At 46.4% G+C, this 288,358-nt stretch overlaps 1 protein-coding gene across 1 annotated transcript; it reads left to right on the top strand.

The window, feature by feature from the left end:
- Nucleotides 1-75,336: 75,336 nt before the first annotated feature.
- On the top strand, nt 75,337-284,717 carry LOC146856248 (uncharacterized). Its single transcript, XM_085654317.1, has 34 exons — nt 75,337-75,546; nt 103,872-103,953; nt 173,504-173,646; nt 176,637-176,972; nt 183,277-183,399; nt 184,136-184,369; nt 184,527-184,682; nt 185,834-186,019; nt 201,777-201,890; nt 208,313-208,426; nt 215,937-216,170; nt 223,320-223,430; nt 224,395-224,587; nt 228,341-228,486; nt 229,887-230,000; nt 246,022-246,141; nt 247,926-248,078; nt 248,507-248,735; nt 251,456-251,657; nt 252,843-252,996; nt 253,590-253,774; nt 256,170-256,302; nt 258,165-258,410; nt 260,363-260,475; nt 262,977-263,533; nt 264,639-264,962; nt 266,094-266,242; nt 266,419-266,635; nt 268,736-268,820; nt 269,567-269,732; nt 270,636-270,940; nt 273,717-273,864; nt 274,400-274,497; nt 278,202-284,717. The coding sequence occupies exons 1-34, from the start codon at nt 75,483-75,485 to the stop codon at nt 279,615-279,617; spliced, it is 7,350 nt and encodes a 2,449-aa protein (XP_085510443.1). The 5' UTR covers nt 75,337-75,482; the 3' UTR covers nt 279,618-284,717.
- Nucleotides 284,718-288,358: the final 3,641 nt, after the last annotated feature.

The raw sequence follows: 288,358 nt of genomic DNA, 5'->3' as shown, positions 1-288,358 counted from the left end.
TACACAAGGCATACTACAACCTTGAAGAATGAAGATTTGAGGGACAACGTTTTGGAGGCAGTAGGATGAAAGGACAAAACTTGATTGGGAGACAGACTGAAACATTTCCATGTCGATTCCTAAAACCACAGAGTGGAGAAGAAAAGTTAGTTCCAATAAGAAAAGACTTTGTAGCTAAGGGAATCCCAAAGAGAATATATTTCCCTATTAAACTATTGCTCCAGCGCGAAAGGCAAATTTACATATTCTCCCTATGTCACAGACTCGTCATCACACTACTCATCCATACACTCATTCATTGGTGGGGCCCATAACACCAACACGCACTCATCTTACACGAATCTGCACTCAGGAGAAAAAGCGCTGGACATGTGGGTACCAGTTATTACCTATCAGGATTTAAATTTCTTTACATTATATACATCTGTACCTATAGAATCCTGACCTTAACATCAAGGCACTCCGCCACTTGGTTGGCGGACCAATTAGTTGGACTGGTTGATGGTGATTTAGAACCAGCTAAAACACAATTAAAGCCTAGGAAACATTTGATTCATTTCAGTACTCAATTAAAGAATCACAAACTCATTTCGTATTAATCCAAATTTGTTTATCTAATAGTAATTTGCTCTGCATTAGCATGTAGGCGCTACAGATTATAACATAATTTGGTTTATTTCAAGAAGTAAATCAAATCTTGGAACATAAACATAGATTTAGAAATGCAATTGATAGTTACCAGGTAGCAAAAAATTGGCGACCCTCCGATCACACAGAGGATTATTCAAAGTCTCTGCTACAATCTTCGGGATAAACCGTCCAACCCACAGCAATAATCAAAACATCAGATGGAATAACTTCCCGAAAATCATAGAAACCCAAGCTAAACCATGGAAATCTTCATCAGCTCAACATAGACCCAACGCCACGGAAGATCAGCCCAGTGAACCACCCCCCCTTGGGCGGATGAGGGTCTTTATACCCTTTTCCCCCGCTTACTTCAGATCAATATGCAACTATTTTAGGGGTAGAAACTGTTCTGATTGGTCAGTCCAATTCAACTTGTAATTTCTTAACATTTTCACATGACCCACGGGTTTTCCATGAGACTTGGCATAGTAAAGCGTAAATTTATTTTTTTCCCGGCGGTTCACAGGCAAAAGTTCCGAAGTAATAACAAACCATTGTCACCTTGGTAGTTCACACCGTTCATCACTTGGCAACCCTCCATGCTCCTATCCTTGACAAGGGACACGTCAATACAGGAGATGAGGTCACTTACAGATCTCCAGAGCCATCTGATTCTGCACAGTAGTCATCGTGCTCACATGACGGCGGCACCACAGGAGCTCCATCTTAGGTACTGCGGCCTAGCAGGCCCGAATGCCAACTTAAGCAAAAACAGACATAACAGTAATTAGAATATAGAACTGAAGATTCTAATGTTCAATCCCACCCTAATCCCAATGTATATTAGTATTTTCCTATCTTGTAGCAACATTTAAAGCAATAATACTCACCATTCTGCATTGCTGAAAGCACAAACCATTACAAAAGCAACATGAATCATGCAATTCTCTATTTCACCACAATCTAAAGTTAGTTTGCGTACCACAGTTAATTAATTTAGTTGTTCTGCCATGCAATTAGCATTTTAATCCCACGTGTATCTTGTGTTTTTCAAGGTGTAAGGGTTGATTAATATTTTTCACTCCAAACTAATTAGTACAAGTTAATTCTTAGAATGATTACGTAATTAATTTCATGCAAAATAGAGGAGGTATGCAAAATTTTGTTTTACCTGCTCTATCACTATCGACAGTGAATGATGCTAAGAGGCACATATTTTAAGAGCATCGAGAGACACAAAGATGTTATTGCCGTCCATCAACATATGGACCTACCGCTTGCACATGAAAAGCAATGACACCAACGGAGATAGACTTGATGAGTTGCACCAACCCTGGTCCTCCAAACTACCCCTATGTTGTCATTTGTAACTAATTAGGGCTCCGGCTGGGCACTGGATAAGACATGTTTAGAAACGACCAATACTTGCACCGGGAAAAAGAGAGTTGAAGAGTCCAGCCGCCGCCAAATGGATGTGAGAACTACAATGTGGATTAGAGAGATGGGAGGTCCCGGCTAGAAGAAGGGAAGGGTTAAAATGATTGCATAAATTGGGAAAATGGATAATATTTAATCACTTTCTGCTTTTCCTCTATTGATTTCTCTTGGTGTAAAGTATTGTGAAATGTCAATAACAAGGTAAGTTAAAACAACATACGCACTTGTAGCAGAAACACTGGTTGTACCAAAATAACAGCAGGACAAGGTAGAGAGAAGATTACATGTTCACATGGCAATGAAAAGCGGTCAATAAGGAATAGGATGAAGACATAACATGCACAGAATATTATATAGTAATTTACAAAAAGGTACATGTAGGGGCAGATCAAGCCAGTCATTGGTCTGGCAGGGTGATGGATAATTTTTCAAGTTTGAAGAGGTCGGTTTCAGGCCAGGCTTCAGTTAGGAATGAGGAAGCCAAAAGGTGATTGATAAGGGCATTTCCCAGGAAGGGTCCACACATGTGCTCTGGCCTACTCTGGGGATGGGATGAGGGGGTTCCGGAGGCTAGTTTGAGTACATTGTGAAGGATGGGTCTGTCTGTACGCAGTGAGTAGGATGGAACACAGTATATGAGCATTTAAGAGCGTGAGGATGATACATTGTTTACTGATTTAACCCTAGATTGGCTGGTAGTGCTGTTCTAGAGGTTGGTCAACAGCCAGCCACTTGGTGTTGGTGGAGTGATACAGGAGTGTGTTTGGGGAGGATGAAAAGTGTGCTTGTGGTGAAGTTAAGTATTTCATCTAAGCAGAGTAGAAAACTGACGGAGCCTCCATCATGTCCTTGTGCCATTTGAGAGCTATGCTGACTGCAGGGTACATGGGCCAAATGTCGCTTATGGCCAAGATTTTGCATGCACATTTCCCAATCTGAGTGCTGCAGGTTGTTCTCCTAAGTGATTTTTGTGCTGATTTGAGGCAAAAAGAGAACACAAGAAACAGTTTCAAACGTATGCGGAGACCTACCTGTTATTTATGGAGTCATTGGCTTTTATGTTTATTTTGTTTTTATTGTAAAAAGAAGCAACATCATATTATACATGACGTGTAATGCAAGCCAGTGTGCAGGTGTGTGCTTGATCAATACAATGGCCCGGAGAGGTCTTTGAATCATACCGTTCAGAATTAAACACACAAAATCATCTATAGTGCTTCCAAGATCCCCATACCTTTTTCACACTTATGCCGCCAGCCTCTTCCCTCATACACAAATCGCCAATCCCCCTATGGAGTCCTTGTTGACAAAAGTGGATCAACAAGCAGAAATGTCAACTGCACTTGATTTAGTCCAGTTTCTCCAGTCGATGGTAAGAGTTGCAGCTTTGTCCCAGTGTAAGGAATCCACTGCAGGGCATTCTTGACTTTTAAATCTTCTTTTATTGAGTATAACTGTGGAGTCCACCAACGCTCATTGACCAGCACTGAGATCTGATCTCCAACCATCCACTTGCTGGAGACCAGATTCCAGAACTTGAATCCCCTCACATGAACTTCACGTGACAACTAGCCACGCGCTTCACAACCAGCCACACGCTACAGCAAGCTTCTATTGTGTAGAGATAATCTCCCTAACACTTGGCTAAATGCTCGATTTAAAGCCCATTTTGATTGTGGAGAAAGGTTTAGGTTTCATTAGCAATTTTCATGAGGAGGGGTCCGGGGGTTTTGGTTGTATTTATGTAGAGAAACATTTTTGAAGCAACTTTTCATCTTTTCTCTGGCAAAAAAAGACTAGAATCCCGAGTTTGCAACGGCAGCACAAGGTATTTGATTGGCACCATGGCAACAAGGGGACTGTGGAACCCTGGGGGATTTGTTCTCACAATATTAAAGCATTAAAGGTATGTAAGAAAGATTTTGGGTAAGAGAAGGGAGAATACCGAGATATATGCAGTTACATTATTGGGCACTCTATGCATAAGGACTCAGGGAACAGACACCTAACCTCATTTGAAAAACTTTTTCCTATTTACAAATTTACTAAATGCATAATAGCCAACATTTACCTGGTTCTAAAATACTGTGCACACACCAGGGTCCGACAATTCTTGCAACAGTGAGTGAGAAATATGGGATTGAAAATTAAAACAAAGGAGTGGGGGAACCTACAGCTTGACGTACGCAGAAAGGCTCGTAGTCTGCAGGGAAGGAAAACACAGTATAAAATTATGTACAGTTGGTATATGACCCTAGAGGGTATTAAACAATTTTTCCTACAAAGGGGTCGATTCCGATAATGGTCCTTACCGTGCGACCGACACGTACCCGTAGCCGGTCCGTCCTGTAGATGAAGTACGATGTGCATAACTGCCAAAAACCCGACCGACACGTAGGCTGTGATTCAAGCTCCGTCCGAGCCGTAACTCCTAATGCCGAACCGAGTCGTCCGGAAGCATTATCGATAGCAGTTTCCGCCCTGACAAGTACGATGCGTACTTCCTACGCGCCGGATGGGTCGCTGCGTACGGCACGTCACAGCATCCGGAAAAGAAGCATATCAGCTATGATTCGCGCCACAACTCAATCCACGGCTACGAGATGGACCAGCTTGCAACGGGTACGAGACGGAGCAACAAGCAGCGTGTACGAGACGAACACATCATGAATCCCATCGCGCAGGTCATACCAGTACTCTACATCTATGACCGGATCAGGAACAGACGCCGACGGCGCAGACGGTAAGTCAGACACCTACCACACAAACAAACGGCACGTACCCGCAAAATGGCACACACACACAGGGGATCCATATCCTGGCCACTAACAACAGGCCACCATAGGGGTTGTATGGCCACCACCACTACCACCCCCACCCATAGGGCTCATGTTGCCCATCGCTACTGCCACCCCCACCCATAGGGCTTATGTTGCCCATCACCCCTGCCACCCCCACTCATAGGGGGCCTGTTGCCCATCACTACTGCCACCCCCACCCATAGGGCTCATGCTGCCCATCACCCCTGCCACCCCCACCCATAGTGGACCTGTTGCCCATCACCCCTGCCACCCCCACTCATAGGGGACCTGTTGCCCAGCACTACTGCCACCCCCACCCATAGGGCTTATGTTGCCCATCACCCCTGCCACCCCCACCCATAGGGCTTATGTTGCCCATCACCCCTGCCACCCCCACTCATAGGGGACCTGTTGCCCATCACTACTGCCACCCCCACTCATAGGGGACCTGTTGCCCATCACCCCTGCCACCCCCACACATAGGGCACCTGTTGCCCATCACCCCTGCCACCCCCACACATAGGGCTTATGTTGCCCATCACCCCTGCCACCCCCACTCATAGGGGACCTGTTGCCCATCACTACTGCCACCCCTACCTATAGGGCTCATGTTGCCCATCACCCCTGCCACCCCCACCCATAGTGGACCTGTTGCCCATCACCCCTGCCACCCCCACTCATAGGGGACCTGTTGCCCAGCACTACTGCCACCCCCACCAATGGGCTTATGTTGCCCATCACCCCTGCCACCCCACCCATAGGGCTTATGTTTCCCATCACCCCTGCCACCCCCACCCATCAGGGACATGTTGCCCATAACTACTGCCACCCCCACTCATAGGGGACCTGTTGCCCATCACCCCTGCCAACCCCACACATAGGGGACCTGTTGCCCATCACCCCTGCCACCCCCACTCATAGGGGACCTGTTGCCCATCACCCCTGCCACCCCCACCAATAGGGCTTATGTTGCCCATCACCCCTGCCATCCCCACTCATAGGGGACCTGTTGCCCATCACCCCTGCCACCCCCACCAATAGGGCTTATGTTGCCCATCACCCCTGTCATCCCCACTCATAGGGGACCTGTTGCCCATCACTACTGCCACCCCCACTCATAGGGAACCTGTTGCCCATCACCCCTGCCACCCCCACTCATAGGGGACCTGTTGCCCAACACCCCTGTCACCCCCACTCATAGGGGACCTGTTATCCATCACCCCTGCCACTCCCACCCATAGTGCTTATGTTGCCCATCACCCCTGCCACCCCCACTCATAGGGGACCTGTTGCCCATCACTACTGCCACCCCCACTCATAGGGGACCTGTTGCCCATCACCCCTGCCACCCCCATACATCGGGGACCTGTTGCCCATCACCCATGCCACCCCCACACATAGGGGACCTGTTGCCCATCACCCCTGCAACCCCCACACATAGGGGACCTGTTGCCCATCACTACTGCCACCCCTACCCATAGGGGACCTGTTGCCCATCACTACTGCCACCCCCACCCATAGGGCTTATGTTGCCCATCACCCCTGCAACCCCTACTCATAGGGGACCTGTTGCCCATCACTACTGCCACCCCCACTCATAGGAGACCTGTTGCCCATCACCCCTGCAACTCCCACACATAGGGGACCTGTTGCCCATCACCCCTGCAACCCCCACACATAGGGGACCTGTTGCCCATCACTTCTGCCTCCCACACCCATAGGGCGTATGTTGCCCATCACCCCTGCAACCCCTACTCATAGGGGACCTGTTGCCGATCACTACTGCCACCCCCACTCATAGGGGACCTGTTGCCCAGCACCCCTGCCACCCCCACCCATAGGATGGGTGATGCACCACACATCCATCATACTCCAACATTAGGTATGTCAGCAAAATACATCCCCCCTAACATCATGACAACAGTGTGTAGTCTGTGACAAATTCCCACAACAGTGATTATGATTTCGAACATACAATGTAACTAACAGCACATGTGTGACCAACAAATGAGTGTGGCCTACACAAGGCAAGCATCACTATAGCACTGTGTCAATGTAAAACTAACACCCCCTCACTGTGTAGAACAAAAGTTAAGTGTGGGGTTCCAAACTGCAGCAAATGTCGAGCATGTGTGTGTGTGTTTGTGTCTCAATATCCCCAGGCAACTACACAACACATGAGGGGGGCTGAACCACAGTGACACAGATGTGGACACAGTGCCATACAAAGTAAACCATCATTGGGACACCCTTAGTGGGCAATCAGGCATTGTGAGATGAGAGGGAGCACAACAGACACATGTGACACAAGCTGGAATGAACACAAACTAAGACAGCAAGAGACTGACACACAACAGCACTACCACCAGGGACCAGATAGTGGGGCGACACAAGCATGCATGACACCTCCACTGTGCTGACAAAGGTAGATGTCGTACAAACTGTGAAACCCAGACATGTGTCCTGTGCCACAAACGTACATCACGCCTACATAAACACAAATCACTCAGCATGGCCCGTCATCCATGGACAAACGGGAGCTAGGGGCCCATCCATGCAAACATTTACATCAGTCCACCCTCAACACCACACACCCTGAACTGCACCAATGTGAATCTGTGAAGCCCACATGGACAGGTGACATTGCACATGCACCCATGACAAACACAGTAATGTTTGGAGGAACTAAGGTGCACAGACTCATCACACAAGGACAGTCTACAACCCTGGTGAATGACAGACATACTGCACAGTATGCGGTACATGGCCATGACGTCAAAGCTCCCATAACCTTCAGAATACCTGCCACAGTCCCAGGACAATGCAGAAGCCAAGGAGAACCACAAGGCACACATGCTGACACCTGCCAACATTGCAGCCCTGAACCGGACAAGTGGGAGCAGTCACACACAAATACACATGTCTCAATCACTGAAAGGTACCACCTAGGGACAACTACATGATATTGCGAACAAACAAGTGCCTTAGGGACCCCTGACTGTGTCCCATCTGCATCTGACCACATCATCACCACTCAGAACAGACACATCCCAATGATGAAACACCAATTAACAGTAGTGTGTCATGCACCCACACATCTGGTAGCCCATGGCAAAGATGTGGGATGAACACAGTACCACTCAGCAAGCATCAACAACAGGAACATATCAAGGGAACACTGCCTGTGTATGAAAAAGGGATGTGGACACACACACATGCCCACACAACATACAACATGGGCCCAGGCTATGTCACGGAACAACACATCCGTGACATAGCCTGAGGGGACCCAACTCCTGTGGAAGCCCAGCTGCGCCAAACACAGTCACAGCACGTCTCACTCATGTCAGCAGAACACTTTGTCAGTCAGCCATCAGTTCCACACAATGAAGGCTCTAGTCACAACAGCCTGGGTACGTGAGTCTCCCCTAAGTCATCTGCACATACTCAACACATATGTACAGCAATTTGCACAGAGGACCCAGTTGCTCCTATACCAATGATGCCCACACCTGTAGGTCCAGTGGAGATGCACACAAAGTCAGGGAAATAGACAAATTGGACACTGGGAAGCACATCATATGTGCATGGGTGCAAGTCACAGATGTGACCATGCAAAGGAAATGTTCACAGAGATGTCCACAAATTGTTGATCATGACACACCCAGTTAGCTGCAAAGGATGACATGGATACCGACCAGAATAGGATACATTTCTCATGGACCACATGGAGTACCTCAGATCAACACCTCAGTATTCAGCATTGGAAACCACACATTACAGGTGCAAGGGCATGCTAAACATCATCAACCTAATGTACAGCTAAATCAAGTTCACAAGGATAAAGAAAAAAGCTTTATTCAGCATATGAAAATTGAAACGTCCGTTAAAACAAAAGGCCAATGGCCAGTCCATTCTCAAATTACAAGGAGTGAACTTGAGTGACAACTGTCACACGTTGCTTGCCTGCACTGGAAGGACAGGGGACATCACCTCGGAGGGGCATACATGGGCGCAGGCCGGGGACCGCAGGGATAGGATCAGGGCGCAGCAGAAGGAGGCAGTGAAGGGGTGGTGGATGCAGGAGAGTCACTTGCAACTGCAATGGAGCTGACTGAAGTGGTGGGTGCAGCCACAACTGTGGGGCACAAGTCAGATGGGGTGGGTGCCGGCACAACTTCAGTGGGCAGGTCAGATGGAGTGGATTGGGTCTCCACTGCAGTGCCCAAGTCATACCGGGTGGTCGTGGACTCCACTGCAGTGCCTAAATCCATGTGAGCGGAATGGGGTGCAGGTGAGGTCGGAAGGACAGAGGGGGGGACACGGTCCCCACATCAGTGGCACTAACCGTCTGACCGGGTGTGGAGGAGCAAGTGGTAGGGGGGAGGGCCTCAGCATTTTGGGGATGGTGTATCTGTGGGTGGGGGAACCCGGGGCAGGGTGTTGCGGGGTAACCTCTGGAGTGGTGGCCTGGGGGATGGAGGACAAAGATTTTGCCTTGGCGCTGCGTGGCAGCGGTGGGGTCTTGCACTTCCGGCTCCGGGGGGACTTGCGGGTGGGGGCCTCATTCTGCCTGCACCTAGGGGAGGGTGTCCGGGTGTGAGGGGCACTCCCCTCTGTGTGTGGGGACTTCCTCTTCCCCTTGTAATCTGGATCTGCTGGGTCGGTGGGGAAGAGGCCAAGGTCACAGAGGAAGAGCTTCTGTGGAGATGGGGTTGCAGGTGAGGCAAGGTAAGGGTCCTGGGAGGGAGAGGTCTCGGAGGACTGCGGAGTGGTTGTGGATGACTGTGTGTATGTCTGCAAACCAACCCCTGTGAGTGTGGTATCAGTCCCCTGCACTTGCTTGTGTGCACGTCTAGACCTTGGTTTGGGTGTTTGTGTGCTGCCCGTGTCTGTGGCTTTGTGAGAATGTGCAGGTGTGTGTGTGCTTGTGACAGGTAGGCTGCTAGGAATTGTGGGTGGTGCAGGGGTAGGAGGGGTGCTGGACTGTTGGAGGAGGGACACTGCTGCCATCAGGGAGGAGGCCACGGACTGATTGGTCCTCTGTAGGGCAGACATGCCCGATGAAATGCCCTCCATGGACAACACCAGTTGCGTCAACAGAGAGGTGTGTTCATGGAGGACACTCAGCATTGATGTCTGCCCTACATGGATCTGTCTAAGTAAGTCCACAGACTCCTCACTCAGGGCAGCAACGGACACAGGTGCAGGGGGTGCGGTGCCTGGCACAAAGGAGACATGCTCCCGAACACGGGAGCCTCCACGGACCTCTGGGATGGGAGCCGATGGGAGGGTGGTGATGGTGGTGGTGGGGGCGGTGGCGGAGACAGCCTCACTAGCTGTGGTTTGGTGGCTGCTGACACCCGCCTCCACAAGGAAGTCATCCTCAGAGCTGCTGTGTCCCTCAGCTAGGGGGGATGGTGCTGACGACTCCTCGGTGTGGCTCCACTCGCCCTCCGTGCCACAGGGTCCCCCGACTCCTCTCCTTCTGTCCCTGTCAGGCTCTGTGGCTCCTCCTGGTCCGTGGAGCTGTCCCCTCCTGTGGCCGTGGATGTATGTGGATAGGAATAGGAAGAAAGAGAACAACATCAGTCACCTGCAATGACTGCACACACCACAGTGAGTACATCACATCACAGGGCAAGCCCTGGCATCATCAGCTGAACACTGCTCAAAGTGCCAACACTGTTTAGAATAAGCCAATTGTCATTCGCAACATCAACCATGGCACACATATCCCTCCTTGACTTGCACCCATATGTCTGTTGCATGTTGGATGCTAATACCCCAATGTCCTGACATGCACCACCCACACATCAGTTGGACATGCAAGTGAACATGTAGGAGTATGTCACTGTACACACAGCACATCTCTTGCCACTGACTCAGTACAGGTGTCCGGATGAAGGGATGGGCAGAGACTCATTTCACATGCTTGTGATGCATGCCAGCAACACACACTATGATGTTCTCATGTCCTGATAGTCAATGCCACAATGGGGTGCATGGTGCACACTTGAACACAATGCAGGATCACTCATAGCAAGTTAAATGCCATTGCACTAGTATGCCTGGAAAGTCAGTCAACACTGTCTCCTGCCACAGGGGCAGGGCATCCAGACAACAACAGTATGCACTGTGTCACAATCATAGCTCAGGGGTAAAGCTAACTCTGCAGTTGACAAGTGCACTTGCCCATCCCCTGCAAACAACATATCCAGGACCCCGAAGACCCCACATCATGCAAATCAGACACATGAGTCTCTGCAAACAAAACTCCCTGTACATTAGCACATCACAGTCTGCCGTGCATGTAACCCAGCTGCCTGAAGTACACAGTTGCATACACCATTGTGCGCTGTCAGATGATCACACACCTATATGTCACACAGGTCTTGTCTCTCACAGTCACATCTCAGATGTCCTGCTGACCCTCAAAATCATGGACACCCCAGTTGTACGTGACAGGAAGCCACACCATTATGACACAGAGGCAGACACCTGAAGGCACATGTCACGAAGCACAACCTGTAAATTGATACACAGGAGTGGGATTACAGAGTGTTTCTGAATGCCCTTGAGGAGGCATGACTGCCCAGGTCTACGTGAAACAGTGTTTGGCCCTGGACAGTAGTCAGGTGGCTAAGCAAGTGTGACACACTTGATATACATACTCCTGAGGCCCACAAATTGGAGTCCCCTGCTGCATGGTTTTGTTTGAAATACCCCAGCCACATGTGGCGAGTCAGACCAGCAATTGTAACACATATCAAGGGCACACACAGATCACATGTCAGATCCCAGGCATTGAGTAAACAATTGAACCACCCATGAAACACACAACAGAGTCACGGGAACAGATGCTGACCGGTAGCTGAGGCATAGCTGACTGCAGGGACACAGTGCCCTAGTGACACAAGCAACAGGCAACAGACTGTAGGGGCCACACCTGTGTAACAGATGAGACGGGTGCATCACACAATTGAGGGACCGGAGTATTGGACTACAAGACCTACGTAATGTGGAAGTGTGACCAGGCCAAAAGACTGCAATTAGCATGTCAGACATAGTACACAGATTAGGCATGGACTTACCCCCTTCTTGCTGCTGTCTGGCCTTCAGCTGCCTAACCAGGTTCGGGAAGACCACTGCCAGGATCCGGAGCATGTGGGGGGTCAGGGTCCGGTGTCCGTCCCTCCTGCGTGGAGGTGACAGCTTCAGCTGGACTCCAGCGATCCTCCGGGTCCAGCCCCCAAGGTCCTGCCACCTCTTCTGGCAGTTGCGGATCCGGCTCTTGTAGACCCCCACAGACCGAACAGCCCGGGTGATGGTCAGCCATATCTCCTGCTTCTGGTGGGCATCAACCTGTGAGGATGACAAAGTTAAAAGTCCATTAACACACATGCCCCATATTTGTGCTGCACACATTTGGATATACATGTCATCATCACAAAGGGAAATGAGTTACACAGGTACTGCAACCATGGGGAATGACAAATCACCTGCATGTCTGACATGTTAACAATGCCTGGGAAGTTTAAGCTTGCACTAATGCACTTTAGCAGCAGAACACCTGTTCATTACATGTACCTACACACTTTGGGGGATGAAAGTAGTCAGTGAGAATGCTTGCCACGGTTGTTCACCTGCTCCCCTGGTTTCCCATACAGCTTGCTGTACTGTGGAAGGAGCCCGTCCAGCAGGGCCTGGTTCTCCTCCTCAGTGAAGGCTGGGGCCCTCTCCAGAGTACGTGTCATAGCAGGAGCCAGAGGATGCAGAGACAGCAGCAGTGGTAGCAGGGATGTGGTCCAGGAACATGTAGTGCAGGCAAGTGAGCTCCCTGGGGGCCATCCAGCCTTATATCTGTGCTGCAGAGGCAGAATCTGTGCCATGTGTCCCAAGTGATAGGTCCATCACGGTTGAATTCTATGAATCTGGCCAATCCATGGAAATGTACGACTCGCACACGCCTTCCGCATCGTTCAAATCTTCACCTTCATGAAACACTACGAATTGCAACATTGTTGTAGGCATCCAACTGAATTTCCAGCGCACAACTCGTACAAGTTTTGAATCCGCATACGTCTCCATGACAGTCCAGAGCCAATGGGTGCGCCCGGCTCGGTCAACTGACTGTACAACGCTTATTTTTGAAAATACACATGCACCCGTCTCCATACGATTCAATGGCCAAGGCGTACGCCTGTCTCGGACCATGCCTGCCCGACACACATGCATGATAGTCACCCGTGTCGGGCCTCATTGCAGTCAATGGCAAAGCGTACGCCCGGCTCGGTCATGAACCGTGCAATGTGCATGCATTGTCAACCACGTCGGACCTCATTGCAGTCAATGGCAAAGCGTACTCACGGCTCGGTCATGAACCGTGCAATGCGTACGCATTGTCACCCGCGTCGGACCTCATTGCAGTCAATGGCAAAGTGTACGCACGGCTCGGTCATGAACCGTGCAATGCGTACGCATTGTCACCTGCGTCGGACCTCATTGTAGTCAATGGCAAAGCGTACGCATGGCTCGGTCATGAACCGTGCAATGCGTATGCATTGTCATCCGCGTCGGACCTCATTGGTGTGACTATTCGAAGGATTCAACACACAATTACTTGCCAGGGACACCAGTGCACACCTACCACACTACAGCATTGGCCACACAGTGTCCCATGGCATGTAAGGCTGCATTCCCTGTGTGTTGGGGGCCACATTTGGTTTGTTGGGTGGCACTTTTGTTCAGCCACTCCCAGGCTGTGCACGTGTACATGGGGGCAGAATCCTTTGTGTGTCGTGCACATTACCTCTGTGAAGTGCAAATGTACAGTAATGGGCATGAGTCATAGACACAGTTTCATGTTGGATATGTTTAGGACATGTCACATACACCCTGAGTCCTGGGGGTGATGGCATGTACGTCACAGTGAGACCTGTAGCCACAATTCTGATGTGCACACACAGTCTGTGTGCATGTTGTGTCTCAGATGTGGCTGATCAAATGTGCCCAATGGGAGACAGTCTCCACATCCATGTGGTATATGCATCAACCTTGATGGTGTGTGTGTGTCTAAGAGACGTACATGTAGGGCCTGCAGGAACAACAGTGGTCACTACCTGTGAGACTCACGCTTGCCTTGTGGTGTGTACGTGATACGCCATGTCCATGCCAGTGTTGATGTGGCAATACAGGGACCCTGGGTATCTGCATGGCAAAGATCTGTGATGCCTGGGAGACATCAGGTCTCACTTGTCACTGTGGTGTGTTTTTGTAACGTCACAGTAGTACATAGGTCGGGTGACACAGCCAGATGATTGGCCATTGCACTACATGGGACTCATGTGGACATGTGGAACTGAGATGTGAGGTGATGGTCATGTAGGTGGCATATGTGTCCATGCCCAACAGCACACACCTTAGTACATTGTGTAATGTCATGATGTATCATGTGATATTGAGCCTGGTCATGGCCACATGGGTGGATGAACCAACAAACTTCCTTTGTTCATCTCTGTTCTGCAGGGCACCAGCTGTCCATCGACCATTCCCAGACCTTGAAACCATGCAGGAACGTGACTGCATCTGATGGTACCGCTTCACCAGGCCACTGATTGAGGAGTTGGTGGAGCAGTTGGCGCGACATCTGCTACCTGGCCGGACATACCCCACAGCACTAACCCCAGAGGTGATGGTGATGGCAGCCCTGCACTTTTGTGCTACTGGTACCTTCCAGTACACTGTGGCTACAGCAGGTGGGATGTCACAAACTATGTTTAGTCGTGTGCTACGCGATGTCTTGGAGGGGATGTTGCATTTCCTTGACCTGTACATCAAGTTCCCTAACCCAGCTGAACTCCCAGAAATAAAGGATGCCTTTTATACACTGGGGAGGATGCCGAACGTCATCGGATCTATTGATGTGACACATGTGGCCCTGATACCACCACAGGCACATGAGCAGGCATACTGTAACAGGAAACATTTCCACTCGATCAATGCTCTGGTGGTATGTCTTGCAGACATGTGTATCACACATGTGTGTGCACGGTTCCCTGGTTCTGAGCACGATGCCTACATAATGAGGAGTAGTCGCTTTGCAACGCTGATGTCACAGATGCCAGCTCAGCATGCCTGGCTTGTCGGTGTGTACTGACTGTTTATCATTGTGTGTGTTTGTCAATGTTGTATTCCGCACTCCTACAAAACTCAGCTACTTGTTCAATTTTGTGTGTGTAGGTGACTCCGGATACCCCAACATGCTGTGGTAGCTGACACCCCTCAGGAACCCTGTGACACCAGCCGAGATGCGCTACAATGAGGCACATGGTCGGAGCAGGAGGGTTATTGAGCGGACATTCGGCCTCCTGAAAAGCCGCTTTCGCTGCCTGAACAAGACCGGAGGGGCCCTTCCATATGAACCTGCAAAGGTGTTCAAAATAATCCTTGTATGCTGCATGCTACACAACATGGCAGTGCGGAAGAAGGTGCCTCTTATCCAGGATGATGATGACCAACCACCAGCACCTGTGGAGGATCCCGGCCTGGGCCAAGATGCCAGTGATGATGAGGATGATGGTGACGTCCGCTCACAGCTCATCAACAACTTCTTCACCTGAATGTGAGTTTCCAGGGTTGTTATGTCAATGTATGGAGTTAGCCTGGAATGTGTTGTGGCTGCTCTGTTGCTGTCTGAGTGTGTCTGTGTGCTACTTGACTGGATGCGTGCAGTGATGTGTCCATTCAGGTGGTGTGTACTCCACAATAGGGTAGTACTGCTAACTTGTTTTTGTGTAGGTTTCTTGTGACATGTTTTGTGCATGTGTATTGCATTTCTCTCGTGTTCTGCTGTGCTTTTGACTGTGTCTTGTGTCTGTCCTTCACAGGGTAATTTGCCTGTTGTTTGTTCAACACTGACCCCCAACACCCAGAATCCGACACCAGTGTGGGAGTAGTCAATTGACATCAAGTGATGTGCCACACACCCTTGGACTCCAATTCTCAGACACTCTGTGCCCGTGTGTCCACCGTAACGTACAATTGCCTTGCAACTATTTTTGAATAAACATGTTGCTGATGTGTAATGAACCTGTGCTATGCTTTGTTAGGTGTGTTGTCTGTCTTCCCACATCTGAGTGACATTTGCTTACATCACCTGTGGACTTGTTACCAATGACTGTGGATAGGTGTTGTGTTTGTGCATACCTATGTGTTTCAGGTCAACATCATTGTGTGGGATGAGTAACATGGCCATGGTGAGTATGTATTGTGTTGCCATAGTGGTGTGTCTCCCTCACATGTGTCACATCACCATGACTCACCTAACGTTGGTCACATTGTTGCAGTATTTGGCATGCACTGTGTTGTGCAGCAGATCGACATCTCCATGACACATGACAAGTTGGAATCACAACAGAGGCAAGTATGGTGTACTGGTAAGTTTATTTTTGAACATGTGTGAGGAAAGTGCACAGGATGGTGGGTGCTGTACATTGGTTTTGGAATCCAAAGTTCACATTAGAGTTGGAAGTGCTGGTAGATGAAATGTCCAGAGTAAAGTCCACAGTCATCTGCTACATTGGCCCAACATGAACCCTCCATGTCATGTGGGCGAGTTGTGTGCGATTGAACAAGGTGAACGGGTTGCACACAAAGAACATTGTCCAGAACAGCTTTAGAGGCCCTGGGGGATGTGCTGGGACATCTGCCTCTCACATGTCCTTCTTCGGACGACCCCTCTTCTTCCGGGGGGGGGGGGGATCCTCAGGTGCAGGCCTTTGCGGTGCAGGGGACTCTCCGCCGGAGTCCTTCTCCCTCCCTATGGCTCTGGCAGATGGTGTTGCAACAGATGTTGTGGCCACACAGGGAGGTGTGGACAGGTTTGTGTTGATCTGGCGGAGGAATTGGAGTATGTCCTGATGCATTGCAGTAAGGGCATCCCACTTTGCCTCCATGCAGGCATGGTGGGCAGCCTGCTCCTGTTGCATGTCCTTGAGGATCCCCACTACCTGGCCACATCCTCCGGTGCTATCCTGGTACGCATCTATGATGCGTGCCAGTTGGGGGTCATCATGCAGTCCAGACCCCTCTGCAAGGTGGGCCCTCTGCCTCCCACCCCTCCCAGCACCCCTAACCACAGGGGCATGACCAGCGGCGGGACGCACAGGTGACACTGGGACCCCTTGGGTGGTGATGCTGGTGGTGTTTGCTGTAGCTTCCGGGGGGTCCTGTGTCCCTGTGTTGTGGGAGCTTAGTGGCCTTGGTCTGTCCATGTTGGCGGGCGTGCCCTGTCCGTTTCCAGATGCTGGAGGCGTGGGTACAGGGGGTGCAGATGTTGATGCTGCTTGTGCTGCATGATGACTCACACCGGAGGGGCCAGGCTGGTCGTCGTCATCCGAAGAGGACAGAGACAGAGTCAAACCAGAGAGCTCAGTGTCCACCAGAGTCTGGGACTGGGAATCCTCTTCATTTGGTGCTGGGTCCCCAGCACCACCTGTGTTTGGAAGAGACACACAATGTGAGTTATGTTTCTACAGGCATCAATGGTTCACAAACATGACATTTTTTACTGTACGAACAGATGCCCGCCTGAACACTGCTTTTTCCCAGCTTGTCACGGACAGAGTTTGATATTGTTGTTGCCCATTTCCCAGCAGGGCCTTGTGCTCCCACAACAGAGCCCAGTGTCAGACATCTTGTCAGTCCCTTCCCACTCCCTATGAGGCGAGCATGGTTCAGTGTTTGCTTGCTGGGACATGTGGGTGGGTGTGGATTGTCTGTGACTGCAACTCCCATCATACTCTTGGCTACACCCCCTTCCCAGCATACCCATACTTTCACCCTCTTGACTCTGCTTCCCTATGAGGGGGTGTGACAGCAATGGCAAGATGGCTGATTGTGAAGTCCTGGTGTTTGTTGTTGCCCATTTCCCGGCAGGGCCTTGTGCTCCCCACAACATAGCCCAGTGTCAGACATCTTGTCAGTCCCTTCCCACTCCCTGCGAGGCGAGCATGGTTCAGTGTGAGCTTGCTGGGCCATGTGGGTGGGTGGGTGTGGATTGTCTGTGACTGCAACTCCCATCATACTCTTGGCTGCACCCCCCTTCCCAGCATGACCATACTTCCTTCCTCTTGACTCTGCTTCCCTGTGAGGGGGTGTGACAGCAATGGCAAGATGGCTGACTGTGAAATCCTGGTGTTTGTTTGGCTACAAGTCCACAGAGAGCCCCTGTGCTTCACACAGCAGCACCCAGTATGGGGTATCTTTTGCTGATATTTCACTGAGGTGTGGGTCAATGCATTCTACCCGGTGAGTTGTGTGGAGTTTGTGTTGGGGGGGGGGGGTGTCTCCACATGCTGGTAAGTATGGTCAGAGCTGTCAGTCCTCCTTCCCACCCGGCCAGACATCCCACCATGAAACGTGCTTCCATTGTAGGGCGTGCAAGTTGTCTTTCAGGATGTCAGTCAGTGGTGTCCTGCTTCTGATTTGCACACATGCCCTACAAGGGCCTTGTGCTCCCCACAGCAGGACCCAGTGTCAGCCATCTTGTCAGTCATTTCCCACTCCCTGTGATGTGGGCATCTTTCAGAGAGGTCTTGATGGGCCAATTTTGAGGGGGAGCATTATCTGTGACTACAAACCCTATCATGCGTTTGGATACACTCACTTCACCTGCATCCCCACCATTCATTCCTGTCAGTCAGCTGCACTGTGAGGTAGTGTGCTTGTGGTGGCAAACTGTCTGGCAGTGTTTATTTAGCTTTGTGCCACTGCCTTGCTCTATTTGTTTGTAGGTTGGTGCATGTCATGACACAGTTCCAAGTCACTATGAGAAGGCAGGTATAGTGTTTGTCTGACTGGCATACATATCTTGGGATGATTATCTATTGGTTACTGTAGCTTTGCTTGCGGTGCATGGTTTCACTGTACCCATGCCACACAATCTTGGGTATGTTGTTTGTGTACTCACGAGGCTCTGGTATGTCTGTTAGACCATGGACCCTCTCTGGTGGTAGGATGTCCCGCACCTTCTCCTCCCAGGTCCTGAAGTAGACTGGTTTGGCAGGAGGGCCACCGCCGGTGCACTGATGTGATCTTTTTCGATGAGTTTCTTGACCCTCCTGCGCACATCATACCACCTGTTCTGGATATCGTCCTTTGTGCGCCTTGCTGGTGCTTGAGCGTTCACCTTGTCCACAATCCTCGCTCACATCTTGGTTTTCTGTGACATGGGGGTCCTTTGGACCAATGTACCAAACAAATGTGGCTCTACTCTGATGATCTCGTCTCCCAGCACTTCTAACTCACTATCTGTGAACTTTGGGTTCTTCTTTGGGGGCATGGTGATGGGTGGTGGTGGTGAGGGATGTGTGTGTGAGGGTGCAAGTGAGGGTGGGTTGGTGTTGGTTTTGCTGGCTGTATGTGTGTGTGCTTTTGGATGAGGTGCTGATGGTGTGTGAGTTGTTTGATTGGTGAGTTGTGAGTGTTTCTGTGGTTGCTGTGTAATGGTGTTTGCTGCTGGCTGTGTCTCCTGTTTGCAAGGGATCATGGTAGTGATTGTAGTCCTTTATATATTTGGAGTTGTGGGTGTGTCTTTGTCCCAGGTTTTTTTTATTTGAGATTTATTGCCTTTGTCATTGCTTGTTTGGTCCTTTTTTTGTCTTTTTTCATTTGGGTTTTGTAGGCATGAAGGAGACGTTCTTCTGACGGAAACGGATGCTGATGTTGGCTCGCGCGGGCTTCTCCGCCTTGTTCACGCTGCCTATCTTCTGCGTTTCATGCGCGTCGGTCGCGGAGATCTCTATTACTTGTGGGCCCGGTTTTCTGTGCATGTCAGTCATGCGGCTTGGTCTCCGTGCAAGTCGGTCTGGGTTTACACGCATTGCATCGTACTGCGGGGTTCAGACATCGCGGGTACGGGTCGGTCGGGTTCATTCCGGGTTCGTGTCGGTCGGGGAAAATTGTGTCGGTTTTCCGGCCGGTTCACTATTTTCCCTACGGCTCAGTCATACGGCTTGTATTCCGTACGTGTCGGTTGTAATTCACACGCGTTGCATCGTACAGCACAGGTCGTACGGCTCTGGTCTGTGTCGGTCGGTATCCGGTCCGGGTCCGTGTCAGTCATTACGATTTGCGACCGGAATCGGAATCGGCCCCAAAGTGACAACAAATGCTTGAGGGGATGCTGAGAGGTGAGATCCTGCCTCCATACTCCTACAGCAATAATGGCGCATTGGAAATACTGAGGGACATTAGGAAATGATAGGCTTCCCACTACTGAACGATTCAGGAGTAATTTCTTTTCGATTGAAACTGAAACAATGGTAAAGCATGTCACTGAATGACTAGTCACTTATCAGTTAAATGCTTCTTGAAGACATCACACTCAATTAGAAGAAACAGTTTTCTCCGGATTCCACCCAGTGGTCAAGGAGACTTTGGACACTGATGGCAATAGAAAGGATAACATCAGACTTAAGAAAGCCGATGATGTGTGGAATCCATTGATAGACTATTTCTAAAGGAGTTCTTTGAACTTCATGCATTTTAGAACTCCAGCCGCGGCCCATGCAGGTAAGAGCGGTGGGGCAGTGTGGCCGAGTGGGGCCGGATGGGATTTCAACAGACATGACGAGGGAAAATTAATTATTTATTTAATTCTCCCTCGTGGTTGTCTGTCGGCCGCACCGCTCTGACCTGCACAGGCTGCTCTTGCAGGACTCTAAGATTGCTCAGGATGAACTGAGAACCTGAATGGGACCACTGAAACTTTAACTGTCCTAACTGTTTCATTAATTGTGCAGACTCTCCATTGGTAAGAATGTCTTAATTCGTTAATCACCTAGCAAGACCCTTGTATCCTTTTATCCTCCATCTTACATGATCATGGTTGGGGAATGGGGAGTACCAGTTGATTCATACAGAATATGTTGCAAAATATATAGTTAGGCCAGATTTCATTTTAAGACAGGCCAAATCCAATTTCTGCCTGACCATCCACATGTCTACCTTTGACATAGATGCCATTTGTCCTTATCTTTTGAAGAACCTGTGAAAGTGTCAAATCATCCAGACAATGACATTGATAAGACACCTAGGTGCAACATCAGTCTGGGACAAGTTCCCTGTCATCTATATTGCAAAATCGGATAGTGAAAATAATATAAACAATGTAGTTGATATTTTTTTTACCGCACTTGTTTATATTGGTGCATCTTAAGACTAGCATCATGATGCATAGAGGTTATGTAAAAAATTCCTCAACAATTCCGCAAAATGTCTCCATGCAAGATAAGATTGGTGGTAAACAGTATAAAAACTTCATCTAGTGACCACTTAGCAAGATAAGTCCTTTGCCCAGGTATCGCACAAGGTCCTGACAGAGACCGCTAGATTGATGTACTGCCACAGCATTCAGTCCTATGCTGAGAGCTGATACCAAGCCAAGTCTGAGAGGAGAGGAGCTAAACCCAGCTAATGGTGTTTTTGTTTTGAGGTAACTCTCTCACCCAGCTACTGATAATTACAGCGACTTGCTGTAAACAAGCCTGCAGTGCGCTGAATCCTAAGAAGCTATAAAGTCAAGCTACTCAATGCTCTGATAGTATAGCACATAGAAGAAGTCTTTAATGTGTTAGATTGCCAAATGACATTTCAATTATGTTAGAAACATTCATATTATTCTTGTTGTGCATCCATGTTGTTTTAATAATATTCTGTGTGGCTATTTTACTTGTACAAAGCAACAGGATGAGACTGTTGAAATGAAACACACTTATATATAAAGCATATTTTCTCCTAGTGCATAACGTGTGTGTGATATTCTAAAGAACGAAATTTGGTTTGAATTACCACTGCGTACCTGACTCCCTTTTAAGGATCAGTTAGTAACCAAGAAGGCACAGACATCGTATAAACGGTTGAGTGGAACTACAACAACTTGTATTTTCACGCTCAAACAGCTCAACCAAGTTTCGGCCAACTGAGGGTTATAAACCCTGTCAAACCTTGTAGAGCTAAGCCAAAGTCATAGTTTATGCAACACAATAAAATAAATAAAATGTCAAATAAAAGCTAGCTTTCTGGAACAACTCTATAAACTACAGGTAATTCAGAATACAGCAGCACGGCTGATTCTGAACCGCCCTGCAGGCTCAGCTTCAACCCCCCTGTTGAGAGAGCTGCATTGGCTAAATATAAGGAACAGATCCTTTTTCAAGATCTGTTGCCTTACCTATAATGCTCTGAGGGGAGGAGGTCCGCTCTACCTTCGAAAGAAATTAGATAAATACTCTCCAGACAGGAAACTCAGATCCAGCTCCTTAGACCTTCTTCAAGTCCCCAGAATTCGTCTCACGCGTACGGGAGGCAGAGCTTTTTCATATCTAGCTCCGAGCTATTGGAACAAGCTTCCTATAGCGGTTCGTAAAACCCCTTCACTTACTACCTTTAGGAAACATCTAAAAGCTTTCCTGTTCTAATCTATCTACATGGAGCTAGCCTCCTTCTTCCCCTCAGCTCAGTTCTCCCAGTTAGCGCCTAGATGCCCCAGGGTGAGTTGTGCGCTCTATAAGAAACCCATAACATAACATAAAGAAAAGGCATGCACGGTACTCCCCAAAGATATTCTGAAAAATGTGTCATACGTGTATCATTTAACTCATTTGTGGCTTTTCTATGGGCTACTCAACTTGCTAACTCACTGCATATATGCAGATATACAGCTGCGTCTTTACAGTCCAGAGGACTCTATCCTAATAAATACCTGGCAAGAAACCCTGGTAATGACTTCTATCAACACGTGAGCCATGTTTAAAACCCCTGCCTCAGTCAGAAAGCACCCTCGGAAGGCCCTGAAACTTCTTAGTAGCAAAATACAGCACTATTTGTGGAACACTCTCTGTTAATCTGGTCAGCAGCTACCCCAGATACTGCCATCTTGCTACAGATCGAGAGTTGGCGGACTCTTCACATCCCAAGCATGGTGGTTTGAAAGGTCTCCTTAGTACCTTCTGCTTCTAAACTGTGGTCAACCACCCTATTTTCACAAAAACTTCAAACTGTTTCTGAAACGCACGTGCCCTTCGCTAACCAATTAGCCTCTGTGGATTATTCAATTTGTAGAGTTCTTTTATACATATATTCATTTATTTGTTCAGTTTTAAATTGTGCCAACATGCTGCCTTTCGCCCAGTTCAGAGTTTCTTCTTTTATTCATTCACATCAAACTGGGCTGAGCCTTCAGTGGCACAAATGAATGCAATCTTATTTTGACTACAAAGTGCACCTACTGTATTTAGATACAAATTCTAAGGGGTCTCTCTATAAGAAACTACTATAAGTGCCTCTGTCGGGATTCAACAATAGTCAAATTATTCACTAATGGAATGACAATTATTTTGAGGACTTAACTTAATTTGCATCTATTCAATTGGTAACAGTACCACGCCATTTCTACTTATTTTGGACACCACCTTTAGGACATTACATGAATATACTTACACATAATTCAACATATACGCATTTTGAGTATCTTCCAAAAGAGTCCTTGTTAATGATTTATTAAGGTGTCTCCTAATTTGTTTATGGGAAAGAGTCCTCCTTATTGATAGTTCTTCCAACCTCTCAATCTCAACCCATCTAAGGAACATAATCTAGCTAGCTCCCAAGGGGTGGATGGTGATGTCCATATGTAAAACTCTCTTTAGAAAGTGGAAGAAAACCAAAGACATAAATAGTCGACATGTTATGGCCCCTTCTTTAGGCTTCCTCAGGACATACAAACAAGGATTTGGGGCACGTCTACTTCAAACCAGGATGGAGCAGACACAGTGGGTGAGCCATCTTCAAAGGCACGGAAAAGGCAAAGAAATTGGAAGCTCACTAATTCGCCAATGCAAAGTAATCCATCCTAACCACTCATCTGATGTGGCTCGCCCAAGTGCTGCGTCTCAGCTGCAAAAGGTGATCCGTGTTCTCAACAGTTTCCTAAAGAGGTACCCCTTAGAATTTGTATGGATGTTGTGCCCAAGGTCGCATAGGGTTATTTAGGCCCCCCCCCTTTATTCCAGAAATTATTTTACATCGAATCAAACATTTTAGAAAGCTGTGGTACAAATTCACTGAAACATAAAGGAGTCATGTACAGGCGATGTAAAGAGACCGGTTAGTCACATTCTATGAGATTATTGGTAGCATGACTGCTTTGAACAAGCAATTTCGCTTCTGATTCTCACAACGGAAAACTGAAAATTGTTCTAGTATGTAAAAATATCTACTTTTTCACATCGACCTACAAAAATATCAAATCCAGAATATTGACTGCGGCTCCATTGTCAAGTTAAATACATACGGGTAAATATAGATTTACTATCTTTAACCCTGCATCTACATACCCTGACTATATATATATATATATATATATATATATATATATATATATATATATATATATATATATATATATATATATATATATATATATATATATATATATATATATATATATATATCACAGCAACTCATGATACAATCCCGCTTTCGCACGGAAATCACCAGTACAGACCAACTTGTGCAGCATTATTTTTTATTTCTTACTCCTCCTGTGTCAGGACGTGTTTCGGCCGTCCAAGCGGCCTTGATCACCTGATCGCACGTCACTGATAGACCCGTTTTTAAAGTGCAAGTGCATGAATCAACAATAGACATAGATGAAATACTGTATTCTCATCACTGCGAAACAATGTAAATTAGCCATCATTGATCACAATATATGTTATAAAAAGCACAATCTTGATCACATAATGTCCACTTATGTCAATGATATGACTCATAAAAAATAAAAGCATGAATGCCTATTATATTTTGCATGTGAATATGCATTTCTCAATGAGTTATCTTTAGGCCAATATATAACGAGAGTATCATCAATTTCTTAAGATTACACATAAGCTGATTCATTGCATAATAAACATGAAAATGTAAAGTGCTCACCGAAGTAAAGTGCTACAGTTATATCATTTCAAAGTATACACCATACTTAAAAAATAGATATACTATAATACAGGTAAAACCATGAAATCTATAATATTGCAACAAACACTCAGGAACATGAAATTAGAAGAGAACACCTACTAGAGGGGTATCATATATACAATGGATTTCATCTTTAGAGGAGCTAGTGGAATACCAATCAGTCCTGCTGATTAAAATTATTAATTTAATAAAAGCAGCCCGGTGACGCAGTTAAAACAATCAATATAAAAAAACAAGCATAGATAAAACTACCCATGAAATTCCTTTAAAATTGACTGTAAAAAAACCAGCGTCCACCATAGACATAGCCAAATGAAATACAGATAACCGCCTAATATAGGGCACCCTCTCTTCTTTTTAATGTAATGATTGTTAAAGTAGGGTATGTAAATCTTCCGTTGTATTCAAACGCCCTGGCCACTTACTATTGAACTCCAATATATAGTTGGTCTCAAGCCTACGGAGGGTGGCTTCCCTATCACCTCCTCTCTTTGTTGTAGGGATGGACTCAATGGCAAAATAGTGAAGAAATTGTGGGTCACTATTGTGCGTGGTTTCAAAATGTCTAGCGACCGGGTAATTCTGATCTTTATTAGTTATTGCCCTTAGATGTTGGAGGATTCGCTTATGAACTGCCAACTTTGTACTGCCAATGTATTTAAGATGGCAATCACATTCAAGGACATACACACAGAATTCCGTTTTGCAAGTTAGATGTTGCTTTATTTCTCTATCTTTATTAGAGAAAAATGTCCTGTAATTTTTGGTGTTAACACCAAATTGGCATGCTCTGCAGCTTGTACACTTATAAAATCCTTTCCTTGCTGTAAGCCAGCTCTCCTTTTTGCAGAGCTCCTGGCTATTTCTAGACAGGACATTCCCCATACTGGTGGACTTTCTGAAGGCTATGGCTGGATTATGCGGCATCAATTCACCTATCACAGGGTCATCTCTGACAAAGTGCCAGTTCCGTCTAACAATGTCTCTCAATTGCTTCTCCTGTTTTGAATAGGTAAAAATTAGGCGAACTGGCTCCACTTTGTCAGTAGTTCTTTTAACCTTGTATTGGAGAAGTTTTTCCCTGGGCTGGAGATGTGCTTTGGTTATGGCTGCTTTGATAACTCTAGGGCTGTATCCTCTCTCTAAAAACCGAACCTGACTTTCCATTTGTTTTAACTTCATGTCTGCTGGGTCACTGCATATGCGCTTGATCCTAAGCATCTCCCCATATGGGATACTGTTTATGAGATGTTTGGGGTGTGCACTTGTGGCATGTAGCAGTGTGTTGCCAGCGGTCGGTTTTCTAAAAAGGGTAGTTGTTAATACATTATTGTGCACTAAAATTTCAACATCTAAAAATGTCACCGAGCTGTTACTAATATTAGATGTAAAATTTAGGTTAAATTCATTGTGATTGATATTTTCTACAAAATGTAAAACACTCTCCTCAGAACCTCGCCAGACAATAAATAAATCATCTATAAAACGACACCAGGAGACTATGTTATTTTTACAGACTTGTTCATGGTCACGCTGGAGGACCAGCTCTTCCCACCAGCCCATGAATAAACAGGCATAGCTGGGGGAAAAGCTGGCCCCCATAGCCACGCCTTGTACTTGTTGATAAAATTGATCATTGAACAAAAAATAATTATTTTCTAAACAGAAAGATAACATACTAAGTAACATTCGTGTATGTTCAGTGTGTTCCATTGGTTTTCTGTTTAAAAAGTACTCCACTGCTCTTAAGCCATCCATATGCTTAATACAAGTATATAAGGAAGTCACATCCAGTGTCACTAACAATAGTTCCGAACTCCAAACTAGATCCTTAATTTTAGTTAAAAAATCACTAGTATCTTGTACATAAGAATCTAAGTTTTTCATGTGGGTTTGGAGGAAGTAATCTATATATTGTGAGAGATTTTCAAGAGGTCCATTGCACGCTGAAATAATGGGCCTCCCAGGAGGGGCTGTTAAACTCTTATGAACTTTGGGTATAAAATAGATGTATGGTATGTTGGAAAACCACTCCCACACTAGAAGGGGTGGTGGTGGTCTTCCGGACACACTGTGGTAGCTTGGCTCGAGTGGTCAGGAAACAGGCGCAGTGCTAAGCATACAATATACCCATACAAGAACCATGCGTGCATCCGTTCCAAAAACGACTCTACACCGTAAAAATTATGAAAATATTCTTTCTTTATCTTTTTCTCTTAGTTACTGATTGGAAAAATAAATAGGTCAATCACAATATACAAGTTTCAATTAGTGCAGGTCAAATAAATATTGGCTGTTTGATGAAATAAATAGGGGTGATCATAAATAACAGGGCATAAATACAAGTGCAATATATACAGACAATTAAATACTTTGAGGCAATAAATACTGTACCAATAAATATTGTACACCAACAAGTCCTGTGGACCTATAAATATAGTGCAGCAATAAATAGGTAAAAACTCAATAAATACAGTATCCCCAATAAATAATTAAAAGTATACAGCAACCCTCATATAATCAGATGACACTTCAATTCTTAAGGGCTGATATGGCCCAGGCACAGCTTGTAGGGTTGTGGAAGGCTTGAGGGGGGGCTACTCCCTGGCTGGGACAAGGCTGAGGCCTAATCTGAGGTAGATCCAAGGGGGTTATACCAGTGCCCTGGCTTTCTCTCTCCACACAACCTCTCTAGGTTAGTCCCAGTTCACCCCAGGCACAGTCAGGTGGGTTTCAGCACCTCCCTAGCCCCTTAGAACAGTCTCTCAGGTCTCCACAGGGCCTTAGGCGCCCTCTACTCCACTTACTGCCCTTTTTCTGATGTTCCGACGCCGCTGGAGTCGGGTCGACGCTGTGAGGCGGTTCCGGTTCGGTCTCGGCGGCCTCGGCACAATGTCAGTTCTTTGACGACGCCGGTAGGCGGTTCCGGTCCGATGTCGGCGGCCTCGGTTCGATCTCTACCTCCGATTCGACGACGTCGGGCAGTCTCTTCACGATGTCGACTTCGGGCGGCTCCGGTCCGATGGCGCTCTCGACTCCGATGACGTCGGCCGGCCTGGCCTCGATGTCGACTTCCGGCGACTCCGGGGTGCGATCCTCACCCCCGACCTCCGGTGCTCCTCCTCTCAGGTTCCGGGCGACTCCGGAGTGCGATCCTCACTCCCGACCTCCGGTTCACCTCTACCTCGGTCTCCGACGACTCCGGAGGGCGGACTTCACTCCTCCGATGACGCCGCTCGCTCGACCTCGGTTCACTTCCTCCTCGACCTCTGGTATTCCTCTCGACCCCCGTCGGCGCCCTCTCACGACCTCAGGCGGCTCCGGGTACGACGTCTGCTACTTCAGTCAGCGCCGCTTCTCCACCTCGGGCTCCAGGTCTTCAGGCTACTCGACGCCGGACTCCAGGGAAACCAGTTCTCAGGTCAGAATCTTGCTGTTTTCTTGGTTCTAAGGCCTGTTCCTGCTGTCCAGGTCCTTAGGATGGTTTTCTTCTGTCTTCTTCCCACACAGGGCTATAGGCTGGGATCCATCAGTAGGGACAAGTATCAAGGGTGGGTTTATGGACCCCACTCCAGGCACAAGTTTCCACCCCTGCTGCTTCACTCCTTCCTCCTTCACTGTTGTGCTCCTCTCTCTTCACCAGTCAGGTGCCAACTGCCAGCTCCAACTGCCAACTGCCTCTCTTATCCTCCCAACATTCTAAACGGTCTCCAACTGTCACAGAGTTCTGGAATCTCCTGGAATGTTCTGGAAGGTGCTGGTAGGTTCCAGTGGATGCTGGTGATGTCACAGGTGTCCACCATTTTGTGCTCCAGGCCCTCAGACAGAAGTTTCAGGGGTAGCTAAAATGGCTCCCTGAATCTGCAGCAACACGAAAAAGTCTGGTGGTTCCCAAAAAGGAAAAATTCAAACAGGGTTTGAGGCAAAAGTGGGACAAAATAAATAATGATGAGGAGGGATCACCCAAAGGGCTGACAGGTCTAACACGCGTCCCCCCCAGCTGAAAGTGGGAAGAGCTACCCAACCCCTTGGGAGTTCTCATCACTAAGGCGGAAATACCTTGAGAGACCGTCTGCATTGGCGTGGTCCACTCCAGGCCGATGTTCCACCTGAAAGTCCATCCCCTGTAGGGAAATAGACCACCTCAACAACTTGGGATTCTCCCCCTTCATTTGCATCAGCCAACGAAGGGGTCGGTGGTCGGTCTGTACTAGGAAGTGCGAGCCAAACAGGTATGGCCGCAACTTCTTCAGAGCCCATACCACTGCAAAGGCTTCACGCTCTATTGCACTCCACTTCTGTTCCCTGGGAAGTAGTCTCCTGGATAGGAAGACCACGGGTTGATCCAGACCCTCTTCGTTGAGTTGCGATAACACTGCCCCAATGCCATGTTCTGATGCATCTGTCTGGACAATGAACTTCTTGGAAAAGTCTGGGGCCCTTAAGACCGGGGCCTCGCACATGGCTTTCTTCAATTTCTCAAAGGCTTGCTGACAAGCCTCCGTCCAGACTACCCGTCGAGGTTGTTTCTTGGACGTGAGCTCCGTGAGGGGGGCTACGATGGTACCGTACCCCTTCACGAAGCGGCGGTAGTATCCCGTGAGGCCCAAAAATGCTCGGACCTCAGTCTGTGTCTTGGGGGGTTCCCAGGCCATGATGGCCTCGATCTTCGCCTGGAGGGGTTGCACCGTTCCCCTACCCACCAAGTGTCCAAGGTACACTACCGACCCCTGCCCGATCTGGCACTTGCTGGCCTTGATCGTCAATCCAGCTTGTCTCAGGGCCTGGAGAACAGCTTGCAGGTGACGCAAGTGATCCTCCCAGCTGTTACTGAAGACGGCTATGTCATCCAGATAAGCAGCAGAGAAACTCTCCATTCCGGTGAGGATCTGGTTTACCAGGCGCTGAAACGTGGCAGGTGCGTTCTTGAGCCCAAAGGGCATCACACAGAACTGGTAGTGGCCATTGGGCGTGGAGAAGGCTGACCTTTCCCTTGCTCCATCAGTCAAAGAGATCTGCCAGTACCCCGAAGTAAGGTCAAAGGTACTTAGATATTGGGCAGCTCCCAGCCGGTCAATTAATTCATCCGCCCTAGGGATCGGATGAGCATCAGTTTTTGTCACTGAATTCAGTCCCCGGTAGTCCACACAGAACCTCAGTTCTGGTTGGGCACCCGGTGGTGCAGCTTTTGGTACTAACACCACCGGACTGGACCAGGGGCTGCTAGAAGGTTCAATCACTCCTAGCTCCAGCATCTTAGTGACCTCACTATGAATGCTGGCCTTCACCTTGTCTGACATCCGGTAGATCTTGGACTTCACAGGTGGGCTGTCTCCTGTGTCCACGTCATGGACGCACAGGTGAGTCCTACCCGGGACAAGGGAGAACAACGAAGAGTACTGCCCCAGGACCTGGCGACAGTCCTCCTGCTGTTCAGGAGTTAGAGATGGGGAGAGAATCACTCCCTCCACCGACCCATCCTTTTCTTGAGACGCAAACAGATCAGGGAGAGGCTCGCTTTCCACGTCCTCTCCTCCGTCAGTCACCATCATCAAGATGACTTCGGGCCTCTCGTGGTGGGGTTTGAGGCGGTTGGCATGCAGCACCCGCAGGGGCTGACGAGGGGTCTTCAGGTCCACCAAGTAGGTAGCCTTACCCTTCTTCTCCAAAACCTCAAAGGGTCCTGACCAGCGATCCTGGAGGGCACTAAGCTCTCCTGGTTCGATCACCCACACCTTCTGGCCAGGCTCCAACTCCACCGGGTGAGCGTTGTGGTCATACCACGCCTTCATTACTGCTTGGCTGGCTTCCAAGTTGTCAGAAGCTTGCTTCCACAACTTAGCCATTTGGCTCCGGAAGGCCAGCATGTAGCTCACCACATCCTGGGGGAGCTTTCTGGGAGTTCTTTCCCATCCGTCTCTCACCAGGTTAAGAGGTCCACGTACAGGGTGCCCATACAGAAGCTCGAAGGGGCTGAAGCCCACTCCCTTCTGTGGCACTTCCCTGTATGAAAAGAGTAAACAGGGTAGGAGGACGTCCCATTTCCTCCGCAGGCTTTCAGGCAGACTTCTGATCATGCCTTTCAAGGTTTTGTTAAACCTTTCCACCAGACCATTGGTCTGGGGGTGGTAAGGAGTTGTGAACCGGTAGGTCACTCCACACTCCTTCCACATTGCCCGCATATATGCTGACATGAAGTTGGTCCCCCTGTCGGACACAACTTCCTTGGGAAAACCCACTCGGGTAAAGATTCCCATCAGGGCCCTAGCCACAACAGGTGCTGTTATGGTCCTCAGAGGTATTGCCTCTGGGTACCGTGTGGCATGATCCACCAGAACCAGGATAAACCTGTGACCAGCTGTAGTTGGTGGATCTAATGGACCCACAATGTCGATGCCCACCCTTTCAAAGGGGGTGCTAACGACAGGAAGTGGTTCCAGGGGAGCTTTCAGCTTCACCCCTGTTTTCCCACTGGCTTGGCAAGACACACATGTCCGGCAGTAGGTATCGGACGACACTTTCATCTGAGGCCAATAAAAGTGTGGGACAAGACGGGCGAAGGTCTTGTCTTGCCCCAGGTGTCCTGCCAATGGTATCTCGTGAGCCAACTCTAAAAGGAAGGCTCGATAACGTTGAGGAACTACCAAGGCTCGTGACGTTCCATGTAGGGGTGCCTTGGGTTCACTGTAGAGGAGGCCATCCTCCCAGTAAACACTGTAGTTCCCTTCAACGTTCCCTGCTGCCTGGGCTTCGGCCTGTCGCCTCAGCCCCTCAAGGGTAGGGCACTCCCTCTGGCCCTGGCAGAATTCCTCCCTGGACGGGCCTCCCTCCACGTGCCACTCGGCCGGGATGGGTAAGTCCTCCAGGTTGGTAACATCCCCCTCCGCAGACTCCTGGCCCACCACCTCCGGTGGCCTATCCGTCCTACGGGGTGGAGACGCCGAGGCAGGCTCCTCCTGTCCTCGGTTCTTCCCTTGACTGGCAGCTGGCTGGGCCTTTGTTCCAGGCTCCAGCCGGAATGAACTCCCTCTTCGGGTAGTCTCGGACCTTGTGCTAACACAGGCCCAGTCAGGTGTACCCAGCATCTCGGTGTGAGTCCGGTATTCCACCTCCTTCCACGCATTGTGCTCCATGTCATTGCCCAGCAGACAATCGACTGGCACGGCAGGGCTTACGGCAACTCGAAGTGAACCTGCAACCCCCCCCCATTCAAAGGGAACCTCGGCCACTGGATAGTGACCTGTTCTGCCGTCAGCCATCGCGGCTGGGTGGAGTACATCGGGAATTACCTGCTCTGGAGACACCAGTTGGCTACGCACCATAGTCATACTGGCTCCTGTGTCTCTCAGAGCCTCCCCTCTTTGGCCGTTGATGGTGATCCACTGCCCATACTTTGCGGTATTTGCGGGCACCTGGATCTTAGGAACCATCTCCCGTTCTCCCAGGGACACTAAAGTGACACCCGCCCACTCCCTTCCCTTAGTTAAGGGCATCTCCTCCCCGAGCACTACACTAGCTACTCCGGGGGGCTTTCCTCCAGTGGGAGGGGGTGATCGTTTCTGACACTTCGGATCTCCTTTATAGTGTCCAACGCCACCGCACTCGTAGCAATGGACAACCCTTGGCTGCTGACTCTGGCCAGGATTAGGGTTTCTGGGTGGGTTAGCCTTAGAGGTGAGTCCTGTTCCCTTCCCTTGGAAGTTATTTTGGGGGCCTTTGGAGAACTCCTTTTTCTTTTCCCCTCCTTCTTTCTTCTGGGGGGCGCCCTGTCCGGCCTTTTGAGTATCCCCTCCAGTCCCCCTTGTGGACACCCGGGTACTAGCCCAAATGTCCGCCTCCTCAGCAAGCTTCCGGGGGCGGGTCAGCTTGCTATCCACCAGGTGTTGCCGCAGTTCAGGGAAACATTTCTCGAGTAGGTGTTCCTTCAGTACTAGGTCAAACAGCTCCTCGTAGTTCCTTACTTCACTGCCCTGAATCCAACCTTCCAGTGCCTTCTTTGCATAGTCCAGGAAGTCCACCCAATTCTGTGTGCCCAGTTTGTGACTACCCCTGAACTTCTGTCTGTACTTTTCAGGTGTTAGTCCAAACTTTCTGATGAGCGCCAGTTTCATGGTGGGGTAGTGGGTCTGCTCATCCTCTTCGAGGGCCAATAAAGCATCCCTACCAGCTGGAGGCATGTACCTATACAATCCTCCTCCCCAATACTTCACTGGAACCCCATGGGCCCTCAACGAGACCTCATAGGCTGCTAGCCACTTGGCGATGTCGTCACCCGCCCCATAGCTAGCTACTATGTCCTTTGGCAGGTAAGGTTTGGATTCCCTGGTGATTTCTTGGTCTTTGCTGCCACCATTAGGAACAGTTGGTGCTCCAATTCTTAGGATCTGAAGCTCTATCTCTTTCAGTCTTATCTCATGAGCCATCCTCTCTTTCTCCGTCTCATGAGCCAACCTCTGTTCCTCCTTCTCCTTCTCCAGCTTTGCTAAATCCCATGTGAGCTGTCTTTTCTCTCTCCGATCTGCTAACTCCACGCTGGATAAGCCCCCGCTAGAGACAGTGCTGCCCTTCCTAGAAAGTGTCCTGGGCCCTGCTGACAGGTTCCCCACCTCAGGTTGGTACATCTCAGCCCCCTCGGGGTCAGGCTCTCCATCCCTGTCTTCCTCCTCAGCCTTGCTTTCCCGGCGTGCCTCCCCCCAAGCCCTTAAGCTGGTTTGGAGTGCACCCTTCTTTGCTCCTGGGGGACAGTACACCCCCTCCCGCTGGCAAAACTCCCTGAGTTGGGCCACAGTGTACGTTTCTAGATTTTCTAGTACAAACTCCATCTTGCCCACTCAGGTTAGAGGACAGGTTTTGTGCAGTAACAATGTAGGGTGGTACCTTTAGTAATACCTCCTCCCACCACCAGAGTAAATTTGGAAAAAACAAAAACCCACAATTAGGAAGGCCGCTGTGAGAAAACTCCCGGTGTAGGCCTATGGACTACCCACAGTTATTGTTGAGTATATGTAGGCACAGCTCTATCCCACCACTGAACACCAATTTATGTTGGAAAACCACTCCCACACTAGAAGGGGTGGTGGTGGTCTTCCGGACACACTGTGGTAGCTTGGCTCGAGTGGTCAGGAAACAGGCGCAGTGCTAAGCATACAATATACCCATACAAGAACCATGCGTGCATCCGTTCCAAAAACGACTCTACACCGTAAAAATTATGAAAATATTCTTTCTTTATCTTTTTCTCTTAGTTACTGATTGGAAAAATAAATAGGTCAATCACAATATACAAGTTTCAATTAGTGCAGGTCAAATAAATATTGGCTGTTTGATGAAATAAATAGGGGTGATCATAAATAACAGGGCATAAATACAAGTGCAATATATACAGACAATTAAATACTTTGAGGCAATAAATACTGTACCAATAAATATTGTACACCAACAAGTCCTGTGGACCTATAAATATAGTGCAGCAATAAATAGGTAAAAACTCAATAAATACAGTATCCCCAATAAATAATTAAAAGTATACAGCAACCCTCATATAATCAGATGACACTTCAATTCTTAAGGGCTGATATGGCCCAGGCACAGCTTGTAGGGTTGTGGAAGGCTTGAGGGGGGGCTACTCCCTGGCTGGGACAAGGCTGAGGCCTAATCTGAGGTAGATCCAAGGGGGGTATACCAGTGCCCTGGCTTTCTCTCTCCACACAACCTCTCTAGGTTAGTCCCAGTTCACCCCAGGCACAGTCAGGTGGGTTTCAGCACCTCCCTAGCCCCTTAGAACAGTCTCTCAGGTCTCCACAGGGCCTTAGGCGCCCTCTACTCCACTTACTGCCCTTTTTCTGATGTTCCGACGCCGCTGGAGTCGGGTCGACGCCGTGAGGCGGTTCCGGTTCGGTCTCGGCGGCCTCGGCACAATGTCAGTTCTTTGACGACGCCGGTAGGCGGTTCCGGTCCGATGTCGGCGGCCTCGGTTCGATCTCTACCTCCGATTCGACGACGTCGGGCAGTCTCTTCACGATGTCGACTTCGGGCGGCTCCGGTCCGATGGCGCTCTCGACTCCGATGACGTCGGCCGGCCTGGCCTCGATGTCGACTTCCGGCGACTCCGGGGTGCGATCCTCACCCCGACCTCCGGTGCTCCTCCTCTCAGGTTCCGGGCGACTCCGGAGTGCGATCCTCACTCCCGACCTCCGGTTCACCTCTACCTCGGTCTCCGACGACTCCGGAGGGCGGACTTCACTCCTCCGATGACGCCGCTCGCTCGACCTCGGTTCACTTCCTCCTCGACCTCTGGTATTCCTCTCGACCCCCGTCGGCGCCCTCTCACGACCTCAGGCGGCTCCGGGTACGACGTCTGCTACTTCAGTCAGCGCCGCTTCTCCACCTCGGGCTCCAGGTCTTCAGACAGAAGTTTCAGGGGTAGCTAAAATGGCTCCCTGAATCTGCAGCAACACGAAAAAGTCTGGTGGTTCCCAAAAAGGAAAAATTCAAACAGGGTTTGAGGCAAAAGTGGGACAAAATAAATAATGATGAGGAGGGATCACCCAAAGGGCTGACAGGTCTAACATGGTACAAGTGGATGTTCCTTTTTAATAAATCTGTACTCATCCCAACTTAACAGTCCCAATCCTTTCCAGGCCAGCAGACTCTGAAATAGTTTGTCTTGCATCGCTTTGAATTTCACAAGGTTACTTTTCCTATAACACTGGATATCATCCAACTGTCTGTGAGCTTCCTTTAAATATTTTGTTACTGGCCAGAGAACAATGTTGCCACCTTTGTCTGAGTTCCTTATTATCAAGTCCCCTTTGCGTAACTTCTCCATCAATTGTTGGTATTTTCTTTCGGTGTTAGAATATTGTTTCTTTTGTCTGGTGACTACATAGGTCAATCTTTTAATCTGCCCGACCACATATTCATTGAATGCGTCCAAGCCATCATTGGAAGATAGGGGGATAAACTTAGATTTGGGTTTGAAATGAGTCTCCACTTTTTTCTGGCCAATGAAAGTTGATGCTTCCTGTGTATTGCTGCTTTCACCTGAGGCCAGTTGACACATGTCCTGTAACAAACCCAAGTCTGAGATTTTCAATCCAGGGGGGTCTTTTTCATTCGTTATTTGCAATACTTGATCCGAATTGGCTCTTTGTAGATGATGTTTCTTGAGCTTTAATTTCCGAATGAATTGATATATATCCGCTCTTGTTTTGGTATATTGAAAGTTTGATTCAGGACAAAAACTTAGCCCTAGACATAGCAGTTGCTCCTCTGCTGCCGTCAATTCCATTGCACTCAGATTAATAATGGATTTAATTTTTTCCTGTTCTTCTGGTGCCTGGCCAGTACATGACATTTGTCCATCTTTCAATTCTAATACCTCCGACCTCTGCCTCTGCCCCGCTTCTTTTGCTCTACATTGTTTGCGGGCCTTGCGTCTCCCCCTTCTCCTCTGGCTGCTGGTTTGGCCTGTACTTCTTGTGGACGGGGCCTCAGGGTGTCCCTCTTGCTCTGTTTCAGGACATCCAATTCTTCCCCCAACGTCAGTTTCACTCCAGTTGTTCTGTTGGCGCATTCATTGTCCGATTCGCTCTCTGGTGCCGAGCTAGAGACTGAAGACATCTCATTTTGTTGTTGTTGTCGACTAGGCACCTCTTTGGAAGCTTGAGCTCGTTTTTTTGCTGTTGCTGCTCTGAGTGAGTCGTATCGGCGCGCAAAGGTAAATATTTGACCATGTAGATAATCATCCCGGTCCCTTCTGAATTTATACGTTTTACGTATTTTGATTTTGTCCTCCTCTTTGGTTAATCTTACGGTCATATCCTTCCTCAATTTGGTAATTTGGTCCTGGTGGGCCTCATCGCTTTGCTGTTGTATCTTGGTTTCCAGGGCATCAATTTTAATTTGTAAATCCGCCCCATCTATCTCCGCATACTTCACCAAGATCTGTATGAGACGTTTGGATGACTCAAGGTTGCATTGCCCCCACTCGGCCATCATCAAGGGGTTTGGCGTCTCGTAGCTGGGGGCCAGCATGATGCGAAGCCCTCTTGGTACTCGCCCCACATCCAGGTATCTTTTAAGTGAGCGTGCTTCCCACCATTTGGCCTGCTCCTGCTTTTTATATTTCTCCAAAAGCCTGAAGGATTCTTTTAGACCTGTAATTTCCGTCCCTGTGTTTGTGCATTTTTCACTTCCATCTGTTACAGCCTCATTTTCCAAGGCGTCCGAAAAAATGTCATCCGCGGCAAGCTCACGGGCTCTTCGTGCGTCGTTCGACATAGTATGAGGAGTTTTTCTTAGAAAATATGCTTAGCTAACGATAAAGGTTTGCCACTATACGTTGTAGTTGATTTACTGCACCTATTTGGCCTGCCGGCCCTTGCAATGCAGTCAACCACTCTCCTCTGGCCTCCGTTATCAGCTTTCACCACCCGACCCACTGAGCCTGTATTGTGCGTGCGCGCTTTTACCTTGGACGGGGGACTTCGAGCGATGCCTCCGACTTCCGTCTGCTCAGCCGAGTGACAACGATGTCAGAAGCAAAGACGTCTTGGCTCTCCCCGCTCTCTCCGCGCTGCTTACTTTGAGACTCTGGCACTCTCCCAAAGACACGTGGGGGGCTTTACCCAATCCGTATTCGAAACTTTGCGAAGTGCCCCCGGGGTCCACGCCAAATCCACACCACGAGCCCGCAATGTAGATAGTCGGAAGACGCCTAAGGGCAATAAGACTGCCTCTGGTAAAGCCTTCTTGCTTCGGGGGGGGTCTGTAAACCAGCAGCAATCCAAACCGGTAACACTTCACAGCAACTCGTGATACAATCCCGCTTTCGCACGGAAATCACCAGTACAGACCAACTTGTGCAGCATTATTTTTTATTTCTTACTCCTCCTGTGTCAGGACGCGTATCGGCCGTCCAAGCCGAAATGCGGCTTGGACGTAATCCTTTCTGACAACGGTCTCTCCTCGATCCAGTCCCCAGAACCAAGAAAGGCGCGAACTCCACTTTTTGCAGTGCAGGTATAATTTTTATTGTTATTTCTTTCGGTGCATGGCCGCCATGACGCGTTTCGAACCTCCAAGGGTTCTTGATCACATGACACACCACGTCAATTCCCCCGGCTTTTAAAGTGACAAGTGCATAGTTTTTTTCTTTGTTTCCTTTTTACTAAAATAATGGAACTAGAAAACATACTATTCGTGCAGTTTCTGCCATGTTGCACACAACAGTGATAAATTCATGACAATTGTGTTTACTTTGTGTTTGCATAAATGCCCAACATTCTTGGAAAGTTGAAATGTTGTTTACATTTTGATACCTGTTGTCAGTTACTCAGTAACATTTCTTTTGGACGTTATTGTTAACATCCCTGCAATGACATTTGCTCTAGATGCGTAATGCAAAAATGCGTTCAAACACAGTATATTGTTATCTAATATACCTATTAATTGTTATAACAGTATAAATACAAATTCAAAGTACATCATAACATAATAACTGTGCAAAATACGCTTGTAAATGTAAACATTCCCAACTTGTGTAAACAACCACATTGTCATACTAATATGTAAACTCTAATGTTTGTGCAAATTGGCAAAAAAAGTGCTAGTGCTTAAATTTTAACTGTGCCTGTAATTAGTTTTGTCTGGAGATATATTGTTCAGTGCACATGAGCCCATGTGCTTACCATAAACTCCTAGACTGAGGAAAACGACTCTGGGAGGGGGGAGGGGCATTTTTGTTTCTTAATTGAGATGCCAACCTTATATCGAAATCAATGATGTTATAACCACGTATGTAAATCCTCTGTTGTGTTTAAACCATGTGGGCCTTTACTGTCTAGTTCTAGGATATATTTGGTTTCTAGACGCCTCAACATGGCTTCCCTGTTTCCTCCTCTTCTTGGAGGTGGCACGCTGTCGATTACATAATACTTTAAGTGGTCCATATTGCTGGAATGGACCTCCTCAAAGTGGCGGGCCACCGGATAAGTAATATCTTTGTTTGTGATGGCCCGCATGTGCTGGAGTATTCTCTTGTGGACCTGCAACTTTGTGCTTCCCACATATCGCAGTCCACAAGAGCACTCCAGCACATACACAGCAAAGTCTGATTTACAGGTTAAAAATGTTGTTGATAACAGAGGGCTTGCCTTTGAAAGCTGTTGAAAAGGATGTTTTATTCTCACCGTGTTTGCATGCTTTGCATACCAAACACCGGACAAATCCTTTTCGATTGGTCAACCAATTGCTTCTCGTGGTGACCTCTGGACTACTGCTGACTAGATGGTCCCCTGTGCTTTGTGCCTTTCTGTATGTTATCATGGGTAGTGCTGGCATTTGACTCCCTATGACTGGATCACTTTGCACTAAATGCCAGTTGTCCTTAATTATTTTTCTTAGGCTGTCTTTTTGTTTATTGTACGTGAGTATTAAGCGGGGGCTACTCTCTGTGGCAGACATTTTCATTCTTTTAATCTTGCCAGCTGATGATTTGAAGAGTAAATCTTCCCTTGTTTTGACCCTAGTTTGTTTTATGGCATCATCAATTACCTTCTCTTTGTATCCTCTCTCAAGGAAATGGATTTTACACTCTTCCTGTGCTTTTTGTAGATCAGTTTCATTACTGCATATTCTACGAATTCTTAGCATCTCCCCATAGGGGATGCTAAGGATTGTATGCTTAGGATGGAAACTATTTGAATGCAGTATGGTATTCCCTGCTGTTGGTTTTCGATGTAGGCGAGTCTCCAAAATGTTATTGGAGACATACACTTCTACATCCAAAAAGCAGATGGTACTCTTGCTCATGGTGTAAGTGAGCTAGATGTTAACATTGTTGGAATTTAGACATCTTATAAACTCCTCAGCTTTCTGTATCACCCTGCCATATCACAAACAAGTCATCTATAAATCTGATCCACTTGATTATATTTTTGGACCAAATTTCCGGATGTTCTGTTCTTACTATTACTTCTTCCCATCTACCCATGTGTAGGCAGGCGTAGCTGGGTGAAAAACTCGCACCCATTGCCACGCCTCTCACTTGGTGATAGACCTGTTGCTGGAATAGAAAGTAATTGTTATTTAAACACAACTTCGTCAGGTCCACTAACATTTTGTTATGGGTGTGGTACTCTATAGATCTTTTTCCTAAGAAATGTTCCAAAGCTTGTATTCCGTCTGTGTGATGGATGGACGTGTAGAGGTTACTGACATCCATAGAAATCAGTAGGAAATCTGATTGCCACTGGAATCCATGTATCTGCCTCAAATAATCACTCGTGTCCTGTATGTATGACGGCAACTTTTTCACTAATTCTTGTAAAAAAGAGTCGATGTAGATTGAAACATTCTCTGTCAAGCTTTGTATGGCCGAAATTATAGGTCTGCCAGGTGGGTTGGTGCTGTCTTTGTGTATTTTTGGAATAAAATACATCACCGGCAGTATCGGGTAATCATTTTTTAGGAATTTCAGTTCATCTTGATTGATTAATCCACTGCTTTTCCACGCTAGGAGCTTTGCATATAGTTCATTCTGTGCAGTCTTAATGATCATTTTGTTGCTGACCTTGTAGCAACTGCGATCTCCTAACTGTTTTAACGCTTCCTTCATGTACAAAGATTTTGGCCATATCACCACATTGCCCCCTTTGTCTGAATTACGTATTATTACGTTCTCATTGTCACGTAATTTTTTAATTAGTTGTTGATATTTTAGTTGGTATGCATCATGTTTCCTTTTTTTCGCTTGTGTTTTGAAATTCAAAGTCCTCACCTCTCTTATTAATATTTCATTGAATGTGTCAATAGAATCTCTTGACGACACTGGTATGAATTTTGATGTAGGTTTGAATTTAGTTGTTGGTGCCTTGTTTATATTTATTCCATGCTGTAACATTGTTTGTTGTGTTGAATCTGGGATCAAAGATTCACTGTTCCCACCCTGTAACTCATGGATGTCACATAGCAAATCCACATCAAGGGCTGTTAATCCTTCCATCCCCTCATTTGTTATTTCAGCGTCTGAGCCAGTTTGATTTCTCTCACGTCTGAGTTGATGATATTTTTGTAGCTTTATTTTTCTGATAAATTTATATATATCAGCACGCGTTTGTGGATAATTGAAGTTACTTTCAACACAGTATGTAAGCCCCAAAGCCAGCAACTGTTGCTCCGCTGTGTCCAATGTTACTGTTGACAGATTGATAATTGTGTTGGTATTGTTATTCATGGGACCTATTGACGGCGCCACCCCTTGTTGCTCTTCTTTTTGCTTATCATTTTGGCGCCTCCTTCTCCTTCTCTCTCTTCGTTTGATGTTCCTCCTTTGCCTGTTTTGTAATTTTCTTTTCGAGGGCGTAAAGTTTGTCGCCTTGACTCCCTTAAAAAATTCAATTCTTCCCCTGTTGTTCTTTTGGGGATATGTTGGTTTGCTCCCTCAGTTGATCTTGAGGTGGATTCTGTTTCAGATTCAGTTTCCACCGATGAACTTAAATCTGATACATTCGGAGTCGCAGGTGGTTCCTTACTTGTAGCCCCTGATGCAACTGGGCTTTTTCTTCGTTGATCTCTTTTTTGTGTCGCCCTCGTATCATCAAATTTACGAGAAAAGGTGAATATTTGACCTAAGTCATAGTCATTTTTGTCCCTTTGAAATTTGTCAGTTTTTCTCCTTTTTATTATTTCTTCCTCTTTTTTTAAACGTGCCAACATCTCTTCACGAATCTTTACATTCTGACCATTTGTCTCAAGCTGGTTGATTTGTTGGTTCAAAGTGTCAATCTGAGTTAGTAATTCATTTCTGTCGCTTTCAGCGTATTTCACCAGTATTTCAACTAATTTTCTTGAGGACTCTAAATTGCATTCTCCCCATTCGCGTAGCATGTTGGGGTTGAGGCTGTCATAATTAGGGGCAAGCATGATGCTTAGACCGCGGGGGATCCTACCAACCTCCAGATACCTGGAGAGTGATCTGTGTTCCCACCATTTTGCCTGCTCGGTGCGCATCGCTTTTTCCAGTTTTTTATATAAATCTTTTACGTTGGTGTTGCCCCCGTCACTCATACTGCCCGCTACGGCTTGCAATGGGGCACTCGCTGTATATGAAAACATTTCATCAGCTGCCTCCTCCCTCCCACGTAGTATGTCGGCGGCCATAATTTATATTGCACTGTCAATAACTGAAACGATATGTTCGTACGTTACTTTGTCAAACACTCGCTTATTGCACACCTCTCACCGGATTTTTCTTAGGCTTTTTCTTCCTCTAAGACCTCCGCTCGCGCTACCGGCGTCCTCCGACACCCGTCCACCGCTCGGTCACAGTCCAGAGATTTCCTTGATCCGGGGGCTCGTTCAGCTCTCTCCTTCAGGAGAATTCAAATCTTCCAGTTCACACCGGAAACAGCTTCTCGCCGTACAGCCCTGAGTAGAGAGGGGGTTCGCGTAATCCAAAGAAGCTGTCTTTGGTTGAAATTATTTCGTAATCCTTTCTGACAACGGTCTCTCCTCGATCCAGTCCCCAGAACCAAGAAAGGCGCGAACTCCACTTTTTGCAGTGCAGGTATAATTTTTTTTGTTATTTCTTTCGGTGCATGGCCGCCATGACGCGTTTCGAACCTCCAAGGGTTCTTGATCACATGACACACCACGTCCATTCCCCCGGCTTTTAAAGTGACAAGTGCATAGTTTTTTACTTTGTTTCCTTTTTACTAAAATAATGGAACTAGAAAACATACTATTCGTGCAGTTTCTGCCATGTTGCACACAACAGTGATAAATTCATGACAATTGTGTTTACTTTGTATTTGCATAAATGCCCAACATTCTTGGAAAGTTGAAATGTTGTTTACATTTTGATGCCTGTTGTCAGTTACTCAGTAACATTTCTTTTGGACGTTATTGTTAACATCCCTGCAATGACATTTGCTCTAGATGCGTAATGCAAAAATGCGTTCAAACACAGTATATTGTTATCTAATATACCTATTAATTGTTATAACAGTATAAATACAAATTCAAAGTACATCATAACATAATAACTGTGCAAAATACGCTTGTAAATGTAAACATTCCCAACTTGTGTAAACAACCACATTGTCATACTAATATGTAAACTCTAATGTTTGTGCAAATTGGCAAAAAAAGTGCTATATTACCTACTGGCGGTCGCCAGTAGGTAGTTATAGTTAGGACCCCTTTTCCATAGGAAATCCGCAACATTCTATTTTGAATAACTTTGGCGCCGGTCAACGAATCCTCGCGAATTTCTCAAAATAGGTGGTGCGCTACGCTACGCTCCTACCCTGAAAGTCTCGGGGGGATTCGTCAAGCGGGGGCTGAGATAAAATGGGGGTCCCAAAACGCGTTTTTCCCATGCATTTTTCCATAGGACCTTTAGACAGGGCTACAGCCCGAACGGCTGAACAGAATTACTAGAAATTTGGCAGAGAGGTAGTCCTCAGGTCAAGGAAGTGCCTTTTGTAGGTTTGGTGTAAATCTGTTCAGTAGATTCTGAGAAAATAGCCTTTAAATCAATATATATATCTGAGCCAGCTTACGGTACGCTTACCGTAAGCTTACCGTACGCGTACGGTGGCGTGCGCCAGCGCGATTCTGATTGGCTCTTAGATCTTAGTAAACATTCCAAACAGCCGAAACCAGGAAGGGGCGGCCGCCATTTTCTCTCTCGCACTGAGAGCTAGGTTGTTAAATAAAACCAATAAACATGTAAAGGGGCTGTTTAGACAGCTCCCACACACATAGCCATGTTGAGGGAGTCCCCAAAGACCCCCCAAGGCCAAAAATGCAATTTTTATTTTTTCGCTAATTTCGCCGATTACGCTTACCGTACGCGTACGGTAAAAAATGTTAAAAAAAACACTATCCACACTCACCCCACCCCCTGTGCTTTTGGTGGCCGCAGACCACCAAATGTGCAGGGCTTATTAGAGGTGTGAAAAACCACAATATTTTAAACAAAAATAATAAAAGAAAAAATTAACAACACTCTCTCCACCCCACTTATAAAAATTACGAAAAATTAAAATATTACCTTTCAAAACGAAGTGCATCATATGTCCTCCATGTGCGCACGGTGCGCGAAGCGCATCGTGCGTACATGGCCCATCTAGCGTAATGTGGGCACGCGGTGCGCGTAGCGCACAGTGTGCCCACCGTGCGTGCACGGCACTAACTGCGTAAAGTGGGCGCGCGGTGCGCGAAGCGCACCGCGTGGTTACTGTGCGCGCACGGTGCGCGAAGCGCACCGTGCGCGCACGGAACGAACTGCGTTAAGTGGGCGCGCACGCCACGAATGGCGTAAAGTAACTTAGCATTTAAAAAACCGTACAAATTCACTGAAAAAACCATAGGTTTCACACACGTTATAGTTAGGAATTAGCATTTAAAAAACCTTGCAAATTCACTGAAAAAACCATAGGTTTCACACATGTTATAGTTAGCGGAAATTTTACTGATAAAAAACCAGTGAAATTCCCCCGTTATAGTTAGTGTAGGCAACTATAACTCACGCGACCGCAATCTTCTGCTGATGACATATGTGTCTTTATGAAAAAAAAATATTTGAAATATATGTATAGCTAAAAATGTATGGAAGAAGACATGGGCAAATAAGTGTCTAAATACAGTATTAGCATCAGCAGAGGATTGCGGTCGCGTGAGTTATAGTTGCCTACACTAACTATAACGGGGGAATTTCACTGGTTTTTTATCAGTAAAATTTCCGCTAACTATAACATGTGTGAAACCTATGGTTTTTTCAGTGAATATATATATATATATATATACACATGTATATATATACACACACACACATATATATGAATATATATACATGTATATATATACACACACACACACACATATATAGGATGAGGGAAGCCAATATTTCAGTTTGCGTAAGAGACAACAACTCTGTGTAATTTAGTATATCACCGTGAAGGTTGGTGTTTTTTTTTTTATTAACTGAACCTTGTCCCTAGTGAGAAGTGCCAAGTAGACATCTAGATACACAAATGTACAAGCTGTTTGAGAGCGCCTGTGGGCCGGGTGTGCAGCCTTCCACCGCTGGGCTCCTGCACAAGAAGGCACAAACAGGCCTGGTGACGTCCCCTGGGTGGGGAGGCCCTGGTTCCCAGGCTCCCACTGGATTCCCAGGCCTCGGAAGCCTTCCCCCGGCATCTTCGCATTCTTTCCAGAGTTTATGACTGTCACAGAAAGAGGGAAGAAAACACTGGCGACCTCTGGGAAGGGCCGAAAATAGCAGGCACCTTTGATGCAAGAAAGGAGGGGAAGAAAGGGGCAGGGCGATCAAAAAAGGAAGAAAGAGAGCAAAAAACAAAACGCTTGTGGGAATCCGAAGAAGATGCCGTTGGATTGGAAGGTGGCAGGGGGGACTTAACAAAGAGGCACCGCATGCCTGCCCTATTGTGAGGACCAAAGGGAAGAGAGAAGCAGTGAAAGGGAAGAGAATGAGAAGGAAGAAAATATGTGTCGGGGAGTGTAAATCAGGAGGAGACACTATATGCCAGAATGAGTGCAACTGAGGGGCAATGCTGGAGAAAGTATGCGGTGAAGTATGTTGGAGCGAGGGCGAGTAACTAGAGTGTATGTGTTGGAGCAAGGCAGGCATGCACAAGAAATTATGTGACGGAAGCAATGTAACTCACGGAAACAAAAAGTTGTCAAGCTAACTGTGAGTGAAGAAGAGTGTGAAAGTGAGGGGAAAGAGGGAGAGAGAAAGCATGCGGCTGTATGAGTGCTGGTAGGAAGTACACTGGGGAGTTAGAGAACCTTCTTGAATATTCCAAAAGGTAGATGAGTGACACCAGCAGATAGTGGGAACCATTAAAAGTTCCCTTTCTCACTGTCTAGGACCTTCTAGGACAAGGGCCGTTCTCAGACTCTGAAGGTGACTACCAGAAACATACATTAATTAGCAGTACAGCGACCGCAGTAAGAAGCAAAACAAATCAGTGTTCAGACAGCCTGATTCCAAACAATAGAGATTTTAAAAGAAGGCAAACACCTCAGACAACCTGATTCCAAACAATAGAGAATTTAAAAGAAGGCAAACACCTCAGACAGCCTGATTCCAAACAATAGAGATTTTAAAAGAAGGCAAACACCTCAGACAGCCTGATTCCAAACAATAGAGAATTTAAAAGAAGGCAAACACCTCAGACGGCCTGATTCCAAACAATAGAGATTTTAAAAGAAGGCATACACCTCAGACGGCCTGATTCCAAACAATAGAGAATTTGAAAGAAGGCAAACACCTCAGACAGCCTGATTACAAACAATAGAGATTTTAAAAGAAGGCAAACACCTCAGACAACCTGATTCCAAACAATAGAAAATTTAAAAGAAGGCAAACATCTCAGACAGCTTGATTCCAAACAATAGAGATTTTAAAAGAAGGCAAACACCTCAGACAACCTGATTCCAAACAATAGAGAATGTAAAAGAAGGCAAAAAACTCAGACAGCCTGATTCCAAACAATAGAGATTTTAAAAGAAGGCAAACACCTCAGACAACCTGATTCCAAACAATAGAGAATTTAAAAGAAGGCAAAAAACTCAGACAGCTTGATTCCACACAAGAGAGCTCAAAAGAAGGCAAACACCATATACCTAAAGAAAACCCCACCACGATCTGTTAAGACCAATTCCTTACAGGAAAAAACTATATGCCCTATTTAATGGAGCAGTAGTGGAGCATTAGTGACGTCCCAAAGGGTGGGGAAAGATGTGAATAGTTTACGAAGCATTTACATACATTAGCAGTCATCTTCAACAATCTTCCAGCTGCAAAGGGAATTGAAAAACATTAGTACGGAAATCCATCCATCCATCCAAAATATGAATATAAGTATGATACAGAGATCTTATATGGTATTTTTCAGCTGTGTCACAAACACCAACCTGCTGTAGAAGGAATGGCACACTCTTTTAGTGGCGTGGCAGCCCAATGCTTAAGTTAAAATGGGAAACCATGACTGGAGTTTTAACTGTCATGTCTGCTTTCCATGTCTAGCTCTTACTCTATTGTGATGTCATAGTGATGTCACAGTGTTCTAAGTTGGGGCTTTGGGTATTCCATGTGTGGCAGTTTCTGCCTTACTCATGTCCTGTCAACTACTATCTGGAGATTCTGAATAAGGTATTGAACTCACCTCACAGTGGAGGGCTTGCTTCCACTTTAGGTAGGCGGTAAGGACAACTCCAGGAGTAACAACGCCAACCTTCTGGTGTCATGGAGCTCCTGCAACAGCAGTTACTACCACGGGTGTCAGTGTGTGGCCATCCATGACTCCTCTAGTCTTGTTTTGCTGGGATAAGGAGAGAGGTCCAATGGCGGCTCCTCCGCTGCCACCCCACTGCTCTCAGAGCAGTGGAAAGAGGAAAAATAAAAATTATAATAACATCATTATCATTTTATTTCTCGCACTAGCTACAGGGCTATGTTAGGGCAGGTGGGGCTGGGGTCACAGGAAGGAGGAGTGGTATGTGCACCATAGTGCGCATTACAATTTGGCCGGCTGTCTTGGGCCGGCCAAACAGTCATACGCACTTAGCATTGTCGTGTTTCACAGCCGGGTGGAGATCAGTCCCAAGGCTCCCAAGCACTGTCAGAGTGGCCAAACAGGCCGCTCAGACCAATCACGACGCTGCTGTCATGCTGGTGACAGCAGCGCAGTGATTGGCTTAAAGGACCCTGTGTGCTGCCGGCAGCCAGGAAGAGAAGAGGACGGAGGACAAGCTGCGACCGTAATCAGGTAAGTGTTTTTTTTCAAGTATCCTCCACCTCACCACCCCCGTTCTGGAGCAGCTGCCACTGGAGAAGTCAACAGGTAATCGAGGTGGTTGCGTAATGTCAGCTGCTGGATTACACTTAATGATATTAAAGGCCCAACTGCACTGAGCAAGGGCTGCTAGGGCATCCGGCTGCCGATTGCTACCAGGCAAGGGGCAACGAGAACCCAGCGTGCGCTGCTTGGTGGGTCTGAGGGCTCTCCGCAACCACACTGGGAGAACTTCATGATGTATTACTGTGTGATTCTTCAAGCAAAAGTGTTTCCCATAAACTAAATCAATGACATCATTGCGCAGGTCTTGCTAAGTTACCCTGACGTGGCGCCCATTTGTGGAGCCAGAATTAGGAGGAACTGCTGTGGAGTATGGACGGCTGTGAGTGTGTGATCATGATCTTTCTCTACAGACCGAATGAAACAGGAGTGTCAGTGACTAAAAAAATTGTGATAAAGATCCACGAATTTTTTATTTGATATTATTGTGACTGCTCAGAGCTCAGTGACTTCATTTCTGATTTTGCCTGTATGGCTTAGCCAACACTCAATATCTTCTTGACCTTTATAAATTGACTTCAACCTGCATACAATTTGCTTACACTTCACTCACCTTAGTGTTCGTTTATCACGCAAAGTATCTGCTGCACAAACCTTCACACTGACCTCTCCTCAGGTTTTTCTTCCAGGTCCTGGGGAGGCCCCCATGAAGTGGTCAGTGTGGAAAGTAAACCTTTGAAATTACAACTCTACTGTAGAGGATTATTTCATATTAGAATTCACTCCTGTTAGGAAAAGAACATTTTGCTAGATTCCTTTGGCCTGGAAGGACCGCAAATTTTCAATTCAATGGAAACGAAGATGAGAAAAGTGAATGAGGTAGACATGTTCAAGAATGCCTTAGAAGATCTTGACTATCAGTTTATGCCCACCGATTGTGTAGCCATTGATCGGTTAAATTGTTTTCAAAACAAGCACGTTGATAATGAGCCTGTGGATGACTACTTAGCAGCACTTAAAAAACTAGCAATTTCCTGAAAATTTGGTAAATTGCACAACAATTTACCGCTGAGATCAAATAGGTATGCACAACAACAATTCAAGTGTCTGAGGGAGGTTATAGTTGCAAAGTGATTCTAACTAGAAGGAGGCTGTCGCCAGAGTGAAAAAAAGGTGAGTTAGTCAAGAGATGTTCAAAATCCACTTTAAGTGATTCAGCAGCATCCATGGATACCAGCAGTAGAGGTTCTAGAGGAAGATCATACTCCACTAAGAAGCAGAAATACTAAAATGCTTTATCCACTAACAAGGCTGAACCTACGTTTCTGAGTAGACACGATTCCCTTAAGGACAATTGCATGGGCTTTTGTAGGTGGTGGAACAAAGATCACTGTGGATAAATGTGCTATGGCAAAACAAAGATACTCATATTGTGGCATTATTAGCCATTTTACAAGGGTCGGCAGGAAAAAGTGTGTTAAATCCAATGTGGAGTGTGTTATTGAGAACATTGATTCAAAATCTTAAGACACTGGCTATACAGTGGAGTGCATACTGAGTACAGAACACACTTCTTTGAATGTGAATTCCAGAAACAAGCCTGTCTGCATAAGCTGAATGCGGGCTGAACAAATTGACATAGTTGCAGATTCAGGTTCGCCATATACTATTGTGGTTACAATAAGTGTGGGTTGAGAAGTTTCCATGATGGATTGACAAGGAGTTAGAGCTGCTAGAACGTGCACCCAGAATTTTTACAGAGAAAGTCATCCCAATGTTGGGTTACAAACCTTATCCTTTCAATTTAAAGGGAGGAAAGTCTACAGCAAACTATATATTGCAGAAAAATGCCCATCTGTTCTCAGGTGGCTAGACCAGAGAGCACTAGGGAGCAATATAGCTCGGCCCCAACCTGACCCCTGAAGTGCTATATGGTGGGACCAAATAAAGCTTCCCTCGTACAAGCACACGCCTGCCCTGCACTCCTGCCATCCGAACCCCAATTGTTCCTCCTGCTGAAATGTTAAAATGTCAGAGGTTTTATCCCAGAAATTGAGAACAAACTGCCCAAAAAAGGACCCGATGTGCCACAAAAGTCCCCAGAATTTGGTGCAAGGATATCTGCCAGTATTGTAAATCCCGCCCCTACTATCCCAGCCCTAAATTCCACAATACTCTTAAAGTGGGTCAGGACGAATGGCCATGATCATCCTCAAAGGTCAGGCTAGCCAAGAGTGTACGTTAGTGCACAGATGACCCAAAACTCTGTGCAGTAACGTTCTTGTGGGTAATGATAGTGGTCACCACCCTCCCCCTTGACATGTCTCTTAGCCAGGATTGCTGAAGTTTCCAGGACACCCGCAGTTCTTTGGCTGGTGTGTGCTGGACTTCCTTGAAGATGGGGTCTCAATGACACCCTTGTACAAAGGATTTTCTAGGTCATTCAGAGGCTGAGGTGCATCTGATCCTGAGTGCAATGTTGGCCACATGTCTGAAAATGGAACAAAATATCCTGCAACTATTTTGTTTTCTTTCACCTTCAGGTATATTCATACAAGATACAACGTACACACCTTAAATGGCAATTACATGTTAAACTAATCAGTGGCAAATGCATTCCTTTAGGTTATGAAAACTCAACAGGTTAATGCTGTCACTGCAGATGTATGTGTCACCAGACAGTCACACAACTGAATCCTGGTTGGGGCAGCAATAGAATAGGGATGAGTATTGATCATGCTTTGAGGTGTCAGTCTGTGACTGAAATCACATTGCACAGTATAAGAAAGGAGATGCTAGGGGACATATTTAGGAGGGGTTTGTGTCATGCTTCAATCACGCAATGTGGTACATGCAAAACACAAACCTCACCGTCATATTTATGAAGCCACACAAAGCCACTTTGCGTGGCTTTGAATGGCTTCACAAATGTGAAGTAATGCACCGCAGTGCAAATCGCTCTGTTGCCTTACTCTACGCAAGGGAGGCATTCCCGGGGCATGGAGGTGGGTGTTCCCACACATCTTCAATGGTTTTTGATGCATTCCCAGGTTTACAAGGACTTGTATACCTGGGAATGTGCCAAAATATTGCGTCTCCCCAAGTAACGCGTAACAAGGAGAAATAGCTTTACTTCCCCTCATTGTGTCCTGTTTCTATATGCGCTGCATTCTGCAGTACACATAGAAAGTGGAAAACGCCTCCATACATTGTTTTTGTGCGGAAAGATGCCTCATCCTGCTCAAAACCAATCCTGCCTGTAACACGGGCAGCCTTGCTTGCACCATGGTGCAAGGGTGCCAGTGTTGTCACTAGGCTGCCAAAATTGCGCTAGCGCAGGGGGAATGGGCAGGAATGCACCGTATTGGTTAAATACAGTGCATTCCTGTCCTTTCCCTGTGATGCAGGGCAGCTTGCTGCACTGCCATTCACCATAATTCCAGTAAATTTGGCCCCAAATGTGCAAAAATATTTAAGGGCAGATCTAAACTTTTTATACAAAGCAGCACATCTGTCACAGTTGCTGTTCTGTGTTGGGTGAAAGGGAGAGATCAAAAAAGCAACATATCCACTAAGAAATGCTGCTGGTTTCTTCTCCCAGCGCAGGCACACTTTGGGCTGACATGCGCCAATGCACACACCCTTACCTCATACTGCAACGATGTGTGTGTGTGGCAAGCACGGGTTTTGTACTAGAAGGCCATGCTTCAATTACAAAATCCTATGCTTAGACATAGTTTACCATGTTTACCACTTACTGCTTGTGTTGCATGGCCCACCACACACGCAAACTTGAAAACATTTGGGGAAATAAAAACATTTCTTCAAGTTTTAGCCAGCCAAATCAACAGTTTGCGTCGGTTTGCATTATTTTTGTTACCAGACGCAGATCATTAGTAAATCTCCCCCCTACATGGTTTAAAATATTTATTTTTAGTGATAAGCAAACAGACTGTACCAAGTCCAACCCCTTTTCTTATCCATTTCCTTTAAGAAGATGCACTCCAGAACGCAGATGATAGAACCCTCTCAAAAAGATTAAACCTTTGCCACCCTGAATCCTCAAACGACTCAGTCAATTAAAGCCATATATTAACTAGCAAAAAGCCTTTTGAATTGCTGATTAACCAATTGCAGACGTTTACATTTGTTGCAGGTAGCAGGCTCCATGGCGAACATGCTTGTTTCTTCTTTCATGGTCTGCCTGAGACGCCCCCTCCCTTCCTCTCACCCAGAGGCACCTGAAGGATCCCAACACTGCTCTGGAATATTGTTTTAAATATATATATGGAAACTGGTATTGTAAAAATAAAAAAGACTTGGAATGTCTTTTTCCATAGAACCCTCCCACTTGTCGCAGCCAGTGCAGGTAAACGCGGTGGGGTGGGCGGGGCAGGAGTGGGGGAAGTCGACAGACGACGGAATAGGGAAAATAAAATAAATAAATTAATTCTATTCCATCGTCTGTTGACTGCTCCCCATCCGCCCCGCCCCACCGCGTTTACCTGCACCGATCATTTCAAACATTTGCTCATCCAAAAGCCATTGACTGGTAGAGGAGGCTTTGCTTATTTTTTCCTTGCTGCTTATGCCTCATGGTAGTGCTCGCTCTCTCTCTGTATTATCAGCCCAAATGGGCCACAACTGGGTGCTGTGCAAGTGGAATTCCCATGTGGAGCTCTGAATTGCAGCCCAGACCTCTTCCATGACCCCTTCTCAAACACCAGGCAACGCACAGGGAAGCATTATATGGTCCTAACTGCCAACCAGCAATCCCCACTTCTTCCTTCACTCTCCATGTATCCCGCCTTACGACAGCCCCCTGTACACTTGCTCCACCTGCCCAAAACAGGTAGGAAATGAGTGTGTAAAACCCCACAGGAAAGGGAATACCATGGAGAATACTGTAGGTAAATCTGGGTCTACTCAGTACTTCCCTATTCCATGGGGGTTTAACCTCTAATTGCACAGTACTGGTGGATTGTTACCCCACAATACGGGTAAATAGTGATGTGGAGTTTGCACCCCGCCAGTACCATGCAACTTGTTATATGAGCCACAGTCAATCAATCAATCAATCAGAGGCTTTTAAAGCACACTACTCACCCGTGAGGATCTCAAGGCGCTGGGTGGGGGGTGCAGCTTCGGGTCAGTCGAAAAGCTAGGTCTTGTGGGTGTGCAGGGTGGGAGAGTGTCTGATGTTGACTGGGAGCTCGTTCCAGGCCTTGGCTGCGACGTGGGAGAAGGCTCTTACAGCTGCTCTGGTTCTGAGGATGCGCAGGGTCTCTGCTAGGGCAAGGTCATCGAAGCGGAGGTTCCTTTTGGGTGCGTGGAAAAGAGGTTCTTTCGTTGAGGTATTTGGGTCCGATTTTGTGGAGGGATTTGTAGGCATGGGTAAGAAGCTTGAAGGTTATTCCCTTCTCGACAGGGAGCCAGTGGAGGTCGCGCAGGTGTTGGGTCATGTGCTCATGTCGTGGGGTGCCGAGGACAAGTCTGGCTGAGTTGTTCTGGATGATCTGGAGTTTGTGTAGAAGGGATTTGTTGATTCCAGCATAGAGGACGTTTCCATAGTCCAGTCTGCTAGTTTTGAGTGCGTGGGTGACGGACTTTCTGGTTTCGGGGGGGGGGGTCCACTTGAAGGTCTTGCGGAGGATGCGAAGGTAGTTGAAGCAGGTGGAGGCGACGGCGTTGACCTGGTGAGTCATGCTGAGGGAGGAGTCCAGAATGACGCTGAGGTTCCTGGTGTGGTCCGTCGGGTAGGTGGGCTTCCGAGGGCGGAGGGCCACCAGGTGTTGACCCAGGTGGTGGGGTAGGGTTCAAGGACAAGGACTTCTGCCTTCTCTGAGTTGCGCTTTAGGCAGCGGTTGCTCATCCAGGCTGCAACATCTTTCATTCCCTCCTGGAAGCTGATTCTGGTGTATTTGGGGTTCTTTGTGAGGGAGAGAATGAGCTGTGTGTAGAATACTATGCTGCCCCCATGCTGTCTGACTATGGCGGTGAGGGGGGCTATGTAGGTGTTGAAGAGCGTGGGGTGGAGTGATGATCCCTGGGGTACTCCGCAGTTGATCTCTGTGGGGTCGGAGAGGAAGGTAGGGCGTCTGATCCTCTGGGTTCTGCTGGCGAGAAAGAAGCGGATACAGTTGAGGGCGGTTCCCCGAATGCCGGTGTCATGGAGTCTGGCTGCCAGGGTGCGGTGGGAGACGGTGTCGTAAGTTGCGGAGAGGTCTAGCAGAATGAGGGCCGCGGTGTGGCCCTGGTCGAGTAGCATGCAGATGTAGTCGGTGGTGGCAAGGAGGGCGGTCTCAGTACTATGCTTGCTGCGGAATCCGGACTGGGAGGAGTCAAGTATGGCGTTCTCTTCTATGAAGGTGGTCAGCTCGGCATTGATGAATTTCTCTGTGACTTTGGCTGCGAAGGGTAGGATACAGATGGGTCGGTAGTTTTTCAGGTCCGTCGGGTCAGCCTAGGGTTTCTTGAGGAGGGGCTTGACCTCTGCTTGCTTTCAATAGTCTGGGAAGATGCCGAATTCGAAGGAGGCTTTGGTGGTACGGCGTAATTCTGGTGTAATGGCGGCAGCGGCTCTGTGGAAGATGTGAGGCGGGCAGGGGTCCATGGTGGCTCCGGAGCGGGTGCTCATCATGGTCGTGGTGTTGTCTTCAGTGTGACCTGTGTCCAGGTGGTGATGGTGGGCTGGCTGTCTTGCTGGAAGGGAGGAAGGTTTTTGGAGTCTGTTCACTGAAGTTGTCGTAGAGGGCCTTGATTTTCAGGTGGAAGTAGGAGCCAAGCTTGTTGCAGAGGTCCTGGGACGGCGTGATGTCCGTGGTTTCGCTGGGGAGTTTGGTGAACTGTTGGATGATTTTGAAGAGTTCCTTTGAGTTGCTGTTGTTGGAGAGGATTTTGTTCCAGATGAAGGGTAATTGTAAGGTACTGATGGATTGTTACCTCACAGTACGGGTAAATACTGATGTGGAGATTGCACCCCGCCAGTACCATGCAACTTGTTATATGAGCCACAGTGGGTTATTTAAAGTGCCTGGGGACACATAAACAGGGAAAACAGGCCTATTTATCACATCACACCACATCTGCAAATACTCAAGAGGGCACTTCACCACACTTTATCTTCAACAGAAGAAGGATAATACAAGATTCCATCAGAATGGATCTTAGACGAAACCCTTCTTTTTATTCCGTACTACTGAAAGCTTGTGCTGTTAATGCTACCATCATCATCATTGTAGATTGAACTATGCCAGGGCACGCTACGTTGGTCTCCTGATTTAGCTATTTACAAGTTTTAAGTTGTTCAAGAATATGATAACGTATCTTGTCATAAATGTTCAGGAAACTTGCAAGGTTCCCTGAGGCTCATTGCAAGCTGCACAGATTGCCAGCTTCTAAAAACATCCATGATTTGGCACTCTGTTTTTCCACAAACTCTACTATGAAACAGGAACAGGCACCATGTTGTACTTGCCTCCAGGATTAAGAGATCCCTTCATTGTTGCTCTTCTTTCCTGCTATCAGTCCCCATTTTCTACTTGAGGGGTGGGTAGAGGAGGGTGTTCCTTCTCATTTGTTCCTTCCTTAATTTGGAAGGCTTAAAGTCTTGGTCTGCACTAAATAGAGGACCTTCCTTTATGTTTAGGAAAGCTTTTAAACGTCCTTTATTTTATTGACTAGATTCATATCAGTTCTGATGTTGTCGGTTCAGCACTAAGATGCTTTAGGGCGTTTGTTGTATTGCGACAAATCAGCTCAGCTCATATCTTGCATGTATAGATTTTTACTATATTTAATGGCTGCCCTTGGGTATTAAACACAGGGCTGGTGGCAAGTGTTAGCGGGCATCGAGTAGAAGGGATGGGCTGTGGCTCTTGTCCGTTGGAGATGGAGCATTGTGACTTGAGGGATAGCGCACTGCCTGACCCACGGGTAGTCTGAGAGATAGCTCAGCTACATGAAGCCTGGCCATATCATTTATGTCTAACCAGAGGCATACATCTGTCATCTAAAGCAAACGTCTCTTTGATCAGTTTCTCAGAGGGCATTGTAAGACAGATGTAGAATTTGCTTCATGTGATGCCTTCTGCCTATTCTCTGGGATGTTGCCTATGCAAAGGTAGTGCACTGTCACTCCCCTTGTGCAGGCTTTGCCTCGGTGTGTCCTGCCTCTTCAACCTAGGGTAGGTTTGCAGCAAAATGCTTGATAAACATTATACTGCCCCCAAACTAAGCCTGTGACTGTCAAAAGCAGCATCATTCGGATATTGTGTATAACAGCTTACCAAAGCAGAAGCATTGTAAAGTGAAAATACTAATTTGTGCACTACACGTTCCAATGTTCCAATGACAAACTGGCTCCCATGTTATCTCTCTCTTGTGGTCCATTCAACATGAACTCTTCCTCTACCCAGACCAGGTTAGTTGCTATAATTAGTATTGACATTTAAGCACTGCCAGGATAGAGAATCTGATCATTCTTCCCAAAAGAATTTTGGAGAAATGTGTAACAAATGTTACTTTTTATAATGCATATTGCCTCTGCAGCATTTAAAAACAACAATGATATTTAAGTGGATTTGACACGTTATGTGCAGGGGCTTCAGGCCAAAATTGAAAGCATGGTTGTTACTCAACCAAGTGGCAATATTTCTGTTTCTGTTGAAGTGGCCTCTTTGTAGGACACTGCACTTCAGCCACACATCCTGTGTGTTCGGAGGCTTGACAGAATACTTGTGGCCTTTGCATAGTGCATGCTAGAAATTCATTTGATGCGAAGTTATTTTAAGGCAACTATCATTTTGCCAGTTCTTTTGGCCTTGTGGTTTCCTCCATGGATGTAGCTTAGTCATCTCATATGCGAACTTCTTATCATGCAGTGCTAACAACAATTATTTAGTTTGATTTAGAACAGCAGGGATTTCTAGCGGAGTAATTACCGGGGGGTAATATTGTCAACTGACTGCCACTCATTGAATCTCAGACGGAATGGAAGATGCGCTAGGAATTGAAACCAAGGCTCACCAATCACACATCCCACATTAGGCGTGTTAACGTACTAGGATCACTTTTCTGAGACCTGTACATGTGTGCGGCCTGAAACAAGCATATGTTGCAATGACTGATGATCATACTGAAAATGCACCTTTGATCAACAGTCAGATAGACAGTAGCGGCCGGTGTTAGAGGAGAGTGGTGGGCGAGGTGGGGGGAGGAGATGACGATGACAACAAAAACAAGCATTGGCATGGCCAATAGGTCTCGCCTTTGGGACCTTATAAGTGTTTAGCCGTGCAACTGTAGATGTTGTTGCACCAAGGATATTGTGCTGCATAACTAAATACTTATAATGTCCCAAATGCGAGACCTATTGGCTATGCCAATGCTTGTTTCTCTAGACTCAGGTAGATTGTACATTGCAGAGTTTGAGGTTTGTGATTTCTATATGTGCATCGCAATCCAGGTTACTAGGTCTTATGATGTGATGTAGTTACCTTTATGTTACCTATATCTGTGGGTTTCTAGGGTGAATGCAGGTGTGATGCGTGATGGTACAGTTGAGTTAGCTGCGCTTTGGTAACCACCTGACTCTGGAGCCATGTGCGCATGAGTGTGAGATGGCTCTGTTTAGGGTATGCTATTGGAGTATGACTGTTCGCGGGTGAGATTGCAATGATTATGTATAGTGGTGGTGTTGTGTGGTACAGCAAGATGTTGGAAGCCAGATGCATGTCCAGGTATGGTATACCAGAGGCGTGCAAGCAAGGATTGAGACAATGTGTGGCAAGCCTTGAGTTGGATGGTATGTGCATCGAGAAAAGTCTGGCACGGTTCCCTTGGGGATGTTACGCCAGTGTCCCAAATTTGTCAAGGGTTCCAATGTGCCGCCCTAGCCTGGGTGCCTGGAGCTGGGTTATTCCTGCATCAGGAACCCGACCAGCCTGTTGATAATGGAAGGATGGAGTGCACATGAACTGGCACACTGCAGAGACATCTGTGCAACACACAGGCTGAAGATTTGGAACAGGCGGTCACCTCTGAAAGGCTGGTAGAGCGTGGGAACAACAAGCCACAAGCCTGTGATGTTAGTTACTCTTCCCTAGCCCAGGTATTCTTTGGGTAGAAGTAGTCACCTGGCAAGCTCTGACACTCCCCAGGCTAGCTGGCCTCTGGTGATCAGTGGAGTAACTGGGCTCTGTGGTGGGGATGAAAATCAAAGACCCAGCAGCAGACCAGGTGACTGCACTCGCTGTCTTACAGGTATTCGCTGAGCGCTTGCTTGTGTGAGTGTTCGTGTGGGGGAAGATGGGGTGGCATCCATTCCGAATTTTAGTTTAGTAGCCTGATTGCAATAACTGGGAGCACGTCTAAAAATAAGTTATTTCAACCCTCCCCTCTAACATCATAGACATCTGTAGGCCGGCGTCAACACAAGCCACCAAAAAGCACAAAGCAGGTATCTGAAACAGACAGCAAGCAGGTGATGAGTGGTGAGCAAGGAGCCGCCTACTGAACAAGTGATTAAAAGAGCGATACTGAGAGGTGAACCATCAGCAACCCACGGGAACCCAGGCAGGGGTATTTCTAGAAATAAAGCACTGCACGGAAATGTAAATCCGCAACTTTGTCTCCACTCTGAAGCAATTTAGTCAGAGATCGTCGGCAGAATTCACTCCTCCAATGACCTTATACTGTCCATTCACTCTGCTCCTTTCTGCACCCCCTTCACTCACCAAGCCAACTAAAAACCACGCTTGTCTTCCTCATCAGACCACAGCGATTCTACAAACAATCCTAAACTTAAATGAAGTGAAGCCTACTTATCCTGGTTTGAAAACTTTTAATCTTTTTGTCTCATAGACAAGAACAATAAACAAGCAACAGCCATGTTTAACAAGCGTGCGCGCCTCGCGCTGCAAGTAAAAAATTTTTTTAAAAAGGAGGCACGTCTGGCGAGTGGTGTGTGAGAGAGGAAAGCCAGATGGTGCCTCTGCTCGTCATTGCGCGCGTAACTGCAAGCTTTATGCCAGACAAAAAGCTGTGGTCTGGCTTTTTAAAGCCCACTCACTAAATGTCTCGCCAGAGCAGCGCATGCGCTGGCTCAGGCGTGACCTAAAAAGGGGGGGAAAAGAACTTGCCTGCAGCCCACCGTATTGCCAGTCGTCTGCTCCTCTTACGGCTTCACTGCAGGTACAGGCTCCCAGACTCCTCTGCGGCCAATCCTGAAGCTACTCTTATGCATGGGAGCAGCTTCAGGACTGGCTTGCGCACCATCGATTCACGCTCCATGGGAGACTGAGAGCCTGTGCTTGCTGTCTCCAACCCGGTAACGCAGCTGGGGTTGGAGACAGCTTCAGTGCGCATGTTGGTTTGGCCGGTCTGAGACGACTGGACAAGCCGACATGCGCACTAATAGCAGTGCATACAACTCTCTGTCGGTGCCTGTCAACCCCCTGGCCCCACCCCCAAAACTCAGCCGGGAAACAAAACAAAACAATAATAAACGCTGGTTTATTATTGTTTTATTTTTATCTTTTTTACGCTGCTGGTGGTGGGGGGGGGGGTGACGCTCCGCCGCCATAGCGAAGGATGAAGGATCCGCTGCTGCAAATGGGAGCATATTTCTGAATATGGAATTAAAACTATTTAATGAGTTTGTCATTAAACAGAAGGAATTTTATGGAGAATTGGAAACAAAAAGATTTTCATCTTGAAATAACTTTGTATAAACTACTTCTAAAGTGCTTTAAAGAGAAATCTGTACAAGCTGCTATTGGGTTGTCAAATCACGCATGCTCCCTTTTAAACCTCTCTGTCAGCAGCCTATAATCATTGTCAAACCCATTAAAGCATGTGTGCTATAATCATTTGCCTCACTGGATCCAGAACGTTCTTCGACCAATATGTTTGATATGCACAATTTATTATTTTATTTTCTGGTATTGGCTCTAAGGATAGCTCGGCCCCATTTTTGAAGTTTTAGCCCTGCCTCCATTAATTGACCTGTAAGCACCCGACATTCACTATTACTTGCCTGGAAGCACAATACGTAAATTGATTTGTAGATAGTCATAGATATTATTAAACCATGTCAATGACAGAATTTCTTGCTGAGCTTTGATTAAAGTTTGCTAAAGTAGCTTTTTGCTGGGCTTAGCAAACCCAGAGAGGAACTATGCTTTAAAACTCTAGACGTGCTGAACAAAGGAGTTTTCATGTAACAAACTACAACTCCCAAGATGCCTTTTTAGGTCGAGCCTGGCAGTACATGCGCTGCTCTGCGAGGCATGCTGTATTCAGGTATGGACTTGAAGCTCCGGCCACTCTCCGCCTATATTTTTTATTGACTTGTGACATTGTCCTTTGGAAACTGTGGCTTTTCATTGGTCAAAAGGCTTAGTAGTCCCTCCGTAGTACCGCCTTGTCTCATTTTGTAACCTCCCATGAGGACACCCCGTTACATGTGTTGTTACTCGGAAGGTTTTAATTACAGCCTCCGAGCACTATTTGCTTAACTGTTGTTCTGCTCTCCCCCATTGCTTGAAAAAAACATTATTTTATAGCACAGCATGCCACGCTCATACAGTGGCCACTGTGCCTTTATTTGAGGTGCTGAATGCGGCTGCAAGTTTTTTTTTACTATTTCATTTTTTTAAACTGCCGCGTGCCGCGCTTTCATGTTAATGGAGACCGTGCCCCTTTCTTTAGACGAGCCGCGTCTAAAGAAAAGGACGAGGCTGCCATTAAAGTGAAACCGCGGAGTGGGGCGCTTTTACAAAAAAAGCATTTGTTAGTTAAGTTGACAAACAAATGCTTTTTTTTGTAAAAGCACCCCATACCACGCTTTCACTTCAATGGCGGCTGTGCCCCTTTCTGTAGGCACGACTCGTCTAAGGAAATGTGTGCTTTTACAAACAAGTATTTGCAATGTAATAGGTCTCGCGTTTACGAGAGTTTCGTAAATGCGAGACCTATAGCATTACAAATACTTGTTGTGGGGTAGCAGCTATGTTCAGACAATTTTCATACGAAAGTCAGGCAAACATTTGGGTAAGAGGCTCCACTCTGCACAATATGGTGAAGGGTTCCTGAGATTCTTGTCAAACATGACACTTGCATGATACCTCTTCCCCTCCCTCAAAAAAATGTATATCATTTTAATGCCCATGTGGTTCCAGACCTGCCCACTCACATGGTCCCACCGTGTGCTACACAATGCCCCCTCCCTTTACACGGTCACAAGGTGGAGAGCTGAGTTCACACGATCAAAGTCCAAATTAGTTGGAATCTGCTGCACAATATTGGTTTCCAACGTCTGTGAGGAGGCACCCCACAGCTGATATCCACTGGGGGTTTAACATCCTTCCCAGGAAACAGGCAGTGCTCCCTGGCTCCCCAGAGGTGACTGTTAGGCAGAGCTAGTCACAAAGCTATGCCCACTCTCCAGCACCCCACCCCTCAGAGGACCATCCAAACCAGGTAAAACAGCAATGGGCTCGAGGCCCTGCCCCCTTACCAGACCCCAGAACACAAACTAAGGCCCTTGAGGAGATACCCACACTGCAGGGCCAGAGTCATACAGTCAGGGTTGTGCTCCTGGATCAGAGCCCAGATTTGTAAGATTGTTGCGTTTATGCAGGGCCGGCCCTAAATCGGATTGACCGGGACAGCGCCCTGGGTGGGAAAAAATATTGGTGTTAGTTGTGGGGGCAAGGGAGTCATTGCAGTGTGAGGGTAGGATGTGTGAGGAAGATGGGAGGAGGGCAGGGTGTTGATGGGGTGCTAACAGTTGTGCTGAGGTACAATGATTACAAAGTCTTTAACGGGACCCGAATGAGCCCAAGTGGGAGGGACAAGTTGCTGTTTCCATGACATCCAATCAGGCAGCTCCCCGCTGCATCCCTTGGGATATTGGCGCCCCGAGCCTGGGCCCAGCTCGCCCATGCCCAAGGCCGCCCTGCGTTTATGAGTGGAGAATCCGACCCTGCGCCTCTCTAGTCAGCCAAAAGGAAACATTCAAAGAGGATTTTGCTTGAGTTGATAAATATGAAAAAGAAACATAAGACACTATGGATGCATAATCCAGAAGTTTGAGTTACTCGGCTGTGGAGATCAAAGGATGCTACTCAAGTGTGAGAGACGATACAGAACCTAGGTTCACCAATAGATGAAAGAAGACAAAGTTACTGTTCGGTAAGCCAGGGTTGGACTGCAACAGAAAATATACCTGGGCACCAAAACAAGAGGGGTCCCATTTTAGAAAATCAGATTGCTAAATATGTGCCCCACGTTTGTAAATAAGGAAATTTGCAATTTGCAATGACACATAGTATAACTGTTTTGCAAGGTATGGGACACTGCAAGCATTTTCTGGATGCTACAGTCAATGGTTACTGTAATATTGGGAATATCAACAGTAAAAACCGATCCAGCAGACCATAAAGCAGGCCCCAAAACCTCAGACAAGCACCCGACACACTAGCCTGTGTGACCAGCCCCATGGGCACTGGCTGATTGCTTTGTATGCCAGTCCGAGTAATGTTCTATCTGATGGCTACGACAGACCCTGTAGATTCCGTGTATAATAAACTTTCTCTCCATGTGACTCTCTACCAGTGCATCAGCATCTGATTGTCGAAACACAGCGCTCAGACCAATCACAACGCTGCTAAGGCAGCGTAGTGATTGGCTGACTGGTCTCCTGGGTGTCCTTCCGGTAAGGCTGAGCGAGGGAGGACTACGGAGGACTACGGAGGCCAGGAAGCGGCAAGAAGGTAAGATTTTTTTATTTATTTCCGCTTCCCCGTGTCCTCCCCACGTCCAACCCCCTACCTTCCACCCCCTACCTCCCGCCTCTTTTCCTCCTCCCACCACTCTACCTCTAATCAGTACCGGCCACTGCGGCAGTGAATGCTCTTTAAAACTCTCTGGGGGAGTTTTCCTAGCTGGTTCATAGCACAGCTTTGATACATTGAGAAATCCTTTTAGAGATGGCTTGTTTCCTTACAACTTTTCTCACAAACGTGCCTTCGAAAGCCAAACAATGATTGTCATTGAAGTGCCACCATACTATGTACAGTATGGCTTCAAGTTCTTTCAGAATCAAGCCTCTGAAACTCCTTTTCCTGTTTATAACATACACACATAAAGACTCTATGGGGATCCTAGGAGAAACCAGAAGGAATGTAACCTGCAACTTGAGGTCATAGTAATGAGGAAGGTTCCCTTTGGAGATTGTTTATTGGAGAGGGCCACAATGGAATACTCTGAAAAAGAATGACTTTGGCATCTGTGAGACCAGCTTTAGACACCAGGAAAATGCTAAAGGCCATAGGGCCCAGCAGGTGTAGGACTGACCTGGCAGGATGAGTTGGTCATCTAACGCGTTGTCAGAAATCCGTCCTGTAGCAGGAATGCTCTCAAAATCTGGTTGTCCAAGACTTCCCCTATAAGAAAGTAGTCTCTCAGTCGGTGTACAATCATACTCATTCAAAACGGCGATTGTAATCTCAAGATGCTGATGCACTAGTTTGGCGAAGAAGCTTTCAACAGCCAGTCATCGAGTTGTATGTCTTCATGGCAGAAGTGGGCTATCACTACTGCCATAATCTTTGCGAACTCCCTTGTTGTCAAAGACAAGCTTAATGGAAGGATGTACACTGGTAGTGCTTGCCGCACCACAAACCTCAGAAATTGCCTGTGCTCTCCCACTGTTGAAACATGGAAATATGCCTCCTGGACGTCATGAGAGACAATCCAGTCTTATGCCTGAGGATCATGCAGATTGTGCATAAGGGTCGCCATCTTGAATTACTCTTTCCTGAGGCACTTGTTTAGAAACATCAGATTCAGAAATGGTCTCAGACCGCCATATTTCTCAAGAACTAATATATTGCTGGAATAACACGTCAGAACTCTCTGGTGCTTGGGGACCAGAAAAGGTAGAACATAGAATAATTTTACAATCGGTGGGACCCACTTGTTTATTGTTATCTCTTCCCAACTCTGAAGGAAGAGCAACACCCGTAAAACGCCTTGATGGAGAAGTGCTCAGAGAAGGTTAGAGATGTTTGGAGTGAAAGAACATGATATTGTAGACTTGCCTTATCTGTGTCTGCTTGTTTCTGCTGAGTAATCAGCTGAAGCGGCCAGGAAATATGTGGGTCTGGTGATCCTATGCCTAGAACTACCAATATTGGTGGTGAAATTTGTTTGATGGGAAAACTAGGCCCAGTACCTTGGCAATATTTGCTCTGTTCAAATCACTTCTAAGAGCTGTTGGACGTCTCACTCCAAGTATTGCCCATCAGTTGGCATGTGTAGGAACTATTTCGGAGGCCACAGGACACTCGGGTATTACTGGGCTTCAATTGTGTTAATTGGAGCCATTTACATTTGTTACTCTGGGGTGACCTTAATATTGGACACAAAACTGAGCCTGGCCTACTGACTATGTCAAAGGGTCTTTCACAACCAATAAGCCAGTGCCTATTGGCTTTGACGACGGTTTAAACTAGCAATATGACACCATTGTTTTTTCTTCCATGAGTATTCACTAGGTAATCAAAAGGTTTCAGGTATAACTTATTATGGAGATGATAGGTAGGCCTACTTCTTGTCTGTGAGAGTTAGTATTCATACAATAGGCCTTTGGGCCCTTCACACACCTGGGGGCTCCAACTTCCAAATCCCAGTTGTGCACCCAAATCAGCTGAAGGTGGAAGAGCCAAGGTTCCAGTATTGTAAAGCAAAATGATGGGGCCCCTACTGCAGAATCTGATGAGGGGCCTCAGAGTCTTACATGTCACCCAGGCATTCATTGGCCTTGGGCTGAAAGGAGGGGGGCTGAAGGGTTGGGGCCCTGCTGCACTGCAGGGTCCTTCCTTACGCCCCTGCAATGGCCACGGTCAGTGGTAAAGAGGTTCTCAGCGGGAAGACACAACATGCACGGGCAACAGCCTCTCCTGCCTGACCAACCTCACACCACTCGCAGATCCTCCCTCTTCACTTTTCTCAGACACCCCCTTCCCAAACCCAAGCAAAATAAGAGAGATGTCAGCAGGAGTACTCGGTGGGGGGTTACAACCTGGAATCCTAGGGGCAGTGAACAGGGTGTAAACAATAAAAGGGCAATATTTTGAAAAGAGCTGCCTATAACACTGAACTCAGAATCAGTGGGGACTTATACAAAAAACAATGGCAAAGCCAATAGGTCATGCCTATGCAAGAGCTATTGGCTTTGCCAATTGTTTTAGCCATGTTGTTCAACAGTGTGGCTACTGTTTAGCATGACTAAATATTAGTAAAGGAGAGAAGAGTGGAGTGTCATAAAGTGGAATGGCGAAGAGTGGAGTAGAGTGTCGTGGAGTGGCATAGAGTGTTGTGTACTGGAGTGGCATAGAGTTGAGTCGGGCAGTGTTGTGTACGGTGGAGTGGTGTAGAGCAGAGTGGCCTGGTGTATAGTGCAATGGCACAGAGTGTTGCAAAGTATAGTGGTGTAGAGTGCAGTGACATAGAGTGCAGTGGTATAGAATTCAACGTGTACAATGCAGAATCATGGAATGCAGGTGCGTAAATTAGAGTGTTGCATAGTGGAGTGCAGTGGTACAGAGTAGAGTGGTGTAGAGTACAGTGGGATAGTGTGCAGAGGTGCAAAGTAGAGTGGAATACAGTGCAATGGCGTAGAGTGGTGCAGAGTAGAGTAGCGTAGAGAGGTGCAGAGTAGAGTGGTGCAGAGTATAGTATAGTGTCATAGAGTGCAGTGGCATACAGTGCAGTGAAGTGCTGCAGAGTGAAGGGGCTCAGAGTGGAATGAAGCAGAGCAAAGTGGCATGTAGTGCAGCGGCATAGAGTGCATTGATAAAGAATGCAGTAGTGCAGAGTAGAGTTCCGTGGCTTAGATTGCAGTGTTGCAGAATAGAGTGTCATAGAGTGCAGTGGTGTAGAGTGGCATAGAGTGCATTGACGTAGAGTGGCATAGAGTAGAGTGGCATAGAGTTAAGTGGCGTAGAGTAGAGTGTTCCAGAGTAGACTGCAGTGGCGTAGATTGGTGCAGAGTAGAGTGCCATAGAGTAGGCTGGCGTAGAGTAGAATGGTGCACAGAAGAGTAGAGTGCAAAGGCACAGAGTGGATTACAGTGTAGTGGAGTGGCATAGAGTAGAGTGGACTGGTGTGGAATGTTGCAGTATATAGTGACGTAGAGTCCAGCGACTTAGAATTCAGCGGCGTACAGTGCAGTGTGGTAGAATGCAATGGCATAGATTTGTGTGATGCATAGTGGAGTGCAGTCGCATAGAGGATAATGGTGCAGTGTATAGTGGTGCAGAGTAGAGTGGCATAAAGTACAGTGGGGTAGAATATAGTGCCATTGAGCGCAGTGGTGCAGAGTAGAGTGGCGTAGAGTGGAGTGCCATAGAGTGCAATGGCTTACAGTGGTGCAGAGTAGAGTGGCATAGAGTGCACTACACTAATCTAAAGAGTAGAGTGTATTAGAAGAGAGTGCATTGGCATAGAGTGTATTAACAAAGAGTACAGTGGCATAGACTGAAGTGTTGCAGAGTGGCGTAGCGTGGAGTGATGTAGAGTGGAGTTTTACAAAGTAGAGTGGAGTGGCCTAGACTGGAGTAGCATAGAGTGCAGTAGCAAAGTTCCAGTGGTGAAGAGTGCAATGGTGTAGAGTAGAGTCGCATAGAGTGCATGGGCATGGAGTAGAGCAGTGCCGAGTAGAGAGGTGCAGAGTGAAGTGGCATAGAGTACAGTGGCATAGAATGGAGCAGTGCAGAGTGGAGAGAAGTACAGAGGGGCAGAGTACAGTGGCATGGGGTAATGCAGAGTGGTACAGAATACAGTGCAGTGGTGTGGAGTGGTGCAGAGTAGAGTGAAGTGTTGTAGAGTGGTTATGCATGGTGTAGTAGCACACTTCCAATACAGGCAACATATCTTCAATCACCATTACATTTGCACAGACATACAGTTTCACTGATAAAAATATACAGCGCACAAACGATAATGTGTGGAAATGTCATCATCTAGTGTATTGATTCTTTTAAAATATTTGTTTCCACCACACTTTCAAATTAATAAATATGTGCTTCATTTGGGCTTTTCTAATTCTGAAATATCTACACAATTCACTTAGATACATTTAAATGTTGTTGTGTGCTAGATAAAAATAACATTGTATTTTTTTTAAACAAATTTTATTCAGTATTTTCAGTTACAGTACATGAAAAAGGTGTTTCCGAAAAAACATTTTCTGCACAGCAGGAATACACATATATCCATGATGATGACATAAATCAAATACACTTTTAACGTAACAGAGCCTTGTACCATAATAATAGTCCCAACTCCCTGGGATCTAGTTGAACAGTTGTCATCTTACTATATTATCTCTTCCCAGCCTGCTGTTCTAATAATTATTCTAACCTCCTGGATCAAGATCTAGTCAGTAATACACATTTTTATTGACTCCCTTCCCCCACCCTTGCTGATGAGCCGGCATACACCACCAAAGGTCCCAACTAGTGAGGCTATATCAAGATCCTAGCAACCAAACACTAATAGAATGATTTTCGCCTAGTTAAGTAGGATCTTTATATTCTGGGGATGAAGGGAATTAGAAAAGGGAGTCATGATGCTGGCATTCTCGAAGTCTCGGCTGCGAAAATTGTATCTCCTATTTGGGTAGGGGCCTAATAATTAAATATAGTGGTACTTACTAAGGCTTATGGAGTAAAAATGTCGGTAGGTTTGAAGGTTTCCAGCAATTGATCCCACGTCATAGCGATTGGTTCCTTTGTTAGGCCTCTTTTTTCCTCTCTACGGATAGTTACGCTTTCTGCCAATCCCCATTTTTCCACTTCTTCCTTCCAACTGGGTAATGTGGGGGACATAGGGGATTTCCATCTCCTGGTGATACCTTGTTTAGCAAGTAATAAAGCCAGATCTGCCAATTTGGCTCACACCTTGTGCTCCTTACGTCTTTTATATAATCCCAATATAGCCGGCTCTGCTTTGTGCCACCCCATATCCCCCACGACCTCTTTTAGGACAGTGGTGATTCTGTCCCAGTATCGACCCAGGCTGGGGCAAGCCCAAAACATATGCAATAAATCTGCATCTTGTTCAGGACATCTAGGGCAACAAGGCATGACAGTAGGGAAGATAGCATGTATTTTTTGTGGGGTTAGGTATGCTCTCTGCGTTATCATGTACTGAATAAATTTGAAACAAGTGTTGCAGGAGGTTCTTTTTGGGTATTCTAAGATCGATGCCCATTCTTTGTCTGAAAGTGGCCTGTCAAGGTCCTGTTCCCATTTAGAACGTGCTACAGTAAGTGGAGTGGGTCGGTGTGTGCGTATGCCTCGATACAGCCAGCGTGTTAAGTGGCTACCCGCCCCCATGAGGTACACTAGGTGGGCCAATTCATGAGTGTTTGGTTCTGCCCCGTTGGGCGCCCAATATCTTTTAACATACCGTGACAAACTCGTGTGGGTCATGAATAGCATCTCCGTGACTCCCCGTTCGCTCACAAAATCTGTATGTGTAAGTAACATTCTGTCCCCAAATAAGTCACCAACTGATATTACTCCGGCCTGCAGCCAGGGTACTAATTTACAAGTAGTGAGTGTTCCTAGATTAGTCGGGATTCCCAATAGTGGTATACTTGTAACGTATGCAGGGAGGGAACTTAATGGCTGCTTCAAGTATGTAAGTGCAGTTCTGAGGAGTGTTTCTGCAGTGTGTGGAATGGTTCCACTTGGGAATAACAATTTATGTAATGTGTCTTGAGCCAGCATACATTCCGTATACGCAATTTCCTGCAGATTTCGGCCTGCCAGCCAGTATGAGAGTCATTGCAATTGTGATGCTTAGCAATACGCGTAAAAGTCTGGAGCTCCCATTCCCCCTGTTCCCAATGGAAGTTGTAGCTTTGCTAGGCTTAGGCGTCTGCGGCCCGTGCCCCATTTTAAAATATTAATAATGTGTTCATAGTAGCGAATACTGCCCTCGGGATTACCACTGGGAGATTTGTAAAGAAATAAAGTAAGCGCGGAAGCATAACCATTTTAGAAATTGCTAATCGTCCAGCAACCGAGAGGGGCAGTGATGTCCAAAAAGAAATTTGGTCCCTCAGGGAACGAATCGTTTTATACAGATTGCCTTCTATGAGATCAGTTTTGCTTCTATTTATTTGGACCCCTAAGTATTTGAAAGTATTATGAACTATTGTTATCTCGCAATTTCCAAATGGAATAGTTAGGTCTTCCATAGTGGTGCTGAAGGGGAAGCCATAGGATTTCTCATAGTTAATTGCTAATCCTGCTATGTGTTCAAATTATGTAAAAAGTTGTGCTACAGTGTCCAAGTTGTTCTGAAGCCTTTTGGTGCATAGGATAATGTCACCCGCGTAGAGTGATATGGCGTGATGGGTGCTATTTATAGTTATCCCCAATTCCGCTGAGGACACTCGTACTTTGTGGGCTAGCAGTTCTAGGGCAAGGGCAAACAATATGGGAGATAGAGGACAGCCCTGGTTCGTGTCCCATTAAATTCGATATGATTCTGAGATATGTGAACCTGTGCGAACCCGTGCTGTGGGAAGATGGTATCATACTTGGATCCAACGGCTATAGGCTTGTGGGATCCCGAATTTCTGTAGAGCGGCCAGCATATATTCCCAGCTCAGTGTATCAAAAGCCTGAGTAATGTCGAATCTGATGCATCCTGCCTCTGGGTTCTCCGTGGCACAAGCAAACATAACATTATACAGTCTACGTTTGTTCAAAGAAGTGCTGCGCCCAGGGGCAAAGCCGCACTGGTCTATATGTACTAGCTTCGGTACGAGGGGCTGTAAACGATTGACTAAAATGTTACTTAATATCTTAAATTCATTATTTAATAAGGAAAGTGGAGGGTATGCGGATAACCGAGAGTGGTCTCTCCCGGGTTTAGGAAGAGAGGCTATTAAGGCTTGTGTTGTAGAGAGAGGCAATGCACCTATTTCGAAGGCATCATTATATAACTTCTGTAGGTGTTAAAAATATACAAAATAACATTGTACAGCCCTCCTCAAGCACTCCCCGGAGCCATCATAATTGTCACATAAATCCTCTCACTTTGAAGTTAGAGAAAGAAAAGTAAACACTAAGCTCCCTGGAAAAGAGAGCCTGGCATTTGACCTATGTCTATGAATGTGACAAGATAAGAACAAGATTTAAAGTCCTGTTTGCAGAAACCCAGCACTGGTGGATGAATATATATTAAAGAGGGTTTGGAAGGAGAAGCGACGAACTCGAGCTGGACAGCTTAAAACAAATAGATTCAGCAAACAGAAAGCAAGCAAATGTGAGTTACAAACCAAAAAGAACAATGGGTGGAATGCATTCCCAGAAAAACTTTCAGAATCTCCCCAAGATGTTGTTAGCAAACCAGACAACTGCGCTGTCTGGTAGGCTTTGACCTAAAAATTGTAAATTACATACATTTAAGAACCTAAGACTGGTACATGGCAACTCAGTAGAGCAGTTTTTGACATACGGTGCACTGACTCAAGCTGCACACAAAATGTGGGGGTGCTTACTGGTTGAACCACCAACACACAATACTTTACAGATACTCCTGACTCATGGAGATGACTCAAGGGCGGTATCCACACTTTACAGGTCGCTTATTACCCTATCAGGGGGAGATCTTACCAAAGATAGAATGAAATAGAATTCCCACCAGGGCACGGAACTGACCAATGCTGTTTGGAATACAAGGGAAAATATTTAAAAATTGCAATTATGACTAAAACTATTTAGCTTCCTACACATATCGCACTAAACTCTCAGATGCATAAATAAAACATACCCTAAACCAGAAGAAAGGTGTCCCAGATGTGTGGTTGGTGCAGCCAACTTCATACACATGGTTTGGGACTACCCATACATAAGGGAATCTTTGGAAAGCATTTTCCCTGTGCAGCAGTCAAATTGGTTAAAACAGTGTGGAAACTGTGATCCAGAGTACAATGGGTGTGGGGTAAATGAGCGTGGCGTGGGGTCAGAGGCACTGCTAAAAATAACAAATTAGTCTGTAATTATTTGGTTGGGCTTTCACCTACAGGTTACTACATATGAAAAATAAAACACACACCTTCCATGAAAAATAAATGCATGTTAAACTAATCTGATGGAAATGTACTGTCCTGGTAGGAAAACTAAGGGGCCGATTATGTTGGCAGGCAGATTGCCACCGCCCGTATGGCGGTGGCGATCCACCCGCCAACATTCACCGCCCGCCTACCTTTCCCCCGCCACATTACGATGGCGGGGAGGACACCGGCGAACAGGAAGACCGTCCGCCGGTTTTCCGCCGGTCGACGAGTCGACTGGCCGGAAAAGGGGCTTAACATGGTGGCGGTGTCTGCAAGATTGGTCACTCGCCTTTCCATGGATGGTGAGACCACAGTAGGTGCCTTGCGGGTGCTGCTTCCTGACCAAAATTTGTGTTCCGAGGAGCACACTCCTCCCTCATCCTGATCAGCGATCAGACTCAGCCAAGTCTTTTTTCGCTGCGGTGTCTGCCATTGAGCTGATACCGGTTCCTCACACCTTAGCGAGTGTGTAGGTAAATTACCTTTTTTGATTTTTTCACTATTCACGTGGCTTCACTTTGCCACTCACTGCACTCACTGGTCCTGACGAAAGCCCCTTACACCGACGCGGGCTGAAACATGTAGACCAATCACATAGACAACTATCAGATACTAAAATTCTCTTGTAGTTGCATCACATAGTTTTTATCATATCCTGAGCCGCCATCAATAAATTCAAGGATGGCAAGGATTCTCAGAGATATTTTTAAACTCTCACTACATCACACCTTTGCACCACACCAGCTCCACTGTAGTCAGGCGTCGTAGCACAACCGGGGGGCATTCGGCCACCCGGTTGGGACCCCTATGATGAAGCATGACACCAACTAGGTTGGTGTGTGAGGGGTCTTTTAATTACCTAGTGGGTTCCCAAGCACTGCTTGACAGTGGTTGTACCAACACACTTGGGTTCGTCCAACTTTGATAAAACCTATACATACCACAGGGGATACGGACGCACCCCATGCCTCCCTAGCTCTCTCATTGTTCTTTGTATAATTTTACGCACAACGCTACTTGTGAAACATATGTTTGCAAGCATCTTCTTACAAGGCTCATTCAGGAACAGAAGGTTTCCCTTACCAGCAGATATGGGTACAACACTTTTATTGGTTGCGCCACTTGGAACATTCCATATGGCAGCAGGCAAGGGTCACCTCCCAAGGGCACTCAAAAGCCAATCAAATCAGGATGATAAATAAAAATCCTACTTTCAGAGACTTGCAGCCAAAATATGGGATTAAGGGACTTCCACGCGATAAACTTGGGCTTCTTCGATTAGGTGTCTGTAAAACAAATAAACCAATAACAAGCACATTTTTCACTTTGAATGTCTTGTTCCTCAGCAGCAACCACTCAGTGTGTAGTAGTAATCATGCAAAGCGATGGCCGTTGCAACTTTCACTACAGCCAGATGGTGTGCAGCAAAGTCAGCATCCATGCTTATCCTGAGAGGTAAGGTTGAGGTGCTCATCCAATGTAAAGCCCAGGCAGTCGATTTTAATGGGGAGATTAAACGATTTCCCCAAAATATGGGACATTGTATCCTCCCTATCTGGCTTTTTAAGAGGTAAACTGGCTCCTAGTGTACCAAGCGCGATCCTAGCTGAAACACGCTGGGCCAGAATGCCAGGTTGCCTAGTTCAGTACTTGTTCCACCACACTCTGCTGCAACAAATACAACTCAGTGCTGCTGAAATGTGCCTGAAGTTCACGTTTGTAGTTTTTGAGGATAGGATCTAGGGAATTCGCACCTAGTGACCCAAAATGGTAACAGGGCGTCCCTAGCTCAGCCACGCTCTCTGGCCGGCTAGAATGAAGATTGCCTCCATTTCCTTCCAGTGAAAGAAGGTGGGGCTGTAAAGGCTTTTCTTCAACTTTGTAGGTAAAATTATGGGTCTCTAATACCAGTGTCCTGTGTGTGCAAGGTATTCTTTTCCAACAGTGGTGTTATCCCGCCCATTGTTAAGGAAAAGGGGATCGCAAAATGATGAATAGCTAAATCAAATTTTAGATAGACTTATGTAGTGTAAGCAAAGATTGTAATTGCATTTATATATCGCTTACTACCCGTGATTGGGCGCTGCAGTGCATTACGCTGGGCAGCACACTACACCGAAGCCGAAGATTAGTGGTTAGTACAGTGTTTATTGTTGGGTACTGGGTTTAGTCTTGTGCTCTCAAAGCATTCCATGCATTTACTCCAGTTTCCTTGTGGTGGATTGATTTAATTGGGGCTGGGTTTGCTCATAAACCGGGGGCACATGTGAGTTCATGCAGATGGCTGATGGGATTAACAGAGCAGCAAGATGAAATTGGGCATTATTAGGTTGCAAGGTCAGACCTTCAAAGGAAGGTTGTGATCCTTGGCATGAAGCGTGGGTAATTTGCAGCAAAACAAAAAAAAGAGAAAAGATTGGTCACTTAAGACATATGGCATTTTTAATCTAATGTTAGGGTCAGGACATTTTTAAGACAAACTGTGATTTAGATTTCACTGTAGCAAGTAAATAATTTCATGAGCAGAACCATAACGTGCTTCAGTCCTGTTCTCTTGCTCATGCTAACCATGTCCACAGGAAGTCTCCGTCTCTGACGCTGAGCTGTGCCAACCTCTTGACACGCGAGGAGAGAAAGTGAGGACTTGCTCGTCATCTGAAATATTTTCATATCATTGTTACTTTTTGAAGTCTAAAGCAAGGCCGGACTGGCCGGACGGGCATTGGGAGTTTCCCTGGAAGGGCGGGGGGCCGGTTTTGTTATTGGGGGCCGGTTTTGTAGCAGTGTAGCTGTTTTAAAAGCACTGCAAAGTTCTTGTATATCCAGCAGTTTACGGGGAACAATAAAAGTGTTAAGATAGCTCTGGTGATTAATGGAACTACTGAAGAAAGATGGGAGTTTTGTCCAGTGGCAGTTTTGACTCAGGTAGCACACAGGGTTAATATGCCTGCTGCAAATAACTTCTACCATGCACATCAAAGGACAGTATTTTATGTGCATCGCTCAGTGGGTTATGGCTTTTGTCACGGAGGTTCTTTCGTTACTGTACAATTAATGAGTTACCATCATAATTATTTATTTATTTATAAGTTTTGTACAGCGCTAGCTAGATCAGAAGGTATCGGAGCGCTTTACATATAATGCGATATCATATGAATAAAGTACATGCATAAATACAGACAAAGAAAGTTGTTAGGCCGCAAAGGTAGTTACACTATGCAGACATAGGAACAGTAATGTAGCAAAGTGAGCTATTAACTGCCATCAAAGAGCTGTAGGAAAACTGCATGGTACAGGTTAGAAAGTTATGTTTTCTGCCCAGTCATTTATAATCCTGATGGAGCTAACAAAGAAATACATTTGTATAAGTAAAGTCAACCCTTGCCACTGTGTTATCTTATGAACCCTGAGTTTGTGCATTTCCAGACCAAGCACACTTAAAAAATGCCTGCCAGTATCGGGGACGTGAATCCTACACCTTGCAGTTACCTTTGCCTTATGTAGCATTTTCTATACACTGATTTACACATGTATGATTCATTGCCTCTGTATGTGAGTGTGATGTAAAGTGCTCCGACACCCTACACTGGTATGAAAGGCGCTATAATACAAATGGAATACATGTGAGAGAGGGGCTATGGAGCGATGAGAAGCACTGTTTTTAGGGTGATAGTGAGGAGCCCCAACAAAGATTGCTGTGTCCTGGTGCACTGTAAGGTCATCATTTACTATGCTTTAAAAACTAACACAATTGGATATATAATAACAAATGTGTTTCAGAATGCACCATTTTACCCCAAATGTTCTTGGGGGGAGAGCCTCGCGGAAGTGGTCAGGCTCACTCGCAATGTACGGTAGTGGGCTGGTCTGACAAAATTTGCCAGGGCTGCGTTTGGTTCCAAGTCTGGCCCTGGTCTAAAGCCTATAGTGTTGTCATTTCATCTCATGGTCTAGGATTTTTTTTTTTATCACACACCAAAAAATATGCTTTGCGGGTGACTGTCGCTGAAGCGTTTCGGTTCGTCCCAAAGAGTGACTACACACAGAGAGTGCAGGTGATGCCTAGAGGGAACCAGAGTTACACCGAGGTTTCCAGATAGACAGGGGGTGGCATAGCGATGCAGACGGCTCCCGTGTGACGAGCCCCTGCTGTGGTGGTGTTCTTTGGAGGGGTGCAAAGGGGTTAAGTTACAGGTACATTTCTAGTGTGATACTCCGCCCACACAAAGCTTCCTCGGTGTTGTTACACAGATAGCGCTAGAGTGGCATATAAAAGTGTCAGTGTTACAGAGAGGATAGCGGCGTGGGGGTCCCAGAGACCGTCCGCCTTCGCAGTCTAACTTCTGGAGCCCTGCGCTCCTCTCCCTGCTTTTGAGGAGGAGTTAGGCCTGCGGAGGGGTCCGCCCCTCGCTCCGGCGGAGGGATACGGCGCGCACAGTCCGGTTCCCACACATTCCATCAGAGAGTGGCCGGGACTCGTGCCAGCGGAAGAAGTGCGCGCGGCGGAGCTGTCCCGGGCCGGGCAGTGTCTCAGAAAGTGCGAAGGAGTGCAGCCTTATGGATGTGTGAGAGGCCGGGACACCTGTACACCGCGACATGGGGCAGCGTCGGGCGGCCTGGAGCCTGCTGCTCTGCGTGCTGCTGGCGGACGTCGGGCACGGTAAGGGGGCGCAGAATGCGAGACGCCTGGGTGCGCGAGCTCCGATCTTTGGGACAGGGTCCAGGGACACAAAGGGGCGCGAGAGCTCTGGCGATCGGACAGATCTCTGAACTTTAGGAACTGATCTATGAACTTCGGGGATCACAGAGAGAGGTTTACACTCCAGGGGTGGGATAGAGAGAGAGCTCAACTTTATGGATGGGGCAGAGCGAGCTTTCAGTACTGAGTGAGAATTGAAGAAGGGACAGAGTAAGCGTTTAACTTTAGGGACAGAGCGCAAGAGTGAGGGACTGTGGGGGATAGGACAGAGCGAAGTGTGTGTGGCTGGAACAAAGCGAGCTGCAGGCAGAGCCGGCCGCTGAAAGTAAATTGCACAATTCCCTGGGCTGCCGCGGCGCCCGGGTCGGAGTACACCTCTCGCTGCAGTGATTTATTGCGCTTGTTATTGTTCGTCGCGTTGGTTTCTTTGGCTCTGCTAATTCTCTCCCCCTCCCTTTTACTCTTTCATATCTATTCTCCCTGGTCTTCCCTGCTTCCCCAGAATTGTTACCCCATCTTAAGTACTCTGCCCGGCGTCTGGCACCCTGTCCTTTATTTGCCTTGGGGTCTGGAGAGGGTGGCTCCTCCCAGAGCTCAGTGTTGTGCAGTCTGTGTTAAAAGTGTTTAGACGTCGGCTTGTGATTTGTGTCTGTTGGTTTACAAGAATGTTTTTCGATAAATACACGTAGAACACGTTAATGTTCCTCATCCTTGCTAAGGTGTCTGAATTGTGGGGGCTGCGGGGTGGGGGCGGTCCTCATCTGAACCCCGCGGGCGCAGAATGCCAGCCCCTCAGTTATGGAGACTTCTGTATTGTTGGCAGCAGAAAAACTGGTCTCTAAGCGCTCGTCTTTATGCGAGATCTCATGCCCGGCCCGTGGAGCCCCCTTCCAGCCCCTGCACCCTCCCCTGTGCAGCCCATCCCCCTCCCTGGGAACCTCTCCCTCCTTCCCTCAGATTCCAGCGCAAAGGGGGAGAGGGAGGGGCGACCGCCCCTCTGGGATCCGGCGCATTCCTGCGGCCAGTTACACTTTTGGGGGAAAAATCTAGCAAAGTTCGTGGTTCTTGAAAATCCTGAGTCTTCGCGTGTCCAGTTTTGGGGGTTTCTGTTGAGGTGGCTTTGAATTTGAGGGGCTCCCTCTTGTGCTGTGCTCGAGGCGCTGAGCAGTGGGGGCGGGGGCGCCGACTTACAAAAGCCCTGCTGGACAGATGCCGGGGCACCAGTCTGCGTTTTTGTCACATTTTCCCCAAGGCGCAGCCTTTGTCTTCTAGTTTGACTTTGTTTCCCCTATAAACCATTGTTGCTCGCGTTTTTTCTGAACTTTGAAAGTACTGAGACAGCATTGAGAAAAGGCAACTGTTGCCTTTCGTGCCAAGGGGGAGAGGGGGGCTGGAGATGGCCCCACACCCTCTTGAGGAGCTCTTCAGTCTTAAAAAGCTGTAACATCTCAGCTGATAAAGCTGAAGGGGCTTTCATAACCTGTATCCAGGACCGGCCTACCCCGGGGGAGCTCGGCGCTGCCCGCCCAGGCGCAGCGCTATCTCGTGGAGCTTTCGGCACGGGGCAGAGTGGTTACAGACAGAGGCCTCCTGTGACCTGTGGAGTCTGTGTGTCTGCTTTACAGCTTGCTTTCGGCAATTTCTGTGTTTTTATCATAAACAACAAGCTTCTTGTAACAATAGCCATGAAGTGTTGCTGCGTCTAGTGTTTGTTTTTAAATCAAAATGGCGCTCTATTTAAGTGATAAGAAACTTGTTTGAAAGTGTTCCCTCACAGCAGTACCTGCTTCCAGGTTCAGTGGAGAAATTAATATGTTCGGATTGGACTATAGAAAAAAATGGATTTATGATGGCTAATAAAATGGCACTGAATCGCACAAAGGTTGCTTATGGCTGGAGGCGATGACTGGCAGTGGTGCCAAGGTTGCATACCTGGAGCTTGTGTTTAAGTTGTGGAGTGCTATGTTCTGTGTAGATGTGTAAAGATATTTAGCAGAATATCTGTTGTAATGTATAATGCACACAGGCCCAGCGGTTTTCATTTTTCTGCCAATGGGTGAACCCCAAAAGTTGCCTTCTGCATGGTCCTCCCAGCCCCTCTGTCCTGCGGTTCCTACTCGCCTCCTGTTGGCCCGCCATCCTAGAGCCGGTACAGTGGCTGGCACAGGCGAGTGTTGGGTCCCTGTGCAGACTGGAGACTTTATCTGAGGTCTAAGCCAGGGCCTCAAATATAGATGAGGCGAGCAGAAGCTAAAACGGGCTCCCAAGTGTGGGGCATGTTTGTTAATGACCAAGAACTCCCCTGATCGACCATACAGCAGTTTTTGACACACGGACAATTTCCACGCTTATAATGTGCGAAAAACCCCATTTTCCGCAAACAGCTGCTTATGTGCTGTGCTTTGACTGTGAAAGGCAGTATAATTACATTTCGTGGCGTAATTTAACGTAACAAGTGTAGCGAGAATGTCCTAACATTACACTGGTGAAATTAACATTTCGCCCTAGCCTAATTATATATGGTGTTTACATAATGTCAAAGCTGCAGACCCGTCTGCGACAAACGTCGAGTGTGTGGTGGATACCGCCTTCACTTCAGGTGTCTCCCATTCTGGTGGACCCACCCCCCCACTTTCCTCTCATTTCTCCAAACTTACCAGAATTCTATATGCGCAGCCCGCTGAAGTAGCAGTAAAGTGACTCGCAGTGCTCTGTAAAAAGGCTCTTTCGATAAGTAGGTGTGTCGTGCTTCATAATTCATCCCAGAAACCAGTTCACCAGAATAATACCACGATCCCTGTTCGTGTCAGTTCTTGGCAGTATGCACACTTGGGACAGACTGATTCTAGCGTGACTGAGTTCCACCTCCTGCTGGGGTGCTGGCAATCAAACAGCTACACCATCCCTCTTCTCTGAAGTGCTACTTCAGTTCTTGCACGCTTTAGTCTCGTTTTAGATATTAAAGTGCGAAACGTGTGCGCTCTTTAATGCACCTTGGAGGGATTTCCATCACGGTCTCTGCAGCAGAAGACCAGCGCCTGATGCGGACAGGCGTGCAGCACGTTACCAGGCACTTTAATATTCATGGCAGGACCTAGAACGCTCCTAAATTGTATCCCTCTACAAGGTCACTTAGTAGTCACGGGGTCCTAAACTGCGATGCCAGAAGTAGCAGAATCAAAGCCTCTAGGCGCTTGCTGTATCCCACGGGGGTGGATTCCGCCCTCTGTATGTTCAGTGTTGAGCACCGTGGCTCTTAACATGTGTGTAAGGTCGTGGCTCCTTCCTGCAATTTCAGCTACTTGGTGTCGGTCCCTCGACGCGACAAACACCCCTCCCCTCTAGTTGGTTGCAGCCCAAGCTTGCCGTGGTGAATTGTTTTCTAGCCATGGCCGCTTGTGCTACCTCAAATGCTCTCCCTGCTCTTGAGAGCGCAGCGACCATGTTTGCCTCCCGCGCAGTGGCCTCGGCTTGCTTGGGTCCGGCTTCTTAGGGGCTTGGAAGATGACTTGTGGCTGTTCCTCCGGCTCGCATGTGTGCACCGCACCCCTCAGCTGCCCTCTCCAAAATATGAATGGAGAGTGTGTGGTGCTGTTGGGCTGAGTCTTCCAAAGCCCCCACGCTCATGAGTTTGTAAGTTCTAAGAGCGCCTAAAGACTCGCATCGGGATTATAGCGCTTACATTGCTACACATTCTAGTTTAACTTTTAAACGTGTTGGCGTATAGCTCTGGCCTGGGAATTTGAAAAGGTTCCACGAAGCAGCCAGAGAGATGCTAGGCCGAGCCGTGACAATGTGCGCCATCAGAGGAAACCTTGGAAAGAGGCCATTGGCCTATATTCGGATGGGCTCGTGAAGTCCGCACGGTCTGGTGAAGGAGCCTGGAAGGATGTGCTAGGGTGAACAGAGAACACCTTCTCGGCCTTCACTGGTGGGTTCTTTGACCTCTGCTACAATGTCACGGACTGCTTACGGCAGTGGGTACCGTTTCCCTCGTCTTTTTAGCGTAAAGCCCCGTGCACCACTTACATGGTGGAAGGACTCGTGGTCTGCCTTACTGGCCTGTGTGAAAACAGTATGGGCCTAACCTGACGTTTAAAATGCGTGTCGAGCACCCCCTGCATCCGTTGTGGCGTGCTGTCACTGCTGTGAGTTTTGGGGGCCGGAGTGTAGCCCCCCCCGAGTCTGGGGGTGAAAGTGTCTGCCCGGGAGTTTCTTGGGCGAGGAGCAATGGAGACACCAGTTATGCTGCTCGTAGGTCGGGGTGCGCAGTTTGTCCGCTACTGATTGTTTGGGGCGCACATGGGGAGGGAGGGGCATGTGCACTGTAGGGGGGTGCACATTAGAACTGCTCCTGGAAGGCGGGGGTGTGGCCTCTGCTGACAGGGGGTTCAGGCACTCTGCCCTGTTGCCTTGGAAATGGCTGGCACTGCGTCTCTGCCGTGGGGGGGGGGGGGCTGCATTGTATGGACAGTTGTATCTGACCTGCTGGTCACCGCGGAGGTACACTAACACCAACTGTCTGCCTGAAACGCCTATTACCCCCTCCCCCAACCAGGGGTTTATCAAGGGCCCCGCAAGGAAACGCCGTCCCACCCCCTCATTACTAGGTGGCGTCGTTGTTCTAGGGAGACACTCTATCCGGGGTCAAACCAACATGCCACGAGCTAATCAATCCCCTTTGTGGTCAATCACTGGCAGCTTCTTTACCCGGAACCACATCAGCCTCCGCTGGAAGGTACTTCCAGGGTGGCTTTGTAGGAAAGGGGAAAGTCAGTTTGTCTTGCCCGACAGTTTTTTTTAATTTATTTATTGCAAATATATGCAACAAAGTATTAGGGAGTAAAAATGTTGCCGCTTAACGATTATGTGCATGTTTTTGCCAAATCAAGTAACACATAAATGTAATGGAGACTACACAGCGAGGGTTGTTACTGAATGAGTTTAGGTGGCTTGGTAGGAGGAAGACATTAACTGACAGGGAAGTGTCTGGAGCGGCCTGGCCCATTGTCCCAGGCTGTGTGCTCTGGGGGTGGAAACAAAATGTGTTTGACATTTGAATAGACCAATGGACGAAGAGGGCTGACAAAGTCCTTCTCTGTGTGTATACATGTTCTTCAAAACGTGAGGTTGGGGGTTTCAGCAAAACCTGTCTCTGGCCTAACCTAAAAAAAATAATGTAATCCACTGAGACCAAATGCTTAAGTAAAATCACGCGCGCCAAGTAGACTGGAGGGGGGGGGGAGGGGGGGGCTGAAGAAGGCAGCAAATTAAACAGGTCTTGGGGACACAGAACAGACCCTCGCCAACACCTCTTGCACACGGGTGAGTGTGGTGCACCCGGAGCATGTGCGGACTTGGAAGTGGGGGGTTCTTATGCCCCAGGGTAGGCTTGCAAAACATTCAGCCCCTGGGGGATGGTGACTGGACGTTTATGCTTGATCATGGGCCCGTCGCACACGCTATCGATGGAACTTTGCTTGTCAAAGCCTGGGAGTGTCGGTTTCGCATTCCAATGCCTGTTGTTAGCTCCTACACTGTTACAGACCGGGACCCAGGTTGAGTCAGCCCCCCCCCTTCTCGGGATGAGCGAATACGGATAATCACGGACACGTTTCCGGGGAGACTTACTCGAACAACGGAAAATACGCAGAGTCGCTCCTTAAGCACTTCTGGGTAGTTTTCCACTTTAGCACGTTGTACTAACGTGGACGAGAGGGCAGCTCAGCAGCGTAACAAAGGCGACCCACCCTGGCCACGTGCCCATGTCCTCTTGAATATGGCCTTCCATGCTGGGGCGGTGGGCCCCTGGCATCCAAGGCATTGCAGTGGCAATACCATGACTCTGAAGTGAACTCATTGACATACCGGGTGGACTTCTAAAAGCTTGATGCGACTGTCCCTCGTGGACCCGCCTTGGACATTCCCGGTCACAATTATCAGGCATTAAGACAGGGGTCAGAAAAAAATACAGCCATCCATATCTTGGTAACTGCTTCCTTTTTTATGTGTGTGTTTTTTCCTGCACCGACCTTGGACTCACTCAGCAGTTTTTGTTTATTTATTATTATTGCTATTCTAGTATTGCCCTCTGTTGTTCTGATGTGGTGACCTGAGCTACGGAATATTGTCAACCAAATAACTCCTATTGAACAGGCTTTAAAGCCACTTAGAAGCGTCAGTATATACCTTTTTAAATCCGTTCTCTTTCATCATCTCTGCCGTCCTGGGCTCGGCCCTCCTTCGCATATGCTTCCTTTCCCAAAATTGTGCTGTGCAACAGATGGACGGAATGCTGAATTAATCAAACATTCACCCCCAGTCAAGAGACCTGAGTTAAATCCATTGTTCTTTTGCTCACAACGCCACCCCAGTTTGGACCCAGCCATATGCAAATCACTCTTGACCCTGTTCCTCATGGTAACAGTCCAGACCAAACTGCTAAGCCTGGTCCTTCCTTGGCCAGAAACTGAGAAAAACCTCCATACTGACCTGCTTAATTTTAACATTGGTCAAAAGCTCATATATGGGACATATCCCCAAAACAGAATCTTATCACATGTTTTTAATTCATAAAATTATGTTTTGTTATTTATCAAAAATATATTTATTCATTTTTATGTGCAGATATAGTCACCATATAAAAACAAGCATGTCTACAAATTCATGAGATCGATCAATAAGCAAATTTGAAACACAAATCACAAAATCATGAATAACCCCACAGACACCCCTCATATCTACATTCTCACCTGTCAAACCTATTCAGCCACACTATCATGCATGCAACACAAAAGATAATAATAAATACAAAATGTGTATGGGATCCTATATGATCTTGGTTTCTACAAAGACACTTGAGAGTTCAATTATTCATCTCATCAAATTCTTCTCTTGTCTGTGCCTCTGGTAGGATCCCCAAAATTCTCTAAATGGTCTACGCCCGTTTCGGTGGGAAGTTAGTCAGACCACCTTCATCAGGACCAACTACAGATTCAAATGGATAACAAAGGAAAAGTGGACGGGGTTATCTGAAATATTCTGTTCAACTCTCGGTATAAGTAGCTGAGACGTATCCATATCACAAACAGAGGGAACCCAGCATATGGGTGTTCCGTGATAATCAGCTGGCTCTATCTGAATTATGTACCAGCAAGTTGCTGGACTACATCCGTATAATTTGTTTCGTAGATTTATAATTATAAAGTTGAGATTTTATGGTTCCACCTGAATGGAAAACACCTATAACTTGTGTCGCGTCCTGATTTAGCCGTGGTGCAAAAACACCATGTATCCCTATGGTCCGTGGTGCTCCTAAAGATTATTCGTGTAACTGATTCTGTCCACGACCAAATTCCATCAGAGTCATCCCATGATACCTTCCTGGACCAGAAACAAGAATCCTGGGACCGGTTTCATGGTATCACCCCTTTTCAGCCAGGCTAGCTGGAATCCAGTGGCACAGCGAGCAAGGGACCCACGTCTGGGCATACCCGGTGCACTTAGGGCGAAAAGTGCTGCCGCAACAAAATGATGGACTCAATGAATAAAAAATACACCCCCAGTCACGAGATCTGGTTTAAATCCCTTGTTCTTTTGCTCAATATGACACCCCAGTTTGGACTCGGCCATATGCAAATCGATCTTGACCCTGCTCCTCATGGGAACAGTCCAGTCCAAACTGCTAAGCCAGGTCCTCCCTTGACCAGAAACGAGCATCCTGGGACCGGTTTCAGGGTAACAGCCTGGCTAATGAGGGGTAACTTGAATCCAGTGGCACAGGATGCTTTTTTCCAGTCCAGGGAGGACCAGGCCTGGCAGTTCGGGCTGGACTGTTCCCATGGGGAGCAGGGTCAAGACTCATTTGCATAATGCTGGGTTTGGACTGGAATGGCATGGTGAGCAAAAAAAGATGGATTTAGGAGCCAGATCTCCTTACTTTGGGGGGGGGGGGAGAAGAATGTTTGACATTGTTCAATATTCTGTCCATCAATTGTTCTTTTTAATCTTTTCCCAATTACGACACATGATTATGGATGCGTTGTGAAGGAAGTAAACCCGATCTCTTCCGGGATAAGGGTATTGAACGGGTTCTGGTGGGTGCTCTGTGCGCGATAACGCCTGCGTTGTATTGGCATGCGGGGTAACAGCTGTGATGTAATGGCTGTTCCCCCGGAGAGAGAGTACCCAGACTGTGCTTCTAGTGTGGTTTTCTGGGTTTTCAAAAATATTTGGGCAACTATTTCCCCAAAAAATAATCAACGGGCTTTAATGCATGTGGCCTTGAAGGGCTGGTCTGGGAGTGATCCAGGTGACAAGGGTGGGGGTGGCTTCACCTGTCAGAGTAGCCCTCTTATCATTCCTAGTGAGCCAGGCATCACCTCATAGGGGATTAATCCACAGCTTTCGTGTGACCTCGCTACGGGCAAAGATCCTTGAAAACATCTCTGCAGTTACTCCTAATGCCAGATTTAAGTTAATACATTTCTACTTTTTCAACAGAGCTTAGCTCTCGCCTGGAAAAATCAATGTAATTTCCCCTATGGCTGTGGCGGCCTGGCCCACATGTGGCGCGCCTGGAGCGGACCTGTTTCATATGGTGTGGGCTGCCCCTCCGTGGCTGGATTTTGGGGGAGAGCTGGTGGACTGTATCAATGACATTACCCCTGACCTGTTTTACTTGGCTATGGGAACCCTGTCAGTAATGTAAAATGACGGCTAGATTTGCCGCCCTGGCTCTGAGACTTGCGAAGTGGGAGATTACAGTGCATTGGAAGGCACTAGGGGTTCACGACTGGTGAAATGAAGGGCAGAACGTGTTCAATGGGCAGGATTTGCAAAGTGTGGTGTTGCTTCTAGAAGTGATGAGGAGGGGGTGGTTGGTTTGATCGAACCCGTGCTTGGGAGCATCTGGTGGATTGCCTCCGAGATCCTGAGCCGGACACCCCGGGTGGATCCCTTAGATGGGGAGCCCTCCTGAGAGCATTCGACCCCGGGACAGTACAGGACAGGTGAAACTTTGACTGCATTGAGGGACAGAACAAACACTGAGTTCTCAATGATGGTTCTCCTGTGAGACAACATGGCAGAGGGTCTGGGGGGGGGGTAGGGTGGGTGGTATTCTCCCCTCCAGCTGGATTGGGTGTGGTTAGTGTTGCCTTATGTATATTGATTTCACGTCCTGAAGTGTTGTACTTGGAACCTTTCCATGGTCTATGTACTGTGCGTGTGGACACGATTGCTCAAGCTTTGTAGTGCCCAGGACTGGGTTGCCCAGGATAAAATAATACACATTTTGATTAAGAAATGAACAGAATCGGGTGACCTGGCCCCTTGATGCCAGCACGTGTCATTGCTCCTGCTCTGCAGATCTTGGGTGCTAGGTGCATGCGTCTGGCACAGTGTCGCACCTTGGCGCCTGGATCTCTTGCCCAAGCTGCCTATTACACCGCCGAGCCTGGCTGTTGTGTGGCTGGAGGTTTCTTTGATGCCTAAGTGCTTAAGACTTTACAAATTGCCGGAGAAGTGTGCAGAAGCAGCCGTCTCGGTGGCAGCCGCGCGGCCCCGCCGATGCCTGCCTGGCCTCCGGTTTTAGGGCCACGTCTGAGGCTGCGGTGTTTAGTCTGGCACGGTGGCACGGCCGGCGAGCAGAGCCGGGCGCTGCTCCGGATGACGTGCTCGGTTTCAGAGGGCGCTGCTGGCTGGTTCTTCCAGTTCCGTGAGATTCCTGCCTGCGCCTTACAATGCCGGCGTCGCGCTCGGATATGGGCGAGTTCAGCCCTCAGTGCGGCCTCGTTTTCAGTCTTGGGTTCTTTTGTGATCTCCAGACGTAGCCCGGCTCCCGCATGTTTGTCTGTCAAAGAAACCGGCGAAGAGCCTATCTATCCCTGGCCCCGCACGCATGTCTGTTGTCGACAATTCCTGTTGTCTCTTTGACCAATTCCTCTCTCACAAACTTTCCAATTTATCGTTTTTTTCTTTTTTACCTTTTGTTGGCATACGTTTTGTCATTAGCTGCCTTCCATTTTGCCATCCTTCTGCCCTCCCCCGGAACAGGAAGTGCCATCGGAGAACAGGAAGTGCAGTCCACAAACTGATCTCCCTAGCACAGGGGCCAGTGTAAATGTCGCCCTTGATTTAGCTCTCTTCCAAGAATAAAAGCCATCCTTGGAATTCCAACACAGATGTCCTAAATTTGGCCACTGCACTTCCCGCCCCCCTTGGTTGCCACACAAGATTTGAACATGAGTGGCATTTCCCAAAATTGGAGTGTTTTATTAAGTTGGAAAATTGCTTGCAAGAAATTTAAAAAGACGAACGGTTGAGCTTTTGACTAATAAATCCCAGCTAAATTTATTTGAATAGTAAAGAGCAAAATATTTTTTTTTGAAAAGTGCTTTTTCACTTCCGTGTAATCTTGTCAGTGGTGTTCACCTAGCTCGCAGCGGGAGGTGTTCGGTGCACTTTCCCCACATTATTGTTTCCCAAATACCTGTGAGTGAGGGAGGGGTGCTTTCAGACCCTGGGAAAGCCAGGCGCGTGCCAAGCCTTTGCTGTTTCTCTTGAGTGGTGTTCTTCAGGCAGAAGTCCTGTGTTCACGCTGGCAGAGACTGGCACCTGCTTAATAAAAACAAATTCATATTGCACATTTAAGGCAGAGTCCAAAGTGCTTTAGGCCAGAGGGCTTTGTCGTGCCAGCAAGCTTGGACGACGACATGCAATTAAAGTGTTTGAACGTTGAGGGGAGCCTTTGTATGTTAAGGCGTGTTTCCTGTGGGGTGTACTTTGCAGTGAGCGCACTGCGGAGTAGAACACCTGAGGCCTATTGTCACCGGGAGGGGCCTTCGCTCAAGTAATGAGGGCTTGTCCTGTGGTTGGGTTACCTGCCTCTTTTGTGAACTGCCAGGCTTCCCCGCCCTATGAAAGAGGCGGAATGTTCTATAGAACAGGCCACCCATTGGGGAGATAGCGGTCCGTCGTTTCTGTAGCCACCAAGCGGTCGCACCTCAAAAATTTCGGTGTGCTCTGTGACAAAATGGGTACACTTAGACGGGGTGCTCGGGTATTGGAGTCTTCTGCTATGAGATGAGACTGGGGGATTTCTTAGGGTTCGCCTTAAAACCAGAGAGGACAGTGTCTTAAACCATAATTGACGTCCAACTCCGCTATGTGGAAAAGTATTCATTTTAAAGGCTGTGTTCTAGAAAAGCTAGTCCTATAAGAGGGCTTGATGGCTGGTGTGGGGTGCGGAAGGATTCTGCTACATTCCACTGAAGAAAAAGATGACTGTATGAGGCCCATGTTTAAGAGGTGGCGTGTGGATAGCATCTTTAGAAGAACCATTCTTATTTTCTGACCAATCCCTAGCTGCTGATTTGGCAGCTCTTGAGACGCTCTTGGAAGTCATGATGTGAAAAGACGTTCCACCCTGTGACTTTGGGAGAGGTGGACGATTAGTATCTGTGTGTGGGTGTAGGAAGATGGGTGAGGGGGCCCAGGTAGTCTCGTCGGATCAGTTGGCTCTCTGGCAACAGCATTAGGTGTCCTATAAGCGACTAGCCCAGGAAGAATTCTCATCCATAGATCATAACATTATGCTTGCGTCAGCTAGGTTTACTATGAATAGTGGATAATTATCAAATTTAGACAAGTAACATAATTAACAGCGCAAGATCAGAGCTATCTTGTAGTATTAGACGACCCGGCCAAGTAAAATGGGATTTACAATAAATTATTCTTTTACCTAACAGTCTTGTTTCCAGTTCCAGATCACCATCCTAGGGTTTTGGCCCTTTCTGTAGGATGGTGTTCATAGACAATCATAAAGTAGAGCCCTAAACATCACAAAAAGCAAGAAGCCAATCAAAATATACTAGGAAAAAGTCAATAACAAGAGAAAAAAAGGAAACTAACTTTTTAACGGGCATCACCTACTGGAGCTCATTCGTCCCACACGGCCATGTTCTAATTCTAGGGATTGTAAGAGTGCGTGTGCGCACCAAGTATTCATCTCTTATTGAAGGGCAGGAGTAAACAAATGCAGATACAAGTTAGGATTCAACGCTCTTTATTGGCTAAGGCGATAAGATGGGGACCTGCTTACCATGGTGGGACCTGCTACCACTCATGGAAGCGGCTGCGTAAGTTAGATTTACGCACATGGCGGTGTCCATCCAGCAAACACTGGGCTGAAGTGTCAGGCGGCAGAGCCTTGGGGGCAGAAGACCTGGCCTGGATGTGTAGCTCTGGAAGATACATGGGGGCATCCCATAATACTCACTGTGGAGTGGTCCACAGGACCCAAGTGGTGGTGGCAGAGGGAACCTTGAGAGATGTGGTCATTGCACTGTTGCCATCTCTCCCTGGTCTCTAAGGTGGCGGTGGAGGAGGCAACATTGAGGATTGTGGCCCAAGGGGCACCTGCCCTCCCCTCGTTGGCCATGTCCACCTCAAGCTCACGGCGCAGACCTTGGGCGTTGCAGGTCCGAGTGTTCTTCTGAGGAAGAGGAGGCACTGGCGCGTGAAGATAAAATCACACCTGTTTAAATATTGCACTCCCACGTGCACAAATGTTTCTTGCAACATTTTACGATTGTCTGAAATGTTTGTGCCTTTTGATGGCCTCGTTTTATAAGACTGTGTGCTTTGTGGCTGGAATAACCGGCCCGGCCTGGATCCGTCCACCCGCAGAGCGCACTGTTAGCGCCGGGGGTGCTGCCCTGTACATCCCAGACTCTGGAGAGGGCACCCAGGGGTGCACAGGGCGGTCCATGCGGGTGCTCCTCAGTTCCCATCACGTCCACCCGGATTGCTCACCATAATACCATCATTTGGAACAAGAATACTCAATGTATGTATGAATGAATATTCTGAATCCCCTCCGGCCCAAGGGAAATGGTGACTTTGCGATATTACACATTTCCGCCCCTTGTGGAGACCGGGTTCGGGCCCAGGCTCCCTGGCCCCGGAGACCACGTCTCACCCCTATGAGCAGGCACGGCGCCCACCGCCCAACCTCCCCTAAATCTGCTTTCTGTCTTCCCACAGTGCTGAGCGGAGCCCTCGGAGGGCGGCAGCTGTCACCAGCCCCGCAGATGCCGGGCCGGCCCGCCAGACATGGCAGCCATTCAGCCAGGGACTCTTTTCTTCCGTTCCTTGACAGAGCTCCTGGCGCTAACAAAAGCGGTGCGAGAGCAGCTGCGAGGCGTTTTGTCTGCACTGGGGAGAGCGAGGGGTAATCTTCACCGAGAGCCCGGGCGAGGCATCTACGGCTCCCAACTCGGAGAGCGAGGGCAGGAGGTCAGAGCAGAGGCGACTGGGGGCGGAGCAAGGAAGAATTGGGGTTAGACCGTGCTGAAGGGACCAGGCATATGGGGGCCCGTGACTGTGACTGCAGAGCTCTCGGGTCTGAAACTTGTCAGAAGGCAGCAGATGAGCCCAGATATGCCCACCCTCTCTGGGTCCTGCCCACCCCCGAGGATGTGCACGTTAGAGAGTATCCAGGCAAAAGCCCTCTGCGTGTGCCAAGCGCGCCGTTAACTTGCATGCAAAGTAATTTTGCATACGTCGAGTGCCAGGGGAGAGTTCTTTAGTGCGGCTCAACGGTGGAAGAGTCTAACTAGAGAAGAGTATTGGGTTCCAACGTCACGTGACAAGCTCAGCTTTCTCAGTGGCCGGTGCAGCTATGAAGCTGTGCGCTAGATGCCACGTTCAAGTTTGAGCTCTCACCCTGAAGAGTCTCTGGTGCAGGCTGCTGGGAGGAGGGCAGTGGACATGCAGGCCAGGCGGCAGAGAGCCAGGTCTGTAGCATCCTTGAGTTTAAGACGCTTGGAAGCATCTTGCAGATGTGGGGGGAGATTGTGCCAAGACTGACCAGGCCTGAGCTGAGAAGTGGGGTATCTGCAGCAGATGGGTGGAGGGGCAGTGGGTACAACGAGGAAAATATTTCCAGAATTTTGTTTGTTTTTTTTTTCTTCCAAAAGCTTGCAGCTGTGCCATAAGCGGTGAATGAAGCTCAGTTTTGGAAGGTACCCAGGTCCAGGGTCGGACTGGGACAGAAAATGGGCCCGAGCACCGAAATAATAGAGGCCCCTATTATTTAATTAGTTATCTAAAGAAGCAGGCCCGTGTCTGCAAATTGGGGCAGTTTTGAACTTGTGAAAAAACGCTATATATGTGTTGAGCAAGGTATGGGGAACTTTTGGGCTTGAGCTTGCCACAGCCAATGTTTGTTTTAATATCTGGGAAATCAACTGTAAAAACCGGCCCAGCAGACCGCAAAACAGGCCCGCAAACATCCAAAAACTGCCCGCGCATTGACCAGCTCATGGGGCACTGCCGGATTGCTTTACAGGTCAGTCCGTCCCTGGGTGATGCAGCTATGGCTCCCATCTCGGAGGACCAGGGCAGGAGGTCGGAGCACTATTCAGGAACGTAAAGGAGCACTTTCTAGTTAGCTCTGTCTGCACAAGAGATGGACTCTGGTGAGATGGGGAATATGTTGAGATGACCAAGAAAAAGCTGGAAAGTAGTGTCCATAAACCTAGCAATGATGAGTGGCCACTCAATTGAGTGTTCCTATGCCGTTTACTAAAGAGTACTGTTCGAGCTTGCCAAACATGACCTCCATCAGGCTTCTTGGATCCATAAGAGTGTCTGCTTGGATCAGAGCAACGGTGAGCCGACCAGGATTGTGGCCCAGCAAAGGAGGCGTTCCGGTGATCGGAGAACAATCCACCCCATTGGTGTGGACCAGTTATGCTAAGATTAAGAATTGCCCAGTACCTTGAAAAGACTGGCTTCTAGGATAGCATCATGGCAGGTGCTTCTACTGAAGTCCTTTGTCAATGGGATCGGCAAAGTCTTCGCAGTGCACTGGATGTGCAAAGTCCGAAGGCCTGTGTAACACCAGACTTGGTTGTACAGTCGTCCAATGAAGGGGTCCTGATTTTAAAAACTGGGCTTGAGACTGCTAATAAGATGTTGGCGATTGTTCAGAGGAACAGTCGGTTTGAGGACACAAAGATTTCACAATGATGGATTCTTCCACCAGTTCACAACTGTTTAAGTGTTGCAGAAGAGCTGGTATGTTTATGGATCAGGCAAGATGCTTTTAGGAGAATAATACCTGAGATGGTGTAAAGAAAGGCACACCTCGGGGTTCATCCATCCAAGCCACGCACCTGCGACCCACAAATTCAGGCGAGGTACAGCTTGGGAGAGGGTGCTTGAAAGACCTATTGTGTAGGGTGTTAGTAGGGGGTATGCATTTTGATAAATTTACAGCAGATAAGGAGCGGGAAAGAACTACAAGAAGAACATCAGGGCTCTACTGAGGGGAGACTGGCATGAACCACCAGGAAAAGTGTTAGGTTACTGCGCTGCACTGCCCTCGTGAGGCCTCACCTGCGGGACTGGGCCTGGATTTGGTGGTTATAGCTCCAGGAGCATCAAACCTTTTGGCAATGCTCCATCATTTGGTGACCACAAATGTGCAATATTGAAACTATAAGCACTGTGGGCACGCATGCAAGAGCACGGAGTATGTTTACTCATTTTCGTTAGACTTGTTCTCAACTTTTATTGAGGAAACTGCCAGGTACGTGGCATACCTGCAGACCTGGTACAGATTTTACTCCTCAGTGGAATCCATGTTAGCAGATCTTATACCCTTCCCACCTGGGTCTGTAGGCATCTCTGTCCTCACACCTCTGTATCCCTTGTAGTGGAGCATTTGGACAACCATCTCATAATTGTTCCAACCTTAGTATGTGAACATGCGTGGTTTGGCTTCTTGAAAAAAAACCATGTGTGTGAATGAAGATCCTGCGTGGCCGTGCTGTCTCCTGTGGTACTTAAAAAGAGTGTTTGGAAGGAAGTCCTTCAGCCCTGAGCTTGGGCACCACAACCCGTGCAATTAACGACGTGTTGATAGTCTTGGACGCTTTTCAGAAGTGCGCTTAAGCGTGGCATGTGACTGGTGCACGCGGTGAGAAGCTCCCGCACCATTGGTCACCGTCTTATCCGCCATGTGATGGCAGCATGCGCGCCTCTGTGGCAGCGCAAGAGTGAGGGGTGGTTGAGGTCACGCCTTGGACGTGCTGTTTACGTAGCATGAAGGCCTGGCTTCATCAATGTGACCGGCCTCATTTTGGACCCCACCCTCAAACCACCACCTCGTGGCCCTTGATGACTGCGGTTTTCTGATCGGCTGCTTTGAACTGCTCTGCAGTGTGGGCAGCTTGTGCTCTAGGGCCGCACGGGTGTGGCCGCTTGTCCTGAATACGTTCATTCTTGCAGCCTTCATGGGACATGGAGGGCCTTCTGCTCATAACTCGACATGGGTGGCTTGGTTGACAGACTCCTATCCTTTCAGGGCACAACGTCCTTTAAAATCAGAGGCTAGCGCTATACAAGTTACCATTTAAATATCCGCCTTAAATCACCTTATTCTGAAAATACATACATTTAAAATGTTAAACACTCCCTTTGCAATTTTTGGAAATATACCCATATCATCCACACAAGATGTTCGTTTACTAAGGTGGGCTTCACATTAGGAAGCTACTCACAAGCAGCTGGAGAGCTTCTAGTACCCCCCCCCCCCTTCCCCTCCGAGCTGCTCATTGGTGAGCTTGAGGCGCGCCATTACAATCACACACATAGTGTACATGACTGCCAGACGATGATGGGTTTCGAAGGCTGGAAACGCGAACGCAGTTGTGTTCCTCTAGCAGGATGTGGTAAGCGGCAGCTGCCGGCACTTCCTGGGTTTTCCACATTATTCAGTGAGTAGGAGCTCGCAGGGTGGGCGAGGACCCGATGTGGGTAACTTCCACAAGAGGCACGCGTCTCGGATTAGTATTCCACTCCTTCGGCAAACAAACCTGTGACACCTTTTTCTGTCTGTCTACCACATAGCCCGAAACCTACCTCTGGGGAGCGAGCGCCGCGCCCGCTTCATTGACCTGGACGCACCCTCCAAGACATAGGTTTGAATCCAAGAAGGGACACTCAACCTTTTATACTTCTGGCATCTACCCAAAGGGGGGGCCCATCTGTTGGGGCGGTGGTAGTGAAAAGTAGAGTGCAGGTCTTGTGCAAGGGACATCCTAGCTGCCCTAGTGCTGATGCTGTTGATTTTTGTCGCCATCCCTCGGTGAAGCTTAGGATAGTCAGCCAGGTCTCGAACCTATGTATGGTGCGATGGAAAAGAACCAGCGGGTGTACCTATGTCGGCCATGTTATGTAATCTACTGTAGAACCCTGGAACTGCAAATGTTTGCCTTTTGTACCCTGTTATGGTCTAGAATACAGAAAACTCAAGTAAGACTTCTAAAATCGATTGAGTTGAAAATTTGCTGCAAAGACTGATAAGTCTTCGGTCCTTGGCAGACAAGCCTGTACTGCTCTGGTGATGACTGCGGGTGCTTAGAGGATGTACTGTGTCTACCTCCATGGCGGCTTTTTCTTGGTATTGTGTTTTTTTTTTTTTTTTTTTTTTAAGACATGATTGAGCCTGGATACCCTCAGGGGGTGATTATCGGCTCTTTACAAATCCTGTTTGATTGATTGAGGCACCTGCTGTGTGAGGGCCAATGTTGCTTCGCTGGTGTGTTTTTTGAGGATCTCATACTCCTGTCCTAGAAGCTACTTTAGATTTTATTTCCCACACTACTTTTGCTGAATGTGTTTTTGTTCCCGTGGAACTAGCTGTTGCTTCCATGCACCTGTCGCAGTCCAAGATAAAAGCGACTACAGGGACAGGTTTTTTGATCTTTCTGTGCCTGTTGTAGTTGGTTTCACGAAGACTGAGATTCTGCTGCTAATTGGTTGCAAAGTGTATTCTACTTGTATATGTGCTGTTATGTCTTTCGTATCTCATAGTAATCTCGAAACGTAATACGAACGTACCAAAATCTCGTTATGGCGCTTTCGCTCTTGCACAGCACGCTGCAGTGTAAAGAGCTAAACATGGCTGTTTGGACAGTTACATGCGCTGCATTAAATGTTTGGATATTTGTGGTGCTTGTATTTCTGCTAGCGGGTCAGGATTGTAGCATTTTCAAGTGGGCCTCGATAACACGCCTCTGATTATCACCAGGGATGTGTGGAGATCTGGGACTTTATCCAGAGTTACTGCTGTCAAGTTTCTCCTCCAGCAAGGGGTGCCTCCTTTTTCCAAGCTGATACAGGAACACTGGTGCAATCAAATAGTTTTGAGAAAAATAGCTGCGAAGTTTTGGGACTTGTGGGCCAGTCCTAACGTAGTGGTAAAGCATCTGGTAATGAAGTTTTGGCCTGCTTTTTGCTTCAAGTCTTACTCAGGGCCTCGCGTACTTACACACACACCTCTGCTTCCGTCTGAGAGCTCATTAGTGGGAACTTCATCCAAACTTTACTTTTTGGCGTTTGTGGGTGTCTAACTTCTTGCTGGTCCTACCATGGTGATTTCCGTGGTGTCTCATGCGGGACAATGTACCACTGATGAGGCCAGGTCAGTTTATTTGTATGATGGTTACAGCTGTGGATGGCTAGAGTACAGCTGTTACGCTTTCAGTACCTGAAGCTTAAGCTGCTCTTACCCAAGATGTCCTTGTCAATCCTTCTGTACTGCCTTCCTCCGTATCTGTGCAGGTAACGATCTAAAGTTGATTCATTGAGGAATGAGGATGGGCCGAGGCCACCACAGTGGGTTCTGAGCGGTGAGCCTCAGGTAGAACCCAGGAACATCAATCTTCTGAAGCGGTCTCTAGATCCCAGAGTACTGTTATAATCATGTACTACTGATTAGACTGAAGCCCGAGGACTACAGCCCTGTCTATCTTTTCTGAGCTCACTTCACACAAGCTCGATCAAGAAATAGTAATGCAAATAGAAGCTATCTTCCTCTACTCAGCAGAGTTTCTGACATTCTAGAGTAGTGTTGAGGCACCACTCCTATCCCAATTGCTCCCGTTAACAGGCATTGGGTGGTCTCTGTTGCTTTAGGAAGTTCCAGCTGGTTGATCACTACGGGTTCCTTTAGTGTGGTCATTTGATGCTAACCAGCAGGTCTGATGCATGTGCAACTGACCTGGGATACGTCATGATTGTTCTGGAGAACATGTTGGCCAATGAAAATCCAAAATGCTACCCGGTGGCCAAGTTCAAAGTGGCCACTCGTAAAGGTAAACTGGTGAGTGGAGGTGGGGTGGTGGAACGAGGACTAGACTTTGAAGAGCATTTGCCCAAGAGCTTGACGTAAGAGTCCTGAAAAGCTCATGCCTCGTATTCAGAAGGTAGAACGCAGAATGTTGATCGACGCTCTTGACATACATTGGAAGGAAGCAGAGATTGACTGTTCATCTTACCTCCTTTCTTGCCGGCTTCAGACCCACCATCCCAGATTGTCTACATGGCTCTAAATATAGGGCCTGCTTGAAGCCCTAGTCCTTGCTCTTAAAGTGAGGCGGCCATACGTAGGTTCTGGTTGGGGGACTTATGGGATAAAGTGTACGACAGCCAACATGTAGGGAAAAGCCTGGAGTGTTAAAAAGAGCTTTGCTAAAGAGGATGGTTCACAGAATGACGCTGTGCGATAAACAAGCACTGGTTAGGTGTGAAACGGGCTTGGAAGCTTCCACTCTTGTTACTGCAAGAACTGAAAAACCTATCCAATGCCCTACTCTCTGGGCATGGAAGAAACTGGGAGTTAAGGATGGGCCTTGTGTCCCCGGTGAGAGGATGAAAAGCTGCCCACTGGAGGTAGCTGAGGCATGAATTGGGGAGGCAGCTAGAGTCACTGAGGAGCCAGGACCATTGTACGGTTTTTATAGCTGGGGATGCTGTTCCGAGGTAAGATGGCGAGCCAGGGAGACGTGTGAGAGGAGACTGAACTTTTACTTGCTAGGCACAGAGGAGGAAAGGCAGAGCCCCCTGACAGATGCTGAAAGGAGGGTAACGGGAAAGCAATCCCACGTGATGATCTGAGGCACCGGAGCTTTGAAATGCCTCCATGATGAGCAGCGACACTAACAGTTTTTCGGTCCTGTGGCGTGACCGCCTTCACTGTGGCGTAAAGTGATGGCAGGCATGCAGGTTCTTCTAAAACTGGGTGGGCTAAGCTTTCCATCAATGCAAAGGCTTGGGTGCTGGGTGGATACGAGGGCCGTGAGCAGGCATCACTGAAGAAGCCAGGACAGGCAGTGCGGTAGACTGCGGTTGACCTCGCAGGTGCTTATTGTTTTGTTGGTCTCTTGCTTGCGGGGAACCCTACGTTAACATCTGATCTGAGCCCAATGGGTGCCTGGGTCTGCCGCTCTAGAACTTCTCTGTTTACTTTCTACTGGACATGATCTCTTCTGCCTCGCCCTCATCTCTTGCCTATCCAGTCATGTTTGGGCTTCTCCCTTTCTGTTGCTCTCTTTGCCCTACGACCTGGAAGATCTGTGCACTAAACTCCTTCCTAATTGCTTATCTTTGTGCCTCTTCATAGTGTTCTACTTTTCGCACCCTTACTTTGTGGAAGTAGCACTACACTGGTTTTTAGGATGAGCCTGGGCAGCGCATGCACTGCTCTGCGAGGCATGCTGTATTCGGGAATGGCCTAGAAGCTCTCCCAATCTCCGCCCATCTTTTCAATTGGCTGTTGTGACTGTCCTTTGTAAATGTTGGCTTTTGATTTGTTAATTGGCTTATTAGTCCCTCCTTAGTACCTCCCTGTCTTCTGTGGTAACCTCCCATCAGGACTGGCCCTTTTACGTGTTTGCTTACGGTATTGCTTGCATTACCCCTTCAGGAGAACTCTTTGCTTAATTAATCGAAATAGTACTGGTGGGACGCCAGCTTTAGCAATGGTGGCCGCATTCTTTTGGTATTTGCTGCGTGCTATGCGCGCTTTTTACTTTCACAATAGAGCCACACGCACCACTCGCGGGGCAGGCCGTGCAGGTTGCCCAAATTATTCTGATTTTTTTTTTTTTTTTTTTTTTTAATTTTTTTTTTATGTATGTTTGTCAATTTAAATAATTGTTTTTTTTCTATAAAAGACCCCATACTGCGCTTTCACTTTAATGGCCGCTGCGCGTCTTTCTTTAGACGCAGGTTGTCTAAAAGGGGCGTGACCACTATTAAAGTGAAAGTTTGGCATGGGGCGCTTTTACAAACCAGCATTTGTAATGCAATAGGTCTCGCATTTGCGAGAGTTTAAGCTATTGGCATTGTAAATGACAATGCCTTTTATTTATGTTTTAAAAACCAACACACAAATAAAAGGCAGTGTCATTTACAGTACCAATAGCTCAAACTCTGATAAATGCGAGACCTATTGCATTACAAATGATTGTTGGATTGTGCTAAGCCAGGCAGGGTGCTCCCTTTTTATTTTTTTTCTCTTCTGGTGGGTACTTCACTGTTGCTGGTTACACGCTTCACACACAGCTACCCACTTTGCTTGTATTATCATTGTGAATGTGTCAACTTATATTTTAAAATTATGCCACGTAATCTAATTGAAATGTGCAGCGTTTAAACGCCAGTTGCCCATATTTACACTAAATAAACTGCATGAATTAATAAATAAGACCCATGGGAGGGGGGGGGGGGTCACACTGCCAGGAAGTCGGCTCCAGCTCGCCCATTGCTTTCTGGTTGATGCAGTTCTCAATGCTTTTGAATTACAATTTGGAGGGCGTTTGCCCCCAGTACAGATAGGGGTGGTACTTGCAATCACGGACTGTACCTTCCTTGGTGATGGCAGGCACTTTTCTATTCGTGAGAAATTAAAACAACACTGTGTACTGCATGTACCATAATGCAGTGAAACAGCTGGTGCTGGCAGTGCGTTCTTGCACACATGCATTTTGTCAAGCTGAATAGACCGTCAACAATCTCTCCTTTGTGTGTTGCTTTTATAAAATGACGCATTCCGCGGTGTAATCTTTCGGTGGTAATTAGCGGCTCACCCCTCCTCGGCAGTGACCGAGCGCGCCATTATTCACGGCAGGATTGGAGCCCTGGCTTCTTGCCAATGCTTTAAGCCCTCATGACAAAGGTTGCAGAACTTTAGACAGCCCTTCCCACCCTCTTTCGCCCTTTGTGTGTCGTAATTCGGTCTTTAAGGGTTCGGACCTTGGTGTTTTCATTGTTCTGCGGCACGCCCCCTCCGTGGGTCCTGGCAGGAAGACAGGGCACATGCATGGTGGAGGTACTGAGGGGGGCTGAGAGTTCACACCTTGACCTGCGAGTGGCCCCAGGGCAGCCTCCAGAAACGGACTGTTTGCTTACCAGACCTCTGCCTTTTTCTGAATATTTATTTGGCTCCTGCTTAAATTATCCGGTGTGCAATAATATTTACATTACCAGGGCCATAAGAATTATGTTGCAGAGTAGCAGGAAATTATGCGGCTGGGTTCATTCAATTATGTGGCAAGAAAAGGCAAATTATGCGGTATAACGCAGCACATTTTTTTTAATGGTATTACTTCATTATTTTTGCCGGTTTTACCCATAGTTATCCTGTCTGGGCAAATAATTCACCTAACTAGAACTAGTTTAACAACCAAATACAGAAATAAGTAACTGAAATATGACCAATTAACCTTTTGCGAAGGGTCTTGCACTGGGCATGCATGCATACATACATGTCATGTTTTTAGTAACCGTTAATCTGGTTAAGATCAAAATAATTTTGTGTTTTAAAAATTTGAAGATTATGCAGCAGATTATGGATTATGTGGCAAATCCATATTTATGCGAAAAAAGCCACGTCTGTAGAATCGCATCATTTAATGGTACATTACACATAATTAGAATTTTGAGTGTATGCAAGTTGACGCTGTCTTTACTGCACCCCTCCCCCCCCCCAACTGCACCGATTGTGCACAAGCTCGTGTTCGCTGCACCCGTTTTGCACAAGTAAGCTTGCGCTGCGCCCGTTTTGCACACGTAAGCTTGCGCTGCACCAGTTTACTTTGGCAGATCAAGCTTACACGGCACTTACCCTTGCTGTACGTCTTGTGCACGAGTAGGCTCCGTCGCGCCTGCCCGCACAGGTAAGGTAACGCTGCTCGTGTGTGTGGTGCGCTGTGCGGTGGTTGGCGGACGCGCCGTGTGGTGTGAGACTGCGGGCTCGTCCCCTGCTACAGTCTGTGCTGCACCTGTTCTTCGGATAAACCCATAGGCTTCGATTTCCCTTCCTGTCAATCCAGGGCCTTTCATCCGCGCTCCATCTCAATGCACAATGCAGCGAAAACAAACGCACAAAGCGCTGGAAGAAACTGAAGCCCTAAAGTGATGTCATTGGGGTGCTGTGCTGGTGCCAGGCGGCTTGTTTCCGGGTGTTGGGTAAGCAGAGGAATTGCTTGCCTTGTTTTGTGCCCGTGTACACCTGATCTGAAAGGAATGCACCGGGGTTGGGTGTTGTTTCTTCCTTCTCGCCACCCCAACTCCCCGCAGATGCTAGTGCGCCCGTTTCTAGTGGTCGTGTGAGGGGGTTCTCTGCCGCTTCAGTGTGTAATCGCTTCTGGCTATGGTGAATTCCTTGTGTTTGTGTTGTGTGCCTTATGATTATTTTTACTGTGCCCATTCTGCTATGTTACGGGGTCTGTGAATTCCCGTTGTGAATTCATTTCGTCCCGCCTTTAAGGAGACCACCTCTGTTAGTAGGCAGAGTTGTCACGTGCTCACTTATGCGCCCCCTCTAGTTGTAGTCTCCTTGCTGCCCCCTTAGTCTGTCTCTGCGCGGGGTGGCTAGAGTTCCGAGGTCGGCCGAGTAACCCTTGGCCAATGGAATGTGCCCCCTTGTAGCGCCTGCTCCTTCTCTCCGCCTCGCAGCACTGCACGCTCTCTTCAGCCTCCTCTGGCGGTTGCTTGTCCTTGAAGGAACGGCTTTGCTGATAACCCTGGTTACTCTTTAAGTGGTTTTGCCTGATAAGCTCCCCGGCGGGGCCCCCTCCCACTCCTTACTCCATGCTCCCTCCTCCACTCACCTGCCTCCCGGCAACAACTGCGGCTTCTGCCGGAAACTTTGCTAGAAGGTGACAGACAATCTTAGAAGGAGCAAAAGTCACACACAAGGGTTTGTTCTGCGCCTGTAATATTGTGCTGGCCGCGCTGTCCCTGTGCACAGACCATGCAGTCCGTGGAGGATTGGTGGGGGAGACCGGGGTGCTGGGAGCAACGCCTCGACTAGTCTGTCCCTGTGCTCAGGCCATCCAATCCGTGGTGAGACGAAGTGCTTCCTTGGTGCAGAGTGTAGGACACTGTTTGAAAGTACTTTTCTTGTGCATAGGTCACATGTCATGTGTTCAAAGGTGGTAGCTCTGTGCACGGCAGTGGCGAAACGCAAAATTATGCCGCCCCCCCCCCCAGCGAGATGAGGGGCCCCTGAGACGCCCATGTTTCACAGATATACATGAGCCTTAGGCCCCGGTTGGGGCCGCCCTACCCTGCAGGTAGGTGCCTGTGTCACACCCCTGGTGCACAGCCCACGCAGTGCACTCTGCAGTGGCTGGGAGGAGGGGGTATCCAGTGCCCCCTGTCCATGCACGAGCAGTGGGACACGGTGCCATCGTGAAGGCGGCAATGGTACAATCCATCCTCCAGAGGTCGGTGCACGCCCACATGCACCGGACGCGACACGCGGCCAGTCTGAGGCGACGCCGGCATCCGCCACTGCGGCTCGCGCCACGTGCTCTGGGAAGCCTTCCTCCGAGGCCGGCATCTGAAAGCCTCCATCCAGCCTGCGGTGCTGGACCAGCTCACACCCAGGCCGCAGCCGCACGGCTCCCCGGCGCACTTCAGTACCCCTGCAGCATCGGGCTCCAGACCAACCCTGAGCACGTGCTCCCGGCATACAGTCTCCCTGCGCCCACAGCTCCACCTCCCAGTGCCCCCATATCCGTGCGACACACCTATAGACGAAGTTGAGTATGTTTTATTTTTTTTTGCCCACCATTGTGAAAGTCTTTTGGAAACTTTTGCAGCTTTAGGTAGTTTACAAAGAGTTCCACGTCAAAATGTCCGCGTGGAACTTGTGACTTTTGTGACAATTTGTTCTATATATCCTTTCATGCTCAAAATGGTCTAGCGAGGTATTGTAATTGCATTTATATAGGGCTTATTACCCTATACGAGGCATCCAAGCGCTTTTTCGGTGAGTAGCAAGCTTCTCCGGAACCAATAGGGTATTAGTGGTGAATTAGTATACTGAAATATGATTAATTTGAGTGGTGGATATGTTAGTCTGTTATTTGGATTGAAAGTGATAGTGGAAGGATAGAGGGAAGGGTTTAGATATAGATATTTATTTTATATATACTGAACTCTGCAGTGCAGTCTGTGTATGGAAAAGCCATGCGTAATGTAATCCCGCAAAGAAAATGGTGGTGTTATGCTGCCCATACATGTATATAAGTGTGTGTGTGTATATATATGTGTGTGTGTGTGTGTGTGTGTATATATGTATGTGTATATATATATATTCACTTAAAAAACCATAGGTTTCACACATGTTATAGTTAGCTGGACATTTCACTCATAAAAAACCAATGAAATTCCCCCGTTATAGTTACTGCAGGCAACTATAACTCACGCGACCGTAATCCTCTGCTGATGCTAATACTGTATTTAGACACTTATTTACCCATGTCTTCTTCCATTAATCTTTAGCTATACATATATTACAAATATTTATTTTTCAGAAAGACACATATGTCATCAGTGATGTAATATCTGACGTAATCAGCAGAGGATTGCGGTCGCGTGAGTTATAGTTGCCTGCAGTAACTATAACGGGGGAATTTCATTGGTTTTTTATGAGTGAAATGTCCAGCTAACTATAACATGTGTGAAACCTATGGTTTTTTAAGTGAATTTGCAAGGTTTTTTAAATGCTAATTCCTAACTATAACGTGTGTGAAACCTATGGTTTTTTCAGTGAATTTGTACGGTTTTTTAAATGCTAATTTATTTATGTATTTTTTTATATATATTTATTTTACAATAAACTACGTATTAAAAATTATTATTTTTTTTTTTTTTTTGGTTTTCACACTGCGAATTATTTTATTTTTTTGTAAAATTTTTTTTTTTTTTGTGTTTTTCAGGGTGCGCGCACTGTGCGCGCACCCCCGCGATTTTAAAAAAAAAAAAAAATTTTTTTTTTTGCCTTCGGGGTCCTTCAGGGACCCCCTGACAAAGGCTAGGGGGTCAGGAACTCTCTACCCTGCCCCCTTTTCACGTTCGCCACCTTCCTTTTTCACTCTCGCACTGAAAACAAACAAAATGGCGGCCGACACTTCCTGATTTCGACCGATTCGAACGTTGACTAACATGTAACCACCAATCAGAATTACGCTCGCGCACGTTAGGGTGCTCGCACGGTGCGCGCACCCTGCGCGCATATAGATATATATATGCTTTTAAATGCTATTTTCTCCGGAAATACTGAACAGATTTACACCAGACCTGCAAAAGGCACTTCCTTGACCTTATGGCTACCTCTCTGCCAAATTTCAAGTAATTCTGTTCAGCCGTTCGGGCTGTAGCTGTGTCTAAAGGTCCTATGGAAAAATGCATGGGAAAAACGCGTTTTGGGACCCCCCTTTTATCTCAGCCCCCGCTTGACGAATCCCCCCGAGACTTTCAGGGTAGGAGCGGAGCGTAGCGCCCCACCTATTTTGAAAAATTCGCGAGAATTCGTCGACCGGCGCCAAAGTTATTCAAAATAGAATGTTGCGGATTTCCTATGGAAACGTGGTCCTAACTATAACTACCTACTGGCGACCGCCAGTAGGTAATATATATATATATATATATATATATATATATATATATATATATATATATATATATATATATATATATATATATATATATATATATATATATATATATATTCTTAAGTGACGTTATAGATAGTAAGATGTTGAAATGACACACAAAAAAACAAAATCCTTCCAGAGCTAGCTATAACGAACGACCCCGCTGTGCACTGCTTATGACCTCGCATATTGCATCACACTTGACATGTTAAAGGATATCCTTGATGACCTCACGATGACATTTCAAAATCTTAACTAGAACGTCATTTTGACCTTTGTTGTTTCAGTGAATTTCAAGTGTGTTTTTTAATGTAAGGTAAGATATTTTTATCATACCGAACTAGAAGTTCATTTCAACCTTCTTATTTTTTTCTGTGAAATCTTTTAAACATTCACCCACTGAGAAAAGCTTTTGGCCATTGGCAGTGGTCGGCTCAGCGCTCTGGCACTGTGAATGGGCTGTGGGCCACTTGCCTGGGATCTCCAGACGGGGTCCAGGGGGAGCGAGCCTTCCTCCATGTACTTTTCACGGGCCCCCTCAAGTTTTGTTACGCCACTGAGTGGGCTGAATGCAGTTTTGGCCAGGGTCGGACTAGCATATAGGGCAATGGGTTGGTGCCAGACGAGCCGGTCTGACTGGTCCGCATATGGGCTGTAGTGTTTGTGGGCCTGTTTTATTGTCTATTGGGCTGGTTTTAACTCCATATTTCTCGGATATTAAAGCAAACATTGGCAACATTAAGCTTAAATCAATGTAGCCATTGTTACCTTGCAAGGCACTTCTACAGCGTCTCTTTACAAGATCAAAACCGCCCCGATTGGCTAACATGGGCCACATTTTTAGCTGTCTGATTCTGTACTGGGTGACACTTTTATTTTGTTGCCTAGGTCTACTTTGTCCCAATCCTGGTGAGGGAACCCCATGGTAATGACAACCTAGAAAACCCAGGTAGGTGTTCGTGTGTGTCAGTGTCACCAGCCTTGCAGGTTTGGTCTACATTTGCTTTGTAGGGCTTCCCTCTAGACTGGGGTCTATGTGCACCAGGTGGTGTAGACATTGTGTATAGCATCAGCCTATGCCTAGTGTCTCCAGAAGTAAACTAAAGAAGCGGTAAAGCAAAACCCCTCGAGATGTTAGGGCCTTCACACACATTGCTGGACTGGTTTTGGGGTTAAGGACAGGCCAGTCCTCCGTAACTATATGGATTTTGACACGTGCTTGTTATGTTATGACTATAGAGCATGCGCCTCGTGTGGGAGGGTATCCAGGCGCTAGCTAAGGAGGATGCTGTTCTGGCCGAGTCTTGGGTCTAGGTAATGGGCCAGGTTTTTCAGCTTCAGCACAGATGAGGAGGCTCTGATGTGCAGGGGGTGGTCTTTCCAGGCCTCGGACACGAGGCAAAGTTTGTAATGGGAAAATACTAAAACGACACTAGAGCTTGTGATGTACGCCCTGCTCACCTGCTTTCTTTACCTCTCCAGGTCTGCAATGCTTGGACAGTAACCGGCCCTGCGAGAATGGCGGCAAGTGTACCATGTACTCCAACGGATCCGCATCCTGCGTGTAAGTGTAACTTCAGACATTTTGTTTTTCTTATAGCACTCCTATGCGTGCAAAAGCAGATATATCTGGGTAATGTCCCCATGCCCACCTTGTAAAATGTGGCTCTGGTGTGAGGATGTTTTCTTGTAGATGGACCGCTTGCATTCTGCTGCCCTCCAGGGCATTGGCAAGGAGTTTAGGTGTGCCAAAACTGGAGATGTCTCCTGCATCCGTCTTAGGGTGGCCAAGGATGGCATTGTATAGCATGGCCTTCTATCCTTGATCTTAAACCACCAAGGTGCTTAATGGGATGATCGCCCTCTCTGGAAGGTGCAAGCAGGGCCACCTGTTTATCCTCCGCTTTGTAGTAGACAAAGGCATCCTATTCTTATGGAATCCCTGGCCATGTTATGGTTTATAGCGTGCTGTAGGCACCAGGTATCTTCTCGGCACTAATTCAATGAGCTGCTGGAAACCTTGATGGCGACAGATGTGACTGATTCTGGGTTAAGCTGCATGCATTATTATCATACTAGAATTGTGCTTTTTGTTTTGGTGGGAACTTCCAGTAAAATGTGGTTGTGCTGGCCCGAGGGCCTCCAAGCCTCGTCACTGGTTGAAATGATACAGCCATGGAGATGTGCTGGGGTGGGGGGTACATTTGGGCATTGGGTTTCTCAAGTGGGGTCCAACCATTAAGGAAGAGACGAGCTGTGCTTGAGTTCTGGCTGGGCCATGTCTCTGAACAAGCCTTGCGTGGGGCTGTGGCGAGCGCTGCGACTGTGGCAGGGTATTGAAGTCACTGCTTTGTTATCCACTTGTTCATATGTGCATTTCTGTGGCCTTTGATTGCAGGTTACTTTTTTCTCATACACCTTTGTTGGGTAAAAGGTTTGTATGCATATTTTCTGTAAATCAGGGGTACAATAATCCTTTTTGTTTGGCTCAATGTTACTTGAGGTTTTATGTCCATCTTTTGTAAATATAACAAGGGACTTGGCTTTGAAATCGTGGGCTTTGTGCTGGTAGACTCCGGAGGCATGCAAGTGTCCTGTTTAGCTATTGTGCCGTTCTAATGTGTCACGTGATGAAAAGGAAGTCCTGCCTTGGAATAAAACCTTTTGGAGCCAGGCATTTGATGTAATATCCTGTGTAATTTTATGCTTTGCCTGACTTGCCTCACGAATCCTCGTGTGGTTTTTCAAAGTGATTCAAGAGGACTTCACTTTCTCGTGTTGCAGCATAAATATTTATTCCATTGGAACTGTCCTGTCTGCTGGAAAAAGTAATCCGAGGCTAACGAAAGTATCTGAGGACTGAGCACAGCTTACGTTGTCGCATGTTTGTTTTGTTCCATCTGCAGTGGTCCACAATGTCAACATACTCCGTAGGTGCCAAAACATTGTTTTCCGTCATGGCATTTCACACACCGTGCAGTGTGGGAGATGAAGTCGTTGTCCAACCCACATACACCAATTCGTTGCACCAGCTCCTGATGACTATGTCTAAGGGGATGCACCTCTCCGAGTTTATTTGGGCAATCTAGCAGTCCCAGGTGTGTTTGATGTCACCCCTAGAGTCCTGAAACCAACGCCTTGCAATGCTACTTGTCTATGACTGCACCACACAGGGGTGTCTGTCCATCCCACTTTTTGTCTGGGCACCCCCACCCCTAGAAAGGTGTGTATTTTGGGGCGGGGGTGGTGGTGAAAGCTTTGTTGTTTTGACGTCTGCATTTGTTTTGGGGGCACCCTGGTGGTGGTTCAAACCTAGGTTATTGAAGGACTGCTTACAGTCTTCCGCTGAACCCCTCTTTAGTGCACAGTCCCCTGGACACTTACTATGGCTTAAAGGGGCCATCTGCGGAATGATCGTTGATGACACAATGCATGTCGACTTATTGTGGGTGATGGAGATGCTGCACTGGGTAAAGAACTTTTTTTTTTCTTTTCATTGGATGGCCCCTTTAAGACTTGGAGCCAAGTGTGCTTTTTCAGAACCCTTGCCAAATTTGTTTTTTATTGAAAAGCTGAAATTACACTTTTAAAATTTTCCCTGGGCTGGTTTGACCATATCCAGCACCTACCACTGTTTGTTTAGGAGTGTCTAAATGTATCAGTTGTTCACGGTGATATGGGTTCTGTAACTCTGTTGTGGTGTATGACTTTGTTTCTGGCTTTTTATTTTGAGATGGCATTTGTGATTTTTAACCGCTCACCTGTGTGACTGTGAGTCGGACTTGCCTAGAGGGTATCCGGGCAGTGCCCGAAGGGCTGGTCTGATCTGGGTATGGGCTGGTTTTTTGGGCAGTTTATGGGCCTGTTTTACGGTGTGGTTGGCCAGTTTTTTTTCTGCTGATGTATCTGCTGTTTCCACAATCATTGCCTTCAGCAAGCTCAAATGCATACACTCACCCATGCCTTGCAAAAATGTGTCTTTTGCAAAACACTTATGCAGCGTGTCTTTACAAGTTTATAATGGCCCGGTTTTGCAAATGTGAGCCACTTTTTTTTAGCTTTCTGATTTGCGAATGGGGCCAATTTTAATTTAGTATCCCGTCCTATTTTCTGTCCCACTCCAGTCCCACCCTGGTGATTCTGTACAGTGCCTACTGTCTGGTTTTGTTCGTGGTGGCCCCCTACCCCGGGAGCTCCTTTTGATAAGCCCTCTCTGACCATAGTGGCCAGTGCTTGGCCCCACACCCTAAGAGTTAGGTTAAACTAACGTACAAAGCCTGAAATCACCACACAACCGGCAAACTGCTGTGAAATCATATGGCCCTGTTCTCGTCCACTGGGTTGGACCAGGGCCTGACTGGCCATGCTGGGCATCGGGCATTTCTCCTGGAGGCTGGAAAGGTGCGGGTCAGTTTGTAGTGGCAGGGGCCTGTTTTGTTACTGGGGCCAGTTTTGTGGCAGTGCTGCAATATTGGTCTCCTGCAACAAAAGCAGCAGTGCTTTACACTTGCCACCCCTCTACCCCCAGGGGGCTGGTCTGACAAAATTGCCAGGGCTGCTTTGGGTTCCCAGTCCAGCCCTGGGTTGGACCCAGATCAGATTAAAGCTACGAGGAGCTATGCTGGTTCCGAGGGGCTAAATGTATGAGGAGCTGTTTCTGCGCGGGGGCAACTTTCTGCAGGAGAGCTGGCACGTGTGGCGTGTCTCCGTGGAGTACTTTACATGCGTGTAGTGTTTATTTTCAGTACACCCCAGCGCTGTGAGGCCCTCCCGTGAGCTTGCCCCGTGAGTCGGGGATTTGCAGGAGTTGGCACACACTTCCATGCAGCCTCGCTCAAGGGCTTTGTCAGCGGGGGTTCTGTGTAATGTCTGGATATTTGTGAACGGGGATCGTGTCTTATTCTTCTGAAATGAAAACATTCTCTGCAGACTCCGGAAGTCTGCATAACATCTTTCTCTGTGGCCTACTTCCGGTGACCTCAGCAGGACTTTCCCTCTTTCCACAATAGCTGACCTCGCTGCAGCTGTTTCCTGTCTGTGCTCTCGGGCGCAGTTTATAAAATTTCTATGATATGGTGGTGGTGTGCTCTGCCGTGCCTGGCCACTTTTTTGAAGCCCAGCCTCTTTAAACCTCCTTTCTTAACCCCTTGCTCTCCTTCCTCCTCAGGCCAGGTTTCTTCCTTTTTTTTTCCTCTCCTCCTAAAGTCATGATACAGAAGAAGTCCTGGAGTTTGGTACAAGCCTGCTCGAGCAGTGGCTGCTTTATGTGAACTGTGATTCTGCATGCAATGGGGTGGGGTGAGTGAGTTTTGGGGCGTGGTTAAAGGTGTGGCTAAAAAAAAAAAATATTTTATAACTTTTTCTGTCTTTCACCTTCAGGTAACTACATATAAAATACCACAGCTTAAAATGAAAATTAAATGCAAGTACGTTAACCAGTGGGAAATGCGCCATAGTACATTATGAACCCTCTGTTAATGCACTGCTGAGGTCTGCATGTGGTGGTGGAGGTGGCGGCGGCATGTTTACAGCCTGCATGGAGAATAGGGAAAGTGCACATGACTGGTTTGGACGGCCAGAGAGGGACGACCAAACAGGCATTGCGCATTTAGGAGCGGGCAAACCACTCCTGCCCGCCCGCAAAGCAGCACAAACATAAAATGTTATCATCTTGTTTCGTCTTCTCGCACTGCTTGAAAGCAGTGGGGCGACCTCCTCCATAGCAGAGGAGCCGCCGCTGGTGTAACTAGAGAGCCACGGAAATGAACCCTCATTGGTGCAGTGGAGAATAGTGACTTGTGTATGTTTAGTGCTACATGGTCTGTCTGTGACAGAAAGCACTGTGAATTTAAACTTCCAATACACACAGTATGAGATATGCTGCTACAAAATGTGTATACGGTTTAAGACAAAGTGCTTCCTAGTGCATTTTCTTTTTTTTTATAACGGTCTTTTAAAAGCACACCCCTCACGGGTTAGCTGGTAGCTCCCTTACAATAACTCGTAAAAAGATTACATCTGTCATCAGGAAGCTTAAAGTGATTCCATCAATTTATGGCCAACACCGGCTTTCAGGCACCCTTTACATTTGCAGATTAACCAGTTGTGAACATTTACATCTTTTCAGGGAACCAGTCACCCTGGCAAGAAGACTTGTTTAGCTGTCTGCCCCTCCCTCAGTGTCCTAGCACAGGAGACTCCCTGACTTATACTTCTGCAAAAGCATTTCAACTCTCAGCATTTACAATCCCAAGACGGTTGTATTTTCATGAAAGTAGGCAAACAGTTTTTCTAAAATTAAAGTATGTGCAGATCAACCCACTTGTTGCACTCCTTACCATTGGGAGATCAAGCCTCTAGAATCCCATGGGCCGTGAGTGTCTCCTGTCCAGGTGTTTCTTTCCTCACTAGCCCTCTTCTTCTTCTGTGGGTTTAAGACCGTATTTGGTTTTGTTAATCTTATTTTCAGTGCTTAATGTCTATTAAGTCTTAGTCTAGGGCTGCACAATGTTTGTGTAATATTTCTACCCTAGTTTGGCTCAGGAAGTCTCATAACTGCATCCTGGGCGTCGCTTTCGGAGTGAATTTGGTTTGAACAAGGATATGTTGGAAGAACTTTCTGGTGCCTTGAGTTTTCGCCAGCTCTGTTCTTTTTTTCCCTTGGTGGTCCCATTTGGCACTGCAAAATTGCCCGTGTGGGTCATCTGCACACTGTTGCCCGAAGAGATATTGCACCTCTATAGCGTCAAGTGGTGTCTACACAGAGGTCTTTCCTACCTCTGCTCCCTGGCTCTACGGACACACTAGGCTTGTGGACTCATTTCTTCTACCTCATGTTCGTTGGACAGGACAAGCCAATGAGTGACATACATTTTCCTACACAAAACGCATCTTTAGAGTGTCGTAGAAGTTTCTAGAAGGCTTAACGCCTGTGTCTAATTTTCCAGTCGGAGCAAAAGTGCAGAAGGATCCAAAAGGAAGGATGATGCTGCGGTAGCATTCTCTAGCGTTGGAGTCCAACTTGCATGTATGACACCGCTGGCATGCTAGCATGGGCCCATTGTAATAATGTCATGACTCTAGCACACTAGTCCCAGACGAGTCTAGAACAGGGTCATGTCTCTTGCATGCCAACACTCCTCCGGTAGTAACCGCATATGTCTAGCATGCTAATGTGGAATATTGATGAGGCGATACCGCCGAGCGTGCCATCCAGCGAGAGCCTATCTGTAGTCCTGGTGCGCGTACAGTCTGAGAGCCCGGCCCTGATCTTTCTCCAGTGTGTTAGAACGAGAGCACGCTATGCATGTCTACTACATGCTTGTACCCATTTCCTGCAGGAATGGGGTACATCTAGCCTCCTAGTATTGAGCGCTCTTTATAGCAAGAGCATGTTTCTACTATAACAACACAAGCGCTGTATAGTAATAACACACATCTAGCATGCGAACATGAGCACTTTGTAGTAATAGCATGGCTCTGGCGAGCTAACACGCAAGGCCTTGGTAATAATGGTATGTTGTTGCATGCTAAAACAAACTTTCGGTAGTAATGCCACACCGGTGGCATACTAGGGTGAGGACACTAATGTGGTCATACCTCTAGTGTGCTAACTCAAGCGCTCCTTGTGATATTGATATACTTCCGTTGCGCTTGCATGAGGGCGCTCTAATAATCACTAATAATTATGGTTCTCCATCTCACAAGAACACTTCATTATTGGCACTCATAGCACGCTGACACCAGCTGAAGTAGTAACGATGTCTCTAGTGTGCTAACTCAAGCGCTCTCTTGAATATTTATGCACTTCTATTGTGCTCGCATGATAATGCTCTGTAATAATTGAGACCTCTGGTGCACAAGAACCCTCCAGTAGTGGCGCTCCGCTAGCACCCTGACACGGGCTGGATTAGTAATGATTCCTCTAGTGTGCTAACTCAGGCGCTCCCTGTGATATTAATACACTTCCATTGTGCTTGCATGAGGGCGCTCTAATAATGGTGGAAATCTATCCCACCACAACACTCCATTAATGGCCCTCCTATAGCACGCTGACACCGGCTTGAGTAGTAACAGTGCCTACAGGGTGCTAACTCAAGCGCTGCCTATGATATTAATACACTTCTATTGTGCCTGCTTGGGGGGTCGCTACTAATCTTTAATAATGGTGGTGCTCTATCGCACAACAACACTCCATTAATGGCCCTCCTATAGCACGCTGACAGGCTGGAGTAGTAACAATGCATCTAGTGTGCTAACTCAAGCGCTCCCTGTGATATTAATAAACTTCTATGGTGCTTGCATGAGTGCTCAATTATATTAGAGACCTCTCTCGCACAAGAACCCTCCAGTAGTGGCGCTCCTCTAGCACGGTGACACAGGCTGCAGTAGTAAAGATGCCTCTAGTGTGCTAACTCGAGCGCTCTCTGTGATATTAATACACTTCCACTGTGCCTGCATGAGGGCGCTCTAATAATCTCTGAGGGTGTTGCTCTAGCGCATAAGAACCACCCAGTAATGGCCCTCCTATAGCACGCGGACACAGGCTGGAGTAGTAACGACGCCTCTAGTGTGCAGGTACCAAAGCCCGCTTTACTACTGGCACGCACTATTGATGTCCTTCTCGTAGTTGTGAAGTGTGGAAGCCCCCAGTCCCCCCGTCCGGGGGGGGGGGGGGGGATCATCTGCGAGCCCCCGGTAGTGAATCCATGATGATGCCAGCTGGCCACGGTCTCATCCTGGAGTGTGGTTGCCCAGCTTGTGCCCCGCTGCTCCGTTGTGCCTAGTCCAAGAACGGACCCGCAGCTCCCCACCCCCTCTAGAAGGAGCGCAGTTGGACGTGGTTCCCTCGCTCGGTCTTGGTGTGTAATTTATTCAGTGAGTAATGTGGGAACGGGAGGCCGGTCCCAGGGCGTGTGCTGCTCGGCCCTGCGCGACGCTCTTTCATGGCCCTGTGATTGGGAAGGAGACGAGGCGCCAAGGGGCGCTGCGCCGTGTCGGGGAGGCCGGGGGAACAAAGGCAAGAAGCATGGCCTTGCGGGGGGGGCGTGGAGAGGCCGATGTATTTTCTGAAGCTTGCCGGGCACATTTACCCATGGAGGGCTGCAAGCTTTCAACCCTTCTTCCTGCCCCAAAAAAAAGAAATTGGTTGTTTCTGATGCATGTACCCCCTTTCTAGCACACATAACCCCCCCCCCCCCCCCCTAGGTTTTCTGTAATGCAAGCCCCTGCGGCGATTGGAGGGGGGTAGTGGTGAGGGCTGAACTTCCAAACCCCCCCCCCCCCCTTTCCCCCTGGGACCCCTTTTAGCCAGTAAATATCTGATAAAGGAGGCATCGGGTTGTGGGTGAGCCTCAATCCATTCTGCAGCGGGGCCCGCCATTTTGTGATACGTCACTGCTGCCATCTCGCCCTGCTCTGCCTCACTCGTCCCCTGCCGCTTCGTATCTAAAACCCCTTTGCGCACTCTATACATGTACCCTAGTTTCGACCTGCAGCACCCCCTGCTGTGCGACCCCTGACCTCAAGCAGAACCCCTGAAGCCTTTGTGGGGTTCTAGCCGACCTATTCTGGGTGCGCGGGCTGCGGACGGTGTTCCCACAAACCCCCCGGGTGGCGTTACATGCCCCACGCATGGGAGCAGCACCCAATCCCCGTGGAAGCCCTGGGCCTCGGCGCTCCCACACACCACGGTGGCGGGGACGCGGCTTTGTCGGCAGCGCCGCGGGGCAGGGCGGGCCCCGTTCGTACTGTTGGCGCTTTCAGCTCCAGTGGAGGGGAAGAATCGGAGCCTGGCAGTCAGGTGCGGACAGATTACAGCAGGTTGCACCTCTCCTCATGACTCCTGTGCGGCAACAGGTGGATGTGCCCGGGGGAGCCCCGCCCCCGCAGCAGGTGAATCACCCAAAGTGCTGGAGCGCGAGCCGCTCCCATGGGAAGAGAGCATTGCGAAACCCAAGGAGGCTCCTGCACGGTCCGGTGCGTGGAAAGCTCGCGCGGGCGGCCTCCACGCCAAGGACATCTGATGCCAAGGGGAATCTGAGCACACGGAGTTACCAGTGACCGCAGTGAGCAGGCCGAGGCACCAGGGAGGACTTCCGGGCTGTAGTGACAGGAGGCCAAGCTCAAGCAGGACAACAAATCACACCACCGGCCCTGGGCATTCATTGACCACGGGGCGGGCTCTGTGTTTTTAGTTGCTGTCACAGCTAGCCTCAACATAAATTTGCTTCCAACAACCACCTTGCAGCTTAAGTGTAATGGCCGCGTCTCGGATTGTTTCAGAAATGTAGTGTAATTAATATGAAATAAAGTACTCCCTGCTGTACATTTTAAGGATATTTCAAGTCACTGAGTTATTGGGAGCATTTAAACAAACCAGGCGAAGGCCAATTTCTTTTAAAGGGTCATGGAACTCCAAGGTGACTTGCAATATCCTGTTGAGATGTACTGCAGGGGGTACTTTGTTCATTATAATACGTGGTCACACCATCACCCTTCCGACAGACCACTTGAGTCCTTGGCGTGTTGATCTATCATATGAAAGAGATTGTTTGCAAACATGAAGAATAAATGTAAAATCTGTATTACAGCATTAAACACACCTAAAAAAATGCAATATTTATTGCAAAATACATGATTATCAGTTTATTGTCAGAAAAAAAAGTAAAATACTGTGGTTCAAAGTGTAAAAGCAAGTGGCGTTTAAAGTGTGCAAAAATAAATAGGTTGCAATAAATGTCTCTTTTCTGCTGATCATTGTTCATCTAGAAAAAGATTGTAGAACAGGAAAAGCCAGGTCTCATTTCGCTGCAGCTTTAATTATGTTTCCTGTTTTTCCCCTTTTGCTGCGGTCTCTGGCACCAGGCATTATGATGTCGGAACTCAACTGTAATACGTGATTACAGTTGAGTGGATACATCCTTTCTTTATTACAGGCGACTACATTTGTCATAAGTCACCTGTAAAAAGTAAAATTAGATTCCTATTGCTGCCTTTTGAAGGCACCTGGCTTGGAGTTTAAATGTGAGTGAAACTGCTGTAGAAGTGAAGGGAATTTCAGCCACTGCAACCTTTGCTGGGAGATCCGGTGCTTTCCTGGTGCAAAAGTAAAGATTTCAGCCCCAGAGGGGCTCCGGTAGAGGGTGTACGCCCCGGGACGGCCGCCCCTTCACCACTCCACTTCTTGGTTAGGAAGACTTTGTGGTGGGAAGTAACACCTAGACAGTGTGGGGGCTCCGGCTGATGACCTCTGACCTAGTTAAAAAACACATATTGTGATTATTTGGCTGCAATTTAAGCATACATCAAAAAGAGACCTACCCCGGAAGAGAAATTTTAATTTTTGTATTTATTAGCACTAAGAGCACCCAATTATCAATGCCCCTGGCTCATTCAAACCTCTTGTGTTTTTGCCACGTAAGCGGCAATCCAATCCATTCACCAACCGCATCTATTGTTACAGTCTGTGTGAATGAAGACTCCTATGTGTCTACGTGTTTCCCTTAAATAGTGTGCTATGAAGAACTGCTAATGTAAAAGCATAAAGAACAGGAAAAAATGTGAAGGGCAGGCAGTGCCTCACGGAAGTAGCCCCAACGAGGTTGTGTAGACAGGTACTCGCCTACTACCTCACGTTCTCATCATAGGCTGCTGCCGCCAAAACAGAAAAGGAGGAGTGCTGGAAACCTCATACTGATCCTAATGACTAGTGTCTAGTAGAAACTCATATCGTAATGTGTGTCTATATTCAAAGAAAAGAAGGGGAGTGTCGACCCAAAAGCAGGAAGACTGAGTCTGATCAGGACCCAAGTCGCTCCGATTAAAACCGAGCAGTGCTACACTGGCTATGTGAAACTTTATTCTATGCTGTGTAACTGCTCATTAAAACCAACATGTTTCGCTGCCTGATAAGATTTAGCGGCAACTTCTTCAGGGCTAGGGTCGACTGGCCTCTCTGCGTCGCTAGTTCAGACCAGCGATTTGTCTATCAGCACCATCAAGGGTGATGTCTGTCAGCATTGGATGGAGGATGAGCCACGTCCGGATTGCAAGGCTGACGAGAAACGTGATTCCGCGGCCGCTGGGCAAGCAGTCCAGGTTTCTATGATATCACATACATCCACACATACCAAAGGTTCAGGTATGCTGACAGACATCACCCTTGATGGTGCTGATAGACAAATCTACCGGGGTAGGTCTCTTTTTGATGTATGGTTATGAGAGGGGGGAGACCTGCCCTTAGACCCCCTTGGCTCCTTATTGTTGAGAGTGCAATTTAAGCATGCCAGTGGCATCCCAACCTGAAAGGTTTTGAAACTTCCTAGATTTAAACAGGGCTCAGAAGGGGTTGTAGCCTGTGTGACATGGATTGTAGGAGACTGTGACCAAGCTCTGATCAAGGCCGACTTTTCTGCCCACCCGCAGAGGGAGAACACAGCCACCATCCTATGATCCAGGGGTGAGCCTCAATCCAAGAATGCAGCAGGTCCTCAGTGGCCTTCCGAGACTCTGCAGTGCTTTGCTGACAGCCCATGCAAAGGCGCATCAACGCTTGCACATCTGCTGGCAAGGTTATCTTGCGTTGTGGGTGAAAGGGTAAGAAAAGGTTTTCGTATGCACTGAGATGTGAAACAGTACTAGCAGCCCACCAATGATGAGCCATTATCTAATGCAGGCGGTGCGATCCGTAAAGAAAGGTCCCACTCGGGGGAGGAGGTTCCATAGTGGCCCCATCACTTGTAAACTTGGTGGTAGTTGTTTCTTTGAAGGGCTCTCTCCTCCTTGGCACCCATTATAGATTTTATACGTTTATACTGTCCTGAGAATGATACACCAGTGACGGCCACCGCTGAACTAAAATGGTTGGGGAGGGGGGGGAATATTAATCCATTTTAAAAAACGTACCTGAGCTGCCGCTGCCAGCCGCCTCTGTGCTTCTCTCCTCCCGGCAGTTACTAGGACACAAAGCACAGGCTCCCCACCCAATCCAGATGCTGCTCTAATGCAATGCCAAGCATGAGAGCAGCGTGGGGATTTGCCTGAGCGGGCTAGTTGGGTACAGGGAGCCTGCAGCTTTTCTCTAACCCAGCTGTCAACACAGTTGGGTTGGAGAAACCTAAGTGCGCATGTCTGTTTGGCTGGCCTACGACGGCCGGCCAAACCAATATGCACAATTTAGAGTGTCCATCACTCCTCCTCCCTGCCATGCCCGCCCCATCCAGTACTCCCTGGCTCAGTCAGTCAGTGGAAAATAAAATAAACAATATTGATTTATTATCATTTTATTTTTTGCTGACTAACTGACCAGTGGGGTGGCACTCCTCTGACCTTACGGAGGAGCCGCCCCTGTGATACACTCCAGTAAAAACTTTTATTTCTCCTCCTGCAGGGGTGTGGAGTTTAATACAATATCTACTTGTCCATGGGACAGGTTGCTTCATAAATCTACTTGCCTGCTTAAAAAATCCACTTGTCCCTTTGGTGCCATGTAATTCAGCGACAAATTATGGCAGCAATCTCATTATATGAATGCTCTGATTTATGCTAGGGCTTCTACTATAGTAGGGTTCGAACTCTAGCAATTGCCTTCTTTTTCCTACTTTCTGCAGATTGCATACTGGTGCCTGGAGGTAGTGTTAAGTAATAGTTCCAAGGTTGGAATGCCTTTTTGAGTCTGTGCAAAGCTACTAAATTGATTGTTTTAGGGGTTTCCTCCAGCTCTTCTCTGATCTTTTCCCGTGCTGAGAATTGGTGGAAATTTACTCCCGACAATGGCTGAACAGCTTCCAGGGTTGGAGAAAAAAGTTATTGGAGGGAAAGTTAACTTGTAATAGCTCAACAGATTTTCTCATGAACAAATCTATACTTGCATATTTTCTTGTGCTGAAAAGTAGTTAAATATTTTCTAGGAGTACGATTTCCTGGCCTACTTCTGTTACATTCTTGTGAATTCATAAGAGCTGCACATCTGCACTATAATGCAAGGACATAGCCATGAATGCAATTTTGTAACTTTCTTTAAGAATTGGGCCCATAACAAGGCCCGGACTTAACCAAGACCTTTTTGGTTTTTATTAAAATTCTCCCTGTCTCTCCATCGACTGGCTTCCGCTCTTTCACAAGGAGCATATTGGCATACAAAATAGTTGTGCTCTGTGCCAGGGACTACTGTGGCAATGTGTGCTTTTTGAGACCAAAATATTATTGCTTTTTGCCAATGTTTGGTATAGTTGTGAGGACCTGACATCTCCCATAAAGTTTTACAAAAACCATATCAAAACAAGACCTGCATTGACAAAACCAAAAGGCTGACTACCAATATCGGAGCTATTGGATTTGACAATGTTTATTTTCATGTTTCCTATTATCATGTTGAAACTGGTTGCACTGATTTTTATTTTATGAATTTTTTTTTTTAGAAATACTGGCATGCTTCATCACATTCACTATATGATGATTCAAAGAAATGTTACCTACAATTATTTTAGCAAAACTTTTTTTTTTCTAGTTTTTGTGAACATTTTATTTTGAAAGTAAAGGATCATCACGTTTGCTTTCAAGCTACTGCTGATGTTTACATCTAATTAGAGTGCATTATGGAAGCATTGAATATAGCTTCATATTAAACTTTGCAAATGTGTGTAGACATTTTTACACTGGAATCACAGTCAGTAGTGTGGTACCCGTTTACATTTCCTTAGAGCTCTCACCCTAATAACGGGTTTGCATTAATGAACCATGAATACAAGGTCGAACCCTAACAGATGGACACAAATATTACCTTTATTGCAGACTATGCCCTTCCCTGATCCATAATGTGGTACTGTAAACTGGACGCCAAAGGGTTTGTGCTGCAGTGGGTTGGGCCTACCTGTTCCATTCAGCATTTCCTGGGAGTTGGGCTATAGGAATTCCACACCCCTTCCTGACTTGTCTGATGTAACCACATTTTTCAGTCAAAGGTGATGCACACCTATCTAGGGTTAGCCACAGCGTTGTCATTAAAGGTGACTGGCCTGGGCTGTGAAACCAGAGCGCTAGATTAGCAAGACCATTTTGAAGACTTTAGCGTGGTGCTGTGTTGAATTCAGAGGCTATTTAATTGCTTTGGCAGGTGAGACAGTGGCATGGTCCAGATGTTCTAAGGATTGTGGGTATTGGAGCTCATCATACAGGCAGTGGGACAAAAATGCAAGCTTCCGCTCAGAAGTGTAGGATGCAGTATTGTAGCTTTAACCCCAGTGGGTACAGCACTGATGACTGGGAGCTTAGGGTACCCCCATTGCGCGTCTCCATATATCTTTTATGCAGGCTTCCATTTTCCCTTTATTTCCATGAATTGCTGCTCCACAGGTCCGTGTTGACTGGCCTGATATATATCCAAAGGAGAGGGCGCTGTTAAAGCCAGTAGTTGTTCACGGTCGGACAGACTGTCGGTCTCCTAAAATATGGCATGTTGGCTGTAGCGTCCTTGGCGTAGCTAGACCTACCGCCTCCGAAGCAGCCCCTAAGCTTGCAACCCAGAGCAGGGGGGTGGGGTGGATTGTGCTTTGGGGGGGGGGGAGAAAGGACAACAGGCATGGCTTGCTCACCTCTGCCGCCCCCCAACAGAAGGACCACCCTAGCTACGCCACTGTGTAGCGTGGGTTCTCTAGGAGGGGTGATCTTAGCCCTACCCGTCTACCTTTTACTGTTTTTAGTATTACATAAACCTACACACCCGACCACCCATCTATCCACTCTACCTTTTGTGGTGGTGCCCTGTTCCTTCATCCCTGGCAGATTGGCTGCTGCTAGTGGAAAGCCACAGTTGGCCAAGCACCGCAGGGGAGGACCGGGCAGGTTCGGCTCAAGAACAAGTCACTTAGCGGTTAATAGTTCTGCGCCAAGATTCAGGCATACATAACCTACTTAAAAAGGGTTTATTTTCATGTTGAGTTGTTTATTTGGAGTTTGTGTAAAGCCATCCAGGTCCTGCAGCGGTTTCATGCAGATGTTATAATCTGTCTGCAAGTCCAATGAAGTAACTGAAACCTTGCATTTGCACACCATAAACCTCCAAAGTAAATAGTTATGACCCTTGAAGGGTACTTTATGTTGGCACTGTATTAGAAACTGAATCCCCGCATTAATATTTTCCCAGTGCCCAGATTCTGTTCTCTCCGTGGTGTTGAGCTACTGATCCCAGAAGGCAGTGAGCACCAACTAGCATCATGCCAATTTCCAAACCCAATAAATTCTTATTGCACAGTCGCCTCTTCGGAGTCGGGTTGCAGTTGATTGGCTGCAGCCTTCTCAAAAGCTCTCTGATTGGGGCTCTGACTCCTGCTGAATCTCGCAATTGGTGCCATTGGATCTTGAACAGTACACCCTTTTTTTTTAATTAACTTCTTTTTTTTTTTTTTTTTTTTTTTGAAGAAATAACTGCTTATTGGAAAGATTAAAATTTGACAAGATAATGGTGTCCCTCATGGAGGAATAATTGGAGCGGTCTTAATGCTTTCATAGTAATGGCAGCCTTTGTCTTCTTGCTCATACACGAGGCGTTTCGGCTGCGGTTCTCGGGGGTCAGCTTTTGTGGGTTGGGGTTACCCTAGGGAGGTCCAGCTGTACCTGTGTTCTGCATCACGAAACATGCTCTTCCGGCGCTGTGTACTCCAACTTTAGAACATGGTGGTTCTGGTTTCTTTACATGAACGGAAGTGGCCCACATCCTCTCCAGATGTTATGACAGGCAGGAAAGATTTATGCCGCCCATCAGACCATTAATTTTTATCTATTCATAAATATATAGAGTAGACGGCTCTGTTCTCACCAATTCCCCTGCACTTTTTTCCAAATGCTTTTTTTGGTAGTCTGAGTTTACCCAGGGCTGCCTGCCTTATCCGGCTCCTTAATCTGCTGGAGACCTGTGTTTTGCAGTTTTTGCCGTAACATGCGCTTAGATCGTGTGTACTCAAACATTTTGTGGGGGGCCAAAATGTATGGTCTGTTGTGACCAAGGGCCTCATTGATGCCAGCATGGCAGGGTGATCGGATGGGGAGGGCTGATTGGTGGACATGGGTGGAGCCAGGGTCATACTGGCAATAGCGGCCACTGGGCATTTCATCGGTAGGCCGCTAGGGTGGGGGCTGTTTTTGGGTCCCTGGGGGGTGTTTTTAGGTCTCGCCTGGCGAACGCAGCGCGAAGCGCTGTCGCCAGCGAGATCTATTGTTGCTGACTTGCCTCGGAAGTGGGACAGGAGATGGGCACGCGCATGGTCTCGGCGGATTTGAGTTGGTGTACGCGCCTACAGCCACGCGGCGTGCACATCTCCTGTCTCCCTTCCCTCAGCAAGCCAGTATGCAGTTTCACTTTCGTCCTCATTGTAGAAGTTGTTGCATCTCAGCTCATCCCCTGTCTGTCTGTCTGGGTCCCTCTCTCTTCAGTATGTCTCCTCCCTTTATATCAGTGTGTCCTTCTCTCTCCTCCTGCCCGCTCGTTCCCGGCCCTCTCTCTTCACCTGCCTCCCCAGTCCTGCCTCTCTCAAACCTCTCCTCGGTGTCTTAGCCTCTGTCTTCGGCGCTCCTGCTTCAGGGCCGGTCCGTTTTCATGTTCTCTGTAACTTTCCTTTCTCCGTCTGTGCGCCCCCGACACCCGGCCCCGACTCTCTCTTGCCCACCCGTGTGCTCTGGGTCTCCTCCGCCCCCTCACGGACCGCTCGGTGCGCAGCTTCTGCTGTCTTCTTACCTTCACTCCCCGGCCCAACAACAGCTACTATTGGCCCACTCTCTCCGGTGTCTTCTGCCCGCTTCCCATCACACGCAGTCTCTCTCTTTCTCTCCAAACTCCCGTCGCCCCCTCATTTCCCCGCCCGTCCCCATCCCCCCGGCCGCGGGCGCAGCTCACCTGTCTCGGCGGCTCGCGCTCGGCCCCGCGCGCAGGGCTCTGGCTATTGGCTCCCTCCTCGCCTGGCCCATGCCGCCCGCGGGATGCCGGGCATTGGGGGGTCCGCTCCTGACGGCCTGTGCGGTGGGCGCTGCAGGCAGGTGCCTCGCCCCCGTGGCTCGAGACTGGTGGGTTCTGAAGTGACAGCGCTCGCCATCTTATCTGCCGATGCGTGCTCCCGTTGCGCTCGCCTGGACACCCGACAGGAGATGTGCACTTTCCCCCCGGACAGTCCATGTGCACGCTCACGCCGTCTGTTCTCTGCCAATGCGCGCTCACACCACGCTCGCCTATACAGCCCAACGTCACACGGACACGCTCGCACCACTTGCGGGACGCAGCATTTGGTTTGCTTTAACATAAAAGCCGTCCCGAAGCTGCTCTGGCCTAACCACATCCCTTAATTTAGGCCAATAAACCACTGTTGTTCACGGTACTGTTGAATCACGGCCTTACTTCCAATTTACCGATTTTCTTCATTTAAATTATCAATTTTGACCTGTAGGGCAACACGGTCACTTTCGGTGTATTTTATTAAAATCAGGACCAATGTGCGAGACGATTCCAGAATACAATCTGTCCACTCGGCCTCATGAGGTAACTGGCGCCACTCGAGTCCTCTGACCCGGAATTTTCTGTCACTACAATCGTAAGACTTTTACGCTGTCTGGGGGCTTCCACAGCTACTCCTTTTGGGAGGTACTGGTAATCTCCGGTGCAAACCAGAACAAGCATTTGCAATGCAATAGGTCTCGCATTTACGGGAGTTTGAGCTATTGGCATTGTAATTGACAATGCGTTTTATTTATGTTTTACAAACATAAATAAGAGGCATTGTCATTTACAGTGCCAATAGCTCAAACTTGCGTAATTGCGAGACCTATTGCATTGCAAATGCTTGTTTGTTTCCTGGGGTCAGCAATATCGGCCCCCTGTAACAAAATTGGCTGAAACCCGCCCTCACAAACTGCTCGGCTGCACTCCCTCAACCCAGGTGGGGAGGGGGGGGCCGCTGAGCAGTTTGCTAGGGCTGGTTTCTGTTCCCAGTCCGGCTCTGGGGGGAGCCCATGTACATGGTGTAGACAGTGAGTTGTGCAGTTATTTCGATGATTTTGATCCATGCTGCTCTCTAAATTGACCCTGTACTCTCTAGAAGAGTCATAGATTCGACAGTACTGTGTTATGCTGTATCTGAGTTGCTATCACTGGATCACACTGCGGTAGGCCTTCCCTGCTTGCGGTCTCTACGTTTGCCGCGTCAACTGTACACAGGAAGTGACTTGATTGAATTGTGATCAATTAAGATTTTAGGTCTCAGTGTACTTATGTATTTAGTCTCATCTATGAACATTAGCAGTGTTTAGAATTTGACTCAGTTAAGGTAACAATGCTATAAAACGTTTTTCACAAAGATCCCCACCTTACAAGGTGTGTAATTCACTGAGGTTGGAAGACACAAAACTCCAATGCTAGACATGGGACCCTGATGTTGACTCCGCACAGTGGCATAGCTTCTGTGGGAGTAGTCCCAAGTCTCCATGTCGCAACCACTCGTAGCCCAGTTTTTGTGTAATGAGCAAGATAGAAAGTATGGAACAAAGAGGCAGTGTTTTTTAATTAATCCTCCCTATCTGACAAATTGTGTGCTCACTTTCTGAGTGTGTATGTGTGTATGTATATGTATATGTATGTGTGTGTATATATATATATATATATATATATATATATATATATATTGGCTCCCTTTTTTTTTTTAATGGAAAAAAATGTCAAACTAAGCCCTGGTAGTATGTGACAAGAAGTGGCCGCTTTATTTATTTATTTATTTATTTTCCTTCTCCTAATTATAGAATTGCCTCATTTGCCACATAATCCATCTACTGCATAATGTGCAGATTTTAACAAAAAGTTTCTTGGTCAAAGAGTTGAATAATTACTATGAACGCAGGAGCATGTTTTGCCACGCAGTAGAAAGCTCTTTGTCAATATTAACTGTTCACCTCTGTTGCTTACTCCTATATTTGATTGTTAAACTATTTGTAATTAGGTGCAACCAATGCCCAAACTGCATTAACAAATATAACAAGCATTTACAATGCAATGGTCTCGGCAATATTATAGGTAGAGCTATTGGTATTGCTCATTATTTTTTTATTTTTTTTGTATCCCTAACTAAATGGCATTGTCATTTCTATTGGCATTAGCTTTTTTTTTGCATATGTGATACCTATTGCATTAGCAGAGAGAGAGTGAGGTAGTGAGATAGAGAGAGAGAGAGTGAGGTATTTAAATAGAGAGTGAGGTATTTAAATAGAGAGTGAGGTAGTGAGATAGAGAGTGAGGTAGTGAGATAGAGAGTGAGGTAGTGAGATAGAGAGTGAGGTAGTGAGATAGAGAGTGAGGTAGTGAGATAGAGAGTGAGGTAGTGAGATAGAGAGTGAGGTAGTGAGATAGAGAGTGAGGTAGTGAGATAGAGAGTGAGGTAGTGAGATAGAGAGTGAGGTAGTGAGATAGAGAGTGAGATAGAGAGTGAGGTAGTGAGATAGAGAGTGAGGTAGTGAGATAGAGAGTGAGGTAGTGAGATAGAGAGTGAGGTAGTGAGATAGAGAGTGAGGTAGTGAGATAGAGAGTGAGGTAGTGAGATAGAGAGTGAGGTAGTGAGATAGAGAGTGAGGTAGTGAGATAGAGAGTGAGGTAGTGAGATAGAGAGTGAGGTAGTGAGATAGAGAGTGAGGTAGTGAGATAGAGAGTGAGGTAGTGAGATAGAGAGTGAGGTAGTGAGATAGAGAGTGAGGTAGTGAGATAGAGAGTGAGGTAGTGAGATAGAGAGTGAGGTAGTGAGATAGAGAGTGAGGTAGTGAGATAGAGAGTGAGGTAGTGAGATAGAGAGTGAGGTAGTTAGATAGTGAGGTAGAGAGTGAGGTAGATAGAGAGTGAGGTAGATAGAGAGTGAGGTAGTGAGAGAGTGAGGTAGTGAGAGAGTGAGGTAGTGAGAGAGTGAGGTAGTGAGAGAGTGAGGTAGTGAGAGAGTGAGGTAGTGAGAGAGTGAGGTAGTGAGAGAGTGAGGTAGTGAGAGAGTGAGGTAGTGAGAGAGTGAGGTAGTGAGAGAGTGAGGTAGTGAGAGAGTGAGGTAGTGAGAGAGTGAGGTAGTGAGAGAGTGAGGTAGTGAGAGAGTGAGGTAGTGAGAGAGTGAGGTAGTGAGAGAGTGAGGTAGTGAGAGAGTGAGGTAGTGAGAGAGTGAGGTAGTGAGAGAGTGAGGTAGTGAGAGAGTGAGGTAGTGAGAGAGTGAGGTAGTGAGAGAGTGAGGTAGTGAGAGAGTGAGGAGTGAGAGAGGGGAGGGAGGAGTGGAGTGAGGAGGAGGGAGGGAGGGAGGGAGGGAGGGAGGGAGGGAGGGAGGGAGTGAGGGAGTGAAAGAGACAGTGAAAGTGAGTTAGTGAGTTGCAGAGTTCTGATCCCGTGATGAGAGCACACACGCTGCTGAACTTGGCTCCGGTGGGAGTATAACTTTTGCTTGTTTTCGTGTGAAGTGTTTGTGCAAGGTAAGTTTGCACATTCACACTGGAGCAGTTTAAGGCAGCAGGCATGAACCTTGGATACTTTGTGTTTGACACTTTAAGCTTCACATTTCGAGCCAGGTGGAGAGGATTGGTATTAAAAGCAACAAGTAAGGAGTTTTTAGAAAGAAGTAACACAGTGAGTTCAAGCAGCGGGACAGCCCTGCACACTCCGAAAAGCCTGGCACAGAAGTAAATAGATGACATACAGTAAGCACATTTCGAGCCAGGTGGAGAGGATTGTTCAAATTTAGAAGGACACCTAAAAATTCTAAAATGTACAGACCTGCAAGAGCTGGTATCCATTTGCAAGAGAGGAGAAAAGTCGAGCAATGGCCTACGATTGGATTTTCGCTAAAACTGAAGTATCATAAACGAAAATAATAAAAAGTAAAAGAAATGTGGTCAGCAGAGAGGAGCTGGAATGGCATACGTCAGTATGATAGCTGAGCTCTTGAATACCATTGATTTAGGTTTTAGAGCAATATGAATCGAAAATACAAGCCTGATAAATGACACAACGATTCTGAAAGTTTAAATGTCCGCACTCCAATTAAACTTAAGGGCAATCTTGGAAAAGAAGATATCGGTGTAAGTTATTTTTAAAACTACATTGATTTACTCGCTCGAAACTGACACGCTGCCAACATAACGTGGATGGCACACTGGGTTAAGTTCGCTGCTAAAACACGAGTTTCTTTGGGTCACAAGTTCCAGCCACATCAAGGACCACCCATCCGTCTTAGTTTGGTAAATGGGAGAACAAATGCATTGGATAATAGCACTCCATTATTTACAGCGCTCAAACGGTAATAAAGCAGTATGGAACGCTATATGAAAAACAAGTTAACATTAGATATAGCTTACACCACGCAGGAGCCAGCGTGGGAGTCTGTAACCAACACCATCTCTCCGGCGGGATCACTGCGAGTCCGGGGAAATGCCAGCTCCGGAGGCACAAGGAGGAAAGGCGTCCAAAGCACGGTGCGGATCCCTGCTCGTCGAACTGGAGCCTGCCCCAGCAGCGCCGCCACCAGCACAACAACATGGCGCCGGACGGATGGATCCTCACGGCCAGACGACAGCAAAAAAATGGCAGATGTAAGCTTCGAAATTTTTTCGGATTCGGGGGCGTGTTCCTGCTGTTCGAAAAAGGGCGTGGCTAAAAAGTGGAAAGAACAGCACGGAACACGCCCCCGAATCTGAAAAAGACGGAGCCTATTTGGAGGGACGACTCTCTCCTCCAATGGCTGGCCTCCGTTTAGGAAGCCAGCCAATGGAGGAGAGCCAAAAAGAGAGGCGGGCTAATGAGCCACTCTCAGAAACATAAGATCTCCGGACTTCCGGTTCTGCCTTCGGCAGACCGGATGGTCCCTCGACCTAAAAACCACACCGTGGATCCCGCCGCCACGCTCACTGACCCCGCCCCCATTGCACGCAGCATCACAGTTCCCATACTTTACCACTGCTCATAAGTAAGAATATTTTGCATATAATTTTCGTAAAACCAATAGATCTTGACTAATGACAAACTTTAAAACATAGCCCTGTCAAAGGCTTCAGATCTTCGCTCTCCGGCTCCCTGGGTGGGATTTTCTATCAACACATTTCTAAAGCACCCAGCTTTGGGTTCTTCCAACTTGCTCCGCCCCCTTTCAGTGACGTGAACCCTCAGCGAGGACACCCACGCCTCTATTACAGCAAGACCTTCCTTCTAGTGAGTCTGGTGACAGCTGTGCCCATGTCTCGGAAGAGGCAGAGATGGAATGTACTGAGGCCGGTGTGGGCATCGGGGGGCAGGACAAGGGAGACATGACGCGGGTTGTGCACTTCAAGCACCGTCTTGGAGAAAGGGCCAAATGCCACACACACACATGGACACGCACACACTATTGCGCTCTCTCTTAAGCAGCACACACAGTCAAACAACACACAAGCAGACACACATCGACAGGCAGGGAGATGGACGACCACTCAAAGAGATGGGTGCAAGCAATCACGTATGCATCCCACACCGGCAGGAATCTGTGCACGGACAACCTCACACTTTCACACACACAGACCACAAACTCACAGGCACAAACACGCACAGCTCAAAATACACAAATCCTCACCCACACAGGCGGTGCTTTAAATGGGAAAATAAGGGCGGCCCTCACCCAAACGAGGCACGGAGTTTGGAGTTAAGGTGCAAGCACTTCTCTTCCAGGCCGGAGGTTGGGAAATTGAGTACCAACAAAACTGTAAAAGCATCACCGGTTATTTACAGTGCTTAAGCAATGAAGCATGAATCTAAGCGCTAAAAATAAAGTTTATCCTGCCAGTGAGGATTAGGCCACAATTGTCTGATAGCACACGTTTTGTGACCTGCCATTTATTTTGTAATAGAATAAATGCATTGTTAATGCGGAATGCTTGTCGACATATTTCGTTAAAAGTGACTTCATCTATTTCCATTCTTTAAAAGTGCACATGATAATGTGTCCGTTTGGAAACTGCCTTTTGTGAAAGATTGGTGTCTGCCGACAGCAGGGTTTGAGGGGTGCGAGGAAGTGCTGGCAGCGTTTTGATATCGGTGAGAGCTGGCCACAGAAGCACACACAGTGCAGGCACACACACTCGCGCCCAACGCTAGTGACGTCAGATGAACACACACGTCGTTTGAAAGGTAATGTAGGACAGAGTACTTAAGGCTGCACAGACCCCCGTTCTCCTTGCTACAGGGCTCTCTCTCCGTGTGCCCAGGGTCACACACAGTCAAGCGCCGTCTTGGAGAAAGGGCCAAGTGCCACACACACACATGGACACGCACACACTATCGCGCTCTCTCTTAAGCAGCACACACAGTCAAACAACACACAAGCAGACACACATCGACAGGCAGGGAGATGGACGACCACTCAAAGAGATGGGTGCAAGCAATCACGTATGCATCACACACCGGCAGGAATCTGTGCACGCACAACCTCACACTTTCACACACACAGACCACAAACTCACAGGCACAAACACGCACAGCTCTCCGTGTGCCCAGGGTCACACACAGAGCTGAAGAGCCCTGTACTCCCCTGATCCGTTGGGGTCTCAGCGTTCTCATCCACTTCAGGTCACACAGACTGTTCCTCACTCGCGTCTTGTGAAACCCGCGAAGCCACGGTGTGATGCGGGCCCTCTCCACCCCTGGCAGGCCGAGGCAGCCCTGGTGAACTTCAGAGGAGCGCTGCTGGATTCTCAGCAGTAACTACGCATTGGGGTACACAGAGGCTCTATGTGCCTAGAAGCCCCTCGGGAGCAGAGAGGCGCCTGCGCTGGTAGTCATACGTACCTAACCCGATCCTGCCAAGCCAACCGGTCTAGTTATTTTTACAAGCTGGCTGTACTTAAATGTGACGCTGCGCGAGCCCTGACACCGATAATCGCTTCGCTCTGGCGCGGCCAGACGACAGCAAAAAAATGGCGGATGGAAGCTCCGAAACTTTTTCGGATTCGGGGGCGTGTTCCTGCTGTTCTAAAAGGGCGTGGCTAAAAAGTGGAAAGAACAGCAAGAAACACGCCCCCGAATCTGAAAAAGACGGAGCCTATTTGGAGGGACGGCTCTCTCCTCCAATGGCTGTCCTCCGTTTAGGAAGCCAGCCAATGGAGGAGAAGCAAAAAGAGAGGCGGGCTAAATAGCCACTCTAGAAAACATTAAATCTTCCGACTTCCGGTTCTGCCTTCGGCAGACCGGTAGTCCTCGACCTAAAAATGACAGAATATTGCAGCAATACTGTCACAAAATGTGCTGCATTATGCTGCATATTTTTTCCCTTTTCAAGAGGCATAATTTACTCAACCCTGCTGCATAATGTGGCCCTCCCCTACCGCACAGTTCCAGTGGCTCTGACTGTGATCCAACAATCGTTTGATCTTATCTGTGGGGGACGGAGCAGCCAGTCTCAGAGCCCGCTGGCTAAAATATGGTGTAGTGAGAGTTATGAATGTTGAAATAAGGAGTCTTGCACTGTGGTGTTGGTATTCCTGCTTCACCAATTTGTTAGAGGATAGTCAAATCATGCACTTCTAGTCCTTTGTCCCTTTAATTGCCATTATGTGATATAGGTGGGTGAGCCGCTCCGATCTCAAGTCGGAGGCCGGTGCTCTGGGTCAGCTCGGGGTTCTCTTGGATCCTAAAGCCCAAACTGAGCCAAGCCTTGGTGTGACTTCTGTCTGCCACCAAGCTGTAACCTTATGTGCCAAGAAATAAAGACCAAGCATTATCTTGGGTGTAAAATGAGAGGGAAAGGGATACCAATCTGAATTGCACAATATAAAACCAGAAAACCTTGAATCAAACCTGGCTTTGCAACGTGACCAAACTGTGATCTTAGTCAATAGGTATTTTCACGTTGTCGTCTTCTTTCCCCCTTATTACATATGAAGCGCCTTGAAATACATGAGTTCAGGATGTGCACTTTAGAAAACCTTTTCATATGTTTGATTTAATAAACTCTATTGTTCCATGTATAATATCCTAGGCCACCCAGAGGCTGCGCATGACTGGGGACTTTCCTCTTCGTTGACCAATGCCATTGTCATCAGGGCAGGTGGTGGCCAGTTCTAAGTTCATATTTAAAAACAATCACTTTTTAGGTCTCGCCTGACCCAGCGCATGCGCTGGTCTTGTGAGGCATTTTGTGAGGGCTCCAAAAATTGCTACCGGGCCAGCCTAAAGCTAGAGTGCATGTGCTCGGGTGGACGCGCGACTTTTACCGTGATTACTTCAACTTTAGCGGCCGCTTTGATGTTTGATCGCTATCGCGGTCACTTTAACTTTTGCGGCCGCTTGGCATAGCCAATAAGTCTCTCTTTTGGGACCTTATAAGTATTTAGTTATGCAACTGTTGCATGGCTAAACACTTATAAGGTCCCAAAGGCGAGACCTATTGGCTATACCAATGCTTGTTAATCAATGCCTCTCGAGGCAGTAACATAATCTGATGTACTAAAGTGGAAAGCTTCTATATGTCGATAGCATGCACTTTTAAAAAAAATTGAAGCGACTTTATAATATTTTTACATGGTTGTTGAATGAGGGCTTTGAAAATGAAGGGGTGCAGAACACCTTTGCTTCTTTTCCTTTGAGTTAACGTGTAAATAAATGCTTTGCTGTTTAACATCTTTCTGAGTGCTCGTGCTCAGTGACGTAAACACCAGCCCAGTGCTGCTGTTCGCCAGGGGGCCGCATGCAAAGGTTAGGAGGGCCACAAGCCCTCCGTTGAGTGTGTCTGGCTCAGATGGTCAGAGCAAGCCTGCACACTGTAACTAAACTTTGACTTTAAAGCCCAGTCAAAATGTACCCTCTTTGGAAACCCGCTACCCACTCCACCATCCCAAGAGGAGCCTTGATAAGTTGCTTGCATAGTGGCTCGAATGGATCTATCGCTGCCTGTAGAGGTCTCCCATTCTTGTGTGGCTTCATAGTAAGCCCACCTTGTCACAGCAGGCTTGACGGCAAAGCTGTCTGCAGGACCTATTGTTACCAATTATTTCGAATACACAGAGTGTGCATTGGCTCTTACCAGGGAAGTGAAATAGCTCACCACATGTCTTTGGCTGCTTAGAGTATCCTTCTCCTAACTATAGATTGTTTGAGGCAATATTTCACTTTTCAGATGCACTGTGGATTATTAAAAACTAAGCTCTCTATCTCATATGCACTGTGTACAGAACCTATTTTTTTTTTTTTTGTGCAAAATAAAACTTTTTTTGGGTTCCAAATTCAAAACGGAAGCCAGCCCTATTGGCATTGCCAATGCTTGTTTTCAATCTCCAATCACTAGTGGTGCACCATGGCTCCATGGGAACGTTGAGTTTCGAGGCCTAGCTCTGGAGACCTAGGTCGAGGCCTGGCTCCCTCGGAGAGAAGGGATGGTGCACGTTCTTGTACAGCGGGCGGAGGCAGAAACCGCGTTGGTCATAAAGCGTGATTGATTCGGGCCCGTTGTGTTCTCAGGCCGGCTCCCGCTTCCTTGTCCTCAACTTTGACGCTCCCCCACCCGGTGCCTCCAGCCTCGCAAGCCAGGGTCGGAGCCGGGGAGACCCAGGCGCCCATCCCCCACCCCAGCACTGTAGTCATTTGATTGTTTGAGCCTGAGCCCCGCCGCTTTTCAGGATCCTAGGAACAAACCCGGCCTTTTTGCATTGCTATAGAAACCTGGCGCATTGACGGAGGGAGCCGAGGGGAGGGGGAGGCGTGCTGAAAGTACAGCCCTGGGGCCCCCTGAACTAGGGGAAGCCTCAGTGTGTTTGTGTGAGAGAGAGAGCAAACGGTACCTTATCACCCAAGTGAGAGTCTTGCTCTGTGAGCAAAAGATGGAGGCCTTATTGTGTGTAAGCAGGCAGTGCCCATAAGCCGTGCCCCTTAATTATGCGGCAAGGGAGTGCTTAATTATGTGGCAGGGTTGGCTGTGCAGCAAAGAAAAGGCACGTTATGCGACCTAATGCAGCACAACTTGTGATATGTGTTATTTTTTTGTTTTATTTTTTATTATGGTGCATAGTACATCATGCCAGTCTTCCAGAACAGCAGTACAATATCAAATATAGCAGTTTGATTCATAGCATAGGACATTTTAAACAAAAGCACAGATGCACCACATGTCAAAGAACCAGGAAGACCAATTATAGGACTTGTTTTCCACAACAGAGTTCTTCAAAACCAATTCCTTTTTATTCCAAAAAACAGATTCTTTTTTTTCAGTTTAAAAGGCAAGATCATTAATATCATTGTTTTCAACAGCACAGCCGACGCGTTTCGTCCTTGAAGCGGACTTCTTCAGGGCGCTTAATAACCACAAAAGGGATCAAATCCTAATAGGAAAGGTCAGAGGATAGCCAGTTCCGTAGTTTGTAGATAATACACCTTTCTTTTGTGTGACAGGGTTATATCAAAAGTAGCTTTTTCTGGGGTCACCGTAATACTAGCGATCAGACCAGATCATTTCCCTTCATAAGTTTCCTATTGATCATGTGAAAGTGTTCAAATCTGCAGCCAATATGAGGCTTTCTTGATAGCCCGAGTGGACCGAATATCGCGGCCGACGGGCAGAAAAGGCGACAAGAGACATAGCATAGGAAACCAGCATTTGCAATGCAATAGGTATTGCATTTATGAGAGTTCGAGCTATTTATTGGCATTGTGAATCACAATGCCTTTTATTTATGCGTTTTTAAAATAATTGAAAGTGATTGTCATTTATAATGCCAATAGATTAAACTCTTGCAAATGCGCTATGGGAGGTTACAAAATGAGACCAGGCGGTACTAAGGAGGGACTACTAAGCCTTTTGACCAATGAACAGCCACAGTTTACAGTGCAAAATGACACAAGCCAATGAAAAATGTGGGCGAGAGTGGGCGCCGCTTCAAATCTCTACCTCAATACAGCATGCCTCGCAGAGCAGCGCATGTGCTGCCTAGGCTCGACCTAAAAATGAGTGCCAGCCATGGTGGTGTGAGGAAGACATACAAAAGGCAATTGAGGAAATAATACATGCTTTTAAAGAAATCCCAGATGCAGTGTTCGATTTTTAGTAAACAGTCAACTTCAATAACAATACGCTGTATCATCCAACTAAGCTTTCCCATTTATGGCACTGTGGGGTTGGGGGGGGGGGGGCTAAAGGATCATGCTCTGGGGCAAATAGCAGGTCCACAGAGATGATAGGCTGGGTGGAGATGTCATGAGTTAGAATAGAATATTTCGCTAATAATGAATAATTTCGGAGTGGGTGCCAAATCTCCTTAGGCCTGGAGTATGGGGGCAGGAGTGTGGCGTATAGTTCGCTGGTGGTGTCACAGTGGGCCAGGCTACCACGCTTCTCTTTAATGGTGGGACGGTGTCTCACCCCAATGAAGGGCAGTCTCCCACCTGATGAGCAAGAGGGCCGTTGCGGTGTGTCGGCGGATACCTTTTGGAAGGCCTTGTACATAACACAGCAGGTCCATAAGGGGGGGGCCAGTTCGATGTTTGTCTCCTCCATTTACGTCAGGCAGCAAAAGACCTCCATCGAGTAGTGCGCAATATACCCACAAGTCCAATTCATGTGGGAGAAATTTGCTTCCATGTCATGCCATTTGGGGCACTCTGGAGATCCGGAGTGATCAAATCTGTAAAGGTCGGCTGGGGTAACATAACATGTTTAAATGGATACGTTTATAGTGATGGTTAGGAGAGCTGTAACGTGTCCGTAACCAACAAGCGGACCATATTTTGTCAGTCAAGTGACTGCCTAGGTCACTTTCCCAATGGGTGCAGAGTTTTTGATTGAAGGTGGGCAGTAAGGCCAAGCATGAGTGATATAGCTTGGACACTAAACGAATGCCCCTGTCATCTAACAGGAGTGTGAGTGGTGTGAACTCCTCTGGTGCTAACAGGTAAAATAAGAGCTGTGCACGGGGAGTGTTGCAACAAAAAATGGTCCTTGAACATTGCAGTGGCAAAGTGGGTGTCCTTGGAGCGGGGGAGGGGGGGGGTGCATGTCCATCAAGGAAAAGATTGCCAAATGTGTGGGTACCGTAGTGTGCTAGGGTACGTTTGACCACGGTCTCACTGGTGATAGGGAGCCACAGGTTGTCGGCAATGATCAGGCAGGGGGGAGTATAATGAGGTGGCTTTAAGCAAATGTTAAAGTTTGCGCCAAGCCCAGCATTTGGTGGATAAGGGTTGTCTATCCTTAGTTTCTAAGGTGAGACCCTTTGGAAGGATAGAAGCTAATGGTACTGGTGTGGCGTAGCCTGGTCAGTCTCCAGTCGAGTGTATGGGAGCTCGGCATCCCTATGGAACCAATGATAAGCATATTGGCACTGTGCTGCCTGATAGTACTGGTGAAAATGTGATACCCCGAAACCCCCCCCCCCCCCGCTCATGTATGAGGACTAGTGTTACCCAGTTATAGCAGGGATGCTTACTGGCCCAGATGAGTTTCAGTAATAACCCTGGTAATGTGAGAAAGAAAGAATTGGTTGGGGGAAGGGGATGGTCTGAAAGAAATATAAACAAGCATTTACAATGCAATGGTCTCGGCAATATTATAGGTAGAGCTATTGGTATTGCCCATTATTTTTTTATTATTTTTGTATCCCTAAATAAATGGCATTGTCATTTCTATTGGCATTAGCTTTTTTTTTTGCATATGTGAAACCTATTGCATTAGCAGAGAGAGAGTGAGGTAGTGAGATAGAGAGAGAGAGAGAGGGAGAGTGAGGTATTGAAATAGAGAGTGAGGTATTGAAATAGAGAGTGAGGTATTGAAATAGAGAGTGAGGTATTGAAATAGAGAGTGAGGTAGTGAGAGAGAGAGTGAGGTAGTGAGAGAGAGTGAGGTAGTGAGAGAGAGTGAGGTAGTGAGAGAGAGAGAGTGAGGTAGTGAGAGAGAGAGTGAGGTAGTGAGAGAGAGAGTGAGGTAGTGAGAGAGAGAGTGAGGTAGTGAGAGAGAGTGAGGTAGTGAGAGAGAGTGAGGTAGTGAAAGAGTGAGGTAGTGAAAGAGTGAGGTAGTGAAAGAGTGAGGTAGTGAAAGAGTGAGGTAGTGAAAGAGTGAGGTAGTGAAAGAGTGAGGTAGTGAAAGAGTGAGGTAGTGAAAGAGTGAGGTAGTGAAAGAGTGAGGTAGTGAAAGAGTGAGGTAGTGAAAGAGTGAGGTAGTGAAAGAGTGAGGTAGTGAAAGAGTGAGGTAGTGAAAGAGTGAGGTAGTGAAAGAGTGAGGTAGTGAAAGAGTGAGGTAGTGAAAGAGTGAGGTGGAGAGGGATGTTGTGAGGTAGTGAAAGAGTGAGGTAGTGAAAGAGTGAGGTGGAGAGGGATGTTGTGAGGTAGTGATATATAAGCATAGTGATGTTGTGATGTAGTGAGAGAGAGGTAGTGAAAGAGTGAAAGTGAGTTAGTGAGATAGAAAGAGCGAGGTAGTGAGATAGAGAGTGATTGAGGTAGTGAGTGAGAGAAAGTCAAGTTGTGAGCTAGAGAGTGAGGTAGTGATGTTTTGAGAGAGAGAAGTTGTGAGGTAGTGACAGCATAATTTCTTTTATTTTTATGGGAATGTCTTGCAACAATTATTTTTTTTTTAAATAACTATTGCACCAGCTAGTGAAGACCAGACCTACAGGCTTTGCCAATGTCTGTTTTAGATTCAGTGTAAATATCGTGCTACGCTTCTTTTCAAGATGTCCACCATTTTCTCTCCCAGTTTTCTGCTACACTCCGAGTACTCGGGTTAGAAGCGCTGATGTTTCTCTACGTCAGAGAAAATGTGACTTTAGTTTATCAGTTACAGCTGGAGTCCAGGAACTGCAAACATTCTGTACTCCAGGCCGGGGTTTTCTGCCAGCACCATACTTCATAGCAACCGACACCACTTCGAGTGCGGGAGCACAGGAGTGTGCAGCAAGAGGTCCAATGGAAAATGAAAACATACTTCACCCGCGTGAACTTTTCTAAAACGTCTCTTCTCGCACAGATATGCAGAAAAAAGTACCACGTCTGTAGCATGCACTAAGTTGAAACTGTACACGGAATCATATGCGCAGGAGCCTGAATGTTTGACTTTTACGAGTGCAACACAGCAGCCGGGTTGTGTTCCTCGGACTCAGCCGCCAAGATCCTTGGGGTTTCCAGTGTTGTTTTTCACGCGGACCGCTGTGTTCTGCTCCACCTGGTCCCTGCTTTCGGAACTTTTCTCTCTTGAGCCGACACTGCTAGGGCAGGGATCTGCTGAATATCGTGACCCAGCACCCTGAATGGAGTCAGGATGTAGGTGAGGGCTGGGCGGCAGACTGGCAGTTTCGTCGCATGGGCATGTAGGGGCAAGGGAAAGAAATGGCAATCGGCTGAGAATGGTAACAGAAACTGGTCCTGGCAAACAGCTCGGTCAGCCCCCCCCCCCCCCCCCGGGGGTGGGGGGTGCTAGTTGGAAGCATCGCTCCTGTCTCATCACTGCACTTTGTGTTGGAGTGGGCCGATATTGCAAAATTGGCCCCCAGTAACAAATGGCCTCCCCGTGGTCAAACTGGTCCCACCCTGGTAGCCCATTGGGGAAATGCCTACTGCAGCCAGTCTGGCCCGTAAGTTCTGGCTTGCCCACAGCCCCTGTCACCGTGGGGCCTCCGAACTATGGCCAGGAAAGCACTCACTCAATGCGCCCCGTCGTTGCGAGTTCTCTACTCCGCTCCGACGGCCACCAGCACAGCATCAGGGCATCTTGATGGTTACTGTTGTGAGTGGATTGCGCCGGATGAAATTTCAGCCCCATTTCTTCATTTTCCCCAAGAGAGGCTCCCGGAGTTTGTTGCGCATGGCCAGCTTGTGGCAGCCAGGCCATGCCCAGCTTGTAATAGTTATTTCTAATATTTTTGTATTTTTTTCATGTTACTTGTGTCTGGGCAAATGGCTCACTTCATCCGTAATGTCAAAGTACAGTAATAAGCAACTGAAAAAAGACCAGTCAACCTTTGCATTGGGCCCTCACTACCAGCAACAAGGGTCGCCATGATTTTAGTAACTTTTGATCTGTTTCAGCAAGAAACATTTTTATTGTTAAAAGCTGAAGGTTATGCAGCAGACGACAAATTATGTGGCAAATGCATCAAATCCATAGCTATGTGGAAGTGCCTCAGAATTGCATAACTCCATAAGTTAAGAGAGCTAGTCCTTAATGTGTGGGAGCAAGTTGTACCCCTCTGATTTAAGAGAGCGGAGCCAACTGTAGGAGCACATGCACCCCCATTGGCGGAAGCGAGGCCTTTATGAATGACCAAGAGGACTCTCCTAGAGAGCGAGCCCTTAGTGTGTGAACAAGTGGTACCCCGAGTCATGAGAACCCGGTCTTGCTGTGTGTGAGCTACCAGTGTAAGCAGAGAGGGCAAAGGCTTATTGATTTAAGGGTCTGGAGTTCAACAGTGTGTAATGGCACACAGGTTTTTTTTTGTATGTAAATGTTTTCAGTGCTGTTCTGTACTCTGTACAACAATCCACCAAGGCAGTCTTCAGTTACACATCAGCCTTTTTGTTATAGTTGGAGGGTGAACTTCCACCTAAGTTTTTTTCCATTTTTTTTTTTTTTAGTTTTTTTTTTTTTAGTTTTTACTACTTTCTTTGTGCCATTACATTTTCTAAGTGAGGTCCAGAACAGGATAAAATGTACATTTAAAAGAATGTGCTGCTTGCACTAAGCTGCCTGGTGGAAACCTGAACTTCAAATCTAGCAATGGGATATTTTGATGGGCAGAAATCTGCAGTTAGATTTTTTTTCTCGATTTAGCTCTTGACTCCCTCTGCCTCAAGAGGCTGCCCAACCTAGACTGCAAGGCTACATCTTCTGCTTGGGACACCAGTCCTCTCAAAGATGTTCTAGCCTTATTGTTCCTGATTGTGGATGTGCTGCTTGGTTGTCTGTGGCATGGTGGCCTATAAACAATTGATTGGAATGCTGCAATGTCAGTCACTGTACCTTGCCAACAGGCCGATATGAGCCGCTGTTGGTTACTTGCCTCTTTTGGGGTTGGGGGGGGGGAGGGGTGACGCGGGACGCGGGAGGGTGGGTTAGCAGCTTGGGTTAGACGTCTCCTTTCGAGGTGGACCAAAACATGTTTGTATGTGGTAGCCCCTGCACCAAAGCAGCAGTGTCTCCCACCGGCATCACCCCCCCCCCCCCCCCCCCCCCGAGGTCTGGCAGCCTCTCCTCTGCTCTTAGCTAAACTACAGCAGTGCAATCTTCAGTGCTTACTTTGAGCCAGTGGTTGCAGGTGGGGACCGGCACTAATTCTCCCTCAACAGACTTTGATCCAGAGCAAGAGAGAGAAGCACAAAAGGGGAAGGAAAGAGGAAGATAAGGACAGAAACACAATGGCAATGGGAGGAAGCAGGGATGAAAAGAACCAGCAAGAGTGAGATAAAGAGGGAGTGTCTGGTAGTGGATTAAAGAGGAATGAGGTGGGATCAAGACTATGCAGTTGTGAGCGGCAAGTGTGTGCAGGCAGGTTGTTGTGAACTCTGCTCCTGGTACCTGCACTGAAGCTGCCCTGTCCCAACGCCACTGAAGAGCCAACTCCACAAATGAGTGACTGTGAGGCTAACACAGCCAGGGCCGGCTTAGGGCAGTGCAGCCGTACTGGCTGCTGACCGGGGGGGGCGGGCACTTAGCTGGAGCGGGGACACTGTGTTTAGTATTAAGTTATGATTTAAAAGCACCTGCTGCAGAGTTCCCTGTTCCAGCTTTCAGGCGGCATTACAAATGTCAAGTTAACTCTTGTGATTAATGTTCCTGCTAGAGAGAGATCAGAGTTTTGTCTGGTCCGTTTTGACATTCCATAAAGTAGCGCAGAGGGTTAATATGCCGGCTGCCTAGAGCATATCTGTATTTTACGTGGATAGCTGAGTGGATTAGTAAAGCCAGCCTTTACCAGCGCATTAAAACAATTTAAATTTATTTGAGAGGTGGACTTGAAAAGATGAGGGATACTTTTGCAGGGTAGTAGTGAGGGAATCTGAGGAAGAATTCATATGGGGGGGGAGCAGGGGGGGGGGGGCTCCAAAAAAGATTGTTGCACCTCCAGCGCTTAAGCCGACTCTATACATGGCTATAATGGAACATTAATGGAAGCAAGCTCAGCTTCAGTCTATACAGGTGTGGAGATCTACAGGGCCTGGGGTGAGTAAATGAGTATTGCTATACCATGTATCACTGTGACGGGCATGCGCACAGTTGGACTGTATCGAGAGACCGTGAGCACAACTCCAACGTATTGGGGGAGGCAAGCTTAGTTATAGTTCATTGGTGTGGGGGTGAGCACAGCTACAATGTATCACTGAGGATTAGCACAGCTGCTATATATTGGTGTGAGGGGGAGCACAGCTGCAATGAATCACTGAGGATTAGCACAGCTGCATGTTTTGTGCATGATTGCGAGCACAGCTACAGTGTCTCACTGAGGGTGAACACAGCTCCAATGTATCACTGAGTGAGCACAGCTACAATGTATTGCTCTGAGCGCAGCTACAATGCATCTGGGAGGGTGCGCACAGCTCCAATGTATTGCTCTGAGCGCAGCTACAATGCATCGGGGAGGGTGCGCACAGCTCCAATGTATTGCTCTGAGCGCAGCTACAATGTATCACTGAGCGTGAGCACAGCTCCAATGTATCACTGAGTCAGCACAGCTACAATGTATCGCTCTGAGCGCAGCTACAATGCTTCGGGGAGGGTGCGCACAGCTCCAATGTATTGCTCTGAGCGCAGCTACAATGCTTCGGGGAGGGTGCGCACAGCTCCAATGTATTGCTCTGAGCGCAGCTACAATGCATCGGGGAGGGTGCGCACAGCTCCAATGTATTGCTCTGAGCGCAGCTACAATGCATCGGGGAGGGTGCGCACAGGTAAAATGCAATTGTGGGCCAGCTCCGCTTCTGTGTAGTTGGGCATGGGAGGCGAGCATAGCTACAGTAGTGACATGAGGGCGCGTGAACATGGCTGAGGGAGCATAAGCATCGCTATGATTGATCCCGAATATAAAAGGACCCACATAGACACAATCCACCAGGCCATGTTCCACACCCGGGGGAGGGGGGGGGGGCTATTGTGTTAAGGGCGAGCGAAGTTAAAATGTCAGACACACGTCATGGGCCTTGACACAACACCCTGTCGCACACTATTAGATGGAGGATTGCATTAGATGGACACAGCCATAATCTTGGAAGAGCACAGCTGCAGTGTAGGAGACTTTGTGGAATGTCGGCCCAGATACAGTGTATCCTTTGCTCCATTCGAGCTGCCTCCGCCAGATTCCACTCTCACCTCCCGCTTCAGCACCTTGGCTCTCCGGTGAACGCAACACTAATAAATTCTATGAGTAATTCACAGGCTTGTGCAGAAAACCTACCCTGCTAAATGCTTGTTTTTCATTCTTTTTGGGGTTTTTTCAATTGTAAGTGTGACCACAGTTGCTGTCTTCATTTAAATTTAGACCACAAAGAATCTTTGGATATGGCTGTTTACTTTTTAACTTGGTACAAAGTTACTCAACAGCTATGATGCACTGTGGATGTTGCAGCAAAACAAGCACCGGCAAAACCAATGGTACCCTCCTTTATAATGCAATTATGTCAGTGTTCGCCTATAAAGTATAGTTTTAAAAAAAGGAAACAAAAAATCAAAATGCTGGAGGACAGGCAAAGAAAGACCTATCTTATATCTCAATGCAGTACAATACATTTAATATTTTGCCCTTTAAAATGCCACTACCTATAGATCAAATATTTTACTCTGGGAAACTCTGAACCTTCTTTAAAAAAGAAGGTAACGTCAGAATGAAACGGGAAACACTTGTCAAGGCCTAATTTAGTTTTCACAGGATTCAGCTATTTTGTCCTCTGCAGTAGATTTATAGGCCTCTGGGAGAAGTGTCATGCTAAGTACACCTTCTGCCTCAAATGCCAACTGAGTGAGTGCAGCAGAAGACGCCCCCCCCCCCCCCCCCCCCCAGGGCCATAAGCCTGTGTGTGCAATATGTAGAATGTAGGAGATAAAACAAAAACCACTCCTAAAATCTGCTTTTCAGCTGTACCTCTGCAAAAATATCCCTATTGTGGTGCTTTTACAGACAGGAGGGAGGAGTGGGGGCAGCATAGTGTGAGGGGCAGGTATTTGAGGGGAGGGAGCAGTGTTCGAGGAAGAGAACTATAAAACATATCTTTGTTCATGAAGTGCAGAATGAAAAAGAAAAATAGTTCTCTCAATGTGAGCAGTGGAAAGACACGGCACCCATTCAAAAGGATGGCCAAAGGCTATGCTGCAGGGAGGAGCAAACACAAGAAGAGGAAGGCAAGCTATTAAATAAGAAGCAAGAAAATAAGTACCAATGAAGTCAGCCTGTGAGAAGAATTGGACCAGTTTTAAGCTCCACTGAAAGCACACAATGGATCTTTGGCAAACAGGCACCTCGCACTGTCTGGCAGGCAAAGGCAAAAAAAAATGCGGCTCTCTGCAGTGGAATGAGTCACTGGATGAAACTGCCTGTGCTGAATGGGAAGTCCTAGGATGAAACTGCCTCTGGTAGAGAGTCTCTTCGGATGATGCTACCTGCTTGGGATGGAGTCTCGGGCAAGGCCACCTTCCATGGGAAGGAAGTCATGGGCGAAGGCCGGATACTTCGTATGGCAGGGGGTTGTTACTGGTCCTTGGGGTAGTTTGGGCAATCCTGGCTTCTGGACTTTACCTTTCTGTGCCTCTTGACTTCAAGACTATTTCTGTTGTACGTTCCTGTGTTGTAGGCATTTTGAGATGGTGAGTTGTCTGCCACGTAGGGTCATACTTGTGTATGTTATTTTGTTATGGCTTCGGTGAATGCAATATAACATGGATCTCAGTTTGCTCACCCTTTTTTACTCCTCATGCCTCTGTTTGCACTTAGCCTCCAGTTCTGGAATAGTTGGTTTCTCTCCCAGCTTGTCCCTCTCCGATGCCCATCACATTCTGCAAACTATCTCCTCCTTGTGTTCTTTATTTCCTCATCCCTCCAAATCTCACCCAATAATTTTCCTGGTTCTCTCTACCATTGGATACATGGAAAGGCCATTGCTGCGATCGGGTAACCAGTTTCCACATGCTTCCCCTCTATTATTCGCCCAAGTCACACTGCTTGTGTTCATGAACATGATCCATCCTGCGTAGTGTGGAAATGTACCTTTTTAGGGGTACACTGGTGCAGGGTCACCCTCTCGTCCACGGGTTCCAAAGACTAACAGAAAGAGATCGGCACTGGAGTTGAAATAAAATAACAAGTTTACTAATCACTCATGAGTAGGACCACGTCCACACAACACTCAAGTGCTGCAGGAGATAGTACAGTGAACTCACGGACCATCGTCCTTGTATTCTGGTTTTCTGCAATGTAAGCATGTGGACAGAAATGGAAGGAACAAGTTTAGACATAGCTATCAGCAAACCAGGGCAGATAGATAACCCCTTGGTCAGCTAATAGGGAGGGGGAGCAGGAATGCTTATGGCAGCAGTAAACAGTCCACAAATAACATCTAAGACCAGGTGCACCAGCAGCTACAAACCCCAGCACGTACATTGCTTAGCCATGTCAGGAGTTCCACTAAAATAGATGGCACAAGCAGAGTGAAAAGGCGAACAGCAGAGGATGAAAGAATTTATGAAGGAAACAAAATGGACACCACAGTCAAAATGCCTGTAGCTTATGCTAAGTAGAATATTACACGTTTCCACAGATGACGCTTTTAGCATAAGCGAAGACATTTTCTTATGCTTTTAAAGGGGTACGATAAATGATGTTGATTGACATCCATGATGTTTAACAGATTTCTCGTTCCATTGCTGAATGGGCATTTGCATTTTGGATATTCATTTTAGACGATACACAAGTAGTACAAGTGGAAATACAGAGAAAACAGAGCATTGGCCCACATTGAATACATAAACAACAAGAGAAGAGAATTGCAATAATAATGAACAAGGCTGACGATATTTTCAGACCCCATACAGAAAATATGCTCCAGAACCATCCAGTCCAAGTCCATGTTCCTGAGTCTTGATGTATCTCAGTGGCTATTTTATGCATTTTGGAAATTACATCATAAACAGAAGGTGAAGTGCCCGGTATGAAGACACAACAGCTGGATCCGGTGACACAGCATGCTCCACCTCGATCAGCCAGAATAACATCTAGAAACATTCTATTTTGTGAAGTCACAATTCTCGTAATTTGGAGTTCTTCTGTAATATGTCCACGAGCCATTGCTGTTTGATTAGTCACAGCCTCTACCACTCGGGTCAAGCATCTTATTTTCCTGCCATTTAAAGCCGCACCGACCAAAGAAAAAAAGTCCCAAATTAAAGTCAACATATTGCTGTAATGCAGTGTCAGTTTGATCCACTTCATCATTATTTATAGTTCTTTCGAATCGGTTCAAGGAAACGTCATTAAACAATTTTTGATCTTTATGATAAGATGCAGGTGCTAAGAACACAGGAGGAAGCAAGAATGACACATAGCATATTCCAGACCATCCAATTGGTAGATGATAGTAACTTTTACTTCCACAAATGAAATAAGTGTTGTGTGAGGATAGAAAACTGCTATTGTTTGTTCCAGTAATATTCAATACTGTAGTACAGTCACTTTTTCCCACTAGGATACTGCCAAAACTGCTCACACAAAGATTTGCTCGGGCTCTAGTAACAGCAATAACAGGAGGCCTGTTACCCATGGCCGTTTGAGTGTTAGGGCAAACATAGCTTGTGGAGGAATCTCCTTTGCGATACTCCTCCATTTCCCATACAGTTCCTTTGGCTTGTGGGTCCCCTTCCTCATCTGGGTAACAAATCTTGTTTAGTTGTGCATTAAGTCCTCCTACATCAGCTAGAGTAAAATTACTGATTTCAGAGGCCCACAACAGTGTGAACCAGGCTCTACAGGAGCCATAATACGAGAATGGCAGGGGAATGAAAGGCGTTCCTCCCTTCTTCTGATGGGCTGGCATCATTCCACATACCCAGCAGTTGGTAGTGTTTGTAGCATTATGGGTGTGATGCAACATTTGTATGAATGTGTTATTGAGCTATGACATTCGGTGCTTCTTTTCATGATGGGAACGAGTGAAGTAATAATGTTCTGTGGGGACAGGAGTAGTAGCAGACAGTAAGTTTCGAGCCGGAGTTACTGCCTCCACAACCCACATTATTACAGCAATGATGACAGCAGTCAAAGTCAGTTCAGTAATAATCATTGTGCAGCTGCTACAGATCTTTGCAGCATTTGATTTCTTCTCCTCAGACATGTTCATCTCGCCGACAAACAACAATATAAATGATGCTCTAAGGCCTTGGGCAGGCGTTTGTTTCTTTACTAATATTGAGACGAGTAGTCACTAAAAGGCTACCCCCCCTTTGCAGTCAGTCTTTAACCACCCAGGGCAATGGCTCAAACAGTCTCTCTTTGCGATGAAATGTCTTTCTTCCTGGATCGAAGCAGATATCTGGATGCACCAGGAATCGTGTGGTCCGGGAAGACTTCCTCAGGCACTTCAGGTGACGCAGCTCGTCCTCTCTCAGTGACCAGGATGTTGCGGTGATCTTTCAGCACAGTAGTACCTGACCTGTCTGGAAGAGCTTCCCGCACCTGCTGATAAATAGACAAGCTGTCAGTTAGCTGGGACAAATAGTCACTTATCAACACATGGAGTACATCATGTATAGGGCGAGGCTTGGGGATCCCCCAAATATTCATGGGCCTGCCAAAAACTAACTCATGTGGCGCAAGGCCAGATCGTGTATGTGGTATCGCTCTGATAGCGAACCCTATTGATATCATTGTTCCGGACAGGGGAGCCCTAGGAACCAATCTTTTAAACAGAGCACTTCGGGTAGCCCCTGTATCAACCAGAAACCGGTCAGTAGATCCCAAGACATTTGCGTCAGCATAAGGACCCATTTGATCCACTGGCACCTCGACCAGTCCCTTACCCCATCCTAGGCATCCCTATGCATAATCAGAATCTGCAAGTCCATCAGCAGAATAATCAGACATCTGGTATTGATTTAGTCCATCAAAAGTATTCGAGTAATTTGGTCCTTGTTCAACTGCCTCAAACCTGGGATGAGCTCTTGTACCTCCCCTGTTTCCTGAATTCCCTGGGCATCCTCTTATACTACCCCTTCCGGTACTGCTAACCTTGCAAAAGAGGGCACTCAGAACGCCAATGCCCAATCTCTTTACAATAAGCACACCGATAAGGGGACAAATTTGCTCACGGAAGAGGGGGCACTCAAGGTGTATACATTGCACGTCCGCCTCTTCCACCTCTCCTAAATGGTGGACCATATACTTGGGCCAACATAACTTTTGTCTTTAATTCTTTAACCTTCTTATCCTCCCTGCCTTTTGCTTCCTGTTCCTGTCGCTCGTAATATTGGGCCATGGTCAAAAGGGAAACTGGGGAAGACATGGTCCAAGAACTCTCGCTAGCCTTGAAGCGACTAGCCGTCTCCGGTAACATATTAGCGACAAATTTGTCAACAAACAAATGCTTACCCGTATCATCAGCCAATGACTGGCCACTAAAATCATGGAATGTCTCTTCAAATCATGAAAAGACATCCGAAACAAACTCATCCTTTTTCTGTTGACAGGACGCTAACGTAGTCCAATCTAGTTTCTTAGGGGGTATGAGGGTTTTCAACTTAGTCACAATAGCTTTAGGAAGATCTAATATCTCCTTCTGAGGCTTCTGCACAGGCTCTCTTTCCGCATCTATTTCTTCTAAATGTTCCCAGGTATCACCATATGCCACATTATCATCTATTTTACGTATTGCTCTCCACATATCAGGGGGCAGAATAAGCCCAAAGAACATATCAATATCTGGCAAGGTCATAGTGCAGGAGCTGATGGCTCCTTCCACCTCCTAGAAGGCGGCTGGATTTTTCCGGGGGTCGGGCAAAGCAGCCTTAAGAGCCATAACATCTGCGCTACTCCAATGAGTGTAGACCCAATTATATATAAAATATCCCTTTGCATCATCCGAAGTTTTATCATCACTTGTTCCCTCACCTTTCGGAGGAACATACAGGGTTGCAGCTTCACGCATTGGTTTCATAGTAATTTCACTACTACTGGGTTTGTTCGTATCCACCAAAGCATCTACTTTCTTTGTCTGAGATTGAACTGTTTCTACAACTTTATTTTTTCTAGCTAATTCTTGCTCCTTTCGTAAATGTAATGTTTTATTTCGTAATTTAACTATTCGCCTAATTGTATCGGGTATATCTGAAAAATGGTAAGTCCCATCTACCAACCGCTTATAACGAACGTTTAGATCAGCTGGTTCTGCTTCGTCAGAAATATGCCGCCAACCATATATTACCTCCCGACAGAATTTTCTCACAAAATAAAATTGCTCTATATCTTTCCACTGTTGAACCATTGCTACGAGGATCTTCCTCCCTAGCAGCGGTTTTTAATGCATCTTTTTCTGCTTTAGTCAGAGTAGAGCGGGTCTGTCGCCCACTTTGCTTGTCTTTATCTTTGTCTTCTGAAGAATCTTCTGAAGAAGAAAGCTCCTCATCAGAGGCATCCATCTCAGGAGCACTTTGAGCGTGAACTTTATACGGGGTGGGGGTCGTTCTAATAGAATGCAATCATCCTGGGGTTTATTAAGTATGGGATAGATAGGGTACTGGCCATTTACCTCTAATCGACGTTTCTGATCTTCCTTTTCTATTCTTTCCTTCATTTCTTTGTCTTTTGATTCCACCGCTTTTTTATATATCTTTTTCCGCTGCTCTTTTTCAGCTATAGCTTCTGCTCTTTGCTCTCTCTCGCACTTCTTTTATCCCACATACGTACACAATCAAACCTATCCTGTCTACTCTTTCTATTAAATAAACACTGCTCTACATATTGAACCTTTTTAGAATCGAAGGAGCCATTCACTGGCCGTTGTAAATCGGACTCTTTCTTTGTGTATTTGTTCCACAATGAACTGTACATTATGGCAGAAATATCATATTTAATATACATCTCTCTATTGGGAGCCCCTTCTGGAGGAGCGGGCTTACTTTGCTGTAAATATTTCTTGGTACTACAAGAGCAGCAACACCACTTACGGAGTGCGGCTGAGAACATGCATGTTTTTCCAAGTATATGTAAAATATTACTACTCCAAACAAATATTCCAAAAGGAGATAAATCTCCACATTACCTGCCTTCAGTCTTTGCAAAGAATGAATTCCAAACAAAGAAAAAAAAAACACGCAAATCAAGAGTGCTGCTTCAGCGACCATACCAAACAAGTCTCCAACTCCCACCTGCCGATCTCTGGTCGACCTAATTTTCACTGTAAAAAGTACACCAAAGAAAGCCCCAGTCGAGACCAGTCACCACTTGGAAAAGTCACTAAGGCCTGCAAAGACAAGGGTCTCCTCATGCAGTGCGCATCCTCAGTAATATTTCGATCCTTCGTCGAGACCACCTCTTCGGACGGCCGCGTCTCCGATGGGGCCCCACATGCCGGGCGCCAACTGTGGAAATGTACCTTTTTAGGGGTACACTGGTGTAGGGTCACCCTCTCGTCCACGGGTTCCAAAGACTAACAAAAAGAGATCGGCACTGGAGTTGAAATAAAATAACAAGTTTACTAATCACTCATGAGTGGGACCACGTCCACACAACAAACCAGGGCAGATAAATAGCCACTTGGTCAGCAAATAGGGAGGGGGGAGCAGGAATGCTTATAGCAGCAGTAAACAGTCAACAGATAACATCTAGGACCAGGTGCACCGGCAGCTACAAACCCCCAGCACATACATTGCTTAGCCAGGAGGTCAACTAAAATAGATGGCACAAGCAGAGTGAATAGGCGAACAGTAGAGGACGAAAGAATTTACGAAGGAAACTAAATGGACACCACAGTCAAAATGGCTGTTGCTTATGCGAAGTAAAATAGTACACATTTCCACAGTAGAGCCCCTGAACCTTCCTTAATTATTTCGCCCATTTTCACCGGGCTTCCTCCTAGGTCCAATCACCCTCTTTCGTCTTAATTGTCCCCTAGCACTTCTGCTGCCTTGTCCCCAGCTCCTATCACTGCTATGTCCCTTTAGCAGCTCCTTCCACACTCTTTCCCCATTTGCTGCCTGCACACACTCGTTGTCACTTTCTTTTCAGTTTGTCACTTTTCTAACACCGCTTTTTTTTTTATTATGCTACCTTAACCAACCCCTTCTACCCTTGCACAATTCTGCTTTCTTTTCTTGCCAACACCAGACTCCTTACAGACTCCCTCCAACTACCTGCTTGTTGCTTCTGCCCCATACTCTTTTTCGTCACCACCTTGGCTTTCTTTATTGTTCGTTTTCCTTCACTGAGTCCTCCTCTCCCACCCCCTCCCTTCATCGTTTTCCCACAACTCCTGACTTTTTACCGTCCACCTCCTCCTGAACGCTGCTGCTTTCAGTTACTTGGCTGACGCCAGCCCCCCCCCCCCCCTCCAAGCCACCGCGCCGGTCCCCCCCCCCCTTTCTTTGCCGTCACTGTGTCCCCACCACCCCAGCTCCTTGCTGACACCCCCTGCGCGCCCCCATCTCCTCGCCAGCTTGTTAGCTGCTTCCTGAATGAGTAACTCCAGTCCGGTATCTTGTGAGCGTCGCGGGATTAATCTTGGCTCTGGTAGAGGAGCCCTTTTGTTCCACAGGCAATTACTCTGCAGCTCGTTTCAGGCCCTGGCAGGGCTCCGGGACGGGATGCCAGTTCAAACAACCCTTGCGTGCCAGCAGTCTGTATGTGATGAAGTCGGGGGTACTGCTGGCTCCCGAGGGGCGGGGCCGCGGAGCGAAGCACTCCCCTTTCACACTCTGTTCGGGCTGCCATGCCTACTTCCTATACTTGTCTTTGACCAAAAGAACCTCTCTGTCCACTCCGTGCAAAGGGGGAGGTCGCTGTGTTTTTTTTTCTTACTGATTTCTTGAATGCAAACGCATTGAAAGACCACATATTGCTGCGCAACGAGCTAAAAAAAAAAATAAAGCAACAGAAATGCATATGTAAACTAAGAACAATCGCCCCCAAAACAATAGTCAATTCGATAAAAAATAATTGCGCAATTAAGAACAGAGTTTCAAAATATAGCAATCTTCCTTCCACAAATACACAATAGCATAATGGCAAAGAAGAAGGCAGAGGCACTCTAAAAGCTATTTTAAACGGCCACTCCCTAAACAATATTTTTAAAAGTTAGCAAAATAAAGCAAGGTCTCTTCTGGTCTTTGACATGGGGGCATACTTCAGACTGTTGTTGGTCAGCCAACGAAAATCACCTCATGCATGATTTCTTGGAACTGGGTGGGTAAACGTGCCAGTTGGCCTGGTGCTTGTTGTGTCGGGGAATAGGAGTGGGTGTGTGTGGAGCTTTAGGGCATGAGGGTGCCCATGGGACGTTCGAGCTCCCTGAGATGCATTCCATTATCTGGTTATGGAGTCCACAGATGTACCCTTGTATAGGCCTATTGGGCGATGCAAAACTTCAGTGTACGGTGCCGGTGCGGACTCTGCAGGGTTTGTGTGATGTGGTCACCTGTACCTGCCCTACAGTAATAAATACTACCTGTAGCACTTCTGTTTTAGGGAGGGTCTGTGCCAATCCCAGGCCGCACTGCATTTCTTCAATCTAAATTAGTAACTAGAACAGCCAGGAACCAGAAGTCCACTCAAGGGAAAAATGGCTACGAAAAAATGTCTGACATGTTGCAATAGTCTTTGTGCGTAGAGCTGATCTCTGGCTGAACTCCAGGGCAAATTTGACCGATTTTTGCCTGTAAGGTCATAACTTGAGTCGGGCTTCAGGCTTGCCCTCCCTTCCCCCACCCAATTGTATTGGTAACTTACGCAGTTGGCTGTGACCCACCAAGAATTAATGCTTTGAGTTTAGTTTCAAGGAGTATAGGACCAATGACCTCTTTGGTCATCATGGCTTGATATCTTGAACACCTGCGCGTGGATACAAGGAGTGTTGCAGGTGTACTCTGCCTCTCCACCAGTCCTCTGATTTTGCTGTGCGTGTGGCTGGTGATGCGTCTTGGCTGCAATTTAACTTTGGCAAGTGGGGAAAGGGGTGCTGGTGTTTGCTACTCACTCCTAAGCTCTCGTTTTGTGTTTTTTTTTTTTGATCAGTTATGCTAATATCTTGGACAACCAGAAGTGGTAAAGTCGTAATTTCAGATAATGGTACAGTTGTTGGTCCCAAGATTTGGGGCCGTGATGTTGAAAAGTGGTCAGCTAACTTAAAAACCATTGTGGCTGTTTTTCTGGTCAATCAACACGTCTTTCCTTCACTCCAGTTGTAAGGATGCTGGCAAAGATTTTATGACATTTTAGGCAATAATGTGTCTTGGCATTGATTGAAAGGTTCCACTTCTGCGTCTCAGCGCTATTCTTATCCGTATCACTACTAAGAAATGGGTTAAAAACACATGCATAGATGGGCTAGGAAAGGGACACAAATAATTAGAAAATTTCCAAATAGAAGTGTCAAAAATATATAAATGTTGGTGTCTGCACACATTAGTTAAGGAAGCTGGATGGATAGGTTAGTCACAGGGAAAATCTTCTAACAATGACACTCACATTACGGCCATTTTAGATATCTGCATCGGTTTAGAATGGGACAGCAATAAAACCAGCATCGACAATGCAGAGTCAATTTGGGAAATCTCATTTAAAAACTGAATGGGCCAATTGCCCAACTTCATTCCTTCCAGAAGGTAGTTTATCAGAATCCTCTAAGGCGGTTGTGAAGCAGATCTGGCAAGCATAGGCATTGTTTTTGAGTTTTACCCCCTTCTATAATGAGTGGCAAAGGCCTCTTCAGTTCATAGCTTTTCACCCGCACAACAATGCACCACATCTTTCTGGTGTCCAACAGCCAGCCATCTCTGCTTCCTACTTCTTGCCAGTGGAGGGCAGCTGCTTCAGCCAGAGCAGCCGCAAGTGCTTCGGACAGTAAAGCTGTAGGGCAGACGGGCGAGGCACAGACTTCTAAAGGCAACAACAGACCTATACTGGAACTTGGCACGTCTAGGGGCAGGGGGTTGGTGCTGCAGTGCTTGGATTGATCCGTTGGTTTTCAGTGCTTGGCACCGGCACTTAATTGCCAATACCGGCAATATGACAGTCTATTAGATGGTGGCACTATTTGTCTAGTTTAGAGTTGAGCACAGCAACAGGTGTTGACTAATACCTGCCACCCAAGCTATTCTTCTAGCCTTGGGGGCCTGGAATAGTCTGGATTGTCACCACTTGTAGGAGTGTGATGGTCAGTAGTTGTGTTGGTGCTGTCATTGGCAGGGACAATGTGTGGTGTAAGCTGCAGTGGCCTCCTGACAAGGGCGCTGGCACTTATTTATATACAAATTAACCACTGGCTGTCCTGCCAGCTTATCAAAGCCAAAGAAAGAGCAGCCTGCAGATAGGTGCACACCACCTACAGTGTCGCTGCCCCCTAGGCACTCCATATTGACATGGTATCTAATGGGGCTACCTTTGTATAGACACAACTGACAAATTATGCAAAAGCATATTTACAGCCCCAACGGCAACAAGTTTTGTGGTTTCTTTGCAGTGCGTCCAGATATTGATTGCCGACCGCCAAGGATGTTAGATTCAATTGGTCACATTGGATTTTAAACTGATTGTCAGATTCCCCCAGACTGACTTGGCGGGGACATTAACTCAGTAGAAGGATTGCGTATTTAATAGACAATTTAATGTAAATGGTATAGTTGAATGTTCCTTTATGCGTTTTTAGGTCTCGACCTTGCTATCGCGTAAGCGATCGCAAAGCGAGACTATAGAAAGCGGGTTTGAAAAGTGCTCCCAAAAAGCGGATTGCATGGCTAGCACGCGCACAATCGGGCGCATCGTGCCGCCATGCAATCCGCCTTTTGGGAGCACTTCAAAGGGTCCACTCTCCCGCCCCCGCCAAGCGCGCATGCCACGCTCCGCCGGGCTTCTCTTGTTTACTTTGGCTCTGACTTGCATGTATTTAAGTAACCCGCATGAACGCAATTGACTTCAAAGACAGCTACATCACGTCCCGTGCTTGTGCACAATGATTCTCCCCTCAGGCGGCGGGGTTATCATGCCTCTCAAATGGTGAACACTGGCATCAGATTCAAGAACATCAGTGGCTGGTGACATAAAGTAGATGCTTGTTTAAGACAGAGATGGCCGTGGTGAGGAACGAGAGACTTCTAGCAGCCCTCCTATCCCGCCCCTACTCTTCCCATTGCATCTGCCCTGGTTCCTTCTACGACTGTCCTCCGTGCTTCAGAGCTGCAAACTCTCGCTGCAGTGCTTGTTCAGGTCGCTCCTCGTGGGAGTCCCAGCAATTCTCAGCAGGGGCACAATACTTTTAATGCGAGACTGCAGGCACTTCTCAGCAGGGGTGCAATACTTTTAATGCAGACTACAGACACTTCTCAGCAGGGGCGCAATACTTTTAATGCAGACTACAGACACTTCTCAGCAGGGGCGCAATAAGTTTAATGCAGACTACAGACACTTCTCAGCAGGGGCGCAATACTTTTAATGCAGACTACAGACACTTCTCAGCAGGGGCGCAATACGTTTAATGCAGACTACAGACACTTCTCAGCAGGGGCGCAATACGTTTAATGCAGACTACAGACACTTCTCAGCAGGGGCGCAATACGTTTAATGCGAGACTACAGACACTTCTCAGCAGAGATGCAATATTTTTAATTGAAGAGTACCAGCACTTCTAAGCGGAGATGCAATATTTTTAATTAGAGTGTACCAGCAATTCTCAGCAGAGATGCAATATTTTTAATTGGAGTGTACCAGCACTTTTCAGCAGGGGTGCAGTCTTTTTTATTGGAGAGTACCAGCACAGGGGCAATACTTTTAATGGGAGGGTATCGGAATTTCTCAGTGACAGACAGGCACTCTGGGCTAGTGAATTCCCTATTCAAGGTCACAGAACAACCAGGAAACACACAAAGGGTTGCGCCATGTGTACTCTGCAAACAAACCCGTTGCCCAGGGGATTATTGGTCAGCCTTGCCATTTCTAATGCATATTTGGTATTTTTACGGACAATGAATGTTCTGTTAATTTGACGCTGGTTGCGCTCTATATACAGGTCACATTCTGCATGGAATAAATGCACCGAGCAGTTTGAGTTTCAACTCGTGGAACTACTTACACGCCTTCTTAAGGAAAGCTTTAATTCCAGCAGAATTACTTATGCCTTTATGTAGTACAACTCGGATGCGCTGGCGTGCTTTGTCCTTTCGATTCGCGGTCAGTACGGCGGACTCAACCCCCCTCATTTAGTTGAGATCACGGTCCTCTTGTAACATGAAGCTTTAGCAGGCCGTCCAGCGCATTCATGTGCCCGCACCGTTCAGAGACAGGTCTGTACGTCCTCGTGACCGAGGCGCTCTCGCAGCGGCTTCACGTTTTCATTCAGATGCGTGCAGCCAGCTCTGAAGGCGCGCTTGTGCTTCTTACTACATCTTTGATCGTGTGAAATACCCAGTGAATGAACTCTGCCTCAGCGTAGGCATGGCGTGTCATCTTTCAGTGCTCGCAGGCAGTTAACGATTAGCAGCACTTCTCAATCAGAACTTTAAATTGTTTTCAAACAATATTAAACACGCATATGCAGTGCAACAGGTCTCGCATTTATGCTAGTTTAAGCTATTGGCATTGTAAATGACCATGCCTTTTATTTATATTTTAACAAACACAAAAATAAAAGGCATTGTCATTTACAATGCCAATAGCTCAAACACTCGCAAATGCGAGACCTATTGCATTGCAAATGCTTGTTCATGTTTGTGATCTGTTAAGGTACAGTAAAACCACAGCATGGTGCTGCTGTGTGCAGAGATGATTAGTGTGCTGAATTCTGTAAACCTTGAGTCTGGTGTTAGTTGAAAGTTTATAAAGTCTCCTCCACCCACCCCCACCCTTGATTAAATCCCATTTTCCATTGTTAAATGTAAAGCTTGGTTGGTGGGAGTGTGCGCCAGTCGCCCCTATACCAAGCCGAGTCTGTGGCTCTGTTGAACATGTCCGGTTGGAATTGTGATTGGTTGAACGCTCTATATGCCCACATCAGCAAGCACATCAGACACTGCTGCTTCACACATGCACAACATTATTGGTGGCAGTTTTGTTTTTTAGTACTCTGCTAAATAAGATGTCTCTATGGTGTACTATGTAAACTCTGGGGCTATGAGTCCTATCGAGTCTCAACCAACAGAGTGTGCCAGTGACATGCCTGCCACCCTCTTCTTGCTTGCTATTTGAATAGCTGTGGCAGGTTTGGGCAGCAAGGCACATTGTTCCTGTTTGTTCTCCGGCTCTGCATTTGGATTCTAAAAAGGCTTCCAAATCCAAACTGTCAAGTCTTAAGCTTCTAAATGTTATTGTTTGAGATGGGATTTGCAGCATGAGGATTTATGATGAATACCTCTAAGCGTAGGTTCCTCGATAGATAGTTTTAAGATCTGCCTCGCATTGGCTAAGAAGCAGCCTCCAGAAATCTGAGGGCTCGTTCCACCAGAGCCATGGCTGCTACCAATGCGTTAGGATGCAAAGGGCCTGTTCTGGACATCTGTCAGGATGCGACCTGGGCGTCATTCCATGCTCATGCAGCACTACTGCTTCGATAATAGGAGGGGCACTTTCCTTGTTTGGTCCTGCAGGACATTTTGGTTTGAGCCATTCCACAGACCCTCCACCTGGGTAGGTCCGGCTTTGGTGTCTATTCACAAGGTGAGGAATCTGTGGTTAGAAGTATCCACCAGAAGAACAAGTTACTTGCCGTTGGTAACACTCCTGCTGGTGGATACTGTTATCGAAGTGCAGATTCCTCGCCACCTCCGCATTCTGTGTCATAGTCTCCCTTCCATCTAAAAAGGTTCTATTTTAGGAATCTGCTCACTGCTTCTTAGAATTTGCTGGAGGGCTACACATCTGGGGGGCGTGTGCGAGTCATGAAAGAAACTGATTTCAATGTGCGTGTGTTATGGCAGGGCGCCTGTATGTGGCTCCACTCATCACTTATGCAGTGGAACGGCATCAACGTGGAGTAGCGCGGTCCCTCCTTCCAGTGCACTGCAGATCCTGTTTGGTGCCTAAGGATATTCACAGGGTGGGGAATCTGTAGCTGGAGTATCCACCAGAATTAGCATCACAGAAGGTAATTAACTTGTTTTTTGGCACTGCATGTCCTGCTCTCATTATACTTCACACCGCTTCATATCATGTGACTAGCAGCATGCTAGTTATTTTGTTCTTGCTTTGCTCCTCTTAATCCACACCTCCGTATGGCATTGACTGGAGTACTCTAATAATCCTTTGGTGCTGGCGTGTGGGAGCGGATAGGCACTGTTCATATGAAGCTGATCTCTCCAAATAGAACTTCTGAAGTCCAGTATGTCCACCTCCTGTGGAAGTCGCATAGCTTTTTTTCAAGTTTAGCCACATCTGCTTGACTGGTGCTCAGTAAGCTGCTTTGACATAACTTGCAATAAAACCATTAATTTGTTGTATTTTTTTGCCATGGGCTTGTTTTTGTAGTCATTCTTGTATGTTTTCACCGCCTCTGATCTGACCTTTTGCTTGATACGATTGGATTTTATTCTTTTGGTTGTAGGCATAGATTTGCATCATGCTGCTCGGATTTGTAAATCCCTGGTTTCTGATGGCATACCAGCTAATGTTTAGGCTTTGATTGGTGGGCTTTTGGAGTCCCTGCAGCATTTGTGAAGTTACCATGGTGAGGGGGTGTTGCTTAAAATCCTCGGTCACACTCTCTTTAAGGCAAGGAGAAAGTCAACTCTACCACATTAAGAATGCCGGTGGGAGGTTGCAGTAAGCGCCTCTTTCTTTGCCAGATCTTGCATCTTGGAGATGTTCTCTAGTCCTTGGCAATAGTTGCCTTAAAGAATAAAACTCTCCTCCTTTAAATAATAGTGAGTGGCTTTGTCCTGAAGTACATTTGTGATGTTAGTGGGAAGCGAAGGGGTGCAAAGATTAACAAGCATTGGCATAGCCAATAGGTCTCGCCTTTGGGACCTTATAAGTGTTTAGCCACTCAACAATTGCATAACTAAATACTTATAAGGTCCCAAAAGCGAGACCTATTGGCTATGCAAAGCGGCCGTGCGGCCGCGAAAGTGAAAGTGATCGCGCCCGCGATCACGATCAAACATCAAAGCGGCTGCGAAAGTGAAAGTAATTGCGGTGAAACGCGTCGGCGCGCGCCCGCGCACATGCACTGTAGCTCTAGGCTGGCCTGGTAGCACTTTTTGGAGCCCTCTCAATAGTCTCGCCAGACCAGCGCATGCGCTGGGTCACGCGAGACCTAAAAACGGTGCTAGTGTGTGTGTTTGGAAGAAGACCACAGCTTTTTACCATGCTTCTTAAATTAGCTGTGTTTTAGATTACTCCTCTGTTCAATATGGTGCAGCTTCAATGCATCTGTGGTAATCGTGCGCTTTACAGGAACACCTAACATAACATCACAGTTCAGCTGCATCCACATGAACAAAAACTGGTCAGTTCTCTAATTGTCGGCCTGTTTGGAAAAATCATACTTGTTGACGGGCTATTTGTGGGTATTGTATGTTTTACAGACCAGAGCATGACTGAAGATGCAAGCTACTCAATTACAGATTTGTGGACTTCACTCTCGACTCCACAGCAGATGAATACGTCACTGTGAGACCGCCTACACATGCCCTGTTCTGTGACTTTCTCCGTCTCCCTGGTCTCAGAGCAGTTGGTGGCTATATATGCATCTACTTGTAAAAGGACATTTTAAGTCCTGGCCATTGCAGTTATGGGGGTATGTGGATTAGTTGAATATTTGCAACTGGATTGGGGTGGCCTAGCTTTGAGACTGTCCATTCTGGTGTCTTTCTCCAGTCTCTCCTTAAACGTTGACAATGTTTGGCTAAGATGCAGTGGCTAGTTTAAATCATTAACCAGTAAAAGCAGGGCTCAAGTCCAAAAGGAGAATAGTGGGGCACTAGTTATCGTGTGCAAATCACAAATGGCAATGCAGGAAGTGACATCACAAGTGATACCATGCCCTCGTAATCCTTATCTAAAAGACCAAAGGTCTATTTTACAGAAACAACAAATTAGCATAAACGCAATGAAATATGAAGGAACATTTTTTTGGATTCACTTTTTATAAGTCACAGGTATTTTTTCCCCCTATTAAAGGTGTTATTGAGCTCGTAATTGACTGAAACGGACTACAAATTTTAAGCAACCACGTGAAGTTTGTAAATTCCATTTTCAAACTGCTTTTAGTGAGTAAACAAAATGTGGTGTCTATTTTTTTAAACCATAAACGTGTTTTTAATGCACATTGGCTTCCTGCTTTAAAAGTGCAGTTCGTTAAACTATAGAAAGGTTAATGGTGACGAGTTCTTTGCTCTGAAAGATAAGAGATTAAACCATAAAACAACCCCCCTCCTTTTACTGGGCCATTCCCTCAAATAAAGGGTAGGCAGCAAGTGGAGTAGTGGTTCCAAGGCTAGATTACAGGATTACAGTGTTTACAGATACAAGAAGCTGCAGTACCTCTCATTTTAGAACTAAGGGGCACGGAGTACCCTTTCTAAAAATAGTGGAGGGATGCCGTACAACCTTCGACTTGTGTCCATAGTATCGATTCTACGCAGTGTGACGGTTTCAGTTTTGTTAAAAACTATCACCTACATTTTTTTAGGTCTCGCCTGACCCAGCGCATGCGCTGGTCTGGCAAGACTTTTTGAGAGGGCTCCAAAAAGTGCTACCAGGCCAGCCTAGAGCTACAGTGCATGTGCGCGGGCGGGCGCCGTGCTTTTCCGCGATTACTTTAGCGGCCGCACGGCCGCTTTGATGTTGATCGCGATCACTTTCGCGGCCGCGTTGGATAGCTCATGCCAGGTGGGCAGATGACACTTCTAATTAGACCATAGAAAAACAAGCATTGGCATAGCCAATAGGTCTCGCCTTTGGGACCTTATAAGTGTTTAGCCATGCAACAGTTGCATAACTAAATACTTATAAGGTCCCAAAAACGAGACCTATTGGCTATGCCAAGCGGCCGCGCGGCCGCGAAAGTTAAGGTAATCGCGGTCAAGCGTGGCACACGCGCACATGCACTGTAGCTCTAGGCTGGCCTGGTAGCACTTTTTGGAGCCCTCTCAAAAAGTCTCGCCAGACCAACGAATGTGCTGGGTCAGGCGAGACCTAACAAAAATCTGGCAAGGTAGGACAGTGAGTAAAGTGCTCCCTGGCGATGTCTCAGCCTGACAGGGCTTGATTTGGCATTTCACTCTTCTGCGGTTGATGCGTTTAAATATATTAGGCATAGTAATAACCCCTATTATTGCTCACACTGAGAAATGGCAAAACTGAGGCATGGTTAAACTGCTTTTCGATGTTGTGAACTCTGCACCAGGGACCTGCGCTGAAGGGGGGAGGTAGGAGGTGTGGAGCGTAAGGACCGACTTTTCCAAGGCCCTTTTACTGGGGATTCTGTGGGCGCCACAGCTTCTGTTTGATGGGAGTTCTTTGTTTGTGAATGATACTTTCCATCCAGGGGCATGGATGCAATTCTGTGCCCAAAAACAAGAAAACCCATCCTTCCCCAGTGCATGGGTTCTTATTTTTCAAAGTACATTTATTGCTCTGAGAGCTCCTGCCGAGGTAGGACTCCTTAAGGATTCGGGGCAGTGGGGGAGGGGAGGTAGACGTGAAGGTTAGCCACATAGTTCGACCTGGGAAGGTAGGCCTTAGTAGCCAAGGTTATGTTGAGTAACCTGTGGTGCACCGACCATTGCACAATTTGTAGATCTCACCTTAGAATTTTCTGATGCCGTATGGAGGTAAAGATTTCTGATAATTGGTCATCTAGCGCATCCAGGAGCTATGTGAATGCTAGAAAAGTCAGTGTGGTTTCTTGGGACCGATAAAGTTTGTCCATCGCATTCCCTCTGCTACTAGAAGTTCAGTTACTGAGTGCCTTGCATGCTTTACTTGATGACTTTGAGTTGGCTAGTAAGGATTGTTCCAAGCCCCAGCTTAAAGGACTCCTCTTGTCCATCAGAACTCCCTTGGATAAACTTGGTTTTGGGGCTTGACACTTGTGTGCACCTAGAAGAACGGTTACGTGGATTGCTTTGAGGGGCTCATGGAAGTCGGGCAGCACATGGTGAGTGACTGGTCACCAGTGGGATTGGCTGCTGCATTTGAACCGGCTTCTTGGGATGGAGAGTGCAGAGTTCAGGACTGTCCCAGTCCTGCAGCTCCTATTGCCCTGTGTAGCATTGCAGGGACACACCATCCATAAGCCGTCCTGAGTATACTGTCAAGTAGAAAATACATTGCGTCAAGTCGGTTCGAATTTAGAACTACAGACTTTGGCAGACACCCAGCCAATCCCGAAGAACACATCCCAAACCACTTGCTCTCCACAAAACACTTGAAAACGTGGGAAAATGATTCTTTCGAGCACGGCGTCAACGGGTGAAACGAACACAAATTGACATAGTGACAGAATTATACCCTAAATAGGCCCCCTCACAGTACCATTCCCTGAACTAACCCAACTACCAGAGTGGCAGTTGTGTGCGGATATCTTCTTCCATATCCCACTGGTTTTACAGCTTCTGCTGTGCTGTATTGAATTATACCCACCGACGGCCAGGTCGGTGTACATCCTTGTATGGCTCCTTCTTCAGGAGTACTTGAGACGTCACGGGCATTGACACTTTATGGATGGAAACACAAACCTATTGAAGAGATTTGCGCTGGCTGCTTCAGTGTGTAAAACATCCTCTATTGTTGGAATTAGTTTGCAGGCTTAAGGTTTGGAGGGAGATTGAATCACATGTGAATGTTTTCCAAGTCTTCATCCCAGAACATTTCACCAGTAATGGGAGATGGGTGCTCCTCTGGAGGAAAATACAAAATGTGTCTGGACCGTAAGCATATATTAATGAATCTCAATAAGGGTGGAACACTCTTTACTTGGCCTTTGTTAATGAATCTCAATAAGGGTGGAACACTCTTTACTTGGCCTTTGTATTAGCAATGTTGTGGGGTGGAAATTAGGTTTTCTTTTAAAAAAATTAAAAAAAATTCTCCAAGCACTTGCGTCGTGACCCCCCACCCCCTTGCAGGGGGTGGTGTTGACACTCAGTTATTTGTGAACCTTTCTTGTCTGCATCTATGCAGACAAACTCTTAGAAATATGGGACACTGATAACGGTGTCAAGCAAGGAAAGTTAAGTACAACAAAGAAATGAAGGGAAAGAGGAGAGAGCTGGAAGGAAGAGTGAAATGAAGGGCATATGAAAATAATGAAGGAACTGTGGAGAAGGAAAGGTTAGAAAGGATGGATGGATGGATGCACGGCGAATGGTCTGATGTATGTATGGATAAAACAATATTTGAACGTGTGAGAAAGAAAGTGGCTGGAATTATAATTCTGGATGAATGGGTGAATGGATGAAAGGTCACCTGGATGGAGGTGTGAAAGGATGGATTGCTGGATTGATAAAAGGAGGGGGAATTGGTAGATTTATGAATGAATGGGTAAAAGGATTTATGAATGTTTGGAAGTGTGAGTGGAATGATGGATAGATGAAAAAATAATAATGAAAGGGGAATGGATGAATTGGTGAAAGGACAGATGAAAAGATGGAGTGACAGATGTATACAGGAAAGGTTTAAAGATGAATGGAAGGTGGTAATAAGGGGCCTCATATAGAGTGGGTAGGGCTTAATCGCTTCGCTCACCCAATGGCATTCGAGGTATGGATTTGAAGTGGGGGGTATTTTAAGTTACTCCCTTGCCTCAGAGTGTCTCCAAGGTGACTTTTGGGGTCACCCTTGAGGAGAAGCACACTCTTGAAGAGGTGCATTTTTGGCTTCTCAAACGATTTTTATTTCCCTAATGTGGAAGTAGTTGCATTAGTGGCAAATTTATTGTGATTGTTCTGAAGCTGAAGAGCCAAGTCTGGACCAATTGCTTATTCGGCTCCTGCTTAAAGTAAAAGATTTGGAAGTCGCGTATACATTTTGTTTTGGAAGAGGACGTCCGTGGAGTGCCCTCTACATCCTTCCTTCTTGCTTTTACTGTTGATCCATTAGAAGAAATCCTTTCAGCATCCACAGAGATGAGACTTTGTTCAAAGTACTCGAGGGCTGGAGGGTTCTAATAAGCATGTGTTGGCTTAGTAGCCATGTTTGAGAAAAATGCCAATACAAGTTAAATCTGGAACGTTGAAGTCTTCTACTTGGAAGCCTGTCCCCATGTTTCTTAAGTGAGACTCCGTGGTATAGCCTGTATGGGTTTGGAGGCGAAAGCTCTGAAGTTCCCATATGTTCGTTTTAGAAAGTTTGGAAAGACTGCAAGGTGTTCTCATTTTCATTTCAGACCGAAAAAGATGCACCGGTTTCTACAAGGCTTTTAAGGTCACAGCTGTAGGCAAGGGCTACGTTGTGTGGTGCACACGATGGACATGATCCATTTCAGGGTCTCGCACTGTGTGAAATAAAGCTGTGTGTGGATGTGTTCACGATAGGCGATGCAGGGGGTGCAGAGGTTGATCCCAGGCTTTAGCTTCTGCTAGAAAACGCCACCACTGAGGACTGCAGAGAAGCAGCGGGTGGTGCGGGTGGTAGTTATCCGAGGGACCTCTCGTAAGCGAGTCGCACACTACTGAACAGGCAGTTAGTGCCTTAGTCAGTGTTGCATTAGGGTTGCTGTTTCCACTGAAACATTCTGCCAAGGGTTTGAGGTTTACAGAACGAATAGGGCCCAACCAAGAGACCGCTTTAACATTACACTGGTGCTGCAGCTGCAGGAAAACTAGTGTTTAAGGTTAGGAAAGAGGAAGGTATGGGTTGCTTGGCAACTGGTATTGATGATGAAGTGGGGTTCAGAAGAGATCATTGATAGATGCTCCCCCCCCCCAAAAAAAAAAACCTACCTTCTATTGTCTCCCAACGCTGCCTGTTTCACACATTTGTGCACTGGTTTGCTATCCCATCCTTTACTCTCGCGCTTGCACAGCCCACCACTTTGCCTTCCACCACTTTGCCTTCCACCACTTTGCCTTCCACCACTTTGCCTTCCACCACTTTGCCTTCCACCACTTTGCCTTCCACCACTTTGCCTTCCACCACTTTGCCTTCCACCACTTTGCCTTCCACCACTTTGCCTTCCACCACTTTGCCTTCCACCACTTTGCCAGGTCTGTCCTTTTCCTGCCACCTGGATTACCAAGCCCCTGCCCCCCACTCTACTTTGATTACTTCCTTCCTGCTTTGAGGTCTGAACCAGGCTCACCTACCCTTCTCCTTTAACTCTTAGTGTGTTACAAATCTCCCTACTTTAACCTGCCAGACTGTAGGGCCAGATGTACAAACATTAGGAATACAGTTTTCTAATTACGATTGTTCTCTGAATCGCAATAAGAAAATCAGTATTTCTAATGGATGAAACTCATTGCGTTTCATTTAGGGATTCCTTGTAGGTCGCAAATCGACCTACCTCATGAATATTAATGAGTTGGGTAGCACTTTGCGATCCGTTAGGATTCACCGCCATCACAGGGGTGGTGGTCTGCTGAGGTCCGCAGACCACCATGTCTGTAATGGCTTTTTAATAAAGCAATCTTTTTTTTTTTTCTTTTCTAATTGCAGCACGTTTTCCGTAAAAGGAATACAGAAAGCGTTTAAAAAGAAAAAAATGAGACCTTGGAGTTTCAGTTTAAGAGTAGGCAGTAGTCCGTGGGAACACTGCCTGTGCCTAAAAAATATATTTAGGTCCTCAAAGGGAAGTGGTCCCATTGGGACCCCTTCCCCATTGCGAATGGATTACCACCAGTTATAAACTAGTGGTAAAATATTAGTTTTGTGACCGGAATTCGGATACAAAACAGTAATACATACCATACCGATTTGGTATTTAGACAGTGTGCCCTAAACACCCCCTCCAAATACCAGACCGCAAATGCAAAATGCGATATGATAGCAAGTTACCGAATCACATTTTGTACATTTGAAAAAGCATTTTACAGTCGCAAACAGCCCAATTCGTTTTCGTTTTCAACTGGAAAAATGCTTTGTACCTCTGGCCCTTAATCTCCAGGCCTTAGTTGTCATATAATCTCCTCACTCCAACTTTGTTTGAGCTACAATTTTTCTGATTTCACGTTGCTTGCCCAATTAGTGTCCGCCTGAACTATGGTATCAGCCATTTTTTTTTCTTTAATTGGTCTGGCTCCTGTCTGTCCATTTTACCTGAACAATCACCCCAGCATTGCTTCAAATAGCAGTTTTCTACTGCCAGGCCATACTCATTCCTTGTGTTTCAGCCGCGCTATTCCTATCCATCTGTCTCCTGGTCTTGCCTTGCCCACTCGTCTTCTAGCGTCTCCTAGGGTTCCTATTCGTTTTCTTGCTGACTTTGCTCAGCCCCTCTGTTTTTCAGCTGGCCATTCTCTGACCACTTTTTTTTTATTTTTTGGGCTGGCCATGCTTTTATCTGTTTGTGGCTGGCCTTGCTCGGCCCACCCTTTTTTCCATCTGGCTGGCCTTGCTCCACCCTTTTTTTCCGTCTGGCTGGCCTTGCTCGGCCCACCCTTTTTTCGGGCTGGCTGGCCTTGCTCGGTCCACCCTTCTTTAGGTCTCGCCTGGCGTGGGCTGCGCACATGCGCATTCTTGCTGGCGAGATTGAATGATTTGCGGTGTTTTCTGTAAAGGGCATTAAGCCCTGCCCCTCTTTTCCATTGGCCAACGTCACCGTTTATGCTAAACTGTGGCCAGCCATTGGAAAAGAGGTGTTGGTGACGTTTTAGTTCGGCTTTCTGAGCTGTCCCATTTGGACGGGCTTGTCTGCCGTCCTTCTGCCGTGAAAGCTTTCTTATCTTTATGGGGCAATGTGTTTCAAAACACATGGCCCCATAAAGACAAGAAAGCTTTCACGACAGACAAAAACGTGAAAGCGGAGCGTGCTTGTCTCTATTGCCTGTGCCTCTTCGGGAGGCGGGCGAAGAGAATCGGATACGGACAGGTTGGGGGCGTGTACATGGACCCCTCGCCCCCAATAGCTCGAATGCCTGTGATCGATTCTAAGGAGAAATAGTAAGCTTTTGCGGTAGTCGGGTTTCTTCGAAAATTCGATTCTCCCCGAGCGGCCTCTGAGATCTGCGAAGTTTAGAGTCCCTCTGGAAAGAAAATGGCCCCTGCATTCCGAGCATTCCTCGCCGCTTTACCTCCTGGGTTTAAGGTGTTGTGTGCGCGTCCTTCAGTTACGGCCCGGGTTTATTTATCTTTAATCTCAGCGCAGTGAAACATCGGAAAGGTTGTTGCTTAGCGAGTAAAATTAAAGACATCCTGGTTCCGTCAGCCCTTGCACAATGCAAGCTCAGTATTTTTTTTGATGACTTAATAAAATACTGCCTCTCAATTAATAGCTAAACAATGAGTGTTAGTGATAAAGCTGCTTAACTGTTTTGCACTTTGAAAAAACATATTTACCCTACTTAATACATTGGATGTTATTAGATTGAAGAGTAAATGGCTAAGTTGGCCCCGCCAGCATTTGACTATGGAACCTGGCCACCTGAAAACGTGCTGTTCGGCAGGTGTGGTAGTCTTGGCTGTCTTGATGCCTAAAATCCCCGAACCCGCTTACAGCTGGAATGTTTGGACATATTGTGGGAGGTTTGGGGGTTAACCAAAGGAGGGAAGCAATCCTCACTTGCCTGTTCTACTCCATGTACTACTGTAGAAAAGGGTTTGGTGTGACAGGGCAGGGTCCGGATTCTTCTGCTGTATTGTTAATCCTCTCGAAAGGAATGTAGAACTGTCGCGTCCTTAGGATTTGAACTGTTTGTGCCCTGTGCTTGTCCATTAGGATTTTCCCGTCAAATTCAGTGAGATTGGAGGCCTATCAATAAGGAGTGTAAGGTCTAAAACACGGTACATGAAGTACCTGACCATGCTTTATTAAATACGGAAAGCCTGTGTCTGCAGCTTGACACCAGTTTCTAACCCAGGAGGGGGAAGCGCAGCTTAACATGCTTGGGGATGTTGGACTCTGAATGTTTCACGTCTTGACCCATTGTAGAACCAGAGTGCTGCATAAATCACCTGTAGCCAACAGGTGTCTGCTTGGCATCTGATTTTGAACTGTCGCCACAGACCAGGTGAGCTCCTGGATTATCGGAGTTTACTGTGTGCTTCCATTGCAGGCCTCATTGGCACATACGTTTTTTTCACCAGTGGTCGTCTGGATAGACGTGTGGTTGTGAAGAGTAAGGGTCAGTTTTCAACCCAGTATGTACCTGCCCACAGGAGACTAGACCAGTATTAACAATGCTTGTTTTTCCAGTTTTGTTTTGCAAGCAAGGACTTTGAAGATCATTTGGATGTGAATTCATGCAACCAATCTGTAGTGTACATCCTGGGCCTTTAAGAGCAGGACCTAACGTGGGGCTTCACCAAAGCTTTGAATACTTGTGCTTCAGTTGAGTCGGTAGAAATATAGCGTTTTCAGTGAAGTGGGTGACCTTCAAGCGCTCCTAGGAGTTAATTTACGTTGGTTCTGTGGCCGAGAGCGAATGAGGGCATTTTAGGGATTTGCTACCTAGGATAAATGTATTATAGGTAAATTAGTTTGGTTTTTATGTACCGTCCAGAATCCAAACTAAATCAATGTAAAGACTGATCTTACTGCGTCTTCAATTCATCTACCTGTTTTTTTCCTTGCACAAAAAAGAACTGACCACGTAGATCATTCATGGGATGGCACTTGTTATTGTCAGTTCACTAATTGGTTTCTGCGTGGGAGCATAATGCCGCTGGGCATATCAATTTTTTAGAATACTGCACAACATGAGCATATGCACATTATTTAGTGCCACGCTGTGTTGTGCTTTTAGTATTGTTGAAAAAATGCTCCACATTGTGGCAAAGCATAGGAGAAGAACGATGGAGTTTTTTTTTTTTTTGCAAACTTCTATGCTGCAGTGGCCATGATGATTCTTTTTATTGATTTGTAACACACCCACTCATCAGCTGAATAATACGTAGGCACAATCTGACCGCCCTTGCAATGTCACTAGACGGCAGATGTCTGTGTAGCAATAAGGGAGTTGGTCCATAAATCCACGAGATCAAGGATCCGCACACTTATAATGTGATCACCCTCTCCCTTAAGTCTGTTCATAGGGAGCTCCTTTAATAGAGCTTTACTTGCTTAGCCAGCTCCTGTTCTCTATTGCTGGGCCTCCTTTGGAATGCATAAAAAGCTGTTTGTACATCTGCGCACGTTTATTTCTCATCCATACCTTGTATACGCACTGTGCGAGTAATTGATTTTCAAAACAAATTATTATTCACTGCAGCTGGCTTATTTGATTGCTTTTGTCACCGCTATAGTGATTACGTAAGCCTTTTGACATAGCCAATGCTTGTTGACAATATTAAATACTTCAGGAAAGGAGAAGTGCTATTTCGGGGGCCCCTTTGCGCTTGTGCTGCCATGGCAACCCAATACCTTACCTTTTCGTCGAAATGTTTGCAATCTGATTGACATTCATGCTTATTTAAGGTAAGATTTGTCAAGCATACAGTGGAGATGAGTTGGGTATCTGGACAGTTAAGGATAAAATTGAGATGGTGTAAACCAAAAGGTGATTGAAAACTGTTTGTGTTGCTTTATATACATTTGTGCGCGTGTCAGCGGAGAGTGCACGAGTATAAATGCGAGTAAAGGTGTGTGTGATGAGCGCGTGTGTGTATGTTTGTACTGACATCAGTATATGTACATAAAGGCAGTGGTGTTCACTCTCGACTACTCTCTACTACTCACTCTACTCTACTCTTCACTCCACTCTCTACTACTCACTCTCTACTACTCACTTTCTACTCTCTACTCCTCTCACTCTACCTGCACACATGTGCACATATATGTCTATGTATATATATATATATATATATATATATATATATATATATTATGCATATGAATTTGTGTGTGTATATATATATATCTATATAAATACAGATATAAATGCATACATATATGCATACATACATATACGCATACATATGCATGTTATGTACATGAAAGTTTGAAAGTCACTAATAAAAGAAAAGCTAAAAAGCCACCTAATTACAAACCGAATTGCTTTACCTTAAACAAGGGCGAGACCTATTGCATTTTCAATGCTTTTTCCGTCTGGCTGTCCATGCTCGGTCCACCCTCTTTTCCGTCTGGCTGTCCATGCTCGGTCCACCCTTTTTTCCGTCTGGCTGTCCATGTTCGGTCCACCCTTTTTTCCGTCTGGCTGTCCATGCTCGGTCCACCCTTTTTTCCGTCTGGCTGTCCATGCTCGGTCCACCCTTTTTTCCGTCTGGCTGTCCATGCTCGGTCCACCCTTTTTTCTGTCTGGCTGTCCATGCTCTGGCCAACCTATTTTTCTGGCTGTCCATGCTCAGCCCACCCTTTTTTCTGTCTGGCTGTCCATGCTCGGCCCACCCTTTTTTCTGTCTGGCTGCCCATGCTCGGCCCACCCTCTTTTCTGTCTGGCTGCCCATGCTCGGCCCACCCTCTTTTCTGTCTGGCTGTCCATGCTCGGCCCACCCTTTTTTCTGTCTGGCTGCCCATGCTCGGCCCACCCTTTTTTCCGTCTGGCTGACCTTGCTCGGCCCACTCTTTTTTCCTTCTGGCTGACCTTGCTCGGCCCACCCTTATTTTCCTTCTGGCTGACCTTGCTCGGCCCATCCATTTTCCAGCTCGCCATACTCCCACCACCCATTTTTATAGCTGGTCTTGCTCGGCCCACCTGCCTTCTGGCTGGCTTTACTTGGCCCTGCCGTCTCCAGACCTTGTGTGGCTAGCCAGCATTGCTTGGCACACAAGTCTTCTGGCCTTCTTGGGCTTGACCCCCCCCCCCCCCCAAGTGTTAAATCTGGTGAACACTGGTGCGCTCCTTTCAGAGTAGGAGATGGATTTGGTCAGGTGGTCCCAGCGGCAGCCTGTGGGAATGTTGGTTTAGTTTTGGCGGCATCTTTGGAGGAGGGTCTGCAGTGTGGGAAAACCATGCTGCATTGTCCTCGGAGAGTGAAATTGGAGCTACGCTTTGCTCTCCACGCTTGATGTGAACAAGCTGTGCGGCTTAAATGGAGTTGCTTTAACTGATCCCATCTGCACTGTGCAGAAAGCCCGCACTTTCTCCCCGCCCTTCCAGGCCTGCACAAACACTGCCACAACAAGGCCCGCTGGACCCTCCCTCTGTACGGCTGATCTTGCAGTGCACGCCACCCACCTCTGTGCCTATCACATATCTGGCGGGTTCTCGTGGCTGGTTTATGCCTCTAACCATTGAAATATGTTGAGGTTGAATGGGGTGATTCCCCCACACCCCTCTTGGCCATACAGCGCCCCCCCCCCCCCTCTCTGCCTTGATTTTTTTTTTTTTTTTTTTTTTTTAATGTTTTTTGCAGGCACGCTCGGTTGCCCCCAGATTTCTAGGGTGAACCAGACTGTGCTACCTCTCCCCATCCTGCCGCTCGCCTGGATCACAAACTCTTGGCTGGTGGTGTTGGTGGTGGTGGTGGGGGGCGGGGGGGGGGGGGGTTGAAGTGGTCTGTCGGCCCCCTCCCTGCTATTGATAATTAGCCCGTGTCTTCACCTCCGGCGGCTGCACCTGTCACTCTCGGTGTCACCGATTTAACGTTAATCCTCAGATTGTTTCAGCTGTTGCCGCTTCGCTGTCAGGAAATCCGCCCCATTCCAAGCATTGCTGTCGTGCAAAGTGTATGTGCGCGCGGTGGCGGCACGAGGAGGCGCGCGACCGTATCCCGTCCAGCTGGTCGGGGATTGGCAGATCTCGCACGAGGAGGGCCCGTGGCCGCTGGCTATGGCGGTAGGTTACCTAGCCAGGATGTAAGTTTCAGGAGGTGGCAGACCTCGTCAGGCTGGTCCTCATCCCTTCCCGTGTCGAGGCCCTGCACAGCCTCACTTTGAACTCAGAAGCCACGTGTTATGCACTCCCAAGGCTGCCCTGTAAGAGCAGGTGAACGAGTCTATGGTCTGCAGTCTCGCGCATTCTCAGAGCGCTCCCCCCACAGGGCTTCGATAGGGATGGTCTGGTGGCTCCATGGTACCGCCAAAAAGAGCGCGCCTCAGTGCAGAGACCTCACAGGCGAAGTACTGACCCTGGCGTGTTATGTTGTCTTGTATGTATTTGTAAAGCGTACTGTCACTCACCCGTGCGAGTTTCCTGGCGCGTCGCAGGCGTGTGAAGCTAGTCCTGCAGTTGGGTCCCTACTATCTTAGTGACTTTATTGACGCCTACTTCACGGTCTGTGCATAGGACGAGCAACATGTCTGACTGTACTTTTCACCCGAGTATATTCTTCACCGCCCAGAATCAAAATAAAAGCAATGATTGTTTTGTTCTTTTATTTATTTATTTATTTTTATACTTTTACTCTATCTGTGCCCTTGTGCTTAGAGTATTTATTTACTGTGCTCTGTAAAGTGCACTTCTGTTTATCAACTGAGCTGGTAAATGGAAGAAGGCGTGCCCGATAAGATTGACTGCAACGACATGTTGAATGGAGGTTACTCCACGGCAAACATTAAACCACTGTAGCTTTTAATCACTTTAATTAAACTAAGTGGAAATAAAATGCAGCCGTGGTGCCACGGGTAAGTTTTTGGAGTCCTAGACACCCCATCTTCGGATGACGCACATTGAATGCTCGCTCAGTGAGGCTGGGGACACACGTTAGCTGTTTGCAAACATTCAGGTTACTATATTGCTGAAAGTCAATCTTGGAAATATAGTGTGCACACATGGTAAATACTTGACCGCTTGAAAATCTTCGAGGCCTCAATAAGACGTCAGAAAACAGGTATAGGCATTTTTAAATAAATAGAAAAATCAGATAACATGTACAGCAAAGAAACAAAAAGACTGCTGAATAAACACTGTCATATCTGATAACTGAAATGCCGCTCGATGGAACATGATAGCTTGATACTTTGGTTACCTTTGTTCTGTGTGGACACTCGGCTCCTTCCTTTGTGTCATTTTGATTTGTTTTTGAGCATAAGCAGAACGCATAGGCATTGTTGTATGTAATTTCTCGAACTTTCCTTCTTGAAGAAAGGACATGTTTGGTGTGCTTGTGATGTGAGCGAACTATAAATTATTTCATTCATTGGCTGATCTGAATTTAATAGTTGAAAATCCTCTACACAGATCTGATCAACTTCCAGCCTGTTACCCGCTGTGTTGTACAGAAACCGTGTACTCAGCCGTGTTCAAGTTTGTAACGTGGCAACTCATCAAGTAATTTGTAAAATATGAGGGGGGAAAATGTTTCTTTACTCACTCAATCAGTTCTTTACTCGGGTGGTAGCAAATGCCGCGCTCCCTGCCCACTGTGGGATGAAACGAGTTGAATAGCACAGATTTCTGAGACCAGTTGGTACTGGTGGGTTTCTTGGTCTAGTGCTGGGCGTTCTCTGGCTGGTTCCCTAGCGATGGATCTAGCTGACCACATGGTCTCTAAGAAGAGCAGAGTGCTGTACGCGGCTCTGCCTCAAGGATGAGGGGAGGCCGCAAGTGGAGCCAGCTGATAATCCGAGAGATGCAAGTGAAGGCTAGATAGGACTTTGGGTTAGGTCTAATGTATCGTTTGATGTCCTGGTTAACACCCGCTATGGTTAAAACCGCAATCCAAACCCAATGATATTTTTGAGGGTGAGGAGAATAACTTCAGTGTAATGACTGTTGCAGCTTGACGGGCAGTTCAAGAAAGGGCCTCAGCTTCCGCAGACTGCATGACGATACGATGGGATCACCAGCAGTGGAAGAGATGCAAGGTGGCACTTTCAGGCCAGGGAGCGATTAGGGGCTTAATTTCAATTCCCGGGAGGTAGTGGGCACCTCACATTAAGGACCTAGCCTTGACTTGTACAAGAACAAAAAAATACTCAAAATATGGGGAAAAACAGATTATTTATGGTTTGTATTTCACAATGTTGGGCAGTGCCATATCGGTGAAGTTGTCACAATAGTGTAAAAGTTATACATTCCCTGAGTATTTTTAGGAATGGTTGAAAAGTAGTAATTTGTAACGGCATAAAGTGCTGCCCTTAGGAAGCAGCTCAGGGCAAAAAACTAGGAATACCAGAAGGACTAGCACTCACTATCCCGAAGTACCCGTTTTGCTGCTAAGGAGCGACTGTATGCTCCCATTAAAAGTATTGCATATCTATTGAGAAGTGCCGATGCTCTCCCTTTTAAATAATAAAAATAAAGGGCGTTTACTCTGTTCCTGACGGCACCTGTTAATTGAAAGCACTGACTGGAGAGCTACTTGAATAGGTCTCGGTGTGGTTATGCGAATAACCAGTGTGCATGAAGTACATGCAACAACGTAGACTTGACAGCAATTTTATGTATTTGTTATTTGCTGTGTGCTAATCTCCTTGAATGGCGATATACATTTAATGTATTTCCGAATAGCACGTGTGGAGCACATGGGCTTTTATTTTGAAGGACCTTTGTCAGGTTTAAAATGTAAAATATTCTGCCTTTACTACACACACAGTGACGAGAACCATTGACATTCATGTACACTAGAGTTATTTGGAGGGCTGCACTTGAATATTCATTTATCAACCACGAGATTTAAGTAGACATTTAAAAATACATACCGTGCATCACTTACGTACAAGCCTTTACAAAAACTTAAACAAAAAAACAGTAGTCTTGGGGGTGAAACATGTATGTTGTAGTTCGAAACAACGGCACAGTTCAAAGGGAAATAAATGGATAGATTGCAGTCAGAATCTGTTAGAATATCACGATTGATGTTTTGTTTGAATGCCTGACGCGACAGGGTTTGCATCGCGTATGCATTCACATTTGAACGGAAGACCTCCACGTAATCCACTGTTCAAGTACTGTACGTGATGGTCATCACTGTCACCTGCCAAACATTTTCAACTAAGATAATTTTTATCTGTTTTTCCTCCCTGTTTATCCTCCCTCCATCTTTCCCGTCCACAGTTGATGCTTTTTACTGTGTTGAAGTAGTTCTCCAATGCCTTCAGGTATGCACAGAGGTGCTTGGCATCTTTGATTTAAAAAAATAAAATAAAATAAAAAATAAAATAATAATAATAAAAAAAAAATAAAGCAGAGTTTGGGCCAGTTGCCAATATACCTGGAGTAGAGGTAGAGCATGACATTTTGAGGATGTGCGCCTATGTTTGCAGTGTGGAACAGAAGAGTGGTGCTTGTCCTTTCTCTTATAAGGAAGTGGATGGTATTAACAACTAGTCTTTCAGGGTTTGAATGCAGGACATTGGTTTTGAATCTTTCCATGACAGTGCCAATGCTCATTCGGCACTTAATGTTGGGGGCAATTCGGTGAGCATTAGGTAAGTCAGGTTGTTGGATTTGTAGTCCTATTTTTCATGTTCATGTACCTTTTTTTCTTGGCGTGGGCTGAGTCCAGAGATTGATACTGCCTGGACTGAGGAAGCAGAGGGGCTCAATGATGGTTTAAAATGGCTTGAGTATGGTGTGTGTGGAATATGAAGAGTTTGTTGCCCTCGGCTGAGCACAGCTTGCTGATGCAGGTAAATTGGGCTAAGAAATGAATTATCCTTCTCTCCTATTTGTTTTAATATGGAGGGGGGGGGGGGCGAGTTCGGTTTGTGCTGTTTGTTGGTGGTTTTACTGAAGCGGTGTAAGCATTGTCGGGACCTTGGAACACGGATTCCGGGATGGCATAAGTTTGATAGTTATTTCCTAAAGAAATTATCAATTCAGCTGGCATCATTTTCATCCTCTTAGCCAGGATATCCAGCAGAATCCTACATTTCAGCTTACCATTGCTGACCTTGGTCGTCCGACTCAACAATTTCCCACGGTGCATCAAAGTCTTCCCTGCGACTTTATCACATCATCTTGACAATGCATAGCTTTCTTCTGCACAAACCGTGTATGAATTCCTAGAAGGATTTTTTGTTTGGTGTCTGGTGATGCAGGTTGATCCAAGAACACAATATTAAGAAGTCAAATTATTTAACATTCCTGTGCGTTGCATTATTCAACCATCTAGTGATTGTGTCGCAAGTGTATCTATGTAAAAAAATGTTAGCAGATTCCGGAAGCAGAGTTGTTATGATGCACAAAGACCATGGCTGTATGCCCACATTGCCTTAATATCTTAGCACTATTGTTAGATTTTTCTCCTTATCTGTGTGTTTGGAAGGTGAGCTTCTGAAAAGCCCAATGGGAAGCATGCCTGGAAGTTCCATGGTTCATTCTTCCAAGACCAGTGTATTCTTCATGAGAAGTGGCCCAAATAGAGTGGACATTTCAAGACCAGTACACATCCTTGATTCCAAAACACAATTGGGTGGGTCACGTCTTCTTGTGACACAATTTCCAAGAAGATCTTGCTATTTGTTTCCCAATTGTCTTTCGCCCACCTGCACAATTGAGGTATAAGTTTACTGTGCTTTCCTAATTGTTTGTAGTATTAAAGAAGATCCATTGACAGGCTTATTAGACAGCATGTTTGTGTATTCTTGGACAGCAGAGCTACTTGAATGATGAGCAGTTAATAAAACTCCAATGTAGAGACTCTTACCTATTTGCACATTTCCTTTTTTATTTTATTTTTATTTGAGGCGTTAAGGTGTGCACCTCAGATAAATGTGTTCATTGTGCTAAACTGTAATACAACTTGTTGGCACTTTTTTCTTATTAAAATTGCCTCTTTTTATGCTTTCATTAATAACCTTGGTAAAACTGAAAACTTATCCATGCAAAAATGTGTTCTTGATCTTGCTTGTGGATGGAGATATTCTTCCATCTATAAATTCAAGCCGATAACTTAGATGGACATCCTAGACTTCTTGCTGGGGTTGATTTTTTTTTTTTTCTTTTTTTTTTTTTTTTATATGTGGAAAGGCTGCTTAAGACAGTGACCTCCCCCCCCCCCCCCCCCCGCCCATCTTGTTAGGGTTGTTCTTCATTGTGGGGGGGTACTTGCATGGGGGACTTTAACCTCTTTCCCGGGAGAACCATCACCCAGAGAGGCAACTGGAACTGATGTACCAGAAACAAGAGTAGACCCTACAGCGTGTGACTCCTTTCGACAATGCATCGGTTTCGACTCCTCAGAGTGAAGAATTATTCTCCAGAAAGTGTAGTTTCTTTGTTGGTGACTGTAAACTGTGTGTCAGATACTGATCCCACTTAGGTGCTGTAACAACAGTTTTCTCACTTGTCTTGTATGTAAAATTATATTTCGCATCTACTGTTGGACAACTTAGTGGACTGTGTTTGCTGTAGTGGCTCACCGGCCAGGGGAACTGGCTGCAGATTGCCCTATAACAAAGGGTAACGGTTCTCTCTTGCTTCCTGCATAGAGGCAGTGATTACTTGATCGATTTCAGGATTATGGGCAGCTTGGGCATGAAATGAGCAGATTAGTGTTCCAAACGTTGTGAGAGATTGATCGTGGTCTTTAGATGTGGAAGGCGCCTTCATCTTCCTCCCTTGGTAGTTATCTTATGAATCCCTGCGTTATTTGTCCATCAGTCGGAGGAGAGGAGGCTTCTGGAAGATGTTTTGAGTATGTGGTGTGGCGAATGTGAATTAAAAGGCCATGTTAGTTCCAAAAACTCACTAGGAACTCCTTCCTATTATGAAGCAGGTCTTCCCTGTTGTGTGGGGCGCAAGGACAGTTCATCAGAAGGGCGGTTTATTATCCCATCTGGCTCTTTAAATTTACTGCATCCTGCGAATTCTTGGCAGACCACACTGCTTGTTTCTGGAAATAAACAAAAGTAAGCAGGCTATATAACGTGGGAATTCATGGGCAGCACCCAGAAAGCATGTTTGGAGTGGCTCCTGTCTAGTTTTTGGTCCGCCTGAGGGGCTGAGAAGAAGTTAAAATAGGAAAGCAGTATCTTCTAAACACCTGTGTTTTCCTGTCAGGTGCCGCCCAGGGCTGATTGGTGACCGATGCCAGTTCCAAGACCCCTGCCACCAAGGACCCTGCCGCAACGGAGGGATCTGTACGAACTCTGTGATCGACGGCACTGTGCAGTTCACGTGCGACTGTCCAAAGGGATTCAGAGGTAAGTGGTGCTCCAGAATTCTTGCAGCAAGATGCTCCGATGTTCTTAGATGTGGCTCTGGTTTGTTGGCTGAAGTGGGTATACACAGTACTTCCAACGCTTTTTGTACTCTGAAGTCCCGCATGCTGTGTGCTGAGATCCCTTCCATGAGTACTGCCACGTGGAACGGCGAGAACTAGTTGCACCCGGCTGCCAACAGCTAGTGTGCCAAAATCTTTGATAGTTTAATCTGTGCCAGGGCAGATGACCTCAGATCCTGTTAGGGGCACTATTTCAGCAGTGAGCGTTCTTCGCCCTGCCAGGGTCTCCCACAGATTTGGGATTCATAGGAAACGTAATCTAGAAAAAGGAGGCCATGACCGTGAATGTATAATTATGGAAAATTGCTAAACCATTATCTGTTAAAATCAAACCACCGGCGCAGACCAATCTGACTGCTCAGGATTGGGAGTATTCTGCAGCAGGGCTGTTAGATTCATCCAGGGCGAGCGATTCCATAAGAGGCCCCATTTTGTAAAGTGCTGCTGTGGAGGAAAGCGAGATGGAGGGTGAATCACTGTAAATTGCTGTTCCAGATTGAAAACATATATTTAGGAACAAAATAAGTGAAAAATCACATTTTCTCACTATGTGACCCCCTAAAGAAATGTGTGAACTGGTGCCAGTACCAAATGCCCTGATCGGGGCATAGGACGTTGTGTTTTGGTATGGTCCAGTTAATTTCAGCAGAGGCCAGTTACAAAGTGAGGAGTCTTCCTGCTTGCAGGTTGCACAGTATCCGTGGCTGAGTATCACTCGCTGATCGAGTTTCGTAGACGTGCACGAGTTATAAAGTATTGCAGCCAGCCATGAACAGGTCTTGGATACCTTGATGATCCCCACTGGGCCCTAGGAGAGCACCTCCCTTGGCAAAGGACTGGCATGTGCTGGGCTTGTCCAAGAAATCTACCTGGACCCCGGAGGCTTGGATCCCCCATTGTAGGCAAGAGTATTTGTGGACCTTGCCAGAGTGCCACCTAAGTCAAGCATTCTTCTGTGTGGCCAACTTGATCTCAGCCTTGTATCGCATCCCTAAGGTAAAGTATTGGTACTCTGAAATAAGTGTGTGGGGTAAATAAGAGAACCAGTGGATATTGAATCAAGGTTGTTCATTAAGCTGGTACAAAGGAACTAAAGGGCATGGAAGGGGCTGTTGCTGTCTTTATAAAACTGTAATATGCTCTGTATCTTCGATAATAGTAATGGTACAATGTTAGGGATTCATTTAGTGCATTAGTTTGCTTGTTATGATGATGATGATGATACAAACTCAGATAAAAAAATAAATTCCTAATTGAATTGGCGAGCAGCTGTCCGTATCACCCGGGCCTGCCAAGAGTGCGTTCAACAAGAGGCAGGTACGGATGTGTTTTTTTCCCTTCTTTTAGCTGCAGGTAGGTGATGTGCATTGTGGGGAAGGTGTGTAATCTGTGTGTTGGGCAGTGGTTATGAGAAGGGTTTATGTAGAGTAGCCGTAGGTACCAGGGGAGGGGCCCATTCACGTGGTGCTTTCTGCCATGCGTAGAGGGGTTGTTATGCCCGCCAGGAGCTACGTTAGTTGGCAGGCCTTGCGTGGGAACGGTTATGGCTCCTACTTCCAACAATAACCGTTTGACTGCCAGCGGGCTTCCTAAATGTCTTGTGGCCAATCCTGTAAAACAAACACGTGGGGCTCTTGTCAGCCCGATTTACGTAGCCGTGTTTGCTCACGCTCGCTCCCTGTGCCACCTGGCCCCCCGTGGCTCTTGTGGTGAGGCCTCTGAAGGGACTCAACCGTGCACCTGTCTGTTTACCTTGAAGGATGTTTCCTCTGCTAGAGCAGTCGTGCGTGAGGTGTTCATAGTGTGTCTACACGGGGCTCTGAGCCATACTGCAAAATCACTACATTGTGCGCTGCTCGGTGCTGTGTGAAGGAATTAATGTGCATTTCCTTTAAACGATTTACAGTTCCGATTCTGAATGCTTAGAAGTTAGTCGGGACTGGCCAAATCCAATGGTCAGATTGATCATTCTGCGTCAACCGTTTCGTTTGCAAATCAAGACCAGCGTCTTTCTCGGTGCTGGTCGTAGGTAATCAGTAATGGCTATTTTTGTGATCGGTCAGATCGAGACCGCATTCCACTGAAGGACTCGCTCTTCCTGGATCATCCAATCACTTCTGATCTGAGAGTGAGCACAGTATATTTCAGCCTGTCTTTGTTAATGCCTGGAACCCTCTCTCCCCACTCGGACTTACAGACCTCACAAACGTCACAAGAAGTCTCAAACGGAAAAGAGGAGGAATCTTTTCTGCTCCTCGAAACAGTACAACATTCCCCTGTGGTACCAATTAGTGCTCCTAGAAGTGCCAGTGAATCTCTTGCCTTGATGCCTGATCTAAGCATTGCCCAGTGGTGCCAGGTCTGCGAAGAGGTTGCGTGGAATGGGGTCTCCGCTCCTCAGATCATCCTCCTGTCTCCTGGAAAACCCATATGCATGGATAAGGGCACCCTGCAGTCATCCCACAAAGATTGGATCATGTGGTAAAATACTTCTGTTTGACATCCTAACAGATATCGGACTCCTCCATAGTTTTCTAAAATAAGCTCCTGTCGGTCCTTTGTTAGTTAAGGCACGAGGGTGAGGCTGCCTTCCGTAAAGAATCCAGGAGAATGCCACAGAGGGACGTGGGTGGGATGTGGTGGATGTCGGAATGAAGAGTGGTTGACAGGCCGCCATGAGGAGATGTATGGAGGAGCTGTTTGCATGGGATGAAGCTAAGTAACCTTGCAGATTGTGATTTTCCACCATACATTTGAGCATTTTAAATTGTCTCGGTAGTTGCTACAGGATAACAGCTGAACTTTTTGGGTATGTGTTGCATTGCTTCCGGTAATGTCGTCAGTTGCCTTTGCTTCCATTTACAGTGCCCATGGGGACTGATTTCATTATGTCATTTTCCCCCTTTCCAGGACAAGACTGCTCCCTGGTTGATGCTTGTGCTACCAACCCATGTGCGAACGGTGCTCACTGTATAAACTGGAATGGCCGCTACAACTGCACCTGTTCTCCAGGTTACCAGGGAAAGAATTGCCGCAATGATGTGGATGAGTGCCGCCCACGCAACATCTGCCAAAATGGTGGCACTTGCATTAATACCCCCGGCTCCTTCAAATGCCAGTGTGAGACTGGGTACACTGGGCAGCTGTGCGAGAACATTTACGTGCCATGTTCACCATCCCAGTGCATGAACGGAGGCACCTGCCGGCCGACGGGCGACTTTACCTATGAATGTGCCTGCTTACCAGGTAAGTTCACTTCCATGCTTCTGGAGAGTGGAAAGGATAGCATTGCATAATGAAGGTCTGTGTTTATGCTTTGTGACAGTACGGTGAGGGTATCGGCTTTACAGACTACCAGAGACCGCGGTTGAAGGTTAGCAGAATGGGAATAAACATTGGGGTAGTGGTGGAAGAAATGGCCTCCAGTGAGAGGGATGTCTGGGTTCCAGACATTGTCTCCTCTTAAAAACACCGGTAGTCGGAATGTGATCATGGTTGCTTGTGTGTGCAGTGCTTGTGTCCAGTGAGAGCGGAATCTAAGCCTTTTTGAATGAAAAGCTTTTAGTTCCAAGAAACAAATACATTGAGAACACTATTGATAAGTTCATGTTCCATACCTCTGTGTGTTCATTTTTATGTATTGACCTCTTAGCTGTAATTGTAATCAAAGTAGACTCCTTGATGTCAAGGGGTTTCAACGTAGCATCTTTGTCTTTGAATTTCCAGGTCATAATACAACACTTTCCGTGTTGGAAATTGTTTAAATGTTGTGCTCCAACAACAGTAGTTCTCGGAGTACAGTATCGCTCTCATGAGAGCGGGCTAACAGTGGCAGCATGATTGCGGTCAATTCAGATGTGTGCAGTGTTAGGTGCTGAGAGGCTAAAGGGGAACACTGGTAATCTGCTATCCATTAGGGGTGCACAGCTTTAGGTGCTGGGGGAGCAATGGGATCACAGGTGTAGCTCACTTTTGAATTATCACAGATGTACGGCATTGGGTGCTGCGAGAGCAAGGGAAGGACTAAGGTAATAATTGCAGCTCTAGCTGCTGAGAAAGCGATGGAAGAACGCTGTCTTCTAGTCAAGGCAGTGCACTGCAGAGCGGTGAAACTGCATTGGCGGCACGCTTGCGGATCATTCTACTCGTCGGGGATGTACTGCATTGGACGCTGTAAGAGCAGCGGGATGGTGATTTGTAGCACACTTGCAACTAACCGTGTTGGCTGCTGCAAGAGAATGTGGATGAATGCACCAGCCCAAACTCGGTTAGTTATCCGGCCTTTGTTGCTTTGGGTGCCGCTATTTAAGATGGAGTGGCTTGGAGAGGCGGATCATTGGTCGCTGCTCTGGAATTCTAGGATACTGGCCAGTTCATGAGGGAGGGCGACCTCCTGACTCTACACCACTGATATCTGGCGACTTGGAAGCACAGAAGGCTTTGAGGCACATCAACAGATTTGTGTGGCCCTGTGCTTGCCAGAGTCCTGCTGGCTGGTGTGAGCTCGTGGTGGAAGCCTCTAGGCTAGACCAGATTTTAGACATGCTGCGCGCGTGCAACCGTGTGCATTATCTGTGCCGAGCTTGGCGTAGATGGGTAGATGCAGACCTTTCAGTGCTGGGAATGTGCTGCTCTGACTCTACCTCCATACATATGTTCCCGACAGTATGCACACGCGTGCTTTAGGTCGACATGTCTTTGTAGTTGTTGTTTTATGAATGGGAACAGAGACTGGGTTTGGCTAGAATAGATGCATATTAGAAGTGCTGCTTCCAGCAGCCGTTGTAAGCCTGCAGTGCTATCTGCAAGGACAAAAGTTTGGAAAACCCGACAAATTTTTCACCTTACAGAGGTCTGGGAGCCAAAAGGTCAGAGGGTGGAGATGGAGTTAGTCAGACAATGGCTGACCCAGATTTTATGAGGAGGGATTTACGCCGGGTGTGAATTCCTCGTCCCCATGGCATGCTGTGCATTGTAGTCCAGAATATCGTCTGAATGATTCTTTCCTATGTGATAACATTGAGGAACGAATATCCTACTGGCTTCCCCATTTTATGAGGCACACAGAAGCAAGGGGTACATCAGGGGACTTAATTTCTTCAGCTTCTTGGTGCTTTGTTTAAGGGAAATCGACTGTAACGACAAAGGCGAGTGCTAAACGTCGTGGAAGCTGCAGTGTGCCCACCACTGAAGTATTATATACATTGCTTCTGTATCAGTGGTTCCATTACACCGCTGCAGCATCATTCCCACAGTGGAAACAGGGACACATCCTCTGCATCCCTCCTACAGCTCGCACGGGCACACCACTTCAGCATCCATCTCAGAGCAATCACACCCTACTTTCACTTATTTGCTAGTTGGTGGCAAATTTTAAGCTCTGTGGTGGTAAAGCTTTGATTCATTCACCGTGAGTTGAACACCTCATAATCTGACTTTGCTTTTGTAAGGGCCGCCCTTTGCTTCTTCGATGGCCTGCTATGAGGCTGTCAAGCAGCGCTTTAAGTGGGCCGGGTCCTGCCGGTGCTAAAAAGCCGGTGCTGTGACTGGTCACTATCGGGCTCTCCATTTTTGCCTTCACCATCAGGGTGAAAAAAAAGAATCTTACCTCTGCAGCAGGGCCACCCTTCACTGCCTTTGAGGTAACTTCAACGAGATTCCTTGTAGATCTTTCTCAGTCTCATCAAGAAGCATTTTCAAAATTAAATACCACAAAGCCGTAGTTGTTGCTTATTTATCTTGTGCAACTAACCACCATTGACAAAGCAAATAGTCCTGGCTTGTTGTGGGTGTAATGTTACTTGTATTATATATCTGGATGCAGTGACAGAAGCGGCAAAATACCAGTCAGGCGGACACTATGCTAAGCACAGATTTTTTGCTTATGTGCTTTTAGGCCACGCCCTTAATTGCATCGACCACACCCCTTTGAGAAACCCCTCCGTTTTTTTTATTCCACTTGCTGCCAAGCATTTATTTTCATCTTTGAAAAGGGGCAACATTTACCTCGTTTTGACCAAGTATGGATTGCTTTAAAGTGCTGAAAGTCCTGACTTGATCACAGTAAGCCCAATCTTCTAAGTCTTAGATTGTGAATGCATGAGCCCCACATTTTTTCTTGTTTGTGACTTAAACAGGGCCTCGGCTGCGCACAGAGAAGGCATCTCGTTCACAATATGCCCAAGCGTCTAGTACTCATGTTTTTGGAAGCGCTCATATGTGAATGGATATGGCTCTCTGCCATATACTGGCAGTGGCGCCTTGTTGATAATCCCACGTCTCCAAATCCCATATTTTTCTTTCTGCACCAGGCACTTCATTAGCTTGTTTTCGCCGCTGGGAGTCCCTAAGTGAACCATTGTCCCAGCACTAAGGCAGGAAGCTCATAGGAAGCTTGAGTGAGTTAGAGGGGTAGGGCGTGAAGTGGTTAAAACAGAAGACGGAAACGCTTCATGGATGGGAAGGAAATAATTCAGAAGATTGCATGTAACACAGCGAGCAGATGTCTGTGCAGCCGGTGTACGAGAAGTGTGGACCAAGGCAGAGACGTTCTAAGGCAAGGACAATGCGGGCTCTTGCTTAGGACCCCAGCCTTTCAGGGGCCCCTGATACAGCCACCTCTGCAGAGAGTCTTGCCCTGATGACCTTGAATAATTCTTAAATTGTTTTAAATACCATTTTCTTTAATTTATTTTTAATGTGGGTTATGTTTGAAAGTCTATTATAGGCATTTTGCAGCGAAAATGTGCTTGTTTCATGCAACCTCTATTAAAAACGTTCTTTTAGATCAAAACAAGACCTCACATATGAGAAATGGGAAGGGGTCAAAGAGATTATTTACATTAATATTAGTGAGTTGCTGCGGTGTTACAAAATTGAAATCACACATCACTCTCCCTGAATATTAGATGTAAACACATTTAGAATTTGTACCAGTGTGCATGTGCATTGTCAGTGACGTGGCCAAAGAGGGTATGAAAGGTGAACCTGGACCCTAAATTCAAAGCTGTTCTGAACCGGGCCCTCCAAATATGTTTGGTCCATGGCCCCCAAGATCCTTAAGATGTCCCTGATCTCACTAACACCTCGGGTACTCCCTGCCCACACGTTTGATTCACTTCGTGGGATCCACGGCTTCAAGAAGCGTCTGCCTGTGGCAGTGATAAGTCTCCTTGTACGATAGGTATTTGTCGTACAGCTTTTTAAATGAACCATGGAAGACATTTAACAACCTTGTACTTCCATGTCAGAAGTGGTATAAGCAGTGTGTGTTGAGCAGGTTGTCTCGGGCCAGCTCCCAGAGTGTCATCCCCTGTCTCACAATCAGCGGTGTGTACGGCTGAGTTAGGGTATATCTCCCTTAACCAGACTAGCGAGTAATTACCATCCTCTTTATAACCATGAACTCTTATCACAGCTCAAGTCAGCCACATTTAATCTGTGGGTTGAATAAAAATGTTTGTAGGGCTGATGGGATATCTGTTATACATGTCTGGGATTCTACATAGTGCCGACATAAAATACTATCTGCCTTCTTCTTCTGTGGATTCGGCTGGCCTGTGTCCACAATCTTATGATATCATCGTGGTTGTTGAACCCCTTTGTCTGGCAGAGCTTGAACTGCCTGTTCTTTCCTCCACCCAGTGCCTCACTCCTTGGATGGTGTCATCCCGCCCTCCTGCTGTGACTCAGGATTGTTGTACTCGCTAATCGGGTCAGGACAGACCGCCCCCCATTGTGACGCATGTAGCCAAAGGATTCTGGGAGAAGACGCTACACCCACACCCTTCTAGGGAACATCTCTGACAGGCGTGTTCTGTTTGGAGTATCTGCCAGACCGTCTGCGAGCCTCTCCGTCACTTGGCATGGGCGAGTACGGTGATGACTACAAGACAGGATACCGAAGAAACTGGGCACAAAACACTATGCTCGTCCAAAGACTGCTTCCTGGGCAGCACTCTAAAAACTAGACGCCGACCTGGCACTTAACTTGTTGTTTTGGATGGATTTTTTTTATAGTGTTGGCAGGATTGGAATGGAGAGCAAACATACCTCTGTGGTGAGGTGTAGACATGGTTCCATCATGATACTCAAAAACATTCGGTATCTCAGAATTTGTGCACAAGCATGGACAAAGGGAAATTTTCTTGTTATGGAATAATCAAAAGATTCATTAAAAAAAAAAAAGTCCATGAACTAGCATATTAGATGCAAACTGTTTTATCTAGAGATTGCGGCATTCATCCACTTGCTTTATGTAGCATTGACACACATCCTTTTAGCAGCTGCAAGGTTTGCGTCCATTACAACTGCGACGATGGTAGTAGATGCTGGCCACATGAAGTGTAACTTTGACCCTATGGATCTTGAAGTTGCTCTCCAAAAGGGTATTTAATCTACATTTTTTAGTTGGTGGAGTACATGCTTTCTTTTGAGGTCATAAGGACCAAAGAGAGTTTTGGGCAAATAACCTTTTTCTAGGTGCTCTTTGCTTTCCATCTCAAAGAGCCATTCGGTCTCCAGCCTTCATACTACGGGCTGCTTTGACCGGAGGCTGTGTTTGGGGTTGGGATGCTCTCTACCCTGGAGGAGAGGGATGCTGTATAGGAAGCACCCTGCTGCCTAGACAGCTGACACACCCATGTGTGTCCTTTGGTCTAAATCCTTTTGGTTGTGCTGACACTTAGGAATGTGTGTTATGATTCATTTTCCTTTAGAGTGACGGGGCAAATGGCCGCCTCCTGGCTGAATCTTGACTTCTCACTACAAGTACAGCCAGTAGTACTACTTGTGTCAATCACATTGTAGCTGTTTGCAAGACTGTTGAATGGACTGCAGTGTATTCATTCTCTGCTGCAAGTTTTTGTTGGCGTCCGTGCCATTCCTTATGCAAGAGCAGTGCTGCAGAGTTTACTAACTTGAGGGCCTCGTGCGAGGGATTACAACGAATCCGGGCCTTCAGGTCCTATAGGGTAAACTTGGCGAGCGAGATACAGGCCTGTCGCCACTAAGCAAAGCAGCACGCCTTAACTAACAACACCCTTTGAGCCTGGTGGTGCTTTTTTACCATTTAAAACACACTCAGAGGAGGCAAGAGTTGTGGGAGGGGGTGGGGACAACTGCACCAGGAATGAAGCTATGAGGGGTGGTAATCATTCCAGTAAGTTCTTCACTTAAGTGTTGCTACCCAGGAAACGGGTAGAGTTGGAATTCACAAATTCCGCAAGGTTCTTTAAATGAAGAGAAAATAATCTGAAATTAGGACAATATTTTAGACTTCAACTCCTATGATCATCTCCCCAAAAGATGGGGTCTTGTGCGCTGGGATGAAATTTGGGTTTGCAATGTGGATAAATTAATTTAACAATTATGAAGTAAAGGCGACAGTTGAAAAAAAGGTTCCCCAACGCATGGTTGAATAATTTATCTTACTGATTGATTTTAAACCATGCTCAAGGAGGTGTAACAGTAAAGTGTTCTGCTCATCATGTTTGTAGTTTGGACTTTACTTTCACTTTATAACATGCTGTTTCCCTTTTGTGCTGCTCAGGGTTCGATGGCCAGAACTGCGAGATCAACGCTGATGACTGTCCAGGCCATAAGTGCATGAATGGAGGGACTTGTGTGGACGGGGTCAACACCTACAACTGCCAGTGTGCTCCAGAGTGGACAGGTAAGAATGTTTCAAAAGGAGTCCTTGTTGCTTAGTCTCTGCCCCCTGCTCTTGACTCACAGCACCAGACCTGCACTGGTTAACGGCCGAGGAGGTGGCCCACCAGCACATGCTCTTTGGTAAACTGCTCATGACCTGTTCAGCTTCTGAAAGCATTGACCCCCCCCCCCCTCCCTCCCCACCCCACGCCCCACCCCTTCATGGTGAAAGCATTGGTGCTCTCTTTTTTAATGTTCTGCAAACCTTCCCATAGTGTTGTTCAGGGGCAACGTGATATGACCAGGATACACGTTCCACGAATGTTGCAGTGAAAATGTCTTCAACCTTTTTCCCGTTCAGTGGGTTGCTAAATAAGAAGGATGGTACTCCAAATGAGAGTTGCAAGCCAAACTGACACAATACGATGGAGTCCGTTTCACAGAAAGCGAATGTCATTCCAATTCTTATTCGGGAGCTCAAAGAATAACACCTCATTAATATTGATGCTTTTCGGGAGGTCTAGTCCCTCATCTTACTATGAAGAGCCTCGAAGCCCTGCGTAAGCATTCAGGTGCTATGGATTTCGCCTTCACTACCGTGCAAGGCGTAACAAGTCTACCAGGTCCTGAACTCTACATGAGCGCTGAGCCACCTGTTCAGCTAATGGGTAGATCCACAGGTTGTAAATTGTTTTTCCCTTCTAGATGATGAATAGGTTTTTTTAACCTTCTCTTTCCTTCATTTTCATATCCATTAGGTCAGTTCTGCACAGAAGATGTGGACGAATGCCAGCTGCAACCCAATGCTTGCCACAACGGTGGAACCTGTTTCAATACCAACGGTGGCCACACCTGTGTCTGTGTGAATGGCTGGTCCGGAGAGAGCTGTAGCGAGAACATCGACGACTGCGCCACTGCCGTCTGTTTCAACGGGGCCACCTGCCATGACCGAGTCGCTTCCTTCTACTGCGAGTGTCCAATGGGGAAGACTGGTGAGTAGTGGCTCTGGGAGCCGAGTAACTCGAAGAAAAATTCCTCTAACTTCGTTCGATCACTCTCCTAGTTGGTGTAATTGTGGCAGGCCTCTTGAGCGATGATGGAGTTTTGTACTGCTTCAGTAATGAGCTTTTGTTTCTTCCCATCTTAAAGGTCTGCTTTGCCACCTGGACGATGCTTGTGTCAGTAACCCATGCCACGAAGATGCAATGTGTGACACCAACCCAGTGAACGGCCGTGCCATCTGTACCTGCCCTCCTGGCTTCACTGGAGGTGCTTGCGACCAGGATGTTGATGAATGCTCCATAGGTAAGTTGAGGGGGGACACTCCCTACGCTCGTTGTGGGACTAGCCAAGCAAAAATAAAATCATTCTTATGAGAAGTATGGATTTTATTAGCTCTTTGCACTGTTATCTGAAGTGGTCATGGCATTTAGTTAATAAGTGAAACCCACAGTGTATGGATTACTTGCGTTCTTGCCATGGCTGTTAAAGGCTTTGAGTTGCACAATAAACTAAAAGCATCCTCTTCCGCCCTGGCTTTGTTGACCCAAAAATGGCAGAAAGAGAACATTCTCATCCATTCATGCATCCCTTTGCACAAGATTCTTACTAACTATATGCAGCAGCCATTAGTGAGACAATTCTCTTGGATTATGACGGTAGATGTTTGTTATAGAAGGTTGGTAGCCCAGTTACGAACTAGAGTACTTTTAGCCGTTCAGTCTCTTCATAGAGCAGTGCAGTTTTGTTGGGAGCTTTGGTAGCTCCTGCAGGTCTGTTGTCCACCATACTGTGTTTTTTCTGCACTGGAGTGGCAATATTGCAGGAGTGAAGCCCTGCCCAGTGTAAGTGACATAGATTGTTTCCATAGCACTTTATAATTCAAGAGCGCTGCAGACCTCCAGAGACATCCTCCAGTGTACTATATGCACACTTGTAACATCGGGTGTGTTTGGGTGCCCAGAAGCCTGCTCGCCTTCATAGTCTTGTGCCAGAGAATGGCATTAGAGTGACGTAGAATGGGAAGATGTCAACATATCTTGCGTGTAGTGTTCAGCTGCATCAGTTATGAACTTGAGTCCTGAAGGTAAGCGCCTTATCAATGATTGTAAAGGGAAGACTAGGGACCAGATCTGCAACACATTCATTCATTCATAGACTGGACTCCGCTTGGAGTCAGCCCTTTGTCAACTTGCCCACAGAAGCTTGAGCACAGTGACTGTTGCCTCTGGTTCTAAGAGGTCCCCATCCACTGTGAATCTGGTATATGGGTTAGTGGCAGCTAATTAATCAATGAAAGCCCCCCCCAGAGTGATCCTGCCATGTCCAGGTAAGTGCTCTAAGGTTAGCTTCAGAAGGCAGACTGCCATTGCTTGGAGTGCGTAATTGTTTCGGTTGTAATGATGAAAAAAGTTGCGGCCTTCGTTCAGCAGGTGATCTTTTCTCCTTGTTGACAGGTGCCAATCCATGTGAGCACTTCGGTAAGTGTGTGAACACACAGGGCTCATTCCAGTGCCAATGTGGAAAGGGGTACACTGGTCCCCGCTGTGAGACGGACATTAACGAGTGCCTGTCCATGCCCTGCCAGAATGACGCCACCTGCTTGGACCGCATTGGAGAGTTCACCTGCATCTGCATGTCAGGTAGGATGCAATGCCTGCTAGGGAGGGCTAACACCCCAAGACTCCGACACAACTGCTCATCTCGGACATTCTCTAGATTGCAAATGCAAAAAGATTGCAGGCATACCTCGAATGCATTGATGGTGCCACAAGGCTATCCACTTAAAAGTATGCGCTTTAGAAAATCTTTCCTCATCTGTATTTAATAGGTATTGGTGTTTTTATAAAATGATTGCATTTAAAAGAAACCTATCTTGAATATCCAGCACCTTTTTTTTCTTTTTAAAGTTTATCTATACCCACCTGCTATTTGCTGCAGTGGCCACGGATTGCATTTTTTTGAGAAATTATGAATGGTGGTGAAGGTTTGACATTGTTCAATATTTGTGCAATATCCTTGAATTTATCCTGAAAGCATTGTACTGCTGCTCATTTCACAGCTTATTGTAAAGTGGCACTTAATACAGAGCCAGGCTTAAAACAAACGCATGAACCCAGAGGGGGAGGCACAAATGTACATGCAATTTCTAATCCGGTTATATGTACAGTGACCACTGAAATAGGAATGGCAAGGCGCTGTCCCCTTTCTTGTACTTTACTACTAAGTACACAACATGGCCATAAAGTGATATTTTTTCATTTTCTGTTGTGTACCTTTAACAGTGTTCTGGTGTTAGTTTGCTTTGTTGCTGGGTATTTAGTTTCTTTGTCAGTGCGTTCTGGATTATTTTGCGTGATGCCAAGGGTTTTGGTTCATCATAACAGTTTCTTCAACAGCGAGCCCTCAAAATATTAGGGGTATTCTCCTGTAGAGCTACAATATTGTCTGTGGACTGAGCCACTGTAAGTTAGGAGGTAAAACCCAGCCCAGTGCTGAGATGTAAAGCTCTGTCTGGACAGAAGGCCATTGTTGGTAACGCAGTAGTTTTCCAAACCATGTACTGTGAGCAACATTCGTTGTGGACATAGAGCTAAAGTGTCGGGAAGAGGTTCCCGGAGAATATTGCCTCACTTGTCAGCCTATCCCAAGTATTTCACCTGTTTGTCTGATAGCCTGTGATTATACATATATATGGTCGCCTCTCGGCATTGGAGTAGCTCCAGTGCGGGGTCTATGACTGGAGAATTCTTGGAGGCTAAGTTATACCCCTGTTTAGAACCATTTTGGGACATCATAAATAAGCCGGGTGAAAGAAAACTCCTTTTTCAACTTAGAGCAGGCGCTCTTCCCCTTAGATATCTGACAGTTAAGTGGGATGGTGGATCTTGTGGTAGCTGCCCTATTTGTGGCTTTATTAAAGAAACAATTGGCCATTTTTTGTTTTCATGCAAAGCTTTTGCTGCTCCAAGGCGCATTTGGTTGTCCCCGATGTGTAAAAAATCTAGGGACCACCAGCAGCACTGTTGCTTTGCGCATTATTTGCACTAATACTTTGAGTGGGATATCAGTTGCCACTGCAAAATACCTAGGGTGGGCATGGTCGATAAGACAGAGATTTTTAGCCACTTGAATATTTGCTTGCTCGAAAGAGACTGCTAGTTATTTGACTATTCTCTTGCCTATACAGAGACTGCTAGTTATTTGACTATTCTCTCGCTTAGATAGAGACTGCTAGTCATCTGACTAATCTCTGATATTCATCTGTCTGCATTTTAATTCATTTTTTCTCCATATTAACTTTCTTAAATTATATAGCACTTTTAACTCCCGGGATTGATTCACTTCTACTACTTTTGTATAGAATATTATTTTGTTTAAATAGGACCAGTAACCAAGTTTGTAATTTATATTCAGTATGTTTCTATTCTGGTATCATCGATTGGAATTTAATTCTTTTTTAATTGTATGAATGGCTCTTATAGTATTATTGTTTTTGCTTTTATGAATATTTTTCGAATAAAGCATACTTGACTGACTGACATATATATTGGATGTTTAGATGTTGCCAAGCCTGTGTAAGCATCACCACAGTTACCCAAAACATTGTTTCTCAGTAACTTTGTTATTTTCAAGACTGTACTGAGTAGCAGACTTTACCTCTAGACTGTAAATAGAAAAAAACTGCTGCAGAGGATGGATTAGGGAAAATTGCGGAAGGGAAACCCCCTGGTTCACATGAAGACTCAGTATATCCTTAAAAAACAAAAGGGGAAGGAGGCATGCTTGGCATGGACGCTTTATTGTAACGGAATATAACCCAATAGAGCTTGTGACTGAATACCAACTTTAGCCAATGTTTGGCTACTAATAAAGCTATTTTACATTAATTATGCCTTGGGACAGGTTTATGTCTCGGTGTAAATGGAATGTTACATCAGTTTAACAATTATTAGGATTACCTTTCAAGAGGGAAAGTGACTTCTCACAGGGTAATTCACTTTTCTAAAGCTCTGAAAATGTCCTTAGCTACTGAAATGGTCCGCTTTTTCCTGTAACCCATTATAGATGCCAGTTAAAAGAATAGAAATATGTATGCCAGTCTTGGCCAGTTAAAGAAGGTAGGCATGTATGGTATCTCCCTGATAAAGTCTTGATTTGGTAATCTGGTCCAGAAATGATATACACAACCTTTTGCTTTTGGAGGCATGGAAAGACCATGTCAAGACACTTGAAAAGTTTGAAAATGAGCTCACAGATCAAGGTAAGGTTTTGGTGCTTGTTCATGATCTATTTAGATTCTGGGCTGTTTTTCAGTGACACAAGTCCATGGTGGAGGAGTGTGCCCTCCATCTTGGCCAGGAGATCCCAATTCGCTTTGCTGACAGGACCATGTTCGAACACAACCACGAGTGTCAAATTATCTTCATTCATAGAGAGGTGTGGCTCACTGGTTAGAGGCGGCAGACCCGCATGCAGAGAATCGGCCAGGGACCAGGGTTCAATTCCCGACGCGGCAGGGTCGTGGACCAGGGTCAAAACGGACTCGATAATTCTCGCCTCGGTACCTACTCTAACCAGGAACACACTCGGCAACTCTGGGCATTAAGCTTGCCTCATCTCTACAACGGCCCCCCACAGACGCCGGGGATGCCTGGTTTCACCTTGGAGATACCCAGATAGGGACCATCTCACAGGGAAAGCCAGGACGGGTTCCCCAGCGGTCTTCAGCGCCGGGACACTTCCGTTGGAGGTAGCTGCGCGCTTTACAAGCTTCCATAACATAACATAACATAACATTCTGGATTCTTTCTGCTTGAGAATGGCTCTCTGCAGAGGATACATTTAGGGAGGGAGATGGGCCGGGAAGTGAGAGAGAATACAGAAAATGTCTAACCAGTTGTAAAATGGGTAGCTTTCTTGTGACCGCCTAGTGTGTTTTGTGGCAAAGAGATCATTTTAGAGGTGTCCTGCTGACCCTAAACCTCTGCAAGCACCTAGTTCCACATATCTTAAATGTGTGAGTCCGTCATCGATCTCATTAAAGATGCTGGCTTTACAGTGTCCACACTTGGTAGATACACAGCTGCGACTTGAAGGCCCTAGGATGGTTCCAATATCAGAGTGTTAAAGCCTCGTTTGAAAAGGTGTATTGTGATATTTACATATATTATATCACTGAAAATACAAAATGACACTAAGCCACAAACATCACTTCACTACTGCTTTCTTTCACGGTTTCACTCGACTATCAAATGATGATTAAAAAAGTGAAATAAATTAATTTGTATGAAGATCTGTGAACCCTATGCACGTGTACTCAAAATATTAATCATAGGGCAAATAACAAACAATCACAATTAATTCACATATCCTGCTAAACAAACTGTAGGTTACCCTCCTTCTCACTCGGATCCAATATCTTATACCACCACAAACTGAATAGCCAAGCCTTGCATGTGTTGTGGTGATTGCCATTCTGCAGACTCTAAGTAATTGCAGTTCAGTCGTTTCCCTATCTCCCGCCTAAGGCTCTTGATGAAAGACAATTCGCATTTTGCAACATGTGTCAGATGTTGAGACCTGCCTGGATACAACACTTTTAAATTCCCTGTGGACAAAAGCCTGTAATAAATAGGTCAATTCAGTTAAAATAGCCATCAATCCTTGTGTGAGGGGATTATTTTTGTCCAGTTTGTCTTGAAAGATTAGCATTTTACTATGATGGGCTTTTTTTTTACTTTTAGGACTTTGGCTTTTCAGCATTGTAGATGAATCTCCTGCTGTCTAGTGTTGTCCCTTCCTGACTCTGGTAGGCAGCTTTCCAGTGGCTTCAAGGCCTACTTCACTTCACGCCTTCTCTAAGGGTGGCTAGCGCCCTCTTAACACCACTAACAGAGCCAGACCTCTTTCCTCGGGGCAGCGGAGACTTCCTTCAAAACCTTATAGGTCTAGCATACGTTCTTATAGGGCAGCTGAAATCCCGTCCACCACCCTTACTCTAGTAGCGCATCTTCTTCGGAAGACTCTGGGCTCCCTTCACCCACCCCCAGGCCTGACAGTCGTCCTTCTCCATGGAGCCAGAGTTTCCTTTCCTATCCTCACTCCAGGCTTCAGCCCTGTGTGCACTGAGAGATCTCTTCACAGCCTCCCTAGGGACGCTAGACATCCAGAGCTCTGCTCTGAATATTAATATGGCGGCTTACAGCGGTCTGTGGGAAGCACAACAGCTCCTTTTTGTTCCCCCGCCACCGCATATTGTGCTGCGGACCCTACCTCATTTAAATGTGTTCTTTGAGCTGTTGAACTGAACTTCAGAGGGATCACCCTTTGCCCCTCCCAATCCTGAGCGGGGGTGGGTGGGGGGGTAAAGCGAGTATCCTTGCGTTCCATTGTGGGGACCGTGGAGACTCAAAAACCCTCCTGGATTAGGACTCCAGACACAATGTGCTTCGGGACACTCGGTCTGTTCCCAACGAATGGTCCCTTTTCCATGTGCTGCTGTGTTCAGGCGCAACCTGTGCTAATGGAGCCGGCCCTTGTGACAGGACTGCAGTGCAGACCAGGGCCTTCTTTCTGCCTGTTCAGTGTGGCCTAGTTTGAGCTGCCTCCGACTGAGGCAAGACGTGCAATGCAATAGTAGGTTATGGGCACTTTTAGTTTTCCTCCCACATAACTCTCTAGGGAATATCTTGGGTTTGACATGTAGGAACTTTAACCTCTCTCGTCCACACTCCTGTTTAAAAGACACAAGCTACTTCTACACAAGGGTGTCATGAGTAGACCTGGGGCTTGTGCCTGCATTGAGAAAATAAGGTGGCTCTTCGCAACATGTCCCTAAGAATGAGTGGTAGAATTGTCACCAGATGTTCAGGTCTCGTTATTTGGCACGTATAGAAACCTGGAACGGCGCTCAGTTTCCTTTTACCTGTGAAAATTCATCATGTGTATCTGTTTTTTTGTGAAATGCTTAGATTCCCTGCATAGAGCCTGGCCTACACCATCTAGAACCTTCATTCCTGTTGCGTGCCCCAATAGGGTGTGTCACTGCCATGAGGTAAACTGAGCCAGATCTGCTCCTATCTTGTCTACATTCTTCAAACCTTTTCGAGTATTTTGTTTTGTAGGGCACATAATTGTCAAGGTGCAAACTCAGCACAGTCAGAGCACTGAAATATATTTGATTAAAAAAAAAAAAATGGGTGCCCTCACCAGAGTCTTGTGAGAATAGTGAAAAATGCAGCAAAATCCTAGTACAAGTCAGTGAAAAGGACACTAAAATAAATACATCTACTTGAGATAACTATAACTGGTGAATTTCAGTGTCTTTGTTATTTTAAAATGTTAAATTTTAACGTATATTTTCACCTAACTAGAACGTCACTTTAATCCAGAAGCTTTTCAGGAAGGAGCTGAACTGGAAGAGACTTTTTTAGGAACGTTTCTTGAAGATTTGTCAGATGGCGTGAAATGATTAGCAAAACAAAAAATGCTTTTCCTACGGAAACATGGTCCTAACTATAACCACCAATTGCCGATCTGTGTGTGTGTATGTATGTGTGTGTGTGTGTGTGTGTGTGTATATATATATATATATATATATATATATATATATATATATATATATATATATATATATATATTTCAGTGAAAAAACCATAGGTTTCACACATGTTATAGTTAGCTGGACATTTTACTGATAAAAAACCAATGAAATTCCCCCGTTATAGTTAGTGCAGGCAACTATAACTCACGCGACCGCAATCCTCTGCTGATGCTAATACTGTATTTAGACAATTATTTGCCCATGTCTTCTTCCATTAAATTTTAGCTATACATATATTACAAATATTTTTTTTTCATAAAGACACATATGTCATCAGCAGAGGATTGCGGTCGCGTGAGTTATAGTTGCCTGCACTAACTATAACGGGGGAATTTCATTGGTTTTTTTATTAGTAAAATGTCCAGCTAACTATAACGTGTGTGAAACCTATGGTTTTTTCAGTGAATTTGTACGTTTTTTTAAATGCTAAGTTACTTTACGCCATTCGTGGCGTGCGCGCCCACTTAACGCAGTTTGTTCCGTGCGCGCACCGTGCACGCACAGTGAGCACGCGGTGCGCTTCACGCACCGCTCGCCCACTTTACACAGTTAGTGCCGTGGATGGGCTATGTACGCACGATGCGCTTCGCGCACCGTGCGCACATGGAGGACATATTATGAGCTTTGTTGTGAAAGGTAAGCTTTTAGATTTCTACATACGTATATACATATGCCATGCGCAAAAGGTGCCCTTTGGGCACCATTTGCGCACGGGGTGGGGAAAGTGTGGATTATTTTTAAAAAAAATTTTTTTTTTACCGTGCGCGTACGGTAAGCGTAATCGGCGATTTTTCGTAAAAAAAGAAACCGGATTTTATGGCCTTGGGGGTACTTTGGGGACACATACATCAAAGCTAGGTGGTTAGGAGCTGTCTAAACAGTCCCTTTACATGTTTTTGGCCTTTGTTTTTCTTCTCCTCGTCAGAGTGCGGGAGAGAAAATGGCGGACGCCGCTTCCTGGTTTCGAACGATTCGAATGTTTACTAAGATCTAACAGCCAATCAGAATCGCGCTCGCGCACGGCACCGTACGCGTACGGTAAACTTACCGTAAGCGCACGGTAAGCGCACCGTAAGCTGGCTCAGATATATATTGATTTAAATGCTATTTTCTCAGGAACTACTGAACAGATTTACACCAGACCTACAAAAGGCACTTCCTTGACCTGAGGACTACCTCTCTGCCAAATTTCAAGTAACTCTGTTCAGCCGTTCGGGCTGTAGCTGTGTCTAAAGGTCCTATGGAAAAATGCATGGGAAAAACGCGTTTTGGGACCCCCCTTTTATCTCAGCCCCCGCTTGACAAATCCCCCCGAGACTTTCAGGGTAGGAGCGGAGCGTAGCGCCCCACCTATTTTGAAAATTTCGCGAGGATTCGTCGACCGGCGCCAAAGTTATTCCAAATAGAATGTTGCGGATTTCCTATGGAAACAGGGTCCTAACTATAACTATCTACTGGCGACCGCCAGTAGATAATATATAAATATATATATATATATATATACACACAACGCTCCAAAGTTCCACAAAATGAACAAAGGACCAGCACTCCGGTTAGATTTTAATCCCAATTCGGATTTATTAGTGCAAACAGACGCGTTTCAGCCGTAGCTTTCGTCAGTGTCGGCTCGCGTTCAAAAACGGAAATTGATTTTTATCTTATTCTGTAAACATAAATGAGGGACCAGTTCTATGTGACTTTGGTCGCCATCTTTGAACATGCAAAATTACATTTCATTCATGATATATGTTCTTTATAATCAAATTAAACTCACAATTCATTCAATTTCTTAACTTTAAATTGCATGTTTCACAATTCATAAATTCTTTCTCGATGAGGCATCTCATTCTCATCATATTCTGTAAGTATAAAGCCCTGGATGGGCATACCCTAAGATTGTATTTTCACAATATCATTAGTGCACTTCAAACGAGACATCTCATTACTGCATTAATCACATTTATACAAGTTTTACAGTTTTTCCTTGGTTTCTATTCAGCTCAAATTTAGGAACACAGTGACAAAATGGTTTCTCATAAATGAGTAATTAATTCCTCCCCTGAATTCAGTCCCTCAGGTGTTTTTGTTTGGAGTTCAGTAATATACCTGGATTCCAGGCGTCTCAGAGCTTTTTCCCTTTCTCCACCTCTGATATCTTTAGGTATACAATCCAGACTGAAAAAACTGAGGAGAGTTCTATCACTGTTGTGGTGAGAGGCAAAGTGTCGTGCAACAGGGTAATTGACATCTCTATTTGCAATTGCTCTTTGGTGTTCTAGGATGCGCATCTTAACCGCATTTACCGTACTACCTATATAACGGTAGTTGCAGGGGCATTCGAGGCAATATACCACAAATGGTGTAGTGCAAGTTATGAATTTAGTAATCTTTTTTGGGGTTTTACATCCCGGAATGGTGTACATGATGGTCTTTCTACTTGCCTGGCACGCCTTGCATTTCCCTTGAAGGTCCCCCAGTCCCAAGGTGGAAACAGATGGTTTTTTTAGGTGACTCTGTACCAATAGATCTTTTAGGGATCTTGATTTCCTAAAAGTAATCTGAGGATAATCAGTCAGAGAACTACCTATAGTAGTGTCCATTCTGAGAATCCTCCAGTGCCTTCGTAATATCTGTCTTATCCTCATTGCTGATGAAGTATAAGTAGTAATTAACCTTAAGCTTCCTGCCTCATCTTTCTTTTTGGGACTGTCTTCTAACAAGGTTAGTCTTGTCACTTCCTTGACTTTCAATTGTGCCTCATTCAATACCTTTTGTGAGTATCCTCTAACTTTAAAGCGTCTAACGCTGTCATTAGCTGCTTGGTCAAAATCCTCATCCATTGAGCAATTCCTCTTGATACGTAGCAACTCGCCATACGGAATGCTACCTATCAGGTTTCTCGGATGGCTACTCCCGCCATGCAAAATAGAGTTGCCTGCTGTGGTCTTCCTGTACAATGATGTCTGAATCATACCAGCTTTTACAAAGACCCTTATGTCTAAAAAGTGTATTTCCTTATCACTTATTTCATGGGTAAATCGCAAGTTAAAGTTGTTTACATTGAGAGCAGTAATATATTCTTCTGCTGATTGTTTGGACCCCTTCCAAATAATGAAGAGGTCGTCAATGTAACGACGCCAGCAGACAACTTGGTCCACCCAAATGCTATTGTCATCTGCCCAGGCTACCTGCTTCTCCCACCAGCCTACAAAAAGATTCGCATAGCTGGGGGCGAAGCAGGTGCCCATGGCAGTACCCATTGTCTGTCGATACCTCTGATCTTGGAAAACAAAGATGTTATTGTTCAAGCAAAAATCAATAAACTCCAGTAACATTTCATTGTGATCTAGAAGCCTCGCTGGTCGTTGCCCCAAGAAGAATTTTACAGCCATCAGACCATCCTGATGTTTTATGCTCGTGTATAAATTACAAACATCCATGGTTATCATTAGGAAATCATTTTCCCATGTGATGCCCTGCATTTGTTTCAGAAAGTCCTTAGTGTCCCTCGTATAAGAACTTGTCTGAACAACCAAAGGTGCTAAAAAATAATCGATAAATTTGGACATGTTCTCAGTCAAACCTCCAATTGAAGACACTATTGGCCTTCCAGGTGGGTTCACTGTGTCTTTGTGCACTTTCGGTAAATGATAAAATGTAGGCATCTTTGGATTGTTGTTTTGTAAGAACAATAATTCTTCCCTGGACAACGTTCCTCTTTCGAACCACTTTTGGATCAAATTGGCATAGTTCTGAATGCTAATCCTGTACTCTTTTTCAGTCGTTAGGGCATAGTTAGCTTCATCCTGTAATTGACGGAGAGCTTCCTTACAATAACCTGTATAGGTCTGTATGACGACATTGCCGCCCTTGTCTGAAGGTTTTATGATTATAGAAGCATCCTGTTGTAAATTCTGTATTGCCTTTCTCTGGTTCAAGGATAAGTTCCATTGTCGTTGATTTTTGCTTTTGCAACTTCCCTCTCTGTTTCTGAGTTCTTTGAGGTCCTGAATTACTGATTCCGAGAATATATCAATGGCATCCATAGGAAGTTGTGGAAGGAAACGTGAAGGTGGTCTGAAGGGGGTTTTTTCCCCCACTTGAATTATTCCCATCTCTGTTGTTGGTTATCCTTTGCTAAGGGTAACTGGGAGCCGCTTTCTTCCCCCAGCTCCTCCAAAATTGCCAATGTTTCCAAATCGCGAACACTCATTTCACTTGGCTCTGTTGTTACAAGCCGTCTCCCTTTCTGGATCGTTTCGCTTTGTTGCGCGGGATTTCTTTGTTTGAAAAATTTCAAATATATATATATATCCGATACTCGTCCCACAATCCTTGTACTCGGGAAGAGACGAGGCGAACCCAGATTCAGTGCTTCAAAGATTTATTTTGTGCCCTGCACCGCCGCCATTACGCGTTTCAGCCCTCTAGGAGCCTTGGTCATATGATGCACCACATGGTCCTTGCTACACCATTTAAAGTGACAGTGCGTGGGAAGGACAAGCAAACACTTCCGTGTCCAAATCATAGACACAAAACATTTCAGCATAATACTGTAAAATACGCCCTCAGATTTTCAATACAAATTGTGAATTCCAATTTGATACACCTCTATGTGCAAAGTAACGCTCTGTGCAAAATAAAGCAGGTTTATGGCCTAAATACCAAATACTCATGATTAATAAATATATAAATAAATATACTTATTTAAAAGTCATATAAGGTTAAACAGGGTTAAAAGCCAGGTTATATAAACATTCACATTTTATAAAACTCCTAAGACACATTATAAAATGGATTAAAACCATCTGAGTAAACCTTTGACACATGAGTAACAGGGATTGTAAGGGAAACATTATGGGTGTAATACCCTTTTCCCTCTCAATTAACACCTCGTTGATATTGTAAAAAACGTACTCCAGAATTATTCTGAACTATCCCTGTGGGTTATTGCACTGAGCGAGTACTGAGGGCACCCAAAGTTAGCTATCCGCCCGGTGTCATCCTCTAATGGTGTCAATAACCTATTGTGCAAAATTGTGCTATAAATAGGGATAACATATGTGCAGAAAATGAAAATATAATGGTTGCATAGGTTAAAAACGAGCTAGCAGCTAAAATGTTTGGAGATAGCAGGATTGAATATCTAATAATTAAAGGCATCATAAGTGAGTAAAAAAATCCACACTAGAATTCAATCCATATATATATATATATATATATATATATATATAATTCTTCTCCACCTCCAGATGTCCCTGGTTGCAATCTTCACTCTACTGATGTATCCTTATAAGCAATACTTGGATTTAACCATGCTCACTCTGGGGGGGTAGGTCTTTCTTCGTAGAGGTGCCACATTATTGAAAGCTCTCCTGGTAATGATGCACAAGACGCATGAACTACTGCATTTTAGGATGGCCTTGAAGAACTTTCTGTATGGGCTATAGTTCGCTCCTGCTATGTTTACTGCAGTTTGGTTTCTCTTCTGCACCTGGACACCTGTATAGGTATTGGAGCAGTAAATACAACTTAAAACTTTAAACATATAGACACTATACTCTTGTATATCCTCCCTATTGTGCCATGCTAGTAGAAATCAGCGTGACCCAGTAAAACCTGTTTTTTGGCTCCAGTGTGGTAATGGATGCAAATTCATGCATTTATTATTGTAAGTGCAAAAATCACTTTCTATGATATCATAATTAAGGCTCCCTGTTTTCACTTATTTTTACAGATAAATACAGACAGAAAACCATTTGGGTTTGTGGCTGCATTTATTTTTAAATGTGGATAAAAACGTAAATTAGATTGCTTTTTGAGTGATTCTAAATGCTGTCAGTCATGACTGCAAGCCCGATCGCTGTGTGGATTTCAAATGTGGGGATTATAAAAGAAAGGGATCTTCGTAATGAGGCTTAAAAAGCAGTAGATATGCATAAGGTTGACAATAAGATGTGCATGTTTTCATGCAAGTGCTGTTATTTATCATCTGTCTGTGTTTATATCCTTGAAACCTGCCAAGAATTCAAGTAAGATTGTAGGTTTATTGGATAGATAAATGTGGAAATTTTCTATTTTAAGCTTTAATTTTTTTACAAGACCCAAAATAAATATGGAAAAATACAGATAAAATTTGAAAATGTTAAATATGGATTAATACAGACGGAAATGTAAAAAATACGGTAATACCATAACCCCTTCGACGCGCTTGACGGAACGGTTCCGTCATGCACGTCGGTTGGGCTGTGCTTATGACGGAACCGTTCCGTCATGGCCCCGCCCGCGCACGGAATCTTCAGCGTGGCGCGGAAATCCGCGCCGCGCTGAAGGGGTTAAAACTGTGAGCCCTAATCCTAATAGAGGCAAAAAGGAGCCTGCCTGATTAAGATAATCGTACTCTTGATTTTCTCTGCTTCATTGCATGGGGCCTAGACTCGTGAAAGAACAGCATGGCATAAACTTCTATGCAGCCCCACAGAGTAATGGCTTCCCCGACTTACCCTCTTGTGGATCATAGCCCCTCACATGCAAAACTTGTGATAAATGGTATGGTACATATATATACCAGCTATGGTGATATAAAATCTTTAGATAAGGTTTTGAAAATGTAAAAAATTGTTTAATTCACTCTTTTTCTAACGTCCCGAAACACACTCCAGAAATGAGTTTAGATCTAGGTGGGGCTTTGAACCACCAAGTACTAACAGGGTTTGCACTGAGTAAACGGATTTATGTGTGCACATAAGCGAGAAGATGGAAAATATTTATGCAAACAGACTGAGATGTAACGTACTCTACCTTTGTCAATGAGCCGAGGTATTGTTTTCTGAGGTATTGTTTTCGGAGTCCATTATCTTCAACACGCTGCACTCTACAAGGAGGAACATTTTAGAACGAATTGTCAAATTAGAAGTATATAAGGCTTGTGGTTCATTAGCACACTTAAGGAAATAGGGCAAATGGTGTAAAATCTCGATGCAGATTTCCCATTTTATTACAAGGTTATTAGCAGGTGACTGCAAATAGAACCGCTGTTTAGACTGGTGGTCTGGTTTTAACTTTTGCTTTTAATTGTGAAAAATAACATATGCATTGAATTTTGTATGTGTGTTAAGCAGGTCCATTTGGCATTAAACAATGACATACGCGTACAAACTATAGCAAAGTACCACAGGAGCAAGCCGAGGAGAAAGTTCACTACCTCGAGCTCAGGGGCGTATTTTTGGTGGTTGAATCTTTACTCAGACGAAATGTTGCTCAAGGTATGGGTAACTTCACTTCATATTTTACTTATACAAGCAAGGAGGGATTCTTGCCTTTCGCTCTGCCATCTTTCAACTCTGTTGCCGTCAAGTGCCTCATCTGAAGAAGAAGAATGTAGCAGTAGATGTTTAGCAAAACTGGTCGGCTCTAACCAAATTGGAGATTAGTTACAATTCTCTATTTTGCCCTCCTAAATAAATGTGATGTTTTGCAATGTAAAGCAACTGTGACTAATGTTTGCATGCCAGAGAGGAGCACAGAAAATGTCTATGGGAGACGCACTCTTGATGGACTGGTCTGAACGGTTTCTCGGACTTTCATCCGTTTCCCCTCATGTGTACAACTCTTGAAAAATTAAGGAACTCCTCAAACCCCAAGGCCATAGTATTTGCCCCTTTTCTCCTTGCCAGTGCCGTTTTCTGGAACTCTGCATCCTCTTGTAGCCATGCTTTGATGATCCAGCTCTCCTTGCCAGCTAGGAGAGTTGGGGGTGGGAGGGTAGGATGCCAGGGGGTTGGCTCCTTTGGCAGTGTATGTACTTATGAGCCTGGTTTCTGAATTTGTATAACATACGCATCATAGTGACCCTGTTAAAGATGAATCAACTGAGAGGCAAGACCCAATGGCTTAGGTTCTCTGTTAGGCCTCTGAGAGACCCCCACTCTCTGAGGTGCTTTGATTGACTTCTTGTCCACTGTTTTTTACTGAGAAGTGTAGGTGCTCTACCATCAACGGGTGTCTTCTGGGAAGTGCTGGTACTCCCCCTAGTAAATTGTGTAATTGCAAGTACATAAAGCCTGACCATAGCTACAATTTAAAGCACTCCCTGTGTCGCTTATTTGGTTGTGAACATGGATCTTGACCTATTTTTGTAAACCATACCAATTCGCGTATTGGGCTTATCTGAATGCTCCAAGTGACTTCTCTTCATCTGATAAGAATTGCGCTTAGATGCGCACTTACATCGGTAACCTGGAAATAAGTGTGCAGCCTCTCAGTGGGCGATGCATCTGGTCTTTGCCACTTTGATGCACAATTCTTTTGAGGCTGAGACTTTGTGTGGCATGTATTTGCTGATGGCTGCCTTATTGGTAGTAATTATCTCTACTGCAAGAATCGGCCATCTTCAACCCTTACTCGGTTTCACTTAAACCAAGAACGGAATGTTTTGGTTTACCAGCCAAGCCTTTGTGTTTGTTCCATGGAGGACATACTAGCGAAACTTGAAGTTTCAAGTGGGCTGACATCCTACTTGGATTGGATGGCCCTGTTTAGAGTTTAACATCTGTTCTTACTTTGCCTTTCCCCCAGACGATTGTTGCTAGGTGGGTAGTCTTTTGTATATCAAAATATTACTATATTAGATCAGTTTGGTTTCTTTAGGAACTTCATGCTTGCCGTCAATGTAAAGGCAGCATCTGTAGCCTCCCCCAACAAATTATTCATTGACATTTGCAAGGCAGCAACATGGACAACGTCACGTGCTTCATGCCAGCATTACTCACTGGACACTGAATCCAAAAAGAACACCGTTTTGTGCTGGGATTTCAGGCCCATTTTTCTTCTTAAAGGTTTGTTGGGCCCACGCTGTTTTCTTCCCTCTCGTGTTTTTGAGTTGAGGAATCAAATTCCAACCAGTTAAGGAGAGAGGAAAACATGTGGCAGAGTGAGAAAGTATATTCTTATGGAACTTCTGGTAGCCTTAGCGACTGCCCTTTCTCCTTTGCAGCGCCCTTCTAGGGATGATTTGCTTCAAATGTGCATCTTGGAACAGTGCGGACATGGTTGGTGATTGGGGAGCAGGATCAGGGCAAGTCTTGTGTGAATTTTTTTAATACAGGAGTGCACAGTTGTGGCTTACTGGTAACTTGCAGCGTTTCCTTCTTTTACTATTCTCAGCCACTTGTATAGTTGTCTCTCAGAAGTGTTAGTTGGCATTAGTAACTCACTAACAATTTGCATCCAAGTGTATTTCTTACGTAGTGTTGTCTCACGTGTCCTAAAACTATGGTGCACTGGTAACTCGTGAGTATTTTTCGTACAGGTGCATGCTTAGCTTCGTTAGAAGTGACTCCATACAATTGGAATCCAGGTAAAAACTGGCTTTGAAGCAGGGAGACCAAGGTATTTATATGAAATTAACAAGGAATGTCATTTGCACGTGGTTCCTGCCTTATGAAAATCCTCTGTTTGCAGATTTTGACGTTGGCTGACTCTTGGTGCTCTGGCCCTCCTTGGTGCATTAGGTGTCCTCTGCCTTTGGGAGGAAGTCTCCTCTGCAGTTGGATTCACCAAAGGCATTCAAATGCACTGATCTGCTGAGCAGTACACACAGCTCTAGAAACTCCACATGCAAAAACTGCGAGACATTAGGGGCTTCTGTCCCCATCAGTGCATGTATTTATTGGCCTCTTTGATTTGTTGATTAGGTATGTAACCTGGTGGGGTGTGTGCGAAGTGGGACTGAGCACTAGTGTACAGAGTTTATTTGCTTGCCCCAGTGATGAACTCATTTTCTTTCTTTGCAGGCTTCAGCGGCACGTATTGTGAGATCAACATGAATGAATGTGACAGTAACCCTTGTGTCAATGGCGGCGTTTGCAAGGATATTGTGAATGGCTTCACCTGCACCTGCCCCTCCGGTAAGTACAAGCGAGGGGCTACTTGAATCTACTTCCACTGAATGTATCCATAACACTTGTCAGACGAGCTATGCTAATTCATTAGCACTTGACTATATCCATATTTTTGTGGGATTTCCTGTTTCGCCATGCCCATAGGTGGAGATATTTTGTTACTGAAGTTGTAGGAATATACAAATGATAACCTAGATTGTAATTAGGCACTTTCTGTTACAGCCCAGGGATCCCTGGCCTGCACTTCACAAAAATAATGTATGCCAAGGCTTTCAGAGAGCCACTAAGGATTGTCACTGGTGCATGTCCTACTTTTTTTTTAAACAAATATGCTTCCCCCCCCCCCTCCCCCCCCCCCCCCCCACACACACACAAGGCACAACTTGTAGCTCAGTCCCTCACAAAACACGGCTCCAAGCATCCATTCACATATATCACACATGTCTACACAAATAATAGCATTATAATGCGGAAAGATACCTTGAAACGTAGCAACCAACCAAAGTTGAGAAATGGCCACTGTGAGCCCCAAGTGAACGAAAAAAATGATGGTGCCATCTGACACATGCATTCACGCCCATTACGCTCCACGCAAGTCTGACTGAACCTAGCTCGCCTATATATTTAACAGTTAATCTCTAAACAGTGCATTAGTTTAATCCGGTCTCGCCAACCCCTTTCCTGTTTGACTTGCATCTAAGCAGTACGAAGCCCAACCAAATACAATATCAACAGATAATAGCGCCCATATTCTGAAAGCTCGTTGGGGACATAAAAAATAGGTGGTGTGCCCACGGCTTTAAATGGGCTGGGTCCAACAACGAAGCCATAGTCGTTGCTTATTTATCTTATGCAACTAACCACTATTGACAAAGCCAATAGTCCTAGCTTTTTGTACCTGTAATGTTACTTGTTGTATTATGTATCTGGATGCAATGACCGAAACAGCAAAATACCAGTTGGGCAGCACACTATGCTAAACACAGATTTTTTGCGTTCATGTTTTTTAACCAATCCTTTAATTACATCGGCCACGCCCTTTTGACCCCCCCCCCCCCCCCCCTCCCACCCCACCCCACCAGTTTTTTGAGCTCACATAAAGCCCTGGGTGTGCCATTGAATTTTGTGGGAAGCTACCCCCATAAATGCTAACTATTGTTGTTGCCTTTACCATGTGCCTCTAATGTCCCTACTCATAAACCCCATACTAACGTTCCAGTACCTGTCCCACCTTTCCTGAAGGGTGGCTGACAGTGGTCAGGTTTCCCGTTTTCTGTCCATTGTTTGTGAGGCTATCCCGCCCCTCCCTCTGGAATGGTGAAACATCTGATTGACAGGATCCCTGGGGATGGGACAATGTCCTCTTTGTTGGCTCTAGCGGGCGGGCATCCCTCCCACTCCTGGGAGGCTCCTGTCAGAAAACACCAACAACGTTGTAATCGGGGAAAACCTCCTTTGTGATTTTAACCCTTCTTCACTCACTCTGACTAATTATCCGAAAATGGGCAGAATATATTTATAGTAATTTGGGGGGTGGGGGGGGGGGGGTTTATAACGTGTTGTGTTGTGTCTGAGTTATAAGTATAAAGGGCCTTAGTGCGTTTCGGGTGCCCTTCCCAGGTCCTTCGCTCCAGTCGTGTAATGCGGTTTGTATGGTGTGGCAAACACTATTTCCATGCACCAGATGAACTCCAGGCACACCTAGACCTGCAGATTTGGTGTTGATCCTGCTGCCAGTTACAACTTGATGCTGAAGGATGAGTTGAGGCCTTATGTAGGGTGTGCAATTCTTTTGTTGTGCCCTCGCAATGCTTTCTACGTAATCCACTAAATCTCCGTAGTCTGCACCTGAATTACATGGTGTACAAACTCCTTTGGGGGTGGTTACTTTGCAGCTTTTTTTAAACCACCTCAATCTGGTAGCCCTCCAGTGAAAACGCTGCTTCTTCGAAAGATACTGCTCCATCACTCGCCAACCCATCTCTACACAACCCTGTTATTTATAGCAGTCCTTTTCCTGCACCGTCTCCCACCATAGTAAGATTTTCTGGAAGGAAAGTACTTTTTTGCCATTAGTTCTCAAACAGTTTTTTTCCCAGGTGAATGAGGGAGTGGCCACTCTTCATTGATTACTGGTGTTAGATCTGCGTACAGGTAGAAGCTCCAGTATTAAAGACTGTATGTGCTGTAAACCGCAGTGTCTTTCGTGTGTATAAACAGCCCTCGTGCATCAATCGAAGTCTCGATTCAGCCCAGTGGAGTATTCACTTCTCATCTACTGGATGTTGGCTGTTTGATTGTATCCTTCCGCATCCACAGGAGTGCTTGTATTGAGCTGCATGAGGGACTACTGCACAACTACAGCTATTTGATTATTCCTGCTGGCTCCCTCTCACTGCAGTCTAGCACATTAAAACCACCCCTTCCAGCTTGCCAATGCTTGTTGGGAAAATAAACTCAAGCAGCGACCATTGAAATAATGGTATAAATAAACTGGTTTAAACTACTGGGACATCCTATTTTTGGATGTTGTGGCAGCCGACTAGTGTAAGATGCAAGGGACCACTTCATGCCGATGGCCTTATCTTTATGCTTTTTTCCTGATTAAAGTGAGAAAATTAAGAGAATGGGGGTTAACCCCGCTATGACTTAGTGCGTTCCACCCGGTTCTGATTATCAAAAAGGAGATCATTAGCATAATTCCAAAGATGAGACTTTATATTTATAAGATGTCCGGACCTTGTGGCTAGGTCAGTGCTAAACAAATCCCTAAATACAAACAAGCATTGGCATAGCCCATAGGTCTCGCCTTTGGGACCTTATAATTGTTTAGCCATGCAAACGTTGCATAACTTAATACTTATAAGGTCCCAAAAGCGAGACCTATTGGCTATGCCAAGCGGCCGTGAAAGTAATCACAGTCAAGCGCGGCACCCGCGCACATGCACTGTAGCTCTAGGCTGGCCTGGTAGCACTTTTTGGAGCCCTCTCAATAAGTCTCGCCAGACCAGCGCATGCGCTGGGTCAGGCGAGACCTAAAAAATAAATAAAGTTGACTCTGCCTTGAAGAGGCTATTGAGTTTACTCAAAGCATGTACTGCAACAAGCTAGAAAATCCTTTTGTATGTTTTAACCAAAGTTTGGTAGTATTTTTCAAGAGACTGCCTTTTCACACCCCAGAAAAGAATGGCAGAAGAGATTCAGGGAGACGCAGTACTAATTGAAAATTATTTTCTTTTACTCTCACGTGATCCGCAGGAGTAAAGTGTGATTGGCAGTCCAGTCATACAGCTTTAGCCCTCAATGCTGATCTTCTATTCTGCTTCACCAGATCGACCTCAAAACAGCTGCCATTGGCCTGCAATATACATTATAGTCTCGCATTTTTGTGACCGTGACAAAACAACTGTGGAAGTACGTACGGCTAGCTGTTCTCGTTAGCTCTGAATATCAAACAAAAGTCTTCGTCACAGATCTCCCAGTATTGTTATTTGGTTACACGGATGCCTTAGTTTGTAGTTTTGCAATTTCTATAGTTAATAACCAGTCTACTTTAGGTGGCATCTTATCCCCAAAACCTGAAGATGTCCTTTTTTTTAATCAATTCAGCAATGACACGTGCGCGGTCAGTACTTACCACTGGTAAGGCCGTTATAATAGACACACGTGTGTCCTGTGTGCACACAGAGTCCCGGAAAGAGGTGGCTTCACTGCCATCTCAGCCTTTGTTCCTTGAAAGTAAAGCTTGTACTCCAAATCCACCACTCAAACTCTCTTTGGTCAAAGTTCACAGACCGTCCAACCATTTCTTTTACGACACATTAGGAATAATGAATCGGAGAGGGCAGGGATCTAAAAGTCTTCACCAAGGTCCACATTTGATGTGACCTACTGCAATAGTATTGTGAACACTTTTATAATACTACAAACCGTTTCCTGTGCAAAGAAATTGAAAAATGCAAGAGCAAGTTATTTCATGCTATTTGGTGAAAAGAATCCGCAGTATGGCTGTCGCAGCACATGCCACTGTGTAGGCGGTGTGTGAATCGGTGTTGGTACACCTGGGGCCTAGTTGGACGCGAACAACCATGTGTACTCACCCTGGCAGAAACGGTGTTTCCTTACTAAGGACTGCAAGATTCACCTGGTCCCTGTGCCAAGATTAACACGAGGTGTATTGGGGAGGGGCATTTTATAGTCTGAACACACATGCTTGGCTAGGATAAATATATTGACTCTGGAGGAAAACATTTTTGTTTGTTTTGACATACTGTCCATTGCATGGTGGTGAAATATCACCAAGTATACTGTTGTAGTGCAGAGGTTTGAGACTTGAACCCCCACCTCCCTATGAAAAAGCCCCTTCTTGCACAGACTATTTTGATTGTGTGCTTAAAGGTTGTTTATTATTGGATGTTGAAACCAGATAGCATTATCTTACATGTTGCAATTATATATTGTTATAAAGTTATTTTTGTTGTTGTTTTTTTGTTTCCTGTTCTTCTGTCCCATGGAAAGGGCAATATCTAGCATTCCCATTGAAGTGCCAGGAAATCTAGCTGCTCTTTGCCATCTCTTCTGTCAACTTCTAAATAAGGCCGGCTTCTGCTCTGAATTTACAGAATCTGCATGCTGTCATTCTTCTGGAACAGCTATGCAAAGCAGACTTCCCAGGAGAAAGGGAATAGTTTCTCCAGCTTAAGATTCTGTATAGGGTTGCAAGCACTTATACCACATCCCATCATTGGCGGAGGACTTTTAAACACTGGTTCTTAAACAGGTCTGTCCAAAGCGAGACTGCATTGAGCAAGTCCCTTCAACACTGTCCATAAAGTTCTCCAGCTCTTTCCAGATACGGTTTCCTTTTCAGTAGGAATGCGAACACGAAAATACCAGTTTTCGAATCTCACAAGCTAAAGAAGTTCACATTTCTACAACTTTAACTCCATAAGCTTTTGTTTTGGTCCACTGAGCTATTCTTATGCTTACTAGCTGTTCCTACACGAGCTCTGTTACTGGTGGAGGGTTGTGTGATGGAACCACGCATGCTGTAACCATACAGTTTTAACCACGACGGTGCCTTTACCACTCATGCCTTTACCTCACATTTTCGTGGTAAAGACATGATTGGCAAAGGGACATGTGTGGTAAAGATCACACGCCTGCCCCTCTGCCCTGAGCTCTAAAGTTCGGCCCTCCTGCAACCTATTCTACCCGCCCCAGCCCTATAAACAGCCCACCCCCCCTCCTGATCCTTAAAATTCTACTAAAAAAACTACTCTGACCCCAGCCGCCCTCCCTGAACCCTAAAACCTACCCCCACCTGCCCTAGTCCACCTGCCTCCTCGGCCTGAGAATTACCCCTTTCCTATCCCCTTCCCTGCCCCCCCAGCCCTCAAAACTACCCCAACCCATACAACTACCCCCACCCCAGTCCTCTGCCCTAAAACTCCCGACCCCCAGCCCAACAAACTACCCCAAACCCCACTCCCAGCCCTGAAAACTACCCCAACCCATACAAGCTACCCCCCAAAACCCCACTTACATCACCGCCTCGCGTCCTCTCCCGATCCTTTCTCTTTACATCTCCGTTCGCGTGCCTGCCTTTGGCTAACCAGGCTTGTGGGGAAACACAAGGGTACCATTCTGTACCTCTTATTGAGGGGGATCATTTTACATTCTGCCATCATTCAATGTACCCGTCTGATTTATTTGACATTGTTGCCTTCAGACAGAGTGTGAGTCAAACGTTCCCCTAAATGTTGGATACATTTTTTCCCCCAGCTAATCATGCAGTCTGGCTGTAGTATGGTTCATACTTCATCGTTCACATCGAGGTGGACTCAACGTAGACTGAACGCTTACCCAGAAAATAGCATAGTCCCAATGTGAAGTTCTCCGATGTCTGGGTCTAAAACAATTGCTCTGTGACCATTCTCTTGCATACTGAGCTCTGGCCCAGGAATAGGTCCCCTTCAGGCTGTACATACTTTGTGCAGGATAAGTTTCAGGTTTGCTGTGTCTTCTATGAATGTCAGGGCACTGGCTGTCTAGTGGTGAGGCGGTAAGCAGCTTATATTAGGCTTAAGGTCAACCTTGTAACGGATCGATAATTTTCACAAATTTAAACGCAGTGTGTGCCGTCTCGTACACTCTAGTGACAACTGAGCTGTTGAAGAATGAGCAGGAAAAAAATTCTATTACCGAGTATCGTGCTCACGAGCACCTCACAAAACGTTTCGAGGGCACAGGAAGACCCTGTAGAACAATTAGTGAAAATAGTCCTAGGTGAATATCGTTTTAATCTGCCTTTCTTTCCTTTGCTGTCTTGTCATTTGCTACTGTTTGCTGATTTTGGAAGTGGTGATTTGGGCTGGACCCGAACAACTGACTATTGACCCCGCATTTTACCTCATCTCCTTCCGCAGGGTTCACGGGCTCCATGTGCCAGATCGATATAGATGAGTGTGCCAGCACTCCATGCCAGAATGGAGCCAAGTGTGTGGACCGCCCCAACGGATATGAATGTAGATGTGCTGAAGGTGAGTAGATTTGTGTATGTGTGTTTGTGTGCCTGCCTGTGTGTAGTGCCTATATACTACTGAGGTGGCTGGATCCCCTGAATGTTAAGTGATGGGAACAAATTGTGTGATGGATCCGGTAGCAAGAACCCAAGCTCGTTAGATTTGCTTCACACTAATGAAATTTAGGTTGAAAGTTAACTGTTCCCTGTAATCATCAGTGTGTGATTTATGGATCACAAGCGCGTATTCTAACATCTAGGCAATCGAGGTCTGATGTTGCCACATTCACAATCAATTGGGTGATAGGGATATCATTATTGATAACACTAGGAAATGACAAAATTGTGACAGTACCCCCTATATTAAACGTCCTTTTTTGCATAAATCCTATTTATGAAGTTACATGCTGTGCATAATGTAGCTATGTAGTGGTTAGGCTCGGAATTGCATCTCGTCACAAATGAATCATTAGAGTGTTGATGTAAACTTGTAAAGCCTACAATGGGCGTCCTCAGGATATCTGAATTCTTCCATTTTACGGTTGTGAAGCAGGAGTGGTGCCTGGAGAAGAACGATAGTCACCATGGAGCGTTTGCGGACCAGAAATGGTGCCGAAGGATGTTTGACTGCTAGTGAAGCAGCTCACACAGAAGACCCCCATTTTGTTGTTGTTCATTTTCAAGCCCTTTTCGAAGATTTCCAAGTCTCGTAAAGAAGAGAATGACTTCTGTTTTGCTGTTAGTGTTAATCAACAGTGGGCATGGCTATACCTGCACACAGCCTGTAATCTTGCACGGATCCGCAATCAACCCAGAAGTAAAGTTTGTGTACATTTCAGGTTTCAAAATGCTTAAACACGTTCTTTGGGTTGCTTACACATAGGTGTTACAGCAGAGCTAAAAAAATATATATTTCACATGGACGGATTTCGAATGTGAACAATAGGAGAGTGAAAGATTCAAGGTAACCTGCTCTTTGGTCTGCTTCACAGCTGGCCTAACGCAGTGGGAGAGTATAAGCTGAAGAAGGGGTCCAAGTGCGTGGCTTTGTGGGCTTCAGCTCTGTGCCATATTGAGTCCTTCTTAGCAAGCTTATTGTCAAAGCCTAGGGTTTTCAGTCAAGAATTATGTTTTTGGCCCAAACAACCAATCAATAGATGGCAGTTATGTGTAGCATGCTACTCTATAACAAGGTACAAGCTGCAAAACAACTGTCGGTGCTTAAGTATCTCTTGTCCTCAGTAAATAAACCATGGTTTCTAGGCAGCAAGACCTGTATATCTTACCAGGGCTAGTGATGCTGTGGCTAGTCGCTCAAGAAGTATGGTAAGACCCTGTTGGTTTTTAATCATGAGAGCCGGTTTGAGAGACTCCATAACACATATAAGGGGCTTTGTCCTTTCCTACTTGGACTGCAGGAGACCATGTGCAGGTTGAATGTTCTCTTAGGAGGGCTCATGGTCTAAGGAGGGCTCGTGGTCGAAGGAGAGCTCGTTGTCTAAGCTTCCACAAAATAATGGATTTTCTACTCGTTGAATTGTGGACCAGGGAGCATAACTGCTTATTTTTCTCGGCTAAAACTTGTGGCTGCCTGATGCACTTAAAAAAAAATTGATCTATTCTTGTTGAAAACCACTTTTCCTCCACTCTGGCTGAAACCCACCCTCTCCCCTTTCTTGTGCTGTTTTACTGTACTTTGCATCACGCTCCAACCAGGAAAACTTAGACAAGAATATCTGTGAACAATTTACAAACTACCTAGACAAGTTCAGACGGGGCCTTCTTATCCAGCCAAAGTGTGGTAAAGATTGCAAAAGCAATCCTGATTGGAGGGAGCGTTTTGATATGAAAATAAGCTTTCATTTTTGCAGGCCTGGCATTCGGCTTGTCTCCCCCAAACTATGAAAAATACCGGTGCATGAGCTTGTAATATATTTTACACTTGCAGAAAGTTCATGGTCAGAGGTGGAAAGAACCAGGACGATACTTGGAGTATAAGAATGCTTTATAAATGTCCATCCAATCATTAATTTGCTGGGCCAAGACGAGGTCTAGACTTGGAAGAGACCGATGGTGCAGAACCTGATTTGGAAGAAAAGAAACCTGAACTGCTCAGTAATGGGAGAGAAGCATACTTTTAGTCAAGGGGGGCATAAATTGATGCCCAGCTGACTGAATCCTGGTGGCAGAGGTTTCAAGGGATTGATACAGTTTGGCTAGAATCACCGAGGGTATGACTGCAACCTCTGGATCTAGGAGCTGATGCAACACATTACCGGATTGCAAGGGTGTCATGTCTGCACTGTTCACACTTTCCCAGGTACTCCAGAAACTCTTATATAAGCCCAAATTCATCCCAGGAGGAACCGTTTTTTTTTTCTACACCAAGTATTGGCGTGTCCAGTTTGCTGTCTGAGTACTAGATTCTGAAACTGTTGCCTTGATCTTCTTCGCTCTAGTTGTTCCAGGGATATTCATGTTTACGGTAGTGCTTATTCACTAACCATACATCCCAGCTCCCAGAGGACACTACTTGAGTCAGTAGATTTAGTTGGTGCCCTTGGTTCTCTTGATGCTTCCATCAACCCAAATATTGCCTGCAGCTGTAACCAGTTCTGAAATGCAGTCCCTCTATTTTGGTTCCCATGGTGGACCTTGCCGTGGGTGCACTCTCCGACAAGCACCCTGAAGCAGCTGTAATGCTGATTGGTCTCCTCTTTCAGTCGCTGTGCCCACTGCACCAGAATACACGGCTTCCATTTGCATCCTCTGTGCCTCACATCTGCTCTCCCTGTTCTCATGTTTCTCTTTTTTCCACTGGTGAGTTTGGGCAGTTTGAGTGCATGCACCATGTGCGTGGTTTTAAGAAACGCACTATATTTTTGATTCTGGTTCTGCAGATGAACTAAAGCCCCTCAGTTCCTCACGCGTGCCTCTCCTGAGCATTCTGAAAGGGTGCTGATGACCAGAGATTTTAGTCTTTTTTGAGAAACTAACTGGAGCAGGAGTAGGAAGATACTAATCCTGAGATGTGTGGACTCTGGTCTAATACCAGCTTGGTTTTTTTCAAGTGTCTAAACTGGACAGCGATAGCGGGTCTCTTGCCAACCTCATGATCTTCACCCATGTCTGTGTAAGATAACATTAGTCTAGAGTTTTAGTTGTTTCATTGTAGTTCTGAGGACTCCCCACAACTGATCAACATCCGGGTGCCAACTTATATTGAACAGTTTTAGGGTTGGCCACAACTGGCCCATTGGACACAGCGGACCGTGTTTTTTCTCATTTTACAGGTCTTGAGTAAGAGGTCAAGCGCTACATTTGAAAGGAGTATGAATGACTGAGTTTGTCCCCTCTTCCAGCCCTGGTACAACACTTGATCCTGTGTCAAAGTCTCCAAATATTGCATTGTCCGAGTCAGGTGATGTACTGCTGATGTATTAACTTTGATGCTGGGATCCTCAGTCCTTCAGACTGCTTGGATGGAGGATGGGTAGGCGACCTGAGACTGCAGATTTGTTTCTCTCATACATTGATTATTTTCATGGACCTTCTGTTGACTGTCTTGGGGACACTGGTGCTGTACGGGTGTCCGCTTTCTCTCTAGAGAATTAGAGGCTAACTCTTAACCTATAGTGTAAAACGATAGATGAGTGACACATTTACAAGGTATTGTCCTTACACCTCTGTGCAAAGACTATGCCTGCTCTTCAAGGACTGGCCAGTTTGCTGATGTCAGTGGCAAGACGCATACTAGCAGAATCATAGAGCAAAGCCGATGATGCAGTTTATATTGGGGTGTGCATTTATTGCCAAAGTTATACTGACTTCCTGTTCATTTGTTAGAAAACTCCTTGAAGTTCAGCACATTCAGACACAGACTTTTTTTGTCTGCTATTCTGTATTTAGTTATTGAGCTTGGATTGGGGGTGGGGGCACAAGTATGTAGGGAACCCCGTGTCACTTATGCTCTAAAACCGAGCCGCTGTGGGATTCACTGAAATCTGCTTGGAAATATTAGAGCTAGATTCACCCTCCTGCAGGGTCGCTTCCGTCTACATCAAGGCACTGGGCACTGGCAGAGGACTCTGTGCCACAGACTGCTCAATCCCCGCATTGTTTGAATCGGCACAAGTGAGCATCTAACACGGTGTATGGATCCGTGATGGGTAATTTGTGAGACCAGGGCCGGACTGGGAACCAAAACCGGCTCTGGCAAAGTGCTCGGTCGCCCCCTCGAGGCTTGGGGGTGCCGCCGAGCCCTTTGCCAGGGCCGGGTTTCGGACGATTTTGTTACAGAGCCGATTTTGCATCTATGCTGCAAAAACGGCCCTGTAACAAAAACGGCCCCCAGGGTCCCAAAACCGGCCCCGACCAGTGCGGCGCACCGGGGGATTGCCCGGTGCCCGCTACGGCCAGTCCGGCCCTGTGTGAGACTCCCGTCTCTAGTTGGGGACAAGTGAGGGGCAATGATTGAGGAGCTATTCCATGAAATTAGTCAGGGAGTGAGTCATGATTCAAGGGGGGGGGGAAGGGGTTGAGTCATGATTCAAGGGGGGTTGAGTCATGATTCTACGGGGGCGGGTGAGACCTGATTCAAGGTCGGGGGTGAGACCTGTTTCGGGGGGGGGGGGGGGGCTGAGATGGTTCATGGTGGGGGGCTGAGATGGTTCAAGGTGGGGGGCTGAGATATGATCCAAGGTGGGGGGGGGGTCATTTATGATTCAAGGGTGGGGAGTCATGATTCAGGGTGGGGGGTGAGATGATTCAAGGTCGGGGGTAGTCATGATTCAAGGGGAGGTGAGACATCATTTAAGGTAGAGGCCAGTCATGATTTCATCATCATACTGGAAGAGGTGATACCCAGCCTTAAACTAAGTGTCGTACCCTCTTACCTCATTGCGCAGGGCTTTAGCTCTCTCGCGTTCTTCTTAGGCGAGAGTTACTACTTTTGTAAATGGGGCGGTCCAGACAATCTACTTTTAAAAGAATTGGAAAGTCAAACTTTGTTACCGCCTGTGGAGCTGTGCCCCTCAGACAGGCGGGACAGAGAGAGCTTGGGCCCATCCCCGATGGATTCTCACAATAAGACCCCGAAGGGTCCTTGCTGCGCCCCCTCCTCTCCGAGCCGGCCATTGTGCAGGGCTGGCTGCTTAGCATTCAGGAGGCTGCGAGCAGGGACTGCAGGAGAGCCTTTTGAGGTATGACCACTATTGTGTCTGCCTCATAGCCAGTGTTCACCCATGAACAAAGGAGGCCTGTGAATGGCCCTTGTTCCCAGCCCCTCTCCCACTCGGAGCAGAGGCCCCAGTCCACGCCAAAGGGGCTTTCAGGCAGAATGTGGGAACTTGGTGCAGTTTTCTTAGGGGATTGGTGAGGGGTGAAGGAGTGGCAGCTGCAGGAGAATATTACGATGGGAGTAAGATGTCACTTTAATGAGCATTGGAGCAGAGTTAATGTTTTTTTTATTATTTGTGGTTTGATGGTTTTTTTTGTTTCTTTGGAACTCCCCTTTAATTTGGTGAAGATGCTTAACCTTCGAGTCTGTCCAGTTTGCTTTGTCTTAGTTATTTATTATTGTAGTATTAAAAAGCCTGAACTAGAACTCGGCAATGTCAGAACTCCATAGATTGATTTAGAAGAACAGACCAAGAGCATAATTGTCATAAACATTTAGAAGGACTGCACTAACAATCTGCTATCTCAAAAACAAAGAAAACTATATATATATATATATATATATATATATATATATATATATATATCTATATATATATATCTATCTATCTATATATATCTATATATATATATCTATCTGGAGAGCAAGTCACATGAATATTACCGTCACTCAGAAAGCAAAATACTTGCACAAACCAGCGTGGGGTACTTGAATATCCGAAGAATCCCAGACATTTGTCCACAGATAGCAAAAGTCAATAAAAAGCACAGAAAGGTAGGGAGTCCTAGTCTGCAAGGTCGAGTTGCTAGTGTGCAAAAAGTAACAAAGAAGGCGCAAAAGAAGTGAAGTGAGTGGGGCAGAACTTTCAATCAGTCAGGATTTATAAAGCGCTGCTAGTCACCAGGGAGGGCATCCATGCGCTGAGATCCTTACTACTTTGGGTGGGATCAATTGAACAGCCAGGTCTTGAGCCCCTTCCTGAATTTTAGAAGCGATGGTGATATCTGGGGGGCCAGGCCGTTTCAGGACTTTGCAGTGAGGTAGAAGGAGCGTCCTCCACTGTTGCTTTGGCGGATGCAGGGGGTGTGTGAGATGGAGGCAGAACGCAGGTGTCTGGAGGGCTGGTGGAAGCTCATGCGGTGGTTAATGCGGAGTGTCTGGCATGGGGGAGGTTATGGAAGAGCACCTAGCTTGCAAAGAGCCTCCACAGTAAACTAGACCGAGGTTCAGGAAGGAGGCGTTTAAGGCAAGGAGGGGGTGTTTTGTATGGGTGGGACAACCAGCAGCCGCTTAGCTAGATGAATGGCACAGATTTGGCATAGAAATTTAAAGATGTAAATGACTAAATAGAAGGAATTTAGGTCTATTCCTACTCCATGGACTCTTCCTAGGCATGATTTAGGAAGAGTTCCCGGTGTATGTCAATTGCAGAAGAGAACAAGTGTCCAGATTCTGTGTCAACTTCCTAGGTGGGGGTGGGAAGAAAGGTGTTCAAGTTTCTCCTGTAAACCCCTGAAAGAAACCAATTCAGCTCTTTCCTGTAGGAGGGAAGGAGCACAGTGCAGTTGCAAAAAAGTGCTTGCCATAGTCTCCTGGCATTTTCAGGGATGGACCAAGAGTGTTGCTTCTTGAAGAGAGATTTCCAAGCAAAGTTTGTTGGTTCTGTACATTTTTCTCTCCTTTAAAGAGGGTGATGATAGCCAAATATTGTTAAAGTGCAGACCATAAGTGAGGATGACCACTTTCATCAAGCATCGGCTTCAGAAAGGAGCCAATGAAACACAAGGACCATAGTGACGCAGTGAAAGCTGTTTGCCTGATATCAGTTGTGCAGCAGCATATGCTCCAAGTTGTACTGTTAAATGTATTTTTGAGAGCAAATGCAAGACCTATTGCATTGCAAATGCTTGTATTGCAGCATGAATCCTTTTCTGGATTCACATGCTGGGCATCATTCCGCCATCTAGCGGTTGGGTCTGGAATAGTCTTTTTTTTCTTTTCTTTCGTTTTTTTTTTCTTTCTGTTTTGGAGCGTCGTCGACCCCCCCCCCCCCCCCCCCCCCCCTCCATTTGGTGCCAGGTACGTCCCCTGTGTGACGTCAGCTGGCGCCCTGTTGGTTGTTGTATGTGGTAGCCATCTTCAGATGGCTTGTTATTCATCTGCCTAGTAGTAATAATAGATGAGGTTGTTGGCTTCGCTGCCTCTAACACTGCTTTGCGTGGATGAGTTTCAGGGTCTGGAAGCGGGTTGCTTGTTCCAAATCTGTTATAACAAACCAAAACATGCACTTTTTAACTTTGTGTTTGTTTTTTTTCCATATAGTAAACCCATTAAATCTTTTGTCTTCTAGGTTTTGAGGGTGTTCTTTGTGACAAGAACATTGACGAGTGCTCTCCGGACCCGTGCCACCATGGCAAATGCGTGGATGGCATTGCCAGCTTCTCTTGCTCATGCCTATCTGGCTACACAGGGTACCGCTGTGAGAACCCTATCAATGAATGCCAAAGCAATCCGTGCCAACATGGGGGCAAGTGCATTGACATGGTCAACAAGTACATTTGCAACTGCCAGGCGGGCACTGAAGGTATAGTTGACTTCCGGTGCCTGCGCCATACACAAGTGCCTCGAGACCTTTTTTTTATTTTTTTTATTTTTTTTATTGGTTTTATTTCAACAGTCAGGTTTAAACAGTATAAGAGAGCAGAGCAAGTTCGGATTTACAGAAAGGATATAATACAGGAGCATTACAAAGATCCAAAAGAAACAACAAAACACTTCAAATCCAATTGGTAATTGGATACCAAATTTTTGAGCCAAACATTTTGTTCGAGGCATATGAGCTGCAGATTGTACACTTAGCAGATTGTACACTTAGCATAGGTCGCCATCTGGTGTTGGGCCCGGATGTTTGCAGTTTGTTTTTCTTCTTGGACCGTCTTTGGAAGTCACGAGTTTGGTGACTCCTCCTTCGGTCCGTACTGCGCATGGGCTTCGGCTCCATCCTCAGATTGTTTTTTTCCGCCATCGGGCTCGGATGTGATCCTTCGTACTCCGGCTTCGAACTTCTACGGTTCCAGCCTCGACGGAAAATCCTCGATTCTTCGAGTTCCTTCATCATCTTCATCTCTCGAAGCGGCACTTTTTCCATCCCGTACATCGACACCGGCCTTCGGGCCCTCCGCGACTCCGGTCCCGGCCGATGGAAAGGACTCCGTTTAAAAAGTGCCCAAAATGTGGGTCTAAATTTCCCCACACCGACCTCCATCAGGTGTGTAACCTTTGCCTCTCTCCGGAACACGAGGCTCGAGACTGCCCCGCCTGCAAGTCTTTTCGATCGAAGAAAACGATCCGAGATCGAAAGGCTCGACGCACCATGGCGCACTCATCCTCGACAGTTCCACCGGACATCTTCGGAGACGACGCCGAAGCTTCGGGGCAGACACACACCGAACTGGGAGAAGACATCGTCAGCGCTTCCGAGGCCGACGACTCCGACCTGGAGGACGTAACACCAGGACAGCGGGCCGTGAGTACAATGCCCCCTCCCAGCCCCGCACCGAAAACCAAAGAGACTCCGGTTACTCCCTCGCCTGCCGGCCTGGGCAAAACCAAAACCAAAGCCTCGATCACCCCACCTTCGGGCCCGGTGTCGAAGCACTCAAAGTCTCACGGCAGCTCGGGATCGAGCCAGCCGACGCCCGGTGCCGATAAACACCACTCGGCACCGAAGCCTGCAAAATCCAGCTCGACTCCGAAACCACCGGTGCCGAAGCCTGGACACTCGGCGCCGACCAAACACAAACAGAAATCGGTCGGCACCGACGCTCCGGCGCCGAAACAGCATTCGACGCCGAAACACACGGAGACCTCCAAAAAGCAGGGCGTACACAGAACATCGAAACCTCCGGTTCCGAAATCGCCGGTGCCGACAGACGACTCGGCGCCATTGGCTCTGTTTACACCAGACCCTTTACAAAAGACTTTGTCCAGAGATCCAAACACTGGCCTTTTGACTGTGATTACTAAGAAGCGTCGCCTTGAGGCTCCGGCTCCTCCTCCTCCACCCAAAAAGAGGGACTCAGCTACTTCTCCCCTTAGAGTACCCTCCCCACTGCCACCCCCCCTCCCACCACCACCCCCTCCACCTTTACCTCACTACGATCCGGCCCCATCCCCAGACCCGGATGACGGGGACCCGGACAATGACCCAGGGGACGCCCCAATGGATCCCACTCCACCAGGGACCCCAGATCCATGGGAGGATTATAATAACCCTGATGTACCCAATGTACCTCAAGACGACCTATACCCATCAAGGCCGTCTCCTCCAGAGGACTCTTTAGGGTTTCACCATTTAGTGCAGAGAGCAGCACACTACCATGGGGTGGACATGCACACGGAACCAGTGGAAGAAGACTTCCTACTGGATACATTTGATTTACAAGATCGTTCCACTGCTATTTTACCCATGCTTAAGGGTGTCACCAAGCACGCTACAGAGGTATTCAAAGACCCTGTCAGAGCCAGAGTACTAAACCCTAGAATAGAGAAGAAGTACAAGGCGGCACCCACAGACCCTGCATACATCAAGGGCCCTGCTCCTCTAGATTCCCTAGTTGTCTCCACAGCTAGAAAGAGGGCTAACTCCCAATCCTCAGGAGATGCCCCACCACCAGACAAGGAATCTAAACTTCTGGACGCGTCTGGTAAACGCACCGCCTACCAGGCTGCAAACATGTGGCGCATTGCAAATACACAAGCACTGCTTGCGCGATATGATAGAGCACACTATGATGAATTAGAGGCTCTTATGCAGCACCTTCCAGAGAAATACAAACGCCAAGCTCATGACCTGATACAGGAGGGCAAACTAATCACAAACACCTCCATTAAGTGTGCCCTCGATGCAGCAGACACTGCTTCTAGAGCCATAAACACCAGTGTCCTGCTTCGACGCCATGCCTGGCTCAGGATATCAGGGTTCAAGCCTGAGGTCCAGACATCAATACTTAATCACACCTTTGACCAGCAAACACTCTTTGGCCCAAAGGTAGACGAAGCGCTCGAAAAAATGAAGAAAGATACAGACACAGCGAAGTCTATGGGAGCGCTCCAGACCCAAGCCTCTAAGCGTTCCTTTCGACGCTCGTCCTTTCGTGGCACAGGTAGAGGCTCCTCCACCGATAATGCCTCTACCTCCTACAAATCCCCTCCTCAAAATACCTTTTCAAAGGGCAACCAAAGAGGTGGTTACAGAGGCAACAACAATAAGGGCAGGGGCAAAACCAACAATACCCGTTCTGCCACCCCACCCGCACAATGACTCCCCTTCGCTCCCCCCAGACCATTCCACTCAGGTCGGGGGCAGACTACAAGATTTTATCCACGTATGGGAGTCCATAACATCGGACAAATGGGTGACCCAAATCATTCGGTCAGGGTACTGCCTCGAGCTAACATCTACCCCACCCAATATCCCACCAAGGCACCGTCCAATGTCCCAAGAGCATTCCACACTGCTCAAACAAGAGGTACTCTCGCTCCTCCAGAAACACGCCATAGAGCAGGTACCCGACAATCAACGAAATCTAGGGGTCTACTCCCTATATTTCTTAATCCCAAAGAAAGACGAGACCCTCAGACCCATTCTGGATCTCCGGCCTCTAAATGCCTACATACATTCAGACCACTTTCACATGGTCACCTTACAACAAGTCCTCCCACTCCTCTGCCAGGGAGACTTTCTCACAACACTGGATCTGAAAGACGCGTACTTTCACATTCCAATACACCCCTCTCACAGAAAATACCTCAGGTTCGTGGTGGACGGGCAACATTACCAATTCAAGGTTCTCCCCTTCGGGGTCACCACTGCACCACGGGTGTTTACCAAATGCCTAGCAGTAGTAGCAGCACACCTCAGACGTCAACATGTTCACGTCTTCCCTTACTTAGACGACTGGCTCATAAAAGCCGCGTCCTACCACCAATGCGTGCAACATACAAACAGCACCATCCAACTGCTTCATCAGCTAGGCTTCACGGTGAACTACCAAAAGTCCCACCTCATACCATCTCACACAAAGCAATATCTCGGGGCCACCATAGACACCTCAAAAGGTATTGCCTATCCAAACTCAGCCAGAATCACAAGCATTCTAGCCTTACGCAAAATATTCCTTCCTCAACACTCTCTACCAGCAAGAGTGTTTATGAAGCTCATAGGGATGATGGCGTCTTGCATCTTCATAGTGCCCCATGCAAGACTCCACATGCGTCCACTTCAGGAGTGCCTAGCACAACAGTGGAACCAGGCCCAGGGTCAGCTGACGGATCTGGTGTTGGTGGACGGCCGCACACATCACTCTCTGCAGTGGTGGAACACCACAAACCTTTCCAAGGGACGGCCGTTCCTGGACCCGGTTCCCCAAGTGACTCTAACAGCGGACGCATCGCTCTCCGGCTGGGGAGCGCACCTCTTACACCTCACAATGCAAGGTCTATGGACGCCACAGCAAAAAACGCTCCACATCAACCATCTGGAGCTTTTGGCGATCTTTCTAGCCCTAAAATCTTTCCAAAAGCAGATTTTAGGCAAAGCAGTCCTCATTCGCACAGACAACATGACTGCGATGTATTATATACAGAAACAGGGGGGGACACACTCTCCCCAGCTCTCCCGCTTAGCCCAGAGCATATGGAGATGGGCAATTCCCCAAAACATTTTTCTCCTGGCACAACATGTTCCAGGCGTACAAAACACCATAGCAGATCTGCTCAGCAGACAGACTCAACAACTACACGAATGGGAACTGCATCCACAAGTTCTTCACCCATTCTTCCGACAGTGGGGGCATCCTCAAATAGACCTCTTCGCCACCCACGAAAACAAAAAATGCCCAAGCTTCGCCGCCAGATACCCACACCCATTGTCCAAGGGCAATGCGATATGGATGAACTGGTCAGGCAGATTTGCATACGCCTTTCCACCTCTCCCACTAATTCCATTAGTGGTCAGGAAACTACAACAGCACTCCCTCACACTCATTCTGGTAGCTCCGACGTGGGCCAGACAGCCGTGGTACACCACGCTACTACAACTATCAGTGGTACCACATCAAAAACTGCACCTTTCCCCATGCCTCCTAACCCAGAACCATGGAGAAATCAGGCACCCGGACCCAGCTCAGCTCAACCTGGCGATCTGGCTCCTGAAATCTTAGAATTCGGGTACCTTAACCTTCCCCCTGATTGCATGAACATCATCATGGAAGCCAGACGTCCTACCACTAGAGCATGCTATGCCGCAAAGTGGAAAAGATTTGTAATGTACTGCCGTAACAATACAATCAACCCTCTAGATGCATCCATACAACACATCATATGCTATCTGCTCCATCTTCACAGGTGTAACCTGGCGTATTCATCCATACGCCTACACCTAGCAGCGATCGCTGCCTATCTACAAAACAGACAGCATTTGTCACTCTTCAGAGTGCCCGCTATTAAAGCCTTCATGGAAGGCCTCAAACGAGTAATTCCTCCCAGGGCACCACCCTCCCCTGTATGGAATCTAAATTTGGTCCTTACACGACTAATGGGTCCGCCCTTCGAACCAATGCACAAATGTGAGCTACAATTTCTCACCTGGAAAACAGCTTTCCTTGTAGCTATCACTTCCCTTACAAGGGTTGGTGAAATACAAGCGTTCACCATACAGGAACCTTACATACAAATGCATCACAGCAAGGTCATACTTCGAACTAATCCGAAGTTCCTGCCCAAAGTCATTACCCCCTTCCACCTCAATCAATCAGTGGAATTACCTGTCTTCTTTTCGCAACCCCAATCTGTTGCGGAAAGGGCCTTACACACACTAGATGTGAAAAGAGCGTTGCTATATTACATACAAAGAACGCAACCCTTCAGGAAGACCAAACAGTTGTTCGTCTCCTTTTCTCCACCACATAAAGGCAACCCCATCTCAAAATCAGGGATAGCTAGGTGGATTGTAAAATGCATACAAATTTGCTATCAGAAGGCAAAGAGAACATTATCTGTTCCCCCTAAAGCCCACTCTACAAGAAAGTTAGGGGCTTCTATGGCTTTTCTAGGGAATATACCCTTAGATGACATATGCAAGGCAGCCACATGGTCTACACCGCACACATTCACAAAACACTACTGTGTAGATGTGCATTCCCAGCAGCAAGCTAGGGTGGGCCAGGCTGTACTAAAAACACTCTTTCAAACAGCTGCAACGGATACCGGTGGTCGCCGCTAAGGTTGGGTACTGCTATATAATCTATGCTAAGTGTACAATCTGCAGCTCATATGCCTCGAACGGAATATGCTACTTACCAGTATGCATCTGTTCTTGGCATGTAGAGCTGCAGAGTTGTACACGCCCACCCGCCTCCCCGGCTACCTGTATCCGTTCCAGTCCATCTTATTTAGATACAACACACATGGGTTTCTCACTGTTATTACTACGCTCCATCATTTCCCTGTTGGCGAAAAACAATCTGAGGATGGAGCCGAAGCCCATGCGCAGTACGGACCGAAGGAGGAGTCACCAAACTCGTGACTTCCAAAGACGGTCCAAGAAGAAAAACAAACTGCAAACATCCGGGCCCAACACCAGATGGCGACCTATGCTAAGTGTACAATCTGCTAAGTGTACAACTCTGCAGCTCTACATGCCAAGAACAGATGCATACTGGTAAGTAGCATATTCCTTTCCTTATCCCTTTAAGTTTATACATGGCTATTTCAATATGGTAAATATACAGTAATTTACATTGCCATTGATGAAATGTTGGGGGTTCATTATCAATCCAGCGGGAGGTGATGCAGAACCGGAATACAGACATACAAATGAAAAGAAATGCTTCTTCAGCCCTAGATCTTGTCCCAGAGTGATCAGTTTGAATACCAAAAATTACCAATTCGGGCGATAATTTAACAGCAATACCTAAAGTATGATTAATAAAATATTCAATGTCAGTAATAAAATGAGAAAGTTTATGACATCTGAAAAACATATGCATAGAGTCCGCATCTTCCTCCGCGCAGCGATTACATCTTGAATCTCCCCCAGCCTTCCATTTTGCTATTTTGACAGGAGAATAATAAAGATCAAAAATAGCCATGAAGTGTTGACTTTGAAGGGATCCGTTGAAAAGTATTTTCATAGACATTTCAATTGACCTTCTCATATCAATGTTTAATAAATCTAACTTCCTTTGCCATCTGTTCTCAACTAAAGAAAGATCATCTTCAGATAAATCAATTGTCAATTGATAGACTGGGCCAGTTTTCCTTGTTTTCCTTAAGGCCTCCAATATCTTATTGGCGTTCATACAAGAATGCGTGAGAAGGCCTTAAGTGCCTCGAGACCTCATATAAGATATTCGCTGGCTTTGAATAGTTCTGTTTGGCTGGACATTTTCAGCTTCTTGTTTCCCACTTAATTCTTTTTCTTGACACTTCTGTGTGCTATCCTCATATCTTTGTTTGACCTCACTGCTCTTGTTTTTGTGCTCCCTTCCACTCGGCTACTCTTCACTCACTGTCTGATTTCTCTCTTCTCTTACATCCAAGACCTTTTCCCTTTCTCTGTCCTTGGGTTTCCTCACGTCTATGCTGCCTCTTCCACCGGCTTCTATTTCGAGTTGTCGTGAGCATCTTTTAATGGTGCATTGCTCACCCTGCTTGCTGTCACTCCGTACAGGCCCAAACTGTGAGATAAACAAGGACGACTGTGCCAGCAACCCCTGTGACTACGGAGTCTGTCGGGATGGCATCAACCGCTATGACTGTATCTGCAAGCCCGGATTCACAGGTGAGTTCTGCAGCTGTGGCATGGGCAGTTAGTTGCCTGTGTTGATTGATTCTCCCAGGAGGGGGGATGGAGGTAAAGGGGACAGATGGGGGTGGAGTCTAGGGGACTCTGCATTTTTGCAGTGGTTTTGGCTGCCAGTTCCTGCAGCAGGACGAGACTTTTCTGGCAGGCACTGTAGGGCAACTAGTGTTCTCAATTGCTACAAGAAAAGGGGCAGTGTATGCAGTCTGAAGGGCCTGGTACTGCAGGTTGCGCAAGGATTCCCGCCCTCTTACTTGTTGCAGGGGCCTCTGCTGCTTGTTGTTGTATTGAAGCCCCAGTCCTCCGGTGCTTGTGGTGGAGATGCATGAGCTGATGGCTGCTTCAGGGATAGCAGTGCATGATTTGCTGCAGGAGAGTGGCCTGGTCTGACTTTGGTTACTATGGGGAGAGGAGCATCTACAGCTCGATCATGAGCGGGGAAGGTGACCGAGGTGTGGTTTGTGCTGCTGCTGTGGTGTTTTCAGGGGGTTCTCTTCTGTCTGGTTGGGGCGGGGGCAGTATGTGCTGCTGGCCCTCAGAGATTAACCAGTGCATTGTACTCTCACATACAAGTTTGGTGGCTTTACTTCCACTGAAGGCATGCTGCCTGCTGTAGCCTGCATTACCATGAGCATCTGTTGTCATTCTGAAGCATGCATTGCTTTCTGTTCGTGGGCAGTAAACATCTGAAGTTACTCCTTCAGCGTACATTGGCGTGGCGCCTTATACCGTGTCAATTACTGCTTTTCCTCTGCGGCGCAATGGCTTGTCTTTGAGGACAGCTGATTACCTGCACTTTAGCAGTCCAGGGCGTTTAGGCAGCATTGAAGCTAGATGGGCGTCTCTTCAGCGCTACAATACCAGCTGGCCCGCGGCCTGTGGAACGCACCTGAAGAGCACGCCGCATGTCCTGTAACCTGTTGGCCTCTCTCCTCTGATCCAGGGCCCCTCTGCAATGTGGAGATCAACGAGTGCGCCTCAAACCCTTGCAAGAATGGGGGTACATGCGTGGACGGAGAGAACGGCTTCAGCTGCCTGTGCCCACAAGGCTTCCACGACCCCCACTGTTACTCGGAGGTGGATGAATGCAGCAGCAGTCCATGCGCCCACGGCACCTGCAAAGACGACATCAATGGGTAAGGGCCCTCCGCATGGGGGTTGAGCGGTAGAAGGACTGGGCAGATCCATTTCTAGGGAATCCTGGGCATTGCATTACAGTTTTGTGAGTACTCTCTTTCAAAGCTCATGTGTTGGAGCTTAATTGGTGCACGCCAGTGATTGGAGTCAGACACCTGTGACTGCGTTTCGGGCTGACCTGAGCAAGAGTATGCGCCAGGGAGTTGAGGGCGCGTGCTATGGCAAATTTTGTTGCCTTAGCTCATGATATGCTAACTATCATGTGATATACCTATACCGGTTTCTGTACGGCAGTAATGGAGGTGGCCCGTGATCTGCATTCTGAAAGATACTAGACTTTGTGTATGGCCCTCCAGAGTAGCGCCATCTTGTATAAAAGCTGTTTTAATGCTTTAATGATCATTTGATCCTATAAGCAAAGATGCCAGCCAAAAGAAATGTGGCCCCATTTCTTTTCCAAGATACGGCACCAACCTTCGTGTCCACCCTTTTGCTTGTTGGCCACTTCACCAGCTGCCCTCCCATTTTCCGCCCCTCACACTACCATGGCCTTTTGGGTTTATTTCACGGTCAACAGTCTCTAGCCTTTCGTGTACTGACGGACTAAAGCAGGCCAACATGCGCCTGTGCAGCTTACTGTGACTGAGTTTTTAAGCTGCTAGTAACCTCTGTGGGTGCTGATTTTGTTGTGTAGCCCATCTGGTTTGTAATTCACCATGTGCACTATTTTGCAGTATGTAATTTCTTCTAGATTCCATGCTTTGCACAATTCCTCCTACTTGTGTCATAGTTTTTGTCTCTCTGCGTAGCTTTAAAGTACTGTTCTATAAGTATTAATTGTTTGAGAAACTTTGCATTCTCATATTTTGGTTTTTACTCTGATGTCAAATTAGCGTTGTGTGTTCCTAGGACCTCCCTTTAAGCTGTTTTTTTTTCTTTTAATTTTTGGTGGACATATTGGGTTTAATTTACCATTAGTGGTCCACTCGTTCTTGTCCCTACTGCCAGAGTACTAATTACAGTAGGCCGACATGTGAGGCCCCTAAAGGTAAGCCTGTCTGCGCCCTTCCAAGCCTTGCTGCATCTTGAGGCCACAGTCACTGCTTCTATGGACCCCCCCCTCCCACCCCCCAGCACGTCCTATGTTTACATAGAAGTCTGCTTTAACTTACTTGTATCAGGTCTCGCTTGTTTGTTTACCCACAGACTAGCATCCTACTCGAACCATAACAAATGCTCTAAAAAATGAAAAAAACATTTCCCCTTGCCTCTTACTTTCAGTGCATAACCATGTCCATGTAAATACACCGGTTTTGGTCCCTGCACACACATGAACACATAAGAAAATACTCTTGGCCTCAAATAAAATTCATACTGTGTAATGTGAGATCCACAATGCCCTATCACCATCAGATTTCAGACCTCTCATCAACCCAGGCAGACATATTTTCTATGACGCAACGATGGCTTTCAGAGCAGCGCAATCCCTTGTTGGACAAATTAGTACCTCTCACACGCTCTCATTTACAGAATTCCCACCCAACTCGCACAGAGGATAATCTCATTGCCCCAGTGTCTCTAACACTTTCAGTCGCGGTGAGTCTGTCTGCTGGCGCCCATTCGACTTTTCTGTTAAATTCCATGTCCCTTACCTTCCAGATAGAGTCCAGTTCATACTGGCAGAAGATGCAAGGCTTGCCCCCTTGAATGAGTGCCTTCTGAGATTGCCTGGACTTCTAGTGCCTGATATAGAAAGCTGCCCAGCCCTGATTCTGAGGCCATATTGAATTGTTTTATTGAATGCTGAATAAATACCCTGGATAATAATATTCCTAGGGTAACCTCTACGTTCAGAGGCTGTATCGGATGTAATTGCTGCTTTACTGCAGAGCTAAGTAAGTTAAGTCCTCTTATGCCAGCTGGTATGCAAGTGGTGACAGTCATACGATCCTGTATTAGAAATTTAGCTTAAAAATTTAGCTTAAAAACCTCATTTGGAAAGATCTCGTATCATTCACTCCGCTAAACTTTGATCGGATCTTTCTATGCTAATGTGAGGCAAAATTGTAAAAATATGGGTAGAGATGGCACCCATACCCATTTCAAAGCCTGTACCTGTGCAGCTAGATAATATCCCCACCCCTCCTGCTTCCTTTTAATCAATTTAATTTAGTAACAGCAGCCTCTTTTATTATTTTTCTTTTTTTTTTTTTTATGTATGAATAAATTCCATGCTTCCTTCGGGATCTCTAGAAGATCCCAGACCTGCTACATGTATGGAAACTCATGTTTGCCACACATTATATATTTTCTACTATCTTTAATTTACACTTCAAACGGGCCTAGTGACAATTCTGTGGAAAACCGCAGTAGTTAAACCCATTAAAAAAAATCTTTTTCAGACCCCTTTGATCTGTGCAAATTTAGACTCATTTCCTTGAACCAGTTTCTGAGCAAAATTCCCAAAATATTTTTTTTAATAAGATTCATGAGTTTGGAGAAGCTTACAGCTTGCTGGACCACATTCAGAAACTCTGACCTTATTGTTAGGTCTGTACTTGACGATCTCTGCAGAATACCCAATGACTGTGCTATTGGGCCGGGATCCTTCTCGATCTGCCTGCGACCTTCATCCCCATCGACCAGCACATTTTAATTTTCTAGACTAATAGATGCAAGTATCTAGGATGCTGTTCATAAATGGCTCATCATCCCTATGTGCTCTACCTCCATTTCGCTCTGGTCCTAAAATGTTGATTCAAGGTGTCCTCAAGGGCTACTTCTTCTCGCCCCTCCTGTTTAACATCTATATGCTTCCCTTGGCTTTATTACGTCATCAGGAAGGAGCCAGGATCAGTCTGCGTCATCCTCATCAATTGGTGCGTGGCTAATAAAAACATAATCCTTCTAAGGCCCAACTTTTGCTTACCACCTCTGATATCCTGTCCACTAAATCCTTGGGTGACCCAATATTGTGGTCCCCCGCCCCTCCCCTGCTATTCCATTCGCATTCTGCGCATTTTTTATTGATTCAGATTTCTCTCTTGAGACTCGGATACTAAAGGTGACATGTTTCTGGCAACTTAAAATGATACAGTTAATTCTGCATTTCTTAGACCTCTCTACAGCAAGGCGATCTGTCTTGCTACTCCCCGTTCTTTGCTAGATCAGCTTCAACTTGTCTAAAATGCAGCGGCGAGGCAGGTTGCTAACAACTCAAATGCGCACACTTCAAGTGTTAAAAAAGCTTCACTGGATACCAGTGAAAAGCCGAGTGAAGGCACTCTATAAAGTTACTATAACACTCCGTTCACACCTCCCACCTGTGCTCCTACCTCCATCTAGCAGCCGGTCTCCCACACTTCCTGAGCTCTACCTCTCCAGCCAGGATTTGCAGCCTGCCAGGAATCTACCTCTCAAACCGTGGCAACCTGGCACCCTCCTGAGACTGGTCGCCAACATTGTGTGCCCTTCATCTATGGACCATCTCACGATCCGCTATGCCAAGCAAGTTACCCACCACTTCTGAAGCAGCCTTTCCAGCATGGCATCTGCTTTTCATTATTCTTGTGATGGAGAAGGAAACCCAGGGTGTCTGCCTCATCCCTTAACCTGGGGAATACACATTCTGAGGGTGGTGAGACATGTGGCTCGAGGTGCTCCTGCCCCCATGGTGTTGTCTGACCTGCTGTAGTATGTGGAGGGCGGTGTGGAAAGAGCCATTCACTGATGTTGCTTTGCTTTTTTCACAGGTATAAATGCGAGTGTGAGCCAGGCTGGGCGGGGACCAACTGTGACCTCAACAAGAACGAGTGTGATTCCAACCCGTGCCAGAACGGAGGCACCTGCACGGACTACGTGAACGGCTATCGATGCAAGTGCAAGGAGGGCTTCCAAGGTGTGTAAACCCACTCTTCATCCGAGCTTCTCGCCTTCTGTGTATCTGACTTCCCTGGCTGCGGACTGGCTGGGATCACCGGCTGGTGCTAGCTTTAGTATTTGCTGTCACCACTGCTTAGGGGGCAAGGGCTCTGCAGGACCAGACGCTTCTCCCCGCTTACTACACTGTCTGTATTTGTGTCAGTAAAACAGAGGCTGACCACAAGCCGTATTTTCTTATACAACACTTATGGGTCTTGTCGACTATCTTAAAATGAGTACTCGGGGGAGCCAGTGCAGTGATCCAAGATGTGTGCTATTGTGTTCCTTGCCATCGTTGGCTGACGAGCATGCTTGGTCTGGACGTTATTGAGGAAGGCAGATTAAAGTCTCTAAAATAGGGTAGCCAGATTTTGAAGAGCAAAAACCAGGACGTTTTATAAAAAGACGTAGGACTACAATTGTGCTTCAGTCGAAGGATGCACAATGACTTAATTGCCAGTGGTCACCGACATAGAAAACACAGACTAAGAGGCACTGAGGGTAAGGTAATTAATTGCAAATTCTAAACGCAGTAAGATCTGTGTTAATTAAATTGCTTTCTAATGAGAGCTTCACACTAATCTTTGTTGAACAGATGTTGTAATCTATGCTCTAGCTGCATCCAGTGTTTACTGCCAAAGCTATCTTGTACAATGTAAAAGTGCAATCATAGGCAGTGTAGGGTCCAGTGCTCACTTCTGTATTCTGTGAAGTTCAAGGTTTACTTCAGGCATAGTGTGGACTGGCTTGTCTCCTCAGTGGCTGCGGTGAGTGTTGTAAAGGTATTCTTGTTGTATTGTAGATAGCACTTCCCCTTGTTACTCAGGATGTCTAACTTGCTTCTTATGCGGTGAGCAATAGAGTCAATGTGGTTGAATTGCACGTAAATTTGGCACACAGTTATGCCCAATCAGTCACGGAGCTACAACAACTTTCAGTAAATCCCAACCATAAGTCGTACAGACACTAGGACTAGGCTGGTAAATGGGCTGTCCTGTGAGTTTCCCCATTCTTGAAGTTGAGCCATCTTGCCTTCAGGAGGAGCAGTGTTGCATAACTGTTATGGTTTGTAGCGAGTGAATGCTTTGCTACGAGTCCTAGGAGTTAGCAGCTGCTGTATTCGCGAAGATGACTGCTAAACTGGGAAGGCAACCTATTGTTTGAGTTTCTTTAGAATTTGGGTAAAGAGAAAGTAGAGGGCTAAACATCCCTAATATTCTACAAATTGTTTTGGGCTGTTCTATCACATGCTTCTTGTCACAGTGATTCATCACACTTTGGTGTTTAAGCATCTCTTCAGAATGCCCCGTGGTGCATTTATCATACCCCCGTATTGCAGCTTGGACAGTGCATCACAAGTGTTTCTTTATCCCACAGGTACCTATTGTCAAACCAACGTAAACGACTGTGCATCCAGCCCGTGCCTTAACCGTGGGACCTGCGTGGATGGGATTGCAAGCTACAGCTGTCTCTGTGACCTTCCCTATACAGGTATGTCCTGGCAACTGCCTTCAGTGAGTGCTGTGGAAGCCATGGGCTGGGATGAGCCTAAATCAATCACATGAAGAACTGCGCATTGTAAAACAGCGCTGCTTCTAAAGTCAGCATTTCTATTTCATAACACATTGATTGCTGCCTTCAGGGCAGGGCCCGAAGTCCACACCACGGTGGCTTGAAAACCATACTACACCAGGTGTGACTATTATCTACCAGTGGAGATGATGGTGTAATAATACTAAGCTTGGGTGTGAAATTTCACTCTGCTCGTGGAGTTGGCAGAGTTCTTTTCTCACTCACCACCGTTGAGTTGGCGAGCAAGGAAAATCTTAATCCAGACCACCTCCCAGCAAGATTTCTCAATGTGGGCAGTTGTGGATGGTCGCTACCTCTCATGCTCAGAAACTTTCCGTCCGCGGTGAGGAAGCTGCCGCTAGAGTATAACATCTACTCGAGTGGCAGAAAGAAGCAGCGCCCTCTTGGACTGCACGTGGTGCTGTTTGCGCTGATTTTACAGTGCGGTACAAACACCAGACACTAAAAATCAGCACAAATGGTGCGATCTAATGCAGTCCACCGCTTGTGGAACTCCACACATTGTGTGCGGCACTCTGCCCTGGTCTAAATAATACACAATATACAGTGTGTAAAGAAAACTCCGAGTTAGCACTTCTTGGAACTCATTACGCGTCCCTCATTATTTGGTTCAGAGATACCAGGAAGCTGAAAACGAATAGTTTCTTACCTGTCGGTGTAGTTTTGCAGCTTGAAGATCTTTCTGGATTCACTATGCTGTGCATTATTCCGCGATCTTGTGGTTGGGTCCGGATTCGTAGTCTTTTCTTTGTTTTTTTTTGGGTTTTTTTCGTAGCCCAGGTGGGCGTCGACGTCCACCATTTGGTGCACCTCCCGTGACGTCGTCGTGCTTCCTGCGGAAGTCCCAACTTTGGGGCGCCATCTTCGGGTTCTTTTTTCCTTTCCTTTTTTTTTTTTTTTTTTTTAACCCTAGGCGATTGATTAATCCTTCTTGTCCCTTTATCTGTATGTTTTCATTTCTTTGATCTTTTCCATTTTACCCCCTCTTCCTCCAGCCTCATCTTCCTGGCGGAGGTGGGTGGGTTCGCTAGTGAATCCAGAAAGATCTTCAAGCTGCAAAACTACACCGACAGGTAAGAAACTATTCGTTTTGCAGCGTGAATCTTTCTGGATTCACTATGCTGTGCATAGACTTTGTAGCGGTTTTCCTAATTCTGTGGCGGCTGGGTGGTAGATGAGCGTTGGTCGTTGAAAATGTGCTGAAGCACCTTCTGTCCAACCTGTGCTTCCTTGTTCATCTGAATGTCCACGCAGTAGTGTTTCGTGAACGTGTGCACAGATGCCCAAGTTGCCGCGAGGCATATGTCCTGGATGGGCGTGTTCGCCAGGAAGGCCACGGTGGCTCCTTTCTTCCTTGTGGAGTGAGCCTGCGGCCCCTCCGCTAGCTCCTGTCCAGCCTGTTTGTGGCAGAATTGAATAGTGAGGGCAATCCACCTTGCGATGGTGCCCTTAGTCACTGGCCTACCCATGAAGCTAGTAGCAAAGGACACAAACAGCTGTTTCGACTTCCTGAGTTCCTTGGTTCTCTCAATGTAGTGCATCACCGCTCTTCTGGCATCGAGGGTGTGCAGTGCCCTTTCTGCGTTTGTAGTCGGGTTTTGGAAGAAACTTGGTATCTGGATACTCTGATTTATGTGGAACGCCGACACTACCTTGGGCATGAAGTGTGGGTCCGTTCTCAGGACTATTCTATCCTTGTGAATCTGAATGTAGGGTTCCTGCAGCGTTAGTGCTTGAAGCTCGCTCACCCTGCGTAGTGAGGTTATGGCCACCAGAAAGGCCGTTTTCATAGTCAACATCTGCAGTGTGGCCTTGTGAATGGGTTCAAACGGTGCCTTCATGAGCTCCGTCAGGACCACATTCAGATTCCATGCCGGCGGCGGCAACCTTTTCGGGGGGGCCATCCTTTTGGCTCCTTCCATGAATCTCCTCACCACCTGCGAGCTGAAGAAACTTCCACCTTTTTCACCTCTGGTGTAGGCCACGATGGCCGCTAGGTGTACCCTTAGTGAGCTCGAGCAGAGGTTACTCTTTAGAAGGTGTGTGAGGTACCTCAGTACTGTTGAGTCTCTTGTCATTCTGTTTTGCAGGCCCTTTTTCCGGCACCACACAGTGAACCTCTTCCATTTTGCGCTGTAGCATTTTCGTGTTGTAGGTTTCCTCGCCTCCCGTAGCACTCGCATCGTGCTCGGCGGCAATCTTAGGTGTGCGAACTCTAGGTCTTCAGGAGCCATGCCGCCAGGTTGAGGGTCTCTGGCTCTGGGTGCAGGACCTCTCCGTTTTGCATTGAGAGCAGGTCCTTCCTCCTCTCGAACCTGTATGGGTCGCCTTGTGCCATTTCTTGAATTTGTGAGAACCATGTCTGCCTCGCCCACTGCGGAGCCACCAGGATCAGAGTCATGTTGCTGGTTCTGCACTTGTCGAGCACTCTGTGCAACAGGGGTATCGGTGGAAAGGCGTAGGCAAATGTCCTCGACCAGCTTATCCATAGGGCATTTCCCTTGGATTGCTGATCTGGTTGCCTGGACGCGAAGCTTTGGCATTTTGCATTGTGGCGTGTTGCAAATAGGTCTATTGTGGGAGTCCCCCCATCTCCGGAAGAGTTTCTCCGTTTCCTGGCCATTGAGCTCCCACTCGTGTGATGCTGAGGTCTGCCTGCTTAGCCAGTCTGCCTCCACATTGTCCTTCCCCGGTAGGTGAATTGCCAGTAGATCTATCCTGAGAGGTATGGCCCATCTCCAAATCTCCTGAGCTAGGGATGAGAGTGGGAACGACTGTGTCCCCCCTTGTTTGTTGATGTAGAACATCGCCGTGGTGTTGTCTGTTTGGACCAACACCCTCTTGTTGAACAGGTGTCTCTGGAATGCCTTCAGGGCTAGCAGGATTGTTTTCAACTCGAGGTAGTTGATATGGCGGACCGCATCTGCTGGGGCCCATAGACCCCTCACTCTGAGGTTGTCCATGTGCGCTCCCCATCCCTTCTGCGATGCGTCCGTGGTAATGGTCACTGTTGGGATTGGTGGTGTCAGGCTTCTCCCTGTTGTTATGTTGTCTCTGTTCCACCAAGTTATCTCCTCCTGCACTGCGTGCGTAACAACCACTAGATCCTCCCAACTTCCGTTTGCTTGTGACCATTGCTGTTGTAGCCATTCCTGGAATGGTCTCATGTGCAGGCGTACATTCGGCACCAGCTGGATACAGGACGCCATCATCCCCATCATCTTGCTCACAGCCCTCACTGTCAGAGCTCGCCCCTTCTGGTAGAGCTTCGCCTCCTTCAGTAGAGCCTCTGTCCTCCTGTCGCTGGGCACTACTGTACTGTTGCGGGAGTTGATCTTTGCCCCCAGGAAAATCTTCACCTGCTCCGGTTCCATCGATGATTTTCCCCAGTGGATCGAGAATCCCAGATTCGTGAGGGTGTCTGTTGCGCGTTTTGCGTGCCTCTCGCACTTTTCGCGTGAGTTTGCCTTGACCAGCCAGTCGTCCAAGTAGGGGTAGACATGTATTCCCTGCCTTCGTAGGTGCGCCGCTACCGCCGACAGGCATTTTGTAAAGACCCTTGGTGCTGATTTTAATCCGAAGGCCAGGGTCGTGAACTGGTAGTGTTCCTGTTCGATGTTGAATCTTAGAAGGCCCTTGTGCCTTCTGTTTATTGGGATGTGAAGGTAGGCATCCTTGAGGTCCACGGTGACCATGAAGTCCCCTTCTCTTATCTGTGGCAGAACCTCCTGCAGTGAAGTCATTTTGAACCTTTGCGTTCTGATGAACTTGTTTAGGTAACGGAGGTCTAGTATGGGTCTGAGGTCTCCGTCTACCTTCGGAACCACGAAGTAGTTTGAGTAGACCCCTTTGTTGCGTTCTCTGAACGGCACTGTCTCTATGGCTCCCTTTTGCAGGAGTTTCCGCGTTTCTTCTCTGAGTATTGCCAGTTCTTGGGCCGATCTCAGTCTTCCCTTTGGTTTCCTGTTTGGAGGTCTTTTCTCCAAATCTACGCAGTATCCGTACTGCACAATGTTCCGTATCCACTTGTCTGTGGTTATACGCCGCCACTCCTGAAGGTAGAACCTCAGTCTTCCGCCTACTGGTGTCGTATGCTCGTAGGCTCTTGAATCTTCTCTTCCCCCTGATGACACTTTTTTGCGCCTCACCCTTGGGGTCCTGACGAGGGTAGGCGTCCTCTTGCGTGCTGAGTCACTTCGTCGAGGGCTGTTCGCCCCCTCTCCTCCTTTGGCCACGTCCGTTCCCTCTCCCGCGAAAGGACTGGCCCCAAGGTTGATATTGCCAGTTTTGCTTCTGCTGACCTTGTCCGTGACCTTCACCCTGCTGACTTTGTTGGAATGCCTGGTGCGACGTCCCCTGCTGGCTTCCTCCCCTACCGTAGGGTCTCCTCGAGGGATTTCCTCGCCTCATTCCCCTCAGCTGTAGGGCCCCCATGGACCTCGCCGTCTCGTTTTCTTTTTTCAGCTGGGTGAGCTTGTCGTCCACTGTTGCTCCGAACAGTGTCTCTCCGTTGAAGGGGGTGCCAAGGATGTTGTTCTGCACTTCCGGTTTAAATCCCGAGATTCTTAGCCATGCATGCCTCCTCTCTGTGACCCCTATGGCCATGAGTCTTGCTGAAGTCTCTGCCCCATCCAACGCCGTCTTTATACAGGAGTTGGCGATGTTCTTGCCTTCGTCTATCAGGTGAGAGGCTCTCTGGCGGTATTCTTCGGGGAGGTGCTTTACTAGCTCCCCCATCTCATCCCAGTGCTGGTATTGGTGTCTATTGAGGAGTGCATTTGAATTCGCCATGCGCCAGTGCATTGCGGCGTTCCTCTCGACCTTTCTTCCTGTGAGGTCAATCCTCCTGCTCTCCTTATCCGGAGGTGGGCCCGAAGTTGCTGGTACGTTGGCCCTTCTCCTGGCCGTGGAGGCTATGATGGAGTCCGCGGTCACGCTACCCTTGATGTAAGGGGGGTCCAGGGAGGAGTGCTTATATTTCTTCTCTGTCCTGGGCGTGATCGACCGGCAGGTCGCAGGTTCCTTGAAGGCTTCTCTCCCCTGATTCATCACGCTTTGTAGCATGGGGAGGAACTGGCTCCTTGTCTGGATGGGGAGCAGTGTCTCGACGAGAAAATCGGCTTTCGGTTTCTCCTCGTCGAGTTTGACGCCGAAGGCCATTGCTGCGCTCCTGACCACCATATTGTAGACCCCGATGTAGTCGGGTGGCGAAGGCCTCGAAGGGTACGTGTCCACGGGCTCCTCCGGGTTTTCGGTGTCGAGATCGTGCCATTCGACGTCGTTGCTGGTAGATGCCGCCGATTCGTAGAACGACCGTTGGTCTTCTTCCTCGGCTTCTCCCTCATAATAGGGCTCTTCTTCCTCTTCGAGATCCCTTGTCAGCCCTTCGGCGTCGAACTCGTCTTCGACCTCACAGACGTCCGCCGATGAAACCGTTGGAATCTTGAATTCCTTCATCCTGGCGTCGAACTCCTTCTTCCTTTGAAGGATGTTCTCCATTTCGGCCTCGAGCCGCCTCTTCTTTTTCTCCATCTCGGAGATGCTTTCGGCGTCGACCGCGGGTCTTTTCGATGAAACTTGCGTCGACGTCGAACGTTCTTTCTGCGTCGATCGGCCCGTTTCATGGGATGCTTTCGACGACCCTTGCCTTTCGGCGTCTTTCGGCACTAGGGAGTCCTTTTCTAAGGATCCGCTCGGCCTCTTGTCCGTGGTTCCCCCTTTGGACGTCGAAGTTTTCGGCGCCGGGGCTCCCTTCGTGGACTTTGACTCAGTTTTTCTCGAGTCACCCTCGTGTTGTCGAGGTGCTTTCTGTTTTGCGCTCGACGATTCTCTTACCTCGTCTTCTTTTTTCTTGTCGGTCTCTACGACCGTGAAGTTTTCGGCTGTCTCGGCGACGTTGTCCTCGTCGTCCGTGGAGAGGCCCAGATCGTAGAGCGTCGGGGGCTTCCCCTTGCCCTCCATGTTGGCGTTGGCTCTTCTCTGCCGCTCTCTCACCCTGAGTGTCTTCGGCGCGAAGGCTGAGCAGGCGTTGCAGTCGATACTCTGGTGATCGACCGGTAGGCAGAGGTTGCAGACCGGATGCTGGTCTTTTTGCGCGAACTTGTGGTGGCAGTTTGGGCAGAACTTGAATGGCGTCTTGTCCATTGCTCTCAGGGTCTCTGAGCGTGCATTCTCCAAGGCCGTCGAAGAAACGGGGCGCTGGTCCTCTTTCTTCGCGCTCCTGAAGAAATCTCTTCCTTCCTGATATCTTCTAGTGATTCTATCGACGAAACTCGCTTTTCTTCCTTCTTCCTTCGAGTGTAATTCTGGAGCTTCCCGATGACGATCCAGACCCAACGGCGGAAAAAAGAATCTGAAGATGGCGCCCCAAAGGTGGGACTTCCGCAGGAAGCACGACGACATCACGGGAGGTGCACCAAATGGTGGACGTCGACGCCCACCTGGGCTACGAAAAAAAACAAAAAAAAACAAAGAAAAGACTACGAATCCGGACCCAACCACAAGATCGCGGAATAATGCACAGCATAGTGAATCCAGAAAGATTCACGCTGCAAAACTCCCAAGTCTGCAGCATGTTCTGCTGTAGATACCATACACAGGCCTGCCCTCTAGTGGTCGGAGGGCATGGAGATATCGAGTCTCCTCGAAACCAAAAACTTTGCTTCGAACAAAAACAACTTGCACCTTTCCACGCCCAACACAAGATGGCCACAGTATGCAAAGCACCTGAAATTGAAGCTCTACACTACTAGCTGCAAATGAATGTTACAGGTAACATTTTCGGTTAGTTTACCCAGAATAACATGCAGACCAAGAAATACCAGGTCCTTTCTGATGAAATTCCCCTTTCAGGCCCTATAATCAAATCCGTTTATGCTACCGTGAGCCACCTTTTTAAGGAGGTGGTTATTGGCAAAGAGGGTAGGGGTGCCCTCTGTGGCATGGGTTGGGTGAGTGTTGTCTAACACCCCCCCCCCCCCCACCCCACTTCAGGGGCTCGAAGGGAGTTAGGGGTCAGGCTATTCCTCCGCCCTGAGGCGCAACTAGAACCACATTTCGGGGGGGAAGGGGGGTGCTAATTCTTCCAGCAGTAGGCAGAGTGGAGATGCAAGGGCTTACAGAAGAGGTGAAAAAACAACAACGCCTTGTTAACAGGTAAATGGTCTTTGAAAGGCCTGTGAAGTACTCTGGTGCGGCTGTGATAAGACATACTGTGTGTCTGCCCGGAAACCTGTCACAGCCCGGCTGACACACATGATGGGGGGCTGAAGCCCTTTGAGCCCAATGGGCACGCCTGCCTCTGTCCCTATCCAGCCACAGTTTTACCGGGTGTAGATCCACACCCAGTAAAACCTGATCCACTGTTTCCAGTGCCGGTAATTTCCAATCCAAAACACTGGACCATCTGTAGTTACCCAGCGCGGTATACCTGTTAGGGACACCATTCATACCAGCTCATACTTATGCAAGGGCGAAATTTCATTTACGGAAGTGTAATCTTGCATGATTTTCAGCATTTGTGCATTACGATTGTTTCACAGAATGTATGACATTATGCCACATTGCGTAATTGAGACTGGGCAAAAATGAAACAAACCTAAGCAGTTGATTCTCCCGTCTCGTGCGATTGTGTGTTTTTTATTTTGGTTTTTTTTTTAGCGAAATGCACCCTCACACCAAAAAATGGATGCGAGGGCACATTTTGTGCTAAAAAATAGTGCAAAATGGAAAGCCAGTATTTTGCATGTAATGTGCAATTTCTCACAACTTTTTGAGCACTTCGCATAACTTCCGTAAAGGAAATTGCGTGCATTTCGCCCAGTCTTAGTCCCAAAGATTTTCAAAAGTAAAAAACGATCAACAGTAGATTAGTGACCATCAAACAATGGAATGACCAGTGCATCAATACCAAGGAAGGGGCACAATAGACCTAAAGAATTTTCCAAAAGGGTAGATTTATTATGCAGAGACCCGTGTTCAAAACTAGTGGGGCACAAACCCATTTCCTGTCTCTTAGCTGTGCTCTATATAAAGGTAAGGAAGCTTAAAATTGGGACATGAACAGGCACAGTAAGACAGTTCGGCAAAAACGTAAACTTTTATTGTACATAACCGTGATACTACGAATTACAAAAGAAACGGAAGGAAAAATGAACTTTCAACGAATGTTTAGTTGAAAATGTGCCCTTTTTTTTTTTTTTTTTTTTTGATCGCAGGCCAGATAGTTTACGCGCCATTAATGTTGGACAACCACTGGAGTTTGAGCACTGAAATCTTCACGCCTTAGCTACCTCTAAATGAATTGCTTGTTGGACGGGGCCCTTATTGGAAATTTGTCTGAGAAATTGTGGCGAGAATGAATGGAAACTGCTTCTAAGCACATCAGAACACCTAGCTTTTTTTTTTTTTACAGCATCAGTTCCACCCAAAGGCGCCTTAGTGCCGACGGACAACAAAACGTGAGATTGTCTGGTCGGAACAGGGTGGAGGTCCGCCCCCCCTGGCTGCGGTGCACACAGGCGGTCCCCGTTGAGGCCGGTACTGCATAGAGGGCCTGCTTAGGTGTGCCCTTCAGCTCGTCAAATCTCTGCGTGTCCCCCTTTGAACCTGGGGACAAATGTGGAGTGTCGCTAGGCCTGGGGCTGAAAAGGGGCATGCACAGATGGACACGGGAGACAGGTGTATATGTGTGGGCCAAAGACCACGAGCGGTCTTGCGCCCGTTTATTTATCCCTTCGGGCCTGCCCGCCCTCCGGGTGCGTGGATGCGTAGGTTGCGTATCCGAACGGGCCGGATGGCTCCGTTACCATATCCCTCCAATCTTTCAGATAGAGAGACCATCCGCTATGGAACTGTTCGGCTCTCTTGCGCACACCATGCAAAGTCCCTCAGTCTCTGGTTAGGGGCCGGATTCGGCCGGAGGCCATACTTCTGGCTCCGGGGGACTTCACCTCGTCCGGTCCCGCAGGCTCCTCTCTCATTGGGTGCCCCTGCACTTTCGGGGGACCCGTTCGTCCCGTCACCTCGCACTTCAGCGCCTGGTTGTTGGGGCGCACCCCGCTGTGGGCTCCCCTGCCCTCCGGACGAGCTACACCCTTCTCCTGCATCCAGTTCCTCCTCCGGTGGGTCAGCCTCTCGCGGGGCCGTGGTGACTTGCTTGAACCAGGATGTGTTTCTGGTAACTACTCGTGTTCCTCTCTGGACCGACACCATGGTGCCCTGCACCTTGACTACCTCCCACACTTCCGATTCAAACGGGGTGCTATACTTCCAGTTTGGATAGCGAACCTTCATGATGACCTTGTCTCCCACCTGGAGATTCCTCACCTGGGCCCTCCGAGCCCGACTGGCGTTCTCATTGGAGGTCCGCCTCCTGGTCTGAGCTGCACCTTGGTCCAGCGGCCGAGGCTGCCACGACTGACTCGCCGGAATGTTGTCTCTGGGGGCCTTCCGGAATAGGAGGTGAGCAGGTGCGCACCGAGTGGTACAGTGAGGTGTCCGGTGGTACGCGCTGAGGAACTGTGAAAGGCATTGCTCCGCATCCTCCCCTTGGTCCACTCCAATCTTCAGCGCCCGGTTCATCGTGCGCATGAACCGTTCCACCTCTCCGTTGGCCTGGGGCCACTGCGGGGTGATCTTCCGGTGCCGGACTCCTCGGGCTGCCAGGTATTCTTGGAACTCTCTGCCCTGAAAGGGCGGCCCATTGTCAGACCGGATTTCCTCGGGCAGACCCATCATGGCGAACGTGCGGTCCAACGCTGCTTTCACCTGGCTAAACGCTGTGGAGGGCACCACCTCCACCACCGGGAACTTTGAGCGCGAGTCCATTAACACCAGTGTGTGTCGCCCATCTGGGAAGGATCCGAAATCCACGCACCGCTTGGACCAGGGCTCTTGACACGGGTCTTCCGTGATCACCGGATGCGGTGCCGGCTCTCCCCCGGTGATGTTACACGAGTGGCAGTTGCGGACGACTTCCTCTACCATGGCATCCATCCATGGAAACCACACCTTACTCCGTAACCTGGCCTTGGTCTTGGAGACGCCTTGATGCCCTTGGTGAGCTAGGCAAACCACCTCTCCTTGGAGACTTCTCGGGATTACGAGCGAGGTGCCTCTCATGACCACTCCCTGTGGCCCCTCGCTGAGCTCACGCTGCACTTTCCACACCTGCTGCCGGAATGTCCGTTCTTCTTCGGTGAGGGCTTGCACCCCGTCCAGGAAGTTCAGCCAGTTCCGGTTCATTAGCGTCTGCTTAGCTTTGATGAGGCATTCGTCCATCTCCGTGGCCTTGCCAATGTCCTCCAGCGTGAGTGCCACCGGGCATGCCGCTTGTGACACCATCCGGACGAATTCTTCAGTACAGTCCACATCAGACGGGTCTGGACCCGACCGGGATGGGCCCGGGTGTCTTGACAGGAAGTCAGCAGGGTTATTGGCCCCAGGGCAGAATACTACTTCGAACCGGTAGGCTTGCAGCTGGACTGCCCACCTCTCGATCCGTGGCTGGCCCAGTCGTGCGGTGCCAGCGAAGAGCGGGACAAGGGGCTTGTGGTCGGTGACCACCCGGAAGTCGTGGCCATACAGGTAGAGGTGAAAATGCTGGCAGGCCCACTTGATGGCCAGCGCCTCTCGCTCTATCTGCGCATACCGCATTTCGGTGGCGGTCAGGGCCCGGCTGGCATCCACTACCACCTCTGTTTGTCGATGTGGTCTGAAGTACGACATGACCTTGTCGTCTGAGCGTGTCCTTGACCGCCTGAAACGCTAGATCTTCCTTCGCTGCCCAGGTCCAGGGTTGGCCGCTTTTTGTGAGGAGGCGGAGTGGCTCCGACAGGGACGCGAGATTGGGAATAAACCGCCCACAATAGGTTGCCATCCCTAGAAAACTCCTGACCTCGGTGGCAGATGTGGGCCTCGGGGCTGCTCGGATTGCTTCAGCCTTCTTTGGATCGACTCTCAACCCTTCCCTTGAAGACGTAGCCGAAGAACTCGACCGACTCCTGGTAGAAAGAGCACTTGGATTCGTGCAGGGTAAGGCCATTGTCCGCCAGCCGCTGTAGTGTGTCTCGAAGATGCCTGTGATGCTCTTCCAATGTCTTCGAGAACACGAGGATATCGTCACTCAGGTTTATGACTCCTTGGAGACCAGAGAGGGTTTCGCGTATGGCATTCTGGAACACCTCCGCGGCTGACGAGATCCCGAAACTCAGCCTCTTGTACCGCCGTAAGCCAACGTGGGTGGAGAACGTGGTGATATTGCGGCTGTCCGGGTGGAGCTCTAGCTGATGGTATCCTGCATTGAGATCCAGTTTTGTGAACCACTGGGCGCCGTTGAGGTCGGCCACAATGTCATCCATGGTGGGCGTGAGGTGTCTTTCGCGCTTTACGGCCTTGTTCGGGAGGCGCATGTCGACGCACAAGCGGATGGCGCCTGGCTGTTTGGGTTTGGGTGCCACGACAAGGGGGGACACCCACGGGGTGGGGCCCGACACCTTTTCGATCACCCCCAGGTCCTCCAACTTCTTCAACTCCTCCTCCACTTGTGGTCGCAGGAGGAATGGTATCCTCCGATGTCGGAGCACCATGAGCCGGACCGTGGGGTCCACGTGCAGCTTTAACTGTTTCCCGCGCAGGCATCCGAGACCGCGGAAAAGCATGGGGAAGTCTTTCAACATCTCCCTGGCGTGCAGGTCGTGCACCTGGTTCGCGAAGAATACCAGCGCCACGTCCTCGGCGGTGTGGCAGCTAAGCAGGGTGCCCCGTTTTCCTTCCGCCACGTGGAACGTCGTGGCCAGTTTCCTCCCGTCGCTAACGACTTCAACTTCAATCACTCCTCGCAGGGACAGCGGCTTGTCGCTGTCATACGTGAATATTTGGGCCTTAGAGGGTCGCAGGGGTGGTCGCGGCGACAGTCTCTCGTACTGGCAGCTATCCATCACGTTCACTGACGCCCCAGTATCGATGACAGCGCTCACCGGAGACCCGGCCACCGTGATGTCGCACATGGGCGGCGGCCTGCGCCTCGTGCCTTCTCTGCCGACAAACGAGACGAAGAACACCTCGTCGTCTTCCGTCCCGCCCTCAAACTCCAGCTGGGTGTTGTCGCCCTGGGCAGGGGAATCCTCCAGCGTCAGTTGACGCACACTCGCCGCGGCACCTCGTGTGCCCCCGGCATTGCTTCGCCCTCTTCCGCTTCTACAGACCTTTGCGAAATGGTTCGCTCGTCCACACTTCAAACACGTCTGTCCTCTCGCGATGCACCTTCCCCCTGGTGGGTGGTCCAGGCCGCAGTTGCCACAGGCGTTCCTCTGGGGAGTTCTCGTGGCTCCACGCGGCTGAGTCTGTCGCCTCTGGAGTACATCCACCCTCTCTTCTTTGACCGCAGGCACTTTTTGGGCCGCTGCCGGCCGGTTGAGGGCCGCTTCCATCGCGTCCGCACGCGCATTGGATAGCTTGTGGGACCGGCCTAGAATCAAGATCTCGTCGAGGGTGATGCCCGGCTGCCGTAGGATGAGACGCCGCAGTGGGACCAACCGGCATCCCTGGATGAGCTGCGCCCGAATTTCTGCTCTCTGGTCCGGTAGCGTGCACGATAGTGAGTTTGCGGAGGCGGGCATAGAAGTTGTCGATGGTTTCCGTTTCTTCTTGTCGCGCCTGGCGGAGCTTAAACCACTCAAAGTCGGGGTTAGTCTGTGGGTCAAAGTGACGATTTAGGGCCCTTACAGCGCCTGCATAGTCGTCGTCGTTCCCTCTGTCTGGTAGGGTCTCGAAGAGGTCGTACAGCTCTTCGCCTCCGTAGCACATGAGGAGAGATCTCTTGACTGTTCCATCCGTTTCTCGCACCCCAACAAAGTAGTGTTCCAACCGTCCGATCCATGAGCGCCATCGCACCGCCGCCGTGGAGGGGTCCGAAAGCTCACTAAACGGAGGGAGCGGGGCTGCCGTGCCATACCCAGGCGGGGTGGGCGCTGGCGGCGCGGCCCGCTGCGGTGGCGGTTGCTGGGTGCCTCCTCCACTGGTGCTGGGGGTGGTCATGCCTGCTACGCCTCTCCGTCAAGACACGCTCTTCTGGTGTCCTGTCTGCTTCCCTGTCTTAGCACTCTGGGCCCCGGGCGAGACCACTGTATACTTCCTCCCTTGTCTGAGACGACTGCAGTCACCTGGCTGGCGCTGCGCGTGGGCGAGACCACTGGCTGCTCCCTTTGATCTGCTTGTGGGCGGAGCCTCCCAGGCAGGCACTGATGAGGTCACCCTTGCAGTTCCCTTCCCTCGCGCACACATCGATGAGGCAGGGGCCTGGCCAGGCAGACGACGATGGGGCACTCCCACCCCAACCAGACCCAGCGCGGGCTCGCGAGGGCCGATTCTCCCCTCCGGGGCGAGCTTACCGGCAGTGGGCGGGCCTACGATCCCTCTCCAGGGCTCCGGAGCGTCTCCTCAGCTTGGCTGGTCTGCGCGAGGGCGCGCGTGTGGTCCCGCGGTCTGTCCCGCCTTCGCGGACCTCAGGGAAGCGTCGACGTGCCGCAACTCCTCAGGGCAGGTGCACGGGAGGGGTGAGGCGTGAGTTTACACCGCCTCGTCGCCAATGTGGAGTGTCGCTAGGCCTGGGGCTGAAAAGGGGCATGCACAGATGGACACGGGAGACAGGTGTATATGTGTGGGCCAAAGTCCACGAGCGGTCTTGCGCCCGTTTATTTATCCCTTCGGGCCTGCCCGCCCTCCGGGTGCGTGGATGCGTAGGTTGCGTATCCGAACGGGCCGGATGGCTCCGTTACCACAGGGACATCACAGGTTTCAGACAGGGCATGCCTGATTTATCTGCTCTTTGGGTTTCTATCTGTCTATTTTGCCTCTTGGGGAGTAAACAAATCAGTCTGTGCTTCTCCAGATAGACTGCCTGCTTTTGGGGGTTTTTTTTAAACCTTCCCTTCCATGTCAGAGGAGTTTTAGCGTGCAGAGAAACCATAAATCTTACACCAGGAGGGGTTTTCGGGGTCCATTGCACCTCCCGAAGATTCTGATTAGATACACCCTAAATTTGACCCCTTTGTGGCTTTATTGACTTATGTGTTGGAAGTCGAACCAGTTTGCAGGACTTGCAATGCAAGTGAATCGATAACCTGCATCAATCTATAGGGGTGTGTATCTTCCTTCATAGCCAAACAAATACTGTAACCATAGATTCTGCCACCAACTCTTTGAATCATTGTCGCCTGTCTTCAAATACAGGGTTTTAAAAAAGCCTCTGACTTTAGGCAGCTTTAGGGACGTGTTGCCGAGTTTTGCCATCTCTGCAGGAGAACGACATATATTGGCAGTTAGTTACCTTGGTGCCTTGCTTATGACTACTTTCTAGCTTTCTTGTACCCTAAAGTAGTTTAGGATCCCGAATGCATAGAGTAACAGCACCACCCTGTGTCCTCGTGGGTGTATTACAGGCATACACTCAGAATGGAAGCCATTTCTTTTGAACAGAAACGGTTTAGGATTACACGAGGCATGTTTTCCAATTTAAATGGAGCGAGCTAGCTTTAAGCTCTTCTGCTGCAGGGCCACATTTCTTTATTTGCCTTTATTTTATCTGAGGCCGCGGTGCTGGGCTAATTTTTATAGTTGGGATGCTTGCCAATAAGGTCACCTCACTAAAAGTGTAGTGAATGTGCCAGTCTGTTTTTGAAAACGCAACAAAAGCTGTCACAAGAAAAAACATTTGAATTGTGCCTCTAATGTTCGTTCTCCTGCTAAACTCATAAGTTTTATGGGGGTGCTGCAGCAACTCCTGCACCCCTAATTCCATCGCCATTGATCCGAAGAGTGCTTTATTGGCATACAGACCATATTCGCTACATATTCGATTTATTCCCCTGCGTGTGGCAGAGGTCTTCATGAAATAGGTGATTGTATATTTTCATCTGTAATTTCACACTACACTTATCACTTGAATGCAAGGATGGAGTGTTTCAGCGCCTGTCCCCAAGTTCATCCTTAAAGGTTGTTTCTGTTTAGATGATGGCGCATCAGACAGACGGGCACAGTGCAGCATTATCGAGTTGTACAGAGTATTGGCCTGTAAACAGACAAGTCTCAGGGATTCATCCAAGTTCAATGCATAGAAAAGCGGTAACCTTTGCTCTTTCTCTTTTCAAGATAGCTTGCTATTCCTGAAATTTTCAAACCTACCACGTGATAACCTGCTTAATAACCTCGGATCTCTACCTTGCATGCAGGTTTCCGTTCTGTGCTCTGACTCCTCTCTTGGCTTGCAGAGATCTTGCTTATCTCTGCGTTCATGATTCAGAACTGAGTAAATTACCACTGGAATAGTTTGACTGTCCCATTGGTGAAGCAAATTTGAGGAGGTGTAATATTGGCATCTCCTGAAGGGGCTTGTCGAATATGCTTGTTGGATTCAGTGATCTTGCCTTTTGCTGGCCAGTCACTACTTGAAGTTTGTGATGGATTCCAAGAGTGCACCAATAACCCTCAGCACTCCATAGTGCTCTGCTAAGCCTCCGCATCTTCTAGGAGCATCTTTGAGAGGCCCATGCCTCCTGCACCTCATCCATACATACGCCCACTGCAGCTTTTTGATGCTGTTTGGAGCTGGTTTGTTGTACTTAGTATCCAGAGTCTTTGTAGAACCAACACTTGAAGCCCTCAAAACTAGTACGTTATTGTAGCCTTTCTGTAGCCCTTCTCTGCCACTTGTCGAGACCCTAATGTGCTTTCTAGGGGTCGCACAGGTAGCTTCTCCATTTATTGTGCATGGTCGTAGAAGGGTGGAGTGAAACTCCTGCTTAAATAAGTTATTATATGTCAGGACCGTCCATGTCTGAGTGGATTTACTTTTCTGGCAGTGGTACTGTAATGTTAAAATCAGATAACCATACCAGTTTTTAAAATTTCTTCTTGACAGGGCGTAACTGCGAGAATGTCCTAGCTCCTTGCTCCTCCAACCCTTGTGAAAATGGCGGTGTCTGTGACCACACACCAGACTACGAAGGATTCTTATGCAGCTGTGCCCCTGGCTGGCAAGGTAAGGGTCCTTGGGCCTTGCATGCAGACCCAGTACCAACTCTGACTCTGGTTTCAGGCTTTTCAGTTTAGATGCTGTGTTCAGTGATTAATAAAATTGTTGAACTCCCAGTTCCAGTTGATCAGTGTGTGACCTGGATTTTTCTAGGCATCCTTCCATTGGACCCTAGAGTAAAGGGTTGTGCAGTGACCTGAAATTTGAGAACGAGTTATTTTGGCTGAAGCTTTGACGAATCTGTGACTTTTCCCATACGTTTTAGTTCAGAATGGGTAAAATACTTTGTAGTTTGTCTGTGTTGAGGGCCCTGCACCAGAGTGAGGGAGGGGGGATGAAGATGTGGTGGGGGTGTCTGTGATGAAGTGCTGGTAAGCCTTTTTCTAGAGGCTTAGTGCTGCTGTACGAAAATGTTAATATTACACAAAGCAGAACTACCTTTGTCCATAACTGGCTACAAGTATTCCCTCAAAAGTCCTGTAGATGTATTCGCGTCTAGGGAGTAGTTAACATTGTTTTGAAAATATCACAAATTAAATTTACCTCTAGTCGCATTAAATGATTAGCAACAATACAGGAGGTAAATATAAAAATAAAAAACCTCTAATATTGATAAGTTAGGTAGCACACACTGCAGCCCAAATTAATGCTTATATAAGGTGTTCTCAAATGATTTTACCGACCTGTAGGATTTTACAGATGTGTAGACCTAACATATTTGAATGTGCGACCTTCAAGATGGCATGAAGGTCACTGAGCTATTTTGGAGACTGAATCTTACGTAGCGATCTGTTTTCTGAAACATTGACAAATTTAGCATTTCTTTGGGGTTTGTAATTGAAGCAATCCTTGCTCCTTTTGCGGAAGGTAGCTTTGACATCTTCCATTACATTCTATTACAAGTTGGACCAGTTAGAATCCTAGCTTGGCCACCACATTTCTTTCTCTCTGCAATCTGCTCAAGACCTCTTATCTGCTAAGTTTAATACTGGTGGTGGAAAATATCCGTGGCCACTGGAATTATGCAGCAGGGGAGCACAACATTATACAGCAGGGTTGACTAAATTATATGGCAGGAAAAAGGCAAATTATGCTTCATAATGCAGCATTTTTTTGTAGTATTAATTTATTATGTAATTTTTACATACGGTAATATTGTCTGGGTAAATATGGCACCTCATTAGTACCAGTTTAACAAACAAATACAGAAATAAGCAACTGAAAGCTGACCAGTTAACCTTTGCGAATGGCCTTCCACTGTACACTAACACACATCACCACGTTTTAAGTACCTTTTTATCTATTTTCTATTTGAGCTAGAAATGGATTTTTAAATTGTTGAAATCTGCATATTATGCAGCAGATGATGAATTATGTGGCAAATCCATAATTATGAAACGAAAGCCACGTCTTCAGAATCTCATAATTCCAATGTCCCTGAATATAACCATGTACTCTGCCATGCAGAATATGCAGGAGCTCAGACAAATGTTGAGGCAGTGCACAGCCCTCTGCAGCCATTCTTTGACCCCAGGGCAATAAGAATGTGACTTTGGAGATGACGTGGCCCATGGAGAAGGGTAGAGTTCTGCCAGAGGATGTACTAATGATGTTTTGGCAGCTTGCGGGACCATTTTCAAGCAAGTGAAGTGGGTATAACCAAGACTGAATGAATACATTTGTTTTACTATGATCTATAGATGAATATACACATGCTGATGCTAAGGACTTATTTTTCATGTTTTATGGTTTCAGAACCCAACCTTTCATTTTTCAATTTATTTTCTCAGGTCAGAAGTGCAACTTGGATATTAACGAATGTGACAGGAGCCCGTGCAAGAACAGGGGTACTTGCACCAATCTTCGTGGAAGCTACACCTGTGCATGTCGCCCGGGCTTCAGTGGCACTGACTGCGAGACTGACATCAATGATTGTGCACCTAGTGAGTACTGTGGTGTGGCAGGCAGCATCTGTGCTGCTTAAGCCTTTGTTTATTTCATTTGAGATGTGTGGGTATATATAGTGCTCACCAGTCCTTGAAAAGATCCATATATCTGCATCAGTTTTTTCTTCTTCTTGAGAACACATGACTAATTGCTAGTACCAACAATAGCAACTTGATTAGCCACTAACCTCCGGTTCCGGAGTAGCATGCATCGACGACTCATGAGGGGTAGTAAGCGTGCTTTAATTACAATTGCAATCTGTGAAGGTGGCAGATACTTTGCTCAATAAATGACCTATAACTCACAGGCTCACCCATGCAGATTTGGAGCACTTATCAACTGATGACGTATTTTTCATTTTTGTTCACCATGCTTCGGTGTACTAATTGGTGCTCTGTTAATTTTTATTTTTATCCACATACAGATCCATGTTTGAATGGGGGAACATGCCAAGACAGCATTAGTACCTTCTCTTGTACCTGCATGCCAGGCTTCACTGGCCCACGCTGTGCCACAGAGATCAACGAGTGCCTGAGCAGCCCTTGCCGCAACGGAGGCTCCTGCACGGACTATGTCAACAGCTACACCTGCACATGCCTGCCAGGCTATGCCGGCATTCACTGTGAGAAGAACATCCAGGACTGCACAGCCAGGTGAGGTGGAAGTGTGGGTTGGCGCGCAGTTTAGGAAGAACCTTACGTTGGTGATTAATTGCTTGCAATATAATTGTGATTGCCAGGTAAATTAACAGCTGGCTCCTTCTCATCCCCCTATTCCCAAAGAGCTCATGAACAGACTTGCCAAACTCGTGTATTTTCTCATGGGTTCATTGTAGTGAAGCAGATTGTGTAAATATCGGTATGCTCTGTTAAAATAGACTTTTTACATATTCTCCAGTGTCACCTGAGGATTGTGTTAACACTCAGATTTACCAGGTCTATACACCAGTGGAAGTTTAGTATTGCATTGCAGAAACCAGTGTAAGCATGGCAATAACCAGCCCCAGGGATGCATAACCTTTTGCAAATTCTGCACTGGTTTTCGCTCAAAGGGATCTGCAAAACAAGGTTTGCAGACATTGGGCTTCGTACTCTCCCAGTCTTACCGAGACTTTCTACATCCTGTTATTCCTAATTATAAGAACTGACCAGGATAAGTCGGGGGGGGGGGGGGGGGGGGGGGGGAAGAGAAAGGAAAGAATAAATTGGTGTGCCAGTACATATAATATTTTACTTCTTATAAGACTCATGAGCACACTCTGTACACAAATCCATTTCTGGCACTGGGGTGCTAGTGCTGTAAACCATGCCTTTCAGGTTCCTTTTGTGTTGAACAATCCTTTGTGAACCGAATGCTGGAGACCTGTCCACGTGCTTCTTGTGTGGGATAGCTGATTTTCATACTGTTAGTGGTAAATTGTTTGCAGAGATGCAGAACACCTAAAAATGAAAGAATGAAGTACCACATTAAGGGTTCCCCAGAGTCCCTAGCTTAGGGATATCATTCTATCACTTTGTTGGGTTTCCTCATTCTGACAGTAATGGGGACTCTTCTCAGCACCTGAGGCTTTCTTTTATAGTCTTCACAAGTATGATCCATAAACACTTCATTGTGTTTCTGGCCCTTGACATTCCCGCACTATCCTCTTTAGCAGGGACCTCAAGTTGAATTCTTTGAATCAATCTCAGTTGCTGAGTTCCATTTAAAATAAGTCTCTACACTGCTTTTTTGTGTGGATGGAGTGGCCTTATATGACCAAAGCTAGACATGCCTGCATTAAAGGTTCTCTAAGGCGATGCCGCCACAACATCCGCCCCCCCCCCCCCCTCTCCCAAAAATCTCTTTCCTAATTCACAAAGTGTCTTCACCGTACAGGGTTGGACTGTGGGAAACAAAATTGGCCCAAGGACAACTAAACTAAAAGTGGCCCATTAGCAAACTTGATAGCCCAAAAAGTGTCCCAATTTTGCAAATCAGCCCAGTTTTAAACTTTTAAAGACACTGTGTGGGTATTTTGCGCGGTGCGGGGGACTGCATGCATTTGTGCTTGCTGCAGGCCATACTTCCACTAATATCCGTGAAATCAACAGTAACTACAGGCCCACCTGGCAATAACGGGCCCACACGCTGCTAAAAGACCGGCCCTCATACTGACCTGTCAGACCAGCCCATCGGCACTGCCTGATTGCCCTATAGGCCAGTCCAACTCTGTCACCATACCAAGAACTCCACCTAGACCGAACCAAATGGATATATTCAAGATGTGAAAGGTCCTTTTGCCAATGGTTGTTATAAGCCACCAAGTTCATTTTCTGTAACTGTACATCTCCAGCATTGGAACCTTTTTTTTTTATAGATTTGCATGTCCTGAAACTCATGCTGACAATGAGAAATAATCCTCAATAAGTGTGCCAATAGGAACATCGGCAAAGGAAAATATTGGCAATCAGTTTGCAGCTCGTAGTACTGTACATTCACATGCTTTGCACTCTCTTGCCATGTACTGTTAGGAGCGGATGCTACACAGTGGTTTTCTTTGAAGTAGATGCTTCCGTTTATTGGGGACTTGTCCTCCCTTCCCCAAAACCCACAATGCACCACAACCAACTCCCATCTCACATTGTGTTTTCCCATACGAGTGGGAGTAAGTTAAGTGCATTAATGAGAAGCAGGACAGTCCATATATACTGCACATACTAACATAACATAAAAATGTATTTAAAAGGTAATTTACATTGAAATGTCATAGCTACGGTTTTCATCCGGGAAGGTTAGGTATGAATCTACAGCGCTCCAAGCTGCAAGCCGATTGTTGCAGGCAAGTAATTTTTTCTGTTAACAGCCTGTGCTCCTCTAGATCACATTCTTCGCTTAGACTAAAGAGCAGTTTCCTGATCCCTAAAGAGGTGTGGCCTGTGAGCTGTAGTGGAAGGCATTAGGAACAGAGTTTTAAGGGCAGTTTGCCAGACTTGGGCTTCCTGGTGGGTGTGAATGTCCCCGTATCATGCTGCAAACAGATTTTTTGTTACAGGTATGTGGGGTAGTAGATACTCATGCTTTGCATACTCCTGCCAGCTAGTGTTGGGTCCAGATATGTGCAAGTTGTTTTTCTTCGTAGAAATCTTTTGAGTCATGAGGTAAGGTGACTGCTCCTCTTGGTGATAATGCACATGGGCATCAACTTTATTGTTAGCTTGCTTTCTTTCCGGTTACTAACTTTGTTTCTCTGGTGTAAACCAACATTATGGGCGTGCACATCCAAGATGGAATTAGAAAGGCATAATGGGGTTGAGGTGCTCCTTAGCCTTGTGATTGCAACCAGAGGGGAAGACCATAGCATGCTTGTTCCAATGCTTCCGTTTCCGCTCTGCAGCTCGTGCTTCAATGGTGGAACTTGCACAGACAGTGTCAACGCCTACATCTGCACTTGCCGCCCAGGCTTCACGGGCTTAAACTGTCAGCACGAGATTGACGAGTGCGAGTCCCAGCCTTGTCTGCACGGAGGAGTGTGCATAGACGGAGTGGAGTCATACCGCTGTACCTGCCAAGAGGGTTATACAGGCAGCCAGTGCCAGGTATTGCGCCACTTCAACTGCTTTCTTTTATATTTATTTTAATTGTGCCATTTAACTAGTTTAAGAAACTCAGTTAATTTGTTTTGATGGGTAAGTGGATCACATCAGCAGAGTTGTTTGGAAGGTATGGGAAAACACGCTTTAAATATGGCATCATGTCCCATTGATTTATGGCACCATGTCCCATTGATTTATGGCACCATGCTGGCAGGAAAGCCATCACATCACATACCGCCCGTGCCCCCTTTTGAGAGGCACAGCATCACTCATTCCGCTTTGATAAGACTGCTGAGATGTGAGGTATTCTCTCCCATTTGATCACTGTGCCAGGAAGTAAGACCTCTGCTCCTATTCTGCCTCCCTGCTGCGTGGCACAACTTAACCTCCAATATCACTTCTACTACTCTGCCTTTAGATAGGGCAACGCTTTCCTATCCGTTCCTGCATCTCTGAAGCTGGGAGGCCTTGCATTCACTCTCGCTCCAACTTTCTATCCCACCTTCGACCTGAAAGGCCATGCGTTACTACCTGCCCTTCTAAACTTATAAGCTGAGATCACTTCTATTCCAGGTTTCTCTCTCCAGGTCAATTTCTGTTTCAGCCTTACCATCAACACCTCTACAACCCCACGCCCCTCATTATACGTCGACTTTACATCTGTACCTTGTGATGCAAAGCACTGCCCTTCTTGACAATTGTTTGTCACGACTAAGCGTCGCGTGATCACATTGTTTTACCTCAGCCTCCCGAGCTGAATAGATGATTGTATGCAATTAGGGACCCTGTTTTCCAGTTCTGCTCTCATTAACAATTCAGTGCATTCTGAACATGCTGCTCCCATTCACCTTGGTTGAACCACTTGGACTTCATATACAGATTACAATGGTTTGCAGAAGCAAAGACTGAACTGGAATAAGGTGACGCGTAGACCTCTGATAAACCAATCCATACGGATTGTCCCTCATTCCTGCCAGATACTGTAGTATCTTCCTCACCATGTTAATACCCAAAAGGTCGGAAAGAACGCAGATTGCTCTTTAGAGTATCATTTTTGCTTCTGTGCATTATTTGTAGGTGGCATTGAAGTGGAATAGATCACATTGATTCTGTGTTTTCAGTAAATATTGCTAGTTCTAAGCAGATGCTTCTGATTACATGTAACCTATTTTCTCTTCCTACTTCCAGAACTACTTGGACTGGTGTAGCAGATCTCCCTGTCAAAACGGAGGTCGTTGCAGGCAAACTGGGGCTTCCTTCAAGTGTGAATGTCCTGGGGGATGGACCGGTCCATACTGCGACATCCCCAGTGTTTCCTGCATGGTGGCAGCTAGCAGGAGAGGTGAGAGACTAAGAAAGCGGCTTGACCTGTGCATCTGCACACGTGAAATAAACTGAATGAAATGCACTAAATAACCAGAACAGTGAACCACGACTGTTTACAGAAGGAATGGTGAGAGGGTGTTGTCTTGGTGGCGGGGAGCTGGGGAAGAACACTTTTAAAGGAATTGAATAGGGTGGAGGGGTCTTGCAGAGACAGTCACTGGAATAGAGCAAAGTATCTGGTACGTCTACTCTGATTGAAACCTAGCTCACAGTTGATTATTGGCCAGTAATGGAAAATAGCACCAGGAGACATAGTTCATATTAGCTGGAATTCCGAAGACCACACAGCATGAGGGTTTATTGCTTGTTTTTTCTACCGATAGTTGATCTGTTTTCGTTTAAATACTGAATCTTTTGAGACACCAAGTCTAATGATGAAAGTGCTCTGGTTAGCTTTAGAAGTCCTGATAGGTCCTGTGTAATTTGGGCTTTGTTCTTTTTCTGAATGATGGCTTGGGATGGTGGAGAATCCATCTCAGAAGTTAGTGTGATTGTTTGGCGCTCAGTACTTTGACTGTTGCTCATCATACCCTTCTCCCTGTGCTGTAGGGGTGAGCATGGAAAATCTGTGTGAACACGGAGGCTCTTGCATCAATGCTGGGAGCACGCACCAGTGCATCTGCATGGGTGGTTACACAGGCAGCTACTGCGAGACCGAAGTGGACCAGTGCCAGCCGAACCAGTGTCATAATGGAGCCAAATGTCACAGCTATGTAGGAGGCTACGTATGTGAGGTGAGATGGACAGTCTAGTCCAAGGGCGAATTCGGGTCATTGTAAATTGCTAACACACAGAAAAAAACATGCTTTGTTTACATTTATAGAGTGCTGTTTGAGTTGATTTAGATAAAAGTTCCTTTGATGAATCTAGAACACACATAGACATCCCCTAAATGAAAGGAAGTATCAAAGTCAAACAGAAGACATGCAATTAATATAGCTCCAATAACATCTGGAACTTTTCTAAATTTGCCACAAAATGTTATATTTTAAACCCAGCTTTGGCTCCTTAGTACAAGGTTGTGCTTTTTAGTAGTTTGCCTTAATTTACCGCTTTCCAATCTCTTGTGTGGCTACCAAAAAGGCCAGACTTGTTCCAGCAGAGCGCATTTTATGCTTCTTTTCCCTTGATTTTTTTTTTTTTACCACCTTGCAGATGAACTCTTTTTTATTGGCCGGATTATAAAAAAAAGAAATTTTAAACGTTCCCTCCTTTAGAAAGTAGAGAGCGGAGTTTTTAAAATGATGTGCTTTCCTCCCAGAGGGGGCATCGCAGAATGCAGTACAGCAGCTGGGTTCAGTTACTTTACACGCTTTTGTTGATCAGTGCACGTTTCGTCTTGGCTTTCTTGATCTTGGGTTCACTCAAGGACTCCTGTCTGACTGCTGGTGGTTCAAACTGTAAGATTTTACATGCCATGCATTATTACATAATTTCTGTTTAACAAATATGATTTCAATCCAAAAAGACATCTGTATTTGGTGGTGTATTTGTAAAGCTTTGGCCTGTCTCCTATTTTTCTTCAGGTGTGTGCTGTGATTCTGGGCTATTGAGGCCCAACTCTAGCACCATCAATCACATTCAGTCAGATCTTTGGCTGAAGACTGCCTTTTCTTTACACCTGCAGTTTGAGTTAAACTAGTTCAACCTTCTTTCTGCAGTGTTTGTGTGAAATACTTGCTCCTTGAAACTTTAATTATCCCCTCAGGCAAAACTCAGTGCAAGCCTGACTGCCATAATACTTTTTCCCCTTCACTTCATTTCTAGCTGCAATTTAATGTATTAGATTGTGAGTTTTTCACTGGTTCTGTGGGCAGCTGTAGGCTGATTTTTTTTTTTTTTTAAATTGATAGCTGATTCTCAATCTCCAGCTCTTTGAGTTGTTTCTCAGGGCTGAAGAGTAATGCTATACCCTGCATAAAATTATCTCAGAATACTCTATGTATAATGGTCCACTGCATTAATACGAGGACGCCCTGTACTGCCACATGCAGGGGCATTAATTTTCATAATATAATTGGTCACCCTTCCCTACAATAGTCTGGCTGATTTCTTTACCTCATTATTGCTTTTTCTAATAAAAAATATACTCCTCTGCCGCTTCTGAAAGCTGAACACACCATTGTACCGTACGTAAAGAAACAGTGAAAGGTATCCGCTGAATGTGCCACAAATATTTCTGTTACATACACTGTGTTATCCACTGTTACCCTCTTCACCCTCCATGCTTAAAATCAAGGAACCCTTCAAGATGTAAGCACATTAAAGGCACTAGGCTTCATTGGTTTTTTCTGATGTACAGCAGGTCCTCGTGCAAGCTCCCTCTGCGACAGTTCTCCTGTCCAGCTTGCCTGCAGTCCACCACCCTCTGCTTCCTGACTGCCTGCTGCCATCTGTGCCTCCTCTGCTAGTTTCTTGCTCAGTTTCTATTTTCTGCTCATTTTCCCCTCTGTTTTGCCTTTTTCTGCCCTCCGTTTTGCCTTTACTGCTCTTTTTTGCTCTGTTTTGCCTTTACTGCTCATTTTTTTTGTCCTGTTTAGCATATTCTGCTTTTTTTTTTTTGTCCTATGTTTTGCCTTTCTGCTACTTTTTCTGCCCTCTGTTTTGGCTTTTTCTGCTTGTTTCTTTCCTCTTCCTGCCGTTTCCTTTCTCCCGCTGTTTTCTTCCTCCCACCACCCAGCGCCCCACCCTCCCACAGGACCTACTTAACGGTGGCCGCAGTACACCCCATTAAGCTGGTCCTCATGATGGCTCCCCCTGCGACAGTTCTCCGGTCCAGCTTGCCCATAGTCCGCTACCCTCTGCTGCGTGTTGACCTGCTGCCCTCTTTGTGCCTCCTCTGCTCATTTCTTGCTCTGTTTTGCCTTTTTCTGCTTGTTTTTCTGTTTTGCCCCCTTCTGTTCTTCTTAGCCTTTTCTGCTCGTTTTTCTGTCCTCTGTTATGCCTTTTTCTGCTCTTTTCTTCCTGCTGGTGTCCTTGTTGTTTGAATTGTTACTGTCTGGGTCCTTGGCTGAACTAGATGGCTTAGCAGTGTCCTTATTTCTAGCTTTGGTGTGGGTGTTGACTGAGTTTGGGACTATTTTTTCTGCTTCAGACTAAAATGCTCACATATACTTGCTTTTTTACCAGTGTCCACCAGGGTTTGAGGGCAAGAACTGTGAATATGACATTGATGAATGCCAGTCCCATCCTTGCCAGAATGGAGGCACCTGTGTTGACTTGATTGGGCGTTATATGTGTTCCTGCCCACCAGGAACTCTGGGTAAGATTACATTTCTCTGACAGCAATAATGTTCTTTGTTAAAGCCACATGGCAAAATACATATGCCTTTCTTTTACCATGTTTTATCGTAGTGATTTGCAAGTCTGCAGCACATTCTTGTGCCCAGAGTGGCCAATTTTTTTTTTTTTTTAAGTGGAACAAGCCACTTGCTTCTAAGAATGAATTTACATTTCAAACTGGGTGGCTAACTATACAGGAAAAACCGCAGCTCCAAGGGTTTTCACTAAAGTCAAAGCAATTGGTTCAGCACTCAACAGTGTACAATCAAAGAAAGTTCAAAGCAGTGAGCACATAAAAAGATTTCCGGATTCCAAATGTTTTCTTTTTGTTCCAAGTTATTTTTTATTAAATGTACATTAAAATTCCAAGGACCATAGCTGACTCGTTTCGTCTCAGAGAGACTTCTTCAGGGCTCATAAGAATCGCAGTATGTTTTCACAGTTGATAATCAGTTCATCAGTCCAATGTTCAAAAGAGGAATCTCATATACTGTTTGTTTCCATAATAACGGCGGGGTAACCGGCGGCGTGTGCGTGCATCTGTTTCAAAGTCCAGACTAAAGTGTTTTGGAGGTGGTGACCGCTCATCTGAACTCCTCATGAGTTTATGAAGGACGTTTTTGAAAAGCTATTTTTAGGGAACAGTACATGAGTGATTGAAAACTGGAGCAAGTAGCTGTGTGGTATTTGTCTTCTGTATTCCGAGCAAGGGTATCATGCACTTTTAGAGGTATTTCGATGAAATAAATGTGTTGGTTGGGGGTATTGTCTAAGAATGTATTTGGCAGTATGAATTTCTTCTTGCGCCACTCCTCCTTCATGTGGTATGTTTAGTTTAGTTTATTTATTATGCATGATTAATTAAAACCTTTGCATATACAGAGGTAAAATTCCACTCCTTTCATACTAAAATCACTATGTACAATAAAAACATTTTTTATCACAATCAATAAAATAATTAACACAATTTTGCGAAAGTTAGCTGTTGTTATTATAGCAAATATAGCTGAAGGTGATTTAGTCAGGATTTCATCTAAACTTGGTCTTTCAGCAATTCGATCCGGGTTTCTTTTAGTCTCTTTGCGGTAATGTCAAGAAATTTAATTAACCTACAATTTAGCTGAACCCAGGCGGGGTTAAAGCACAACATTAGTGCTTGTCTCCATGTTCTGGCTCCATGTTGTTTAAAGACGGGTTTTAATAGGATGCTCCTGATGTCTTTTAACTTTTTACAAATGCATATAATGTGAATTGCGTCTTCTGTACCGCTGCTACATAGCCGGCATTGATCGTTTTCATCCTTTCTCTCCCAGGGAGGCAAGAATTGATTGAAAGGGCCTGCACCCAGTCTTAGTCTGAGGAATTTTTCCTTTACAATAGTTTTCAAGCCCACTTTCAAGTGTGGTTGAGGTGTTGGGTTGTTGTAAGTATGTAAGACCATCCAGCCATGCGATCTTTTAGCTAGGGTATTTTTGTCCTCTAGTGCAGATAGGGTACGAGATGCCTTTGTGACTGTTTTTTTATGTGGTATGTGAACATTGTGCTTGTATTTTTTTTTTTTGAACAATTATATAATAAGCCTAGAGCCCGAAATACATTTGATTCGAGTTTCACTTTAGCAAGTGGCAATGGAAGGCCTCTTCAGAGTATTGAGACCATGTGCATACTCTGACTTGTTTGCTCTGTGATTCACCATGGTTTGTAAGCTGATGTGATTGCTGCAGCTGCTGTTTATAAAAATGAATTCACCATTCACTTTCAGCTGTGCATATAATATGCAGGCACATTAAAGAGAGTTCAGATCATCTACTTGTGGCTAAAATGTTTTCTATCTTGCTGCAGGAGTCCTCTGTGAAATCAATGAAGATGACTGTGCCCCCAGCAGCCGCACCCCAAAATGCCTCAACAATGGCACCTGTGTGGACAAGGTTGGTGGTTACCGTTGCAATTGTCCACCCGGATACACTGGCGAGCGGTGCGAAGGGGACATCAACGAGTGTCTTTCAAACCCCTGCCATCAACAGAATATGTTGGATTGCATTCAACTCTCCAATGACTATCAGTGTGTTTGCAAGCAGGGATACGCAGGTGAGCAACAGAAAACTACATCTGGGTTTCCAGTGTCTAATGTGCACGGTCAAAAGGGGCAGATTTTGAAGCTGATACTAATGTAGTGAAGTGATTTCAGAATGACAGGTGTGCATTGAGACACAGGGATCTCTTTATGGAGAGGAAAGGTAGTTTGTGTTGTGACATTGAAAACCTGATCATGGTTTTTGAATTCATGTTGATGGTTTTGGACATCTATATGGAAGGTACCTGACTTGATGCAAAGATGTAGAGGACTTCAGGTGTAGGAATTGAGAGTTTAGGAACATATAGATAGTTGAAAGGTGTGGGCGTTACTTTGATGAGAGAAGGACAAAAGGTTAACCTGTTTCAGCTTGGGATTATCTGCATTAATGCTCTCGCACCCTCGCTCCTACGTGTGTTTAGGTGAATAGTGTTAAACCCACATATAGTTTTATGCCCTTGCAACGTTCTTGCCCTCAGGAGAACAGCCAGAAAGACTTTGCCACAACTATAGCAGAAATCCAAACCCATAGGTAGCCGTGCCTTCCTCCTGTGTATCTTTCTCTGCCTGATGGTAATGAGCATCTAGTTATTCAGGTTTCACTCTTTTGCTGTGGCAACATACAGGGGGACTCCTAAGAACAGATCAGAATGGGGACATCGACACTTTATAGAAATTTTGTTATGGTAAACAGAAAATACGTTTTTATTTCCAAGTGCTCCAGAATTTATTCAAGCACTTAATTAACCAAAACTTTTATTCCTTTAAATGTTGGGAGCTTTCCTGGGGATATCTTCTAATCCCTTCCCCCCCCCCCCCCCCCCCCCACACACACCCACCCCAAAGATACACTTGTTCATATTTTGTAAAGCTGCTTTCTTTTAAAGGCCGTTGTCATTTAATGGCTGGGATGTTCTACCATACAGCTATAAAGCACTGATATTTATGGTAAGAATGAATCTGTTATAGATTCACATGCTTTACAGAATCCTTTTCAATGGCTCTGAACTCATCCTGTCCCCTCCGAATAATATTGTCCTGGGGCATAGATGCCAGATACCTTAGTTCCCAGGCCGGTCTGTTTTTTTCTTCGTAAGTTCTTATGCAGAGGCTTCTACTTCAAAGACACAAACATATCCCCTCTGGAACCAAGATGGCTCCTTTGGAAACAGCGAAAGATGGGGAATAGTCTGTACTCCAGATGGCAGCACACCCACATTGTGGGTGGGAAGGGAAAGAAACCCTTTTCTTTACACAACCCTCACTCACTCTAATAGTGACATGCTTCATCATCGGGTTCACCCCAACTCCTAAAGGTCGGGTTGGGCTCAACCGTATTCCAGGGAGCACTTATGAAGATTGGGTGTATGGGGGCGTAACTTTAAAGATAAAATTCCTCACCCACTCCAAAAGTTTCTTTTATTAGTGGGGTGGGAGGGCAGGTTAAAAATGTATAAGGGGCTAAAAGGATGTAAAGTTACTATGGCCATAACTCACCAACATGTTTCAGCCCTGTCCTATCGGCCTGTGAGAGGTCCTGGGCTTTCGTCAGGGTGGGTAGCGAAGAAGTCACTCCCCCGAAGACGTGATTGACATGCGCATGCTATTTGCATGTGAGAAATTTAAAGAAAGGCATATACTTGCCTCAGCATTATTAGGGAATTACCCAATTTCAAAGGGGGCACCAGCTCCCACGGGGCATGAGAGGGAGGCCTTGTAGTCACCCTTTCATCAAAGGTCCCATACCTACACCAAACCTAGTATCGGCACAGCTTCCCTGCTTGCTGTGTCCCACCCCAATAATAAAGGAAACTTTTGGAGTGGGTGAGGCAGGAGAAAAAGAAATGGTGAAGATTTTATAAGGGTGACCCTTAAAGGACTTGTCCAGAGGGAAAACCATGTAACAGTAGGAACAACCTGCTTTCTAAATACTGCCCTCCATCTGTTCTTGTTTCCCGTTCTACAGGTCGGCGATGCCAGAGTGCTGTGAACACATGTGAATCTCAACCTTGCCAGAACGGAGGCATCTGCCAGGTGACGGTGAACATGCCACTAGGTTATACCTGTCGATGCCCACCGGTATGTGAAATATTGTGAATGGGGCGATGGCATACAAGGGTGTTGCCACTGAAAAGTGCATTATTCATAACAGTGGCTGAGTGTTTGTGAACCTCTGTATCATACACTTTTTCCTGGCTTGATCAAATATGCAAACTTATTTTTTGTTTTATTAAATAGTCTATTTGAACAAAAATACAACTTGCAAGCACAACTGCATTTTTTTAGTTTAATTTTTTTGCAATGAACCCACTTTAAAAGGAAACAACAAAGAAAATGCTGGAGACTAAAAGTCTTGATCGTTTAGTTATCCATGGTTTATCCATTGGTGTTTGTCCACGTTAAGGCATTAGACTGAAACTTTATGGAAGCCAAGCTGCCCCAGAGTCCTCAAGTGTAATTCCATCTCTGATTGCCCCACTTAGTTTTTCCATTCTGTGAAGAAGAATATCTGAACCGTAGGCCTTGCCTTCTTATCTTTTTCAGTATTAAGCATCTGTTTTTTAGAGCATATGCCTTCCTCACATTTCTTGACCATTTTGAAAAGAGAAATTGCTTTAAACTTCTTCTTTCCCACAATTGCTTTTTCTATGCTGTTTTCCTAGACCGCATGGCAGCACTCTGACAAGTGCACAGGCCCAGACAAGGCGACTTTCCAGTTTGCATAATTTGCCTGCACTGAAGTCAGACAGTGGGATGAGGACGTAGCTTTAGAAGAATACCCTTTAGTGGCTAGCAAACAGAGATGGTCTAGGTATCTTGAGGCTCCAGGGTTACATACTGTAATAGCACCAGGAAGGAATAGTCCAGTATCAAGTACACTGCTAAAATGCCCCCTGCCTGGAGTAACTCTGAGCTAAATCTGAAAGTAGGAGCTGACTTTAAGCCTATTCGGTACTGAAGAATCCATCCCCATCAAGCATTTTGTCCTGAAGACTGAAGTCTCTGAACGATGCCATGGGCATGCTGTGTTCCAGTACAGTTGCAACTATTACGTGTCCTTGGGTGTTTGCTCTTCAGTTCTTGTTTCATCTACCCTTTCCACATTTGAGAAATCTGATAAGGTGTTAACAGGTGTCCCTCCATGCTTGTTATAATCTCATCTAAGTAATGCAAAGTTTACACACAAGTATATTCAGCACAGCAAATATGCCATGCTGTTTGCTAGCACAGTTATTCCAACAGTACTTGCTTCATATAGACGCTACACACATTCACCAGACAGAAGAGCATCTCAAACACACCAAACCTAGCACAGACAGTCCCACATATAAACAGTTACAGCTTAAAGGCAATATGACATAAGACAACATTTCACTTACCACGAACAATACTTACAGGCCAAATACTAGGCTTTCCTGTCGCATCTTAGTGTATTAGGCACTGAAGAGAGACAGACAGACACACACCCCCCCATATGACAGCCAAAACACCTGATGCACGCACCTACAAACACATTACACAAAATGCCTCCCACATGTCCAGCACAGGCCACACAGTTTCACCATCTTTGTAAACTATTAAGCTATTGCATAGATTTTGGCTTTTAAACAGTTATGAGAGTGCTGTGCATTTCAATTTCCGCCAGATATGAAGAGACTTGTATACTACTTTCACAACATTCTCGCACACTGAAGGCAGCTCCAGGTGAACTTAAACAAAAAAAGTTCACAGACCAGTCATCTCAAGGTTTGCCCATACTTTAACAGGGCTCTACTGCCTTGACTAAGACAGGTTTTCCCCTACCTTGTTTACGATTGAGTGTGTTAATGTATGGATTGCTTTTGAATAAAATTTATGAAGGATCCATCAATGGGTCAGAAATGCTATGTACCGGTAATCTAAAACCTCTCATGGATATGGAATTTTATTGAAAGCAACACTTCCACATTCCCAAAGAAATCCTGGATTTGCTGTAAACGAAAGCAAAATCATGTATTCCTGATGTTAACACTGGATTGCATTGAGAATTCCTGGAGCAGCCTTGCTGTCCTAAATGGTGGCATCTCCTTTCTTTACTAAGGGCACCCAGCGCATCGGTCTGCTTGGTTTAGAGATCCTATGTGGATCGAGGGTTTCTAAAATGGCAAAATAAGCATAGGTTTTGAGTTGAGTTTTTTTCTCTAAGTTGGCTATTCTAAAGGTAAAGCTGGAAAAGGCATCTTTTCCGTTCTGAAGATTAGTCCACGTTTTGGGGGAAATATTAATTGCTTGCAAATTTTAATAAAACGTCTAAGGTGGAATTAATCAATTTTCCTTATTGACCTGTGCCAGTTGTGACTCTGCCTCAATGGCATTTATGGCCTGTCGGACAGCATTGTCTCTAGTAATGTTTATTTTTTGGTGTACATCACTGATGCCGGGAAAGAGTGGGGGCCTTCAGGTGGGGGTTGTCTTAGAGGCATGATGTTCGACTTGGATAGTAGAGCTTTTTCCAGTATGCATGCTTATCTAATTTGCCAATAGTTATTCACAAGCTTTTCGCCTTTGTCAATCATTTTGAATCCTGTTTTTCTTTTCAGAGCTATTCCGGACCCAACTGTGAGAGAAACCTACTAAGCTGCCACGAACTTACTTGCTTCAATGGAGGCACCTGTTTGCAGACCTCCCTGGGTGCACGGTGCAGTTGCCCGCCTGGATTCACCGGCTCTAGCTGCCACATCCGTAGCAACAGCAGTTGTGCCACTGTAACCTGTCACAATGGTGGCACCTGTAAGGAGATGTCTCGCTTCCCATATTTCCACTGCTTGTGCCTACAGGACTTCACAGGGATGAGGTGCGAAAAGAGGACACGCTTATCCATCCCACGCCAAACAGAGCCACCTGTCCATGAGCAGCGGTGTCCACGAGAGGACTGTCGGGCCAAGGCTGGAGACTCTTATTGTGACAAAGAGTGCAACGTGCAGTCCTGCCAGTGGGATGGTGGGGACTGTTCCCTATCTGTGGATGACCCATGGAAGAATTGTGAGACTCGTCAGTGCTGGCGCTTGTTTAACAATAGCCAGTGTGACGAGCTGTGCAACACTCCGGAATGTTTGTATGACAACTTCGACTGCAAGAGCCAAGAGAAGAGTTGCACGTAAGGGTCAACCTGTGCATCATCGCACAATAACATGTGGCTCAGTACAGCAGCACAATAAGCGGCTGCCTTAGAAACAGGTGGGGTAGTGAGCATGTGGCACCTCAGACCACATCCGCAGTTGGCATAGTGTATGTACTGTGGTATGTGAAATGCTAATCTTAAGTGTACTTAGGTTTTATAATGGCAACTTGCATCAGCTTGATCAGACGCCCAAAATAGTATTTTGGTGCCACAGTCAGAAACGTGGTCACTGGATAGGCAGTAATGAGCATGGGCAACCCTTAGGATGCCTGAGCGGCGTAGTGTTAGTTGGCATGTGGAAACTTTCAGCATGGGTCTCCAATTTCCGCAGTGATGCCGGCAATGTTGTAGCAGTGACTGTGCTTCTGGTTGAAGTAACGAGTAAGCACCACCAGGCTGCGGCATTAACCTTAGCAGTAGTGGGCATATGGTACATTCAGGCTGCTTTAGCAACAGGTACAGCTGTAGTTGCCATGTGGTAACTCTCCTGTCACTCCAACAAGTGGAGGGTATCTCACATGGAGCATTGTAATACAGGGTGGTGGTAAAATTAGAGGGCAGGGTCTTCATATAAAAGTCTGAGTCTACACATAACTATAGCAGTTAATGGAGAAGTGTGGGCTACGTTAAATCGTCTGGTTTACACCACTCCCTAAATATATATTGCTTATAATTGTAGCACATTCCACTTGAAATTAGCTCATTGGCAAGTTGTGGGTAGACTTTGTGGTGGTGGGATACCCTTTATAAGCACTGAATTATTGCACATGAACTTGAATATTATGTGGCTCGTGATCTAATTAAGTATGGTGTAACACAAGCAGTGTTTTACGTATAAAGTAAAACATAGACCAGTCTCTTGCACAGGCTTTGAAAACAGACTTAGATGATAACTAGAAGAAAACCAAATACATTAAAAAAAATAATTATGAAATGTTTTCCCAGTATGCTAGCTTCTGTGTATTCAGTGCTCCTCTTGTCCGCACCTTTGACAAACATGCTCTCTGTTGTCACCTCATTTTTCACACTACCTTTTTTCGCTTACCTTTATTTACTGCGGTCTTTATTTCCCTTTTCATAGGCCCATATATGAACAATACTGCATCAACCACTTCAAAGATGGACACTGCGACCAGGGCTGTAACACTGAGGAGTGTGGCTGGGATGGGCTGGACTGTGCTGCAAAGGTCCCCGAGCGTCTGGCCGATGGTATCCTAATTATTGTTGTGTTGCTTCCACCAGAGGAGATTCTACGTACCAGCAATGCCTTTTTGCAGAAGCTCGGCGCTGTCTTGCACACCTCTCTCCGTTTTCGCGTTGACAAGAATGGCGATTACATGATCTATCCTTACTATCGCAGTGATTCCCGTCTTCAAAAGAGGGAGCTGGAAAAAGAAATCATAGGGTAAGTGTGCGGTTCTGAGTCTGTTCTCAGGCCTCTGTATTGGCATCCTTAAATAGTCCTCTCAATACTTACTTGATCTGTTAAATAGCTTGGCTTTAGACTCCTCTTGATGGCTAATTGGTTGTTTTGGTAAAAGAAGTGTTTATGATTAAAAATCAGATAAATGACCATTTCCATGCTACACCTGCCACAAAATCTCAGCCTTGGATACGCTTGTTAGTTGATAAGTCTTCAAGCGCCGTCATGCTCCTGTGAATGTTCATGATTTATTGTGCTCCGTGCTTTTGCTGATCTTCTTTTTCTTTGTTTGGTACGTAATCTTTCTCAAAACAATAAAACTTGTTTATCAAAAAAAGTCTTCAGGCGCCAAGAAGTAAATTTTTGGTGGTCATGAGTGAAATACAACTGTGCCGTTTTGGCACCCTACACAAGCAGATGTGATTAGAATCCACTTGATAGAACATTCCAGAAAAGAACTCCAAAAAAAACTAAGCACTTTGTAGAAGAGCAAACTTGCCAATATACTTATGTTGGCTTATGGCACACTGGGTTGTTTGGTTACATTTTTCATCACTATTATCAGTGGGACTTCTTACAAAAAGAGTTTTTGAAATGATGACATAGCTAGTGTGGAGGGTTACTCATTGAACTGGTGCAGAAAACTTGGGTCATTTTAATCTGCCACCAGAAGTGATCTGATCATTGAAATATTCTATGGACCTCTATTTTTGCAATTATAAAAATAATGGTATTTAGACTTTATAAATGTCAGTTTAACATTTTTCGACCTTAAAGAGTGTTGGACCCTTTATAGGACTTGTTATAATGGGATAATCTAGAACCAAGTGCTGGAGGATGTGCCAGTCGCAAGATTGGTCTAGATTGCAAATAGTATTGGGTGGTTTGAGCCTCAAAACCACAATGTTTGGCCACACACCTTGGAGGTAAATTAGCACTACTGCTATCTCTAAGACACTCTTCCACAGTACACTGAATCCACAACTGATATTTGCAAGTCATTACCCCTCCTGGCTCGCCGTTCTTTGTTGGTTATACCTGCTTGTTACAGTTGTTTTGGAGCTCTGATCTTACTGGTTTATGGTGTACTCTTTATTTTTATTCTCCTCCTAGGTCCAAAGTGAGTCTGGAGATTGACAATCGCCTGTGCTTCCAGGAATCTGATAAATGCTTCCCTGATGCGAAGAGTGCTGCTGATTACCTAGCAGCGCTCTCAGCGGTGGAGAGGCTGAATGTCCCCTACCCCATCAAGGCAGTCTGGGGTGAGTATATGGGATGCGCTTGTGTGAAGGTGAATTGGAGACATGATGTGCAGTGTCTTTTGATATTGTGTATTATTCAGTATGTTTGTTTTCAAATCATTGCTTTGCAGGACAGACTTAGCTGACTGCATTTCTTTTTACGGTAACATTGTGATGATTCTCCCTACTCCCAACAGGTGATGAGAGCCCACACCCCGTTGACCCCTTGCGGTTACTACCATTGCTTGTGGTGGCTGCTGTGATTCTGCTGCTGATACTGCTGCTCGGAGTGCTGGTGGCACGTCGGAAACGCGAGCACAGCACACTCTGGTTTCCAGAAGGCTTCATCCCGAAGAAGGAAAGTAGCAACAAAAACAGACGTGAACCTGTGGGACAGGATGCCCTTGGCTTGAAGTAAGAACACTAGGAGATCAAGAGTTAGTTTTTGTTGAACAACTTTGCAGTACTTTTACACAGGGAAGATAGCAATTAATTTAATACACTCAGTAGATCATATTCAAAATGCTGTCTCACTAGAAAAAAAGTAAAATGTTCTCTGATAGATTTTCATTCTCTACACAAGAAAAAAAAAAAACTTCCATGAAGTTCTTGTAAGTTAAAGTTCCAGAGGTCTGGTCCACCTCAGAGTGCTGCATATTAACCTTAAGTTCAGGAAGCATTACATTGCAATTTAGCATTTTCCTAATATGCACACGACAAGAAAACCGTAGTTGCTGCTGTGGATGGATCCGATCAAGTCGCTTGTTTGGGTCAACTCACTCTGTGCCCTAGGCATCCATTGTATTGCTGCTTCATCCTCTTAAATCGTTCTGATCAGAATATTTGTTTTTATGGCAACTCTTTGGTAACCCTTTGACAGGAGTCCTCCATGTTAGAAAAACCTATGTTGTACGTTCCAAATGGCTGCGTAACTTGAGGAACTATTGGTCCTATGTGGTACTTTGGCTTAAAGATCTAATGAAACCAATTAATACATTGCTGCAAGTGAAGTGTCTATGTTCATATTTCCAGTAGATCATTATGGGATGTCACTATAAGATCCACCAGTGAGATCCTTGATGGGATGGTCTCTTAAGAAAGAGGATAGTTTTTCTATACTGGTTGCAATGACTGCATCTTCTCCCCCGCTTTGGTGTAATGTTGTTCCGAAGTGTGGACCTGCGTTTAGGAGAGACCTCCCTATAGGATCTTTCTCCCTGGAGAAATGTTGCTATGGGATGCTCTTTGAGGAGGAGAATCCACAACCAGGTGGCTTTATGCTGGATGCAGTACATGGCATGGTTGTGGTTGTGGCAGAGGCTGTGGGTGTTGAGATCATAACAAAATCATCCTCTTTAGGAAGCAGAGGCTGAACATCCTTTGTGGAAGACCCTCCTGCACACAAGACAGGGGCATTCCCCTTCCTCTTTATTTTCTCTGTGAATTTCAACATTGCTGACTTTGAAGTTATGACAGTCTGCCACATCATACAATATCAAACTGCCCCTCTATGACAAATGGTACACTTGAAATTGTTCAGGGCCTTCATAACAATACGCATAAAGGCATAGCACCATTATTCGGAAGGAGGGAGGGCAGGAGTCAGAACTGAGTGCTGAAATAGAGAAATATTCTCTCCCTTTCCCATTTTATAGAGTTGAAGCTAAATGAAGTCTGCTTCTTTCTCTTCCCCAAAAGGCCCTACTTAGCCCTGAGGCAAACTCCTACTGGCTTTCATCCACAACAGGTCAGCTCATGAGTTTTATAACACTCCTCAAGGATGTGAGAATCTGTGAGACAGACAACACAAAGTGTGTGCCCCAATAATTCTTTCCACCATAAGATTGACATTGATCGGACAGAGCTGGCATAGCAGTTGGAGAGATGGAAGATGTTGTTTTTGGTTTCAAAAAATGGGGGAAGGAAAAGCCAAAGAGAGCCTAGAGAATTTGTTTTTGTTTTAGCGAGAAATGCTTTTAAACTGGCAGATTGTATGGAGGGATTCTTTATCACCATAGAAAACACGAAGTTGAACTGTGTTCTGTCCAATAGATTTCATCGTGGCTGAGTTCAATTCTCAGTCTTTGTGTAAACATGTTGCTTTCTTTCAGTATGTTTTTGATTTATTTCCAAAAGTGAAATTTGATCTATTTAATCTTTTTGGGATCCCAAACGCAGATGGAGACATTTGATGAATTTCAGAGGAACTCCTGTGACTGAAAAGAACAATAGCCTGTATATTGTTTTTAAATGTGCAGCTTAAATAAATTATTTTTTATAATAATCTACTACTGCTGCGTAAAGGACTCTTACCTGGACCGTTCAGCGGTTGATCCTTCAAGGAATAAGCATTACACATAACTGAATATTTTATTAGTGTTACCAGTTAAAAACATTGGAAGGTTACAAGGTTGCTATCTGATAGCACTTGCTACTATCTTGTTCATTGTGAATAGGAAAATAGTGCAATTACTACTGGATTATTTCTGACTTTCAACCCCAATGTCTTTTTAGCGACCTCTGCAAGGGCGAGAGCCTGATTGGTGATCACTCAGATGAATGGCTCGACACAGATTGCCCTGAAGCAAAGAGGCTCAAGGTATGATGTAGACATATTGTCAACCTATGGTTATTTGAAGACTGCTCTCCTTGCACTCCTTTCCATTGTCTCACTTTGACTGCATGCTGCTAACTTTTTATCAAGTCATACTTGTCCCTAAGTCTGCATGCCCCCTCTCTACTTTGTCACTTTCCCTTTTTCGCTGCAACACATTGCTGCAATTTAGTCTGCAAGTGCTGCCTGTTTTTCAGTACTCCCATCCCAGAGCAGAAGTACTAGCGGGCTCTGTCGTCACTCAGTAACCTATTTATATTATACTGGGCAAGTGAACAGCTCCACACTGTTCCACAGGCCAGACCTTTCAGAAAGGAATTCCTTTATAACCTCCGCTTTATTACGCGCGTGTTTATTGTATAACTATTTGTGATTGGACTGGATTGTACAAATATTTTCCTTCATCTTTCTACTCTTTGGAAGCATTCTACTAAACAAAGAGGCTTAATTACTTTTTACTGGTTATGTAATAGAAGCCCCTGAGTTGTGCCTTGTCACTAGTCAGTTGAGAGCTCTCTCCCTATCCACAACGTCCATCGTCCTCCAATCTCTAGATGGTCGAAGAAAAATCGATCATTACTTACGCTGGAAAACTAGGTAGAAAGATCAATGATGTAGCTATCTTGGAGCATGTGCTATGCGTCGCCATGGACTGATAACAGCATCGAAACTGATGTGGAGAATGAGGCTCTCAGGCCGCTAACTGAGGGCTTTCTGGCTTTTGATTCCAGATGGAGGATGCTCTTTTGTCCGAAGCAGAGGATCCTGTGGATTGCCGTCAGTGGACACCGCATCATCTGGCTGCAGCTGACATCCGGATGACACCATCCATGGCCCTGACCCCACCTCAGGGTGAATTTGATTCTGGTTGCATGGATGTGAACGTCCGAGGTCCCGGTGAGTCCTGTGGCCTTATTTAATTTCAGAGTCTTGATTTAATCTGTTGGTTTTTTTTCAGTAGCATTCATTCCATCGTACTTATTTTAGCTTCCTTTATATATGTAATGTCAGAGCTGTTCAAGTCTACTCCAATCTAGTCCTAGGAATGTTCACTTAGGATAACCCCCTTCTCAAGCGTAAAACCTGCCATGACCCCCCTCCCCCCAGTATTGTTTTAAAAAAAGAAAAAGCCATTGTGTACATTGATCTACTTTTGCTGAACAGTTTTGTGGTGCATTGATGGCATTTCTGGATCCCTGTGGGAGGGCCTTCACCAGAGCTGCTTATCCAGTGGGATAACTGGGTTCAGACAAGGCTGATTCCCCAGTGACTGTTTGATCAAAAATGGCACTGCCCTTACCAGATGTGGCGAAGGCTCTCTATTATACATGTTTCAGATGTAGAGGTGGTATTGGTATGATGTATGAAAGCTGATGGACATTTATTTGGAATGTTCAGATTTGCCCTCAAATTGCAATTTTTGAATTGCCTAGACCCAGTCCACCTCACGGTGCTGCAGTTCACATATCTCTGCCCTCACTATCTCACTCCGACTGACTTTAATTCCAGTCATGTCCCTTCCTGGTCTATGTAAAGCATGGAGGCTATCTGGAGACTTTGTGTACAATAAAAGGCACAGTTAATTGATCTCAAGGTAGAGCATGTTACCTGCAACCATCTTGGTGGAGATGTAGAACTGCTTTATGTTCTTGGGCATTAGAGGAGAGGAGATACTGTGAGGGGCAGCATTACCTAATGTGTGTTTTGCTTTAGTAAATTCAAGGTTGTAAGCATGGCGAAGTGACTAGTGTGTCCATAAGCTATGTTGTTGTCTTTACTCACAATGATCTTTGTGTGCAGATGGGTTCACACCACTGATGCTCGCCTCTTTCTGTGGCGGTGGGATGGAGGTGGATGTCAATGAGGAAGAAGAAGCAGAGGATTCATCCGCCAACATCATCTCGGATCTCATCTGTCAAGGTGCCAATCTTGGAGCGCAGACAGATCGCACAGGGGAAACGGCCCTCCACCTTGCAGCCCGTTATGCCCGTGCGGATGCAGCCAAACGTCTCCTAGATGCCGGTGCAGATACCAATGCCCAAGACAACACCGGCCGCAGTCCACTTCATGCTGCTGTGGCAGCAGATGCACAAGGAGTGTTTCAGGTGAGCATTAAAGAAACCAAATTTGATTCACCTGAAAAGTGGTCTGAACCTGACCCATCTGATGGTTTACTATAAGGAGGCTTTCTTCCTTACTGCAGTTGCAGGAGCCAGTCTATCTACAGATATATTTTCATTTGAATGTACTGTGACCTAAGGGCTTACCACAAATAAAATAGATTCTACCAAGGTCGACCTGTCGCTAGGAGCAGAGAAACAAACCATGTACTAACCAAAAATGGAGTTTGTGTTGGGTTACAATGAAAAAAGTGTATGTTTGTTTGTAAAATTCACTGATAAGGGTCACTGCAATCCCCACCTTACTGTTTGTTTGCGTTGTGCCTTCCATTCTTTCAATTTCTTCAATACTGCCCTCTGCAAAATATGTGCAACCCTCATCATCTGGTCTCTTCCAATAACTAACTATACAGTGCCCCAAATACACTCAGTGGGCAGGCTGTTAAACCGTGAATGAAAGACAGGTGGAGGAACTGCCCTGGCATTAGCTTTAAACTTTAAGCTGCTAATAAACATGTACCCTTTGTGCCTATGAAGAGGGCCTTTGCACTTTACCTTGAAACTTTTTTGTAAAAATATTTGTGGATGTCTTCTTTTTTTACAGGTGGTGTCAGTGTTCACGTTTAGAGTGATGGCAAACAAAAACACTTAAAATGCCAAGCACTTTGATACAGGCTTGGGGAGATGAGATTTTCTGAAGTTGTGGCAGTGGCTATGTAGAGAGACAGTAGTGTATAGCATCTGTTAAGCAAATTGAAACCATTGAGAAGATGTGGTTGTACATCAGTTTCCCGCAAGAGAAGAATTGCTTGTGACTCAGTGGAGAGAGCCACAGTTGCCTGTGAAGATCTGCTTAGTAGACTGGGTTAGTTTAAGTTGCCACAAGACACCTGAAGTTACCAAATATTCAGATTCACACAGTAAGGATGGTGTGGTTCCAGAATAGTAAGTAGGAAATATCACGGTACCTTAATATCGGAGATATATAAATATCAACAGGTAAAGAAGTATAGATTTTCTATACCCAACTTGCTATCAGCATAACAAAGATATAAGCATCTTCAACGTACATAAATGTGGAGATAAAAGTATTAAATCTATACGTCACTAATTGCACTTAGCTTTCGATATTTGTATCCCTTATATTTTTGGCTACGATATTAAGGTATCCTGATATTAGCCTATATACATCATCTGGAGTTGGACTCCCCCCCCCCCCCCCCCCCCCCCCCATGTGGTAGTGACAACAATAGCTGGAACTCTACATGCTGGGGTGTAAGGGTTTCTGTAGTCTTGCAACTGGAACTGGGTTAACCCTTGGCTCTACACCACTTCATCTACAAATATTCTCAACCCTGAGGCTGCGTTTAACAAACATTTTCCTGTGCTTAAGCACTTCTGGTGAAATCTGGCTCTGGCAAATGCTCTCCCTGGAAGTCCAGTCTCCTTGTGAGCAGTTTTTATCTCTATCAAAAGATGCCTTTGGAGCCCTTTTGATAAGCAGAACATTTACCATGCCTACTTTAATCCACTGCATTCCTGTGGGTTGCTCCTCTACAGCTAAAAGCTAACCATGAACGGTAACCTCTGCCTACCTAGGATGGTTGGCAGGTGCAAATGAAAAGCGTACATATCACAGCAACAGGAGGGGTTTGTTCCTCTACTCATCACATACGACACCAGACCACTCCCTGCTTAGGCCACACTTGCGTACCACACCCTTTCAACCTAACTCAGCTCAGCTAAAAAGTAATATAAGGCACATGTGTTGTAGCCCTCAGCCTTCTTCATTTAACTACACTCTTAGGAGCAGTGACCTAAGCCAGGCTGAGAGTAACACTCATCGGTCAGGCACACATCAAAATGCTTCCACATAGGCCACACTGCAATGCAGCGCTCTTCCTTCCCGATACTGGCCCACAGTTTAGCAGCCCACCAGTGTGCTTTGACCTGTTTTCAGGTATTTAAATCACTATATAAATGCTGTTACAGTGCAACTGCAATTAATGAAAGCATGAGATAAGGGGCTCGCTGCCACTGTGATGGTCCAGCGAAAGATGTCCAGGAGGCCACTGGCTGCCAGTGCCATTCGATTTCCCAAGTAGGATATCCAACCTTGTGCTGTTGTGAGTATTAGTGCTATTGACATCCGGTTACTCCTAACACCGCAAGACCAAACGTTCAAAAACTATCATGTCTCCTCGTGCATCCACAGGCCCACTAAGCCCTTGAAATGGGAAGACCTAACAAGTGGTCTGTATGTGTTAGCAATACAAGTCTTCATGTCACTCCATATTTCATACATCACCCACCATGTGCTCCTCACACTTACCAAGGATTTTAGCACTGCTTGGTAGAGTCTTGCAACCGAGCTCGGCATAACTTCTGAGGACCGAACACTTGCTACAGGTTCACACTTTCCACTAGATATCTATTGCTAAATTGCAGGGTCATTGTTTTGATCACACTAGTTTGTTTAGCTTGCAAAGGTAAGCGGGTGGTGCAATCTACATAGTAATTTCTTTTAACTCCGTAAAATCAAGTGTAAACACCAGCTGAAGGTGGGAGGACTATGTTGGTCTTTGACAACCCTCCCCCCACACCCTGTCACCCTTTCGTTGAAGTTGATAGTATGGTAACTCTGCAGATTGAGAATGATGAATGACTGCATGAGGTCCTTCTATAGAAATGTTTGCTTGGCTCTAGAAAGACTTATAGTGTATCCATACAGTGACAGCCTCCATTTTCTTTCTACTTTTAGATCCTGATCCGGAACCGCTCCACAGACCTGGACTCTAGGATGGTGGATGGCTCAACAGCTCTGATACTGGCTGCCCGACTTGCGGTGGAGGGGATGGTTGAAGAACTCATTGCCTGTCATGCGGATGTGAATGCTGTGGATGAGCTGGGTACGTTAGAGGCCCTGGACTTCTGTTTACAGCACAATGGGGTTGAGGTCTAGCATGGTAACTGCGTGATTGGTTCCGCAAGCTTCGACTTCGGGAATTCTGGAACACATCTACAAATTCTCGCTCTTTAAAGGCTAAATGGCACATCTGCCTCACAGAGCTGTACCTCTTTGTGTATCACAGTGCTTTGCTACTAAAATCTCCTTTTATCCTCCGATATCCTTGCTGGTTCTTTTCTATAAGATAGATATAAAATTTGTAAAGGTCTGATGACCTACTGCCTGTCTTGACAATCCTCTGTTTTATCGAGCGCTGTGTGCCAGTGTTTCTTCTGACATGGTTATGCATTTGTCAGAAATTTTGAGCACTGTGTATTAATTGTTGCTTTAGAGTAGTGTACTTCTTCCTAAAGCATATTTCGCAGTTTTTTTGTCTTGTCTGATTTTAATCCTCTTGCAGTGATGTGCCTCTGAACCTGCTTGGCATTTTCTTGAGGGAGACTCCACCACTGACATTATCTGCCTTTTTCCTGCAGGCAAATCTGCCCTTCACTGGGCAGCAGCAGTTAACAACCTGGAGGCGGCTCTGGCTCTTCTGAAGAATGGTGCCAATAAAGACATGCAGGATCTCAAGGTGGGTCACTCAAATGTGCCATATTGTGTCCGTTTATGTTTATTACTAGTTTCCAGTGCTTGATCTTTCATAGATTCACATGTTTCAAAGTATTTATTCTCCTGCTGAAAATGCAGTTTGGGCTTGCCTAGAAAAGATTCAAAGGCTGTGGATCTGAGAGATACCAAAACTGTGATAGGAACCTTTTAATTTGACACATAGTTGTTTGGCCAAGTAATTGGAGCAGGCACTTGAGAGAATAAAAGTAAGAAAGCAAAAATCTATGGAGGCTTTATGGCAGAGATTCCTTTGCCTTCGGCACACAAAGCAGACTTGGAGTATTTGGTCTGTGGGACATGGAAACTCACCAAGTCACAACTGTAGCATTGGAATCCACAAACCTCCACACGGCACAACACGTGGTACAACAAGGTCCTTTTACAGCCAATTCTAGGACAATAGTAAAGAAAAGTCACATACCTGTAACCTAGTCCTCCATCTTGAGTCATAACTTCACAAAAGTGATTATGCAGTTTTTTGCCATGGGTTCTTAAATTTGGAATACGTTCTTGGGATTAAAATTCCAGCACTTCTAGAAATTTATTTTTTTAGTTACACCCCTGAAAACCACTTTTTAAAACTGGAATATAAAAATTCGGAACAAAAGAGGGCTGACTGTTTAATTGTTATTTGAAAGGTATGTGTAGTTTATTTTTGAAGCCATTTTAACAGCCGTTTTTACCATTGCTACATGTGCTACCAACATTCAACGAGGGAGGGGTTGTTCATGAAGCAGGGTAGAAACCCCTGCGGTAGTACACTTTTTAAAGGTAATTAACTTCTCCAACAAAGGGTAGACCCCTGACATACTAATATCCTTTGAAGAGAGTTCACTGCAGTGCTTCACTTTTAAAGGGGTCAGTTCTCATGAAAGAGAGAGGCCTGAATTGGACACAAGCACTCTTCAATTCTTTGAGAAAATTGGGGACAGGATCTTAAATGATTTGAGAGTAGGTGTCTGGTATGCAATTGTAGTTAAATGATGACCATGGCTAGTGCTGCAGGAAAGACCTGCCCATCCAAGTATAGTATCTTCGGAATCTTATCTCATCCAGTCAGAAGGGTGGTTGTGTTGAGGATATGCAAGACGCAAAATGCAGATCCTTTGCCAGTTACGTTAATATTATGTCATGGTAGTAGGACAAGACACCTCTTTTAGTATTTGGAGGGAGTCAAATATACATATTGGACAGTGTAAGGAGCTACTTTACAAGTCTGGTCTGCATGGAAGCCTGATGGGAGAATCTATACATAGGGGGCAGTAAATGTATACCTCTTTGAGTTGGGAACTAAACGAAGGTATAACAACGTCCCCTCAATGGGGAAGATGACAGAATACAGATAGTTACTACGAGAACTACCGCTGATAAGACACACCGTAATTTGTTCTGTAGACCTGTGAATGAAGCCAACTGGGAGGACTAAAAGTTGTTAACACTGATATAAGGCATTTACTTTTTATTTAATATTTATTATAAAGGTTTATATAACGCAGACCCTGCAAAGTATATATTAAAGCACTTTTCATTTGGCATCCTCCTGCTTTCCTTTGTTTCTAAACCTCCCCGCCAGGCTTTGGTGCTATTTCTAACCCACCCCTCGTTTTTCCCAGCTCCCCTCCCCTCCCCTCCATTGTTTCCCACTCCTCTACCTCGTGTCCCAACCCTGCACTGTTTAAAAAAAAAAAAAAATACATTTGCACTGCAGCACAGACTGCTGTGCAACATGGCTTAAAGTAGAAAAAAGCGCTAAGATGAGGTCAGTACTGGGCACATTCTAGTGCTTTTATTTTTTTTCTTTAAGCCAAGCAATGTTGCACAGCATGTCAAAAACATTGACAAAGCCAATAGATTTTGTGTAGGCAAAACCTGTTGGCTTTGCCAATGCTTGTTCTGGATGCTGGTATCGAGACCTCAGTTTTCACTTGATGCCGCCTGTGTAGGTCGTATTGACTTTTTTGGGCCATAATGTAGATCAGATCTCATAAAAATAAAACGTTTTTCTGCTTAGCCTGTTGAACTAGAATGTCTAACTCGTTGACTGGCACTCATTGGATCAACAAATGGTAGTTTACCATCATCGGGTGTAGATTCCGCAATAGAAAAAGGAATATCATATGGAGTTCATTTTAAATCCTCTCCATTCCAACTCTTGAAAGGATCTCCCATTGAGTTGGCAGGTAAGCAGCCAATGGTTCGACTTCCTAAGTATCCTCAGTCATCAAGCATCTTCTGTTGGAGGACTTCCTAATTTTTTAGATGACTATACTTCCATAATCACTCAATCCCACAGAGTTTAAAATTCTGGTACCAAAGTCTCTATTTTTTCAGTCTGGGCCAAAGTTCTGAGACATTCCATGGATCCAAATGGAACTGTGCCAATGGGATTCTCCATGCTAGAAAGCCCTGCATGGGATAGTGGGGAAGGATGTAAGGCAGTGCTTTCTTAACCTGTGGTCTGGGGGACCTTGGCAGTCTGCACAGCCTACTTTGGGGGTCAGCGAGTGCTTAGAAAATAAGATGATCGTAGCAGACTAATAAAGGTTATAGAAATAGAGAAGTAAAATGTACATTTTAAAACAGTCTGTAATTGTGAGTGAATTTGAAATTGGAGGATACAAATTGTGTTAGTTTCTTCAGATTGATTTGTGGGAGGAGTGCAAGTGCATTAACCAGAATACATTGTGGATCATGAGTGGCCTCAATTTAAATACTAAACCTTCCTGTTAAAAGTTTGATTATTTAATAATTTAAGTACTTGTTTATGTATGTTTCTTGTATGGTTTTGCGGTTCCAATCATAAAAAAAATACATCAGCCAGGGTCCCCAGAGACTTCCAGTAATGACTCAGTGGGGCTCCCCAGACGCCAATAAAGATTCAATGGGGGTCCTCGGGTTCCAGTAATGATTAAGTGGTGGTCCACAGAATTCACAAGGTTAAGAACCACTTGATGTAAGGCAATGCAGCAGCCTCGCTGGGAAGTGTGGAGAAGGCAATTGAGGAAACGGAGGCATAGACCGAGTCTCAAGTAATTTGTTTAGAGGGAATTGTAACCTGGTCCAATATGTTGCACCTAGGACTCCTCTAAGAATAGGGTTTCTAGATTTATCAGCGCTGCTGTTGAACCTCTGCTACAAAGTAAAACAATGCTTGCGAGCTAGCAGAATTTAGGAGAAATTGATGAAAAAACGTAAGCGGAATCGAACAGAACAGTGCAGCACATCTTCTCCCATGCAAGGATCTTTGTAGCTGCAACAGAAAAAAAACATTTTATAGTACAGAAAATGTGTAAAATAAAGGCCCAGGCTGGTGTTCTGTAATCATTCTAAAACTGTGAGTAATTATTTAATTCCACGATGAAAAAGTGATCTAACTCCCTTCATCTCCTGCATACCTAGAATGCATTTATTGGGTAAGGTGGTTGGGAGCGACGGATGGAGAGGACATGGATGAGACCTGGGAGGAGGAAGGCATTCTTATCCTCTGTTTTGTTCACAAAACACATTTCACATTCAGACAAAGAGAAATTGTATTAAGCAAGGTCTAGGGCATCTGTTATGGAAATGTATTTTACTTTTTATCAGCTGGTGATTTTCTAAATGCCATACATTTAACTCGCCTCAAATAAAATTAAGTGTGACATTTTTGTTGTTGTTTGATTTCAGGAGGAGACACCACTTTTCCTAGCTGCTCGCGAAGGAAGTTATGAAGCTGCCAAAATCCTCCTGGATCATTTTGCCAACCGTGAGATCACAGACCACATGGACCGGCTCCCTCGTGACATTGCGCAAGAGCGAATGCACCACGACATTGTGCAATTGCTAGATGAGTACAATACTGTGCGGAGTCCGGGATCTATGGGCAACCACACCATGTCGCCACTAATGTGCCCTCCCAATGGCTACATGTCCAGTCTGAAGCAAACCCCACAGGGAAAAAAATCCAGGAGGCCCAGTGCAAAGAACACCGCAGGCAGCAATGCCAATTTGGCCCGTGATGGCAAAGAAAACAAGAGTAGGAACAAGAAGCTGACCCTTGACTGCCAAGGATCACTCATGGAGAGCTCAGTTACCTTGTCACCTGTTGACTCACTGGATTCCCCACGTACCTATGTTGCCAACCCTACATCCCCGATCATGCCATCACCAGGTGTCTTCCACCCGGTATCCGCTTCGATGTCCATGCCATCCACACCAATCGTCCATGGCATGATGGATGCTCCGTTTGCAGTCTCCCTGGCCAGGTTAAGCGACATCGGTGAAGTGACCTCTGCGCAGAATGCTGCCATGCTCTCTATGAACAACATGCAAAATCGGGTAAACATGCAATCCATGGCCCGTCAGCCCAACTGCATTGTGAATGCCAATGGTCTTGGGCTCAGCCTGGGCATGGTGAGTCCAGTCAGTGTACCATTTGACTGGCACAACAGGATCCCCTCGTCCCAGTGCAGCCAGGTCATCAACGTGGTGCACCCAGCAGGCTCCCACCCTAACCTTCACCAACATAGCCAAGGCTTCCAGCAGAGCCTGATGCTCCAGAACCACCTATCAATGGTCCATGCTTCTCAAGTCCTTGCTCAGCAGAGTCCAGTGAAAATGCAGCCAGCAGCTGAACAGCGGCAGCCTTCGCCCCTGGCACAAGCTGCCCCAGGCCAGCAGATGCATCCTCCGCCACTGCAAGCTAACAGTAATGGTCACCCTATGCAGCAAAGCATGGTGCACATGCAAGAGAGGCTGAACCAGCCCATCTCACCAAAGGAGCCACAAGGTAACCGGCCACAGTATTTCAAACAGCAGAGCAACACCAACAGTGGTCAGACCATGGAAGATTACCCCACTCCTCCTTCGCAGCACAGCTACAACCCTGGGCAGGAGGCAAGCCCCAAACACTACCTACACATGCCCAGCGAGCATCCGTACCTAACCCCATCACCAGAGTCGCCGGAGCAGTGGTCCAGCCCCTCTCCTCACTCTATGTCGGACTGGTCAGATTCCACCCCTAGCCCAGCTATCGTTGGGCCCTCTCAGACTCAAATCTCCCACCTGCCTGAACAGGCCACAAAAATACAGGTGTTTGCATGAAGACCCAGTGAAGAATTACCCCTGTTTTTTCCTCCCTTGTTTTCAAGGGCGTGAAGATGACTCTTTGGGGCCTTGTCAGTTGAAAAGGTTTCCAGTGAAACCCTCCGCGTTGCCTCCAGGAAGGTGTTTGATGAAGTAAACCAGAATCCCAAGGATCTTTGATATCGTAGCCAGCTCTGAAAATGAAGTCTTTCGTCTTCCGAAGACGGACAAGTTTTTCTCTTTTTATCCTTTGTGCGCAAAAGTTTTGAAATGGATGAAAAGACTGAAAAATATGAGGTGTGAGAAGCTGGAGAAAATGCCCAAGCTAGCCACTTTCTTGCTTTTATCACTGCCCGAGTGACCAGCACGAACTTGTGCCTCCCAGCAGGACAAAACACTGCAAGTGTCTATTTGACATGGCGGCAAGACTGTACTTGCACCTACATCAAAGCAAAGGAGTCCTTTGCGTTTTTAAGCCTTTTTGTATAGTACGTACAGAATTCCTTTGAACTTTTTTTTAACAAATATTAAAAAGAAAAAAGTATGTTTGATGTGAGGCCTCACGTAAACAGGGTTGAAATGATTATTTCTGTGGCAAAGTCCAGAGAGGGAGATTGTTTCAGAATGAAGCATTTTTCTTTAGCCCTGAATAATGTCGGAAGCACTGAACAAGAACTCCTTAGACAGTGGAGTGTTGCAGCAAACCGATTACCACCTTCTGATGCTGTCCCTTGGGGGAGGGAGTCAAATATTACACTCCAATGTGAGTGGCTGAGGTCCTTACCAATGAAAGGTGAGGGTACACTCCATTCTGGTCAGTTTCAGTGTCCGTTTCTAGAAGTTTTTCTTTAATGGATCCACAGTTACCGCCATTACTGGTATGTAGAATTTGACTAGGTTCAGTCTTCGAAGGGTTTTAAGTAAATCTGAAAGATGGTTAGCCAGCCCAATAGCCGAGCAGCCAGAGGCGCCATGTTGTGCGCCATTGTACCTTAACCACTTGATTGGTTGTTGTGCAATGTGACTGTATTTAATGGAGTCTCCTTACTTCTGACTATGTGCTGTCATGTTTGGAAGGGGAAAAGCTCCTCCACCTGTAACTGTATTAAACAGTTTTACCAGCCCTCTGGAGAAGGCGGGATAAAAGCTTTGCAGTTATGTCACTGCTAAACGTCAATGCTGCCTTCTGAACGACCACAACCAATATTAAGTATTATTCGATCAGCGATCGAGCATTCTTGGACTCTGTGGGTCTTATGGTTATTTTTGGTTTTGTCTGTGTGAAGGGCGCAGTTACCAGTAAAAGAGAAGAGGATAGAGCGGATGCCTAGTTCCTCAAAGTCCCTAAGTAGCTACCGGCCTGCTCAGAGGTCTACAGTACTTGATGAGCTTCTAACTATTATCTTTAAGAGTTGTACTTCATCCACCTGCCACCAGCATACAGCAGTATCCATGCCATTTGAAGATAGTGAACATTTTTGATAAATCACTGCCAAAATCCATGACTATTTCAGCCCTGACTGCCATGTTCCACAATACGCCTGTGGAGCGCATCCCATGACCAATCCTTTGAGGCTGCCAAAAATAAAAGGAAACAGTGTTTGCCAGTAAATGGCATCGCGACAGCAGACCTTCTGGTCGAATCAGATTTAACTAGTCCTGTTTCAAGAAGCCTGACCACTTTGAGTGAAGGGACCAAAGGTCTCCCAACTTCCCTGGGACAGTTTTATTCCAATTTGTCTTTTTTCTAAAAGGTTATTGTGAGGATTCTGTGCTGTTTTCCTTTGCAGTAATAATATGGAAGGATGCTTCACTGAACGTCTTGGAAAGTGGTAACAAACTGCACCGGAAGTTGGTTCCCTCAACTTAAGGGCATCCCCCAGCCGCTCTTTCAAAGCAACAAATGGCACTTTCCTGTGCCCGCTGCTCCAGCCCTGTTTAAGTGAGGCTTACAGATGTTAATGAATGCGTGTGAGAGTGTATGTATTTGTGAGTGTGACCTGTACAGTCAAAACTTTCTTTGTTTTAAATGTATTTCTGTGTAGAACTATAACTAAGCGCAGTTGTTCCTGCTAACCCCTTGGTTTCATGGGATTTGATTGGTCAAACCATGTTGGTGAAGATTGGAAATGTCTAAGTGGCTATTGCCCTTGTTTATAATTGTGTACTAGGTATACGTTCTTGTTAATGGCTTGTAGTGTCACTGATGCGGTTTGCTTTGTGGTAGACTGCGCATCACCTTTTGGAGTACCATTGTAGCCAGAGGATGAGAGTGGCTGGCCACATGTCTTGCATCTGAAACTGTGGACAATCAAAATCTTTCTGCGGAGACTCTGGTGGTTAGGTGGTGCCATGACGCAACACTGCAGACGTCCCACTGAGTTAAGTAGCACTCAGTTGCTGGTTACAGGATTGGCTTTGGAACAATCCTGTATTTCCCACATTGAAAAAGTGAGCAGGACACTGTTATTGCCTTTTTATCATCTAATACTATATTTTTGTTATTTTGACATTTTTTATCTTTAATAAACTGCTTTATAAATTGTAGAATTGTGGTACACGTAACCAGAATTATGATACCCATTTTTATAAAAAAAAAAATATATCTATTTCTTAAGAATATTAAAAAATATATGATATAAAGGCCGAGCCCACCCTCATCTCTTGGCACTTCACTGCATTCCAGGTTAACTTATTCTCTTGAACACTTTTTAAATTACACTACTTTGTGTCTTTTCCCCCCTGGGGACATGATTGGTATATTCCCACCTTTACAAGCACTGCCGCTCGCTGCTCTGACCAGAGGTTGCTGATGTGAAAGAATGGTGTTCAGGAACAAACATGGATGTGTGCCGGTGGCGTCGATTTGTATTGCAATTGTATGATATTTTTTACGATGATGTCAAGAATTCTGTTCGCACATTCCATTTTCTTTGTAATAAAGGGTCTCACTAACCTGACAATGGGTTTCAGGGAAGGTTTAATTTGGGTTGCTGGGGTTGGCTGTCCAATGTAGGTCCACAAGAATCAGATTTGTAGGATAACTATACAATAAATGTGTCCACAATGAATTTAAATGGCATTAAGTTACACAGTTTGGTAGCTATCCAGGGTTCAGCCCATCTGGACCTACGTCTGACACCCCATGTTGTAGTCTTAACCAGCCAGCTTGATAATACACCCAGATGGTACTTTGACTGAGGGCGTCTTTGAGCGGCACCCTCAAATTATCTCAAGAGGAGCAAAATGCTCCTACTGTGTTAATGAGGATGCACCCATGGAGCTCCTAAGAGCCCCTGGAATAGAATCTTATTGCCTTATGTTGCCATCTGAAAAAAGGTTTAGTAGCTGTTTCTGTGCCTTAAATAATATATACAAAGCAACATATTCAATACTATTTGTCACTACCTTTTCCCCCACATTTTAATGAACTTGGCCTACTTGGTCATTACATTAGGACCTTGCCAGACGATTTGAGGCAGGATGTGTGCAATACTTCCCACGCCCTCCCTTCCTAGCACACAGGATGTAACAGGCTAGCATGGGGGAGAAGAGAGGGCTTCAGTTCTAGGTTTTATGGTTGAAACAGAAACAACACTTGGTACTTTTCTTAAAAGGTATGTCTTTATTTTGCATTAGGCAGTGTTCCACAGACTGATTCAGCAGCAAGAAATCTACCAACAAACATGCTATGAATATCTCAGCCAACGACGAGGAGAAACCTCCAAAACTCTTTAATATTCGTAACCCATCTAGGTGTTTCTCAAGTCCATCCCTGTGCCATACATCTCACAAAAGATTCTAATCAACTGAATTCTTATGAACTGCCAAATCGCCATTTCAAAAGGACCTCTGAATTTCTTGTTCAGTATGGCCTCAAGACATTCAGGTATACTTTCTAACACGTTTTTGAGTGTGACATCTTTGCGTACAGGATGCTGATGCACAGAAAGAGTAAGGGAAACTCATTTCCATGTCTAGAATGGAAATTTAACCATCCGTTTTCTCGTTTCCCAGAGTCTCTTGCACTGTTTTTGTACTAGAGAGAACTCGGCTATACTGCAATTAGTGCCACTCAATTGTTCTAGTTTTTTTCTTGCCAAAGCACACATTACCTTCATAAATGATGGTCAGTATTTACCATTATAGCTGCTTGTATAATTCAGTCCCCTAGAACGATGCCCAATGTGGTTGAACATGTATAAATATTTATCATCCAATTTAAGTTGCCTCACTTTGAACATTTGTTGCTACTCCCTGGCAATTAATCTATATAAATTGTGTGCTGGAGAAGTTTTTTTTTTTCTCTCCATACAGCAGTAGTTCTGAACATGAATTCACTGTAATTTCACATTCGGGTCACCCTGAACTCACAGTTCTTACTATACCTGGCCTCCAAACCCCTCACTCAATCCTTTTTTGCCCAACAGCATAGACTGTTTGAAAATACATCATATTGGAGAATTACGTTTTTAAAGTGTTTTTGTTCCATAGCTAAGATATTCTAAGCATGTTGAGGCAACTTCTTGTACAGGACACTGATCTCCCGTCAGACGCTCATTAGCTATTGAACTTACAGCAATCGGCATGGTTGGGGTGGGTGTCTTTTAAATGGAGGTCACATCATCCACTGACCACCATGGAAAGTAAACTACATTTAAATCATCCAAAACAACCTTCCTGTAGATTTTTTTAGGTTCAGAACAGAACTGCCAAAACCCAGAAGTATTTTTAGTGCCATTGACTGTTCTCTGATTATATCCCTGCAATCCTCATAATGTTCTGTCTAGCTTCCTACAGAGCTATGCTGCAGACAACCACTTCCCCAGCTGGCAGCTCCTTTTGAAATTGTACACCTTCTATCCTGTGTTTTTTTTTTTGTTTTTTTTTTTTTTTGTTCGTGTTTTTACTCGCATGAGATGAGACCTGCCTTTGCGTCGGCTGTTCTTAATAGACAATGTAGATGCTTCTTTACTTTTTTTAATAGTTTATTTTTTGAATACAAGTTTAATACATGTAGCTTCAAATTTTGTACAGAAAGTTCTCCAAGTCTTTTCTTAATGCAACATATAAAATGTAACTATGTTGCCACTAAATAAAGTTTTAGTTAACAAATAATTTAAGACCTTGTTTGCATGTTCATTTCTGAAGTTGTCTGTTCCTTGCTTTTGCTGAGTTTCTAGTTATATCCCTTTAGTTCATGCCTTAATTTTGAGTTTTTACTGTTCTTTTCACTGCTTCTTATGTGTACTTTATACTTAACACTCCCCCAAAAAAGTTACTCCTTTTGAATGGTGGCTGTAAACAGTGATCTAACTTACATTTTTTTAAACATGGTGGTGATCATGAATTGGTTTGGCCCCTTTCTAGGTTCTTTTTGGAAGAAGCGTCTTGGTGACTTTTATACCATTTTGCAGAAAGTTGTGAATTTCTGCCTCCCATCATTGAAATTCCAGGAGTTGCAAATTGTGCTAGATTAGCAGCTCTCCTCTCCTGCCAAAAAAGACCGTATGAGCTACTATTGCATGAAATCCACCCTGCATTAGCAAGTATTGCTCGACATTAGGCAGTTTGACGGTTCTCCCTTCTCAAGGATTTAGTTGGTTGAGTCTGCTGCATGAACTAGTATTGCTTGATTTTCCCCTCCCAACAAGGCAGAAATGCGTAGGTCTCCTGTTGGTCTGTATCTGTTGAGCAGGATGTGTACCACTTCAGAATCAAACCCTAAAACTATCTAAAGAGGGAAATGTTCAGCTTACACCGTATTTATTCCTTCTCCTCGTATACTAGTATGGAGAAGAATCGGAGAACCATCCTTACTAATCCCCCTCAGTTGCTCACTGTTGGTGACCTCCTATCAACACTCACTGTCACTCATGTTTCACACACAACACCAGGTTACAGCAATCTCCCTGCCCCCTATCAGGTTTCATGCTGTAGTCACCAATGATGCTCCCTAGGCATGCCTGCCTTGCAGTCCTCTTCTGCCCTTTTGTAGGCCCAGAATCCTACTTTGACTCAATAGCCCCTCGATTACACTCCCCTATTTACCCATCACTCAGCCCTCAATTCACTTGGGACACGGACTCTTTATCAGTCATCATACTGGTTGCTGAGGTTGTAATATGTTCTCATAGGTGCCAGGACTCAGACGACAGAGAAGTAACTCAATCCTTCAAGCAGGAAAGGGTAACTTATCCCCTAATAGATTGGGCCTGTGTAAGCGGTTGGGTTTTTGTTTGAAGGAGTGGGGAGGCAAAAACACTTCTCAAGCAACAACCACAATCCTGTCGGGGTGAACCACAAAAGTCACTAAATTAACATGCGCTTTACCCTGTGGTAGCTTGGCACAAAAGAAGTCTGGCTTAACTTGGAGGCAACATATAAAGTATTTATGCAGCACACAAGCAGGAATAAAGTTAAAATATAATACCAATCTCACACCACTTAGAAAAATAAATAATAATTAACATGACCCCAATTCCAATCAGTAGAACCAGAGAGATGCAAATGTAAAGGTTTAAGTAAAAATACTGTCCAGAAGCAGAAAGTGATAACTGTGGGTATCTGGTTGTGCTAGGCCTGGACTAAGTCACAAGTCCAGGCCAACCGCATTGGAGTATGGGCCGGATACAGGTACCAGATTAGTCCAGCTAAAAAAGTTATCTTTTCAAAGTCCGGTGCAAAGAGTTCAAAACCTCAGCATTTCATTGGAGTAGCTCATCTGATGCAAGCCAAGGGTCCAGGACCTGAGGAGGCACCTCTAGGGGATCAGGATATAACTCCAGAAGAAGCCAACTGGGCTCAGACAGTTCCATTTGCAGCAAGTCAGCTTTGCAGTAGCAAGGAGGACTCTGGAGCTTGTTGTGTTCCTGTTGCTCAGAACAGGAGGGCAGCCAACTTATCCTTGGAGTCACTCTGGTAGTACTGGGTTCAAGGAGATGATCCTCTCTCCTTCAAGCAGCAGGGCAGTCCTCTGAAGTACAAGGCAGTCCTTTTGAATCCTTCCACAGCTCCAGGAGTGTACTGATGAGTTGCTTAGGAGGTCCATTATGTTCGAGGCATATGAGCTGTATATTGTATACTTAAGCATAGGTCGCCATCTGGTGTTGGGCTCGGATGTTTGCAGTTTGTTTTTTGTCGAAAAAGTCTTTGTTAGTCGCGAGATAGGTGACTCCTCCTTACGGTGACAGTGTGCATGGGCATCGACTCCATCCTCAGATTGTTTTTTTTCCGCCATCGGGCTCGGATGTGACTTGCTGTGCTCCGGGTCAGTGTCATTATCAAAACCCCCTTCGACGCGCAATCACCTACCCCTCGGTGGTATTGTCTCAATCGAGTTTCCCTTTCTCGACGCGCATCTTCTACAATCGAAAAAACTTTGATAAACTTTGTCGCGGGCCGTTATGCCTACCCACGTCAATTCCGACAGAAGTTGATGGAGCGGGCTCCCTTCAAGAAATGTCCCCAGAGTGGTGCTAAATTCCCACACTCAGACCTATACCCAGTGTGTAATCTGTGCCTCTCTCCGGAGCATCGAGAGGATACCTGTGAGGCTTGTCTTTCAAGTCTAAGAAGACCATTCATGATCGTCGGGCTCGACGCCACGAAATGTCCAGAGGAAACTGCTCCATTCCGGACATCTTCCATCCAGGCCCGACAGCATTCCGGAACAAGCCCAGGAGGAACAGGTCTCCGTCTCTGAAGCAGATGACTCCGACGTCGAGGACAAAGTCACCTCGGCTCAACGGACCGTAAGTACTGAGACCCCCTACCCCACCCAAGCCCATAACAAAGGCTCAGGTAACACCTTCGCCACAAGGCCCAGGGCCACACCGGCTGAACATTTCAGATGCCCCGCCCTCGGATATGAAAAGCAAAGACAAGCCTTGCGGCACAGGCTGGAGCCAACCACAATCCAGTACAGAAAAACCACCTTTGGCACCGAAGTCCAAGGCCGCCAATATGCCATGCCCTCCTCCATCGGCACCGGAAAACCCTCCGGCGCCAAAACAGCTGAAGGACAAACCCTCAGAGCCAAAGCAAAAGGGAAAACCTTTGACACCAAAAACATAGGAGCCGAAACAATCCAGGGAATAACCTTCGACTCCGAAACCCCCGAAGCAAAAGACTCCGGAGCCGAAACAACCGACACGGAAGTCTTCGGAGCCAGAAAAGGCTTCTACACCGGTCACTTTCCCTATGCATAAACAGTCTAAGACTCCTCATAGAGAAATCTTTGGCACCGAAAAGGAACACCGGCTCTGAAGAACCTTTTTGTCCCGGATCCAAACCAGAAAACAATTTTATATCCATCCAAAGACTGGTCATATCCTCTCCAAACAACCTACAAAAAGGAAACTGGACCCCTTGCAAAATTCACCGGTTCCGGCTAAAAGAATAGACCTGGGCACTAGCTCCTCTCCACCCCTACAACTCCTCCTCCACCTATTGATCCCAATTTACTTATCTGTCCAGTACACTCTCCAGAACAGACTTTTCCACTCTACCAACCAGAGGATAGTGATAATGGAGATGGGGGGACGGACAAGGGGATGATAGCATAATCCCACAACGAGACAATGATGTCACTGATCCATGGATGGACTATAACACAGATCCTGACTTAACAGAACCAGATCTCTATCCCTCTAAGCCATCCCCACCAGACGATAATGTAGGTTTTGCCCAACTAATCAATAGGGCCGCAACATATCACGGAGTAAATCTACATTCTGACCCTGTAGAGGAGGATTTTC

The sequence above is a fragment of the Triturus cristatus genome, chromosome 4_1, assembly GCF_964204655.1.
Source record: "Triturus cristatus chromosome 4_1, aTriCri1.1, whole genome shotgun sequence".
Classification (NCBI taxonomy): domain Eukaryota; kingdom Metazoa; phylum Chordata; class Amphibia; order Caudata; family Salamandridae; genus Triturus; species Triturus cristatus.
The sequence above is the reverse complement of the archived record's forward strand: the minus strand, read 5'-3'. Positions and strand labels throughout refer to the sequence as shown.

What these genes read in the sequence shown, in the direction of transcription:
- LOC146856248 (XM_085654317.1), top strand. Translation starts at nt 75,483, where the DNA reads ATGGGGCAGCGTCGGGCGGCCTGGAGCCTGCTGCTCTGCGTGCTGCTG. An exon ending in ATACAGGCAGCCAGTGCCAG is followed by an intron (nt 251,658 to 252,842) that starts GTATTGCGCCAC and finishes TCCTACTTCCAG; the next exon opens with AACTACTTGGACTGGTGTAG. An exon ending in AAGACATGCAGGATCTCAAG is followed by an intron (nt 274,498 to 278,201) that starts GTGGGTCACTCA and finishes GTTTGATTTCAG; the next exon opens with GAGGAGACACCACTTTTCCT.